General features: G+C 46.5%; 7 protein-coding genes and 1 long non-coding RNA gene across 23 annotated transcripts in view; 4 read left to right on the forward strand and 4 right to left on the reverse strand.

Annotated features, from left to right (window-relative positions):
* The first annotated feature begins 850 nt into the window (after window positions 1-850).
* On the forward strand, window positions 851-18264 carry ADORA2A (adenosine A2a receptor). The gene is made up of 2 exons (XM_037878842.2): window positions 851-1783; window positions 11247-18264. Exons 1-2 carry the CDS (start codon window positions 1434-1436, stop codon window positions 12211-12213), a joined length of 1317 nt encoding a protein of 438 aa, XP_037734770.1. The 5' UTR covers window positions 851-1433; the 3' UTR covers window positions 12214-18264.
* Window positions 18265-22714: 4450 nt separating this feature from the next.
* Window positions 22715-35827, reverse strand: LOC119563781. Of its 3 annotated transcripts, none has more exons than XR_006286094.1 (3): window positions 34069-35827; window positions 33836-33979; window positions 22715-27971 (listed from the first exon to the last, which is right to left on the reverse strand). It is a non-coding gene; the product is annotated as an uncharacterized LOC119563781 (long non-coding RNA). The 3 variants fall into 3 exon arrangements; XR_005222389.2 differs by having other exon boundaries at window positions 22715-25406; window positions 27864-27971; window positions 33836-35827; XR_006286093.1 differs by having other exon boundaries at window positions 33836-35827.
* Window positions 35828-37346: 1519 nt separating this feature from the next.
* On the forward strand, window positions 37347-85722 carry UPB1 (beta-ureidopropionase 1). Of its 3 annotated transcripts, XR_005222387.2 has the most exons (11): window positions 47866-48105; window positions 48407-48578; window positions 53379-53466; window positions 54545-54639; window positions 56924-57085; window positions 64955-65124; window positions 70397-70478; window positions 73841-73883; window positions 77569-77723; window positions 80079-80382; window positions 81384-85722. XR_005222387.2 is itself a non-coding variant. In XM_037878843.2 (10 exons), exons 1-10 carry the CDS (start codon window positions 48005-48007, stop codon window positions 81465-81467), a joined length of 1152 nt encoding a protein of 383 aa, XP_037734771.1. In that variant the 5' UTR covers window positions 47874-48004; the 3' UTR covers window positions 81468-85722. The 3 variants fall into 3 exon arrangements, 2 of the variants coding, with proteins under 2 accessions (XP_037734773.1, XP_037734771.1); XM_037878843.2 differs by lacking the exon at window positions 80079-80382 and having other exon boundaries at window positions 47874-48105; XM_037878845.2 differs by lacking the exons at window positions 48407-48578; window positions 80079-80382 and having other exon boundaries at window positions 37347-48105.
* A 2710-nt stretch (window positions 85723-88432) lies between these two features.
* On the reverse strand, window positions 88433-97043 carry GUCD1 (guanylyl cyclase domain containing 1). Of its 2 annotated transcripts, none has more exons than XM_007063776.4 (6): window positions 96514-97043; window positions 93946-94030; window positions 92354-92519; window positions 91474-91565; window positions 89406-89647; window positions 88433-88882 (listed from the first exon to the last, which is right to left on the reverse strand). In XM_007063776.4, the coding sequence occupies exons 1-6, from the start codon at window positions 96554-96556 to the stop codon at window positions 88791-88793; spliced, it is 720 nt and encodes a 239-aa protein (XP_007063838.1). In that variant the 5' UTR covers window positions 96557-97043; the 3' UTR covers window positions 88433-88790. The 2 variants fall into 2 exon arrangements, with proteins under 2 accessions (XP_007063838.1, XP_027682010.1); XM_027826209.3 differs by lacking the exon at window positions 96514-97043 and adding an exon at window positions 95976-96081.
* Window positions 95974-102267, forward strand: SNRPD3 (small nuclear ribonucleoprotein D3 polypeptide). 3 transcript variants are annotated; one of them, XM_027826210.3, is made up of 4 exons: window positions 95974-96093; window positions 99329-99478; window positions 100803-100995; window positions 102100-102267. In XM_027826210.3, the coding sequence occupies exons 2-4, from the start codon at window positions 99353-99355 to the stop codon at window positions 102159-102161; spliced, it is 381 nt and encodes a 126-aa protein (XP_027682011.1). In that variant the 5' UTR covers window positions 95974-96093; window positions 99329-99352; the 3' UTR covers window positions 102162-102267. The 3 variants fall into 3 exon arrangements, with proteins under 3 accessions (XP_027682011.1, XP_037734774.1, XP_007063815.1); XM_037878846.2 differs by lacking the exon at window positions 95974-96093 and adding an exon at window positions 97152-97307; XM_007063753.4 differs by lacking the exon at window positions 95974-96093 and adding an exon at window positions 97190-97344.
* A 22005-nt stretch (window positions 102268-124272) lies between these two features.
* On the reverse strand, window positions 124273-158754 carry LRRC75B (leucine rich repeat containing 75B). The gene is made up of 4 exons (XM_007063775.4): window positions 157895-158754; window positions 150792-150920; window positions 143026-143138; window positions 124273-125899 (listed from the first exon to the last, which is right to left on the reverse strand). The coding sequence occupies exons 1-4, from the start codon at window positions 158180-158182 to the stop codon at window positions 125368-125370; spliced, it is 1062 nt and encodes a 353-aa protein (XP_007063837.2). The 5' UTR covers window positions 158183-158754; the 3' UTR covers window positions 124273-125367.
* A 20030-nt stretch (window positions 158755-178784) lies between these two features.
* Window positions 178785-237401, forward strand: GGT1 (gamma-glutamyltransferase 1). 6 transcript variants are annotated; one of them, XM_037878321.2, is made up of 17 exons: window positions 178786-179155; window positions 183347-183433; window positions 189649-189740; window positions 191782-191928; window positions 194855-194935; window positions 213115-213294; window positions 214291-214418; window positions 214647-214736; window positions 216473-216665; window positions 217153-217310; window positions 219766-219915; window positions 220591-220727; window positions 221407-221594; window positions 224656-224783; window positions 227143-227255; window positions 229725-229838; window positions 233434-237401. In XM_037878321.2, the coding sequence occupies exons 6-17, from the start codon at window positions 213119-213121 to the stop codon at window positions 233575-233577; spliced, it is 1719 nt and encodes a 572-aa protein (XP_037734249.1). In that variant the 5' UTR covers window positions 178786-179155; window positions 183347-183433; window positions 189649-189740; window positions 191782-191928; window positions 194855-194935; window positions 213115-213118; the 3' UTR covers window positions 233578-237401. The 6 variants fall into 6 exon arrangements, with proteins under 6 accessions (XP_043385983.1, XP_037734249.1, XP_037734248.1 ...); XM_037878320.2 differs by lacking the exon at window positions 194855-194935; XM_043530047.1 differs by lacking the exons at window positions 189649-189740; window positions 194855-194935 and having other exon boundaries at window positions 191838-191928.
* GGT5 (gamma-glutamyltransferase 5) overlaps window positions 236225-285298 on the reverse strand; it is a 57637-nt gene continuing 8563 nt past the window's right edge. The window contains exons 2-13 of one of the 4 annotated variants that reach the window (XM_037878325.2): window positions 280642-280794; window positions 256764-256894; window positions 253015-253104; window positions 247897-248092; window positions 246654-246811; window positions 245571-245717; window positions 244955-245091; window positions 243736-243926; window positions 242551-242648; window positions 241453-241565; window positions 239665-239775; window positions 236225-239394 (exon numbers count right to left, since the gene is read on the reverse strand). In XM_037878325.2, the coding sequence (XP_037734253.1) occupies window positions 239248-239394; window positions 239665-239775; window positions 241453-241565; window positions 242551-242648; window positions 243736-243926; window positions 244955-245091; window positions 245571-245717; window positions 246654-246811; window positions 247897-248092; window positions 253015-253104; window positions 256764-256812 (1437 nt within the window). In that variant the 5' untranslated portion in view covers window positions 256813-256894; window positions 280642-280794 and the 3' untranslated portion in view covers window positions 236225-239247. Of the gene's footprint in view, window positions 239395-239664; window positions 239776-241452; window positions 241566-242550; window positions 242649-243735; window positions 243927-244954; window positions 245092-245570; window positions 245718-246653; window positions 246812-247896; window positions 248093-253014; window positions 253105-256763; window positions 256895-276652; window positions 276795-277926; window positions 278688-280641; window positions 280795-285298 lie in introns of those variants that run through there. The other 3 variants (XM_007063751.4, XM_037878324.2, XM_037878326.2) reach the window with 3 other exon arrangements.

The raw sequence follows: 285298 nt of genomic DNA on the forward strand, positions 1-285298 counted from the left end.
AGTATGTGTGTATCACTGGTTGTGTCCATCATTCTGATGCTGACCTCCTTTGTAAAGTGCTTTGAGACCTAGGAATGAAAAATGCTATCGCAGAGCTAGCTATTATATGTTTGCTTATGGTGTGAGGGATTGTGTGCATAGGCAAGGGTGTGTGTCTGTGAGAGTGTGGGAGTCTGCACTGTGCGTGGGTCCTTGGAGTAGTGCGTGTGTCTGTCTCCTCTGGGGAGGAAAGTACTGAAGGATGTTACACTCTGAGTTCTTTGGGGGGTATTTCTTGTGTTGTCAGTCGTGTTTTGGAATTTCCCCAGCCCTCCAAGGAAATGTCAGAACTGTTACATATGCACACAGTGTAAGCCTCCTTATGTTAGACTGAGTGGTTTGTCTGTGATCACGTGGTGTTATTCCTGTGCAACTGCATGCAGCATTCGTGTAATGATAAAGTACACTGGTGTGTTAGCGCAGGTAACAAGTCATTTATTTGTGATCGCATGGAGGCAGGTGTATGTGTGTAAAAGTCTCCACCTTTTTCCAATCCAGGCACAAAGCTAAGGCATAATTAGCTGGGCGCTCATGTTTCATGGCAGACTATCAAGCAGCTGCTGAATTGTCAGCTCAGTTGGTAGCCTCAGAAACAAAACAGCCCTTGTGTTTCGCATCATAGTTGTGCAATATTGACTTCAACCAGGCAGCTTTTGAGGGGGACAAAGTATAAGATTTTTTTTGCCCGTGATGTTCATGTAGGTCTGTTTTATTTCTAACATCATTTGGATATGCCACTTGAATGAGATTTTGCTTTTCCTAGCTGGTCACTGGCGCTGATTACTTAGTTTGGTTATTTTTATTGTATTTAAGGAAACAAGTGGAGAAGTTGGATGTTTGCAACAGCTGACAGGAAGATTCCCTGAGTCCTAGAGCATTCAGCAAAAGGAAAAAAGGGAGAACAAGATGATGATCCCGAGAGGTGGCAGGAAATCGTGACAAGACCTGTGATTGTCAACAGGACACCCAAGATCCTCACCACACATGACTATGCCAGGCAGTACATTTCAAACACCCAACATCTGCAGGGCTTTCTGATCTGGAGGGCAAAGGGTTCATCTACATGAGGTTTTTCCTGGGGCCGTATCTGTTGGAGTTCAGTGGACCACTAATGTGCTTCTGCATTATTGTGAACATGCCGAGAATCTGCAAGGTTTATCCTGTCTGATGAAGCTGGCAAACCCTGCACTCCGTCTTTCTATGCCCTCTGTGGTAGACCGCTAAATCAACTGAAGGGAGAAGGGGGCCAGGTAAGCCTCCGGCCAACAGCTGGCAGCTGAGTGCCCATCAGAACCCAAACCATTTTGAGGTGCCTTGGTGGCTGTTTGTAGCACTGCAGATATGGACACTGAGCTTCTCTGGCACCTTCTTGCATTGGCCTGGTCAACCTCACCATGCTAGTATATGGGAATGAAAACTTCCTCTCGGATGTAGTTTACATCATCCTGGAACTGGTCATTGCAGTGCTGGCCATCTTGGGGAATGCCCTGGTCTGCTGGGCAGTCTATCTGAACAGCAACCTGCAAAACGTCACCAACTACTTTGTGGTGTCCCTGGCTGCAGCTGACATTGCAGTGGGCGTGCTCGCGATCCCCTTTGCCATCACCATCAGCACTGGCTTCTGTGCCTTCTTCTATGGCTGCCTCTTCATCGCCTGCTTCGTCCTGGTTTTGACTCAGAGTTCCATCTTCAGTCTCCTGGCTATTGCCATTGACAGAATCATTGCTATCCGGATACCCCTCAGGTAAGCCCAGAGTGGGTGGGACCTGGGTTGGGGGCGGGGAGGAAGAATGCAGATGGAATGGGCATCTCTAGAGTATCCTAGGTGCTGTAATCAAGGAGGAAGAGAGAATTAAAGGAAACGATGCCACTTTCACTGTAATCTGAAAATGCTTTTTAGACCTCAAAACTTGCCCCTTCCTGCTGGATTTCCTGGATGTTGCATTTCTATTTCTAGCTCTTCCTTGTCCCACGTAGTATGTGCCCATGGCATTACCTGGACCCTGCCTAGGAGCTTACGTTCTGCACTGAGACAGACTCATGACTTAGCTGTAATGATCTGTGTTCTGAGTTGGAGCAGACAGTGCCAGACAGATTGCTGTGGGAAAGCTGAGCACAAAAGAGAGGTCACTCGGTATCACCCCACTGTGGACAGCAGGGGCTCTGTCTGGTCGGTGGAGGTGTGCTGTTACAGTGAGATTCTCTAGGGCACTGTTTCTCAAATGCGGCGACATGCAGGCACCAGGGGCTTTTCTTGTGGCCACAGCCTCCTGGGCTGTGATTGCGGGAGGCAGGAGGACCAGCGGCCCCGCCCCCTCCATGGTGCTCCTGGATGGACAGCCTTGGTGTTGGTTGCTGGGATTTCTAGCAAGGGTTGGCAGCCAGTGAGTTCCCCACCTTCTTGAGGCAGTGGGGCTCAGGATTTGCACTTCAGCCCAGGAGTGGCGGGCAAGGCAGGTTCTGGCTGCAAGGGTTTGGGCTCCAGCCCTGGGCTCCGGCCACGGGGCTTCAGGCTCCGCTGCCTCCCCCTGCCAACCCCATCTCCCCTGGCCCCTGATGCCTCCCCTGATCTCCCATCCAAGGCTTAATTTGTCCCCAGACTTGCTGGGGCTGATAAGTCAGCTGTGATAAGTGATACTTGTATGTTGGTTAATATCACTTATCACAGCAGACTTACTAGCTAGTAATACATAAATTATAACGATTTGGACATGTGTATCTGCATATTTATTTGTTTTTCCTAAAGCTAATTAAGTATTTTAGGAAAATATGAGTGGCCACCAGCAAGAGTTGGTGGCCACACTCTGAGGCCACCAAATAATTTGTCCTGAGAACCCCTGCTCTAGGGTAAGCATGCGGATGGGAATGGGAGGCATTCTTGGGGGCCGGGGGGGGGCTTTTAATCCTACACAGGCTAAGAGGGAGAGTGCGCTTTTTGTTCAACATGAGCAAGAGGATCCAGAGTGGATCAGGTGCAGCGTCTCTAACAGAGAAAGCTATTTGGTGACGGCCGGGTCCTGTCCCAAGTCCATCCCACAAGCGGGCACCCCACACACGGCATCCTTTTGGGGAAGAAAAGGACCTTCAAAATTAGAGCTTGCAAACTGAAACAGATCGTTTGCTGCTCTATGGACAAGTGGCCAGGGGGGTATTTTATCTTGTGTGTGGGAGCTGCCACTCTATCTGATCATCACAGTCCTGCAGATACATGCTGCCAGGATGGGACTTGACTGTCACCCGGCGCAGGTCAAACCCTGTACGTTCTGGGCTTATTACAAAGTGGGAAGCTCTGTGGAGCAGTTAACTGACAATGCCTCTGCGTCATTTCTCAGGCATTTAAGACACAGAGGAAGCCTGTAAATGAGTGATACCCTCCATTCTCCAGCAAGGGCAACCTGGACCAGAGCAGAGCAGGCTGTGACTAGTGACACCTCTGAACTGTCTCTCCATTCCTATGTATCATTCTCTCTCCTTTTCCCCTCTCACTTGTTCCTCGCCACACCTCACCCCGTACCCTCCAGCAGATTATTTTGATGCCCTCATCTGCAGAAGGAAATTGTAACGGCTCTTGCTTCTCATTTGCCACTCAGACACTCCTGAGGTGGTGACTGCAGCCTGATCCTGCTCAGTGGATGTGGGCTGTTCTCCTGCCCTCTCCTCTCCTCCCCCCTCAGACATAAATGGAGGGATGGAGGAGGAACCTGGCAGTGGGGAGAGACGGAGAGCGCCCTGGGGGCAGGCACATTCAGTATTGCAGCTAATTGACTATTTGATGAATTAAAGCAATTTGCTGCCCGTTTGGTAATTCTTTGACTTATACCCCAAAGCAAATAACGAGATAAAGCCTAATTTCCAGGTATTGTGCCTTTCTAGCAATAAGGAAACCCTCAGGGGCCAGTTCTCGGCTGATCCTTGCAGAGATGCACAAAGGATGGGGAAGGGCAGGAGCAAGAGATAGTTTTCATCCCTTTGACCATTCTCTCCCAGTGCCCCTGTGGGTGTTTTTGCCAGACCAAAGGGAGCATGGAGGAGGCAGTCATCTTCCCCCAGCCTCCACGGCAGCCCCAGTCAGCAAAGCAGGCTAGACACACCGGGAGCATGCTGTAACCTCTAAGGCTCTGTTATCACTGGAAATGGCGCAGCTGTAATGCTTCAGTGTAGGCAAGGGGAGGAGTTCTTCCGTTGCTGTAGGGGTTGTACCAGGGTCGGCAGAATTCTTCCGTTGGCCTAGCACTGTCTACACTTGGAGTTAGACTGGCTTAACTGTGTCTCTCAGGGGTGTGGCTTTTTCACATCCCTAAGCAACATAGCTGGGTTGATATCACTTTTTAGTGTAGACCTGGCCCAGAGGTGGGGAAGGATAGGCCTGCTGCCTGTTCTGCGTAGGAATTAAATATGGCTGCACAATTTAGCAATAGGTTTCTAATTTCTTAGAACGATCAGCCAAGTAGGCTGCAGAATGGCTAATTTCATTTGAACGGTACTCTTCCAAGTGCTGTGTCCCAGGCGAATGCCACAGAGAGAGACAAACCTCATTGAATGAGTCTGAATTATTCACTCATCTCTATTAATAGTGCATCAGATGAATTTGAGCATATTTACTGAGGAGCAGAAGGCTTGAAAAGATTAAATTTTTATTGGTAAATGTTGATTTAACCATACACAGAAACTGATGAGCAAATATATCTATAATAATCAACATTTACTGATAGGCAAAATGTTGCTTGAGAACTTACTAAATTTGATTTAAGGATATTTACTGGATATATTTTGACATGTAATGTTGACAATTTGTGTTGGTTATGGAGCTTTAATTTTTTTAATCTCAGTGTCTGCTGTTATTTAATAATTATTGTCTGACATACACCCCTATCATTTTGCACAACTGTGGAACTTTAAAGCAATAAGAATTTTAAATGCTTAAAAATAAACATTGATATTTTCCATCAAAATCTAATTGTGCTAAGCCTGTATGTAATAGAAAGATTGCATAATTTCATGTAACTGGTAGAAGACTAACATATGGAGTAGCTAATTCCCCCTACAGCAGAACTTAAAGTTAGTGGAAAGTCTGCAAAAGACTTGTGATGCTTGTGAAAATCAGAAGAATGCAAAATATGTAGCAGTGTGCAACCAAGGATGATGTACAATAGCACGCCACGTCAGGCCACACTGTATTTATTTATTAAACCAGGCAGTATCCAGGATACAAATGTTACCATCTTCCCCAGAAAGGTGGCATCTCTTCCCCCAAATTACACTGGCCCAAGGCACAGAAGTGTAAATATTCACTCTTGTATAAGTGACTGGTAGGTTTAGCATCTTGTGATCCATGAGAGCTAGAAACTGAAGGGGCATTCTGTCACTGGAAAAGGGAGAGTCCCAGGGTTTGAAAAGGATGCTCAACCCTTCCTTCTATGCCCTGAAGCTCCTAAAAGTTAGGCCTTAAAATCCCATAATTATTTATAGGTTGCCAAAATTAGATTTTTATGTTTTATAATTTTGACAGATAAGGATGTTTAATTTTTAAGCCTTTTTTAAAAATTTTATTGATTTAAATTTTCACAGTTGCAGGAAATTCAGGGAGAGTTAGAAAATAATTATTTAATGACAGTAAATGTTGAGATTCAAATAGTTAAGCTTTATAATTGTTAAAACACAAATTATCAACATCACATGTCAAAATTATACAAAGTTAATATCTGTAAATCAAACTCTAAGTTCTCAAACAGGATTTTTCTAATTTTGCCTATTGGTAAACTTCAGTGATTAGAGATGGAAATATGTTTTCGTTGGGGTGTGTGGGGTAAAATAAACATTTACCAACATTTATCTATAAAAATCAAATCCTTCCAAGCCTAATTATTATGTCTAGGGAAGCTGTTTTATGCCTCTTTTAGAGGTTTCTAGGATGTGTTAATTATATTTTTCTCTTCCTGTGAGGTCTTCACAGTGGGACTCATGGTGCTAAGGAAACCTGGCCTGTTACAGGTGGAAGGATATAAAAATAGTACCAGACTTAAAGTTAAGTATGTCAGTAGTCCCCTTAGGACTATTCACATGCTTAAAGTTAAGCATATGTAAATGTTTGCAGGACTGGGGTCATAAGGCTTAATGTCTCCCAAATGTATCTGCAAAACCCCTTTTAGTGTGGTATGTAACAATTCCATGGTGATGCGATAAATTTGGCTTTTGAAGGGTTGAGTCACTTATGTACTTTTGAAATCACCACCTCTGAGGGTGAATCATTTGAGATTATCTGCATGGCTTAGCTGTGGCTTTGCCACTTGTGAGCAGTGTGGCCATCCAGAACTCCTATTGATTAATAAAATCATCCTTTTAAGAATAAAAGGCTTCTGTCCCTTATCATTGTGAAGACATTCTCTGCACTGTGAACTAATGCAGTGCTCTTCACCTGAAGGCTGGTCTGTATGGCCTTTTGTACCACTATAACTATATCCTTTAGCAGATAGATTTGAAAACCAGTAAAGTTGCGTTATAGCCCCCTAGTTTGGGCACATGTCTAGGATGTAAGCTATACCATTACATTATGGAAATAAGCTACATCAATATCAGCACCTTTATACAAGTATAGCTGTGTCCACACAAGGGGACTGTTCCAATTTAGCTATTTCGGTAACAAATTGCACCCATGAGCAACATCGCTGAATCAGTACAAAAACCTGTGTGTAGCTTGGTGTACAAAAGGACCTGTGTGTTCCCCTTTGTTTGTCTTTTCCAGTAGCAGTGGTCGATCTTGTCAACTCTGTTTCCCCTGGAACAATCTATGGATCAATAGACCGCTTAATAGATTTCTGACCTCAGACATGAGGAGAAAGCGAAACCTGGTTAATGGAAAGGGGAAGTGATATTCACACTGTTCAAAATGTCATTTTTCAACACCTAAGTAACACAAACATTTGACAGACAGTTGGAGGAAAAGATCTTTTGTTAAAGATTCAACATTCCTGACCTGTCCGAGAGCTGGTGGGGAAAATACACACGCTTGGGTATAATTTATTTTTTTTAAAAAGTGTGTGTCAAACAATCAGTGATGAATTATGCTTAAAAATATCCCACAAATTCTAAACATTATTTTCCAAAAAAATTTTTGGTGGAAAATGGTACAAAATTTGAGAGACTTTCCAAAAGTTTTTCTAAGTGATTAGCTGATGATGCAAGGAATTATGGACTTGGCTACAAAGTCTGACAGGCGCTAATACAAGTTCTGCACTCCAGAAGTGGTACTGGGGCATGTTTGAGGTAGGGAGAAGCACTGGATGTTGAATGGTTCAGGGGTAAGTCGTTCATGTCCCTAATATGCCAGGTGCACTGAGAGCCTCTGCTCACTGGTACAACAAAACCTGGATGTTATAAATAAAACTGGTTGGTCCTGGTTAGCCCTAGGGCAAAGTTGATGGCCAAGAACAATAGGCATTTCCCAAGTCCTTTGCTGCCAGAAAAGGCTAAGAGGGCACACTGTCCAAGCATATGACTTTGCGTGTGTGGGGGGAGGGTGGTAAAAAAGGTATTCCCATGATGAAATAGCAGGTAGGTGAGGTGCACTGGATAGAAGAAGACAGGTTTTCTTCCTGCAATCAAACAGAAAAGTTCTCAAATTACCATTTGTCCAGCACATTGTCCCCATTCTCAAAGGTAACAAGCTTTTATTTGTGAGACAAGGTGGGTGAGGTAATGTCTTGAACCAACTTTTGTTGGTGAAAGAGCCATGCTTTCGAGCTGATATAGAGCTCTTCTCTCTTTCACCAACAGAAGTTGGTCCAAGAAAATATTTTATCTCATCCACCTTGTCTCTAATATCCTGGGACCAGTACGGCTACAACAACACTGCAAACAACGATGGAAGAAATCCTTTTATTTGTGATGATCCAACGTCAATACATATAACAACATGCTGAACTGGAAATCTTTCTTCCCACTCTCATTTGCTCCTGGATAACCTAGATGTGCAAGTAATTGTGGGCACCCCTTTTCTTAGGATTGCGGAGACCCATGTTCCCAGTCACTTGGAAGTTCTCTGTAAGGTGTTTCTGATGGCTAGTGTTGAATTTGCAGCTATGAGCTCATATTGGAATGAAAGGTCACATTTTCATCACCACAGATTGAAATTAATTGGATGTAGTGAGCCCTGCTTGAAACCTGAGATGCTGAAAAGTCCTCTTAAATGTCCACTTGAGTTGCCCTATTGCTAATCTTGGAGTTCAGATGTGGTATGGAAGCTCACGCTTGATAATTGAACCCTGTGCAAGTAAAGTGGCTGCTGAAATGGCTGATTTTCTGTTTTAAATCCCACGTTTTGGATCTGAGCAGTCAGATGTGCCCTTAGACATCCCTGGGTTCACACCCTTTTTTCTGTCCATAGTTTGTAATGCTCTTCCCTCCCGATGTAACCTGTTTTGGGGCAAACATTGTTTTTCACACCCTTGCTTCTGCTGGCGTAGAATTAAACAGCCCTGCTTGGAGTGAATGTAGTTTATTTCCTCATTTGTATGCTAACACCACTAGCCATGTGTTAGTTCCTGGCTGCTCGAGAAGCACCAGAACAGCTCACTGTAACGAGGCTTTTGACATCTGGAAGATGTTCTGCCTTGGAGTATCACTTGCTACCAGACTCACTACTTATTATCCATTGCCCAGTGAAATCAATGGGGTCAAGCTTTGCAGTAACTGTTGATAGGATCAGTCCCTTTGATTATAACCTCTTCAGGGCAGGAATCTGACTTTTTAAATGCTCAGAGCCTGCGCCCTCTTGGATCCTATATTAATGATTTTATTTCTGTCTATTTAAACATTTGTATTTGGTTCCCATCTCTAAGGCACTTGGCTGCTCTACAGCAATAAATCCAGTCTGTGTGTAGTCCTTCAATCTCTACAGACCTGAGTTCACTTTCTTACTAGGTTACAGAGGTGGTGAGGTTTGTCACCTTGTCCTGACACTTTCAGAATTGCTGCAAACTTGTTTGTAGATAGTGTGTTTTCATCTCTCTCTGTCTCTATGGACCTGTCAAATGGGATTGTTTGAGGCACAACTCAAACCTCTTGGAGATCCCTGAATGAGAGGTGCTATAGAAGGACCCAGTTCTATGCTGATTAATTCTACTGCCAGCCCAGTACTGTAGGGCAGTACAGCAAGGAGGATGCTTGGGTTAAAAGCTGTTTCACAAGCCTTTGAAGCCTGTTGCGTGGAAATCCCCAGAGGGTAAGAGCACAGGGAGGCAAGAGGTCACTGGGAGCTGCAATAAATGTATTTTTAGTGTCAGGGAAGGGACCTCTCCAGCCGTGGGATAACAGCTGTACAATTTCAAAATTCCTCCTGACAAAGATGCAGCCAATTCTAGGGTTTTTTTTAAAGCTTCAAGTGCCATCTGCCAATCTCTTGTTCCCTCTTTGTAATTTTAAATATACATTTTGAAGCACAGGTATAATTCCACTCATGTCGGTTAAAACTGAACTTAAGAGTAACTCCACTTCTCTCCTCCTGGATTGGCAGTATTCTTGACACTTTCTGAGGATTCACACAACTGTCACCAGTTTCTAGAGAAACCTTATCTATCTTCCAGATCTGGATTGAGTCCTCTCGCCAGCTTGTAGAGAAAAGAGTTGCAGCATGCTTTTTGTTTTTCCCCCAGTCTCCCACTTTTTATGCTTTTGAAATGAGATTAAAGAATAAATGAATGATCATCCTGCACTCCCATCTCATGCCTGGCTGTATTTTCCAGGAGCTAAGAACACATGCCAGCTCCCAGTTCTGTTCTCTGGCTGAGACAAGCAGCATCCCTCCTCCCCTTCCCTGCAGAGCTTTAGTTTGCCTTAGGAGAGGAGTGTGTGTGGGAAGAACAAACCCATTGAGAAAGAGAGCGAGGGTTGTTTTTCTTTCTTTCTTTTTTTTTTTTTAAAGTTTGATTGTTAAAAGAATCCGACATGGGGAAAGAAGCAATGCAACTACTGGAGAACATGGGAGCAGCCCCTAGTCAGATCACGCACGCACAGGGTCAAGTACAGTGTGGGACCCAACAACGGACAATGTGGGAACCCTGCCATTCCCTTTCTGTGTGAAGTACTATGAGGGGAAAAGAGATTGTACTCAGATGTGACACACTACTACGACTTATATTTTCAAAGCGTACAGCTGGTACCTTCAGCTGTGGGCTTACAGCAGCATGCTAGCCCCAGGGATCAGCTAATATTTGAAACAAACAAAGGTCTTTTGGTGGTGTGTCAGGTTCTTACCGTGCTTCTGTTTTTTCTCTCAAAATAGTGGGGTGGATTTATTGCCGAAAGCACGGGCGTGAGGGATATACTGATGTGTTGACCACAGAGCTCTGCCAGACCACAGTAGGTCCTGTTATTCAGACTCCTTTATCTTTCTTCAGCTGAGGCAGCCAGCCATGCTGCATTGGGTATTTTGTGAAAGGCCCAACTGTCAGCATTGCTCAGCTGCTGAGACTTGGTTCTGGATCCCGTCTCAGTTGATCGGCGTTGGGTTGGCCATACTGAATTCCCAGTGACTGCCATCAAAGGAGTGCTGTGTTGTCTGAGCTCTGATACTGAACTAATGGTGACCTTTCTCTGAGACCCGGCTGTAAGATCTATGAATTGGGCAACTAGCACAGTATCCTAGAGCTCTGTGACACTGGGCAGTTGTACTGTACTCCTGGGTCCCTACCTGCACTCAGACAGGGAGCAAGCAACACTATACAACAGAGATGCTGAGTAGCTATTTCTGCCTTTGGCAGTACATAGAGATAAAGTTAGAGCAGCAGCTCTGGGTGTTTCAGTTCCCTGCAGGCGGAGGGGCAGAGCAGGGCGGTTGCTTCCTCTATGCTTTGACAAGCAGGCTCATAACCACGAGTGAGTATTTGTAAGGCAGAGAAGGGAAATGTTGATCGGCTTTATTTGTTTGGAGCTGACCTGTGCTGCTGGCTTCGCCACCCAAGAATGGAAAGGGTAGATTAGAAGGGCTCCTCATTCAGGTCCAGCATCACTCTGGCCCTCACTGGGTTGAGGGAAATGGGCTCAGCACTGCAGTTCAGTGATGCTTTGGATAAGCACATTGCAGTGAGCTGGAGTATTTCATGAAAGTACTTCCCCCATACATGCCATGGAGATGAGCATTGGGAAGTTACTTGGGTATCAGGTGCTTGTACCAGTTACGCTGTTTAATCCTCCTCTCCTCTGCTTTCCAGGTACAATGGTTTGGTGACCAGCTCGCGAGCCAAAGGTATCATTGCCATCTGCTGGGTCTTGTCCTTCATCATCGGCCTGACGCCCATGCTGGGCTGGAACAAATGCTCCAAGAGGGAATCTCAGGACACCAATGACTCCTTGTCCAGCAACTGCAGTAAAAGCATGGTAGCTTGTCTCTTCGAGACAGTGGTCACCATGGAGTACATGGTCTACTACAACTTCTTTGCCTGTGTGTTGGTGCCCCTCCTCCTCATGTTTGGCATCTACTTGAAAATCTTTCTGGCAGCCAGGCGGCAGCTCAAACAGATGGAGAACAAGATGGTACATGGGGAACGCTCACGCTCTACTTTGCAGAAGGAAGTCCATGCGGCCAAGTCTTTGGCCATCATTGTTGGGTTGTTTGCCGTTTGTTGGCTTCCACTCCACATAATAAACTGCTTCACACTCTTTTGCCCAGATTGTGCCCGTCCTCCCCTCTGGCTGATGTACCTGGCCATTATCCTGTCTCATGCCAACTCTGTAGTGAACCCATTGATTTATGCCTACCGGATCAGGGAATTCCGACTCACCTTCCGTAAAATTCTCAGGCAGCATATTGTAGGCAAGAAGCAGTTCAAGACTGGTACTGCCAGTACTAGGACTTCCACTTATGGTGGGGATGGAGAGAATGCCAGCATTAGGATCAGTGAATACGCCCTGAACATATACGCCAATGGGGAGTTGGGTGCTATCCACAAAGATACTGACATGCAGGACTTGAGTAAATGCAACACAGATTTGGAATGGCACCACAATGGGAATTCACTAGACATGGAGATAAATGGGCATCTCCCACATTCCTGCAAAAATGGGAACCTTTCAGATGCGTGCAGGAACATGGAGCTTCTTAGTGAAGAGCTAATTGGCATTCGTGTCTCTTACTCTGAACTGGAGAATTCAACCTTGGTGGCAGCTGACATTTCCTGATGATTCTCACAACGTCTTCCCACTGGAACGAAATCTGTTGTTTTTTTTTGTTTTTTTCTGTTGGCTGCCTCTGCTATGGCAGAAAAGGAGGATGAGGGGAAAAGAGGAGCGAGGCCAGGTCGCTATCACGTAGGGGGTCCCTACCCAGGACTGATGGGAAGATCCGAAGATCTAGACTGGAAAAAGATCGAGAGGCACCGTTTTAAACAAAGGAATAGGAGGGACACTATAGCTGTCAAAGGCCCAGCTCAGATTGAAGAGAGCAAAGGTCAAATCTGACATCTGAATTTTAGCATTGGGAGACTCTGCTCCAGCAGGGTGTGTTATGACATTATGCTGTACTGTGTGTCTGTGATTGTTCATCAGTTTAGTGTCTTTACCAACAGAAATAAAGTTGTGGCTGAAACATTTACTACTTCCTGAGGAGGAAGAGGGGGTGGGGCTTTTAACACTGTTGCCTCAGCAAAAGTAGCGGGTATAGCAGTGCCTACTGGTCAGGAAAGATGCCTGTGCTGCCTGGAGAGTGAAGGGATTCACTTGGTGGGAACTTTCAACATCTTCAACTGAGAGATTCTGTTTTAAAATCAGTTTCCTGATTTTTCACTCACTGCTAAATCAGTTATGAGTGATATTCCAGTGAGCTGGAATATGGACAGAAGGTTTTACCTCCCCTGTGCTCCATGGAGATGGGCCACTGGGAAGTTACTTGTGCTATTATGTTGTCAGTTATTAATGTTTACAAGAGTGGGTGGCTCCATCCAAGCCTTCAGTGTCCCAGCTATATCCTGACACGTTGAAGCAAACTGGTAACTATATTTCAGACCCTTCCATTTCACTGAAAGAACAATATATATGATGATTTGATAGTTCTGTTAGCCAAAGGGACACTGGCAGGTGTCTGTGTGGTAACGGCAGGGCAGGGGCAGGTCTGTGTGGGAAGGGCTGATCAGGTGGTGATGGCAGGTTTTGTGAATTGCTGGCAGGTGTGTTGGTAGCAGTGAGAGGTGACCACAGGCTGGTACTAGGTCCATGGTTGCAATGTCTTTGTGGTTGGTTCTTTCATCTGTCTATCTTTGTATCTCTGCACCTGTGTACGCAGAATGCCCATTCATTCCACAGCCTTAGTTACGTTTTCTCTAGAATTCCTCTTTTTGGTGAACTTTAATTTCTCATCTTTCCTGAAAGTAAAAATAACTTTTAAAACTGAACGTTGTTTTAAAGTTGGAATTCAAATGAGCCCAAGTTCATTAAAACCTTTTTTTTCTATATTGTTTCAAACAACTCCTGGAATCTGGTTAACCGTGAAGCCCTGTAGCATGTGGGTGTGCATTACAAATGAGTGCGTGTGCATATGTGTGCACCAGTAGAAGTGGGGGGCATGTGAGTGCGGTTTGAGAGAGAGAGAAGCTTTATTTCAGAGAACTGGAAAACAACCACCCCGATCTGTGCAGACATAGCATTAGCCTTGCCTGCCTGTCTGATAGATCATGATCTAATCTGTCTCTAATACAGGGTACGTGACAGTGTGGTGCGTTACAAAGGGTTTTTACATGTGTTTGGAATGGCCTCTTACTTGTAACTGGTGAAGCCACTCATCCTAAAGGGGGCCAATAAAATCTTTATCCAAGCCCAACCAGCTTGTATGCTGCATCTGCCATGTATGGTTACGAAAAAAAAACAAAAAACTATTCCAAAGATCACCTAAAATAGCTATTACTGTAGCACTGGTGTGGAAAAAAATCTATCCCAGGGCCTTCTGGGGCTAGAGGCAGGTGCCGTCTGTCCCACTGGTAACCTAGGAATTTCCCCTTTCCAGTGATCCATTCTTTGACCCTGAAGCATTTATATATCTCCACTCAATCCTGTCACTGGTCCAGGTCTGAGCATTGGCCATCCCAGACCTCAGATCAGGGTAACTTTTTTTGAGGGGAAAGATTCTGAAATTTGGGGACAAGAAAAGGAAACCCAATGCTTATTCTTCTTCATTCCTTATTGACAAGCTATTTAAAGGGCATTTCCTTTCCATTGTGCTCCCTGGGTGAATGGGGGTGGGAGGGTTGGTGTATGACTTTGGAGAGAGTTTAGCAGTGAAGCTCCCAGGCCAGTACAGGGCTTTCAGCAAGTACGTCTGTCAGACAGATAAAAAGTTACTTTTGCCACCAAAGAGCTCAGCAAAAAGACAAAGCAAGTATTAAAACAGGGGTTCTCAAACTGGGGGTCGGGACCCCTCGGGGGTCACGAGGATATTACATGGGGGGTCACGAGCTGTCAGCCTCCACACCAAACCCCACTTTGCATCCAGCATTTATAATGGTGTTTAAATATATATATATATATAAAAAAGTGTTTTTAATTTATAAGGGGGGGGGGTCGCACTCAGAGGCTTGCTATTTGAAAGGGATCACCAGTGCAAAAGTTTGAGAACCACTGTATTAAAACAATAGACATCACAGTCCAGTTGAATCAGTTCCTTTTTGGCATGAGTCTTCCATGTAGTCTCTCAGAGGAATGTATTATCAGGCTCCATAGCTTGCGTTTGGGATTTTATTACTTGTGATCTTTCCTGGTGGAATATATTCCTCTATGCTATGTGGGGGATTGTGCATCTCCGACCTTCTGTAACCTTCCAGCAGTGGAGGAATACATGAAGGGCTCTGATGTTTTCAGAACTCAGTTAGGCGCTGAAATGCTACTAAGAATAACACAAGATGACATCCTGCCTTCATATCATAACAATTAGGTCTACACAGAAGCAAAGCAGGGAAGGAAGTGTGGGAAAATATCAGCATTGCTCATGTGCTGGAACACACACAAGTTCAGAAAGTGTGTGCTGTCACGTTCTGGTGGCTGTCACTCTGGGATCTGCCTGATGCTGTATTACATCAAACTTTACAAGAACCAACACAAGCTGGCTGCCTTCCACTTCTCCCCGAGCTTCCTCACACCCAAACATGCAGCTTGGTTACTACCAGGACAGAGTTGATCTATGTGGGTTTAACAAACTTGGGGGGTCTCACTGGAAAACCCTCCATCCTAACTGGGTTGTCATATAAGCTCACTTGGTCTTCAGCGGTCTTGGAATTGGCTCCAGTGTTGCTGTTCAGGGCATTCAACCAGCTGTGTCAAATGCTCTTTCATTGTTAACATGCAGAGCTGAAAGGAAATGGGGTCTCCCTAGCCCCCAAAGCTGAAGGCAAGCTGAGGCTGGGATTGATTCACGGGTTGTGGGCAGGACTGGGGGAGCTTGCACTAGATTGTTATCCCTTCCCCAGGCAGAGGGCAGCTCAGCTTGTAAGGATTTATGGATGATGCAAGCTCCTTGGGGCAGGGACCATCTTTTGTTCCGGGTTCATACAGCAACTACCACAATGGGTTCCTGGTCCATAATTGGGATTTGTAGGTGCTATGATCATCATCATCCAGAAAAGATGACTAGGAGATGACATGGAGCCCATCAGATTACACCCGTCTGTCTTTCGGCTGATATGTGTTAGGGGTGGACCTTCAGGATATCTTGCTGGGGGAAATGTCAGACAAGCAGATGAGGGCTGCCATGCTCAGGAGCACTGGTTGGACACAAGTGTCCCTATGCTCACTGGACAATGTTAAACGGGCAATCAATAGCTTTAGGAGCCAGCGTTGCTAGCACATAGTGACGTTGACAGCAAACTCCACAGACACAGTATTGGACTCCCTGTCAAGGTGCTGCCAACCCTAAGCACTGAAAAATCATCAGTCAGGCCCCCAAATACTACAAGATTTTAAAAAAGCAGGGCATTTTGGGTTCTGTTTGTTTGCCTTCCTCTTTTTGATCCTTTTTCAGATTCATGTTTTCAGGTTTGTCTCCATATTTGTGAATTGGAAGTACAGATTTGAATGTGAGAACGTGACTCCAGGAGCTGGGGCTGTAGCAAAACCATCACACATTGTGAGGCTCTTTATTTGATTGTGATTGGCAACACTGGGCATCACCACCGTAATCTGATGGCTGTTTAGGCCGAGAGTCTGAGGAGAGCCAGAGAAGAGGAGCTCTGTGCAAAGTATATGCTTTTCTCCTGACTCTTCTATCTGTCCTTTTCAACTATCTATCTGTTATACCACTCTTCTCTCAACTTCAAAAATCAGTGGTCAATACAAAGGTCAAAGATGATGTGCTTCTCCCCCTCCCACATCCTCCTCACTTCCTTTGCAGTGGAGAATGGTTAGCTGATGAAACACAGCTGTTCTGAAGAAGAGAAGGAGCCTGGGGCGGGGGGCAGGGGAGCATGGAGGTGGCAATCAGGGAAGGAGCAGAAGACTCTTAGGGAAGCCAAGATGCAGGGGACTGGGCCACTGGGAAGGAGGTAGGGGCTAGAGGGAGTCTGTTCCAGTTCAGTGAAACTATTCTTCTAAAAATGTCCCTCTCCCCACAGAGAGAGCTATCTAGTGTCTGATTCTGTGTGAGGAAGATTCCATGAATTTCATCATTCCCAAGAGACTAGCAAATTCCAGCGTTTATTTTCCTTGCACAGTTTTAGACGAGGTTCTGGCTGATTGCGAGGATTGAGTTTATCAAGAGCCATTCTTAGGGCATTTTGCTTGATAGCGTGCTGTCTGGTTGTGTGCGCACAATGCGTCACAACTTTATTCTGTATAGCATGGTTCAGACGGACTGTGTGAATAGTACAATTGCAGAGTTAAATAGCAGAAAGCTATGTATCGACAAGACCAAGACGTTTGAATGACAGATGACACTTGAAAATTGGTGGAAAGAAACAGGAAGAGCTATTTCAGACAATGAGTGTTTACCAATGAATTTGTAATTTGTGCTGGTCAGTGAGTGAATGCTTGTGTTTAGGGACAGGTTTGGAAAAAATAGGGAGATTTTGGAGAGCTCGGGTGGGGGGCAGAAGTGTGCTGGAGGATTCTGGAGCATTCAGGGGACAGGAACATGCTGGAAGATTTGGGGAGATGCATTGTGGGTTCCGGGGGCGCACACAGGTGGCATGGCTATCCTGGATAACCCATGCTTTCCATATTTATGCTTGATTTCCCCAAGCAGGTGTAGCTGATTGTTCCCACCTGGTCATTATGTGGCTGAGGCAGAACAGATTCTGGGGGGGCTCCCCCTTCACAGATGCTGCTCATCTTCTTAGAACGTCCAGATGTAGCAAAGGCCTTTCTTCTTGATCTACATCTGATGAGCCCTTATTTAAAAATAAATAAATAACCTAACAACATTCTACAGGAATGGCTAACCAAATAACAGCAGCGCTACTGAGCGGGGTGTACCATCACAGCTGTAGAATACTCCATTGTTCTGTGATAAGGAAGCTGCCTAAAGATCAATCCTCTCCATAGTTACCATTGGCAGGGGAATCGGCCCTGGCACCTCGCTCCAGTGCTGAGTGGAAGAGGTCAAAGGTCTGATTTTGATCTTCCTTTCACCAGCATGAATCAGGAGTAACTAAAATGAAGTTTCACCAGTGGGAAATTGGTGTGAGAAGATAATCTGGGCCCCAAATGCCTAGAATGCAAGAATCAGGCCTGAATCTGTTTCTTGTACCTCCCAGCCTTACTTTGGAAGTTAGATTAGTTCAAGCCACAATGTACCAAAATCAGGACTGGATCCTTTTTATCCCAGAGCAACTGTTGCATTCACTCCTTGCCTCCTTCCCACTCACAGGAGAATTTTTCCTCTATCCTCTGCTTCTCAGAACCATCATCTCCATCTTGTATTACACCTTCCCACTGACCCGTGGGGCAAGGGGACCCAAACACCCCAGTGCATATGTGGTATCTCTTACCCTTTTAATTTAAATGTTTTATAAATGATATATTGGCTGCTCCCCCTTTCCCTCTATCAATGTCTATCACTTCGGAGTGGGAGAAGAGGGGGTGGATTCTGTGCATGTAATTATATTTTAAGTGCATCGACCAATGGTTTAGAATGTGTTGAGTCATCAGACAGCCGGGAACTGAGGAGCCCGCTGCTGGTGATGCTGAGTGTAATGTCTTGGTTACATTTTTTTTAAATGAGCATTAAAATAATAAAATATATTTCTAAAGGCGTGTGAGTGCCTTTGTGTCCTGGGCTGCAGAAGCTGGCCCGCCCTCTGGTTTTGTTTAACAATGTATTATTGTGAGCATTTCTGCTGGGCTCATCCTGGAAGAGCGTTTCCTCTGCCCTCTTCCCACCTCCGGCTCCTTCTGTTAGACTTTCCCTGAAAGTATTAACATGCTCCAAGATGACAGACCGAGACAGAGGCTAGAAGCCCTTTGCATCCCTGGTTCACTGGGATCTGTTATCCTGGCACCGGGAGGAATAACATTAATGTGCTATGTAATATCTGTACATTGTCTGCCTGAGTGGCATACTGTGTGGTTTGGCCAAGGTACAGGGTCTTGTCATGGCATATGGCAAGTTGTTAAATAGCCAGACACCTGAGTGGGGAAACCACCTGGACCATTAGACAACCCTGACAGCTGTCACTTTAGCACGCACTTCCCGTCTGGCTGGGTGCCCCTACTTTATCAGTGCATCTCAATGCACCTTGGACCTCCGGCCTGCAGTGCCCTTGTTATTCCATTGCTGGATCCCCATATGGCTGTGTCAATACACCTCAATCCTGATCTGCACCATCCTTGCCTCTCCAGTCCTGGCCCTTTGCTAGTGCTGGGAATTCTAGGGAGGGAGTGACCCCTCTTCTGCCTCTCAGGCTGGTGTGGGACAGCATTGACAGGCTGCAGAAAGGACTGTGCCCACATCCCCTCCGCTGGCAGCCAAGAAGGGGGGCTTAGTGAAAGTGAATATGATCCATAACATCAGGTAGCAGGAGGTGATGAAGTGAGCTGGTGTCCCTGTGGACTCAGGGCAAGCAAGGCCTGACCTGTTCAGTCAAGAGAGAAATTGAAAATGTTTTTCACAAACACTGTGTTTTGTTCTGAAGCATCAAAGAGAGAGAGCTTGGTGGAACAATGGGAGTCTGCTGGAGTACAGCGGGAGTACCTGGAGGAACAATGGGAACCTGCCCAAGTACAGTGGGAGTACCTGGAGGAACAATCGCAGTATGTGTCCTGCAGAAAGAAAGCTAAGTCCTTGGGAGAACAAAGAGAGCACCCAGTTTAAAACACAATTGGCTTGCTCAGGAAATCTAACCTTCAAGACCCACAGCTTGGCTCATTCATCCAAAGCAGCATAGGCAAAGGCAGAAAACAAAGGGACTTCACAGTGCTTTCACTGTAGTCCTGGGCTGAGATCTACCCCAGTAACAGTTTAATATGTTACATGCTTTGTGAGAGACGATGACCTGCCCTTCGAATGGGGAGGCAAGATGATCTTGAGTGTTTTTTCCATCTCCAACGTCTGTGTGCCCAAGGTGGTGGTGCTGGTATTCGCCAACAGCCAGCATCCTAAAGCTATCACTAATGCAATTTCCCTACCTGGTTCTTCCCTGGTCTAGGAGCCCATTGGTAGTTCTCTTAGGGACTGAACCCATAAAAGTCCAGAGCCCCCTCAGCTCCCCCTGATTTCAGACTGAAGTCTGTGGCAGGTGAAGGGGTTCAGCACGAGAAGTGGATGAAATTTTTCAGTCACGTAGCTTAATCGCTGAAGAATGCTGTTTCAATCGACCTGAAACGATTCATGAATTTGACCTGATTAGTTTTGGTTGGGAAAAACCTTTCCCAGGCCAGCAAACTGTATGCGTGTGCCTGCCTCCCTCCCTCCCTTTGGAGGCTTTAGCAGAATGGTTAGGGCACCTGCCTGGGATGTGGGAGACAGAGGTTTGAATCCCCACTCTGGAGCAGGGGCTGAACCCAATCATCCCTCCTCCCAGGTGAGCATCCTAACCCCCAGGTGACCGGCTGTTCTGGGGTGGGCTGCTCTCTCTGCCTGGTTCAGAGGAGGGATTTGAATCCACATCTCCTAGCTCTCAGGTAAGTGCTTTAATCACCAGGCTATAGTCATGCTCACTTGCTCTGGCCCAATGAACACTTAAGTATTTGTACGAAGTGGAACAGCTTCAACAGGAAAGATTGAGAGCAATACACTCCAGACTAGCCTGTAGCCTTCTCGCTGGGGTGGGGGGAAGCTCTGAGTTCAAGTCCCTGCTCTGGAGTGAGGATTAAACCTGGGTCCATACGTGGGTTGTTGACCTGTCACAGACTGTGCCACTGTGTCTTCACTGCTATTGTTACACTAGCGAGATGAAAGCAACCTCAATTACACCTTAATTTGGGGTGTAGACATACCTATAATGAGTAGTTAGAGGACCGTATTTCCCCCCATCCCTTCTTTGACTCCCCTGAGGACAATGTGTGTGCAATGATGGGCACTTAAAATATCTGAGATTAATGTTCTCTCCTGATAAAATGGGGGGGGTGGGATTTTCAAAGGAGAGCTTATGGGAGTTAGGCACGTACTGCTCCTATTGACTTTCATGCCTAACTCCCTTATGCTTCTTTGAAAATCCCAGTTTAAATATGCAGCTGAGCGGAAAGCCTCACGTGCCTGTAAGGGAAGCAAGCTCAGCACTTTGGTGCTACAGGGAAGCAACTCTTCCTTTTAAAGCCACTGACAGACAGACTGAGTTTGAGATCCACAACAGGAGCAGGATGGGATCAGAGGGCTGCAGCGTGCAGTGCTAGCCAAGTTGGCACCTTGATCCTACACGGTAGGAACTGTCCCATGTAAGATCCTGCAGGGAGACAGGAAGCTTCTGCTCAGAATCCAGGAGAGCATTACAAAGATGATTTCAGGTACCTTGCAAGAGGTGTTCTCAGCCAAGTGGAGCGGTTGGTATCAGCTAGGATGGTTCTGAGGGACAGGAGGGTAAGGGATAGACACACTAAAATGGTCTTGCAACTTCAGAAAAGTATGCACATGGGAACTGCAGTGTAAAATGTCCCTGTGAGAGCTGAGGATAGTCCAGACGGGTGAGTTTACATCTGGACTAAGGATGCCCCAGACAGGTGAGTTTACATCTGGACTAAGGACTTGCAGCTGCATCCTTTGGAAGGGAGCTGGCACTCACTGGGCTGCAAATGTCTAATGTGTCTGTGTTTGGGTTTTAGGGTGGCGTCAGGCTCTTATACTTTATGGTAATCTTATCCAAGAGAAATCTAATGAACAGAGAATTGAGCAGTAAGGATCAGCTATACAAGGAATGAAAAATAAACCCAGACCATTTAAGTGTGTGCTGCGCTGATGGTGCCTCTTGAACCTGTATCCTGTTATTGTTAGTGTGGAACGCAGAGGCCTGGGCCAATGAAAATAAGGAAGGCAGCCTGACAGACACAGATTTTTATCTTTTGAGATTCTTTGTGACCTTTCCTAGACCATAATAAATAAAATTGACTAAGGAGTTGGCAAGTGCCCTATAACATGCAGTCCTGGTGGCAGGACTTGGCAGAATGTTCTGCTTAGCAATGTATTCTGTTTAACTTTAAATGCCTATTTCAGAGGCATGTTACAGGACTAAGCTGTGATAGGTGCTGAAGCTGCCTTCTGTAGGAGAGGCGCACTGCATTTGGTGTGTGCATGTGTCTGTTGCTGCTGATCCTGGATGGAGAAGATTGCTTCAACTCTGTGCTGATTCTGCCTTTAAAACTGAGCCATAAACAGAAACTAATGAACAAACCAGTAGTTTTCTCAGTGGTCTGAAAGCTGGTGGGGTGGAGACCCTCCAGCCCCTGTGGCCGAGTCCAGTCCTCGGAATTACTGAAAGTCGCAGGTGCTCAGCAGCTCTGAGGATTAAACAAAACTCCTCCATTATTGCTTCCTGCCTTTATTCCTTCCAAACAGCCCTTCCCTTGCTGCACAATGGACACCACTGATATTAAATCGTTCAGTCATTTGGAAAACTTGGCTCATAGCAAGCAGCATGAATTGTAGCTTTAAGACTTGCTAGCTTTTGGATGAATTCCTGCCACATCCCCTCTTCTGTTAAATATTGGCATAAGTAAGAGTGTGCCTAATCTGTCTGGTCCTAGACATGGTGGCTGGGGTTCTGATGCACATGGATCTTTATAAAGAGGGCTGGGAATCATATAATGAAATACTGGAGCAGTTTCTTGATGCTAATTGTGTATTATCCCTTTTGAGCCATAAGTGAACTTGTGGACTGTTGTGTGTACTTATAGTACCACTAAAGCCAAAGAAGAAGAGTTATATGGTGATTGCAGCTAACTCATGAAGACATTTGTCTCCAATACTGCTGTCCCAATGAAAATACTTCTGGTTCCATCCACAGAATAAGCAATCTGTAAAGTCCGTAGATGTTTCTGGCAGAACTGAAAAGTTTGAACCAGCACTGTGAATCAGGAGCAAACTTGGATGGTGCTCTGGGTCACTTGGGTGTGCCCACAAACATGAACCCAGACAGAAATGCTTGCCATTGAGAATTGATCTTATGTTTTCCTGACGTGTGGATTTACTGTATCAATGGAAACTGCAACAGAAGACATGGAAGAGAAACTGGTCAACTTCTTAGCTACGTACAGAAATGCTCCACACAGCAGAACTGTCTAAGCACTGTCTTATTTTTTGGATGAATACTTCATTCTCGAATGGATTGCCTCAAACCAAAGATCCATTTGTAAGAAACAAGTAAAAGAAGCTGCCAGCTGGCCACATAGCATCCTATGGAAATTATGGACAGGAGACTTTCATGGAGACCAAAAATGGTCACAGTTAAGTTCCACGCTACACACAATAAGTCAATGTTGACCAAGCCCCATGCAGACACACAGATCAGTTTGAATGGCAGAGCCACCACCTACTCCAGGGGTGCCCAACCTACAGCCTGCGGGCCGTATATGGTCCACCAGAGAATTTCATAAGGCTTCACCATAATATACTAACGGCTGATTCATTAGCGTTTTGTCGTCATGTTTACATCATTTTAGTTTACACAAGTGTGTACGTAGATTGTCTATGTACAGTGTTGTCTATCTAAATACATATGAAACAAGCTGAACGTAAAATATAAATCAGTCCAGGTGACTTTAAATCTTATTAAAATATGTAGACTCTGTTTGGCCCACAAGGTTGTGCTTCAGTTTATGTGGTGCTCTAGTGTAATAAGGCTGGTTATCACTGACCTACTCTAACCAACCTGTTGTTACAGAGACTTTTTTAACCATCTGCAGCACTGGGTGTGGAATTATAAGTGAGAGATCCGGTGCCTTTTACTGACTCTCCCTTGTGTCAGGAAGTGGAGCTACAACTAAAGACACATTCCTGAGCTGACACCAAGTGCTATTCTCTGGACACTGCAGCAAGAGCAGATGATCCTTGGGGAGAGACATGCTGCTGTTACACCAGCAGGGATCATTAGTCACCCAGCTCAGGGAGGGTGCATCTAGGTAGACCCTACAGTGAGGCTCTGGGGGGCAATATGTTCGGAGAACAAGCATTACTGTGGGCAAGTAACCCCCACACATCTCTTTGAGTACAATAGTCCAGAACATGTTGGAAAACTTCTCTGTATTTTGGGATGCTGAAGACCTCATTGTGATGGGTAATCAAATGATGCTGCTTTGGCTGTGAACCTACAGACACAGGTATGTTAACAAGCAAGTTCAGACGTTCGGCTGCATCCACATATGTCTATACAGCCCACTCCTCACCCAAATTCAGCCCTAGCACAACTGGCCTCCCCTTTCCAGTGATGCCAATGAGAGTGTAACCCCAGAGCTGAACTGGGATCTTCATGCCCAGCTTTATACCCAGGGGCCTAGCGCCAAAGGTGCTGCGCATCTCCTGTAAGGTGCCTTCAGCATCAGAGACTGATTTTGATAGGAGATGAGGGTGCTTCATACCTGCCAAAGGGGTGCTCACACCTTGCAGCAACACACTCTTGGCTCCTTCATTACTAAGGTGCTTACCATTTGGGATTGGCACAATAATGTAGGTATTCCCTGCCTTTCTCTAAATCCCTTCTGAAGACATGAACAGAAGGCTGGGGGGGGGGAAGGAGAACATCAACCCCTTCCAGAAACCCTCCTTTACTTCCAACAGGAGATGATGCTAAAGGTTGCATAAAAAAATTCTCTTCTCCCATTACTAATAGCTCAACACCATAAACAAAGCCTAAGGCCAGCTGCTTGTCCTACAGCTGTGTCTTTCTGAATTCATCAGACCCAACATCTTGATTTCCTTCCAGAGGAAATACACAGTAATATCTCTCATTCGCACTAAAGCCTTTCAAGCTGCAGAACTAACCAATGCAACATACATGTGTGTAATCAAAAACCAGGGTCTTGTGTTCTTTAGATCTGCCCCCAACTCTGTGGGTAGCAGTTGTCTAAAAGGCAGTTTTCAGCTGGCTGCTGTCTCTTAACACCTGCTCCCCAAGGAGTTTCCTTTCCATACTGATTCCTGCATTTTAAAATGATGTCAAAACTTAACGCTTTCCACAAAACGAGATCCAGACAGCATACCCTATGTTATCAGAGATCCCCAGGATGATTGCACCTCCCATGATATTAATGCAGCATGGCCTTCTTGATGACCATCAGAAACAATCTCACAGTAAGATTTCATTGTACCACTCAAGTGTGAGATGCGGTGTCGGCAGGTTGATATCACCTTCTGTTTCATTTCCCCCCATAGGGATCTTCAATTCACCTCTCACTCTGGAAAATGGTGTATTCAGCATGGAACCCTTGTAACGATAGATTAACCTTCTCTTCCCTTCAAACCCCGGGTCAAGCTGCTCTGGCCTTTGGGCCTGCAGGTCTGTAAAATGCAGATAGCTCAGAACCAACAAGGCTAAATGTTGAGGGCCTGGATCTCATTTACATTAAGGCCTTTTTATGAATCAGGCCCTGACAGAAGTGCTACTCTGCCCCCAGTACAGCCATGTTCTGCCTGTCTAAGAAGGGAGATCCCTAGGTGTTTAGCAATTCATTTGCTGTTTTTCAATTTGGTCCGATGCTCTGTGTGTCAGATATCTCAGTGTTAAAATGTGTGTCTCTGTTTTTCCCCCTGAATAGACACAGCTGCTGACATCACCTTCAAGATGAGATGCACAGGAACCTGTTTCCTTTCAAGATCCACAGCCTTTGACTTCCCCTTGCTTCTGCGCATCCTAAGGTAGGTAGAAGCTGCCTCATGTAGTTCTTCACTGATTTTTGGTCAGTGCTGCAGTTAGGGATGCAATGGCTTTCCAGCAGGTCAAACCTGGTCCTCCCACCCCCCGCCTGGATATCTGCACAAGAAAAATAAATACAGGACATAGCATCAGCAGAATCAAATAACAGACAGGATGGAGCTGGGACATACAGCTCTGTGCTATGAAGGTACCATGGCAGGGAGCGCTCTGCTATGTCTTTATGCCTTTCAAAAGCCTTTATACTAGTGAAAACTGTCCAGTAACTCAGACTCACCCATGAATCCCATTCCCCTTGATGGGACCTGTGTGTCAGCCCAAGCCATGAACTCCCCGCCCCAGGCTCTGTGGGTTTGTCAGACCCTTGATGTGGTGAAAATGTTGTATTTGGCTGAGCATTTATCACTGGCTAGCATTTGCTTGTTCTTCTCTGCTGCTCAGTGAGAAGATGGGTATGCCATCTGTGTCTCCCAAAATAGATTGCCCCAGCCAACCAAACCCGGTGGGGAGAGAGGAGTGCCCATGTTTCATAAGGAAGCTTTTGTTATGAAGATCTAACACTGCAGTCCCAGGTTCTGCCAGCTGTGGAGAGGAACAGATGGAGAAGGTATATAAAAATAGATCTAAGCAGGCTCGCTCAGCTACTTTCCCTTGCTTGCTCAAAGTGGAATCTCAGAGGTTCTCTGCTTAAATGAGCAAGAGTGGAGAGCTGGGTGATGTGCAGCTCATTATCTGGAGCACATTCAGCCCTTGTTGGACTTATGGACTCCATCTCTATTAGGGCCTGTCCACACCACAGCTGACGCATTGAACACATGCCAGCTCAGCTTCCCTGGTGCATCATGGACAGCTGTGGTGTTTTTCCGCCGGAGACTCCATTACTAAACTGTGCTAAACATATCCTACCTATGCACCAGTGGGGTTAGACTGTAGCATGGATCTCAGGATGATAACTTCATGCACATCAGCTAGGGAAACAGTGTTAGTGCCCTGCTAAAGACTGTTGATGCTAGTGTGCTTTCAGCCACAACATGGGCATAGTTTTAGACAGTTAAATTAGAATCAGTGTTTATTATCTGCATGTATCTGGATGCATCCGATACAGTGAGCTGTAGCTCACGAAAGCTTATGCTCAAATAAATTGGTTAGTCTCTAAGGTGCCACAAGTACTCCTTTTCTTTCATCTAATCAAGGAACAGAAATAATAGTAAGTGAATAAAGATTAGCAAATGGAGTTAGTGAGCTGAAAATTGTTTCTCCAAACGATCTGGGGAATATTTATAAATAACTACTGTGTTCTTGGAGCTTAGGATCTGTTCATGAACAGAAATAAGGGCTAAGGCCTACATTTTCAAAAGTGACTACTCGTTTCCAGTGCCTGGATTTTTGAGGGCCCAAATGGACACCTGAAAGAGGTCTGATTTTCAGGATGTGTGAGCCACTCACCCTCTGGAAATCAGGCCCTTTTGAGGTGTCTCAGGTTGGGCACCCAAAATCATTAGTCAGTTTTGAAAATCTAGCCCTTAATTCACAGTAATTAATCCACCCTTCAAATAATAGTGACTTTTGGCCTTTCTCCTTGGGATCCCAGTAAGGTCTCAGATAGTAGAAAAGTGTCAGTAAAGGAAGGGGTCGCTATGAAAACAGCTGGGAAAGGAAAGTGATGTAATAGGAGCCACAGGCCATTTGTAGCTATCCTGGAGAAAAAAATTTCATTGGTCTATGCTGGCCTTGTCATGCCAAGAATGAGCATGTTCTTTAAGAGTAATAGGGAGGAGTACTTTCACTGTCTCTTATCTCCCTCCTATCCCCTCTCTGAGGGTATAAACAAGGGTGAAAGCAGAAAGAGGTGATGGAGATTGGCAGCAGCAGCGTTTGGAAGATGATATGACACCGTGGCCCAGAAAACATATGTCTAGGTAGAACACTGTCCCCTGCTTCTAGCTTGACATCCACACTCTATCATCTCCTGTTAACTGAATAAGGATCAGATGGACATTTCCTGACTGTATTTTCATAATGCGTTAATTTGATACATTCTGAGCATCTTCCTGTACCAAATGTTCCTGAAGCTAATTGAATGTGAAGTCAGGGGGCTGGGGAGGGGATGGCAGGGAAAGTAGAGAGCTGGGGGGATCTGCATGAAGGGGAGAGGGGGAGAGAACTAAATTTTGGCGTAAATTAGTGGACAGGTGTGTGTTGTCCCCTCATACCAGATCCTAACAGTGACTGCTGTCACTCTTTTCCTCTCTTGTTTTTTCTGTTTTACTTTCTTTTTTTTTTTTCTTTTCTTCTTCTCCCCCTTTCCCGTTTACATTGTGTTTTGCCACCATTTGTCCTCTTCCCTCTCCCCATTCTCCCACTTCCCAGAAAGCTTCATGCTACGGGAGGTGAGGGTGTCCGTGAAGGTTGCCCAAGACTGGGCTGAGCAGAGGACAGAAGCTTGAACTAGCTGGGCACTGCTGGAGCCTGCACGCCTGGACGTGTGAGCTGACTCCACAGCTGCTTCCCTTAAGGACCACAGTGGGAGCAGGGTGGGAAGATGCATGGTTTTACCTGCAGACTCAGCAGCGAGTGAGCGTGCTTATGTAGGGCTGGATCAGGGGGCCTGCAACTTCCATTCCCGTGCTATTCCCCTCTACTCCCAGTGGAGAGAGAAGAGACCTGAATGGAGAGAAATAGGGTCACAGAAGGACCTGAATGGAAAGCAGGGAGAATGAGAACAGGGAGCACAGACTAGGAGGATGCCATCTTGGCAGTAAACATCCACATTCCAGGGCCTGCTGTTAATCCTGGGGGAAAGCGTCCCTCGGGCAGCCTTAAATAAGTTAAGGGGAACCCCACTGGCTCCAGGAGGCTGTTCACTGTGGAAGTCAGTGCAGAAGCTGACCACCAGAGTGCATGTTTGTCAAGTGCACGCACATTTGTCTTGAGCCTTTGAGTCAGACTGGTCTGGGTACGTTTCTACTTGTTTAGTGCTCCTCTTAGGGCTTTGTGCTTCCTCATTCATCACAGCTGAGGTCAAATGTCAAAGTCACCACCGGTTGCTTTGTACTAGAATGGCGCCTTCTGTCCAAAGAGCTCACCGTGTTTTACAGACAGCAACAGACAGCCTTGCTGATGCCCCCAGAAGAGAGAACTACCCCCCGTTGTGGCAGAAATTGACATAGAACCCGGAGCGCCTGATTCTCACTCTTGTGCTTTAAGCACAGCAATGATAGTTGTGTTCCTGTTAACTCTTTAATGTACAAGGTCTCATAGTCCCCAACATCCCACCCACATTCTCTGCATTCACCAGTCTGCTCTCCTGTTCATTCCACTTCCTTGTCACCTACTCCCCTGCCCCCCATCTTTCTTGCATTCCTCCCAGGACTTATACTCTGAAGATCTTCTCCTCTGACACTTTTTATAGCTCTTGTCTGTCGCTGCTTACAAGTTCCTTTTTTACATGTCCGCCGCCATATCCTCTCCTCTCCACAGCACCATTCTCACTTGCTCCTTCAGGATTGTTTGCCAGTTGCCATCTCTCCCTTCCCTTCCACCTGCTCTCACCACAGCTGTGCCTGTCCTGTCAGCACATGACAGCATCATAGAATCATAGAATATCAGGGTTGGAAGGGACCTCAGGAGGTCATCTAGTCCAACCCCCTGCTCAAGCAGGACCAATCCCCAATTTTTGCCCCAGATCCCTAAAATGGCCCCCTCAAGGATTGAACTCACAACCCTGGGTGTAGCAGGCCAATGCTCAAACCACTGAGCTATCCCTGCCCCCCGACTGGAACCTTGTTTGAAAATTTGACCAGGAACATGAGACAGGAATGGGACTTACTCCCATGAAGCCTCTAGGTGCTACCACAACATAAATGTTTAACAAATTCATTTTCCTTCTTACACACCCAGTTGGGTTTGACTTGTGAAGAATCTATAGGCCACACACACACGCCCCAGATCATACTTGTATAGACTAAGACACGGACACTAGTGCACAGAAGATAAAACATGCACAAAACCCAGCCCAAGTAGAGTTTGTGTATTTAAAACCCCTGAGGTTTCTTTTTTTCAGAGGAACATGAATCATGGTCAAAAAGTTGGTCGTGGCAGGGATCTGAGACAGGACTCACTCCCTTTCCCCAGTAGTTAGGGGGCGATCAGCTCATCACTCCTGTGCCGGTTACTCTGTTCCTCTGTTTAGTGCCTTATTTCCGAACAGTTTAAAACCACCATTAGCTCCTTTCTCTGAAGCCTCCAGTATAGCATGTGGTGCTGGAGACAGAATGCCAGACTAGAGAACCGTGCATCTGTTCAGCGAAGGCAAATCCCATGTCCTTTTGGCAGGGCTCCTTCAGCTAGAAATCTCTTGTAGGATTTCACAAAAGGTCAGGAGTGGTGTTAGTGGAACATTCCCTCTGACCAATGTCTGCCACCAGAAACCCTCCACCCCAGACCCTCCTGGGCTCAGCCTGCTTCTCTCTGAGTCCTGAAGGAGAACTACTGGCCTAAAGCTGCAGTCCCCTGGTCGTGACTCTTATTTTAATAGTTATCTTCAGGAATCTTTTCCTTATGTAAACAGATCAATGAAACAGACTCTTAATTTGCTGGAGGGCGCACTCATTTGGACACTTACCAATCATCCCTCCATCAGCAGCAGTGAGTCTGCCACTGCTTTGATGTGCCCGTTTGATGTGCATTGTCAGGAACAGCGGAAAAGAGCTGTCTGAACCTGCTCTGGCTCTTCCTGCAGGGGTTTTCAAAAGTTCCTAAGTGATTTAGGAGAACAAATCCCATTGACATAGGCACTTTTGAAAACCTAATGCCCCAACTTTACTCTGAACATTGGGCCGTTTTAGATTCCTAGCTAGTCATTGTGGCCTCACTTGTCTGAGTTTAACTGAAAATTTAGAAAAAGTTCCCTCTAATTCAACTGGTCAGTCCCTCCCAGTGGCACTTATGTTATCTTAAGGGGTGAGCCATTCTCCTTCTTTGCCTTGGGAAAGCCAGTGTGTCCTTTTCTCTTTGAGGTAGCTGCATGTTTACCTTGCCACCTCCCTCCTTGGGAGAGGTTCCTCCTTCATTCTGGTCTCAGGCGTGGGCAGTTTTTCCAGATCTTTCTCTGGCAAGGCAGGACTCTGGGGCATGATCAGTGAGAAGTTTCCATCTCTCCTATAATACATTCAAATCTCTCTCACTTAGGCTGGGCCTCTGCAGTCTAAGTAGCTCTGAGAGCAAAAGGGCATTCTCTACAGCTTCCTGACACCTGCTGTGACTCTGCTCACTTACCTTGCAGCTCATAAAGGTGCCATTTTCTTCCCATCAGTACAGTTGCTAACATGTCATAACATGCACACGTTGTGATATTTTTACCTGGAGGCTTAACAGACCCAAAGGGCTGCTAATTAAATAGGGTAAATCACCCTCATGGGTCTGGCACTGGATGGTTTTCAGTGCCTTTCCCCATCTTTTGTCATAGACTGGACAATAAGGTGTCATTGCAGGCCAGCCCAATACATAAATAGAAAACGCCAGATTCCAGTCCTATAAATGGGTCTGAGAAAAATGCCCTGGGTTCTTGCATATATCTGATTGTTGCTGAATTAATAAAGGGAGAGAGTCTTTACTGGTTAATCCAAGCTGTGTGTGTAAGAAGGGTAGTGAATGTATTAAACACTTGTACTGTGGTAGCACCTGAAGGCCTCAACAGTCTCGGTCCCCATAGTGCCAGATGTGGCATAAACACACAGTAAAAGAGCTTAGAGGATAGAGATCAGACATGGTCGCTGAGATAGACAAGCAGGAGGAGGGATGGGGGAGTATGGGTAACAAATGCTGGGATATTTTAGCCCAGACTAGCTGTGTACAGTTCGTAGCCAGTCAGGAGCAGTAATTCCCTGTATGCATTACGGAAGGTGTGAGCTCTGAGGAGGGACTAGGGGGAAGATAAGGTGGTGGCTTTGTGGATTTTGATGGGAATGTGGGAGCAAGTACAAAGGGGCTTGTGGGTGAAGCAGCCAAAGAAGTGATTTGAAGCTGGCAGAGCAAAGGCAGGAGTTTCCCTTGCAGTGGGATGGGAAGATAGGGCAGGGCTAAACTGTGGAGGGTAAGGGAGCCAATGAAGGGACTTAGGGTGGGGTTATCAAAAGGGCTCATCCTTGGCCTAACTCTGGTCCCACTGACGTCCATAGTAAAACATGCGTTGATTTCAATGGAAGCAGAGTTAGGTCAACAGTGAGCACTTTTGAAAATTCCACCTTTAAAGAACTTGTATGTCCATCACTGTCCTCTCCCCTGCATTTCTCTGCCAGGAGGATTTCATCGGCTTCTAATGCATCAGAAGCCCAACACTGAGAGGCTCTGCCATCCTGAGGAGGCATGAGCTGCAGCTTTGACAAATGGAGAGATCCTGTAGAAAGGCCATGTGGGTATATTTACCATTGGATTTTAAAAAAAAAAAAAGTGTCCCCCACCCCCAAGTCTGAATACTACATAAATAGTCAATGTGTTTGATGCAATCAGTAAACTGTACACACACACTATATTCACGTACATGGTGCTGACAGTTGTGATGAATTACACTGCCACGTGGTACACAGCATTTACAGGCACCTTTGACCTCCTCCCCTAGGCACTGACCTCTATTCCATCTCCCCTGGAATTTATTCTAACATTCCAAAACTCTCTGACCAGATTCAAACAGCTGCTATTTTAAAATGAATTAAAGGGTTCCTTCTTTCTTTCCCAGCAGTGAATTTCTACCCCCATCTCTACTCCTCTCCCTTATCTAAAACATTGCACAGGGCTGAGGTGCAGGATGGGCAATTTTCAATCTTGGTCCACTAATTCAAAGTCTGATATCTTGTGATTCATCAGGGCTAGAAATGTGCTTTTTATACCCTCAGCCAGGAATTCACCCCTTTCAATGATATAAGACTTCTTTGCTTCAAGCCTGGGTAAGGCACATTTCTAACTCAAAACTGAAGTATCATGCAAAGAAAACTATTCTGTATAGTTTTTTGAGATTACTACCATAGAGGGCTTGTTTACATTGGAAAATTCAATTGTGTTAGAAAGCAATGCTGAGGAATTCTGATAACATGTTAAACACTCAGTGTAGACTAAGAAAATAGGGTTAACCATGACCAGCTGACATGATGTTAAATATGACAGTTCCTGTCTAAACTGAGAGCTAAATCATATTTCACCTTATTTTAGTTGCCAAAGTTTCTTATGATCAACATGATGTAATTTTCCGGTATTGACCAGCCCTTTGTTATGAAAAATATTCTACAGAAGACTAGAAAATGTGGGCCCACGCCAAAACATGGAGGGGGTGAATGAACACTGCAAATAGATAGCTGGATTATCATTGTTATAATTTCCTTCCCAAGGCCTGTATCTGGACATACAGTAATGAAGGGAGCCAAACAGTGATGGAGAGGAAAAATAGTACCCTGTGTATAAGAACTGAGGTTGGGCATGAGCCGAGTTGCAGAGCACTGCGAGATGCATTCTGGCATCCCCTAACGACAACGACACCAATGTTGCTGATTGGCTGTGTTAGGAATTGTTTCTTGTGGGCAGCGGCTGCTCAGTGTAAAACATCTTGGCTGTTCCAAAGCTAGATTCCCAGACACAGCCAGCTACGGGATCATCTGTAAACGATAATCCATTCACCTCTCCTGCACTGGGAGCTGCCAATAGTAAACTCTTTCCCTTGCCACTGGTTTCTGCTAATTCATTAACTTCCCACGCTCACCCGTTAGATGCACGTTTGTTAACTTTTACCCATCACATCCCTCTCTGGGGGAACCATGCAATCCCCTGCCTGTCAGGGCCATGAAAAATTCCATCTGGAGTGAGTCCAGCAGCAGAGACCAGCAGCTCTGTCCTCTTGGGACATTCCAACCTCTTGGTCCTCCTGGCAGAAGCCGTGTGTGCGCGTGTGTCTTGCTTCTCCACCCCCACCCCCTGTCTCTGAGCACCAGATGGTGCTCTGCCAGTGAAGTGATGTGCTGGGGTGAGGTGGGAGAACTGGGCTTGTGTGGAGATGGGTTGTTTTTGTCCTTCAATGACTGTCTAATTATGTCAGAAGGCTCCTCTCCACCCCTGCCTCCAAGCCCAGGCTGGCTTCATGGAAGCATCAGGAAGATGATTTATGTTGCTCAGTGTCTAGAGCTGAGCTGATGCTGCTAGTTCTCATTATGCTGGGGCCAGGGGGAGTTTAATTTAATGTCATTGTGTTTGTGGGTGGAGACATGGTCAACTGCCAGTTCCCTAATGTGGAAGGCAGGACAGGAAAGTGTGGCCAGGTGGACAGACCCACTTACGAGTTTAAGTGGCTTTGTCTGAATGATCTCCTCTGCTGACACCAGCTGCATCATTGTCATTTGGTGCAGGGGCAAAGAGAATTCCACGAACAAGGAATGATCTGTTAAGCCCAGTTTTAGGGTCAGGGAAGCCAGCCAGGAATGTTCTCTCTCACACTACCCAGGAGGACAGTGTGGGTTCAGAGGGGAAATAAAGGTGACCGTTACCCCAATTTAAAAGTCATTGCCCTGAGTCAGGGCCGTTTCCCAAGATTCTGTGCAACGGAGGCAGCAGTTCTAGAATATAGTTTCCAGTCCTGATGGGAGGGACAGGGCGAGACCTTGAAATAATGCAGCGTTACAAATGGCCATCTGAAAAGATAAAGCAGCAGGCTTCAAACCAACTAGTAGTATTCATAAGATTTTATACATAAATGAGAAATAACATAAATGTGACCTACTTAGTCAGGGAGCCTGGCACCAAATGACCAGAGTATCGCCTCTTAAGGCACGAGCACAAGACATTGGCATGGAGTGAGAAGTCACCTGTGCCCCTTGAGATACAGGATCACCCAGCTGGTTGTCTACAGGCAGTGGGTCTTCCCCAAGGAGAAGGGGAAGGGGTGGCAGTGCCTGTTGGACGCAGGGCTTTCTTTGCCTGTGACTAGGACTGTCTCTCTCCAGTACGATTGATGTCTTAACAGCTCTTGAGGGAGGAAGGACATGTTCAACCTAATGGGATAATGGAATAATATGCAGAGCATTTCAGCATTGAGACAGGCCAGCTGGTGGCTACAACCACAAATAACCAAAGGAAAACAAATTTTAAATGTTTCAGGAAGCAGGGCAGTGCATAGGAGGGAGGGGGTGATTTATATATAAAGAACAAAACCCATTCTATTCAGCCATATCAGGGATGTCAAACTCATTTTGTGGAGAAGACCAAATTCCATTTTTAATGGCAGGCTATAAATTTAGGGCTATATTCTCCTCTGGACCCATAGCAGAATTCCCACTGATGGCAATGGGAGGTCTGCACAAAGATCAAGAGTAGAATCTAGTTAGCATCTAAACCTTTAGTTATTATTATCCTTAATCATTTGTTCAGAACCTTACTGGCACCTTAAGTATTATTTGAAAATATCCTCCTCTTTAAGCCCAGGGCTATCTCTGGCCTTTGTTTCTCTCTGTCCCCACTCTCCTTTCTGTGCTTCTATTTCCCTTCATCTTTTTGTGTCTCCTCTTTTCTTCCCTCTGCAGCTAGTTCCAGTTCCTGCCCCCATAGGCTTCCTTCCAACAATGAAGAAATTGATGCTGGTATTTGAAAGTGTCATTATCAGCTTTTAGAGTTAGGACCCTAGTGAGATTTCTGGGTTGGGGAATTCACTCCTCCCAGAGGATTTGTTTCAAGTTGGCTACTGACTCAGGCAGACAGCACTGCATTAGTTATGCTTGGGTCACGTTTGGCGGGTTGTCTTTGGAACCATGATGGCTAGAAACTTTTCTCTTTAAATGAAAGCTGAGGTCCTGGAGGCAACATAGATACAACTGGTGTCTGAATGTTTGATCCTCTGGGCAATGTGAGTCTCTCGTGGTTTTATCAGCCCAGGGCCCCATGTATGGTTCCCTCAGATAACAGGCCGGCTCCTGGGTGGTGACTGTAACTGCTTTTTTAGCTTTCTGCTCTAACTGGCCAGATTCCAATCTCAGCTGCATGGCATACATATTAAATAACTCTAAATTTACACCTCTGTAGTTGAGACAACAATCTGGAACAATGACAAGAAATTAACGACAATGCCAATGATGTAAGATGCCAACACGTCCCAGCCCAGGACCACAGAGAGGCCAATCTCACCCTTTTCCCCTTTCCATGCTGCTTGTTGGCTATAGGTTCATCCCCCTGGGTCTCATTTCCCCCTAGTTAGCTCATGTCCTTACAAGGTGGCAGCCGTTCTCATGTGCTGGGGCAGAAGTGTGGGGAGAGTGTCACACTTTCACAAATGGAGTTTCCTTTCCTGTTCCTCATTTACCTTTCAGTTTAGCAGCATGTGCTGCTTTCTTTTGAGGAACTGGCTTTGTGTAAAAGGTACATTGATGGAATTCACTCTGTTCATAGACTTTAAGGTCAGAAGGGACCATTATGATCATTTAGTCTGACCTCCTGCACAATGCAGGCCACACAATCTTCCCCACCCACTCCTGCAATAAACCGCTCACCTATGTCTGAGCTATTGAAGTCCTCAAATCATGGTTTAAAGACTTCAAGGTGCAGAGAATCCTCTAACAAATGACCCATGCCCCACGCTGCAGGGGAAGGTGAAAACCCCCCAGGGCCCCTGGAGGAAAATTCCTTCCTGACCCAAATATGGTGATCAGCTAAACCCTGAGCATGTGGGCAAGACTCACCAGCCAGATACCCAGGAAAGAATTCTCTGTAGTAACTCAGATCCCACCCCATCGAACATCCCATCACAGGCCATTGGGCCTATTTACCACTAATAGTCAAAGATCAATAAATTACCAGAATCATGTTATCCCATCATACCAACTCCTCCATAAACTTATCGAGCTTAATCTTGAAGCCAGATAGGTCTTTTGCCCCCACTGCTTCCCTTGAAAGGCTGTTCCAGAACTTCACTCCTCTGATGGTAAGAAACCTTTGTCTAATTTCAAGTCTAAACTTCCTGATGGCCAGTTTATATCCATTTCTTCTTGTGCCTAAAAAATCTGTTACTTTCTCAAAGAACAGGTTTCAGAGTAGCAGCCGTGTTAGTCTGTACCCGCAGAAAAGAACAGGACGACTTGTGGCACCTTAGAGACGAACAAATTTATTAGAGCATAAGCTTTCGTGGGCTACAACCCACTTCATCGGATGCATAGAATGGAACATACCATAAGAAGATATATATATCTATATATATATATACATACAGAGAAGGTGGAAGTTGCCATACAAACTGTAAGAGGCGTACAGTTACATCTTAATTAATTAGCCTCTTACAGTTTGTATGGCAACTTCCACCTTCTCTCTGTATGTATATATATCTCTTCTTATGATATGTTCCATTCTATGCATTCAATGAAGTGGGCTGTAGCCCACGAAAGCTTATGCTCTAATAAATTTGTTCATCTCTAAGGTGCCACAAGTACTCCTGTTCTTTTTTCTCAAAGAAGGAGATCAGGTTGGTTTGGCACGATCTACCTTTTGTAAAACCATGTTGTATTTTGTCCCAATTACCATTGACCTCAATGTCCTTAACTACTTTCTCCTTCAAATTTTTTCCAGAACCTTGCATACTACAGATGTCAAACTAACAGGCCTGTAGTTACCTGGATAACATGTTTTTTCCTTTCTTAAAAATAGGAACTGTGTTAGCAATTCTCCAGTCATACGGTACAACCCCTGAGTTTACAGATTCGTTAAAAATTCTTGCTAATGAGCTTGCAATTTCATGTGCCAGTTTCTTTAATATTCTCGGATGAAGATTATCTGGGCCCCCCGATTTAGTCCCATTAAGCTGTTTGAGTTTGGCTTCTACCTCGGATATGGTAATATCTACCTCCATAACCTCATTCCCATTTGTCATGCTACCATTATCCCTAAGCTCCTCATTAAAGACTGAGGCAAAGTATTTGTTTAGATATTCGGTCATGCCTAGATTATCCTTAACCTCCACTCCATCCTCAGTGTTTAGCTGTCCCACCTCTTCTTTCCTTTTTTTCCTTATTTATATGGCTATGGAACCTTTTACTATTGGTTTTAATTCCCTTTGCAAGGTTCAACTCTACATGACTTTTAGCCTTTCTCACTTTATCTCTACATGTTGTGACCTCAATAAGGTAGCTTTCCTTGCTGATCCCTCCCATCTTCCACTCCTTGTATGCTTTCTGCTTTTTCTTAATCACCTCTCTGAGATGCTTGCTCATCCAGCTTGGTCTACAACTCCTGCCTACGAATTTTTTCCCCTTTCTTGGGATGCAGGCTTCTGATAGCTTCTGCAACTTTGACTTGAAGTAATCCCAGGCCTCCTCTGCCTTTAGATGCATAAGTGCTTCAGTCCAATCCACTTCCTAACCAATTTCCTTAACTGTTGAAGTTATTTCTGGCACTGAGAGAGCTGGAAGGAAGTCAGCATTACACACGTTACTATTTGGTCTTGGAAGGTCTGAGAACCCTCTAAACTCTTGGCTGAGAATTGGCCCTCTCCCTTTTATATAAAAGCTTTTTGCTTTCCTGTTAAATTAATTAAGCTTCTATTTTGTCTTCCTTGTATCATGTTGCCTGCCCCTAGCCTTTTCATCAGGACATGGGTTCAATAAGCATCATTTACAATGTCAAACTTAAGTTACTACTGTTTATTTTCAGAATTCAGTCTGTCTGTTCAATTCCATGCGTCACTGTGGAGCCAGTAGTATTAGCCTTAAGAAGCCGAAGGAAAACATCAGTGGGGTTAGCTAACAACCCTCACATTAGAATTGCTTTTAAAAAAGGTATCCTGCTCAGTGTTTCTTCCACGTCTCCTAATGTAAGAGAGAAGGTATGGTCTAGTGGTAATAGCCAGAAAATTAGGAGTCAGGGCTCCTGCAGTTTTGGATGTCAACTCCATAGAGTTTGAGAGACTCATGAGAGTTGAACAGTTGAGAGTAGATGACTCTGGGGAGGTTTTTTAATCTAGGTAATTGAGGGGAGTCTGCAAAATCAAATGTTGCATCTTCCTGCAGATCCATGCAATCTGCCATGGAGGTCTACACCTGAGAACCCATTTGTTGTACTGTGACCTTTTACTGGACACCTTACTATGTCTGAGAGGGTTGAGTGACACTGCTGTGGCTTGGGGATATAAAGGTTCAAGGGGGACTAATTACTACAATTTGACTCTGTCAGTTCCAGTTGTAGGTAGGAGTAGGAACACATTGTTCTTTGGGAGTTGGACAGGCCCAAGATATTTTGTTACTGATTCCTTTAGTCACAGCTGAAGTGTCTTCTCAACAGTTCTGGGTGTCAGCTGATAAAGACCCTGCTCTCCATTTCATGCTGTTCAGTGGATGATCAGAGGCTAATGAGGTTAACATAGTCCATTATTTGATTATGGATAAGGCGTCTGATGTTGCAGCTGGAACCTGGTTGGATGCTGCTGCAGTGCCAGGGTAGCCCAGATGTCATCCAGTGGGTACTCAGTTCATCATGATGATTGAGGAGGCAGTGTTGTCATGTTGGAGACAGTTGATATTAAATGTAGTCCTCCCACCCAAATCCAAATCTAATACAGCATGTGCAGTATGTGGGATGGAGTTAAAATAGAACTGGTGCTGGCATAGTGCCTTAGAAATGCCTATAGATTAGATGTAAAGATCCCTCACAGCTCCAGAGTCTCTGCTTGAGCTGACCGTTCCTCTTCGCAGAAGTAACACAGAAGCTCTCCAGAATGATTCTCAGCCTAGCTCAAAATTCCTTGGTTGCCATATACCATGGTCCAAATAGTTGCCATGCGATGTGGGGGATCTTCAGAATTCAGTGGGTCCTGCAGTTTCTCTCTTTAGACCACCACACTGTATACTGACATCCAAATCTGTTCTCCTATGATCTAATCGCAGTAATAACCAGTAACAGTGAAAGTCGGCATTCTCCTTTGACCAGTTCCATGCCATATGCCCATTTACAATCTTGCCAGCAGAGGTGTAGACCAGAGATCAAACAAGAGCTTCCCCCTTGAACTGAGCAATGAGAAAATGACAAAAAAACAGCTGGGATTGAGGGCTACCTCTAATCTCCTTTGCAGCATCACAGGATTCTGGGCCACATTTAAGAGTTCAGGATGCCTGCAGCAGATGACTGACACCCTTTTGGAGGAAGACATAACACAGGCAGGGGTTCAGGTGAACTGCTGAGCTGGATGGAGAATGGGAGTGGGGAGCACAGGAGGAAATCCCCAAATCCCTTTGTCTAATAGTAATGTAGCTAGGTGTGTCCCTTCATTTCTAGCTACTAGTCAACAAATATATGCAGACACATGCTCAGCATTACACCATAGAACTGAAGAGCAAGTGAGGGCTGGGGAATCAAACTCACAATTTATATTGGCTACTGACCATCTTCAGAAAGGTCAGTAGTCTACAAGATAACCTCAGCATTTGAACGTCTTGGTCTTTCTTACTCACAGAGGATGTTAAAAAGAAGCCAGCACCCATGTTACTGAAAGCAGCTTTCTAAACTCTGCTCAAGTGAATGTGAAATTGCAGTTAATTAAATTGGGTATTTGAGAGCCCTCTGCTGGTGGCCACATTGCTGAAAACATCAGCTTGTAAAATATTTTCCATATGGCTTTAGCCAGCTGAAAACTGTTACTCTTTAAATATTTCGGTTAAGTACAGAAGAAAAGAACTTTTATCCTGAGTGCTAAACATGCACAATGCTGCAGCAGATAAATAATTACTAGCATTCTTCATCTTCATAGTGCTTTATAAACATGAGCTAATTAATTTTCATAGAACCCCTGTGAACTGTAATATTAGCCCCATTTTATTGATGGGGAAACTGAAATAGAAATTAACTTGTGACCAAACCAAGGTGTCACAGCGAGTCAATGTGAGAAATGCAATTACAACTAGTTTCTGGCCCCAATCGTGTGCTTAGACCGCTATCCCATGGAACCTTTCACTCCAGTTAAACAGAAATGTTTTTCTAGATAGAGACAAGCCAATGCTGTGTACAGAAGGACCCCTCAGAAGCTAGATTGGCACAAGTTGGGGCTCACTACCCACCATGAAGACTGTGGGTAGGATTCTCACATCTGGCTAATCTGCAGGGCCTGTGGAGGAGAGGAAGGCAGCTTGAAGTCACTTTTTACTTCCCAATCCAGGGGCTGACTGGGAGTTGGTTTGGTCCTTGGCATGATTTAGACCTGCCTAAATTTTATGCCAACAGTAACAGTTTCCAAGGGGCTTCAGCAACTCCTCTTTTGATCTCCAACATGCCGTCTACTCTGGCAAGAAGCCAAGTAGATGGCATAAAGCCAGCTATGTCAGGTTTCTGATATACAGGGCTTCCCCCAACCCAGGAGTGATCAAATCTCGGGCTTTAGTTTGATCCATTATAAAGATAAGGGCTATCTGGAAAATTCTGATCTGGGTTCAGATTTTGAAATCACCCACCACCATAAACCCAATTTTGGCCCTGCCCCAAGTTGGGCCCATCTCTAAATCTGACACAAATACTTCTCTCATTTGAATAAAGCAGAATTAGAAAGAGACCCACTCAACTGTACTGTATAAAAAAAAATCCATGATATTGACAAGATGCCATGTTGTAAAGGGGACGGTTTAAAACAGCTAAAGGGAATCTCTCCACACCACAAATGCCCCACAGAAGTCCCCTAGATTGGTTTGTGAACCAAAGAGGGGCAAGAAAAAAGCTAGTTAGTGTTCATTACATGTTGACTAATGTAATACAGCTAGTCCTTTCTCCTCCCCATGTTATTTTATAGCTGTCATACCTCTGTTCTTTTGCTCATTTGCTGCCTGACCACCATCTTTTTTTAAACATATGGAATTACTTTGATCAGAAATACCGGGTGAGGGATTTTTTTCATATCTGCATTAGAAGGAGTGGATCCTGCCGCATATCTGCTATCAGAATCCATTTCAGTGGCAGATGGCAGCACAGTTTTTGTTTTTTTTCCACGTGATAAGGGCAATGGCACCATAACATAGAAAGCAGGGGTGAAGTTACGCATGAGCTTAGGTGACCACTAGTTTCCGCTGCCCCCACATGCAGTGAAATCCCTTTGCTGATATTAATAAAAAGCAGCATAACCCTTTGGAAGGTAAGAGGGTGTTTTTGGGTCAAGGGTGCCAGTTGTTAGCATTCTAGTCTCTTTGGAGAGATCTTTGTGTCTTGTTTCAGAGAATGATGGTGAGAGAAATGGTTAGGATATGTGATCTAGGAGAAAGCAACAGAGTCTTGGGAGAAACACAGGCATTCTGGGGGGTGGGGGCAGGAATGTACAGACTAATTATGCAGGAGGGAAGACAGAGATTCTACTTTATAAATATAATCCTGTCTGCTGGCTCTGACCTGTGGCCATGTTCACTCTTTGCTTCTGACTTAAGTTACAGTGGAAAGATTGTTTGTTTGAATCAGTTCTTGGTTTTTTCCCCAGCCTCGGCCTGACTTCTGGGTTTGCTTGGCTCTTGATTCCACTTAGTGCCTCAGGGCTCTGAGTGTCCCTTAGTTATGCTAGGGACACTAACCTGGAGTTTGTGGGGAATAATAAGAATAGTTGGTGACTCCTGGCTATAGGAACCTTCTGGGAGGAGAATCTTGCAGCAAAGAATCTGGACCATTTTAATTAGACTTCAATTTTAACACTGGAATGCTGTCTGCCCAAACCGGGACTTCAAACTGGGGCATGCTGGTGAAGAACTGCTTGCTGTACAGATGGCATCCAGGTGATACCCAGTTTTTTAGTCTGGAACCTGACATCACTAGGCATTTACTTCTGGACGAGTCCTGTCCCAGGCATCTCTGACATCCAACCATTTAGTAAAAATATCATGTTGATAGAAAGGAAGTGTGTGCACCCTTTAGAATTTGTTTTGAGGGAGTTCTCAACCATTTTAAATTATCCCCTTGGTCAACTATCTCCATCTGAGCTGATTACCAGAGCAACCTCCATTCCTATCAGAGGGTTCAGTTATTTCACAGAATATACTAATATTAGATGGTCCAGGTAATCCAGAACATTGTATGCAAACCTCTTTCAGAATTTTGGGGAAGTTCTGAGTGAGCATTCAGAGCTGGATTCAAGCTTCATAACTTTGATCTATCTTTGTAAGGGATTGAGCTGGGCTGTTCAGATTTGGATCCAGGCTCTCTCTCTATTTGATATGCCATCATCTGGGGGGGAATCTAATAAAGGAAGATGATTTCTGTTATCTTCCTGCTGAATTTTAAGATTTGGTGCTTTGGAAATTTATGTTGGCCGTTCTGTTCCTTTATCCATACACAATTTCAAAGAAATAGTCTGGTCTCCCTCCATCCCTACTTCTAGTTTTGTCATTACCCTTAGTAGCAATGAAAAGGAATGTCTACACTGTCCATGTTACAGCGCGGCAGCGCTGTGACATAGGCAGTGTAGACACGCTTTATCACCGGGGGAGAGCTCTCCCAGCAATAATAATAATAATTAAAAAAAAAACAAAAAAAAAGAACCCCACCCCGAATGAGGGGTCGTAGCTTTATCGCCAGGAGCACAGCTCCCGGCAATAAAGCACTGTCTATACTGATGCTTTTCAGTACTACAACTTTTGTTGCTCAGGGGTGTGTTTTTTCACACCCCTGAATGACTAAAGTTTTAGAGCTGAAAGTGGCAGTGTAGACACAGCCTACGCCTTTGTTGTATTGATGCAGGGTGGTTAGTCTGGTGCACAGGAAATGTATTGTTTTTTCAGGTCTCTTCCCTACACAAGTATTCTTCAACTTTATTGCTCTGAAGTCAATTTCCTACACGTAGTACACTTTAAACAAAGCTAAATTACAAACAAACAAGCCACCAAAAGAGAAGTCACTGTGAGTTCATGCTAAGATTAGAAAAGAAACTTGGAGAACAGTTCAGCTATGTGACCTTATTCAGGAGTTGGACACGGAACAGACTTGCTGCTATGTTTTTCTCTACAGTTTGCAACGCACACAGAGAAGAACTTGGTCAATCCCAAAACAAGGCCAGACCCTTCAGTTTGTTCCCAGAGTGGGTTCCAGCAATAGCATAGCTAGGAAAATGCTTTCCCAGCTCACAGCCATGCTGGGTATTGACATGAAATTGAGCTATGTGTCGATTTCCTTAAAAATCCACCTGTAGTTTCAGCGGGATACAACATTGATTTTCTGTTGTGCACTGTTAAATACCTGCCACCTTCCACCCAAGAGGTGGATGAAGTGATTCTTTATAAATAGCTTTTAAATCCGCTAGTAGAGCACTTTAGGATCTTCAGATGAAAGCTGCTATATAAATATCAGTCATTATTATCATTGCATTGCAGGAAAGCACTGGGGAAACAAATATCTCCTCAAAAACCAATTCTCCAGGCTCATGGCCCTGGAAATTCAGGTAGAACTATGGTGATGTGTGTAGTAGGAAGGCTTAGATAAAACAGATAATAGACTGGCTACCCTCTGTCTAAAGGAGTTTCTCCCTTCGCAAACAGTTCCCCTTTTCCATTTGCAATGTGTATTTGCCACCTTTTGTGTCACAGCGTAGCACCATCCCAACTATTGACTAATCTTGAAAATTCCCCAAAAGACTAGAAAATCGTTTAACTAATTTCCTGTATCCTACTTCCACGCCCCCTCCTCTACTCACACAAACATCAAACCCTTCCTCTGCTACAACTTGCACATAAGTCTGTCACGGAGGTCACAGATTGTGTAACTTTCCGTGACCTCCGTGACTTATGCAGCAGCTGGTGTGGCTGGCTCCGGGGCTGCCCAAGCAGATCAGGCAGCCCCTGGGCCAGCTGCACCAGCTGCTGCTGGGGCAGTTTGGGTATGGACGGGGCTCAGGGCTGGGGCAAGTGGTTGGGGTGCAGGGTGCTGCTTACCTTGGAGGCAGGGGCTCCCCACAAGTGGCCAGTGTGTCCCTGCAGCTCCTGGGCAGAGGGGCCAGGGAGCTCTGCACGCTGCCCCTGCCTCCACAGCTCCCATTGGCTGCGGTTTCTGGCCAATGAGAGCTGCATAGCAGGACCTTGTGGCGGGGGCAGTGCATGGAGCTGCCTGGCCTTCCCTCCCCCTAGGAGCTGGAGGGACATGCAGAACTGGTAGGGAGTCTGCCAGTCCTGCCCCCACTCCACCCCTTCTCCAAGCCCCTGCACACTCCTGTTCCTGCCCCACCTCTTCCCGCCCCTGCTCCCCTCCATCTCCATTCCACCCCTTCCACCAAGCCCCGGCTTCCGCCTCCTCCCCCAAATGATGCCAGGAGCTGTGGGGGCGGAGCAGGGCAGGCTGGGGCTGGGTTGCTTACTGCTGCCAGCACCAGGCTGCTAAACCCCCAGGCCGCCCTGGACCCCGCGTCCTGAAATGCAGGGCCCACCAAAGCACAGGGCCTGGGGCAGTTGCCCCAGTTGGTCCTATGGACGAGACAGCTCTGGTCATCAACAAAAATGAAAAACCGGTTTCCTGTCAGAGAGGAGCTGTATATCTATCTACCTGTTTACATGTGAAATGAGTATTGTCTTGTTCACAATGGGTCTCCTATCACTAGTCTGAACTGAATGCAAATAAAGGGTTGTGAGGACATCAGAAAGAAACCAACAGAGAAAAACAGCTTGGGGGAGAGAATCTTATTTGGTGGTACAGATCAAAGATCTGCCTGAGTATATCTGAGTGATAGAGAAGACACTCAGGCAGCCTTCACTAAGGAAGTAAGAGAAGGACAGCAGTTTTCTTCATGAAAAAGGGGTCTCAACCAGCCTTGGATGAAAATGCTGAAGAGGACTTTGGGTGAGATAAACTTCTTTAGAGGTTAAACTGTTAGTTAAGTTTAGTCTCTAGAAAGCAAGTTATGATTTTGCTTTTTATGTAGCCATTTGTTTCCAATATTCTTACTCACTATTACTTGAATCTCTCTTTTGATAACATAGTTATAGTGAAAACAAGAGTAAATTTAACTAAGCAAACTGATAGTCCTAAACTGAATCTTACAAGCTTCAGTGTACTGTTCCTTTGGGAACAGCAGGCCTGGTGATTTTGGGAGTGTTCAGTGGATAAAGGGCTGGATGCTCCAGAGAATGCTCTGAGTATTCAGGGGTTGGTGTGTGTCTATCACTACCTGTACAGAGAGAGCAAGGCCTGGAAAGTGGTGTTTTGCTGCTAGAGGCTGGTGGTTTCAGGGTACTGACCCACAACGGGCACAGACAAGACTATTTCGTGCTAAGAGCAGGCAATGGTGAGGTGCCTCACAACCCTGGGTACCCTTGGGGAGCATCACAGGAGAGCATATGGGGGTATCTGCAAAGGCTGGCATTTCCAATTGCTGCTGGGAAACCAGATGACCCCTGGATTCTTTTTGTTTAGATTAAAAGTTAATTAATATAAGTTACTCTTCCCTTGCAAATATTTAAGAGGTTTAATATTTAACTTAGTTAACATTTGCTGTTATCAAGGTTTTCAAGTGCTGTGTGTTGCCATGTGTCACGGACTCATAGGTCATGCCCACTCTTGGCCCCATACAGTCCCTGGGGGGAACCCTCTTCAGTGTAAAAAGAAAAGGAGTACTTGTGGCACCTTAGAGACTAACAAATTTATTTGAGCATAAGCTTTTGTGAGCTACAGCTCACTTCATCCTTCTCAGGGGTCCACTCTTGGGGGTTAAACCCCTCCACCTCTTGGAACCATACCTCTCTGAACCTTTAGCACACCTGTCTCTCGCCGTGGGCCCCCTCAGGGAGTCCACTCGCTCTGGAACCCCAGGGCCTCCACTCCCAGAGGGAATAATGCAACCCTGTTCTCTAGACTGGAGCGACTCTCATTCAGTGTAAAACAGGAGGGTTTATTGAGCGTCTGAACACAGCATAGGAAACTCTCAGGGCCCTCAGGCCTGGCCTCCCTCAGCACAGTACATCTAAGTCTCCCCTACATCCACGTGGGCTCTCTTTCTCTCCCTCTCCAGCTCAGAGACCTCCTGCTTTCCAGCTGGGCATCCAATATCATCTGCTCCCAAGCCCCGCCTTTCTCCTTTGTCTTTTGCCCAAGTAAACAGGGTCGCCTGGGCCTCCTCTCCTCTCAGCCATCCTTTGTTCCCCACTAGCTGGACCCAGCTGGCCAGGTCACTGGGTCCTCTCTCTGCAACCCATTGTCTTCCCACTGGCCAGAACCGTCTGTGTCGGCCGAGCTGGGCCTCCTGGTGACTCGGTCCCCATCCGCTGAGGTATCTATTCTCCCAGCCATTGGCTGGGGTCCCAAGTTCCATCGCTGGGCCTCTGTAACAACAAACTCCCTCTCCCATCATCTCGTTAAACCAGTAACACCTGGGGAAACTGAGTCCCACCCCCTCTGTATGCAAACTATTGAAAAAAAAAACAATAAATACCCCCATTTCATCACACCATGTCTTGTAGGAGACGTAAAGAAAAGACTCTAAAAGTCATAGTTTTGATCTATTAAGACATTTGTAACAGTCACTGGACTCTGTAACCAATCTTCTCATGGGAACAAAATGCTTACACATTATTCATTTCACAATAAGACCTAGAAGCAGAAAGCACGGCCAATAGTTATTGACTCTGGTGGGAATAATGAGGTTTAAACAGGATGGCCTCTTGGTACTTACTAATGGAACTATCCTTTATTCATACCCACTGTTCCTTGTCCCAGATTGGTGTTTAAATGGAGGCTGGTACATTGCCTCCTTATTTTGTCTGAGCTGTCCTTTGTGTGGTAGATTGATTCTCTCTGGCTCTGGGATGATTTTCCAGTGATAACCTGGGGCTCAAAGCCAAGTTGAGGACTAGGTTAATCATTACTGTTTCTGGCTGCTGTGTGGTGTCTTTTTGCTATTAAAAATGATATACATCACAAGACACATGACATTTTCTGTAAACTGTGATACTCCCTCTTTTCCTCCCCTCCCAATACTGTGGCTTTGCTTATGGGACATCTTAAAAGTTCTTAAGAGTGTGTTGTACCCGTGTGCTGGTTCTAGGTTAGCCAGGGATTAGAGGCTGAGGGGGCCAGACGGGATCTTTGTGACCATCTTGTCTGACCTCCTGTATAACACGGGCTATAGAACTTCCCCCAACATAGGACCTATAGCAGATCTTTTAGACCAACAGCCTGGGCATGGCAGGGGCCGTCGCCCTGTAGTGATTCTAATGGGAACAGGGGGTAAGCGGAGGGCCTGCACAGCTCCAGAGGGTTGGTAGGAGATGCACCCATTCAGCGTTGGGTGCCATCTACTCAGTGAGCGACAGGCTAGGCCAGAGGGGTACATCCCAACCAACCCTGGGTGGGCGGCCACAAAAGAGTGCACAGGCCATGGAGACGGACAGTGCCCCCACCCCATCCCCGTGGCGGTGCTACCCCCAGGGCGCTGTGAGAGGCAGGTTGGCGGGGCTCTGGGGGACAAGCTGGCACTGCTTCTGCCCAGGTTGCAGCCAGTGAGCAACCATCCCCGTGACCCCCCCACCAGGTCTCGCACGTCCAGCCCCTCAGCGGGCCCCTCCCGAGCAGGGGAACGCGCCAAAACCCCCCTGAGGGGTGGTGGCGGGGGCGTGTCCCGCGGGCCAACTGTCTCATTCGGGGGAGTGCCGGGCTGGCCGCCGGGGCGTAACGGTCACTTAGCCTGCCCGGTCCCGTGCAGTCCGCTGGTGGCCACCGCTGCCTCCCTCGTCCTCGGAGCCGCCATGGCGGGGGGTCTGGATTCGCTGGAGAAATGCCTGGAGCGGCACCTCCCCCCCGAGGAGCTCGGCGAAGTGAAGCGGATCCTCTACGGGAGCCTGAGCAGGTGCGGGAGGGACTACGGCTCCCAGCAGCCCCTGCGCCGGCGGCCCGCGTTGCCGTGGGACTGAGGCCGGGGTGGGGGGTGCCTTAGCTCGGGCGGCGTAACCGAGCCGGGGGGAGGGGCCGTGGCCGTGGCCGTGGCCGTGGCCGGAGGCCTTTGGGCCTGAGGTTTGGCTTGAGGGGTGGTGGCCGCGCAGCCTCCAGCAGCCGCCTTGTCCCGTCTGGCGGTTGGCAGGCGCGTGGCGCCCGCGCTCGCGCTCTGTCTGCGCGCGCGCGCCCTTGATTCCGCTCCTTTGCCGTTTCAGAAAACTCGCCTTGCCGGCGGCGGCTCTGTCGGCCGCGAGCCAGAGGGCGTTTGAGCTGCAGGGCTGTGGATTCGGAGCGGCGCCCGAGCAGCTGAGGCAGCCCCGCGTTGTCCGAGTGGGGCTGGTTCAGAATAAAATCCCCCTGCCCACAGATACACCCGTGGCGGAACAGGTACAGTCACGGGCTCTGGGTCAGCCCGCTCCAGCTCCTCCGTTGGATCAACACCTGTCATGAGCCTGGCTGCTTAAATTCCCAGCTCTGTGACACTGAAATCATGGACTCCTTAGGGCCTGTCTTCACTACCCCCCCCCACCCCCCCAGTGGCACAGCTGCAGGGATGGATGTAGCAGGTCTCGGAAAGACACACTGTGTTGACAGGGGAGCGCTCTCCCATGGAGGTAATTACTCCACCCCACTGAGAGGAGGAAGCTGTGTCGGCAGGAGATAGGCTTGCCAGCTTTGGTTGGCCATATTTCTGGAGGTTTCCTCACATGACATCATCTTTTAATTAAAGATTAATCTTTAATTCCTGGAGACTCCAGGACAATCCTGGAGGATTGGCAACCCTAGAGGAGAGCATCCCACCCCTGAGCAATGTAAATTATGATTTTAGTGGTACTATAAACAAGCTCTTAGAGAGACTGGTCTTGTGTCTCATTACAACAGTAAGTAACCCCTTAACGCTTCTTTGTTCAGTGAGTGCAGAGGTGATTTTGTTCACATTGCAGACAAATTGTGGACATCATCCTGAAGGATCTCTTGCAATGTGTTAACTCCTCATATTTAGCAATCTCTTCTACCTTGTACTGAGCTGTGACACTCTGAGTCCAGGTCTACATTAGAGATCTATATCGGTATAACTATGTTGCTTAGGGGTGTGAAAAATCCACACCCTTGAGTGCTACTGACCTACAATTCTCTTCCACCCCCCCACGCCCCACCCCCAGAGTAGACCGTACTACAGCGACGGGAGAGCTTCTCAAGGAGGTGGATTAACTACACTGCTCTCTCTTTGGCATAGGAACATCTTCACTAAAATGCTACCACAGCATAGCTGCATTGCTGTGCATGAGAACAAGCCCTGAGTACCTTTCCCAGACCTCTGCGTATCTCAAAGCTTGTCTCATTCACCAACAGAAGCTGTTCCAGTAAAAGATATTACCTCATCCACCTTGTCTTTCACATGTCACACTATCAGTTCTGCATTTCTTGTGTTGTCCACTCTCAGTTTTGTGGCCTATGTTACCTAATGTCCTTGGATTTGACTTGTTGAATGGTAAATGGCCAAGAAGTCTTGTTACTCAAAGAAGAACATGCAGCTCCATCAGAAAATCTCATGTGTATTGTTTACTTATTGACTTGCCCGAGCTATTTGTAGTTTTCTTGAAGCTAAATATTTAGTTGCTGGCTTTCTAAGCTAAAAGCCTTTTCCTGTCAAATGAACCGGAAAGGTTTCATGTTCAGAGAATTGAAAGTTGATGATTGCAGAATGCAGGGTTGGTGATTTGTATAAATTCTACGCTCTAAGACTCTTTATACAGCAGTAAGTCAAAGGTCTGAGGGGAGTCTTTCACCAGAAGAACACTGGCATGTCTGTGATACAAGATGCACAGGTGCAAGTTTTATGTAAATCTACAAAGTCTTTTTAAAAGCAAAATAAAGGTGAATTCCACATTTGTGAAATATGCTAGACCGATAGTCCAATTTATTCACAGGGCAGAAATTTCACTCAACACTGTATTTTGGAGAGAGAGAGAGAGAGAGTAGCTCATTCTCTGTGTTAGTCAAGTTCTTGCTTTCTCTGTGGTGTCTGCCAAAAAGAGTGCCAGTTGCTGCCATTTGTTATGTGGATGCCTGTCCACTAGAAACTGGCCTGAGACTACCAAATCATTTTGCATAACGCTACACAGCTGTTATATCTGTTTGGTCAGTATCAGTCTGGGTTGGATTTGAGATGGATATATATATATGAATGGCTCCAAATCTCATTGCCACTGCCCCATGCCTCTTTATAACTAGAGTTCTCCAGTGAGAGGAATCATAGAATCATAGAATATCAGGGTTGGAAGGGACCCCAGAAGGTCATCTAGTCCAACCCCCTGCTCGAAGCAGGACCAATTCCCAGTTAAATCATTCCAGCCAGGGCTTTGTCAAGCCTGACCTTAAAAACCTCTAAGGAAGGAGATTCTACCACCTCCCTAGGTAACGCATTCCAGTGTTTCACCACCCTCTTAGTGAAAAAGTTTTTCCTAATATCCAATCTAAACCTCCCCCATTGCAACTTGAGACCATTACTCCTCGTTCTGTCATCTGCTACCATTGAGAACAGTCTAGAGCCATCCTCTTTGGAACCCCCTTTCAGGTAGTTGAAAGCAGCTATCAAATCCCCCCTCATTCTTCTCTTCTGCAGACTAAACAATCCCAGCTCCCTCAGCCTCTCCTCATAAGTCATGTGCTCTAGACCCCTAATCATTTTTGTTGCCCTTCGCTGGACTCTCTCCAATTTATCCACATCCTTCCTGTAGTGTGGGGCCCAAAACTGGACACAGTACTCCAGATGAGGCCTCACCAGTGTCGAATAGAGGGGAACGATCACGTCCCTCGATCTGCTCGCTATGCCCCTACTTATACATCCCAAAATGCCATTGGCCTTCTTGGCAACAAGGGCACACTGCTGACTCATATCCAGCTTCTCATCCACTGTCACCCCTAGGTCCTTTTCAGCAGAACTGCTGCCTAGCCATTCGGTCCCTGGTCTGTAGCGGTGCATTGGATTCTTCCATCCTAAGTGCAGGACCCTGCACTTATCCTTATTGAACCGCATCAGATTTCTTTTGGCCCAATCCTCCAATTTGTCTAGGTCCTTCTGTATCCTATCCCTCCCCTCCAGCGTATCTACCACTCCTCCCAGTTTAGTATCATCCGCAAATTTGCTGAGAGTGCAATCCACACCATCCTCCAGATCATTTATGAAGATATTGAACAAAACCGGCCCCAGGACCGACCCCTGGGGCACTCCACTTGACACCGGCTGCCAACTAGACATGGAGCCATTGATCACTACCCGTTGAGCCCGACAATCTAGCCAGCTTTCTACCAACCTTATAGTGCATTCATCCAGCCCATACTTCCTTAACTTGCTGACAAGAATACTGTGGGAGACCGTGTCAAAAGCTTTGCTAAAGTCAAGAAACAATACATCCACTGCTTTCCCTTCATCCACAGAACCAGTAATCTCATCATAGAAGGCGATTAGATTAGTCAGGCATGACCTTCCCTTGGTGAATCCATGCTGACTGTTCCTGATCACTTTCCTCTCATGTAAGTGCTTCAGGATTGATTCTTTGAGGACCTGCTCCATGATTTTTCCAGGGACTGAGGTGAGGCTGACTGGCCTGTAGTTCCCAGGATCCTCCTCCTTCCCTTTTTTAAAGATTGGCACTACATTAGCCTTTTTCCAGTCATCCGGGACTTCCCCCGTTCGCCATGAGTTTTCAAAGATAATGGCCAAGGGCTCTGCAATCACAGCCGCCAATTCCTTCAGCACTCTCGGATGCAACTCGTCCGGCCCCATGGACTTGTGCACGTCCAGCTTTTCTAAATAGTCCCTAACCACCTCTATCTCCACAGAGGGCTGGCCATCTCTTCCCCATTTTGTGATGCCCAGCGCAGCAGTCTGGGAGCTGACCTTGTTAGTGAAAACAGAGGCAAAAAAAGCATTGAGTACATTAGCTTTTTCCACATCCTCTGTCACTAGGTTGCCTCCCTCATTCAGTAAGGGGCCCACACTTTCCTTGGCTTTCTTCTTGTTGCCAACATACCTGAAGAAACCCTTCTTGTTACTCTTGACATCTCTTGCTAGCTGCAGCTCCAGGTGCGATTTGGCCCTCCTGATATCTTTCCTACATGCCCGAGCAATATTTTTATACTCTTCCCTGGTCATATGTCCAACCTTCCACATGGACATGTCCAACTACACAGGAGTTCCTGTGTAAAGATTTTTAAGTACTTAAAGAAAAATATGAACAGGCCATCACTGGTGCACTGCTTGGTTCTTGTAAGGGATGCATTAAAACATGCTTTGAGGGTAATAACGGGTATATTACTGACTGAAGCATCTTTACTAACTCTGTGTGCGTGCGTGCGTGCGTGTGTGCATTTCAAGCCTCAGAGCAGGAGCTTCTCTCATTAGACCCAGAGCATATGCCAAAAGGAGGAGCTTGTCTGCATTTCAGGAGTAGCCAATCCATGGCCATCACTGCCCCCGATCATCCCATCTCTCCTTTATCCAAACATAGGCAACTGTCCCACAGATAACCGTAGGGCCGATGGCCTCCTAACTTCTAGTCAAAGAACTTCTGGTCGAAGTTGTCAGATGTATGGGGCTCAAGAGTGAAGCAACATACTGCTCCAACAAGCATTTTGTCAGTTCACAACTCTGCTAGCTCCTGGGCTGGTATTTTAGGGGAAGATCTGGAATCTACATGTGCTTGCAGGATGCACAGATATCAATTCAATAGCCTGGTCTAACCTCTGGTGGTATTATGCTTACTCATTCACATTGCTAAGTGTCACATCTCAAAACAGCATCAAAATGGTTTTTTTGTGTGTGGCTCTTTTAGGGTTTATAGATCTCTAATGCACATATAGGGACTAAAGGACAGTTTTTCAAATGAATCTAGGTGCCTAAAGATGCAGATACGTGCTTTTGAAAATCCCATTAGGCACCTATCTGAATGTTTAGGCCCCTAAATACCTTTAAAAATGCCCTAAATCTTTAGGGCCTAATTCTGCAACCATTGCTTGTATTGAGCAGTAACTTACCCTACAAGTACTCTCACTGAAATTAATGGGGTGAAGTGCCAAGCATGGTACTACTTAGTGTGAACAAAGGTGGCAGAACCAAAACCGTAATGTTATAAGTGAATTGTGATGTATGAATTTTTATAGAGTCAATTTTCTTATAACCAGGTGGCTGCACTGCACAGGCGAATAGAGGAGATCGTGGAGGTGGCTGCAATGTGTGGGGTCAATGTGATCTGCTTTCAAGAGGCTTGGAGTGAGTATTTTCTGTAGCCTCCCCAAGTCCAGATTTTTTGCCTTTAAAATGCTAAAATTTCTGAAAATAGCCAATTCCTCTCCATTTAACAGGTACCCTATATTTTAAAAATGTTCCACCGCAGCTATGAAACAGAGATTCCAGGATACAATCCCCCGATCCTAATCTTTATTTTCTGAAAGAAACTTAAAAGAATCCTTGTTAACAGAGCTGTGTGCAGGTCCGATGTTGGTCTGCAAAGGCAGGGTCTGCATCTGGGCGATGCTTTTAGTTATGCTTACTGTGTGTTCTTTCACCTGCTCTTCCCCTTTTCTTTCTTGGAAGTTTTGTTTCATTTAGGAAGATTCCCAACAGCAGAAAAATAATATTTAAATGAAAATGGAGGACGTGTGGGTTTAGGACTAGCCAAAACCAAAATTGAAGGACCTCCTGTGTGACTGTTGAGGAAAATATGTCTTAGTCATTAATTTGCAGGTTTCTTCCTCAGACATGCCTTCAGGGGATCCTCTGCCCCGTGTGAGATAGTGGGTAATCTTCCCCTCTCATTTCACCTATACTAACTTCCTACGCTCTTCGTCTCTAATCATAACCACCTCTCTTCTGGCCAGACAGGCCTCCCATTTCAAATTAGTAGGGACTCAGTCTGGCTTCTTAATTGAACAAATGTTGGCTGATTATAAGGTGCTGTCTTTGCTCCATAGTGCTGAGTGACTGTGCGACACTTCTTTCCTTGCTGGGCTGTGGAGTAAGAGGAAATTAGATCTTGGTCTGCTGCATATAGAGCACTGGAACTATACGTGGCTGGTCTTGTCACAGTGTCTCTGTGAGAATGCAGCCTAGAAAATCTAAAGTTTAGAGACCCCTAAATGGCACATTCTCAAGAATCAAACTCCTTTTTGCAGGGAGAAGAAGATAGTAATACCATACTCAGATGTGGTAATTATTTCTCTGTTTGCACAAAAGCAGCTTCTGAACACATTTCATTGACCTGTTTTATATAAGTAAAGCAGAACCCACCCCATACCAGCTCAGTGACCTAAAGTCTTTGTATTGACTTCTCATGTTGGTGTTTTTCTAGCTATGCCTTTTGCATTCTGTACAAGAGAGAAGCTTCCATGGACTGAATTTGCTGAGTCAGCAGAAGATGGTCTGACAACAAGGTTCTGCCAAAAGGTAAAAAGCTGAATTCATACCATTCTGTAGTGGTCACTTTTTGTATATCAGTCTTATACATTGTAAGAATCAAAGAACCAAAAATAATTTTCCAGCACATTCAAAGCATGTATTGTGAGAGCTAGTGAAAGTGCAAATGGACAATACACGTGCAATATGAAACAGTTTTTAAAAAATCGTACTTTACATTTTTATAGTGCCTTTTACCCTGTAGGATATGTGAGACTTCCTATCCTGACTTTTCCCATATTTTTACAAGACAATAAGTTTCACAGCCAGTCACCTTTAACTTCTAGTCAAGAAATTCCTTTTGAATGGAACAGACTATGCATTAGCAAAGCATTACATGAAGAATATTAACTGATGAATTAACTAATGTTCTGAAAGGGAAACACTTTCATATGATTCTTCTACATCCTTCCTCTGACATGTAACACAGAATGTAGCTTTCTGTGCACCGGAGGTGACCTTTTAATAGCTGGCAGTCATTCAGCCAGGGATCACTAAGTGAAAGCATGATTGTGGGATAATTTTCACCTTCTGCCATCTTAAATAGGCTGCAGTTTTCTTGTTTTCTAAGGGATGTTGTATTTTTCTTTCTTAAATGATTCACTGACATGATCATGTTTGTTGTGGGCCTGAATCTACCCAGATGTGATCTGACCTACTAAGCATGTGTATGTAACCACTTTACAGCTTCAATCTGACCTAGGTCAAGTGTGGGGCACTTCTCAATGTGGGGTTAATGACCTAAGGGCAGATCCTGCAAGAAATATTCAGACATATGGAAAAGTAAAATTACATGAGGGGAAAGAAGAGAAAATGTCATTTGACCAAAGATTAAATAACCTATCAGTACTAAATTTAGTGCAAAATATTCTTGCTAGAACATTAAAAGGTACTGTGATGCTATGATTCCTGTGGATAAGGCAGCACCTATACTTTTAAACATAAATATATTTACAAAGTGTGGATCCACTATGTACTGTATAACTACAATAACTCGTTGATCAAAGACTTTCTTATATTTGATCTGTTGCAATAAAGAGGAATTTAAATTCCTACTCGAAAAAGGATTTGCTCTTGGTGCACAGTGCCACAGTTCTATACCTAGCATAATTGGGGATCCAAATTGTGTAACGTCTTTCTGTTATGTTACTAACCCTAAATTTAATGAAAGGAAGAATACAAGGACGAACAATGCTTAAACGATGAGCAGCCAGTAGAATCTGGGATTTAGTTCTAGAGAGTGATTCCTGGGACATCCTTGGAAGACTCTGCCTTGCCTGAATCCTTTTGTTCCCCACTGTTGGATTCAGTTTCATGTGCCTCTGCATTGCTGCTGAAGATAACCTGAATGCTTTATCTTGTAGGTAAAAGCCAAACATGAGATGCTTTGCAAAGAGAATAAAAATGATCACTAGGTCCAGACTGATTTAATAAATGTCTGCATAGAGTTGTCCACTTTCCATACTGTGATTTCACATGTCAGGCATTCACAGGAAAGCCTTAGCAAATGCATTCATTAATCCTTTGCTCCAGTTCTTTGTAGAAGGCATCGGGAATCAGCACAAGGGTTTATGGGAAGCTTTAGAATCTGAGGCTCAGGCGCAAGTTGTTAAGTAGAGTTGGTCAAAAATTCTGAGTAGAAACATTTTTTCAATGGAAAATGGCTATTGGAATGAAATGAGAATTGTCTTGGAAAATTTGTCACTGGAAAATGAGGGTAAAACAAAAATTGAAAAAAAAATTCAGTTTTCTGTTTTGGTTTTTCATTGAAAAACTGATTTATTATTTTTCAGAAAATAAAAAATGTTCTTTTAAGCATGTCCTATGATTTTTTTTTAACCTTTTTCAGCCAGCTCTTGTTAAGCAAATCCACTAAGCAGTGTACCAGAATGAGAGAATGAGAGCAGGATTAAACACCCTCTCCCCCCGCTTATCTCTCAGCAGTTCCTTATGCCCCTTTTGGGTGGGTGGGTGGGTCTGGCCTACAGGTTAAAAACTGCTGCTACAGCAGAACTCATCTAACTGGAACTTGGTGCTTCTGCTAGAAGGATTCAGACTGGAAAGTTTTCACTGAGGTATCCCTCTCTGAACAAGAAAAATGTTGTAACACTAGAGTTCCAGTACATCATATATTCATCACTAGTGCTTAGCTGAGGTCAGAATAATGCACAGAATGAAAACCTCTCCTGTATTCTACTTTGAGGGGAAAAAGATGAAAACAGAGTTGATCATAACAGGCTTTTCCGTAATAGAGATTTTCTGTTCATTTCTATAGTTGGCAAAGAAACACAATATGGTTGTGGTGTCTCCAATTCTGGAGAGAGATGATGTACATGGAGGAACTTTGTGGAACACTGCAGTGGTGATTTCAAACTCTGGATCTGTCCTTGGGAAGAGCAGGAAAAATCACATTCCAAGGATTGGAGATTTTAATGAGGTGAGATGCAGCATTGCTTATAATACACTGTCCTCACTTTGTAGCTCTTGCTTGTCTCTATATGGTAGAGTGTTGGAAAGTGTAGCTGCATAACTGTCCTGTCCATTTTGTCAAGGTAGAATTGTGTGGCTATGATGATACCACTGAGGGATTTCTGGTGCGCTCATAAATCACAAGCATGGAATATGATGCCACCAGAATTCCCAAGATGCTATTGTAGCTTTGATTTATTTTAAGTTATTTTCTTTGTTTTTATAATATTTCCCCAAAATAATCTGCTCCACAATACAGGTTATCATCCCAATGGGCTTTTCTATACAAAGCAACTTCACAAAAATATTGAGGAGCTTTATAAAAATTGTGTAATTCATAGCTATGGTGTGTCAGTTGTGGGGCTCTGATGAAGTCACACTCCTGGTGAATTTCCTGTAAGCTGATGAGCCTTGTGTTATATGGTTCAGGGATGAACTGTACCTGTGATCTCTTTGTATCTCTCCATGGGCGCTTCTTTCAGGTGACAGGCCTATACCTGCACTTCCCTAAGTAGAATCCTGCAATTTATCCCACTTTTGACTAGACCACAAGTTTACAGCACCTTTATTTATGAACCACGGTACCTCCAGCATGGCCAGCTGGGTTTGACCCTGATCCAAAATTCTCTCAGGGAGCTGTGACCAGCTGGTAAATGCAATGACATAGAGCAGCTTGTTCAAAACAGAGTATGATTTATTTATCTGTAGGAACATCACAAGCAGAGAGAAAAGGGTTAAAAATAACAAATGCCTAAATGCATATTGTCTTACCTAAACCTAACCTTTCCTTGCTAGTTTAAATAGATTCTGCTTAACCCAGGCACCCCCAAAGCATTGGGCTGCACGAAGCAGGCTGCACCCCTGCAACTGCTGCCTCTCTCATAGTCATACCCCGACATCCAGTCAGCGTGCTGTGTCCCTCAAGATCCAAGCTGCCTTTAATCCATTTCAGAGTTCCTTTGTTTGAAATTTCCTACCCAGAGATCTCCTGATCTTTCAAGCTAAGGCCCTGGAGCTGACGAAACTGGTATGCATTTCTCCAGAGCAGGTTGGAGGTAGTCTTCATACAATGGATTCATAATATTATCTGAGCACCAGGCAACTGACTTCTGTCTTCAGCGATTGTTTCAGGTTCCTGAAAGGTTTAACCCTTAGCTGCCTTTTAGCCAGCACTACAGTAGCCACCAAATCCTCCCCCTTCCCTACACACACACATAAACATTCATACAAATTAATACACATACCTTCCATGTTCTTCACACCTTATTTAATAGTTAAATCCATACATAATAAATACCGTGTTCGTACTGTATGGGCCTAGAACACTCTGTCTCAGAGGTTTCCAAACTATGGTCCGTGCAGCACTTGCTGGAAGCATGTTTCTCTTTGTTTCCAGCTGTGAAACTGGAAAAGGCATGAAAGGCAGCTGAACTGTATATGAGTACTTTCACTTTTCTATGCATGAAATTGCTGCAGTTGCCACAGGGTTGTTATGTGATCACCAATGGGAGGTGGTCTATGTGACCATGAGTCCCAGGAGAAGCATCAAAACAATCTATTAACATAATTAAACAGTTTTGACAATTCCAACCCTATCAGCTTCACTGTAACGGGTAAGTAGTGTTTGCCTAAAACACCCCACCTTGTTAAAAAGTGTTGATTGTGCTTGGAAGGGGTTAAGGATAGTCTGCTGGTAACTTGTTACCCTGCCTGGATATAACCTAGATAGTCATGGCTCTCTGAAAAGAGAGAGACAGACAGACCTTGGGTGAGGGCTGAGCAGCTCAGACTGGGGGAAGGATTATTCCGATCTTTATTAACAGAGAAAACAACAATAAAGTAACAAAATCCAAACCTGAGGAGGGCAGGGAGTTGGACTTCTCAGACTGGGTGTTTGTCGTAGAGCAGGTTGAGAAACATGCCAGCTTGCAATCATCCATGGCAAATCAATGAGAACTAAATGTAAAGGGGAAAAAATTTGTTCTCTAACCTTTTCAGCCCTGTGTGGGAGGTTGTATAAATAAACAAAAATCAATCCTCCTTGAGATATCAGTTAGTTGCTGTGGAGATTATTATGACCTCTGGTGAGGAATAAAGAGCAAGAGCTGATGAATTCCCCCAAGAAATAACAATCTTGTTTTTCTTCTCCTTTCATAGTAGAAAAAACAGAGGACTGAGAAATAAAAATAAATTAAAAATATACAACATAGGCAGATCTGTTTTGAAATAGAAATATTTATTAGAACATAACTGCCATGCTGGATCAGACCAATGGTCCATCTAGCCCAGTGTCCTGTCTCTGACAGTGGCTAGTACTAGAGCTTCAAGGGGAATTTGGGAATGATTCACCTTGTCTTCCACTCCTGGCTTCTGGCAGTCAAAGGTTTAGGGTTGCCTGGAGCATGAGGTTGCATCCCTGCCCATCTTGGCTAATAGCCATTGATGGACCTGTCCTCCAGGAATTTATCTAATTCTTTTTTGAACCCAGTTATCTTTTTTGTCTTCACAACATCCCCTGGCAATGAGTTCCACAGGTTGACTGTGCATTGTGTGCAGAAGTACTTATGTTTGTTTTAAACCTGCTGCCTATTAATATTATTGGGTGACTCCTGGTTTGTGTGTTATGTGAAGAGGTAAATAACACTTTTTCTCCACACTATTCATGATTTTATAGATCTCTATCATATTTCTCCTCAGTGGTCCCTTTTCTAAGCAGACCAGCCCTAATCCTTTTAGTCTCTCCTCATATGGAAGTCGTTCCCTTTGTTGCCCTTCTTTTATTTTTGCTAGTTCCACTATACCTTTTTTGAGATTGGGTGAGCAGAACTGGACACAGTATTCAAAGTGTGGGCAAACCTTGGATTTATATAGTGGCATTATGATATTTTCTGTCTTATTTTCTATTCCTTTCCTAATAGATCCTAATATTCTTTTAGCCTTTTTGATCACTGCTGTGCATTGTGCTGAAGTTTTCAGAGAACTATCCACGGTGATTCCAAGATCTCTTTCTTGAGTGGTAACAGCTAATTTAGAACCCATCATTATGCATGTGTAGTTGGGATTATTTTTTCCAGTGTGCATTACTTTGCACTTATCAGTGTTGAATTTCATCTGCCTTGTTGTTGCTCAGTCACTCAGTTTTGTGAGATTCCCCTTGTAAGGGCTGGTCTACATTGAAAAGTTACATCAGCATAGCTATGTCTGTCAGGGGTTTGTTTATCTGAGCGATTGGCTGAAGTAGGACTGAGTGGACTTGTAGGCTCTAAAGTTTTACATTGTTTTATTTTTCAGTGCAGTTATTTTTTGTACATAATTCTACATTTGTAAATTCAACTTTCATGATAAGGAGATTGCACTACAGTACTTGTTTGAGGTGAATTAAATTTTTTTTTGTTTGTTTTTTACAGTGCAAATACTTGTAATCAAAAATAAATATAAAGTGAGCACTATACACTTTGTATTCTGTGTTGTAATTGAAATCAATATATTTGAAAATGTACAAAATATCCAAAAAATATTTAAATAAATGGTATTCCGTTATTGTTTAATAATCTGATTAATCGTGATTAATTTTTTTAATCGCTTGAGAGCCCTAAAAAAAAGATAAATTGCAAATGAATACCTAACTTAACGAGCTAAGTGAATTTAAAAGCAAAAAGTTTTTTTTACCACACGCTTACAGCAGTCTAACTGGATTGCTTCAGCCAGGACCTCCCTCCAGTTCAATGATGCTTCCTTTGTGTTTCAAACATTGTAGCTGTCCTGAGTAGAGATGAGGGGAGAGAGGTGATTTGCGGGCCTCTGTTTCTTATTTTTATACCCTTCTCCCCTCTTTAAGGATTACCTCCAGCTGGGGGTCAGGTGACAGGCAGTCTGTTTACAAAGAAGCTCCTAGCTGTTTCATTGTCAGTATGGGGAAGTTCTCGCTCACCCCTTCTTCCTGCCGCAGAATGGCTGCTTAACTAGGTGGTAGTCTATAATAGTTCATCTGATTATGCTGATACCTGGCTGGGGTGCCAGTGTGTCTTTGTCTCTGAAAAACTGGTTTGGGCCTGCCTCTCTAACTTTGGAACATGTTACAGCAATGTTATACAGTAGAATCTTATAACTTTACATGCAATGTTTCCATACATATTTTACCAGGACACTAATGTTCTGCAGAATGAGTTTTCAAATAATACCTCACAGGGCATGCCTTGTACCAAATTTATCATAGACTTGCAAAAATGGTGACCGTGGGGTACAGTCTGTCACATCATCACAGGTTTTATCTTTAATGGCAAGACACTAAGGGTATGTTTTCACTGCAGAGTTGACTGGGTCTCTTACTTGATGTTGTCCCTAACCCTTCACCTGTCCACACATAAAAATGTCTCATCTGAGTTAGATGGTGCTTTGAACCCAGGCTGGTTGGCCTGGCTGGGGTTATAGACAAGAGCTCAATAGTTGATCTCCTTTGGGCTGGCAACCTGTCCATGTTGCAGGGAGGATAAAAGTTAAATCACTTCAGTGCTGATTGTCCTCCAGTGCCTTCCTACAATTCCCCCTGTGTGCCGTGGAGGACAGATAAGATCTCCCACAATTCACTTTAAAAGAATCATATTGCATCTCAGCTTACTGCAGCAAAAAGAAGCATGGGATATTCCTCCAGAAGTCCTTACAACAAACACAAGTGAATGCAGCACCAGTGAAGATGCAGTAACTTGAGTGAGGCTTGCGCCTGGGCTAGGCTGCACTGGGTGCTCAGATCCAGGTACTGATTACACAAGTTAAATCTATTCTGAAGACATAACCTAACAGGTAGTTCAGAGTTCCATTAAGAAAACAGTAGTTGTTATATGTGACAGTTGGTGATGCATGTCTACTAGCTAGTACATAGCATTCATCTCCATTTTCTAAGGTACTCATGGAATTACTGGAATGTATTTTGAGAAGGAAGAAGTGTTATTGGCTGAACCTAGTGAAGGCCTTACACTCAACTTGATGGTATATCTTTGTACGTTTGCAGTATTGTTTTAGCCATGTTGGTCCCAGGATATGAGAGCAACAAAGTGGTGAGGTAATCTCTTTTATCGGACGAACTTCTGTTGGTGGAATAGACAAGCTTTCATGCTTCACAGAGTTCTTCTTCAGGTCTAGACAAGGGAGTCCCTGAAATAGTGAGGGTGGGAGCATGGCACCCAGGGAGCTGTGGGGTAGAATGGGGGAATGCAAGGAGCTCCTGATGTGTGCAATAAACTGGGCCTACAGAAGCTATCAAATGTGTAACGCCCTACTTATCTGTCTATTGAATGCAGCGTGTTTTACCTCCTGTTGGCACTGACAGCAATGTAAATTGAGCCAGCGGAAATGGAAGGTCATGTGGCTTTTATCCACCTCTCCATTCTGAGTTCTCTTTTCCCTCTGTACCATCTTATTTCATCTCCCTTGTGTAACTGAGGTCCCAGCGGGGGCCAGCTGAGGTCACTCAATTAGGGTGAACTGCAAAGAATGGGGCAGACAATCCCCATAAAGCTGGTGGATATTCCAGTACTTAGATTTACCAAGCCAGCATAAAACAGCTTCTTTATTACCTTACTGGTTACTTAGAAGTCCAAACAACACAGTTACCTTCCTGAGGAAACTACAGTCCATCAGTGATCTTCCAGAAAACACCATCCTGGCTACTATGGATGTAGAAGCCCTCTACACCAACATTCCACACAAAGATGGACTAAAAGCTATCAGGAACAGTATCCCCGATAATGTCATGGCAAACCTGGTGGCTGACTTTTGTGACTTTGTCCTCACCCCAACTATTTTACATTTGGGGACAATACATACCTTTAAGTCAGCGGCACTGCTATGGGTACCCGCATGGCTCCACAGTATGCCAACACTTATGGCTGACTTAGAACAACGCTTCCTCAGCTCTCGTCCCCTAATGCCCCTACTCTACTTGCACTACATTGATGACATCTTCATCGTCTGGACTCATGGAAAAGAGCCCTAGAGGAATTCCACCATGATTTCAACAATTTCCATCCCACCATCAACCTCAGCCTGGACCAATCCACACAAGCGGTCCATTTCCTGGACACTACTGTGCTAATAAGCGATGGTCACATAAACACCACCCTATACCGGAAACCTACTGACCACTATACTTACCTACATGCCTCCAGCTTCCATCCAGGACACACCACATGATCCATTGTCTACAGCCAAGCTCTATGATACAACCACATTTGCTCCAATCCTTCAGACAGAGACAAACACCTACAAGATCTCTATCAAGCATTCTTTAAACTACAATACCCACCTGCTGAAGTGAAAAAACAGATTGACAGAGCCAGAAGAGTACCCAGAAGTCACCTACTACAGGACAGGCCCAACAAAGAAAATAACAGAACTCCACTATCACCTTCAGCCCCCAACCAAAACCTCTCCAGCGCATCATCAAAGATCTACAACCTATCCTGAAAAATGATCCTTCACTCTCACAGATCTTTGGAGACAGACCAGTCCTCGCTTATAGACAGCCCCCCAACCTGAAGCAAATACTCTCCAGCAACTATACAACAAAAACGCTAACCCAGGAACCTATCCTTGCAACAAAGCCCAATGCAACTCTGTCCACATATTTATTCAAGTGACACCATCATAGGACCTAATCAAATTAGCCATGGCATCAGGGGCTCGTTCACCTGCACATCTACCAATGTGTATATGCCATCATGTGCCAGCAATGCCCCTCTGCCATGTACATTGGCCAAACCGGACAGTCTCTACACAAAAGAATAAATGGACGCAAATCTGACATCAGTAATCATAACATTCAAAAACCGGTAGGAGAACACTTCAACCTCTCTGGCCACTCAGTAAAAGACTTAAGGGTGGTAATTTTGCAACAGAAAAGCTTCAGAAACAGACTCCAACAAGAAACTGCTGAGCTTGAATTAATATGCAAACTAGATACCTTTTAACTTGGGTTTGAATAGAGACTGGGAGTGGCTGGGTTATTGCACATATTGAATCTATTTCCCCACGTTAAGTATCCTCAGACCTTCTTGTCAACTGTCTAAATGGGCCATCTTGATTATCACTACAAAAGTTTTTTTCTCCTGCTGATAATAGCTCATCTTAATTAATTAGCCTCTTACAGTTTGTATGGCAACTTCCACCTTCTCTGTATGTATATATATCTCTTCTTACTATATATTCCATTCTATGCATCCGATGAAGTAGGCTGTAGCCCACGAAAGTTTATGCTCTCATAAATTTGTTAGTCTCTAAGGTGCCACAAGTACTCCTGTTCTGTTCTTTTGATCTCTGAATTAGCGGAATACAGCACAGACAGGGACTGTTGATTACATTGTTGACCCTACTCATACATATGTAAATGCACAAAAATGATCTCCCCACATGTCTTTTGAGGGTTATTTATTTTGCAGGATGTTTAACCCTTTCTGGCCATACGTCACACCTTGCTTTCAGTTGCAGCAGCTGTAATTTTTGCTCTTACCATTTTGGCATGGAGGGTCTGGCGATCAGGTAATAAAGTCTGTAGAGAATGCAGTATTGCTTCAGGAACATGTGAAAAAGCAAGGTGGCACAGCACTTATGTCCAGCAGTGAGTAAAGAGAAGTAGAAATGGAACTGGAATTTGATCTCTACAGCTCAAGAGAGACATTTCTGTTGGATCTGTACATACAATGCAGGTATTTAGTGGCTGAGGGATGTTGTCTTTTCACATACTGTTGTGCCCCAGAGATCTAGTGAATTTTAAAGGCTGCTACCGGGGGGTGGGTGAACTCGGAGACAATACCTGAAGACACCTGCTTGTGTTTTTTCCTAGTCTACTTACTATATGGAGGGCAACACAGGGCACCCTGTGTTCCAGACTCAGTTTGGAAGGATTGCTGTGAATATCTGTTTTGGGCGCCATCACCCCCTGAACTGGCTCATGTACAGTCTAAATGGAGCAGAGATTATCTTTAACCCTTCAGCTACTACTGGAGAGCTCAGGTAAAGTACAAACAACTTGTGGGCTGTCCATTGCTTGGGATGGGCTGTATTGTGGAGTGAAATACCTGCGCGTCCCACATTTCCTGAAAGAGGAAAACCATACTTGTTTTTCCTAAATGTTTCTTTTGGACAGGAACATTTAAAAAATGTTTTGAATTACACTTATTTTTATTTATTTATTTATTTATTTTATTTATTTTGGTGATATCAGTTTGGAGTGGCTCACAACTGTTAGTGCCTACAACAAGGCAGATTGTCAAAAGCAGGGCAGACACCCCAAACTGGTGATGTGTTCTATGATTAGATTTCACTAACCCAATAAAGATGTGAACTCCTGGATCACTATATCAATCTTACCATGGAGTCACAGACAGTCCCCTTAGATTCTCTAGTCTATCTCGCCACCCAGACAAACTGGACTTTCTGATAAAAGATCACTTACACCAAAATCACACCACATTCAGGTTGCTCCCAGTCCCAAGAGAACCATCACTTACCCCAGATCAGTTGGTATTCTAGATCTTACATGAAAGGCAACGCTGGTAGCCAATTCTAGAGTAAACTAACTAAAGGCTTATTAGCTAAGAAAATAAGAGTTATTGAGAGGTTAAAGCAGGTAAAATATATGTACAGGTGAGACACAGTTTGTAATTCCAAATGGTGGTAATGATGTAATAAACTGCCAGTTTCCCAAAAGTCTTCTCAGGGTACCCAGATTGTCTCTAGGGATCTCCCCTTTGCATCTGGTATCCTTCCCTGTAAGAGTCCAAACAGTCCAAAGATGAGGGATCTTTCCCTGGATCCATACTTCTAGCTTCTTCTCATAGGAAACAAGCTGACAGGGTCACTACCCACGTGGGCTCTTCCTTTGGGGACGGAGAGTAAGGAATGCATTTAGAGACTTTGATCTCCAGTCATCACATAAAATGACCACTTGATTTGAAATTAGCACTTTGCTGTTAAAGTTCTTCATTTGCATTCTGTAAGGCTTCTTTCTCAGATTGATGGGTTGTTTAGTTACAGGCGTATAGACAATGTAAATATTTGCTGTTACAGCGGGATACAGATAAGTTACAAGAGTGCATGTAACATCCCATTACTTTTAATGACATTTAAACACCAAATACACTCTCATACATTTAGTAGTCACTTTGATCTATATTGCTACACAAGTGAATTGGCCTGGCTTCTAGCTATGCATTTGTAAGCATTCAGTGAGGCCTGGGGCTTTGGCATGAGCTGGCACATGGTCTGCCAGCATCACAAGTGCATCTGTTAGCTAAGGTCCAGTATTCCAGAATATGTCAATGGATCATCTTGACACACAGTATAGTACATGTACTTTTTCATTTATCCAAATGACAGTGGAGTCTGAAAAGAAATCCAGTTCTGTAGGATGTACACTCCTATACTAGTAAGTAGTTTTGCCAGACCTGTTAATTATGAATTAATTATATTGATTACACTCAGAGGATTGGTAGGTTCTCGTCCCAAGATCAGGCCCAGTATTATTAAAATTACTATCCAGTTGGGAGCCCCGACATGCATGGTTGCAACACTCACACTTAGGAAAACCTTTTGTATTTGTAACAGTTTTATTAACACAATTAGTAAAGTCACAAACACTCCAACCCAGCAAGATAGATAGAGAGAATACAGAATGTGCATCTGAACATCCATATACTCACACCATTCTTTGCAAAAGGACCCAAAATGTTACTCATCATGTTCACCGTCAGATTCACTATCACCAGTGGTCAACATTCTGGCATCTCCCAAGAGTCACATCTCCCCAAGGTATGTGGGCTGGGATACAACTTTGATAACGTGTTACGCTGAAACTACTATGCCAAATGCATATTCAGTAGGGGTTTCATTCTCTTTTCCTAGAGTGTCTAGCATAGTGGGGCCGCAATTTCAGTTGGTATCTAGGTGCTAATGTAGTACCAATAAGAAATAATAATAATGTTACCCTTTTTGGCCTAACCACTTGTTTCCATTAGGAGAAATTGATGATGGAGTCGGGTATTTCTTTGATGCAGTCCTGTTTATTTACAAAGAACATACATAAAATCCTGTTTTCCTGAATGCAGTAGGAATCAAACAGCAGGAGACAGTTATTTACTCACAGTTCCAAGCCTCTTTCCAGCCAGCACTCTACCCAAATGTGCTCTTTCTCAGCTTTTTCTCAGGGTCACACTACAAGTGCTTCTCTGGCTGGCTGGTAGACTTCCTTGCTACCTATCCTGTGTGCTTCTGTTGTGTTTGTGCTACCTCTCTGCCCCTTCCCCAAACCCTGCAATCAAATCAGTATCCCATCCGTGTGTTTGTGTTCAGACCCCCATGAAACCCCTTGGCCCAGTGGTCTAGTCCTTGGGCAGTAGTTTCCATTGCTTCAGCCATCACTAAACAAAGAGGCATTTAGTTTTCCCCTCATTTAGCCTGAATGGAAGGTAACTAGTATAACATGCCCAACAACTTCATCAAGGTGGGGTGATTGCCCAACCCCCAGCATAACAATAATATTAATATATTCAGTAATGCTAAGTCTGTTTCAGAAGATCACTCCTTCTCTAGGTGAGGAGCTGGTTGATAGAACATTTGTAGGCAGCCTTAGGGGATTCTAATAACTTAGGCCCCAGTAATGCAAGGAACTCCATAGGGGTGCAGAGTTCTGCCCATGCAGAGCTCCTGGCAGAACTGAGACCATAGTGCTTCCTATCTGAGGTAATAACCACTTCCTGGGCTGAATAAACTCTGCCTTTGAGTCTGTCAGCCCCAGGATATGGCTGTTATCAAGGTAACAGGAAGCCCCGTTGAGTTGTTTTAAGACACTGACATTTTAAATTTAATATTCAAATTGAAAGTGAAGGAAGAAAATCTAACAAAAGGAATCCACCCCTTCAAACTAACTGAACTCCCTTTAGGCCCCTGCTTTCCCTTCCTCTGACTCAGCAGTGCTTGTCTGTCCAGAATAATTGCAATATATCTTTCCTTTCATTGTCTTTAAAAACAAAGAGAAGGGAGGGGCCTCTCCCAGTGTAAACTGTGTAAACATAAATGTATGAATTATTCTGGGAACAAGAGCACTGCTGAATGGCACAGGAAAGAACAGAAAGTTTTAAATCATGGAGAAGGGAGTCATTTAAAAAAATTTTTTTGACAGTCCCATTTTCTGTGCCCCCCCCCCACATATTTCTCCCCTTCTCTTTCATGTAAATTTGGAATTTTTCTGTATCAGCCGAAGGGATTGAAGCAGTGAGGCCAATCTTCTTGCTGGCAAATAGCTTGAAAATTCTGAATACATGAGCCACTCAGAGTAGGGAGATTGCAGTAGCCAGAGGAGTGTGATTATTGATAAATAAGCGCATAGTGAATACATAAGTCACACACCCACAGCCAAGCCCAGTACAGGGAATTGTATATTTGGAGTGGTGTGGAAGGGAACTATAATTTTGAATCAGTAAGTGTACAGCATCCTGTCACTCAGACTGCCTAAGGCAGTTCTGTTTCCCGATAAGAGCTGATAGCTGCTGATTTAGGTTGTTTAATATTGGAAAATGTCCTTAGAAAAGAGTTTAGTAAATACAGAGTCACTTGTAGTGGGCTTTACAAATATCACCATTAAAATAATGTTTGTGATGTTGGTCCATCTTCAGCCCATTAGAAGGAGAGCAAACAGAAATTATACTGCCTTCCTGAGGCACTTCATTGCTTTTCTGGGTGCTCCAGGCTCTCCTGATTATTGGCTTTCTTCTCTTGGTTGCTTTTTGAAGGTATAATTTTTATTGCAGGAAGAGGACTCTTGAGTCCCATGCAGAAAAGAGTTTCTAGGGAAATGGAAGAAAGCTGTTCTGTAGTAACCTCTTGGCTATCATCTCTTTTCCCACAGTATTTCTCCTTCCTTCTGTGAAATTGTAATTTCCAGGAGCCTTTCAACAAAGTCCCTTTTTCTTAGACATGCTGGCAGGTTGACTCAGCAGTTGCGGGGGGGGGGGGTGGAACAGGGGGAGTGATAAACCTAGTCCTTTCAATCAAGCCAATGAGCATCTTGTAGGTGTCTGAGTCTTCTTGAGATTTACTTATGAGTCATCCACCCACACTCTCCCCTTGGAGCTCAATATTGGGCAGCTACATGCTGTTATGAGGGTGATTTTGCAGAAGAGTGTACAGCCAGTCACTCTTGTTTTTCAGTGCTGTAGGTACTGTCAAACCATATCTTCTTGAATTATCTGATCCCTGTGTCTCAATATGCTTAATGAAAGGAAGGCTGCCTGCATTTTCAGTGAGACAAGGGGAGTGAAGTAATATCTTTTATGGGCCCAACTGCTGTTGGTGAGAGAGACAAGCTTTCGAGCCACACAGAGCTCTTCTTCAGAAGGTAGTCTAATAAAAGATATTACCTCACCCACCTTGTGTCTCTAATATCCTGGGACTGACATGGCTAAAACTACACTGAGTTTTCAGTGTCTCCAAAATTGAGTCCCAGTTTGGAAAAGGACTGAGGGTGAAGGTGGAGGAGGAATTCTTTCCCGTTTCACAGTTCTTGGTTTTCTGTACAGTGTGGAGACTGGTTTAATGGATAATGATTGAAATGTTACAGTGCTGCTTTTGTCAACCATGCCTTTTTGTTCTGTCAGCCCTGCATAGGGGAATGACTTTTGAAAATGTCTGTGAAACCTGCAAGTAGAACAAGGGGAGCAGGAGGGGTGGACTTTTTTTTCTAGCTTTCAGACAATCTAGTTTCCCATTGCCTGCCTCAGAAACTGCTCCTGGAGAAAGGGGGAGGGGGGCAATTAGAGTGAGAACCTTTCTATGCTGCTGCAAAATATTATTTGGATTCCTGAAAATTAATGTATAAGTCTTCCAGACTGTTTTGAAAAAAATTTCTCCCAATGACTTTAATGGAAGGTGCATATCTGAATTCCCTGGGCTGCTTGAAAATCTCAAGCCAGGCATTTAAAATTCTCATCATGGTGGTCACCATTAGAAGTCAGCATTTGCCAAGTTACCAGATAACATAGTCTCTCCCTATATGTGGAATGGAAATAATGTTGGTAACTGTGCTGAATCTGGTGGAAAATGCTCACTATTAATGGTGACCACTCTTTGTGATCCAAGATCATTGACAGCAGTTGGCTGTGGTTAGCTTTTGTTTCCCTGATCGCGAGGCTCAAGATTACAGGTATCCACAGTCCATGAAATCTCAAAATTTAGCTATGAGCCATGCAAATAAATGATAATCACCACCTTTTTTGTTACCAATTTGCAGCGAGTCACTGTGGCCAATTGAAGCAAGAAATGCAGCTATTGCTAACCACTGCTTTACGTGTGCCATAAACCGAGTTGGAACGGTAAGTATTTCAACAGTTTGCTTTGTAGCCTTAATTTCAGAATCTATGCATTTGAGCACATTTTAATCCTAGCTAATGAACTGTATAGTGCTAACGGGATTACATGGTAGCTGTAGGACACCTGGAAAACTCCTGTATTCCTCTGTATAGCATGAGACCTCCTGACTCATGAATGTTTGCAATGTGCTATGAAGATTGAAAGTGTTGCTATGATACCTAGTAAACAGGGAGAGTGTGAGCCACCTGCCCTGCTGCTGGCAGCCTGCATTCTGCTGTGGCTCCTTCCTATTCTTGACTTGTTCTTTCTCTATGGTGATGGATTTAACTAAGGGCTTGTTTACACTTACTGGGGGATCAATGAATGGCGGCTGATGCATCGGCGGTCGATTTAGTGGGTATAGTGAAGATCCGCTAAATCGACCATAGATTGCTGTCCTGTCGACTCCTGTACTCCACCAGATTGAGAAGAGTAAGGGGAGTCAACAAGAGAGCGTCTCCCGTCGACATCATGTAGTGTGGACCCTGCGGTAAGTAGATCTAAGCTACGTCGATTTGAGTTACGCTATTCACGTAACTCAAATTGCATAGCTTAAATTGACTTTTCCCTTTAGTGTAGACAAGGCCTAAGATGAATGCTCCTTCCCTTCTCGCTAATTCTCCTAGCTCCTATGCAGAACCCAGTGTCTCCTTCATTAAGATTATTGAAAATAAAATGTGTCCTTGCACTTCTGTAACAAAGCTGGTTCCTACTAGTCAGACACCTTCTCTCCTTAACAACTGAGACCATGGAACCAATTCTACCTTCATGTGCAGTAGGTGAGGCCTGTCTTCAGAGCTAGTGACACAAGGTGGATGAGGTGTAATATACTGTATTGGACCAGTTTCTGTTGGTGATGGTGACAAGCTTTTGAGCTGTGCAGAGCTCTTCTTCAGATCTGGGAAAGGTACTCAGAGTGGTGTAGATAAATACAAGGTGGAACAGATTGTTTAGCATAAGTAGTTAACACATATTTTAAGGGACCATTTAAGGGAAGTTGTGGTGGAAACCTGTAGGGAAGTTTAGATCATTTGTCCAGAGGATGCAAATAATATTGATATCAACCTCTTTATGGGCCACCTTGAGGAAGAATTTCTGGACAAATGCACCATGAAACCAATGTACCTCAGATACATCAATATTATTTTCATCCTCTGGACAGATGACCTAACTTCCTTCTGGATTTCCACCACTACTTCAACAACCACCACCCATCCATCAAACTCTCTCTAGAACACTCTCAGAGCAGCAACAACTTCCTGGCCATGATTAGCTTCAACAGTGGAACCTTAGACAACAGTATACAAGAAACCCCATGGATCACCGCACTTACCTTCACAGATCTAGTAAGCACCCCAAGAAATCTGTTATCTACAGCCAGCCCCTCAGCTATCACAGAATATGCTCCAAGGAGAAAGTCTGGGATACACACCTTAACACATATAAAACCACCTTTACCGAACAAGGATACTCCACCAGAGAAGTAGATCACATCATGGAAAGAGCCACCCAAAAACCCCAAGAGACCCTGCTTTGCTACAGGGGGGGAAAACCCTCCGACCGCACACCTCTAGTTGTCACCTACTACCCCATACTGGAACCTGTACAGGATATCTTTAAACCGTTACAACCCATACTCGATGGGGAGCACATCCTGAAAGAAGTCTTTCCCAACCCTCCTCTTCTGGGCTTCAAACAACCCACTGTGTCTCCAGGCTCATTGTCAGAATGAGCTCCCCACAGACCAGTACCCACCAACTCAAAGCACCACGAGACCCTGCCATAACAACAGATGAAAAACCTGCAGACATATCGCTACCGGTACAAGGGTCAATATCTCCCACAACACACGTTTCAAGATGCATGGGTCCTACATATGCCTATCATAACCTGTGATGTACCTCCTCCAGTGCACTAAATGCCCCAGTAACAACTATGTGGGTGAAGCCAGACAGTCATTATGCTCTTGAATGAACTCACAGAAAGTGATGAAAGACAAAAATACCATATCATCCATGGGCAAATACTTTTCACAAAACGATCACTTCACTCCATATCTGACCTATCAGTCCTCATCCTCAAAGGAAATAAGCACAATTCCTTCAAAATATGAGCCTAGGAGCTTAAATTCATAATTTTGCTGGACATTAAAAATAATGGTCTTAATAAAGACACTGGATTTACGGCTTATACAACAATCTGCAACCCATTAACCCCCTTTTTTTGCCCTATGACTGGAGGAGTGTTAATGGGCCACTTCACCGTGAATCGTTCCTTAAAATATGTGTTAGTTATACCTTTCCCAGATCTGAAGAAACGCTCTGTGTAGCTCAAAAGCTTGTCTCTTTCACCAGCAGAAGTTGGTCCAAGGAAAGATTATACCTCACCAATGTTGTCTCTCTAATATCCTGAGACCAACCTGACTATGTCAACACTGCAACATTCAGAGCTAGTGCACATACAAATTCTTCGTTGAGCAGTTTATTTTTTTGTATATTTTTTTAAGGTGCTCTCCATGAATCTGGCTTAGTGTCCACCTGGTTAGACCATGTTCTTCCTTTCTGTTATCTGCAAAGACTACCTCATTTAAATCTCTCTTCTCCCACCCCTATACCAGAGCTGTCCTCTCCTTGGACTGTTAACTTGTTGTGGTGGAGAGGCTTGTATCCCCCAATGACCCTCAGAACTATGTTGTTCGGAGTATTGTACTCGTGGTAGGGTCACCCTTGGCGAACAGTTCTGAGGTGAGGTTCCAGATGAAGCATGGTCCAGACTTCTCAAAACCCCAACGGTGGAACAGGTGTATTTAAGGACTTGTCAGTTCTCTGTGGCTGTGAAGGTTTATAAGGGGTGCAGCAGGATGGAGACCTCCAGTTATCTCGGACTCCTCTGCCACCAGGTCCAGGGCTCCTTCCTGTCAAGTTCCGTGAGGTTCCTGCCTGCGCACCAGCTCCCCCACATTAAAAGATTTCATGCATAGGCCTCTGCCGTGACCAGAACTGTGACAAACTAGTATTACTACTCATATTCCCCAGAGCGCTGTGAATACAAGGCTGTCAACCAAGAAAATGCCTGTCTTCCAGGCTAGTCCATCCTAAAATTCTAGCAAGACAGTCACTACCTTGAATCTAGAAACTAGGTGACACTGAAGATTCCCTTCTGCAGGCAGTGTTGACGGTAAGCCAGACAAGTCTTAATAGATGTATGCCAAGCATTAATTAATATGTTAGTATATTAAACATTGAATTGCAGCAAGATTCTCTTGCATGAAATGAGATTATAGTGCCATCTACAGCTTCATTTCAAACTGGCTTTTGTTTCACAGGAATACTACGTGAATGCATTTACATCTGGAGATGGTGGAAAAGGTACATTCAGCAAATACCTTCATGAGTTGCTAATAGTTGATTTTGAAGCATGAAGAGTTATCTTTCCGGCTATCTGCCTCTAGTTTCCATGACAATGGTCGTATCTAAGAGCAGCTTTACTTCCCAGAAATGCCACTGTCATAGAAATGACAGGCAACTAGCAGAAAAGATATCCAAAGTACAGTGGCATATGGTCATTGGAGGTGCTTATATAGGGCTGCTATATCCTTCCTAGGGACTCCAGTCTGTATGATCCCTGGAAACTTGCAAGGCAAAACCCCATTAATTTGCCCTATGTTGTCAGTGTGGTTTATGATGATGCATTAATCTTCATGTTCTGACTTTAAATCCATAAAAGCCAGGAGTTCTCTTACCAAGTACTATTGCTACATACACAAGTTAATGTGAAAGAGGATTAGCTTCAGATAGTCCAGATCCAGACACACAGGTGAGCTATTGAGTCTCATGCGTTTTTGTAAATGGTTTACATAAAGTTATAGGTACTTGCATGCCTCTGGCATGCCAAGCCACATGATGCTGAAGATGGGGTGCAGAGCTAAGACATACAGGGGACTCTCTCACTGGAATTCTGCATTTCACTGCTTTATAAAACGTTGCCTCTTTATAACAATTGGCTATGAGTCTGATGTGGTTGTAGCAGACTCCCGAAACCTTCCTTTAGGCTGTCAGATTACTCCTCTTGTAATGCCTATTTTATAAATAGACAAATGTGCAATTCCCAACAGATATGTCTTCACTGCGGAGTTAAGATGAGTGATCAGCACCTGGATTAATCTAACCCCAGCAGGGGGAGTGCAATACCCGTGTGACTGTGTCCTCACTGATACTGCATTCACTATGTTGCTATGACTTTTGAGGGTATATCCCATGGTTCTTTGTGCTGCAGTAAGCTGAGAAACCCTATGATTCTTTCCCAGTGAATCGTGGTAGAATTTCTGTCTTGGGCACATGGGAGAAATTGTGGGAAGCAATTGGAGGTGTGTCAGTGCAGGAGTGATTTAGCCTGCATCTTTACAGCAAAGTGGACAAGTTACCAGCCCAAGTGGAAGCAGCACAGGAGCTCTCGCCTATACAGCCAGCTAGCCAGCCCGAGCCCTGGTCTACACTAGGACTTTAGGTCGAATTTAGCAGCGTTAAATCGATGTAAACCTGCACCTGTCCACACGATGAAGCCCTTTATTTCGACTTAAAGGGCTCTTAAAATCGATTTCCTTACTCCACCCCTGACAAGTGGATTAGCGCTTAAATCGGCCTTGCCGGGTTGAATTTGGGGTACTGTGGACACAATTCGACGGTATTGGCCTCTGGGAGCTATCCCAGAGTGCTCCATTGTGACTGCTCTGGACAGCACTCTCAGCTCAGATGCACAATTGTTTGCCGTTGCTCTGACGCAGGGAGGGGCGACTGACGACACGGCTTACAGGGTTGGCTTACAGGGAGCTAAAATCAACAAAGGGGGTGGCTTTACATCAAGGAGTATTTCAGGCAGGACTTCACGGAGGGTTCCAATAAGAAATGGTGCACCTAAGTTATTGTTCTTATTGGAACAAGGAGGTTAGTCTGGCCTCTGATTGATCCATGGCTAGATTTACCTCGCTGCACCTTCTCTGTGAGTGACTGCAGTGTGACCTAGAGGAATGAGTCCCCTAGACGGGGGGCGGGGGGGATTTGCAAATGAGTACAAAACAAATCTGGTCTATTTCTTGTTTTGATACACTCCATCTATCTTTTACATCTTTGGCTGGCAGCAGACGGTGCAGAAGGACTGCTAGCCATCCTCATCTCTTGCCTGCCCGGCAGAAGATGATGCAGTAGGACTGCTAGCAATCCGTATTACCTGCCTGCTCACCATAAGATGGTTCAATAGGACTGACTGCAGGACTAAAGAGAATGTCTTGATCAAGTCACTCCAAATTTAGTCCCTGCGCCCATGTCTGCCCAGGCGCTCCTGATCGACCTCACACAGGCGACCAGGAGCACCTCGGACATGACAATGACGGCTACCAGTCCTACTGCACCGTCTGCTGCCACAAGGCAACGGTTTGCTGCTGCTGTGTAGCAATGCAGTACCGCGTCTGCCAGCGCTCAGGAGACATACGGTGACAGTGAGCTGAGCGGGCTCCATGCTTGCCGTGGTATGGCGTCTGCACAGGTAACTCAGGAAAAAAGGCGCGAAACGATTGTCTGCCCTTGCTTTCACGGAGGGAGGGAGGGAACAGGGGCCTGACGATATGTACCAGAACCACCCGCGACAATGTTTTAGCCCCATCAGGCATTGGGATCTCAACCCAGAATTCCAATGGGCAGCGGAGACTGCAGGAACTGTGGGATAGTTACCCACAGTGCAACGCTCTGGAAGTCAACTCTAGCCTCGGTACTGTGGAAGCACTCCGCTGAGTTAATGCACTTAGAGCATTTTCTGTGGGGACACACACACTCGAATATATAAAACCGATTTCTAAAAAACCGACTTCTATAAATTGGACCTAATTTCGTAGTGTAGACATACCCTGAGTGTAAAGTGCTACCAGACCCAGGGGAGAGGCTTTTGTGTGAATGGAAGGGGGATGAGGGGCAACACCTGAATAAGAGCCCAAATTAACTGCAGTGAAGACATACCTTAGAGGGGTTTCACAGGAGCAAACCAAAATATACTTGGCCAGTTTTATTCTGTTCTTTAATTTTATATCATTATAAATGGTGAGAACATGACAGGCAAAAGTAAACACAAATTATAATTCAGAAATAAGAGAAGAAAGAAAAGAATAACCTAATGCATTGTCGTGTTCAATATAGGCTTGAACAAAAGGATAAGTTATAAAAGTCAAAGAAACTTGTACTCTGATTATCTATTCAAAAATCCAAAAGAAGTCTGAGATTCTGAACTGCTTTCTCTTGGGGTAGATGTAACCCACCAATATTCAGTTGTAACCTCAGCATTTGTCCTGTGGGAACCACCATCTTCTCTGTTTTTTCTGGCCTCAGTCTGAGTCTCAGCCAACCCATTTGCTACAGATCCTTATATTGGCCTGACATTGGAGCTGAGTGTTAGCAGCTGCTGCATGAAGGTGGCTAGTGGTTGCTATCGCTCACTTTGATTGCCCTCACTGAGCAGTGCAGAACTTTAGAGGTGTCTGATGCACTTGATCTTGTGGCCAATCCTTTGTTCCTGTTGAAGATATTTGCATTTTTAATAAGATTTTTCTTCCTGCTATCTCAACGTGTTATACTTCGGTCCTGCACTGAAGAGCTAATGCTGTGAACTCTCTCAATTGCTTTGAAACACACTGCGATGTTACTGTTAGCATTTACTTGATTGTAGGCTAGATGGGAGAGGGAAACAAAGCCCTTCTGTATATGCAAATAGTTTTAATAATTAGCCAGCACAGTAGTACATTATGAAAAGCCTATGAAAGTTATCTGGGTTCCTGTTTGTCTATGTGAAAGCTTTCCTGTGAGGGAAAGGGTAACTAAAGAATAGAGCTACAGTTTTCCTGTGGCTTCACTGTGGCTTTTTGAGTTAAATGAGGGCACAGTTGGGTGAAAAAATAGAGGAAGTAATCCTGAGTTTCTCACGGGAAAGAACATGTGAAGTTCTATACTTATTTGCTCATGGCATTCTATGTTGTTTATTATTATTTATTTATTTTATTTATTTATTAAGCCCACCATGACTTGGGATATTTTTATGGCTCGAGTTATGTGGCTGCACCGGATGGCAGTCGAACACCTGGACTGTCTCGCACACAGGATGGACTTTTGGTGGCTGAGGTGGATCTAAACCTTTGCAGGCAAGTTGGTGACAAATGGAGTTTTAAGGTAAGTCTTTATTCTCTAAAGAAACCTGGCCAGTTTGCTAACTTTTATATGACACTGAATGGGCCTTACATGTTAGTTTTTGTGGAATTTAAGCTGTTGCTAAAAATGAAACCTTCTAGTCCTTATGATTCTGAAGATCACACTCAGAAGGTAAGTGGTGGATTGCTCACTTCCTGAGCCTGCAGACAGCCTGAAACCAGACATGAGAACTCTCCTCATTCACCTCTGAAGCCTCTTGCTCTGTTTCACTTTGGAAGTGAATTAAGCTAAATGGAATTTAGGCCACTTTAATTCTGAATGAGAGCATCCACACGAGCGTGTGCTGTGATTTAAGTAATCTAACACACCTTTAGTTAATTTAGATTAACTTTCTTGAGGGTATGTCTATACGGCAATCGTAGGTGCCGACAGGTGCTCGACCCTGCCCCGCCTCCACCCCTGCACCGCCCCCGTTCCAACCCCTTCCCCAACTCCACCCCCTCCCTGCCCCTATTCCAACCCCTTCCTGAAATCCCCACCTCTTCCCCGCCTCCTCCCCTGAGCGTGCCGCGTTCCCGCTTCTCCCTCCTGGAGCTTGTTACGCCGTGAAACAGCTGTTTTGCGGCGGTAAAAGCTGGGAGGTAGGTGGAGAAGCTGGGACGCAGCGTGCTCAGAGGAGAAGGCACAGGTAGAGGTAACGTGAGGCAGCGGGCAGGGAGGGGAGCTTGGCTGCCGGTGGGTGCAGGGCACCCACTAATTTTTCCCTGCGGGTGCTCCAGCCCCGGAGCAGCCTTGGAGTTGGCGCCTATGACTGCAATTAAAAACTCACAGCTGGCCCATGCCAGCTGACTCGGGCTCGTGGGGCTCAGGCTAAGGGTTTAATTGCGGTGTAGATGTTTGGTTTCAGGTTGCAGCCCAAACTCTGGGACCCTCCCACCTCGCAGAGTCCTAGAGCCTGGGCTCCAGCCTGAGCCTGAATATCTACAGAGAGGCCGAGTCTTCTGACCAGGGCCAGCCACAGGTTTATTTGCTGTGTAGACATACCCAGAGAGTTCACATGTAGTCAAGCACTTAGTTTTAGTCCTCAGACCTGCTATAGGTCTGGAATTTCTATTAACCTTTCCTCCTGAACCCAATATGCACTTTGACTCCTGGCAACAAGTAGGATAAACCTCTAGCTCAGAGGTGGGCAAACTACAGCCCACAGGCCACATCCGGCCCGCGGGACTGTCCTGCCTGGCCCCTGAGCTCCCGGCTGGGGAGGCTAGCCCTCGGACCTTCCCCTGCTGTCCCCCCTCCCCCGCAGCCTCAGGGCGCTGCGCTGCCAGCACTCTGGCCCACCGCTCCTGCTGGGCGGCGTGGCTGGCTCTGGCGGGGCTGCGAGCTCCTGTTGCTCTGAGCAGCATGGTAATAGGGGAGGGTTGGATAAGGGGCAGGAGGTCCTGGGGGAGCAGTCAGGGGACAGGGAGCAGGGGGCGGTTGGATGGGGCGGAGGTTCTGGGAGGTAGTCAGGGAGCTGGGGGCGTTGGATAGGGGGCATGGTCCCGGGGGGCAGTTAGGGGCGGGGGTGTGGATAGTGGGTGGGGGGTTTGGATAGGCGTGGGAGTCCCAGGGGGCCTGTCTGGGGGCGGGGGTGTGGATAGGGGGCTGGGCAGTCAGGGAGCAGGGGGGTTGGATGGGGGTGGGATCCCGGGGGGCAGTTACGAGCGGGGTTCCCAGGAGGGGGTGGTCAGGGGACAAGGAGCAAGGGGGTTGGATGGATTCTGAGGGGAGCAGTCAGGGGAGGGGGTGGGGGCAGGGGCCAGGCTGTTTGGGGAGGCACAACTTTCCCTACCTGACCCTCCATACAGTTTCACAATGCCGATGTGGCCCTCAGGCCAAAAAGTTTGCCCACCCCTGCGCTAGCTAGTGACCTTTACAATCTGTCATCCTCTTCCTGCTTGAGTTCTTCAGTTATACCATATTCCAGTGTTTAAAATCAGACATGGTAACAAAGAATTTTATGTCTTTATCTGTACAAAAACATATCCAACTTCCTTGCGTTTTGCTCTTGCATACGCTTGTGACATATGGTCTTATGTGTTCTGTGACACACTGGACCTAAAGTCTGTGGAAAGGACTCCTGGTGGCTGTGGTATACTGGTACTGAGTTTTACATCCTCAGTAAAATGAGGGGTCATTTCAGCAGAATGTAGATCTGGGTCATCAGAGAATACAAAAGGCCACCTCAGCTGCAACAGCACATTTTAGATGTATTCAAATGTGGACATTTTTTTTGCTGTGTGAAAATGAGTAGTACAATCAGTACGATATCCCTTGTGCTGTTTTTATATTTGGTTGTTTATTTTATGCTGCCCCCATGTCTTCTGTTTCCAGTGTGCTGCAGTTTTGTATTGATAGTGCAAACCGGCATTGCTGGAAGTTTTGGAAACTGAGTGGAGGACAACTGGGACTTTTGACAACCAGAAAGGAGTAGGATGCAGTTTAAATTTTTGTCATTTGATGGAGATGCATATCCCCTTTCTACTTGTGAGCAGCCAGAGGTGGCTTGACATTTGGGGGTGATGGGCATGACCTTCTTGTTCCCCACCCAGACAACCCTTGACAGCAACCACATATCCCCATAACCTGCTCCAGGATCTGCCACTGCATCCAGCAGCAATGGATAAGGACATTAACTGTATGTTTCTTCTAAAATTATCAGCAGTGAAATAATTAACCATTATCCTCATTACCAGAATTCACTCTGTTGCTGTGAGAGGAGCAAGTTCACTCCCCTCAAAGCTAATGTTTCAGGCTGCTTGCACACTCAGGAAGACAACAGTATCAGGTCACATTTAGAAAGCTTTTTTCACAAGTATAATGGCTATAAACTTACTAGGGTTTTGCTCTGAAAAGTGACTGTAAAAAGAGCAGCATGGAATTCATGTTTTATATGGATATCTTTCACACACACACACACTGAAAGTCAAGATGGGTTCTTCCCTTACTCTGCATCATCACCAGGTGATCATGCTACCACAGTGGGAGCTGTATAAATTCCTACATACATACAGGTTCTGCAGCCCAAATGCTACAGTGACACTTGTGCAAACCCACTGAAAGCAGTGGGGTTTTCAGGTGTTAGTGGGAGCATCGTGTGAAGACTTCTCACTTGTGTAGTTCCACTGCCTTCATTGAGTGTACATTGGTGTAACTGGAATTCAGTATATAATTCTGTTAGTGCACAGCAAAGAGACTCCAGCTCTCCCACTCACCTGTGTTATCTCTGCAAAAGTAACACAGGTAAAAAAAAGCTGTAAGAATTTATTTTTTGTCACTAGTTAGCAAATATGACTCTGAACACACATACAGGGAGTACACATGCTGAGTAAGACGGTGCCCATTTTACATAGTCACTTTGCAGCATAGAACTCCATTTGTAATGTTATTTTAAATGAGAGTTTAGCTTTTGCAAGAGACTGCTTGTGCCAGGGCATTGGTAATTTTTGAAGACTGATGGAATTAAGACCTTACTGTTCTTGGTAGTTAATGTTCCTTTTTAAAAAAGTAATGTAAATCAATATTTTTCTATTGAAATTCCTTCCACTGATCATCTGTAATCCTCCTGGGTAGCAGGGAGAAGGAGCAGCTAATGGGAAGTTACTGAAATAGGCTACAAACTCTGCTTTTCTTTTCCAGATGACTGGTAGATACGAGATGTATGCAGAGGAACTCATGAAGGCTGTCCAGCTTAACTTTGCACCCAATATTATTAAAGAGTAACTGTGGCGGTGTCCTCTGGTAGGAGAGCTCTCACACCAAGATGATAGCACCTCCTTTATAAAACAAAAGTGATCTATGTATGTTAGTCTACAAAAGTCTCCACCTTCTATTATCTTACAGTTGGTATTGCAACTGAAACTTGGCTGCTAATCAAAGTGAAAAGTGACTGCTAGTCAAAAGTTACTATACATTTTTATAAAGCATTTACTGCAAAGTGATGAACAAATGATAGAGGGCAGGGTGAGGAACTCACCTGGTCAGATTTAGCTTAAATTCTGAAATGTGCATTACACTGTATGAGGTGTTGGTGAAAAGGTGATATAGCATAAGCAAAACCAGTCTGGCCCTGAGGAAATGCTAGTGCGCTTTCCCTACATGCTTGGTTGCAGTGGGATAAAAATGTCAATGCTTAAAGGCTTTGTCTGAGACCTTCTGACACATGTAGTCTCCTTTTCTTTGGACGCTGAATCAGTCATATGGTTCAGAAGAGTATCAGGAATACAAGCATTGGCTCTTGGTACTTCCCAAAAGGAAGCGCTAGATAAGGAACTGACTGTATTTCCCCTCACTTCACATGATAACTTTACATTGTCACAAGTAGCTGAACGCTCCTGCTGTCACACAGGTGTAATTTGTTAAGTCATGTTTATGAAAAAGCCAAAAATGGCTCTAAACAAAAACTGCCATTCAGCTATTCTTGTAGCTCTTTCCATTCCTTCACATTGACGCAGACATTGTAAGCTTCAGAGTGATGTTTGGGGTTAGTGTGCCTGCTGGTTGTGTCTATTTGTGTGTGGGTTGTGTCGTGCTGGGAGAGTTGTGTAGATTTCTCCAGGCTGGGAATGAGGAGGGTGGCTGTAGTGAGAGGCTACGTGTGTTTGGGATTCTTGTGTGTGGGTTACGTTGTGTTGGGAGATTTTTGTTGATTTTTATGTCTGTGGCAGTTGGGCCAAGTAATCCAGCATTTGTGCAGTTTCCTTAGTACAGCCAATGAAATTATTGCATGCAAATTAGCTGTAGAATAAGGTTGGTTGGTTGCGTTACCTCTGATATCACAATGGTCTCGAACTCTTGGCATAGAGATGCATGCCTTACTATAGCTGTGCACCACACAGGTGTAATACGTAAGGTCAAAATGGCTGAGAACTTAAAAATTGGATGGTAGTAGGCCATGAAACCCAGTGATGATGGAACCTGGTGATATTCTAAACAAACAGAGCTTTCAAGCCATGCTTGGACCTGCTGCCATTGCTTCACACTGACTCAACAGACATTTTAGGCTTCAGAGTGCCATTCCTAGAATCTTCTTATATGGATGCTGCCACACTACATATTGCAGCTTGGGGACATTGTACCTCTTAGGTTATTTATCTTGCTGGGGAGGTAATGCCCTTAGCCTTGCTGTTCCACCATCTGACTCCTTAGAGCCGGGGTGCCAAACATATGGCCCATAATCCTGCAGAGCCCACCAGAGCATTCATAAGGCCCACAGCGGGACTCAGGCTGTCAGCCCTGGGTGGCAGGACTCCCGCTGTTAGCTGAAATCTTATTAAAATATGTAGAATCTGTTTGGCCCACACAAGGTTGTCTTAGATTTCTGTGGCCTTCTAGTATAATAAGGTTGGGCACCACTGCCTTAGAGAATTGGTGTATCTAAATTGGTGGTTTAAAAAAATGAACTGCATATCCCATGTAGTAGTTTTACAGGGGAAAATACAAAAGGAAAATATCTGGCCAAAAACGGAGTGGCTGAAGTTAGGTTCTTATGTCGGTGCTCAAATAAGGATTTAGGAGCCTAATTTTTGGCAACCATTTTTAACTCTCTCTGGTGAAGAAAGATTTAAAATGAAATGTGTATGGTTTGGCTTGGCTTAGTGAAGATGAAAGGGACCTGGGGGCTATAGAAAAACCTTTGAGTGAGCCAAGGGTCTAAAAGTATATAGGGCCTGGTCTACAGTACGTGGTTATTTTGGAATTAGCCGAGTTAACTCGAAATAAAACTGATTTCGTCCACATGACCAAACCAGTTTTTTTGATTTAAAGGGCTCTTTACTCCAATTTCTGTACTCTACCTCGGCAAGTGGAGTAGCACTAAGATGGAATAAAAATGAGAAGAAGATTTGTTTGTAGAACTCCCAATAAAAAAATTTAAGGGTATCATTTTCTTAAGAGAATTGGTGGAAGTTCCCTTGTTTGGGACACTTATGACAAGTGATCAGTAAACAGTGTGAGAAAGTAATCCCACAACGGCAGGGGGTACTTTGTAGACCTTTTCCAGTGCTAAAACCAAATTGGTCTGTAACACCAGAGTAACTCCCATTGAAATCAAAGGCATTATTCTGTTTTATACTGATAAAATTTAGTTCAGAATCTAGCCTCTAATATCCAATTTGTATCGTAACCATCTTATTGCTCTGCAATTTTAAAAATCTCAGTCAAGCAGGATTAAATGCTACACATTCTATTAGGGCTTTACTCTAAACTCCATGAAGCTATTATGAATGTTGCTTTCTAGAGAATTGATTAGTTTGGCCGTGAAGGACAGAGACAACTTTGTAGCGAGACATCTTTTTATATTACAGCCAAGCCAAACAGAACTCTAACAGTGTTCAGTACTTTATAATGGAATGTATTACTATTGCAGACTTCCATAGCACTTCAGGATTTTGTTGTCTTATTTTCCTGTAGCCAGTTTTTAAATACAGGCAACTAAAGCTTCTAAGCAGGGCCCCAAATGACATTAAGGAAAAAAAAAATGAAGGCGGCTGCCTAGGAAGTTTTTTCTGTAGTATAGGCAAGTAGCTTCCAACCTTCAGTCCGGTGACTGTCCCACCAGAAATACAGCCATTGCATGATGCATGGGTATAACAAATGCTAGTGGAATTCATTCAGTATCACGTGCAGGAACAGACCGTGTGATGTGAGTGGGGAAAAGGGGGTGAGGGTGGGGGGGTCAGTAGAGAGAAAGAAATGTAATATTTTAAAGTTTTGTTCGTAACATGCATTGGATCTGTCTGCTCACTTTTAATTTCCTGTCTCTCCCCGTGTCACCCCCACATTAAGCACTTAATCCAAGCAGCACAAGAAAGCAGGGAACCCCAGCTCTGTGGCAAAACTAACTGCCTGAAATGCTTGTAAGCAGCAGGACTGGTTCTCTCTCTCCAGGGGGGTATTTTTGCCTATCTTCTGTTATCTCTCTGTATAGCACCACCGCCAGGTTGAGATTTGGCCATATTTATTTTTTATACAATTTAACTGTAGAGTCTGGGATTTAATTGCTTTCCTTCTATTGTTTTGTATTATAAAACATTTAATACAGCCCACCTAGAACCAGATAGTGGCTCCAAACAGGACGTGACTACCAGTTGGGAATCACTGGTGCAGATAAGGCTTCTGTGTATTGATCCCATTAAAAGTATGTAAACACTAGCAAATGAAACTATTGCAAGGATGATGACAGGACATTACGGTTTATCACCTAGTTTGACCTTGCAGCAATTTAGCACATATACCCACCCCATACCATACCACCATAAGTTGAACCAATGCTTTTGGGTACTCCTGTAGTACCCAGTAATGGTGCTAGAGGCACAGAGGCTATTAAGGAACCTCCAAAGGCCCAGCATTGCATTGTGAGATGGAATTAGAAGGAGCAGCTGAATTGGTGCAGCAGTTGCAATTCTTGTGGCTTCTTTCAAACAATGCAGAGAAATTGGTGTAGACTGCACCAGTGCAGAGCAGAAGACCTCAACCAAAGAGTTGCACTCAGCTAGGATACCCACTGGTTGTGTGATGCCTGAGACAAATGTAGGGTGTGGATAGCAACAGTACATGGAATGCTTTGAGCTGGGAATGTAACCAGTTTTGCTTCCCTTTTTGTTTGCCCATTATAGTCTGATGTAATGATGTGTCTGGGAAAAGTGAAAGGAATATGACCCTAAATCCTAACGATAGCATACCCACAGCTGAAGTAAATATTTGTCTCTTAAGAGTTTCAAAATGGCAGTTTCAGTTAATTGTATCATTTTTAGTTTAATATATATTTCTTTTAAAGATCTTCACACATTTTTGCATAATAAACTGGTTGACAAATACAGCTGCTACTGCTACACTATGCTATAGGGTTCACTTAAAACCTTTATTGAGAATGGCTCAATTACAGAAAAAATATATTTATGTATAAAATTTCTCTGCATGTAAAATATCCCTTTCTTTGCTGTGGACAATATGAATAAAACAAGGTATTACACAGAAACATTCTCAGGGTGAACTTTTTGATAAGCAAACTTCTAACTGAAAAAAGATAGACATTCTTTATTTTTGCCCAAACTTCTTTCTTAACCTAACGTTTGACTCATACCTTCTCAATATCAGCTCTACTCAAATATGGCCTTCACCTCTTCTCTCTAGGCTCATCTTCCAGGGCAGTCTTCAACTTGTTTTCCTTGGCTGTAGGAGTTCCTGTGGCAGTGAAGGGCTCCTGTTTTCTTCTTTGTCACTTCATCAGCTGTAATTTAATCTTTAAATTCCATTTAACTATTTAAAACCCAGCCACCCAAATACTTCTTAACCCAACAGCAGTAAAAATGATTACACCCATATATATGCTTCCATCATTTACATTAGGTAGTCTCACAATGAGACAAGATTCCATTTTGTCTTTGAGTTGAATACATGCAGTGTAATGTCTGCTCTCAAGTTGGTTCAAGACCAGAATCTGAACACCAGAACCAAATACAGTCCAGCTCAAACCAGCTGTATGGCAACATATCATTACTCTTAACCCCTCTGTAAGAACGATTTTCACTGGGCTAAACACACCCTTTTCAGTAAATAAATTCCATGGTGATTAAATTATATTGGAGGAGTTAGGTGATGGGGAAAAAAAGCACAGATTAAAGAAAGATATTGACTAGTTAGTTTACAGACGTGTTATTAGTAACATAGCTAAAAATCCTTCACAGTGAAGCATTACACACAAATGGACTTGGACATACAATTCTCTAAGTCAGTGGCCAGCTGGTAGCTTAGCCAGTTTTGTAGGCATTATAAGGCAAAGCCTGTTACTGGTTTTGGCCACAGGGCCTCTGCAGTGATTGTAATAGAACTGCTGATGCTTCTGTTCTGTCAGCCAACAACTTGTATCCTAATCCCCAGTCATCTTCACATGCAGCGGGTGCTTCAGTGCATTCCAGCCACACCTGCTGTAAATTAGTTCTGATTGAAGACAAGTTTCCATCAAACTCGTTTTTCAGATTTTGCAAAGGAACTGCATTTCTACTCACCTACCACTGTATTTCAGGCACTGAAGAAAGGAGCACTCTAACTTATATTGAACATACCCTGTCAAGTACTTTTTGGGTACTCTCCAGTGTTTGCAAGCCACCTAGATTAGAAAATGTTTTTCCTTACAACTTTTATCCTTTAGCGTATTGCTAAACACTGACTCCCTGTACACTGTTTTCACCAGAAAGGGTGCCTTTTATTTACTATCTGCACCATCAAGGATTACAGCTTTAGGAAATGGGTTTAAGATGTGTCTCCTCGGCTGGTTGTCTAGGTACAAAACATAATGTTATAGTGCTTACATCGATAGCAACTTTTTTTCTTTTGTTTTTAAAATCATTTAGAATTTGGAGGTGAGTTCCAACCAGTTATAATTTTAGAGTAGACCAGATTTTGGGCCCAAAGTATTTGCCAGCGTGTCTTTAAGTCAATTGTACATATCTGAATTCTCAGCTGAAAAGGCTAAGTATAAAATCAAGCACATTTATATTGCAGTTAAAGTCATAAAGCTAAATTTCAAGAGGCGATGAGACTGGGAGTCAAAATTTGTAGGAAGTGTAAGGACAAAGCTGAATTCTGTCCTACACTTCAGTGCTTCTCTGCCAGGGAGGTGATCCCAGATAATACGTTCACGGGGCTGCACGCAGCCTGCTGCAATCTTACAGTTTAGCTTAAAGCATCAGAGTGCAGTGAGGACCCTGCTGCTTACTCCAAAACACAGCTGTTAAGTGAGAAGAGGTAGAAAGTCTGGACTCCTGCTATAACATCTTTGGACTTCAGCCAAGAGAAGTTTGTTCTCCCTGCCTTCTCAATTAGAAGCAGAGTTCTGAGCCGGGCTACTGGCAGTATCTATTCCTGGGAAATCCCTCAATAAATCTCAACAACAAACTTTTAACCTCAAATTACAATACAGGCTTTGGGCAAAATCTGTTCTTTCTCCTGCCAGACATTTAAAGCAACCCCCTGCATGCCAGGCATAAACCCTCAGTGCTTGGGTGGCTACTTACTTAGTGCATTTGCTTAATCAACAGTTTAAAAACTGTACCTAGACTTGATCCCCGGATACTGCAGAGAGAGAGGGAGAGTGTTGTAGTGGGCAGAAAGATGTTTCCAAGCCTTTGCACACAGACTTAAAATTTCTTAGACCCAAATAAAATGTCACCAGTCACCCTTTTGGGGCAACAAAGAACTTTGGTCAAGCCATTCCTAGAGACGTCTTAACTCATGCAAGATAACTCAGTAGGCAAAATGACACTAGGTGCGGTGCTTACTACTTGGAAGGAGTAGCCTATAGCCCTTAGCAGGAAGACTGATCCTCCACTGACAATAAGTCCAAACTGCAAACTCAACTCCCAGGTACAGGTGTTGAGAGTAGTCAAGCTGGGTTTATACAAGAAGCTTGCTTCGTAAATGGTATTTCATTCCCATTATGCAGGCAATGCTGATAGGATCTGCCACAGTATGTCAACAGCTGACCAGTCATTTTCTTTCTTGAAAAAAAAATAATCATGGGGCAGGTTAATCATTTATCCTATCTACACCCTTCTGATCATTAAATAACTAAATCATGAATGAAGATCAGCTCTGGCAGTTTTGAAGGCAAACCAACACGTATTTCCTCTTTTTCCTTTCTTGCTTCGTGTAGCTGAAACTGCACAAATTTCCAAGTGAAGATTAAATTTGTGTACTTGGTGTATTTTATTTCAAGTCTTTAATTCAGAAACAAGCTCACAGCCAACTGTAAGAGTTGGACTCTGAGGGGATTGCATTTTGAAACTGCTCTCAAATGTGCAACGTTAAAATTAAAATGTGTGTGTGTTATATATTGCAACATCAGATAGTTCATCATCAGGAATAAAAAGATGAAGACAACACTGCAATATATTTGTATGAATGTCTATAAAGCATCCCTTGTTTAAGATCCCACTGCAATTCAGGAGCTAAGTCTCTGCAGTAAGAGTCCTGAGACAAGCAGCCAGCTGCCATGCGGGTGCTGGGCAGACTGCACCAGAAATGACAAAGCAGCAAGCTTGGATGTCAGCTGTCCGTGTAGATAAACAGGATATCCTCATCTGTGCCGTAACTTGTCCTGGCTTCCTCAAAGTTACTGATGCTGGTGCTGCATGTTCCTGTGGGACAGGAGCAGAGTGTTAGTCAAGCTGAGCCAGGGGAAGAATTTGCTCATGAACAGCGCTTAGCCTGGCTTTGGATAAACTGAGAACTAGACCTCATGGGCTTGATCTTGCAGCCCTTACTCGCTTGAGTAGTCCCATTGATGTCAAGGGGAATGCTTATTTGCATAACAACTGCAGAAGTAGGCTCTGTATAATCACACACCATGTTGTTCTTCCTTCAAAATACCAAACGTGTACAGTTTAGCTCTCCTAAACTGTGTCCCTCTGAATACTCAATCAGAGGTATGAAGGCCATAGAAGAACCTATTACAATGTATTTCCAATGCTTCATCTGAATCACAGCACAGAAAAGAATGAAATCACTGAATTCTGTAAGAACAATCATGGGCCAATCAGCTGGTGCCGCCTGACTCAGATGCCTAGTATCGGGAAACTCCAGCTGGTTTTGCATTATGCACATGTTAGTAACGAGAAGATGGAGAATCCACACAGAATGAAGCAAAGTTCAGCTACTCACGGTCAGCATAGGCAGGGTTGTTGTAGTAGACACTCCCTGAGGCTTTGTTGTAGCCACACAACACAATGAAATGGCCCTGGTAGTCAGGATTCCTGCAGAAGCACTTCTGGCCAATAGGGAGGAAACAGCAATATTTGACAGGACTTGAGCAAAGTTCACACAGTAACAAGACTGCATTCACCAGGACAATGGCTACATGACCTTGGGACAGGTGCTCCTGAATGTCCTGGACAGTCACTGTGCTGCAGAAGAAAATTCAGACATTCACAAAGAAGCGTAGGAGAGAGATCTGTATTCACTGGATGGGGCTCTCCCAACCATGTGAGTGTGGATGATGTCCATCTCTGTTATGTGACTGCTATGATTATTTTACATATCTTTGTTGTTGAGGGCTCTACTGCAGCCGCGGACAGTAGGTATTCCATCCAAGTCTATTATACCCTCACTGCCAGTGAAGAGCAGAGCCATTCTGGCTGAAATTCTATAGAGCACGCGTTAAAATGAATAGAATCTCAGGATGTCTCAGATGCCCTGGAAGAGCAGCATTTTTGTCAGAAGTATGAGATAACCATTCAACACTAGGGAGATTAGTTAATTTATGGGGCAGTTAGGGATGCTGTAGAATCCCATTCCACCACCTGGAAGCCCAAATGCAGCTGGTCTCTAAAGCACCAAGTCTTTCTCAGCTGAGGGATTGGATGGCATAAGATCCCCAATCATCTTGGTCTCTGCATTCTAAGATACCTTTGTCAGGTAAGAATACAGCTTCCCAGTTATAAAGTTGCATTGTCTGGCTCTCTATTCTTGCCAGGATTGTTGTTCTAATATTTTATTGTGCCCAATTTAAGAGCATGAAAATCACCCATGCCCACCTGGTAATCTCATTTGTTTGAGCTGAAGTTCTTCATTCAGAGACACAGACAGATGGTGTGTTCCATACCAGTCTGCACTCATCCCCTGGATCAGATCCAAATGTTCAGGCTGATGTCCTTTTTAATCTCTTCCGGCACTGCTCTTCCCCTTTGCCTTCTCAATCCTAGTGTTGCACAGGCGCATATACAACCTCCCCCCCAATCTCTGATGTGAGCCAAATGCTAAAGCTTTGTTACTGTGCAAGATATGGCCTAGATTTTTGCCGCCGCCTCCTCCTCCTCCCCCTCCCCCCAGGCCACAGCACTAGGATAGATGCTGCCATGCAAACTCTGAGCACATTAACAGGGCACTAAAGATTCTGGCAAATGCAGGTTTAAAAAAGCATGTAAAAACACAATAAGGCCATTGTTTCTAGGCACAAATAGTACCTTCCCTTTTTTCTCTTGCTACTGCTCATCCACCCCAGTAAACAGTATGCAGAGTCAAATGCAACCCTGGTGGAAGTGGATGCAACTTTTGACTTCAGTTTATACCCATTTACAGTCAGATTGAATATGACCCAAGAGTCTTTTCTCCTCTTCCGAATTCTGCTATCAGCAAAAGGGTTTTAAGCCACGAGTGTGATTTTTCTCTCTCCCATGTTTGAGTCTCTCTCCGGGGAGGTTCCTTCTCCTATGATGTCATCCTTCCTTTGGAAAATATTGTAAATTACAGGGTTTCCAAGGGAGCAAAAGCACGCATGCCTGATTTTGGTTTATTTCTCGAAGTACTGAGCTCAGCAGTGTTAGCACAGCTCTGGCAACAATGGGTTTTGTGCCACTACAACACTTGCTTCAGCACTGATGGCAGCTTTTTTTAATACAAGCTATTTAGAAGACATTCCCTACTAGTTTATCTTAATGGAAGACCAAATTTTCGGCCTAAATAAACAGCCAGTTTCCCATCAGCAAATCCAAAATACTGCTTTTCCCCTTTCAGGGCTCCACTTTGCTGCTCTTCTTCCCATTTTGCTTCCTCCCTCTGTCTCAATGGAAGTGAAAAGACAGCGTGGGAAATAAAGAGGGGGTGGAGCCTGAATTCAGTCTGACTTACACCAGCACAGTCAGAGGTAACTCAAAGGAGCTAGACAAGTGTGAAAGGAGACTCAGGCCCCTACAGTCTCCAAAGGGAAAAGGAGATGAAATGACAAGCTCACCACTTCTCCACCAGCACCTTGCTGGCTTTGGCTTGGGCAAACAGCTGGTTCACTCTGTTCTCTTCCGTATCAAAGTGTTTCCTGTAGAATGACTAAGGGATAAAGAATAATTTACGAACAATTCATCAGAATGAAATTCACCCTAGTAAAGTGAATCTTCAATTAAAAACCGGTTAGAGAGGGACTGGGTGGTTTAGGGGGTTGATAATGGGTTAAGGTGTCATTCTCCCTCAGGTCACCGGAAACAGGATAAGAACCTCTCCTCTAGTTCATCAGTTCAAATTCAGTCCAGGTCAGTGGTTATTGCAGTCTCCAGCTGATGGCTATTGAGCTGCCTATGTGAAATGAATCTGGTCATATCAACTTAGTTCTTAGATTTCAGGACTCCACATAAGAAAAACCATAACCACTACTGGATCGAATTGGCCCTTTTGTTGGCAATATCAACAGAGGCCAAGGATTGAATGGACATGGAGACTGAATTCCCCTCTCACCTCTAGAGGTGGTTCCTCCAGGTCAAGGTTGAGGCACGTTGGCGGGGGAAGTGTAGTGGAAGCTAGCACTGCTGCTGCCCAGGCTGTACCTGTTCTGTAGATAAATAGAGGGCTTCAGTCTCCAAGGCTGTTAAATAGGCTGGAACCTTTCATGAACACTGAATTGGTACTATTTTTTAAAACGTACATCATGGAATCAGTGCCGGAAAATATCCGGGACCACATCTAACCTGGGTTTGGAATTGTTTCATGGACAGTTTGGCAATAGACAAACCTTGCTTACAGGAACGGAGGTTAACCACATCAATAACACAGCTCCACCAGCATGGCCCTGATGGATCGTGATGGAAAGTGCCTGATATTTCCCAGTGAACGAAGATGCTCACCTGATTTTTATAGCCCTTGTCCACTCCAAGTGTCTGTGTGCAGAACCTATGCTTAACACCAAAGTGCCGCATTAGGTAGGCCAAGTCAATGGTCCAGATACTCTTTGTTAACCGGAGTTCCCGGATGGCTTTCTGAAATTCCTCATCATTCAAACGATTCAGGTACCTGGGGTATTAGAGGAAGGGGGAAGCAAAGACATTAGCAGAAAGTGTGTCTAACAGTCCAAAGCCTCTTAATATCACAAAAGGGAAAACCTGAAACAATAGGGAGAAACAACCAAAATACAACCCACAAATGAACCACAAATTTCCAAAGAAATGGGGTAGGGAGCATTTCACTGGATTTATCACAGGTGACTGTCTCCCTTTTGGAAATTTAGTGCTGTCTTAATTATTTTACAATTCTAAAGGTGTACAGGACGCTGTACAAGAGGTGAGCTGTGCTAAACAAATAATGGGGCTCTATCCTGAAGAGTTTAAAATCTAAAAGCACAAATTCAACAGAGCAAATGCAGGAAGGGGTATGGCAACTATAGCTGAATTGATTCATGGAATAGGTGTGTTTCAGAAGGAGTTTTTTGAAGGAGGAAAGGAACTCGGTAAATATTCAAAGGAAGGTTGCTTCAGGCACTGAGGGTAGTGTGAATGAAAAACAGTTGAGAGGCTTGGAATGCAGAAAAAAGGAAGGAAGCCATTGGAATTCAAGAGGGAAAGACACAAGGTCAGATCAGCAGGGTAAGATCGATCTTGGTAATGGAGGTTTTGAATAAAGTGGAAAGGAAAAGAGGAGAGGGGGATGGAGAGGCTAGAGGCAGAGGTTACAGTAGTCAAGATGGGAAATTACCAGCGCACGGACTAACGTCTTGGCAGAAGGGATGGAGAGAAATGAAAATCTTCTGCTTCATATCTACTAAGTGGACATCTAAATAGGTATTTCACTCTCCTGCACCTAAGCTCGTGTTCCTCTGTGGAAGGAAAGACTAGTTCAGCAGGACAGCTAGTAGGTTAAAGAAAATGGGCAACACAGAGAATAGTTTTGAAACTCATATTCCTGGAAAGGAAAACATTTACCCCACAGAACGGATGCCCAATAGGACAGTGGCAAGATACTAACTCTTATAAATACAGAAGAAACCTGCTGGTCATTTGAAGACACACAGAAAGGAATTCAAGGGAATTATAATGCTGTGATTTGTAACAGTTCCAATAAGCAGAGAGAACATTCTGTCAGACAAAACGTGCTAATCTGCAAGGATAACATTCTATTGGGTTAAACATACTAATCTACAAAGTTCTTAAAGTTAATCAGATATTTTGTATATATCAAGAAACTTGGTTAATTATCCTTCGTCTGTGTTTTCTTTTCCTCCTGCTGGAATACTGGTGCTATGCGCAGCGAGGCACAGTAATCCTTAGCAGGGCATTGGAGAAAATATGGTCTGATGAAGTTGTGAGGTTAGTCACAGGTGCCCCACCCAACTTTTCTCCTTTGACCTTCGATCCTGGTCTTAGGGAGGGTCCCACAGTGGGGATAACATTTCCCAACTCCCCATGCTCAAACCCACTCCTCTGAACCACAATCAGTTACTTACTGCAATGCCATCCTGGAGCAGGCTAGCCCACAGTCCCAATGGTACAACTGCTGAATAACTGGCACTTGCAACTGGACATAGTCAGCTGGAGTAAAAACAACGCATCGTTAGAAGAGCATGATAGGTGAGTTAGCCTAGATGTGTGTATCCTTCCACACATTAGTATTAACAGTCCTCTTGTGCTGTACTGGGGCACTTGAGAAACACTTTTTATTTTGTCCCATTAGCAGGTTATGCTTCTCAGCATAAATTTAATATTTTTTTTAAACGGTCCTTTTCCAAATTGTAAAAGTAAGTGAACCATCAAGCATCTGTTTTAACCTGACACTCCCTCTTTGCTACAGGTCTGGCCAATTCTGTAGCAAATTCATCCACCTCTTCCGCCCTAACTTTTTTCTGGTCATGGCCCTTGTATGATCACGAAGCGGTAATCACACCCTAAGAGAGAGCTCAGGAGATCAACAGACTTTTTTATCTTCTATTGTGGTGTGTCCGAAACTGAGTCTCTGGGTTTAAACAGACTTTGTGACTGCGGCAACCTTCTGTGCACTCTAACCACCAAAGATGTGCCAATACTCAAGCGTGTTCATCCAGCAAAAAAACATACCGTGCCACAAGGAAGTGCTAATTGAGCTTGTGATCAACAGAAACAACAGGAGGACTTGTCTCCTCAAAAACACTACACTGAGCTACAGCAAGACTGTGAGAAGTTGTGTTAACGCAATGGCAACTGTGTCTTTGCAGTCAGTGTAAAGACCGGGACAAGGTGTGTTCAACATCATGTGGGCTAGTCATGGTCAACATCAACTCCTCAAGGTTGTGCTCTAACTTGATGTAATTTTCTAGGGAAGATATGCCCAAAATGCTTTTGGCAGAAACAGGCCATCGTGGATTTTGTGGCCTCCTTCCAAAATTTCTCACATTCCTATGTATTCCATTCTTTCTAGCCTTTCCCTTGTGGCTTTGAAAACCAGTGTACCTGCTGAGGACATCAAGTCTCTTTAGTTAATCTATGTCTGGCCCCATAGACAAGAAAATGCTAATCCCCAAGGCCTACTCACATTAGGAATTATAAATCATTTGTCATAAATCCCTGCTGGTGGATTATACTAACCTCATTTTCCACTAAGGACTCTACCCCATTAGGTCCAAGAACACATTTTCTACATTACAATCTCAAACAGTAATAACTGAAGCCTAATGTGTCAACTAATTTCCTTTGATTTATTGAGTTGCCAGCCATCCTACCTTGCCTTACACACCCTTTGCTGCACCAACTTCATATTACTTTTCAAGATCCCTAGATGAGGATGATTGCCAGCTGTTCTGGAATAAATGAAGTGATAAAATATGTTCCAGCAATAAACTGAACTGCATGATCATCTCCAGTTTGGTAAATACTCAGTGTGACAGGTTTACAAAAAGCAGCCACTAATTCCAGATCCCTAGTGGACAGCACTACCCTCTTCCTCAACATGGATCTTAGGCAGGTTGGTGCAACCATTATCCCTGATCTGATAGACCTGGAAGTGTAGGGAAGACAGATCCTTGAAGGATTTGCCCGTAGCTTGCGAAGACACCACATCTTCCTGGAACAGTGGTATCTTCCCAAACTGAGTGCCCTAGTTCTATCGTCTGTCCAGAGTGATATAAATCCAGTCCCAGGACTCCTTTCTTTTCACTATACACTCAAAAGCCCAGAATGTTCTTTTGGAAAATAACTATCTGGTATTTAAATTATACCAGTTCAACAGGAAGAGCTTCCGCACAAGGTATTAGTTATAGAAGACGCTGCAGAACGGTGCTCAGGGAAGTGAGCATAGACCCCATCTTAGCTGTTAATTCTAGCCCCCTCCCGCCATTCATGCAGTTACATTCACCGGCAGCATCTGATTTAAAAATCCCATCCAGGCATCTCTGCAGAATCAGAGCCTTAATATCCTTGGGGGTAACATCTCTTATAGGGACAGGTAATTTTTTCTGGTATCTCCTCCGGCCTTTAAAATACTGCTTTAGCTCTAAATCTTCACCTGCTGTATTAGTGATCACAGTGTGCACAACAGCGGGTGTGTAGAGGACTATTGCCGGCAAGGGCTGCAGACCAGTCAGGGCCTGCGAATGCCTCAAACTTCTCATGAGAGAGTCAAGGTAGGCATCTTTTATGGGACCAACTTCTGTTGGTGGAAGGTACAAGCTTTCAAGCTACGCAGAGATCTTTCCTCAGCTCTGGGAAAGGAAGCAGAGACGCTGAGCCAAATACAGTTTGGGACAGATGTCAAGCAGAAGGGGTAACGCATGTAGGACGCCGTCGCTTGAAATGAAGTGGCCAAGTAGGGGTTAGATTGTTATGCAGAAAGGGGCTGGGGGTCCGGATCCCCCCCGGCAAGGGCGCAGCGAAGGGGCTGGGGGTCCGAGGCGGCTCCGGCCCCCCGGGCAGCGGTCCGAGGCATCGGGGCGGGCTGGCTGCCCGGGCAGGGGCTGGCGAGGGTGCCCTGGGGGCGTCGCTCGGAGGTGGCTCGTTTGCTGGGCCCCAAAACCCGTCCCGGCCGCGCCCGGGGACACACTGACCTGAGGGCGGCTCCGAGTCCGCGGCCTCCTTGGGGCTTTTCATGCCGGCGGAGAGGGGGCCAGGCCGCTCAGTGAGCGGCCGCCGGGCCCGGGCCGGGCTGCAGGGCTTGGCGGGGCCGGGACCCCCGCATGTCTCGGAGCGGCGCTGCTCCTGCCGGCCCCGGCGCTGCTGCCTGGCAGGGGCGGGGCGGCAGGAGCTGCGGATGCGGCGGGCGGGGAGAGCTGCGGCTCCGGGCCCAGCCCCGCACAGCGGGGACTTGGGGGGGGGAAGGTGGCGAGAAGGGAGCGGGCCGCGCTCAGGACGGCGTCGCCATGCCCGCCCCCGGGGCTATTCCCGCCGCCCCCGGCAGCTGTCAGCAGCGCGCGTCCCCCTCCCCGGGCGGGTCCGCGGGGCAGTCCCCACAGGGCAGGCGTTATGGGGGTATATGTGCACCCCCAGCCAGATGCCCGAGTGATACAGCGGGCGGGGGGGGGCGTTTCACTCCTGCCCCGGGGCCGGGTGCGTTAAAACTCGCAGCGGCGGAGCCATGCGACCTTGTGGTTTCCCTCCCCGCCTCGCGGGCCGGGGAAGCAGGCGGAACCTTTGTTCGGGGCTGGTGTATCCCCGCGGGACGCCCTCTCCGGGGGCCCGCTCACAAACCATAGAGTTGAAAGGAGAGAGGCGCTCGGGAAGCGCTCTCTCCGGGCAGCGAGGCCTTTCCGGTTCCGGTGCGCGGGGCATGGTGGGATATCGGGGGAGGCCATTAGAGCGGTAAAGCTGAGCCCACGCTGAACAGAGAGGTGCCTCGCGGAGCGTAAGTGGCAGGCGGGAGCGCGGCCCCTCACCGGCCGGTGGGTGAACTCAGGCCGCTCTGTGTGTGGGGAGCTGGGCTGGGGCCCCGTGGGGGGAGGGTCTCTTCACAGCACTCCCCTCCCCCAGTGACCCGAGGGCCCGGGCTCCCGCCGGCGCCCCATCCCCCTCCCATCCCCCGGGACACCGTCAGGACCCGAGTTCTGCAGTGGTGAGGCAACGTGGGTGCCGTGAGCCTTGTAGCTCGTCTGGGGTTAGCGGCTGTGGAGGCGGATTTGTTTTAGTACCGCGCCAGGAGTGTGTCGGGATCTCCCCGTGGAGCATTGGTGTGGCTGGAGCCTTTGCTTTTCCCGGCCCAGGAGGTTGGCGGGGTATAACCGGGCGCCACGGTGGAAGGTTTTGTATGTCTGACTAACCTGCCCCTTTTAAGAAGTCCTCTCTGACTTTTAATAAAACAAAAAGGGTTAAAGTTTAGAACTGCCTTCAACTGAGTATAGAAACATCCCACTTTCACCCCCACCCCCCCACACACACGATTTTCCCACCACCTTTCGTCCTCTTTAATTACAACAGTCCTAGTTACAGTGGGGAAGGGATGGGGTGAGACGAGAGACCAAAACCGTGCAGTGTAGCTGCCAGGTGAGTCCTTCATCTATTAAACTAGATAGGAGTCGGTTTTTTACGTACTTCAAAACATACCCTCTAGATGCTTAGTAAGAATTACTTAATGAGATTTTTATTTATATATAAATAATTTACTCACATAAATAGTTCCCTTTAGGTCCATGACTGCGTAAGTAAGGATTTGCAGCATCAGGATGTAATGCCCATCAGTGGCCTTGCCATATCATTTTAATAGGCTCCTTAGCCATTTCTTTCCAATTCGAAAGAGGTAATATCTCTTGTTGTACCAATTTCTGTTAGTGAAGGAGACAAGGGTTCAAGCTACACAGAGCTCTTATATCTTTATTAAAGGAAGTACTTCACCCACTTTTTCTCTCTAATATCCTGGGACCAACATGGCTATAACAACTCTTTCCTGTATGGTAAGGTAATTCTTCTAGTGGAGACCATGTATATTCTCAACCTCAGGCATTTCTGAAAGGAAATAGCTCTTGTATCAGAAATGTCACTTTAAGTCACATTGCTTCTGTGTCACTTTAATAGAAAATTTGTGTACTAAACAGTGCTCCCAAAGCTTGAGAAAATCCCTTACGTGGTACAGATACCTCTATCACAAGCTTGTAAGACTTCACACTAACATCTATATCTTGGGGAATGTCCAGCATGTTGTATGTTTTTATTATGATACTTAGAAATACAGTAATGTAATATGGAATGCTCTTTATGTAGTTCCTGCCTCTTTGTAAGTATCACCTCCATGAAGAAGTGAGATTCTGTGAATACACTGTGTGTGAGTCAGCATCTGTAACTGAAAGGAAAGTAGTATTTTTCTTTCGCTAGTAGCAAGCTAGTGTTTTGGAACTGCTGATTCCACTGCTTTGGTATTCTTACTCTGGTTTCATTTGGCTGGTATGGGCCATCACAAAGTTAGTTATGTCTACTTAACTCTTCTAAAATTATTATAAAAGAGCCTCTCACTCCTGTTTCTTGACTAACCCATCAAATTCCTCAGTACTTCTGAAAATGTAGAAAATTTGAAGTTTTTCTTCCCCATCCTCCATGACTCTCTCTGAGTTCCCCATTTCTTTCCCTGCTACCAAGATTTTGAGACCAACATAGTCTTTAAGATAAAACTATTTGGCAATTACATAGCAGTTCAATGTGCACAGAAGCCTTAACACTGATTACCTGTTCTGGGAATAGCCATGGTGACAGAAGTCCTGTTTATCAAGTTGACACTTTTTAAGGGCACTGAATCTGTGGGAAAAATGAAAAAAACAAAACAGGAATGAGTAGTCCTGTATTTTCTGGACTAGAAAAGTTTGTTAAAGGTGTCTAAGTGAAAATCTGTATTACGTAGGCAAAGAAACTTACATGCTATTCCTTTTTTTTTTGGCCTAGGTTTAGAGCTGTACTGCTGCAAAGATGTCCATTGGAGTGCCAATTAAAGTGCTGCATGAGGCAGAGGGCCACATCGTGACATGTGAGACCAATACAGGGGAAGTCTACCGTGGCAAACTCATTGAGGCTGAGGACAACATGAACTGCCAGGTATGTCTGGGAAAAGGGGATGTGAATGGTGTATTTTTGGAAAGGTCCATCTTTGGCTGATTGTCAATATTTAAGTAAAGCTGACAATTTCTACTCCAAGATAAAGAAAGATGAGTTATCCTGCTTCATAGCTTTGCCAAAATGACAGTCTCTCTTGTGACAGTCTAGAGAGGGGACAGCTTAAACTTTTTGGTTTATAGGCAGGAGCATGTGTTCCTATCGGAAATTCTTACGCATTTTTCAGAACTCTGTTCTGTGACTAGTTTGAGATAATGGTATTTCTGCTAAAACTGTTCGTTATTTCAACAGCTAGCTTCGACTCGACTCATTAGCTCAGGATATGTTTTCTCCAAATCAGTGTTTTGAAAAACTATCTCATAAATTTGTAATTTAATTAATTCTAATTGATTTTTAGAACTAGAGTTTCACATTCAAATCGCAAATCATTCTCATCTCATAAGAAATTACTTTTGTTAGAATAAACTAATATATGTGATACTACAGAAGGAAAGAGATTTCCCCTTGTCAGTGAGTTCCTGTTTTATCCCTAATATAAACAAAGCTTATATGTGTTAATGTGAACAACTTTAGGAATTTGTTACTAGAAATACAACTCTGGGAGGGATCAAAATAGCCTACTAAATCCCCAGGATTAGTAAAATTGCAATAGTTTAAAATGTGTTGTCTCCCATAAACAACTGCAATTGACAAAGAGTGCCAGAGTTAACAGACCTTCTGAGTAACGATTTAAACAGTCCTTGGTCTTATTGTTCTTTGTGTACCACGCTCCATGGGTGGTTCTCTTCTTCTCCACCCCCTCTCCTCCCCCGCTCAACCACGTTTTTTACACACACACACCAGTCTAATGTAAATCTGCTGTGTACTTGTATGCTGATCTGATCTTGAATGCTGAATCTGATTTTTGCTGGCTAGATTACTCTAACAAACACTGTGCACACAAGTAAAAGACCAAACTTATGTAAGGCTATGATGTCTTTGAAAGATTCTTAGTGATCTTGCGGTGCTGTTTCAGGGTATTCTCTTAATTGGGATTCCATTTACATTAGTCAACTTGCTGCAGCTTCTGAAAAATACCAATCCATGTTAGCACAAAACAGATGAAAGCTTCTGTCAGAAATCAGTTTCAAAACAGTCCTGGAAAGCTATTCTGTTGAACACATATGCTCATGCTATTATGTAGCCAGACAGCTTTCTGTGTTTGAAAGAAGACTTCTTTAAATCAGAATTCAGTAGCCAAAACAAACTGGAACACTTCACTATTTAATAGGCTGTTATAGGCACTGATCAGTTTTATGTCTTCCAGATGTCCAACATAACAGTGACATACAGAGATGGGAGAGTGGCACAGCTGGAGCAGGTGTACATTAGGGGTAGCAAGATACGGTTCCTCATTTTGCCCGATATGTTGAAAAATGCTCCTATGTTAAAGAGTATGAAGAATAAAAACCAGGGTTCTGGGGCTGGACGAGGCAAAGCAGCTATTCTCAAAGCCCAAGGTGGGTACCTCTGTGTTTGGTCATTAAGTTTCCTGTCAATTAGGAAACTGAAGTGGCTGTCATTATCAAGAGTTCTGTAGTACAAAGAGTTTGGTTTATTACATCACTTAAGTATGAATGTCACAAGGAGTAAGAGGAGTTTATTTGGCAGGTATCCAGAGGGGAAAGTTAAATAACTGGGAAGTTTGCACTTTATTCCCCCCCCTTCCCCCCCACCTTGATTTTATTGTCAAACTCAAATTTCTAGTGCTTTAGAAAATTTAAAAACAGTAATACTCAAAAATACTAGGCTCTTAAGGGTCTAGTTAGTTAAAATCTCAACTCAACTCAACCCTCCCACATAAAACTCAAGATTTTGTGCTCCCTGAGTATATGTATGCAGATTCTGAAGCAGCTGTTTGAATCACTTGGGTCTTGTCTGCAGTGATCTGTTTCTGGGCATTGGATTAATCAAATCTACTTCAGTTATCATTGAAGAATTAATTTAAATGTAAAAATGGCACTTAAATACACAAGGATTTGAACTTAAAAGTCAGACTTCCTTTATCTTTGACTAGGCCTAAATTATGTGGATTGGTGCATAATGATTAAGAGCAAATACTTTGGGGCTGTTTATGCTTATTTAGATTACTTTGAAAAGGTTTTTGCTTATAGGGATTAAGATGTTTGTAGAGCACTTTGAAATCTGTTCAAGTGTGGTATGTAATAATGGTGGTGATAAAACGTTATTTAAAAATGTCTCTGGCATGGCACTGACTTCTTAATATAGGTCTCCTGGGCTGCAGGTTTGTGCCACTAAATGGAATGAATACAAACGTTTCATTTTGTTTTACTGTCAATCTGTTGTTAGTTGCATCTGTTTCATGACTAGAAGCATGTTAACGTTAGCTTCTGCTCCCCATCATAGAGCACTCTGGGAATTAGAGCAGTACATCCCCTTCTGAACTGTATAGGGTAACCTAGTTTTCACACTGCTAACCCAGCACAAGAGGCTAGATACTATAGTGATTGGCACCGCAAAAATATCTTTGATACAATACGTGTAGATTCTTATAAACATGCAGTTACGTCAAATCCACATGATCCCTTATTTTTTTTCTTCAGTGGCTGCAAGAGGAAGAGGTCGTGGAATGGGCCGTGGCAACATTTTCCAGAAGCGAAGATAATTTTGGACTTGACTTACCTTTTTTTTTTTTTTTTTTTAAGGGTTTAATTTACTACGGGTGCAGCAGTTAGGTTTCTGTTTAAATAAAATCTGTTTCTGACAAAATAGAAAGTGGTGTGCTGTTGTGTGTTGACAGGTCTTGGCTGGGACACAGCTGATGAGGTGATAGCTTTTTGTAGTGGGAAGAGTATTGCATATTGATAATAGAGCAGATTATTTCTAAATCCATCTTGAAATAGAGACTGGTACCTGGATGTGTGCGTTCTCAGTATTTTTTGGTTAAATCTTGCATTTCAAGTACATCTTTGTGTCCCTGGCTTTTCTCACTAAATCCTGTTGCCATCCACTCTGCAAAAAAGAGTTAAGTCACCATCTAGATGTATATTTTTAGGTAAGAGAGGATGCATTCTCAACTGGCAGAGTGTTTGTGTGTCATGTTGAGAGTTTCAGGGGTTTGCTGTGGCCTTGAGTCTCCCTGTGACCCAATACAGGATCTTGGTGAGGATGACTGATTCATTGCTGACAGTTCTGTAAGCAGCATCTCTTGACTTTTTTCCTCTAAATCACCAAGTGAGCTGTTGAAGAAGCTGCTGTCTCATTTTGCAGTGCTGTTAGCAGTAGGGAGGGATTGAAAAAAAGGCATGCAACAGGTCATGGGGAGGACAAGAGAATTTGGGAACTGGCTACCTTATTGGGTCATAATAATATGATTGAATAAATAGCTGGATGGCTGAGGATTTGCTGCCAAAAATATTACACTACATTCAGAGAAAGGGCCAAACTAAAAATAGAGCCTTGCATCTTACATATTATGAGAATGCATCCAGAACCTGAGTTTTCTTTTCAAAGACACAAATAGCATAAGCATAGCTTCTGACTTTGCAAATATGAAAGGTTTGTCAGTCAGCATAATTTTATAGTTCCCTCCAATTCACTTTACTGAAATATTGATTGGTGTATCTGGAGAGTTTAAAAGGAAAGACTGTCCTTGCTTAGGTTTCAGAGTGGTAGCTGTGTTAGTCTGTGTCAGCCAAAACAAAAAGAGTCCTTGTGGCACCTTGGAGACTAAAATTTATTTGGGCATAAGCTTTCGTGGGCTAAAACCCACTTCATCAGATGCATGCAGTGGAAAATACAGTAGGAAGATAGATATACACACACACACACACACAGAGAACATGAAAAAATGGGTGTTGCCATATCAACAGTAACAAGACTAATCAATTAAGGAGGGCTATTAGCAGGAGGAAAAAAACTTTTGTAGTGATAATCAGTGAAAATAGTGGATGTCGTGGCTCTGGCCAAGACTCAGACTAGCCACCCTAGCTCAGACGCTGGGGTCAGGTGCACTTGAGAACCTGAGCTGATGCCCAAGCTGCAATATCCACACCACTGTTTTTAGCATTCTAGCTTGAGCTGGTCTACCCAGGGTCAGAGGTTCACTTCCACGTGCAGTGTAGACATACCCAGAGAGAGCCCCAACCCCATTGGATCTCGTGCACCCCAGATGTTGCCAATCCCACTGCATCCCCCAGATCCCAATATCCCAAACTCACAGGATGGATTTGATTTTATTCATTTGCCTTTTTAAAAAAACAACCAACCAACCACCCAGTAAATAGGTCCATGAGTTAAAAATTGGATGCTTTTATGATGTAATAGGTCTACAAAAATTCCTAATTGTCTAGATCAGGGGTGGGCAAACTATGGCCTGCCAGCAGTTTTAATCCAGCCCTCGAGCTCCCACTGGGTAGCAAGGTCTGGGGCTTGCCCCACTCTGGCGCTCCAGCCAGGCAGCAGGGTCAGGGGCCGTTCCACATGGCTCCCGGAAGCAGCAGCATGGCCCCCCTCCAGCTCCTATGTGTAGAGGCAGCCAGGGGGCTCGACTCTGCATGCTGCCCCCACCCCAAGTGCCACCCCTACAGCTCCTATTGACCGGGAGCTGCAGGGGCTGTGCCTTCAGATAGGGCAGGGTGCAGAGCCACCTGGCCTCACCTCCACGTAGGAGCTGGAGAGGAGACATGCCGCTGCTTCTGGAAGCCGCTTGAGGTAAGCGCCGCCTGGAGCCTGCACCCCCAAGCCTCTCCCTGCACCACTGCCCCAGCCCTGATTCCCCCTCCCAACCCCTTGATCCCAGCCTGGAACACCTTCCTGCACCTCAAACCCCTCAGCCCCACCCTAGAGCCCTCACCCCCCACCTCCGGATCCCCCTCCCACACCATGAATTCCTTATTTCTGTTCGCACCCCAACCCCAATTTTGTGAGCGTTCATGGCCTGCCATACAATGTCTGTTCCCAGATGTGGCCCTCGGGCCAAAAAGTTTGCCAACCCTGGTCTAGATAAAGTGCTTGAAAAAATTTCCTTGGGGACTGACAGACTCCCCCCGCCCCCTCTTTTTCAGACACTTTAAGCATTGTGGAAACTAGATATGTTCTGTTTCAGCGTAGCAGCCGTGTTAGTCTGTATTCGCAAAAAGAAAAGGAGGACTTGTGGCACCTTAGAGACTAACCAATTTATTGGAGCATCAGCTTTCGTGAGCTACAGCTCACTTCTGCATCTGATGAAGTAAGCTGTAGCTCACAAAAGCTTATGCTCAGATAAATTTGTTAGTCTCTAAGGTGCCACAAGTCCTCCTTTTTTTTTTTTTTTTTTGATATGTTCTGTGTATCTTGAAAAGTTCCTTCAGAAAGCACTTGATCCTTCAGACACAATGTGTAGAGTTTGTTGCTTTTCCACAGCACAATGCTTTGCCACAATGGCAGGCAGGTTATTTAAATTACTAAATACTTTCTCTGACTGTCCATGACTATGTAGTGTGAATACCTATTTCATAGTTTGTATGTACATATTAACCCACTGCATGTGGGACATGCACTTTTAGGTTTGGACCATTCCTGCTGCACCATGTTCTCTCAGAATAACAATTCTCGCAGGACTTGTCCTTCTCTGGGTTCCTGGTTACAGATGTAGAAACTGGAGATATAACTGGAGATGTAACTTGGTATAAGGTGGTAAACAATGTTATAAAGATCAGAGGTGTTAAAGGATTCAGTAGTATGGTTTGGTTTGTCCACACATGCATGACAACAGTGTCATAAAGTTTGGTGAATTGGGGCGGGGGGGGGGGGTTGTGTAAAAAAAAAAAAAAAAAAAACCATTATTCTACATCCAAACCCAGTGGTGGTAATAATACCCTAGTAGATCTCAAAGCACTTCACAATCTTTGATGACAGGTTTCAGAGTAGCAGCCGTGTTAGTCTGTATCCGCAAAAAGAAAAGGAGGACTTGTGGCACCTCAGAGACTAACAAATTTATTTGAACATAAGCTTTTGTGAGCTACAGCTCACTTCATCGGATGCATTCAGTTACCTTACAAGTGGAGAACTAGTGATGACAAGGCCAATGAACAATTCATTTGCAAACTTAACACCATTAATTTGGGCTTGAATATGGACTGGGAGTGGCTGGCTCACTACAAAAGCAATTTTCCCTCTGTCGGTGTTGACATCAATTATTGGGAGTGGACCACATCCACCCTGACTGAACTGGCCTTGTCATCACTCGTTCTCCACTTGTAAGGTAACACCCTTCTCTTCATGTGCCAGTATATTTATGCTTGTATCTGTAATTTTCACTCCATGCATTTGAAGAAGTGGTTTTTTTACCCACGAAAGCTTATGCCCAAATAAAACTTTAAGGTGCTATCGGACTCCACGTTGTTTTTGTGGATACAGACTAACATGGCTACCCCATCTGATATTAAAATATAATTTACTCTTTGAAAGCAGTATTTTTTAAAAGGGCATTTAAAGGAATTTGCCATCTGCCTCAAACACTTCCACGTCACAGACTGGGGTGGTGTAAATATAGACTCCACAGTCAAAGCAAAGAATCTTAATTTGCATACAATCCTAATGCCCTCAAAATTTCGCCACCAGTTGGTTGGAACACACTCCCTTTTGATTTTTGAAAGTTCTGCTTACAACTCTGTAGGGTAAAACTGCACCAGTGTGTTCACTGGCAGTGGCCTTCCTGATCAGAGGTGGATGATGCAGCTATTTCCCTTTTTTTAAAAGCGGTTTAGTAATCCACCTCAGCGATAATAGTTTTATTGTGGAGGAGAGGCCATCTGCTGCCTTCATAGCTTCCCTTAGCAACAAAGTCCTGAGTTTCACAGAGACAATCCTCACAGGAAGATTGTAAATTTTAAAAAGTGCAATTTAATTTAGATTCATGCTTTTTATAGCAGGGCAGCCATGCTGAATATTTAACAGCATGCTAACTCTGGGGTTTTAATAAAGGGAAGGATCCTATGCCTTGGATAGTGAAGTTTATTCATAGGTGAAAGTGAGGTGGTGTTGAGCCAGCCTAGAGACATCTTACCAATACACATCTTGGATGGATTCAGCCACGCTGGCATTGCGTGTGGCTGTTGGAAGGCTACATCTGAGAATGCAGCTGATTTGTAAGTATTTATTTGCATTACTATAGCACCTAAAGGCTCTAGTCATAGACCAGGATCCCATTGTGCCGGGTACTGTACAAACAGAATGAAAAAATGGCATCTGCCCCAACAGGCTTATGATCTGCATGTGACAGATGTATGCGTCCGATGAAGTGAGCTGTAGCTCACGAAAGCTTATGCTCAAATAAATTGGTTAGTCTCTAAGGTGCCACAAGTCCTCCTTTTCTTTATGTGACAGATGTTATCACAGAGCAGGCTCATTTTGTCCTTTCATTTTAGTCTCTTAGCTGACTCTGGCTCTTGGTTTGTGAACTCTTCAGACCGGTGTCTGGGAGGCTCGACTAGTCAGAGCCCTTGCACCATGGAGCTGGAATATCGTGGTGTGACATATGCTATTGTCAATGGATGAAATAAGGCAGCAGGAGGTTCGGTAGTCTGTCACACCTAACCGGCATGGCAGGTACTCCTCGACTTCTGGAACTGCCTTTCTCTTTCTAAGGTAAACAGCTGCTGAAAGCCTTAGCTTAGTGCTGAGTCAGCAGGTTGCCTTATAATGAAGTAATTTCATACAGGCTGCAGTGCCGAGCTAATGCCTGAATTGAGAGTGAGTAGGAATTCCTATTTTAACTGAAAGAATGGCAGCTTCCCTGATGCGGCTAAGGAAGGGTGTGCCCTCGAGGAGGTGACAACTGGCTGTATCCCAGCGGGGTGTCCGTTGCTTCATTTGATCCCAGATGAGACAAGTTGGCTAGTATCAAGTAGTTTCAAGGTAAATGTTTCTCTTCACGTATAAAGCCCTTTTAAGTAATCTTGGTCCGGCCTCTTTTTAGTTTCCCTCTGATCTCCAGGAGAAGCTAACACTACTATCAATTTACTAGCAGTCAGGCTAACCAAGACATAATTTTACAATGAATCTCAAAGGCCCGTACTTTTTCTCTGCCAATCAAAATTTTGCTCCCCTTCCTTTTTGGTGAACTTAGTACTTTTGAATGGTGCCACAGTGACAGTCTTAGAAAAGGGAAGTCAGTTGGAGGGTGGGCACTTACTGACTGGCTTTTTTTTGAAAGCAGGCTCAGTATGGTAGGTGCTGAGCACTTCTGCAAATCTGGCTCTTGGAATGAAAGATGGAACTAGAGGTGAAAGGTCCTCTCACCTTGCGTTTTGTTCTTCAATAGTTTGTCTGAGGTTGAAGCCTCTTCTAGAAAGGAGAGGGAAAATCAAGGACAGCTTTGTGACAACAGATAAGTTTACATTGGGACTCCCAGCCTTTATGACTTGCAGCAGCTCCTTTAGGCAGAAATATTTGGGACTCTGGTAGATCTCCCCAACTGTCTGGCCTGACATGCTCAAAATGCTACTTATCAGGATTGCCTTTTAACAAGTTTCTGGGTTTTAAGTTGTCTGAAGAAGGTTTTGTGCTGTGATTCTAGGAAGAGTTCAAGTTGGGGGCAGGTCATGGGTGGTGAAGTTGATGATTTGCAAGAGGTTGTTGGGGAATGGCAAAAAAAAAAAAAAGGCCAAAAGGAAAATCCGATAAAGGTAATTAGAATGGGGACAGATTGGGACCTTCCTGGGCCCTCAGCCAAGCCTAGAGTATGTTTCATTGATCAGCAGAGATGTTAGTCACTGATAGGAAGTCAGAGGGTTAATTAGGCACTAAAGTCTTTCCTAGGTAAAGGTGTGATGATGTATGTGCTACTGTGTATCTGTTAATGGCAATGCAATTCATCATGTCTTCATTCTGACAAATGATTGGCCAGCCACTAGGTGGCTCTGTGGCCAAAAAAGCTAAACAAGCGAGGAATCCAGCGCTGGGTGTGTACCTATCTATCCTAATCTGATCAACATTGAAAAGAAAAGAAAAGCAAGGAATGGATTTTTCTGAGCTCAAATCCATACACACAATAGAGTCTCCATCCAGAAAACAAGCTTGAATTTCAGAAATTCCCTCTCACCATCAGGTGAACCCAGGAACCCCTGTGTGTGATTCAAGAGCCTCACATCTCTGCAGGGCTAGTGAGCGGGTGCAGATCTTTTCTCTTGAAGCTTCACCCAGTAATTCAGTTTCACCTATTCTTTTCCCTCTGGTCTCGCATCCAGGCCTCATCTTCACTAGCCACAAAGCTGTTTAAATGCACAGAATTACAGCAAAACCGGTTTATAAAAACAGCCTGGCTGGCCTGTGTGGAAAGAGTTTAAAGAGCTGGTTGGAAAATGGTGAAACTTTTTTTTATGGGACAGGTGTTGACCAGCTCTGTTACTTTCATTGAAAACTTGAAACCATCTACCAGATCTAGTTTGCATGCTAACCTAGGGTTGAAAAGCATGCCTGGAATGGGGGTTAACATACGTGTCTAACAAATGTCTTCTTAGAAGGGTGTGACATTGTAGGTAAGGTAGTGGAGTGGGGCAGCTTTAACCACTCCCAATAAGTATGGTTGGGTGTATTTTTTTATCACTTTAGAAAAGTTTATTTTGGTTTCTGCTTGAACAAATTGCAAAGTGTTCTAGGACACTAACCCAGGAGAAGATCTCTGGATTGCCAGAATAAATGTGTTTCCAGGTCAAATCATTTTTAAGTAATTTAAAAAATACAGCTTGGTACTTTTTCCCAAACTGTGGTTGTGGCAGCTTGTACTGTTTACTAAAAGCCATCCTAAAAAGTGAGGTCATCAATAATGAATTATAGCAGGATTGAGATCTGTTAAACTTTGTAGCCCACTCTCCCCTTAAGGAAATACAAGCATGCTTGGGGTCCCATTCTTACCTTCTGTATTCTCCTACCACCTCATCCGTATGCACAGAAAGAGAAAATATTTTCCCATTAAAAACTTAACAAAGCAGTAATGCAAACCTTATGTGTAGTTCTTCTCCCCATTTTAAATAAAGATTAAGCTTGCTCCTCTAAAGCCCTTGAAGTCCATTAGAAACTCTAGCATGCTAACCACTTGGCTTTCCAGAAGAGCGCTAGAGAGAGTGAGCACTCGTTTTCCCTAAGCACAGCTTGTCTCTGCAGCTGCTGTTTGTTTGACCTCCAGATGCTGTTACTTGATTCATGGCCAGGCTCTGTTCCCCAGGCATGTGTGCTCTGGCATTTAGTGCATGTTTTTTCTGGTTCAGTAACTTGAAAAAATTAAATGATTAGATTCACATGAGGTTTTTATGCTATAGATAGGATTGCTGAGCAGTATTTTAGTCTCCTCTGCTTTCATCTCAGGCTTTTGTATTTCTTTTCATTCTTACCGTTGTCTGTGGCTTTTCATCAGTGCTGGCTGATAAGTTTTCCTGTTCCATAGGCTCTGAGTAAATTCCCCACATAATTCCTGATGTCAGGAATAGGCCATATTATTGGTATGAAGTTTCAACAGGTACCAAAGGGATGAGTCCACATGGATTATACTGACGTAGCAATCTGTGGGCCATAGAGGCTGAAACGCGGGCAGCTGCAACTGGATATAAGGTGGTGTGGGGAGGAGGCTTGAGCAGAAACTCATCCAGGCTTCTAGAATCGAATAGGGGGCTCAGCTCTGGGGCACAAATGATGGAGGTTTTGAACAACAAAGAGCAAAAGGTTGTATGGTGGGGAATTTTCAATTTTCAGTGCAACTTTTGCAAAGCACTTGATGTTTCTTCCTCATTGACCCAGATGTGGACCAGCTGCAAGTCAACCTGAAAGCTGAGGCTGATTGCTCTGAAGGGAATTTTCACTCTCTTCTGGATATTTACAGCCTAGTGCTCTCAAAACTGTGCATGTCTCATTCCTTTCCCACTCCCATCCATACACATGCCTGTGTAATACACAGCCCTCCTCGCAAAGTGCACACCCCCCGCCTGAAAGTCTATGATCCTGCATCTTACACCACCTGCCACACTTGTACTCAGTCGTGCTCCACAAATGTTCTTCTCTTCACTGTTCTTCACTCTTCACTCCACTGACATGGAAGCTGAGGAGGGTATATTGTGCATGACGTTCAGGGTTTTTTGTCTACCTGCTTTTTACATTCTAATGAGAGAAGTCTTTATTTTTGTGTATTCATTGCCTGTTCCTGCTGCAGAGAGATTATTAGCCCTGGCTCATGGCCAAATCCTTGCACAAGCTGGCATTGTGCAGCCTTCTCCCGCTCAGCAGAAATGTTCTCAAATAGGATTCCATGAAGAGTGGAGGTTTCCAGCATCAGTAATTAGATGGAGAATTTTGCAGCCCTGGCTGATAAAGGGGGTTTTGTAAGTTGCATGTGTGCGTTGAGGGAAGCTAAGAGAATCACAGGAGAGCACTTTGCTGCTGCTGCTGCTGCTATTGGATTGTACGCACTGAGCATTTAATTAGTTTTTTCACTTTACCTTGCCTTGGGGCTTAAAACACGCTGTCTGCGGTGATGATTTCCCCTGGCTTCGGCTCAGTAGCCAGACTCTAATGTAGCTGCACCAATGCAAACCTCCAGTGTTAACAGGATAAAGCACTATACGCTGTGATTTGCCTGTCTCTACCAACGCCTGCTGCCACAATGAGTTAAGTTGGGGTAGATCAAGCCTTTATTTATTTTTTGTATTTTAATAGCACCCACAAACTGAAAAAGTCCCTGCTCAGAAATTTTGCAATCTTCAGTAAAGATTTATTTGATTCCACCTAACCCCAGTGAAAGTGAGGGTCAAAGAGGCTGTATGGTGGAGTGGCAAAGGGCACATTAGGGGGAAAGTCAATGTTTCCTGAGGAGATACAAGCACTCATTTTTAATATTGATCTGCTTCCAGATTGGGTGGGTAGGCCAATTAGATGGGGTTATAATGTCTAACAGATTATTTTGTGTCATACTCTTATGGCCCCTATTATGCTATCTGAGCATCTCACCACCTTTAACAGATTTTTTTTTCTCAAAGCCCATGTGAGGCAGAGAAATATTATGATCCTCTTCTTAGAAATGGAGAACTGAGGCACAGACATGAGATGACTTGCCCAGGGTGTCACAGGAAGACAGTGGCAGAGCAGGGAATTGAACCCCAGTCTCAGGGGTCCCAGGCTAGTGCCCTAACCATTGGACCATCACTATAACACTACTCATTGCCAAAACACTGACTTTCAAGATGTGGTAATTTACATCATTGAATGTTAATTGCTAGCATAGTGGTTGGAATGAAGGTCCCCTTCTAGAGTAGGCTACTGGTCAGAGGGCTGTTAGGGCTGACACCTTTCAGGATATCCAGGCCACCTTGCTGGATGTCTAAAGCTCAGTTTTAAAAAAGGGTCTGTTGCTTCTCTTGTCGCTTTACTTACCTCTTCTTGCCACTTGGTCTGATTAGTCAAGTTCCCCTGAAACAGCCATTAATCTTCCTTGTTGGGCAGTTTTGTTAATATACATCAGATCTACTCTTCCTTTGATTTATTGTCTTACCTCTTTTTGCTTTTCTCTCCCTTAGTTTTGAAAATTGTTGGCAAGTGAAAAAAAGAAAGAGTAAACTTTGTGAAAGAGATTCCAGCAGTAGCTGGATATTAACTAGGTGCTGGCTACTGATTGATCCAATCCTGTTGCAGAGTCCTGTTCCGCTAGTGAAGGATTTCGGTCTCTTATCTGGGAGAGGCTGGAAAGGGTGTAAATAGAAGAAGGATAGTCTCATGGGAAAGATGCAAGACTAGAAATCAGGAGATCAGGGTTCTGTCCCTACCTCTATCATAGACTTCCTGTGTGACTTTTGGTAAATCACATGTCACTGTGCTTTATTCCCCATCTGTGATGATAGCACTGCACTCCCTCCTGAGGCTGCTGTGAGGATAAATACATCAAAGTTTGCAAGCTGCTCCAATACCAAGGTGATGAGCACTATAAACATTACTCTAACCAGATGAAATTGAAGACTGATCAGAGGGTTAGTTGGTTTATAACCTTTCATTCAAGAGGTCTGATGATTCCTAGGCATAAACTACTCACACGACCTGCCAGGCATTGTAGCAGAAGCAGGCAACCTTCCAGAAAGGGAACTCAGGCCGCTTCTTGCGCCAATACTTTTCTGATTTGAAGTGTGTTGAATGCTTTAAAGCATTCAAACGAGAAGAGATTCCCACTGGGCACTGACCGCTTCCTAGAGATTTAGGTGCCTGCTGAGTTTCCTGGGACTTTGTCCTTTGCTTCTGGGGATGTAGATGAGGGTTGAGTGCCCTTCCAGTGGTCATGGTGGCTAGTAGATGTTAGAATATCTGAGTTCAATCCAACTTAGATCAAGGCCACCTTACTAGCAATTTAGACCTAGTGGCCCCAAAAACATTTGAGCTGCTTAGATGATAATGCAGAGATAACTTGGAGGCTTTGCTTTGAGGTTTGCTCATTGTGAAATTAACCTAGCATTTCAGAATCTAACATAGCCTGCAGGCCAACCAGCTGCTCTTTCTTTTCCTTACACATCATTACAAGGGAGGAGTGTGGGAACAGTGTTTGTTCATTTTGTTTGCCATAACTTGCTTTTCAGCTGCATCACAAGTAAACAGGCCCCTTCTTCAGGGAGTCTCATGTGTTCTTAGAAGAGCGGTGCAGTTAACTAAATTCCGTCTGCCAGGCCCAGCCATCAGCCCACGGTCAGCTACTGTCTAAAGGATACTGTATAAAAGACTGAACAACAGTTAACCATCTAACTAATCCTCCTACAAGGCCCCTGTGACATAACCAGGTACAATTATTCCCATTTCACAGAGAAGTCAAATGAGGCAGAAGGGGCCTCAGAGGGAGTCAGGAATGGGACTGCTTTGTCCTTCTGGCTTGGCTGGAACAGAGCTCCCTTCTAGTTCACCTACTGCAGCTGTAGCTCACTCAGTGTTGTTACAGCCTCAGGGCCCTGAGCTCTGGTTCAAGCCTCAGCTGCAGAAATGTGTAGGGGGATGTGGCAAACACAACAGCCTCCCCACCGCTGGTATCTGCCCCACACACCTGGCTCTCCACCCCGACACATCATGCTTATGCCTCCTTCGAGGAGCTGTACGGACTAGCCATGAAAATGTGAAGTTGCTTTAGAGGGTAGGTGCTGCTAGTGCCAATATCCTAACTGGCCAGGAGCCCTGGTGCTGCAAAGTAACTATGTGCATGTAGCACCCTGCCCGTGCACGCTTTGGCATCTGCTATATACCTGTATGTCTGAGTAAAGCACAGTAGCAATGGGCAGGTGCAACATGGCCTGAAATGATTTGCAGCAGCTGCATATTCCAAGTCTAAAGTCCCTTTAGTCTTTAGAAAGCTGGGCTTCAGTCACTGGCGTTCGGGTTCTGAACTTCCACAGCACCCTCCTTTTTGAGGTACAACACTTGGAGCCAGGCCTTCCCCTGGCGCTCTGGCTTCCACTGAGCAGAGACACGGGGGCTTCCCCAAAAGAAGCAGCTGCTCTGCAGTTGATAGCCTAGCTAGCAGTTCTCTGAAAGTACAGGTGTGTTTCCATTGGAAGGCCAGGTGGCTGGGAGGGAACGTGATGGTCCCAGAGGGGGGTGGGTGGGTGGGTGTGTGTTTAATGTAACACAGTGAGGGCTACAATTGAATCTCTGAGCAGATGGAATTAAATGACTCCTTCAATGTTGTTTGGCTCATGCAAAAGGGGGCTTGTTTACTCTGTTTCCCATCATGCTTTTTAATAGCTGATTCACAAAGCATGAGAGTGAGAGATGAAAATGCCAGCAGTTCCAGCGGGTAAAGAAGAATGGTTGGAGAGAGATGAGTAGGTTCTTCGTAGAGATGGGTACACACCCATTACCTTCCTTCCCCTTCCTGCCTAGCTCAGCAATCCTGAAACTTTGGCTAACTTAGTTAGGTCTTTGGTATGGAGGTGGGGGCAGAGGAAATATCACCTGTAAGACGAGTGATGGTCCTGATTACAACTGAATCCAGCAGCTGACTCTAGCGAGGAAGAATTAGCCAATGGTTAGGGCACTAACCTAGGACTTGGGAGACCTGCCTTCAAGTTCCTGCTTGGCCCCAGGCTTCCTGTGGGACCTTAGGCAAGTCACTTAACCCCTGTGTGGCACACTGAAAAATGGGGCTAATAGCACTGCCCTATCCCACAGGAGTGTTGTGAGGCTAAATACATTAACAACCACAATGTATTCCAGTGCTACCATAACCAGGGTCAGAGAAGTATCTCAGGCTATGTATATGCTACGGTTTATGCCAGCATAAGTTACGTCACTCAGGGGTGTGTGTATAAACCAGCCCTCTGAATGAATTAAGTTACGCTGGCATAAGTGCCCATGTGCACAGCGCTGTCAGGGGGAGAGCTGCCGCTCGCAGAGGTGGTTTTGCTGAGCAGCTTCACCACACGCACTGCAGTGGCCCAGCTGTGTATGTAGACATGACCTAAGGTAAATAGGACTCAGTCCCGTCCGGTTTAGGATGGAGCGGTGTCACTCAGAGCGGAGTTTTGTTTATTTGCATCTTGCTAGTGACTGGGTTTGGGTGTGGTGGAAGGACGTAGGAGTTTGGGAAGAGAGGCAATAGATATGTGGGGAGGTAGGGCCTTTTCTAGGTATCTCTTAGGATGCGTTGCTTTATTTTGCTTAAGCTTTTAATTAGTTAATGGACCAAATTTGCCATGGTTCTACTCCAGTGCAGGCATTGGAGAGTCACGAACTCTGAATTTGACCCTCAACACACAAGGCACCCAGAAACCTCCAAGTGTGGAGGTTGGTGGAAATTATAATCATCGTAGGATTGTGATCTGTACCTCTCAACTGCGTTTCCATTCAGGAACTGAATAATCTACATGTCAGCCGGCCATTGGTGCTGTTATCCCCGGTCACCAGCGGGCAGAGTGAGGAGATCACAGGGTGCTTATTGAGGGAGGGGATTCTAGAAGTTTTATTTTCCCTTCTTATTTAAAACAGACAAGTTGTAATTACAGAAAATAAATGGAACGTCGGTTTATAAAACTGCTGATTACAGTTTGCTGCCTTTCTCTCTGCCCTGAAAGCCAAGGATTTCCAGGAGTTGCATGGAGTTCAGACTTGCTGTTCACCACTGCTGTAAGGGATCTTTCCCACTAAGGATGAGCAAGAGATGCTTTCTAGCCAGCACTTAAACAGGGGGACTAACCTGCAAGTCATGGTAAGGACATACAAACCTTGCTTTCCTGTGGAGTCTGCCATCCTGCATCTCTACCCCTTCCTCCACTCTGGTGCTGTGTTTCACATTGATCTGGAGGAGTGGCTACTAAACACCCCTCTAAGCAAGCCCAGAGAGCATCATATATAATTACCAGGAAGGGTGCAGTGAGATCCCCATGCTGGTGCCCTAGTGAGGACACCACCAGTTCAGACACAAGAAGCTTTGCTAGCTTAGGTTAACACAAATCAGTTATTTGGATAAACTAGCCTGAATGCCTGTCTTTTCTCTCTTTGGGAAACTGCTTGTTATTATCTTGTATCAGAAAAATGGTTCACTGGGTTATCAGAATGTCTGCTGCATTCAGTGAGATACCACAGGGCCAGGCTCTGCATCCTGCCTGCTCTCTGTACCATGGCAGTGCATGTTTATGGTGTCTCATCATGACACAGAGTTCTAGGTTTGGTTCATCGTGACTTATTTCCTGTTTTGTGTGGGACAGGGTGTTCAGTTTTGCAGGGTAGGACTCCTGGAGAGAAAAAGAGCTGACAAAAGTCATCTGTCACTCTCCTGAGAGCCCCCTTTAAAAGGATCTTTCCATGGGTTTGGATGGTAAAGTCCTGGTTTTTTTAGGTTTTTTTTTTTATTTTTTTTTATTTTAAATTGGTAAATCCAGAAACCCAGCAAATGCACCTGGCCTGATGGCATTGGGATGAACTGGCAAATGATACCAAGAGACTAGAAAATCATAGTAATTAGCGATGCAAAAGACATCACCGATCATTGAGAGCATCTTCTTACCCCTTCAGCTATTGGCCCTTTGCTGAGAATGCCAAGAAGGCTGATAACAGTTGCTGGGATGCTATTTATAATGTGCATACAGTGATGGCTTCAGACCCAAACTTAAACTCATTTTGCATAGGCCTGGGGCATTGCGTCTGCCCTGGGCTAGATTCTGTATACAAGAGCCGATGTCAGAATCAGAACAAAGAATTGGTATGATGCAGGGCCTGAAACACACGTAGGAGATCAGAGGTTAGGCTTATAATTCATGCTCTGGAGGCTTTCAAATAAGCAGCCTGGCTGTGAGGGTTTATGTCTCTCTGGCAGTGTATCAGCAGTCTGGCCCGAAGTCTTTGTTCCCCTGTTCCCTTTGCTATTCTGCATCTCCCTTTCTTCATGAATTGCATTCATTTGGCAAGATAATTCAACCCCACCCCCCAATCTCCTGGGTAAAATGAGAAGCACAGATCTGACATAGAAACATAAAAGGTGGAATGTGTAAACTGGGAGGGGGCCATGGCACCAATTTGACAGTGTAGAGATTTAATGGGGAGGGGAGTTCTGGATTTTGCAACCTTTACCGTTGCTTCTGTGTGTGTGTTGGACCCCTGAGAAATCTTCCCTACCCGCTTCTCTTTAGGCCTCACATTGCAGTCACTGACTTTCCAGCAAGGTGGATCAGGCAGATCTCCCTTCACAGTCTATCAAAACTTGCTACTTAATAGGCTGCAGGGGTTGCAGTTCAGTGACTCAAAATATGTCTTTCAGGGACCGAGCAAATAGCCTCGATAGCTCTCCCTCCAGGGACTGAGTGAGCTGCATATGCAGCCATCCTTTCTCCAACCAGGGATGAGTGCACTGCGCAAAGCATAAATATTTACATCCAAGCCTGAAATCCCAAGGAAAATGGGTTTCTAACAGACCTGCTGTGGGCATCTTAGTGGGGTCTGCTTGCACAGCCATGCTTTCCTGGACAGAGTACTGCTCTGGCAGGAGTTGGGGCCAGCTGCAAGTGCCATGGAGTCACGTAAAGGCCTCGCAGAACCAGATGCAGCAGTATCACTTCTGCCAGGGTGACAACCACGGGTTGCAAAGGGGGCACGTGCATCAAGCGCTTGTCTCAATGAAACAGACCCCGGTGATGGAGCGAGAGCAGAGCCCTGCTTCTGGGCGGAGATGCCAAGGAGTTCTGTGACTTCACTGGGGCAGGGCACAGCCCTGGACAGCGACTACATTGCTGCAGGGCCTCCTGTTTCTTCCTCCGACAGTAGTAACATGCCGATGATAGAAGGGGCTGTGGCAAACATGTGACAGGTTCCAAGGGTAGAAAGGGAGACATGTAGGTAAAGTCTAATGTCCATCCGTTCAATATGGGTCAAATCCTCCTTCAGGCAAACCTGAAGCTGATGGGAATTGTAACCATTGGAGGTTCATCTGAGTAAGGGCCCCTGGGATTTTGCCCTCTGTGCCTGGTGAAACGTGTAAGGTGGATGGTTGAAATAAGGCATTAATCTACATAGAACGCATCTTGGCTAGTCATTTAGGATGAGGCGTTTTGTTGAATTTTCATTCTCTTGTATTTGGCCTGTGGAGGAATGTGTCTGCCGCAGGCCAAACACAATAGAATGGAAAAGCGGAAGCACAGCAGAGGTGAAGAGCAGGGAATAGAAGCATATAGAAATACTGGAATGGTGTAAACGTGAACCATGGAGAGAGTTGATGCCTGCATGTTCCACCCTAAATAATCTAAGGCTGAAAGGGAAACGTAGGGTAAATAGCAGGAAAAAAGCCAAGACAGTGCATTAGGCTGTGGCTTAGGCTTCCAAGGGAATTGGTGAAAGCCTATCTGCATGGCTTGCAAGTGCTGGAGGGCCTCATTGCTCTCTGGACTAGACAAAGTGCTGGCAGATGTACTGGCAGGGGAAGAGTTCTGCCCTGGCAGAAGGATGGACTGGATGTTTTCTGTCTGTCTCTTCCATCCCTAACTTATTCTGTGTGACTCTCTGCCTCCCTCCTCAGTTACTATATATAATGGCAGGCTGCCCTGTCACATTTCTCCTCCCCTCTGCATGTTTCCCAACAGACAGAGGGGTCATTTGGTAGCATGAATCCGACCCCTACATGTTAAGTGTCTTTGTTCTATTGGAGACAGGATAATAGATCCCGTCATACCATGTTGCTATTGCATTGGTACACAGGCAAATGGGGAAAATACCAACAAAGCCTGGACATTTGATTACTTAAGAGGTTGAAATGTTGCCAGCTAGATTTTTTTTGTTCCATTTACCAACAGTTAATTTAACACGAGAAGCTCAGTTTTCAAATTCTCTGTCTAGTTTAGGACACAAGCTCCCAAAATCCTATTTTCGACATCCGCTGCAAATGCTAGTTTGAGGCCTCCAATGTCACGCTGGGATGCTGTGAAAGAGAAGCCTCTGTCTGAGCATTGGGCTCACAAAGATTCCCCCTTCCAAACCCTGAACAGTTCCTTGGCAATTATCCTTTAAACCGTGGTGTACCTTTGGAATATATTCTGCCTCAGGAAACAGGTCATTCACAGCATCAATTATAGAGGACTGAAATACCAGGGGAAGATCAGATCTTATATTCTTCTTGGAGTATGTGCCAGTATGGATTCCACACTGGATGTGCAGGACCAGAGACTTTTGAATAGCAATGCCCAGTTGGGGCCATACTTTTGCTCTTTGCCTCTTCAGGCTCCTAGACAAGGGCATAAAAGATGGAGCAGTTACACCCATCCCTGAGGCCTAGTCTACACCTAAAAATTAGATCAACCTAGCTACATTACTCATGGTTGTGAGAAATTTTGCACCCTGTGTGGGGTAGTTAGGTCAGCCTAACCCGCACTGTAGATACAGTTAGGTTGATGGAAGAATACTTCTGTCAACCTAGCTACTGCCTTTTGGAGAGGTGGATTAACTACAGTGTCTTAAAACCCCCTTCCAGGGATGTAGGACTCAGCTTTGCTGCTGTAGCAGCTGTAGGGCAGACATACCCTCAATTCCTTTGGAATTTGATGTCGGTGGTAGCTAAGGGCTCTGAGAAGTGGGAATGGAAGGCAGGTCCTGGGATCTGCCTGGACTGCTCCATCTTGAAGAACCACAGGCTAGGTAACCATGCTTTACTTCAGCCCAATTGCTGGCTCTCTGGGACTTTATAAAACCTGTGGAAAATCACCCTAATTCTAGACTATGCTCAGCCCTAGTGTACAGTCAGTGGAATCCATTTAAAACAGGTCATTCTGTTTCACAATTGGCTACATTTTGTCCCTTGGTAATATTTTTTGCATTGTGGCTATAAATATCTGTTGCACAGAAACGTGCGCCACAGTCTGAGCGCTGTGCGTTACTCGTGACGAGGGCCATGGAGCGATTATTTTTATTTGCATTACAGTAGAGCCCAGAGGCCCTTCCTGAGATCAGAATCCCGTTGTGCTAGGCATTGCACAGACATATAGCATGAGACAGGCCCTGCTCCAAAGAGAGTATAGTCCACATAGGCAGGACAATCGTGGAAGGGGAACGGAGGCACAGAGAGGGAAAGTGACTTGCCCCAGATGACACAGCAGGTTTAAAGGCAGAGCTTGGAATGGAAGCCACCCAGACAAGGTCCATGTTTTGGTGGGTGTGATGGGGTCATTGGTCTTCAAGGAGCAGATCCCAGCCGAACTCCACTAAGTACTGAGATGTGCTCTCCTCCACTCCTGTTATCCCCTCCCCTCGTTAGGCCTGGTATGTGCTGTGATGTCCTCTGTGAATTCTTAACAGCCCCTGGGCTGGATCTCCAGCCACTGCAACGCACAAAAAAGGGGGCAACTGGTCAGGGCCGGCTCCAGCTTTTTTTCCGCCCCAAGTGGCGCAGGGAACAAAAAGGAAAAAAAAACCCGATTTGAGCTGCCGCTGAATTGCTGCCGAAGAGGAACAGAGGGAATGAAGGACTTGCAGCAGAATTCCCGGACGTGCCGCCCCAATAACTCACGGAGTGCTGCCCCTTTCTGTTGGCCGCCGCAGGCACCTGCTTCCTTCGCTGGTGCCTGGAGCCGGCCCTGCAACTGGTGTAGAACAAAGGGAATCATTGCCCTTCCTGAAGTGGAAGGAATGATGAAGTGTAGAACTCGAATCGCTTCAGAAACAGCAGCAAACTGGTGCTGGCCTGTGTGAAAACAGGTGGGGTTTCAGAGAGAACAATCGTGCAGGGCAAGGAAGTGGGGGCCACGCTAACCCTATATTCCTGCCAGGAAGCAGATCTGTTGGACCAGAAAGGGAGATGAAGCAGCTGTCTCTTTCCTGCCTCCCACATCTTTGTGTGACTTCATGGACTTTAGTGGAGTTACGCCAGGCATGAATTTGGCCCATGCTGTTTCAATCTATCTAGGGTCTCATACGCCTCCCATCACTGCAGTATCCACACCCCTGTTTAGTTCACAGCAGGACACTGAAACAAGGCATGGGCAGAGCATTAGGAAGGGATTGGCAGGAACAATGCTGTCTAAACAGAGAAGTGACTGAGTGGATTACTGGCTGCAATAGGCCTCTCCCCTCTCTGTGGGCCACAAGGCACTTTTTCTCCACCAGTCCCGACACACATACAAAAGCTGGGTGTCATGTGAACATACAATGCCATAGTGAGGATTTGCACAAGCATAACTGAGATCAGAATCTGATCCAGTTTAATAGATTCATGGAAATGTAGGGCTAGAAGGGTCTGAGAGATCATCTAGTCCAGACTGTGTGCTGAGGACCAAGCATACCTGGACCATCCCTGACAGGTGTTTCTCTAACCTCTTCTTTAAAACCTCCAAATGCTGGGGATTCCATGAGCTCCCTAGGTAACCTGGTCAAGCGCTTCGCTATTCTTATAATTAGAAAGTTTCTCCTAATAGCTAACCTACGTCTCTCGTTGCAAGTTTCCCTTTCTGAGTTTCCTGAAGGAGAACAAAGTAGTTCACTAAAATATCCCTCAGCGAATCATGCTTCAGTCAAGATGTTTGATGCATTCCTGATTTTCCAAAGAGCTGGCCTGGCTAACAAAGCACAGAGCGTATTTTTAATAGCTACCTAGCTCCATGCAGCATCAGCCTGGCCTGTCAGTTCTCTGCCAAGGAGTAAATATTTGGTTTCATCACAGCGATAAAACAAATTCCATTTGTCTGTTAAGAATCATCCCTTACTGCCTAGACGGAGCTCAGATTACCTGGCTCCCAAGCAAGTGCAATCAATGGCTGTGCTGGCCCCAGCATGTTGTAATGACAAGAGGATACAGTCAAGACTGTGAGAGCCAGACTAGACTTTCCTTCTTATATCTGATAAATGTGTGTGATTGACTGGAACAGGAAGGGAGATGGCATCCAAAACCAATGAGTGTATTTCTCCCTTGTTTATTATACAAAGAAACAAATGGAAGTAGAATTGGTGCCTTTAGAAGCAACCCTAAAATAAGAAACCAGCATTCCTTCCCCGGGGGAGAAAAACAGATACCTCCCAACTACTTGCGGTGAAGAATGAATATAAATAAACAACCTTTTCAATGTAGGAAAAATACCTTGACAGGTTCCACTCTGAAGTACATTGTATAAAAATAAATCGTACAAGCTGGTGCTTGCAGCTGCTCGCTGCGTTACCTCTTGGAAATAGTTACTCGTCATTTCTACAGAGCCACAGGTGTGTGTGGTGCTTCATAGCATAGGCCTATGCCAAGGATCTGACAACCTAGACAATGTGAGAACCCATACAGCTTTATAAACTGAAACCCCCTGGGGCTAAGGGGAAAGTGCAAAAGAAGGGAGGGCAACCTCGGGACGGGCTTCACCAGTTCCACTCAGCAGATGTGGGCCAATTGCTCTGGATCCAAGAAGGGCTGGCTTTCACCTGGGCCTGAACCCGAACACAATTTGGTAGGTTGCTAAAATCTTATTTGCAATATTGTTACTTCTTCGGTATCCCGCTCTGTAAGCTCCTCTCTCCCCTCTGGCGTGGAGCACCTCTTTCCCTGGCTTTGCACTGCTCCCCATTCCCAGGGTTCATGGAGGTGTTTCTGAGGGGCATGCTCTCCCCTCTCCTCAGGACCTGGTCGGTGCTTACACTGAAGTGAGCAGGCTCAGCCCTGCTCTCTGCCGCAGCGTTTGTAAAGCCAGAGGGACTCTGCTGGTGTCAGTGGGTGAGGCTACACGGGCGTAACAGAGCTCAGGAATTTGCCCAGTGTACTCCCTCTCACGGGGGATGCCTCTGAGTTGCACAGCCCAGGCATAACCAGGGTGGGCTCTGTCTGCTTACCTTCCAGAAGACACCAGCCTCTGCTGTGAGTGAGTCACACCCACTGCGATCTGACAGCTGGGCCAGCACTCCGATCAGGGTCACCTCAATTAGTTCCCCCCAGTAATGGCTGATTGAATAATTAGCTAATCAGGAGAGGTGGGGGAGGTAAGGAACTAATTAGCCCTCAGCTGACCAGCCTGCCTGGAAGGAGGTGTTACAGAGGAAGAGGACAGGGCTAGATGAGCTGGAATGAAGAGTGAGCAAGAGCTGTGCCTTCCTAAACGCCTTTCCTCGGAGGGCCCTAGCAAAGAGGCTGAAAGAAGCAGAGGTTAGAGGTTAAATAAATTGGTTAGTCTCTAAGGTGCCACTAGTACTCCTTTTCTTGTTAGAGCTGTGATGTTTCACTGGATGGGTTTGGAATAAAATGTAGCCTGCCTACAAGAAGGAAGTGGGTCTGAGCAGTTTGCGGGGCCCTGTTGCAGTGGGCCCCAGAGCCCCTCTTACACTCCACTCTGGGAAAGGCTAGTGTAGGCCACATTCTCCACAGGTGTCTGGGGGGCAGCTTCTACTGAAGCCTACTCATTGCAAAAAGGATTTCACCCTTTATCTTTACTGGGCCATTAGCCTCCCTCTCTATTTTGCTATCACCTGTATGCTGGCTGGCCGACCAGATCGTCAGAGGCAGACACCAGATTTCTGTGACTGAGCAACCAAGTGTACACCTGTGAGTGACAATCACTCTGATACAGCTCAGACAAAGACCATCCTGAGGGGTGAGTATCTACAACTGTTGGACCTACCAGCTGCCGCCATGGATTTCCTGGTTCATAGTATAAAACCCAGCTAGAATCAGGAGGAAATTTCCCCTCTGGCTCAGCATTGCACAGTGAGGTGCATTAGAGGATTTTACGCACCCTCTGGGTGAGAGGAATTTGAATAAACGGATAATTGATGTATTCCAGAATGCTGATTCTACGCAGGCAGCCAAACGAGCTGGTATCAACAGCCCTGATAGACTCCCGTTAGCCTGCTTTAAGGACATACGTACAAAATCTAAGGGATCATTAGACTCTGGGTGATGAGCATTAAGTTCCTACACTTGGATGCCTGTGACTACTTTTGAGGTTTATGGGAAAATTGGTTGACACCCAAATGATGCTGAGTTAAAGTAACTGGCATACACAAGCTGAAAGGCCATTCAAGGTCTGTGAAAGATGAGCTTGTAGATTAGTTCCATGATGTTAACAGCGCCGGTGTTGTCTAGCAGTTCAGACAAGAGACTAGCATCTTGCACAACGGGGCCCTAGTCCTGATCAGGGCATCTGGGTTCTCCTGTAGTATGAACCAAAGTGCTGCAGTGTGCTAAGAGAATTGCAATGGTGCTGTTCATGTAAGCAGTGCCCACCAGGGCCTCTCCTGGCCTGCCTGGGCATTGCGCCAGGACCACTGGGCTATATTTTGCAGCCAGTGAACTACTAGCTAGAGGCACAAATAATCCAGACGCTCACACGCGGTGTTAGTGCTTCACTCTCGTGCCCAGGAGAACCGTTTATTGTGTTCACATACAGCATGGCAATGTGGAAAACAATCTTGCATCGCTGGTTTGGTTTCCTGGATGGTGCTAGTAATGGTGACTCAACCGTTCCCCTCATACCCAGAATATTAGGAAACCCTGGCTAGAGATGGTCAGATGTACGGCATGTCTGACAAGGAGCAACCCAACGTTCTGCTACAGTTTGAGTCGTGCCCAGCTGCTTGGCCACATCTCGCCCCCCTAGCCCCCACCATAATGGACTTTTCGGTGAGCTTGTTTCCTTCCTGCTGTCTTTTGGGTTTGATTTGTTTGTTTTGTACAAAAGCACAGTTTGTAAAACCGATCATGTTAATCCACAAGGAATGGCTATTCCCTCCCCTCCCCCCCAATCAACACCCCCGCCACACTCCCACCGATGCACACACATACCCTGCCCCTAAATATCCTGACACTGCAATTCCATGTCACGTGTCCTCCCCCGGCCTGCACACTCTGTTGGGCCTCTGATTGCAATTCCCTTTGTTCGGACATTAATACAAATCACACAATGAAAATAAAAATTGAGCCAGGCTCAAGGGGAAGACACGCTCTGCTGGGCTCTGACTCCAGTCTCTGATGCATTCAACAAAGTCTGACAGAACCTCGACCCTTGGGGGAGCTCCCATCTCACAACTCCAGATCTCAGGCCCCAACAATGACAGGACAAGGAGGAAAAGGAAGAAAGGAAATAACCTACGTGGAGACATTGCTTTTTGTTTAGGTTTTTCCTCCCCCACCGCTCCCCTCAATAGCCTCTGGGGAATATGCCGAATCCTACAGCTCATTTCCCATCTTCCAATGAGATCCTGCTCCGAGGCCAGGTTCGCTGTGAGTATCAGCTTCCTGTTTGGAATGGGGGTGATAGGTTTGGCAGTGGGGGAGGGGGAGGCAAGCTTTCACTGAGAACACAGCAAGTCTGGGATGTCAGTGAAGGCAAGAGAAGCGCCAAAGGAAGCCGGTGAAGCTGGCCTTCTGCATTGTGTTTGTACTCTGAGCTCTCCTTGCCGCGGCGTCAGTCCAACAGCTAAGGCCTGCCGCTGAATCACCTTTCGCAGCACTGCTGGGGGAAGTCACATGGGGTGTCCTTGTCTTCAGCCACGCCCCCCTCCTCCTCCTGGCAGCTGGCCTCATGTCCGCTGGACAGCTCGGCCTCGCAGTCGAGGGACTCATAGATGGTAGGCAGCGTGGTCTGCTGGCTGACGCGCTTGCACAGGCCCACCAGCAAAGGCTGGGGCATGGAGGAGACGTCCACATTGTTGCCAAGGTCTATCCAGGCCAAACACGGGAACTTGTTCAGGTCCTTCATGGTGTCCGTCAGCTCCTTCATGGTGGCTCGGGTCAGCCGGTTGCCGTTGAGGGAGAGGTGAGTGAGTTTGGGCAGTGCCCAGAAGAAGGGCAGGAGCAGGCGTACCATGTCGTCGGTCATCTCAGTAAAGCTCAGGTCCACCGCAGTGAGGTTGTCCCCGTTATTCTGTAGGTAATAGGCCATGCGATGGACATCCCGCATGGTCAGGGGAATCCCCGATAAATCCATGGAGTCCTGGCTCAGCTTCTTCTGCAGGCTGGTCTTCAGGCTAAGGAGAGGGAGCATGTTAGAAATATGGACACAGGGAGGGGAGGGAGCTTGGAAACTGAACCCAAGTAACATTTCCTTGGACAGGACTTCCCTGACTAGATGTCTTGCTCTCATGCATTTCCTCTTGACCAGCCTTAGCCACAGGCTTGCTGGTCCACTGCACAGAGCTCCGTGGGAATGATGGGGTGGGTTTTGGTGGGGGAGGAGGGGCAGGAATATGTCCAATAATCAGGTTCTAAAATGACTTTAATGAACTTCAAATCCTTGCATCTCGGATTCTGATTTACAAAAGCACATTCGCCCTAACTACGGTGAAAACCCTTAACAAATGGACAGGTCTGCACTGCTCTGCGTCTGTGGGTTTGCTGGGTCCCTAATCAAGTGCAGCGGGCTCCCAAGCCTCAGGGCTGTCCTTGGAGTCACCTGCTGTAGAGCAATTTCCCCACCCTAGGGCCCCGATGGCTCTAACTTGGCGCACAGGAGCCGCCCCACTGAAGTCAATGGGACTATTCGCGTGCTTCATAGGCACCTTGCTGAATTGGGGCCAACGAATAAACAAGCCCTTTCTACCCCCACCGCGCTGCAAGCCTGTGCTCAAGGAAGTGGCCAGGGCCTGTGCACACCTTGTTGCAAAGCTTTCAGAGGAAGCAATGGGGATGCAGAGAAATGCAACTTGCAGGAGGCAGGACGGTCACAGTGTTCTTGGAGCTAGCAGGAATCCTTAGGCTGTCGCACCACCTACAGAGCCCTGCTCCATATTCCAGAGCCGATGCTGTTATCCCATGTGCTTCCGTCTATAACAATCCCCCATGAGCAGCTGTATAGAAATGTGCACGAATGGCTACACAACACCTAAAGGGCACACGGGACTCTGGGATGCTCACTGAGGCGTCACAGAAATATGAGCTGGAAAAGGCCTGCCAGGACGCCCCATCCGTCTCCTTGCCCATGAAGAATTAGTCCCTGCTCAACACTTACTCGTCTTTGTCTGGTCTAGGTTTAAGTGACTGTGCACTTCCCTGGGAAACTCTCCCCCACTGAGAAGGCCGAGCGTGGAAAGCTCTGATCTGAAATGTCCAACAGCGGCTGTGCTGACTCAGTAAGAAGTAATAACAATAATTATCATCTTACATTCATGTGGCACCGCTCAGCCTGAAAGATCCCCAAGTGCCTGACACACACATGTGCATGGCCTTGGTTACCTGCTGTGGGACTCCACTGGTTGTGTAGTAGGTTCGCGAAGAGTATGTAGGAGGGTTGACTGTGTGTATACTCCCATCCATCACACAGCCACCCCAGAGGCCTAATACTCCAGGGCCTGACGGTGATTTGTGGAGTCATTTGCACATGTGCAAAGGGAGCGTCAAACCTACCACATCACAACTCTCTGCTTGCTTACCCCAGTGGGGGTATGGAACACCCGCTTCGTACAGGATCAGCGACTGAGGTACAAGGCCGTGAAGAATCAGGAGCACAAATTGAACGGCCCCTTTATGGAAATGCAGCTGCCATTGAACTCGTGGTGGGAATTTAGATGGGCAGTGCATAATCCTCCGTATCGGGGTTTGGCCAGGTCCCTGGGTTAATCCCCCTACTCTTTTGAAAACTGCCAGGTGAGATTTAATACTCCTCCCCCCCCCCCCCCGCCAAGTGGGTGCAACCCTGGTTTTACAGCTCTCCTGAAAGAATCACATTTGTTTAGTCCGTCACTGAAAATGCCATACAATATTGGCAGAGGAAGGCAGAGGATCTTCGCAGGAAGAGGATCTGATCTGGCCTGGGGCTGCTGTGTAAAACCTCAAACACAGACAAGGATGAGGCATTTATTGACGCTCTTTAAATCCTTCAGCCGTGCTGGGCATTTGGTTGGGCAGCAGATTTAAATGTACGCTGATTTGCCTGAACGAGGCTAGGGCCAGGCACACTGTTCCTAGAGCACGGTTCCTAGGCTCAATGGGTTGGATGGGGCGAGGCACCAAGTACACTGGGCTGGACAGAAGTGATAACATGATTGATGGGGTTTGAGTCTCTGGTGTAAATTAGGAGTGGCTCCAGTGGTGTAAAATGGGGGTCAGTGAGGGCAGAAGAAGAGGGTATAATTTAAGACTAGATATTATGTGAGGAGCTCGCACGGGCCAGGCTTCCCCTTCCCCTCTTGTACAGAGTCGTGCAGCAGCCATTCATTACAACCCCGGTGCCTCCCTCGGTGCAAACTGCAGCAATCAGTCACGGATCCCACTCCGCCTGGAGCAGGTGCCTTCTGTCTCGCCCCAGAACAAGCCAAGACCAGAGGAGACCTTAGCAACCAGACAAATTGTCTTCCCAGAATTGATTCTCCAGCCAGGGCTGCTGCTGGCTGAATTCACTTAGCCATCCTCCCTCAGGCCCAGCCCAGTCTCTTCCCCGTCCGAGTGCATTCTCTCGCCCCCAGTGCCTGCCTGTGTCTTTCACAGTGGCGCTGAGCTTCCTTGCTTCAGCCCTCTGGGCTCCCTCTGGATTTCAGAGGCTTCAAAGGTGCGTCCACTCCCTCCCCCCACCCCTTTTTCTGTGCTGGAGTCTCCTTGTTTGCTTTCAACAAGCCTGTTTAGGTTAATGCTGTGGAAGCTGCAGCAAGAAGCTGACACAGCTCTCCCCATACCCGGCTGTTTTAACAGGTGCTTGGCTACACGCCAGGCATGGAGCTCTCTCTCTCCCAGGGCCAGACCTGGAACTCCTCAACCTTGAGGAGCACAGAGTGATCTGCTCACAGGTGTCTCTTCCCTACCTGCTTGAAGGAGTCCTGCCTTGTTCTGAGAGACAATGGAAAAAAGCTGATTTACACCAGTTGGTTCTGGGCTTGGTGCCCGTTTTGCTCATGCACCCTCCCTGGCTGTCATTTTTGGGGAGTAAAATCCTGGCAGAGGGCACTATGCCTGCCTGCTATGGCAGAGGGCGCTTCAGAGCCCAGCCATAGCACTGCATGCACCGCGGGCTTCGCATTGTAATGCCCAGACTGAGCCCGGAATGCTTTTATCCTTGTGCAGCAGAAGAGAAAAATACCAGCTTATTCCCAGAGAAATGGGTCCTCTATTATCTCCCAACTTCTTAGTAAAAATGGCCTGAAAAAGGCAACCCCTGAAAGCTTTTTGTGAGACAGAATAGGTGCATAATCACCACGCTTTCCATTCCCCCAGCACAGTGCTTTGGCAGTGGTAGGCCAGGTCTTCCGCTGGCGTCGATTGACCGAGCTCTAGTGAAGTCACTATGCCCATTTGCACCAGCGGAGGATCTGCCCCATTAATAGAGAGATGGAGCACACGCTTGTGATCTCTGCAGCAGGCTGGGTGTGAAAGAATTTGCCCTCCCCCCCCTTCCCCAGCTGTGGAGCGGCTCCCTGGGGGGCAAAGACTGCTGGAACTGTGCACCAGTGCACCTATTGGCCACCCCGCTCCCCCAGCAATCCCTCCCCTGTGCCTAGGCCTGGCATGGCCTCCCAAAATCTTGCAGAGAAAAGTCACACTCTCCTGAGCAAGGAACACAGGCAAGAATGATCAGCCCCCTGGGCAGGAGAAATCAAAATGCCTTCTGCCTTCAGTGGCAGAGTGGGCCTAGGCAGGCGATAGTGACATGCCTGCCAGTCTGACAAGCACCATCCAAGCCACTGGGCCATTAAATGTCTCTTCTCCATTGTGAGTGGCCTGGCTCTCCCCATGACCCCATTCAGAACACTGGCAAAGCCCATCCCACAATCCTGGACCCTTCTCCCTGGGGTCTCTCTCCTTGACTCCTTCTTCCCGCTCCCTGGGAAGGCCCAAACCTGCTCCCACTGAAATCAGCGGCGGTTCTGCCATGGCTTCAAGTGGAGCAGGCCCTTCATATTGTTCCATTAATGGGGGCTGCTGGTCAAAAGCCACCTCCCACCCTACAACCTCTGTATTGGGCACTGGTGCGACCGCTGCTGGAATACTGTGTCCAGGTGTGGTGCCCACGCTTCAAGGATGCTGATAAACTGGAGAGGGTTCAGAGAAGGGGGGGATATGATAGAGGTATATAAAATCATGAGTGGTGTGGAGAAAGTGAATAATTACTTTCCCATAATATACTTGTTCCCATAATATAAGAATTAGGGGCCACCAAATGAAATTAATGGGTAGCAGGTTTAAAACAAATAAAAAGTTCTTCTTCACTCAGCGCACAGTCAACCTGTGGAACTCCTTGCCTGAGGAGGTTGTGAAGGCTAGGACTATAACAGGGTTTAAAAGAGAACTAGATAATTCATGGAGGTTAAGTCCATTAATGGCTATTAGCCAGGATGGGTAAGGACTGGTGTCCCTAGCCTCTGTTTGTCAGAGGGTGGAGATGGATGGCAAGAGAGAGATCACTAGATCATTACTTGTTAGGTTCACTCCCTCTGTGGCACCTGGCATTGGCCACTGTTGGCAGACAGGCTACTGGGCTGGATGGACCTTTGGTCTGACCCAGTATGGCCGTTCTTATGTTCTTAAGAGCCAGGAGAATGATTATCACTACAAGGCAGGTTTTCTAATCTTTTAGAGTCAAGGAGTTCGATCAATTTAGTTTAACAAACAGAAGGTTGAGGGGTGACTTGACTACAGTCTGTAAGTACCTACAAGGGGAACAAATATTTAATAATGGGCTCTTCAGTCTAGCAGAGAAAAGTCTAACACCCTCCAGTGGTTGGAAGTTGAAGCTAGACAAATTCAGCTTGGAAATAAGGTATAAATTTTTAATGGTGAGCATAATTCACCAGTGGAGCAATTTTCCAATGGTCATGGTGGACTCTCCATCACTGACCATTTTAAAATCAAGATTGGATGTTCTTCTAAGAGATCTGCTCTAGGAATGATTGTGGGATAGTTCTCTGGCCTGTGTTCTACAGGGTGTCAGACTAGGTGATCGCAATGGTCCCTTCTGGCTTTAGACTCTATGAATCTAAAACTATCCCACCCACAAGATGACTGGTGCTGAGCTCGCTCTTCAGCTTGCGTTTCCCAGATGTCTCCCTGGGCCCTGCGTCCCCCGCAGCACTGCAAACCGGGCTGTTTGAAACTCATGTCGCCCCCAGGCACCTGCCTTGATTCCTTAGGAACCCAGGAAACCACAGGACCAAGCGTAAGCATCCTCCCTACAATGTATGTCACCTTCCCCTCGGACAGGAAAACAGGGCACGCTGGCCAATAGGGGACGAAGCAGCACGCTGGGCGTGCTGGCTCCTGGGCATCGACACACTCTGGGGGAGGCAGCTACTCGCGGTGGAAAGAGTGCTACAAGAGACAGGCTTCAGCCCATCTGCATTCCCCCTGCCTCCCCCTGCTTTTCTCCTGGATAACAAACAGCCTCTCTGCACACTGTCTCAGTCAGCGCTATGGCTTCCTGGAAACTGGTGCTGAACGAATGCAGGAAGCTTCGCAGCTGTAGATGAAAGAATCAGCCAACAAGTAATTAAGTCTTGTCTACCAGGAATTTGCAGATCCCTGCCTCTGGGACCCGGCCCACTTCCCCTCAGCCTCTTGACGCTTTGGGTCTATGAGGATGGCTTGGCTCGTGTCCATCAGCGCCGATTCCCACCACTGGCCCTGCTCAACTCTCCCCTCTCTTGTCAGCTGCACACATCGTGCAATGCCGCAGCAGCTCAGCCGCACTTTGTCACAATGCGAGGATTACAGAGACTCCCTTTCCCACAGCCGCGAGGGACGCTTGGCTTTTCTCAGGCAGCACTAACGCCCAGGCTCAGAAGGGCTTGTTTCCTTGGCTGGCGGGTGGAGGGCTGCCCTGGTAGCTTGCCAGAAGCCTGAGGCTCACCCCGGTTCCGTATAAACTGGAGCACGCTGCAACCTGAGAGGTGGCCAGCAGAGAAGGCAGGCCCCAGCACGCAATGTTTCAACCCACCTGACCTGTGTTGGGGACACCTGCGTTTCTGCTAAGGGAGGGGTCTGCACAGGATTTCATGTGGCTCCCTAACTGACGCCCGCACGGGCTGCATTGCTGAGTGACATGGGCCATGCCCATCCCTCCTCAGCTTTCCCAGCTGGACGGAGACTGTGTCTGAAGCCAGGTCTAACCACACACCCCACCTCCAAATCCATAAGCTGCCTGGGCTTCCCAATCCCTTTGTCCTGCTGAGCCAGTCCCGACTCCCGGCGCAGCCCCTGCCAGCTGTGATTTCAGCTGCCAGCGGCACCCGCTGCACGCCAGCCCTGCCTGTCTCCCTGGCTAATTACCAGCCTGCTCCCTTTTTGCCTTTTATGCGTTTGTCCCCCTGCATCCACAGCGTCAACATTTCACAATATTTCCCTGTGCTGCTGCTTCCCGTCAGCACACAGCCCGCCCTTGGTAACGGGAGCCACCGCCCTAGCTAATTAGCTGAGAATCGCTTGGTTTTGGCCGCTCCTCTCCACGCCGAGCCCAACCAAAGACTCATTTGAACTAGTCCTCTGATTCCAGGCATGGTTCAGGGAAGGGACTGGGCTCTCTTCAGTCTCCTCGTTAGCATAATCTGCCTCCCTGGGTTCCCAGGCGCTGCCCCAGGGGCAGTTCGGTAGCTGCACAGGCCAGGCACCAAAAGGATATGAAAATGAGCAGCGCGCACCCAAATGCAGCCCCACGGGCTGGCATAAGCTCCTCTCCCGTGCTTGGGCACTGGTTTCCCCTGCTTGCTATCGGGGTGCGAGAAGAGGCAGCATTTAGCCCTCACCATCCACCTGGGCCCCATTTCCCGCCCAACCTGATTCAACAAATCATTACCTTCCAGCTGCTCTACCTGGCCCTGGGGAGAGCCGTGCCATCCTGGCCGCAGGATGGGGGTGAGGATCACAAAGGTGGACTTCTGCCCTACCTTTCCGCCCCGCATCGCTCCTTTGGTACTGCCTGCGGCGTGGCAGTAGCCAATGATCCAGCCTTGAATCTTTCCCCCTTGGCCCTCCCTGGCTTTTCTCTGCTCTCGCCGACTGAGAGAGGTGTGATCTGTGAGCCAGGACCATTCCTCCTCCTGGCTCTGCCACCGACTCTCTCTGTGACCTAGGGCAATTCACTTCCCCATATTGTCCAAGTCTCCCCAGGGAGATAATGACACCTACCGCACAAGGACGCTGCATGGATCCTTGGTCACATAAGAGCTTTGAAGATGCAATTCCCTGACTGATTCCCATTCCCTCTTCCGCTCCCCCCCCACCCCCTTTAGCAACTGACCCTCCGGCTACTCCCCCTCTCTCTTTGCATTCTTGGCAATTTTTGAGACTTGTCTTTGTCTATTGATCCCTGCCAGGGTATTTTGTCAGGAGCACAATGAACATGGCCTGCCACTAGCCACAGCCCCTCTCAAGCCGCCCAGTAAATGCTTTCCTCCCTGGTGCATTTTGTGCAAGACTCTAGTGATCCTGGGTGTCAGTGTTCACAGGTGGGATTCCCCAAGCCTTGTGTCCTAGTCACAGGGGGCAGCTGGAATTTGGGACTCTTCTGTGCTTTAAGGAGGAGGGACAACACCTGCCCTTCAGCAGCAAATGCTACCTCTTCCCATCAGCCCCTCTCCACCTTGCTTTGGGCTGGCTGACATCCGGGCCCATGGGACACAAAGTATGTGGAGGAATAAGCCCAGGGGGCTGGGCATCAGGAAGGCCTGTATTCCCGTCCTGACTCTGCCACCGAATGGCTGGGTGGCTTTGGAAAACTGACTTCAATTCTCTGCCTCGGTTTCCCCATCTATAAAAGAGGGATACTGATCATTCTTTTCCCTGCTGCAGAGGGATGTAGTGAGGATGCTTTAGTTAATATTCACATAGCACTGTGTAAGTGTTACAAATTATTCTGATCTGCCAGAACTGTCATCCAGGGCACGGAGTGATGCTCTTGGAAAAAAACAAAGATCTGAAGCCCCTATGAGCTGTTTTCTTGCCTCCCCTCTCCAGAATCTCTCTCTCTCTCTTTCTAAAGGTTTCAGAGTAGCAGCCGTGTTAGTCTGTATTCTCAAAAAGAAAAGGAGGACTTGTGGCACCTTAGAGACTAACCCATTTATTTGAGCATAAGCTTTCGTGAGCTATACAGCTCACTTCATCCGATGAAGGGAGCTGTAGCTCACGAAAGCTTTTGCTCAGATAAATGGGTCAGTCTCTAAGGTGCCACAAGTCCTCCTTTTCTCTTTCTAAAGGGCCTCTAATACTGCAGCATCTGGGCACTGCGGAATGATTACAGAGAAACAGTGAGTTGTATCCAGAAGGGACAGTCAATTCTCCTTCCGACGCTGGTTTAGCAGAAGTGATTCAGCATGAAGACTCCTCTAGCGGGTGCTCAAGGTACCGTAACCAAGAGGAAGGAGCCAGGCTGCATTTTCAAATACTGATGCACTGCGCAGTTGTGCACACGCAAAGGCAAATAACCACATCTGCAAAAATGCACCTGCACTCGCAGAACCAGAAAGTGTGTGTGCAAATACCCGTGTGTCCACAATTACCCATTCTGCAACTGCACAGTCTTACTGGCTTGCACCACTCCCTGCCTTGTCACTTGCTTATTTTATGGATTAACTTAGTCCTTCGCATTCATGAAAGCAAGATACAGCCAGAACCATCCAGAGCTGGGAATCAAGCAGGTGGATGCCACACAAGCTTCCCTTGCAGAGCTCTGCCAAGGCAGCTCAATCTTAACTTTCAGCTTCTCTCTTACACTCCTGGGCTCCCATTCAGCTCTGCCCAGGCACAGCAGGCTGCGGTTCCTGCAACGTGCGGCCAGTGCAGTTCTCCCCTGAGCAGTAGCACCTTGGCTGTTGGAGCTGCACGGGGGGAAGCACTGGAATATCCATGCAGGGGGCTGTCGCAGTCCCACACCCCTCCTAACCCAGACTGCACGGTGCTTCTAAATGGATGAAGCCTTGAAACCTCTGAAAACAGTAATTAATAATGTGAGAAAATTCCACATCTGTCAAACTGCTCTCTCAGGGGCGCTCTTATCACCCAACATCCCCCAGGACGGATTTCACGGTCCGTGACGCGTGTTTCATGGCTGTGAATTTGGTAGGACCCTACTCCTGGCGACAGCTCATGTTTGAACGGCTGAGCGTGCTTTATGTCACAACATGGGGCTCCTAGGGGAGTCAAGGGGAGCTTTGCCTTTGACTTCACCGGCAGCAGGATTGGGTCCTTAAGGAAGATCAAGTCCAGACTGAGAAACTTAAAGCTCTGACTCTCCTTGAATGACGGAGGCACTTTACTAACATAGTGTGTTAGCATAAGTATTTCACTGGGTTTTACAATGGCATGCTTTATAGCCTGGGTAACGTCTCACTGTTCCCGCGAGGTCGAAGTCTGATCCATACAAAGGAGGATTAAACACTCCCAGCCTTGCTGTACTGAAATGTGTCTAAACAGGAATGGATTAGGAAAATTATTTCCCCATTACCTTTGGATTTCCTGGGTAGTTCAGTGTGTGATTTACTGGGCAGTGTGGAGATCCATTGATACAGGGTTTGAGGAAATCCACTGATACAGTGTTTGAGGACAGGACTGTACCTGGTTCCATTCTGACCCACTGGTTTTCTCCTGGAGATGAAAGGCTGGTGCGTGGACCCCCTGGAATGTGGCAACCTCCATTTCATTTCCCCTCCCCCCCACATAACTACATTTCCATAACAGCCCAAACATAATGAATACCTGGCAGATGCTCCCAGTTCTCTCCCTGGCAGGGCTTGTTAATTATCTTCCAGACCCACCTGACATGCTGCCAGAAAACGGAAATCACATTTCAAAAGAGAACAGGGGCGTTCTACATCTGCTCCATGATAACCAGCAGCCAAAGAGGGCAGGGGATGGGGAAGGCAAGAGGAGGGCTCATCCCTGAATGTGGCTGCCCTTCCCTGATCTTTCCCAGCTGCCCTGGGATCTGCCTTTGAACTTGATTCAATAGAAGCTGACACTTCCCCCATTTTGTTCAGTGCAGCCAGATGGTAGGAAGGGCCGATGGCTGCAGAGAGGCAGATTCTGCACTGCTTTGCATGCTGGGCAGAGTGGGTGAAAACGCTGCCAGCCACGGGAGGGAGGGAGCGGAGCATTAGGTAGGGTTTTACACGCACTCTGCACAGCTGGAGATGACCAGGCACTGGGGAACCAGACCCAAGGTCTGAAAGGGAAGTGGGTATTTCTAAGTCTCCTGCTCCTGGCAGTGTCTGTTTTGCTGCAGTAACCTCGGACCCCAGCTCCAGGGGAGCCTGCTGGCACAGTCTGCAAACTGGTTTCTATCCAGCTTCAATGCCAGTTTAAACACCTGAAGTAAAAGATCCCTGTTTGAGAGTCGGTCAGTTGTTCCATGCCTCTTGGTACAGGGTGGATTGGCCCAGGGGCTGGAGAGCCTGGAGCTAAGTCAGCCCTGATTACAGGATGAGCCCCACCTGAGAGGAATCAGGTGCGTGTGGTATACAAGGAACAGGAAGTTGCAGTGAAGGGGGGAGCTCAGGAAGCTGTGGCAGAGTCTGTAGGGTGTGAGGAAAGCTCTGCAGGCAGGCATGGAGGCCTGTGAGAAGGAAGAAAAACAAACCTTGGGTGGTGTGGACTTGTGAATGGATTTTGGCTTGGGGTTTTATTTGCATTTTATTTGAGATTAATAAGCCTGGTCCCCAAAGAGGGGTATCTCTCAACCAAGAAAAAACTGGAAGTTTATTTGAGGGGGGGGGGGGAAATAGGTGTTTATTTGAACAACCCAAGAGGGGAAACTGAGGCAGGCTGCCTCTCATGTGGCCCTAAGACATGAGGGGATGCATAGGAGGCAACCAGCCTAGTTAAAACTTGTGTAACCAGCAGGATCCTCCAGGGCCCCTCCCATCAAGGAGAGAAACCGAAGGTGTGGGACAAGTCGGATGGAAGAAGTCCTTTGTTGGCAGACCCGAGCAGGAACAGAAGGCACAGTGAGCCATGCAGCAGAAGGTACAGGGGGTGGGGTTTGGGGCCCAGATGCCTGGGAGGGCAGGGACCTGGACTAAGGGTCCACCCAAATGTTGTAGAGGTGGAAAGACAGAGCCCATTAAGAGGGCCTGCCCCTTGAATATTGAGGTCTGTGGGGAGGGAGAAGCCCTGCAGACCGAGAGATTCAAAGAGAGGAACAGTCTGTGTGTTTGCAGAAGTGTGTTGGCCCTGGCTGCTGGAGGTGCTGGCCACAGCAATCCCCACTGTGAATGAGCAGAGGAAGGAAACAAAGCCCCAGTTGGCCGTTGGGGAAAGTGACCAAATGTGGGGGTGGGCACAGAATGGCAGAGTTGTATTGGTGTTCGGGAGAGGGGGCCAAAGTGGACATTCCAGCCAGGGCAGCACCTCTTCCAATGAAACTGTGGATCCAATAAAAAGGATTTTTAAGGGGTCTGTAAACTCTGGGGTCTTAGCCTATGGCTGGAGACTTGCCAATACAGTACCTATATTTAAGAAGAAGAGGGGAGGGAAGTGATCTAGGAAACTACAGGCCTGTTTGTTCCAAGACCTTGCATACAACTGAGGTCAAACTAACTGTGAAAGAGCAAGTAGTTAAGGACATAGAGGTAAAGAGTAATTGGGATAAAATACAACATGGTTTTGCCAAAGGTAGATCGTGCCAAACCAAGCTGGTCTTTCTCTTGAGAAGATTTACTGCATTTCTAGACAAAGGAAATGCAGTAATCTAATTTACCTGGATTTCTGTAAGGCATTTAATACAGTTCCACGTGGGATATTATTAGTTAAATGAGAGAAGATGGGGGATTAATATGAGACTTGAAAGATGGGTAAGGAACAGGTTAAAGGGAGACTACAGTGGGTCATATTGAAAGGTGACTGTCAGGTTGGAGGGAGGTCACTAGTGGAGTTCCTCAAGGATCGGTGTTGGGACCAATCTTATTTAACACTTTCATTAGTGACCTTGACACACACAATGTATGCGCTAATAAAATGTACGGATGACACACAGTTGGGAGGTATTGCCGATATGGAAGAGGACCAGAACATCATGCATGAAGATTTAGATGACCTTCAAATGGGATGAAATTTAATAGTACTAAGTGTAAGGTCCTGCATTTAGAGACTAACAACAAGAATTTTTGCTATAAGCTGTGGACGTATCAGTTGGAAACAACAGAGGCGAGGAGAAAGGCCGGGGTATTGGTCAGTCACAGGATGACCATGAGCCGCCAATGTGATGCATTAGCCTGTTTCATGGCTGCAATCCTAGGATGCATCAGGCAAGATGTTTCCAGTAAAAATAGGGAAGTGTTATCAATTATACAAGACACTGGTGAGACCTCATCTGGAATACTGTGTGTAATTCTGATCTTCCAGTTTGAATTCATCCTTCTTAGACATGGAACAGGTGCAGAGAAGGGCTACTAGAATGATCAGAAGAATGGAGAACGTATCTTACTAGAGGGGACTCAAAGAGCTTGGCTTGTTTATCCTAACCAAATAAAGGCTAAGGGGAGATATGATTGCACTCTATAAACACATCAGAGGGATAAACACCAGGGAGGGAGAGGAGTTATTTAAGTTAAGGGCCAATGCTGGCACATGAACAAATGGATATAAACTGGCCATCAATATGTGTTTAAGCTTGAAATTAGATGAAGGTATTTTAATCATCAGAGGAGTGAAGTTCTGATATAGCCTTCCAAAGGGAGATGTGGGGACAAAAAAATTAACTTATTTCAAGACTGAGCTTCATAAGTTCATGGAGTGGGTGGTATGATGAGATTGGCTATAATGGCATATGGCCCATCTGTGACTACTATGAGCAAATTATCTCCATTGGCTAGAGATGGCACACTAGATGCAGAGGGCTCTGAGTTGCTTTCCCAGGTGTTTGGCTGGTGGGGGGCCTCCCACAAAGTCAGGGTCTAACTGATAACCATATTTTGGGTTATGAAGGAATTTTCCCTTAGGTCAGAGTGGCAGAGACCTGGCGGGTGGGCGTTACCCTCCTCTACATCATGGAGCATGGGTCACTTGCTAGTGTGAACTGGAGTAAATGGTGGATTCTCTGTAACTTGAAGTCTTTTAAATCAAGATATGAGAACTTCAGTAACTCAGCTGGAGATTATGGGTCTATGACAGGAGTGGGTGGGTGAGGTTCTGTGGCTGTGCTGTGCAGGAGGTCAGACTAGATAATTGTGATGGTCCCTTCTGGCCTTAAAGTCTGAGTCTGTGCAATGCAGCGCTGGCAGGATGGGCTAGAGAAAGTCTGACCTCTCCGGCAGAGAAGCCAGCAGAAATTGGCTACATTGGAAGAAGCCAGGGAGCTGGCCCTGAGGGAAAAAAAGCAAACTTGAAGGAGAGCTAGAGGGTTTGCAGATAGAAAACAGCCTGTCAAGCTACGAAGGCCTCTGTAATTTAGGGAAGAAAAGAAGAAAAATTCCCTCAAGTAGAAGTTGCCCTAGGGTGGGCAAGGTTTTCACTGTGGGGTGGGGTATGTAGCAGGGTGGCTTACTCCATGGGCTAGAGAGCATGGAGCTAAGCCAGCCCCGATTACAGGATGAGCCCCACCTGAGGGGAATCGGGTGATTCCAGTATCAAAGGAGCAGGAAGTTGCAGTGATGGGGACGGGGTTGCGCTGAGGCTCAGGAAGCTGTGACGAGTCTCCAGGGAGGGAGGTCTGGGAGGCCGAAGAGAAATCTTGAGTTGTGTGCACTTCTGAATGGACTTTGTTTGGGGGTTCAGAGTTATTTTCAGTGTATTTTGTATTAATAAGCCCAGGAGGGGTGTATTTTGCCTAAGGGGGGAAAAAAATGAAGTGAAATTTATTTGAGTAATCTGGAGGGGAAACTGAAGAAGGCTGCCTGTAGTGTGACCTTACGCCACCAGGGGGCACTCAAGCGGCAGCTGGCCAAGTTACACTTGCGTAACACCTCCTAGCTATGCCTGATTGCAAGGTAGCGCTGCCCATTTCGGACTTACATACATTTCCCTCCATCATACACAATCTAGCTGTTGTCTCATTGCTTATTCCTGTGTGTTACTGACCACAGAAGTGCTGCAGCTGGAAATGGAGGCTGTGGAAAACTTCAAGGCCTGCAGCTGTGTTTGGGCTTGGATCCTCCAGGTGACCATGCCTCTTGGGAGATTTTAAAACCCTGTTTACAGCTGTTGTTCTTCTGATCTCAAGCCAGGGATCAGTACCTGCAGGCTTGTACATGATCCATTGCCCCAGCTCTCTCTCCTTCCTGTGCTGTGATGCTGTATCAGATGGGATGGTGCATTTCCCAGTTATAATCCTTGCAGAATTCCAGCAGAGCCGAATTAAGCGCTGATGTTGGAGTCTAACAAGGAAACGGCTTCACTGTGTCTCAAAACTGGGGCTCAGGGGAAGTTTCACACTGATGTGCAGAACCAGGCCAGACACACCAGGTTTCAGATTCCTCTCCAAAGTTGTTTGTTTTGTTTTTTTTGCACTGGAATCAGGCTGGTCTGCCCCTCTATAGTCCCCTCCAACTACTCCACCTGACCCATAACAGCCCCCCTTGGCAGCTTCACTGACCTTTAGGTCTCTTCAGGGTAATGGCAGTGGCCTGCTACTCAGAGGTGGTTTGGGGAGACAGCAAGCCTCCTCCCTCCCCCCTCTTCAGGTGGTTCCCCAATTCCAGGGTCATGCATATACCTTCTGTAGCCCTTCAGTGTAGACACTCACTACAGTGCCAAGAGGGGTTCTTCCATTTGCATAGGTAATCTACCTCCCTGAGAGGCTGTAGCTAGGCTGACAGAAGAATTCTTCCATCAGCCTAGCCCTGTCTACACTGGGGGTTAGGTTGGCAGAAGTACATCTTATGGGTGTGGATCTTTCCCAAGTTGAGGTCAACTTAGCCCTGTCCTTTGACTAATGCTGAGGTCACTTCCTGCCATGTGAATGTGGCTGAAGCCAGCCCAATCTCTCTTTATTTATTTCTGTCTTTTCCTCAGCATCCCGAATGATTGATGTCAGGGCATCAAGCATGGCTCTGGCAACAGGGTGAGCAGTGAAGTGGTGGATTCTTTAAAGTCTGGAGACAAACCTTATCGGTAAAAAGAAAAGGAGTACTTGTGGCACCTTAGAGACTAACAAATTTATTAGAGCATAAGCTTTCGTGAGCTACAGCTCACTTCATCGGATGCATACAGTGGAAAATATAGTGGGGAGATTTTATATACTGTGACAGGGCAAGGCCAGATGGCTATAGAAAAGTAGTGGGAGATAGATATATTAGCTCCAGGCTAAACAAATCCCTGGTACCAGGTTAAGTGAAATGGAAGCTGCTCCAGGTCAATTAAGACACCTGGGGCCAATTAAACCCTTTCCAGAAGGCAGGGAGAATGCTAGGTTCATTGGGACACCTGAACCCAATCAGGGGCTGGTTGAAACTAGTTAAAAGCCTCCCAGTCAGTCAGGTGGGTGTGCATGTCAGGAGCTGTGGGAGGAAGTTGTGCTGTTGGAGATATAGTACACACCATATCAGGCACAAGGAAGGAGGCCCTGAGGTAAGGGTGAAGTGGAGCTTGAGGAAGTGAGGGCTGCTGTGGGGGAAGTAGCCCAGGAAATTGTACATGTCATGTTTCTAAAAGGTCAGCTACCATAGCGGATACTATTAAGGTCCCTGGGCTGGAGCCCGGAGTAGAGGGTGGGCCCAGGCTCCCCCTTCCCCCACCTTTGCCCCCTGATTAATCATTGAGACTGGGAGACAACAGAGACTGTGCAAGGAAGGATAACTTCTCCTCACCTCCCTTGCTGGCTTATGACGAAAATGGCTCAGTAGACTGTGACCCTTGTCTCTAGAGAAAGAAGGGTTACGTGGAGGGTCACAGTGAGCCTCTGAGGCTAGCGAAATCCACCAGGAAACGTGGGACCCACGGAGGCAAGGACAGAGCATTGTCACAATACACAGAGAACATGAAACAATGGGTGTTAACAAGAGTGATTACAGTCTGTATGGTAACACCCATTGTTTCATGTTCTCTGTGTATATAAAATCTCCCCACTGTATTTTCCACTGTATGCATCCGATGAAGTGAGCTGTAGCTCACAAAAGCTTAAGCTCTAATAAATTTGTTAGTCTCTAAGGTGCCACAAGTACTCCTTTTATTTTTATGGATATAGACTAACACGGCTGCTACTCTGAAACCTTATTGGGTTAGGAAAGCTCGCACGAGCCTCGAGATGTTACTAGGATAAGGAGCCTTTTACTGTGAAGCTGCTGGTTTAAAACCTGCCTGGGACAGCTGTAGCTAGAAGTTATTGCTGGCTGACGGCTTTTTGGTGGCCCATGTGAAACGAGTTTGGTGGTGTTAGTCCCCTTACCCAAGTGTAAGTGTCCACAGCATGTCAGACACCTATTCCCTGGCATCAGTGCATAGATACCAACGGGAGCAGACACCTTTTAGAAATACTTGAGAGAGATCACAAAAGTCCACTACCAAAAATGGCATTACCTGGCTACCCTGTCTCAGCAGAGCACTAGAAGGTGGTTTTGGAAAGTCATGTGCCCTCTCTTCCTTGACGCCGTCCCAACAGGGTGCCATGGTTACTCCCTGGCCGACTGTGTAAATCGGGAGTAACTTAACTGAAATGAATCGAGTTGCAGAGGAGTAAAGCTGCTGTAACCAAGATCAGAATTCGGTGCAGCAGGTGGAAGCTTGCAGCCAGCTATTCCTGAGCTGCAGTGCCGTGGAGGATGTCAGTCCCCAGGGCTGCCCGTCTCGCACCTTACACCAACACCGAATTCATGCAAAGTTACATGAACTTTCCTTCACATCCCCCCTGTCCATCACGCCCCCCCCCCCGCCCCGCCCCGTCCTGGAAGCACTGTCTGCATTGCAGGAACTCAAGAGTTGTTGGCTGGAATTCACCCTGGGCGGCTCTGAGAACTTTAAGGCCTAGGGGGCCGTAAAGAAATAACAAACGAAGGCTGCAAGGTCGTCCTAAATTGGCCATGAACAATTTGGCTGAGGTACCTTTAAGAGATCGAAATCAAATGAAGCATTCGGTTGCCACTCAAGTGTTTTGAATGTGGCTTTTCTCTTGACTTGTGAGGGTGCAGACAGGGCTGGGCTAGCGCACACCATGGCAGTGAACACAAGCCTCTCCCAGCTGGCTGTGTCTGAGGTGACTGAGCAGATCCCCTCCTAGCCACCCCTTCCCTTTCCCAGCCGAGTTGCTCACCATGCTTGGGACTTCCTGCGGGGCATGCCATGCCTACGCCACGTGGAGTGAGGGCTCAAGTGGTAAATCAGCTGCCTGCAGATCCTGTCCGCGGACTTCCAGGGGTCGTATTCCTGGAAACAAAGGCACAGCTCAGCCTCCTGCCACGTGACTCTGGCCCATCCTGGGAACGCTCCTGGGCCACCGGGAGAAGGTGGAACCTCTAGAGAGCCTCGGAGAGGACAGATGGGATGGGGAGGAATGAGACCCACGGGGAGATGGGATGGAGACAGGAACAAGAGAGGGGGGTAAAGGCAAAGATGGGGCAGTGGACTGGGGTGATAGGAGGTGAGGTGATGGGCAGGGGAAAGGGAGTTGGAAACGGAAGAGTGAAAGGAGGAATGTAAAAGGGGGAAGCAAAGGGAAAAGGAAAGAGCACAAGTGACAGGAACTCCAGAGCTGGGAATGGGGCTTAGGAAAGGGAATACCCCCGCCCCACCCTCAAATCTGGAGGGAAGGCTTGTGGCTCCTCCCCTCAGGTCAGGCTTGAGACCACCTGGGAAAAAAACCAGTGTAACCTCTCTGCAGTGCCTCAGGGGTGCCTATGGTTCCCTGCAGCACGTGGCCTGGGGGAGCAGGGCTGGGAGTCACCTTCTTGTCAAGGGGCTTCCTGCCCAGAAGGGGTGATCTGTTTTTAATACTCTGCTAGGTAGTTCCTGCTTTGGCTTTGGCTGTGGAGTGGGGGTGGGTATTTATATTTTAACCCCTGGGCGTGCTCTGGGATGGGAGTGTTTGTTGGATTTTGCCCTCTTCAGACTGGGAGGGAAACATAGCAACCTAACGACAGCTCTATACACGAAGCCTTCTCATTTTCCATGGATGGCAAGGAATATCTGCACCTTCAAACACCCCACAGGTTAGAAGATCTGGAACTGAACAGCTCCGGAATCCAGCTAGTTGCCCACTCCCAGGTCTTCCTGCATCACTGGCTTGTTCCACCCCCCCCCCCCACCCCCTTTACCATTGCACCTGAAAACGTGCAAAAATGTACACAAAGTTCAGGCTAAAGACTTACTAGGAGATAGAAAATCCCATTCCCCAGGCACGTAGCCCTCCAAGGGTCTCCATTTCAAACGTGCCACGGCATGCAACATTACTCACACCAGAAAAACAGCATAGGCTATTGGCTACACAATATAGTTAAAACTATAAATGTGCAAGCTCAGTCTCCATTTACAGAATCCCCCAACCGCTTAGGATCAACCTGTTTCAGGGCAACGAACTGAGCTATATATAAACATATTCTTCCACTCCACCACCCGCTGAGAGACCCTACAGAGGTGTGATGTCACTGAATGGGCAGTGGGAATGAAACTCTTTGCAATCAGCAAATTGCAGCCAACAGCATGTTTCTGTGGCGGAGAAGAGCAAAGGGGAGATGTTCAGGCCAGGGGGATGGAAAATGGTTTTCCGACTAAATGGAAACATTCACCAGAGAAATTCCCTTTTCACTGAAAATTTGGAGACTTTAGAGAAGAGCCAAAAAACACTTTCCATTTTTTGGCTGTCAAAAATGGAAATAACATGGGTTTTCCCTGTTGCCAAAATTAGGGAAACTTTTTTTTTCAGGTTTTGGTTGCCCAAAATACCCACAATTTTTGTGTTTTGGATCTTCTGTGAAAACATGAGAAATTTCAAAGAAAACTCTTTTCCTGACCTGTTCCAGGGAATATAACTTGGGGCCGGGGTGGGGAAAGCCATTAGCCAAGCTCCCCTGTGGACACACTTTCAAAATGTAACTCTTCTTGAAGTGTTTTCTTTTCATATAAGAAGCCGCCCTAGAGCACAGTCTCACATTAAGCCCGTTGTGATGGGATGAGCCATTCTGAGACTTGAGCAGCGTGTGGAGAGGGATTCTTAGCAAGGGCTTTTTAGAATGAAATCTGTGAAGAACCCCTGCCCAAGACGGTCCATCCCTACAGGCTGCGTGCTCCAGGGGCAGGGATTGCTTATGATCTCTGTGAGTACTGGATACCAGAAGTGGAACTCCATGGTGATTAGATTGTAAGGCCCAAATTTGTAAAGGCATGTGGATTTTTCTCTGCTCAGTGTTTGCAAGGCGCAAATGACATAGATGGCTAACTCCCCTTTTGAGAAGTGAGTCAGGTGCTTAAAAGTCGATGGGACGTAGGCTTCTGTGAGACATAGGCTTGGTCTACACTACCAACTTCTGGTGATATAACTATGTTCCTCAGGTGTATGGAAAATCCACACCCCTGAGCAACACAGTTATACTGACCTAACCCTAACCCCCTTGTAGAGCTGGTGTGGTGTGGAGTGGAAAGCATACTGCACCCCTCTCCAAGGGAAGCAGGGCTACCGCCCTGGTCTATGAACCGTGGGAACCCCCAGGAGGAATTCTGGGTCCAGCAAGGTCCCTTTGCAGTCCTCTCTAGTGCCCTGAGTGTGACTGTCTGCATGGGGAATGCAAGGCAGAGGTTTGAAGGATATTTGAAGTAGCTGCCCACACCAGAGCTGGGTGAGAGAGAAGAGTGGGAAAGCGGTAGAAGATTCCCCCTCCACCTACCTGTCTGTCTCTGCACGGAGGCATATGTCTGACAGGGCAATTTCCTGCAATGTCTTAGGAAGACCTTCCTGTATTACTTTTATGTATCATTGTGGGCCGGGATCGTATGTAACTTCTTGGGGACAGATGTGACAGATGAGAGACATGGGAGTTCAAAAAACTGTACTATAAATGTGCCAGACAAATCTGGACTTTTTGGACAATAAGTGGAAAGAGGATTTCCTCTGGAATTCCTAGGGTGAGGTGAATACAAATTTCCCAACTCCAATTATGCAAAAACTCAGCCTTTCAAAGCTGTGCCCTGAGGAGAGGGTCCCTGTCTGATGATTACCTGTTACACAAGGCCAAAGCTCGGGCCTTTGTATAAAGAAATGGCTGATCTGTGCAGTGTCTGGTCTGGTGCTGGATCTATGACAGATGAACTTGTAACCAGTTGTGGGGTTAGAAGGCCTAAAACCTACCAGAGCCACAGGCTGATTTGAGATGATTTCTGCTAAGCTGTTTAGCAGGTGTGTATGTTCTTTTATTGTTGCAATGCTTTCACCTTAAGAATAAAGGTGCTTGCTTGGAAGGAGCTAAATGGTAACTTATAACTGCAGGCAATACATTGGTCATAGCCCTCAGAGAAAAGCAAACTGCAGGCACTGGCCTATTTCGACAGTCTGGCTTGCTGGGGATGTTGCAGTGTAACCCATGGAGCTTTGCAGCCTTAAAACCCTGACAGAGGATGGAGTGAGACATGGGTCTTCACCCAAGATAGGTGACAGCTATGAGCTGGAAGTCTAAAGCGCATACCCTGGAAGGACCACAGAGGGGGAATATAAGTGCAGTTGCCCTGAACTGTGACAGTGTCATGGGAACATTGTGGGATTATCAGGGCCCAGCGCTCAACAGCAGGTATGGCGTGCGTGTGTGTGTGTGAGAATTACTGGCTGGTGGAGGTTGTACATTGCATAACAAATGGAACTGATTAAATGAATTGATTTCTACCCAGGGAACGGCACAGGGGTGTGGGGGTGTGTGTGTGTGTGTACATGGGGCGTTGGGAGCTGCCTTCATCCCTTTGCTGCCCTCTTCATTAGTAATCATTGTAACGATCTAGGTTCAGGCCAATGAGGGACATTCTGCTTGAGTATGGGCAGGTACCACCATCCTGCCTTTATACAGAGAAATTCCAGGATGACTGCCATTGTTTTATGCAGCCAAGCTAAAATTGCTTGGATTGAATATTTCCCAAGCCCTAAATCAGATGATTATTGTGATTTATCGTCAGTCCTTCAAACTGCACACTCAACAACCAGCACTCCTGTCCCATTCCCTACCATGCCTCCTGCTGGGAGAGGCTGGGACTGGAGTATCTAGGAGCGCCCCTCATTCCTCCAGAGACTCCTGCTCTGGGCCATTGGAAAGAGTCATGGTGAGTTGCCCACAGTCAGTGGTCTGCTGTCATTCCCGGTGATAAAAGATGGCACCGAAATAACTAAATTTGCTTGCACAAGTTCTTCTGGGGGGAGGGATAGCTCAGGGGTTTGAGCATTGGCCTGTTAAACCCAGGGTTGTGAGTTCAATCCTTGAGGGGGCCATTTAGGGATCTGGGGCAAAAATTGGGGATTGGTCCTGCTTTGAGCAGGGGGTTGGACTAGATGACCTCCTGAAGTCCCTTCCAACCCTGAAATTCTTTGCACATGCTGCAGGATGAATGACAACGGGCAGAGCTGAAAGTGATATGAGTGCTTAGAGAGGGCCAGTGTCATCAGGTGAGGATTCCCAAATGTGTCTGACTTGTTTAAAAAAAAAACTTTCATAGCTGCCTGGCTTCCCAGCCCTTAGCTGTGTGACTGCAACACAGGGTGTGTAAGTCAGAACTGGATGGGTAAAGCTGTCAATAATTACTCATTTCATTCTTTATGGCAAGTGCTTAGAGTACCATGCTGCAGGCACTGTAACTTTGCGAGGAAGTAGCTGAAGCATCCCAGCTCCCTCGGGACATGCGGCACGTGTAATACCAGCGGGTGGCTTTACAGCTATTGCGTATGGCGCCATTTACAGCAAACAGCCGGGAGGGGTGCACTGTGCACACCTGCTCTGCTGCACCCTTTCGCATAGACTCCCGCTCTGACTGGCAGGAGCCCTGTGGCTTAGGATCATAGAATATCAGGGTTGGAAGGGACCTCAGGAGGTCATCTAGTCCAACCCCCTGCTCAAAGCAGGATCAATCCCCAACTAAATCATCCCAGCCAGGGCTTTGTCAAGCCTGACCGTAAAAACCTCCAAAGAAGGAGATTCCACCACCTCCCTAGGTAACGCATTCCAGTGCTTCACCACCCTCATAGTGAAAAAGTTTTTCCTAATATCCAACCTAAACCTCCCCCACTGCAACTTGAGACCATTACTCCTCATTCTGTCATCTGCTCCCAGTGAGAACAGTCTAGATCCATCCTCTTTGGAACCCCCCTGCAGGTAGTTGAAAGCAGCTATCAAATCCCCCCTCATTCTTCTCTTCCGCAGACTAAACAATCCCAGTTCCCTCAGCCTCTCCTCATAAGTCATGTGTTCCAGTCCCCTAATCATTTTTGTTGCCCTCCGCTGGACTCTTTCTAATTTTTCCACATCCTCCTTGTAGTGTGGGGCCCAAAACTAGACAAAGTACTTCAGAGGAGGCCTCACCAATGTCGAATAGAGGGGAAAGATCACGTTCCTCGATCTGCTGGCAATGCCCCCACTTATACAGCCCAAAATGCCACTGGCCTTCTTGGCAACAACGGCACACTGTTGACTCATATCCAGCTTCTCGTCCACTGTCACCCCTAGGTCCTTTTCTGCAGAACTGCTGCCAAGCCTTTCAGTCCCTAGTCTGTAGCGGTGCATGGGATTCTTCTGTCCTAAGTGCAGGACTCTGCAGTTGTCCTTGTTGAACCTCATCAGATTTCTTTTGGTCCAATCCTCTAATTTGTCTAGGATGCACCTGCTTGCGTCTCTGCGCCCCACTCCTGCGCTGGCTGGGATTGGGACCTACGCCGTCACATACCATGTTACGTGTTTTCCAAGTTCCTTAGGCCTTTGTATTTTCCTGCTTTCATTTTATAGCCTAGCGCAGTCTGCTGCAGCCGTTCCTACAGCTTAGATCCTACGTCCTGTTCCTTAGGTGTCCTTGTAACTAGAAACAGGATCTGATTTTAACTGAGAGACTGGAAATTGTGCACAGCCTTCCTATTACTTGCCTAAGGTCTATAATCCAGACTTTTGTGCTGCCGGGTACCCATACGGGAAACGGAAAGAAACAAGACGGGTGGCTGAGCGCTGCTATTTATCCCTTTACGTGCTTGAAGGTCTGATCCTGCAGGGTGCTGAGCCCCATCTACTCCTCAACTTAACTCCCATTGACTTCAGGGGCAACTGAGGTGTTCACCATCTTCAGGGTGTGTATGTCCCCAGAGTGCAATCTATCTGATAAACAGTAGGCCAGCAGAAGAAGGTAGCCCCATCTATCCCCACCTCCCCTGGACGGCACTGTGTCTTGTGAGGTTGAAGAGGCAGTCAGCATGAAGTAACTTAGAACTATAAACCCAGAGGTCATTGGAATGACGGTTGTGAAGCATTTTCATTGCAAACCCCCATTTTTAGATGCTTATAACCTTCGGAAAGAAATGACCTCCTGGGTGGACATTTTTCATGCTGCTTCTCAGCCCATGGGGCGTGATTAAAGTTTTCCCAGTGTTGTTTGGCTGCTAGTGAGCTGGCTGGCTGGAGGGGCAGGGTGGGAGTGGAAGGTTGTTTCTGCGAGCTAATGGCCTACCACAACTAACCCTTCCTGACCTGAGGAGCCTCCGTGTCCCACTGACACCAACGGGACGTCTGGCGAGGGAGGGTTTGCAGGCTCAGGCATTCAGGAAATGGTGCAGGTACCTTTCGGGGCTTGGATAACTGAACTGTCCCAGGTGGGCTGTAGGAAAAACACTGCCTTTGCCCATCCTGCATGCAGCAGGGTCTGACCTACAGCATCGATAACTGAGCTGAAGCAGCACCTTGCGCACGCACTAGACGGGGTTTTCCTTAACAATGTAAGGCCCAACCTTGCAAAGTGCTGCGTGCCTCTGCTCCCACTCAGGTCACTGGGGCAGCTCAGTGCACTGCAGGAACAAGCCCTACTGGCCAGATTTTTAAAGGAGCTCAGCCCCCTTACTTGGGGTCAGATTTCCAAAAGAGCTCTACGCGGCAGACCCTGGGCTCTTCTGAAGACCTGTCTCAGAATGTCCGAACGGGAGAAGCTGGGGGCGAAGTGCTCCTTGAAATATCTGGCTCTTAGTTAAGTGGGACCTGACCTCATTTGAAAATCTAGTCCAATATGCGGGTGCTGAGCCCTTGGAAATCTGGCCCTGAGCTCTTTCAATAACCTGGGGTCCCAAGAGCCCACTCCTGCCAAGAACAGCTGGTTGACTTGAACGGGAGCCGTGCACGCAGAGGGCTCTCAGGATATCTATCTGGAGGTACGGGCATTTATCTGAATGTCTGACTGATTACATGTACGCACAGGAACACTTAATCACCGCAGGCGCAGCGCTCCTGAGAGATTCGGGAGATTGCAGGACTAGAGCTGGAGATCCATCCCACCCCACCCACCGTGCAATACATTGTTCAGGCTGATGTGCAGTCATGTGACTTTTCCTCCCCCCTCCTTTCTTAAATAAGGAACTCTAGTGTATTCTGCTGACACTAGTGCAGTGGTAGGATAGGCACACAAATCAGGGGGGCTTGATCCCCCACTCCATTATGCCCATTTTACACTGGTGTAGCTTATTTGTGTGGCCAGACCATGTTAATGCATGCCAAGGGCTTGCATGATGAAGACTGGCCTGCAAGCATGGGTGTATTTCCTAGATGCCCCTGCATTTTTGGACCCATTTGTACACAAACATCCATGCACATTGTGGCTGAGTTTACAACTGCTGTGGGAGGGAATTTCCTGAGTTCTCTGCACTTAACACACACACTCTAATGCTTTTTTTTTTTAAATGACTTCTATATACATCTATGGCAGCATTTACGATGTCAGACCAAGGGAGTAGGAGTTGGCTGGTTCTAGAGAACTACAGCTCCTAAGCCAAACCCAACGGAGAATGGAGTGGCATTGGGCAGTTCAAAAGCACATTCCTGGATCAACTCTTTCTCCCCCAGGGACCATGGTATTAGCGGGCTTCACCTTTTTGGGGCACTGCAGATCTCTAGCGAGGTTCATCAGCAGGTCGTGGGAAATGGGGTCCACCAAGTTGAGGAAAGTAGCATTCTTGTAGAGCACTTCACTGAGGCACGTACCTTCCAATCCCAAGTCCTAGAAGAGAATACAGGCAGTTAGACTCTGTTCTTCAGGGCCCCCTTACAGTTGCTACATTTTAGAAAAACATAGCGTGGAAGCCATAAAACCACCATGCTAGGGTCCAAGAAAAACAGATTGAGTGAGTAATGCAGGAGGCTGCCTAACAATGGTAGAGCAGAACTATATTGGATGCAGGCACTATTGTGATGAGGGCCCTTTAAGTATCTGGATGAATGGCTGGATGAGACCGATCGAATGGCCAGAGCTGGGTGGGTCTAGACTGGAGATTGTCTACCGTATGAGGGGTAGAAAAGGTTTCACACTATTAGCCAAGGAAAGGTGAGTGACTCCATTCCCTGCGGGAGCCCACAGAAGGAGAGGCTAGAGGCAAGCTCACAGCTAATCCAGCTCTGCTCTGTCCCAGCAAGAGTCCCCGTAGGAGAGGTGCAGGAGCACCGGTGCTGAAGGAGCTGATAGCTAGTTTAGCTGCAGCCTTTTCGTGGGGAGTGAGTGCCTATGAGTCAGAGGCCGGACAGGGCCACCTCAGCAGCAGCAGTGAGATCCTCATAACTGTCGCGAAGAATCTATTTGTAGTTTGTCCCCTAGAGCAGTGCTACTCAAAGTGGTGGTCCGCGGGCTGGTGCCCGTCCGTGAGCCATCGGCTGCTGGTCTGTGCACACATTGGGGGAAAAAAAAATTTGCCGGTCCCCCACCTCAGCTAGCTTGAGAAGCACTGCCCTAGAGCTCTTCCAGCGGCAATGGGGAAGCAGCAGCCTGCTTCTCTCATCTCCACATCCCTGGCCCAAGCCCTGGCTGGGAACGTGGTCCCTAAAGCTCACCTGCGGGCTCAGGGTATACTGTGACTTACGCTAACCGGGAACATCAGGAGAGCCTGGGAGACTGTTTGCAAATGAAAAGTCTCCTGGGCGGTGAGGGGGTGACGGGATGAATCATGTGATGAGCCCCAGGACCAAGCTTTGGGAGGCTTTTCTATGCTAGAAGGGAAGGCACAAGTCCCCATAGGAACCGAGGGAAACTCTGATCTGGCAAAGGTAAGTAGAGGTGCCATGAGGCAGCGGGAAGGATGAGAAACGGAGGAGGAGAAGAAAGGAAACCTGGCAAGGAAATAGAGGCGCTCAGCAGAACAGGCTCTGAGGAGGGCAAAGGCAGGAGTGGCAAGTAGCTGACGGGGAAGGGGGAGGAATGAGAGAAGTCCCATGGGGAGGGACTATGCTGGGACTTGGCTCAATCGACATGGAGGATTCGGATGAGGGAATAAACAAGACATCTGCTCAAGACATTGCTGCCAGGAGACATGAGCAAGCAACTGGGTGTCCCATGTGCTCTCATTACTCTGCTGAGTCTGTGCTTAATACAGCGCAGGGCAAAAGGTGCATCCGCAGCACCGAAGGAAGGAACTGTGTGCGTGCACGACCCCTGGGGGACAGAGCCTTGGGAGAACTGGGGTATCTTGACCCTAGACATCAGCAAGAGAAAAAGCAACACCCCTCCCCCCACCCGTCTCTCACCAAGCAGAGAGCAGGATACAGAAGAGTCACTGGCTCCAAATCCAATGAAGAGAGGAAGAGGAGATCACATGCGCCAGAGACGCAGTTGAGTGCATGTTAGCTCATTGTCTGTGCATCGATGATTCCTACAGGAGTAGGATATCCCCAAGCAAACTGAGCAACATCGTTTATGGGTCAACAACATAAGAACAAGCTGCCACACATGGCTATTGATATGGACACCTAGGCGCGGGCTAGGAACGCATCAGGGCATCATGCCAGCACCTGGCTTCACCATAACACGTAGGGGAAGTTGGCACAGGCTCTCTTGTCCTTTTCTCCCCCTCCTAAATACAGCGTGACGTACAAAGATGAAGAAAGCTGTGGGAAGCGGGGCAGGGCTGGAAACTCGGCAGCCGTAATTAAACACTCGGGTTCAGCAGCACCCTTTGGAGCTTTCCAGTTAAAGAGGAATCTGCATTCCTGTTTCTCATCCCTTAGGCGAGAGGCTTGTAAATAACATGGCTGTAAATAGTCACTTCAGAGTGAGAACGGCTGGTATAGACTATCAAACTGTGAGTCGGGACCCCAGAGTGGGTCGGGACCCCATTTTAATGGGGTCGCCAGGGCTGCCTTAGACCTGCTGGGGCTCGGGGATGAAGCCCAAACCCCACTGCACATGGCTGAAGCCGAAACCCGAGGGATTCAGCCCTGGGCAGCGGGGCTCAGGTTACAGGCCCCCTCCTGGCTGGGGCTGAAGCCCTTGGGCTTCGGCTTTGACCCCTACCCCGTGCATGGCAGTGGGGCTCGGGCTCTGGCTTTGACTCCCCGACCCGGGGCAGTGGGAATCGGGCAGACTCAGGCTTCGGTCCCCCCTCCTGGGGTCGTGTAGTAATTTTTGTCCTCAGAGGGTCGCGGTGCAATGAAGTTTGAGAACCCCTGGTCTATACGTTTTCAGCCCAGAAGCACTAGTTAGTTGATCCCGCCCCCCGAATATATTGTTTTAAGGAGTTTGGTTTGTGACTAACCAACAGCACAGACTTATGGTTTTGACCCATTTACATTTTTGTGTTCTAATAATTTAATTATCGTGGGCCCGATCCTTGGCTGGTGTCAATCAGTGTAGCTCACCTGGGCCCGATCCTCTGCTGGTGTAGACTGCCGCTCCCCTGACTTCAATGGAGCCCTGCGCACTGACACCTGCAGAGGATCTGGCTCCTGGCTTTTAAAATGGCAGCTTGCCGTGGCTAATGGAGCTGGCCCAGTGCTGACACCCAAAGCCCCGCTTGGACTGGGTCCTGGGAATGGAACAGAGCCAGGCAGAGCACTGCCCACCCACCTTGGCATGTACTGGCCCTGAAAGTATAAAATTACAAAACTGCCAGGTAAAAATCCAGGGCTAGAGCATGGCTGTCAGAAGCCTGCTCTGGAGGCCAGAAGGGGTGGGCACATGGCAGCGGCAGCAGTAGGAGGAGGAGAAATTATTCCCCATGAGGCTCGAGGGGTGGATGGGCGGGGGGAGGCACCTGCTCCCTCTGCCCTGGCTCATCTCTGCTGCTCAGTGCCTGTGAGGGGGTGGTCACAGCCACCCCCTTGCCCTGTCCCCTTTTGAGATGGCCAGCTCCAGCACCCACGCTAGGCTCCTTGAGCCTCCCCATCTCCTTGCAGCTCAGCACAAGGACCGTTTTTGTCGTTCCAATGTAGGGTCTGAAATGAAGCTGAACCCCTTAATAGTGCACAAGTGAATCTCACTCCCTCCAAACAGCCGTCAGACCCCCCACCTGTGCCCATCGCTCTGTGGCTCTTGCATGCCTGTTATTCTTCGGGTACGCCCATCTGTATAACGCGGGATGTCCCGTGACAGACTGGAGCCGAGGGTTGTAATATACAAGGTAAGGAAGGTGGAGGCCGATGCTTCCACGTTCCACACCCAGTCAGGGCAGGAAGAGAGGAACGGTTGGAAGGGCAAAGCACAAGCTACACGGTTAACGACCGGCTCACGAGAGACTCTTCAGTTCATTGCTGGCCAGGCAACTGTTTAGCTACCAGTGCTACTGCCCAAGCTAGGACGGCGGTAATGCTGTTTCTGTCCCATGGCCCTGTCGACGGTTAGCCCGGAACGGCACAATAACAATTCTACTAAATGACGTTACAAAGCACACAGGGCAGTAGGTTGTCGTTAGTATAAGTGTTGGCTGGATTCTCTCCACCTGACTCAGCCATGATAATTACTGTGTCCAATTTCTATGTGTCCGCACAGCACGGGTGCATGTGAATGACCCGATATCCTTCACGGTAGGTTATTGCCCTAACACCCAAACAACTGGGAATCCTGAGCCGGAGACAAGGGGGGGAAAAGTGAGTTAAAGGGAAATGTTAGTTAGTACCCGGCTCTTCTCACATGAAGTGCAGAAGTGGGAAGGATGGGGGCACATGGCTTAGCCTAGGGTTGCCAACACTGTATTTCAAAACTAAGGGACTGTATTCTTAGCACTCCCACCCCACCCCTCCTCCCAATATTATTTATTTATTTTATTTATTAATACTAAGCAGTGCTCACCTACGTTTGCCGGGGTATTTCCTGCTGCTGCTTGCAGCCCTCAGCAACTCCTGATCTTGTTGTATAGAGACGAAGACATCAGGGATGTCTCTTCTAATAAGGGACTGTTGGCTGTCCTAGAGCTGGACCCCAAAGAAATTGTCAGGCCACGTGCAAAGGAAGGTTTCAAAATGACCTTCCACTCCAGATGGCCCAATGACTCAACATTAAAATCCCAGCTGCCAGCTAATGACCCTTCTGGAGACTTCAAGATCGGAGAGGGGTTTAAGTGTTTGTCTAGAGGTAAAAGATTCTGAGCACCACAGGAAATGACACACTGTAATTCCAGCCTCTGGCAAAGCCTACAAAAGTCCCTTCTTGTCACATCACTGCATTTTAGAGGCTGCAACTTGCTTATTTCCTCCCCTCCCCCCCTGCAAGCTTCTTGTAATCATGTCTCTCCTGTCCTCTGTTTGCATGAACCGCCCCCTCCCCCACACCGGCTTTCCGGAGAACATGTACTCAAAATGATTTAAAGTAAAGGAATGAAAATATTGTATTTATGCCAACACAAAGACTAATGTATTGAGTCTGTATGTTAATGGGGTAGGAGGTAGTGTAAATTCTACTGCAAGGGGACACACTGAAATTAAGAAGCTACAATGTTAGGTCCCAATTCTGCAACTTCTTGCTCATGAAAGTGCTGTTTACTCATATGAGTAATCCCTCGAGTAAGGTTACTCATGTGAGCAAATTTTGTAGAATCAGGACCTTACACTAATTAAACAAAATACTCTTTACACAATGACTCTGTGGAACTCACTGCTGCAGGAGAATTATGATTATATTGTAGTGCACAGAGGCCCTAGACGCATTAGTCTAGGGGCTGCACAAACATGACAGGTGGCCTACGCCCTAAGAGCTTACACTTTAAGTAAGTTTACTAATCAGTCTTATGTTGCACGTTTCAAACGAGGATTAGACAATTATCTAAACAAGGATGACATCTGCTAGGATAAGAAATTGTAAGGGCTTTCAGTCCTCAGAAGCTGACCCATTCGGGTCAGGAAAAAGTGTCCCTCTATGATACAGAATACAAACTTAAGCGCGGAGCGGGGCTTGTGTTGCATTGATCCTGTCTGTCTGTGACAGGACACCAGAATGGATGAACCTGTTCCAGGACAGTAATAGTTGTGTCCTTATGATCAATTTGGCACAGGATGTCTGTATATTCCCTTTTTTCTCCTGAATGGAGACAGACAAGAACAAGTTTGCCTGTGATCCACTGACCTGCTTACCTCTCCTTCCCTGACTAAGTTATCCTCAAACAGACGTTCAGTATCCAGGACAGGGGCAGTCAATAGGCGGACCACGGGCCAAATCTAGACCACCGGATGTTGTTGAATGGATCCCAAAATCTTTATTTACTTACTATTATCATTATTTTTGTGTTTTAATTTTCTCTGCAGTCTGGACCTTGACTATACCTTGATCAAGACATTTGGACCTTGACAAAAGAAATAGACCACCCCTCATCCAGGGCCTGCACCCAGACTCCTCGGTAGCCCATTCTGATTGAATCAACAGGCAGGATTAATTTATGGAAAGGGGCTATCTCTTGTTAGTCTCTGGCATAAAATGGCCTTGATTAGTAGGTAGCTTTCCAAGGTCCTTGCCTGAAGGAGTTTTGGTCATGGGTTTTTGGCTCTAAAATCCTTAATTGCACAGATTCAGTTGTGTCCCTAGTGGTTATGGTCAGACAACTCCCACTCACCCCCTCTTTCTGAGGGATTTGGTTAAACTCGCCTCCTCCCGCACAATGAGACTTGGTAAGATGCTAGTGACAAAGATGCATGTCCCGATGTCTAGCTTTCAGGGCTCCCGTGCCTCTAGCCATCCTTCATGTCACTGGTGGTGTGTGGAACAAAGAGGCTGCCTCCCTCTCCCCACATCCACACCCAAAGTGGGATTGCTGACCCAGCATCTGCATGCCTGGTAAAGCAGCACAAAGAGCCTAGACACACACACATCCCACCCTCTTCCTTCCATGGAGCAATCACTGGAGGACTGTGCACAAATCACCCCACCAACACCCCAGAAAGGGGCAAATCCAACCCCGCCTTGTAGCACCGTGGGGAGAGTGTTTGGGGTCGAACACAGCAAAGGGGAAAGCGGAAAGGATTCTGCTCCAAATCAGGAGCTTCGCTCCGTGAATAAGGGCCGCGTCGGGCTCCATTCCCGGAGGCAGCCCTTGAACCCGTTGCAAAAGGTACCATGTGAAAATTCATTTCAAAATGAGGGAAAATCAGAATCCCTCTCCCCTGCTCATCCCAGATTGCCCTCCCACTAACAGGACCAGCGGTTCCCGTCTTGCCATAGACTTCGTACGCCCAGCTCCTACCAGCCCTTCCCACGATTAACCCCTTCCCTGCTCTGTCATGTTGGGGTGGAACGGCTTTGTTGTTTTTTAGCATCCCTCTCTCGGTGGTTTTGCATGCACCTGCTTGCATTGACACATTCCTTTTTTTAGCACGATGTTTTTTTCTCCAAGCACTTCTTAAAGGGCCTTGCTTACTTTCCAAATTTGGTCTAGCACTTGCATGCATTTTCCACTGCTTTTTTTTCTTTCTTACTGCTTAATTTTGCTTGCACTTCCCGCATGACTTCCTTGCTAGTTTGCACTGCTTTATTTTTGTGTGCTTTTTTTGCACTGGTGTATAGCTTTTCAGCATTTTTTTTTCGCATTGCTTTCTTGCTAGTTAGCGTTGTTTTATTTCTGCACACCTTGTCTGCACTGCTTTGTTCAGCATTTTGCATGCACTTTTTTACACTTTAGTCTTTGCGTGCACTTCTCTTGGCATTGCTTGCTGATCTTTTTAAATAACTGCTTCTATTTATTTTCCATGCACTTTTTTTTTTCATTGCACTATTAAGTCATTTACCTTTCTGAGCAATCTGAGAATGTGGACCGCGTGTTCTCTCTTGTGCTCCCGGATGGTCGCCTGGATCTCTCGGATCCATCCCACCCTCCTCACGTAGGGAGCCGGGTTGTTTTTCCTCAGCACCCCGGACAGCTTCTCGGAGTTCAGGATCAGGGAAGCGAATTGAAAGTCCCCGCGGTTAGTCTCCACCCTCCTGTGCGGCTCCTTCCTAGCTAACCTGGGGCACGAGTCTTCTCCAGAGGCGCTCTCCTCCTCCAGGCTGCTTTGTCTGCTCAGCCTGGACCCCATGATGGATCCCCTTGCTTGTACCACTTGCAGCGGGGAGGAGATGGCTCTGCGCGGGGTTTATACCAAGGGGAACCAAACGCTTGGGGCAGTAAGCGCGTGAAGCTGACCAGCTTGTCAGTCTCCTTTGAACCAGGGGGGATCTCAAGCCGCCCAAATCATAGCCGCAGAAACAACCTCTGAAGTGCATTCATCCCAGCTTGCAAAAAAAGGGTTGGGGGCGGGGGGGGGGCGAAGGGGAGAGCAGGCACATGATTCCGCCCCCCCCCCCAATCCCCCCGAAATAAATAAATAAATGGTCCCCGAGTAATGGGGCTCTCCCTCCGAAAGGGGTGGGGCGGGGTGGGGCGAGGGGGCCGGTGCTGCTGGCTGTCGAAGGAGGCGCTTAGCCCTCGGCTTGTGGTTTGCGGGTCTCCGGCTGTCTGCAGCCAATAGAGGCTGGGCGTGAGCGTTTGGGTACGTGCCCGAGATCCCTTTGGAAAAGCGGGTGCCCCCCCCCTCGCCCCCCGCCCCCTTCCCTTGCCAAGCGTCGCTGGGTCTCGTTAGATTTCTGCAAGGCGCGTGCGAATGCCCCCTGCGGGGCCCTGCGCCCCCCTTTCTCTCCGCCCCGCGCCCTGCGCCCCCCTTTCTCTCCGCCCCGCGCCCCGACCCTGCGCCCCGCTGCCATTTTGAAGCCCCGCGGGCAGACATTGAGCCCGGCCTCTTGCATGGGTGCGTGTCCGTGGCCGTGTGCAAGCCCTGCGGGTGGGTAGCGCCCGCACAGCCCGGCTGCCGTGGGTCCAGGGTGCAGCGGCAGCCATTTGGTCTGGCTTGTGCTGCAGTCGAGCGTGGTCCCGCCAGCCCGGCGATGCTCGGCCCTCCCAAGCCTGCTCGCCCGGAAGGGCCACCCCACGAATGGCTGATGCGTCCCGGCTGCCTTTCACTCTCGACGATCGTTTTCCCCTTTCTTAACCCGCAGCGTAAGGCGCCCCCCTGAAACTCGAGCCCAGCCCTTATGCCTGTCTGTCAGCCCGGGGAGGGGGCCGCTCCTTCGCAGCGTTTGGATCACCGGGTGTTTGTTTTCTTGTTGGATCGTTCTCTGCAACTCGGAGGGGAATGCCTTTGCCCCTTACAAAAACGATGAACCCCACCTCTCGGTTAAAAACAAACACAGGAGCTGATCCCAGTTACATAGCCCTTTTCTGGTTCTGTGAGCTATCTGTCTGAACCTGCCTAAGAGTACCGATATCTGTCACAAGTGGGAACCTTGTAAAATACGTGTCATGGCTGAGATCAGGTATGCCAGTCCCAGCTGTGGGCAGTATTTTCCGTCAGTTCAGCTGTTACAACCAGTGAGAGGATTTTTATAAATCCAGACTAGGGGTGAGAATTGTCCTAGTAACCAGTGGTTTGTAATGGATGCTCGGATTCTGCCATGTTTCCTTGACTGGTGTGGGCAGAGATTTTTTTTTCTTCCTTAGCCATATCGTGCCGTAGACGTACTGTCATGCATGTTCACCCCTCGTCCCAGGCACTGTACATCAAGCGTACTAAGTTTCCTCTCAGACAAAATCCTCTTTATCCATAGCGGGTGAGGAAAGGATGCTAGAACCCCCCTAGCAATAGCTGTGTGGCTAGCAAAATTCTGCTCCCAACGTTGAGAGCGCCTCCCTCTGACCTTCCAGCGTAAGAGCCATTGGAACTTCTCCTTGAGCCGTCGTCTCCGTAGCATGACTTCAGCATGGAGTACATGAGAGTGGATAAGATGGGCTCGGATCTGCTGTATCTGGACTCGCTGCACTGATGCAATGAATGTGCCTAAATATATTTATACAAGGCTGGGGATTCACTTATTGCCTTAGACGTGTGTGCACGCGTTGTGTGAGGCTAGTCTCATCATCTTCTTGCTCCCATTCAAGTACATAAAAAGTTGTTACACAGAGAAGGGAGAAAAATTGGTCTCCTTAACCTCTGAGGATAGGACAAGACGCAATGGGCTTAACTGTCGGGGTGGGTAAGCACTGAAGTCAATTGTCTGGGGAGGTGGTGGAATCTCCATCACTGAGGATTTTTAAGAACAGGGATGGTCTAGATAATACTTAGTCCTGCCATGAGTGCAGGGGACTGGACTAGATGCCCGCTCGAGGTCCCTTCCAGGCCTACGATTCTATGATTCTTACAAAGGGGCCTCCAGAATGGAAAGCTTAGATAACCCTGGCCTTAGACACCTCCTTCCCTACTGCTAAGAGAGTCTCCCTGGGGGAAGTGACAGACTGGCAGAACTGGAAGCTGAAGGCCTATCCACAGAGCAATGACAGTAGCACCAGCTTCCCCATCCTGGCCTAACATACCCACCTCTGTGGGCAAGAGGGGAGTTCAGTATCCAGGCCCAGTCAGTCCTTGGCTTCTCTGCTGAGACACCGACCAGCTGTCTTAGAATGTAATTGTTAGTCTGCAACAAACCATGGCATTTGTAGGGTAGGTTCATCCCTGGGGGAACAGAAAGGGCAATGTGTATTGGAGCAGCCGCACACAAGAGCAATCGCCCCAGGGAGAGAGGGCAGTCTCACCACACATCAGTACAGGGCAGCTGCAACTCCACCTTGGGCTCCATAGAACGCCTGATCCAGACTGCCTCAGAGGCGCTAACCAGCACATCACTCAGCTGCCCTCCCCTCCCATTCCTTCCAGCCCCATCTACTTCCTGGGCTGTTCTGGCCAGCTCCAGGCCCCTGCATGAGGGGGCTGCTGGTATCTTGCATCACTGTGACCCCCTCCAGGTTCACTTTTTGTCACCAGAGGCCTCGGCCAGCCTGGGGTCTGGAGGCAGAAGCGAGTCAGAGCTGAAATGTGCAACGGGAAATAGACCCACTCTGTCACAATATATCTAGGGCTCTGGTTATGATGGGCCAAAACTGAAGGCTCTTCCTCAGCTTCTACTCAACCCTTAACCCACTAGGACTTTTGCCCGACTGAGCTCCTGCCGCAGCAATCTCTGAAATCAATGAAGTCCCAAGGTGCTGCTCAGTGAGTCCTAACTCAGGCAACCTCCATTTGGAGTGTGTAAAGTCTGAGTAAGGATTTCAGGGTTTAGTCTGATGACTTTGAAAAAACATTGGGTCCAAAACAAAATTGATGGTGGGTCCCCTGGACTCTGGTTGTGTCTCCAAGGTGTACTCATCACCAGCAATCAGTGGGGAGAGCAGAAAATACTGATAGTAAATGGGGAAAGGTCCTAAACTATCCAAGACCAGCAGGTCAGCCTCTTCCTGCCTCTCAGAGGCTGGATGGGGCATTTCTGTTCCATGCCCTGTCCACTGTGCTTCATTAAAAGGCACCACAATGGCAGCATTTGTAACTGAGGGATCCATGGAATAAATGAGTGTTTTTTGTGACTGCCTTCTTTCATGCCTTCTCTCAGGGACCCAGGGAATAGGGACATAGTCTCCAGTTTACACATGCTCCAGGATGCAATCAGTGTGCATTGTTCCAGGGGGGTGGGAGAACTGAAGAGAATTAGTTAATAAAAATACAGTGCCATTACCAGGATACATCTGTGTATTCAACTTGAAAATATCCCACCAGTGAGCAAATCCTCTTAACAAACAGGGGCGCTGTCTGCAGAATGTATTGTCTGTGTGCTTTAAAATAGGAAACATAATAGTAGAAACAATAGGCACTAATTAGAAGCACACAGCAATTCTGGACCACATTTGAGAGCGGGAGTATGGGTGACTATTGGCTCATTTTGGACTAGGAAGGGCAAACCTTGCTCCTTCTCTCTGTGCGTGTGCAAAAGGCCTGCTGGCAGTGGAGCGGGTGTATTTCCACACCCACAGTGGACAACAAGGAGCAGAGCCCCATTAGGGTTCCCTGCACACTGCTGTACTGGGCGGAGACGGGGGCTGACAGGAGCAGACAAGGGCAAGGATTAAATGGATCCTTCCTGTCCCAGAGGCTGAGCAGGCTATTGTTGTCATGAGTCTAGGACATGGATTCTCAACCTCATCGTTCCAATCCCCAGGGGCGTCATGACCAGATCCAGGGGGTTTCCATGGATAGATGGGAGGGAATCTCAAACCAATGCAGGGAAGACGGTTCCCTAAGCTTTGTGCTGTGCTGGGGAGAGGAGTTTGGCCCTTATTGTTATGAATGTGACTGACTTGGTCAAGGGATCGTGCTGGCTTATGTGCTAGCGTGGATGGAAAAGTGGACAACTCTCACGAATTGATTGTGAGTCTCGCAACATTTGGTGTTTATCTTAAAGTCCTTGATCCTGGAGCTGACTGATTAGGGGAGACTCTCAGGTTTCTCCCCTCTCCGCCCCCCCATAAGGGAGGTATGTTTCTAGCCCTCAGGATTTCAGAGAAAAGCTTGTAAATGCCACCCCTCCATGAAGCCTACAGGCTTAGAAACTGGAAGGCAAAAAAAGAGAACCCAACATTTATTATTTAGGAAAACAACCCTTGTTTTTAGGCCAATTTCATTAAGTTCAGTGCCCGTCACGTGATTTTTTGAACCCTTGGGGTTGGCAATACTGGAAAACCAGCCTGTATGTCCTGCATGTGCTAGCATGGGTCAATCGGCATGAACGCCTGAGACCCCAGAAACCAACAATCTGCACGGTATTGTGGGAGGTGCTATACACAAGCATCTCAAGCAGGGAGGTAGGTGTCACTCTCTGTCTTGGCTCTCTCTAACCAGGAGATGTCGACGGACATTCCAGGGTGGGAGTGAAGGATCTGAGGCTGTCATCCATGCACTTCTCCCCTGATCTGGCAGTGGCCACTAGGCACATAACCCCATACAGATTATTCGTGCTTCTAGCAGGGATGACCTGTGTGGGATGAGGCAGGAATGATGCAGGAATTTGCATATGAGTACATATTAGCAGTGCTTTTGCAGCACTGTGGCCACTTCGGGGCAGCTGAGTGGAATTAAAATTTGCCCCTAAAAGTCCCCCTTAAGGTGAGAAAGCGGCTCGAGAACAAAGAGGAACGCTGTTGTTAGGGGCCGTTGTTCTGTTCTGTTTGCACAGCGCCTCCGCACAGAGTCCTGGGCCATGACAGAGGCTCCTAGGTGCTACAGATACACATAAGAAATGCTACTGGTAAAAGACCAAACTTCACCAGTGCAAACACATCTCCTTATTCCCGGCCAGGGGAAGGGTTATGATTCCAGCTCAGCCATTCCCGGCTCCTAGTGCCAGCCTCACTCCGGCTGGCAGTGTGGTCAAGTACATAGGGTTCAGGGCTAGGACCCAGGACTCTGGCATTCCAGGCATGCCTTTGTCACTGTGTAGTCTGCGGCCCGGGACATACCACTTACCAACTCTGGGCCTTGGTTTCCCCATGAATAAAATGTGGCTAATAATACTTGCTTACCCCTTAGGGTTATTAATGTCTGCAGGGTGCTTTGAAAATGCCAAATGCTGGAATTTTTATACCATTTTATCCCAATATGTCCTGTGATACCCCAGTTCCAGGATGAATATGAGCCCAGGCACTGTGGCTAGGGGGCTTTCCTCCTTCTGCTGTATGGTTGCATAAAGTATGTGTTGCATTATCTGTCTTCCCCTCCCTCCCCTGTGCAGCTGATGCTGTGAGCCTTAGCACTCCCTGCAGAGACTACAGTGCTATCTTATTGCAAACAGAAATTACTTCACTGCCCTTTCCCTGGAGAGACCCTCAATGGTTCATAGTGTGACTGCAATTCCAATTGCCCCTTGCTTGTGTAAATCAGTCTCTCACGCACATTGTGGGCGTCCTGATTTGTATGCTGGGCAAGCCAGACTTGGATGACAATGCTCTTATATGATGAAGGTTACAGTTTTGACTGTTGTTGCTGGGCTGGAAACATAATTGATCAATTCCCTGTTTAAGAAGGGAAAGGGGATTACGGGATCTGGAGAGGCTGCTATGACAGACTGCCTGGTGCTTTCAGAGCATCATCTTTTGTTTGCTGATAAACTGGCTTTCAAGGCCTTGGGTGTGGCCAGCTTCCCTGGGGGCACTCCTGGGGACCGAAATGCTCTTTGGCAGGCTTCTCCAAGCCTACCCTGAGCTCATGGGTCCTTCCTTGTCTGAACACAACTATAATCCCAGTAGATCAGTGCTTGCAGCTCTCTGCTGCTTGCATGGAACTCCACATCGCTAGCAGGCCTGTCCCCCTCCCATTTAATGTCCTTGTCTCCATGCCCTCTGCCGAGGGGTATATTGGAAAGCAGGGGAGAAGCCTACCCAGTGCTAGTTTAGATGGGGGCACTGCAGATTCAAAGTCTGCTAAAGTTGGCGGTGGGGGTGATTGCTGCCTGGCCACAGAATTGCAGGGAGGGACCAGTTTGGGGGGAAAGGAAGTGGAATTTCCTGCCTCACCTCCCCTGACACTGCAAAGCCCCACAGAGTTTGGGGGCAGCATGGGGGGGGGTTCTCCCCATGGCAGCACAGCATTTGGGGGAGCTGCTGGTTCAGAGGTGTGGAAAGAATCTTCCTGCCTCTCGTGGCAGCTCACAAGTTTGGAGGGGGGGATCCCCCCTGTGCAGTTTCGGGGGGTAGAATTGGGGCATCCCCTATAACATCACAGACTGGCGGGGGTACCTCTGGAGGTGGGGGTAATATGCAGGCCTAGCTGGGCAACCATCCTGGGGAGCTCCTGGCTTGAAAGCAAGGTCTCTGCTGTCAGCTGTGGCTTTCACTTGGTGGAGTGTTTGTAGCAACACCCCGTGCCATATTCATTCGCTCTTAAGATTTCTTCCTTCCCTCACAGCTGAGGCTCCCTTGTCAGCCCACAATGTCCCTTAAATATCGGGGAGCTCCTGGGCTGAGGCCCGCATCTGTTCAGTGCCCTGTAGTGAGAGTGCAGAAAGGACAGCTCTCTGCAGACCAATCACGAATGAAATTCATGCAAATGAAGCCAAGTCTACCCAAGCTCTCCAGAAGACAGACTGGCTGGCCTGTGCATTCCCTAGATGGAGAGTCTTGGCCATTTGTGATCTCCAGGTCACAGATAAAGGGTGAGACATTACTGCGAGCTCAGGGGAAATGACAGACCCTGGCCAGTGCCGCATGGCATGACCTCGCCTTCCCCTTCCTGCATTCAGAATGACCTAATTATAGAGATGCTGGTTTTTAATCAGCGGTGAATGGTGAGTCTCTGCAATCCATCCCCTGGAGTAACATTGATCCAGCAATGATCCCCCCCACCCCCACCACCTGCCTGGAAGGACACTGTCCGCTCTCCTGTTGCTTGGACAGCTAACTCTGAACACAGCTTCATGGAGAGCATTTACGCCATGCTAGAGAAAAGAGAATTCCCAAAACAGCCTTTCGGCTACCCCGTTGGCAGCAATACCAAGCAGAACAATGATGGCAGGAACTATTTGTATCAGGGTAACCACAGGGCCATCAGCATTGGGACCCCATTGTGCACGGGCCTGGACAAGACATGGGAGGTAATAATAGGGAGGCCTCAAAAGGAGCGACATGACCAGTTCTGGGCGCCACACGTCTGGAAAGAGGCAAACAAATTGGAGAGAGTCCAGAGGAGAGCAACACAAACGATACAAGCATTGGAAAACCTCCCCTCTGAGGAAACATTAAAACCAACAACCGGGGTGGTTAATCTTGAGAAAAACAGACTGAGGGGGGGACCTGGTAAATATGCGAAGGGCTGTTATAAAGAGGACGGTGATCAATTGTTCTCCACTGAAGCAAGGATAAGGCATAATGGGCTTAATCTGCAGCAAGGGAGATTTCGTTAGATATTGGGAAAAACTGTGTAACTCTCAGGAGAATTAGAAACTGGAGCAGGCGTCCAAAGGAGGCTGTGGAATTCCCGTCACTGGAGGTTTTTAAGAAGAGGTTAGACAAACACCTGGCGGGGATGGGCTAAGTATACGGGGTCCTGCCTCTGCACAGGGTGGGGGTTGGGGCATGAACCAGATCAGGGGTTCTCAACCTTTTTCTTTCTGAGCTCCCCCCCCCCCCCCAACATGCTATAAAAACTCCACGGCCCACCTGCACCACAGTAACTGGTTTTCTGCATAGAAAAGCCTGGCCTGGCGTTAGGGGGTAGCAAGCAGAGCAATTGCCCGGGGCCCTACCCCACAGGGGGCCCCTGCAAAGCTACATTGTTCAGGCTTTGGCTTCAGCCCCAGGTGGCAGGGCTCAGAGACACGGGCTTCAGCTCCATGCGGTGGAGCTTTGGCTTTCTGCCCTAGGCCCCAGCGAGTCTAATGCTGGCCCTGCTTGGAGGCCCCCCCGAAACCTGCTCAAGGCCCCCTAGGGAGCCCCAGACCCCTGGTTGAGAACCACTTGAACTAATGACCTTTCAAGGTTCCTTCCAGCCCTACATTTCTATGATTACAGTCAAGCCCGTTGCCGTGGCGTCACCTCCTGCTACCTGAATCGCTCTCTTCACCGATTTGATCAGCTAAGAAGAAGGTGGAGACTACATCACAGAGACCCACACGCAGACACCCACCATGGCTGTCCGACTGCCCAGTCAGTCACTCTCTTTATGCTTAGCATTGTGTGATGGGGCAAGGCCAGATGGCTATAGAAAAGTAGTGGGAGATAGATATATTAGCTCCAGGCTAAACAAATCCCTGGTACCAGGATAAGTGAAATGGCAGCTGCTCCAGATCAATTAAGACACCTGAGGCCAATTAAGAACTTTCCAGAGGGCAGGGAGAAGGCTAGGTTGATTGGGACACCTGAAGCCAATTGGGCCTGGCTGAAACTAGTTAAAAGCCTCCCAGTCAGTCAGGTGGGTGTGCATTTCAGGAGCTGTGGGAGGAAGTTGTGCTGTTGGAGAGACTGAGTAGTACACACCATATCAGGCACAAGGAAGGAGGCCCTGAGGTAAGGGTGAAGTGGAGCTTGAGGAAGTGAGGGCTGCTGTGGGGGAAGTAGCCCAGGGAATTGGACATGTCATGTTTCTAAAAGGTCAGCTACCATAGCTGATACTATTAGGGTCTCTGGGCTGGAGCCTGGAGTAGAGGGTGCGCCTGGGCTCCCCCCCCTCACCTTGGCCCCCTGATTAATCACTGAGACTGGGAGACAACAGAGACTGTGCAAGGAAGGATAACTTCTCCTCACCTCCCTCGCTGGCTTATGATGAAAATGGTTCAGTAGACTGTGACCCTTGTCTCTAGAGAGAGAAGGGTTACATGGAGGGTCACAGTGAGCCTCTGAGGCTAGCAAAATCCGCCAGGAAACGCAGGACCCATGGAGGCAAGGACAGAGCTTTGTCACAATTGTTGTTCCTTATTTGTAGCTTAAACTACCGCACCCTGCCCCAGCACAGGTCCTATTCCCAGACCAATGCCTTGTTTGAAAGCCCGGCCTTAACCCTTCACTTCCTGGCTTTCTAGCATTTGTATGGTTTTGACTCAAATGTTCCTGACAGGTAATATACCCTTAACTAGCAAGGGCCTTGTCTCCATGAGAAAGCAGCACTGGTTTGATGTAAATCAGTTTCTAAACCAATTTAGTTAAAGTGGTGCAAGCCACTGTGTAAATGTTCTTATTTTAGTTTAAGAGCAGCTGGTTCTGGTTTCGTAGCCCTTCATAGATTCCAAGGCCAGCAGGGGTAGTTGTGATCATCTAGGCTGACCTCCTGTGTAGCACAGGCCAGAGAGTTTCCCCAAAATCGTTCCTCAAGCAGAACTTTTAGAGAAACCTCCAGTCTTTATTAAATATGGCCAATGATGCAGATTCCAGCACGACCCTTGGTAAATTGGACTTGTGCTCAGTCGAGTTAAACTAAACCAATGTACGTGGCTCTTAAACCAAACCATAGAGCCTACACAAAGGGGTGTGCCCTGGTTTAACTGAATCGGTTTCAATTCACGCCCTAAATTTAGGCACAGAGAAGTTACTGGACTCAATACAGGGATAACAGGGTAAAATTCAATGACCTGTGATTAAACCTGGGATCAGATTAAATCAGTGGTTCTCAACCAGAGGTACATGTACGCCTGGGGGTACGCGGACGTCTTCCGGGGGTATGTCAACTCAGCTAGATATTTGCCTAGTTTCACAAAAGGCTACATAAAAAGCACTAGCAAAGTCAGTACAACCTAAAATTTCATACAGTGACTTGTTTATACTGCTCTATACACTATACACATACATACTTTACACATATACAAAATGGGAAATGACTGCCTAGGAAGGAGTACTGCGGAAAGGGATCTGGGGGTCATAGTGGATCACAAGCTAAATATGAGTCAACAGTGTAACACTATTACAATAAAACATCATTCTGGGATGTATTAGCAGGAGTATTGTAAGCAAGACACGAGAAGTAATTCTTCCGCTCTACTCCACACTGATTAGGCCTCAACTGGAGTATTGTGTCCAGCTCTGGGTGCCACATTTCAGGAAAGATGTGGACAAATTGGAGAAAGTCCAGAGAAGAGCAGCAAAAATGATTAAAGGTCTAGAAAACACTACCTATGAGAGAAGACTGAAAAAACTGGGTTTGTTTAGTCTGGAGAAGAGAAGACTGAGGGGGGACATGATAACAGTTTTTAAGTACATAAAAGGTTGTTATAAGGAAGAGGGAGAAAAATTGTTCTTCTTAACCTCTGAGGATAGGACAAGAAGCAATGGGCTTATATTGCAGCAAGGGCAGTTTAGGTTGGACATTAGAAAAAACTTCCTAACTGTCAGGGTAGTTAAGCACTGAAATAAATTGCCTAGTGAGGTTGTGGAATCTCCATCATTGGGGATTTTTAAGAGCAGGATGGACAAACACCTGTCAGGGATGATCTAGGTAATACTTAGTCCTGCCTTGAGTGCAGGGGACTGGACTAGATGCCCTCTCGAGGTCCCTTCCAGTCCTATGATTCTATGCACTGAAATGTAAGAACCATATTTATATTCAAATTGATTAATTTTACAATTATATGCTAAAAATGAGAAAGTAAACAATTTTTTGGTAAATGCTTTGACACTTTTGTATTTTTATGTCTGATTTTGTAAGCAAGTAGTTTTTAAGTGAGGTGAAACTTGGGGGCACGCAAGACAAATCAGACTCCTGAAAGGGGTCCAGTAGTCTGGAAAGGTTGAGAGCCACTGAACTAAAAGATCTTCTGGACTTGAACTCTCTGAATCTACGTTCATTCTTGTGTAGGGCTGCCCTTAGCAGTGTGAAGAGAAAAGGAGTACTTGTGGCACCTTAGAGACTAACCAATTTAAATAAGTCTCTAAGGTGCCACAAGTCCTCCTTTTCTTTTTGCGAATACAGACTAACATGGCTGCTACTCTGAAACCTTAGCAGTGTGCCTGCATCCTCTGCTGTGCGTTAACGAAGCTTTTTGTCAGGGAATTCCTTAGTTCATGTATCAATCATCCGAAGATGGGACTGAGCTGAGAAGCAAGAGAGGATGGAGCACGTTCTCCCCTCACTGCGGACTGCCTGAAGGCTGCAGAAGCAGAGCCCTGTTCTTGTGCCACTCCCAAGCCCTGCAGCCCGTGAGTCCCTCTTATGTGGGCCAGAGGAAGTGAGCAGGGGAGGGGCTTCCTACCTGGAGACCTCACAAGGTCTCTGGGTGTGGTGGGAACAGAGAGAGCAAGGCAGTTGTGTGGGCCGCACATCAGGAGGGCATTACCTGTCTCCCGAGGTGCCCCTGAGAGAAGACCCATTCCCGAGGAGCAGGCCTTCCCTTGCTAAATGCATCAGCCCCTGGCAAGTGTTTGGAGGTTCACGAGCTGGTCCCTCCACAGGCAGAGGGGACTCATCCGGGCCCGCTCAGCCTCCACCATCCTAACCCTTAGGATACTGTTGGGGGGGATCCTTACCCTCTCCTTGCCGCTCTCCTACAGGGGACAAGCAGTTTGCAGGGCCTGCAGTGAGCCTTGAGGGACTACCCGCCTGGTGCCTTAGGATGCCTTTCAGGGTAGGTCTACACTTTAGTTAGACACCCATGGCTGGCCCATGGCAGCTGACTTGGACTGGGGCTATAGGGCTGTTTAATTGTGGTGTAGGCATTTGGGGACCTTCCCACGTTGCAGGGACCTACATCCTGGGCACCAGCCCGAGCCCAAGTCGGCTGGCTCCTGCAGGTTTATAATTGCAGTTTAGACATATCCTCAGAGGCCAACCAATGTCTACCCCCTCTGCCCCCACAACAAGCCTTAAGAAGCATGTTAGTCCCCAATCAGCAGTAGCTGAATTGCCAGCTGCCCACCCAGCCTAATCAGCACTGGCAGCTCTGATGACCCCACACAGGCTCCTCACATGAGGCCGGACACGCTCTCTGGTTGGGAGGAGGGGTGGAACGCTTCCCATTGCACCCCCTCAGTGCACCTCTGCCCAACTGCTCTGCTATGCTCCCCTGTCCCCACCCCTCCTCAACTCCAGCCTCCACCCTCCTGCGCTGCTCCCCCCACTCTGCTGGTACCCTGCCTGCATCCCTCCTCCGCTGCCTACCCCCTCGCTAGCTCCCAGCTGCCCCTGCAGCCCTCCACAGGACAGGACAGGACAGTAAGTGACCCACTCCCTAATTCCTCTTTGTGTGTTTGGTCAGATGGGAGGAGACCAGCAAGGCAATAAAATGCAATTCAAACAGTTAGTGAAACAAATGCCAGGAAATGTGAGTGGAGAAGGAAGAGATTCTCCCCCTCCCAGCGCTCGGGGGTCAGTCTGAGGTCACTTGCATCTTGCTGACTTGCTCTGAACCCCAGGATTTAGCTGTGCATCTTTCAGGCAGCCTGGGCCAGATCTTGGCAGAGCTGGTGAGCATGGGCGAGAAGGTGCACTTTACACTCTCCGACTCTGGACCTGCTGCTGCCCTGGCCTGGCCCAGCCCCCAGTGCAGGTTGGAGCAGCCTGGAAGTTTGCGTCCTCCAGGGGGAACAGGAAATGAAAACCTGAGGTGTGTGCATTGTGGCCCAGCTCGTGTTGCTTGGAGGGACCCTCGGTTTCACATTTCCTGGCTGTTATGCACTCAATTCCTCAACCCCTACTGTGCAGGAACCTTTGACTTTGTGTTAGATTTCCCTGGGCACTTTAAAAATTGTCTTTAAAAATATTTTAAAAGAATTTTAAAAAACAACCCTACCCTGACTTAGGATTTCTGCAGCGTTTCAGCAGTTTGATGGAGGAGTTACGGTGCCGTAAGAGAATCAAGCCGCACATAAGTTGACTTAACTCGGAGGGTTAAGGGGGCTCATGCTGCCATTAAGCTGCTTTTAGAGTTTAAAGCTGCTCCAGTGCTTAAGATGCATTAAACCCCTAAAGCAGCTTAGTAGCACCACTGAGCCACCTTAAGCAATTGGTCACTAAGGGCTAGTCTAGACAGGGCACTGCCACCAGCATTTTGACTATGTTGTGGAGACCTGATCTGAGCATTAACTCCAATGGGAACAAAGCTAGGCCGGTGCTGAGCACACACACCCCTTAAGGGTTTGAGTTGGCTCAGTGCTGGAGGCTGTCTGAAGGGCTGAGCTGGCTTTGTAAGTCGTTCACTCAGGGTGATGCAGAGCTCCTCCACCATTCCCAGTAGCTTTAGCTCCTTAACCCACTGACCAAAGGACTAGAAAACTTCTAAGGCCTGATCCTGCTTCCCACTGGGCAAAACTCCTGCTAATGCCACTGGGAGCTGGCGCAGGACTCCAGGGTGAAGTTCACTCTGGGTAGATTACCAGCACAAGGCCCATGTACTACTAAGCCATGGACCTAGGGCCCTCTGCAGCAAGGGCAGGGCAGGAGATGACTGTCCCCACAGGACGGAAGCTGAGTGTGAATTGTAATTATATGCAGCACCAAAATATCCTGCTATTTGGTGCTTCAAAAATGCAGGCGAGGATAGTGTTGCCAATTTTGGTTGGACGTATTCCTGGAGGTTACACACCTGACATAATCTTTAATTAAAGATTAATCTTTAATTCTTGGAGACTCCAGGACAATCCTGGAGGGTTGGCAACCGCAGATAGAGAGATTCCCAGTGCCATCCATTCACCACATACACCTCTAAAAGTCTGCAATCCAAGGAGGGAGCTTCAGAGAAGGATCAGTAACGTTTCTGTGTTGTGTGGGCCCTTTCGTTGCCATATCAACCTGCTTGCAGTTCACTGCAGGCTTGGGAACACGCCCAGCTGGCTCGGTTCCTTTCCAAATCAGTCTGCTTTTCTCTCCATCTCAAGAGACCCTTGCTTTGAAGAAACTTCTGTCCGTTACAAAAAATAGCAAAGTGCTACCAGGCGTGAGGCTCAGCTTTGCAGACTGGAACATCGATGCTGACCTTTATGCGGCAGGTGCCTTTGGAGTCACAGCAGACAGTTTCGTCGGCCCAGGCCGCCCCGGGTTTCGATGAAACTCCTGGAACTGCAGCTATTAAAGGTGATCTGCTAAGTAGTGAAAAAAGTGGGGTGGGCAGGTGGGAACCCTTTTGTTGCATATTTAAGGTGCATAAAAGTGGCCTCAACTTTTCTTGTCCTGCTTGTTTTTCACATTAGAAAGCTAAGTTGTGCCGAGGCGCTAGGATGTTAGTGTTATACCAATAAAATAAAAACCAGCAGGATCTTATTAAAGGGGAAAAGGCAAAATGCCACATTTATTGTGAATACAGAAAGAATCACAGTAAGCAGTTAGTTATAGCTATAACATTCCATTCAATCTCATATTTATTCACACATTCATTCATACACACACACACACACAGGTTCTGCAAGGTTGTTATCATAGTTACCAGCCTTAGAGTTGCTCATGCCAAGCCACTGGCCGGGTGGCCTGGACATGAGAAGGGAGCAGGGCCTTGTCAGATGCTCATCTGATGCTTCTGGAAGTTGGTTTGCAGAATCAGACCCCAAAGTTCTCACTTTCCAGAGTCCAGTTTTATAGGAATTTCTTCCTATGTCAGTCTATGGGAATTGCTTCATCATGCTGTTGCTGAATCAATCAGCAGATGGCACATTCCTGATGGCTCCATGCTGCCAGATGTTATCTTGTTCTTTGGTTCTCCCATTCTTGAGGCTGTTGGGTGGGTTGCAGTCTACCCTCCGGGGGCCCTCTGGTTATTTCCACTTGACACCTTCTTCAGCCGATGGACACTGGATTCTTAGGCTGGCACCTCCCCGATCATTCAGTTATTATCCACACCAAGCATCTATCCACATACATCCTCTATCTCTATTTTAATCACAGTTGTTAACAAAGCGAGATGAATACAACAAAAGGGCGGGGAATCTCTGGGTGCTGTTTCTGTTACAGAGTATTGCTTTGAGTCTCTCTCTGTGTGAGTAGTTGTTACAAAGAATTGCTTTGAGAACAGACTCTGTCTTAGAATGTACTAACACAATTAGCAGCTTGCAGTTTCACACATAGAGGGAGAGAAATAGTACCAAAACCCAAGAGACCTCTTAATTAGTAATACCCTGGAATTTAAACTATGGGGAATCAAACTCATTTGTGATTTTAATACAGAACTTCTTTAAAATGATCCAACATTAGTGGAATGGAGACAACACCAGAACCGAGAAAGAGAATTAAGTAGGGAAGGGATTTCTGAATCAGGATTGTTTAATACCCTCTGTCTTCTGGTAACACCTGTTAACTTCAATGACAAGTTAACATTTCGGGCAAGGGTGGTCTTCGCCAACCCTTCCGTTAGGCTGTGAGCATTCACAATACACATCCTCGGAGAAGTGCAGTAGGTCCTCCAGCCACGCCACAGAAGAGCTAAGAATCATAGAATCATAGAATATCAGGGTTGGAAGGGACCTCAGGAGGTCATCTAGTCCAACCCCCTGCTCAAAGCAGGACCAATTTTTGCCCCAGATCCGTAAATGGCCCCCTCAAGGATTGAACTCACAACCCTGGGTTTAGCAGTTTCAAAGCACTGAGCTATCCCTCCCCTCCTGATTCATATTGCCAAGGGAAAAAATAAGCAGGACAAAAAGATACTTCATGTGTCTTATTTAGCCACCGGAAAGGAACAGTAAACGGTTCCCCTGGAAGGAAATTTTATGATGGTTCCTAGTTCCCATTAGGCAGAGGGAGGAAGCAGTGGGGTGGTTGTTTCTGGTTTGGAACAAGTGGGGCCTGACAGAGGACAATAAAGGAGAGAGAGAAATGGATTGACTCCTTTGCAGAGCTCAGACACCTGAGGGGCTGAGACATATGTGGCAATGTCCTGCTATCCTGGACAAACCTAACTGAATTCAGTTTAAGTATTGTAAGGCTTCGTTTATTAAAAATGCAAATGTTTGTATATTCCTGTGGGATTGTATGGAATGTCTCTCAGGGGAGACCTGACTAATGTGAACCATGGGAAGTGGTATGAGCCTCAAAGGACAATGGGCCAAGACAAGTATGAACTTTTAAAGTTAAGTAGCTTTCCCAGGAAATCGCTAGGGGGAGAGGTATGCAAACGGACCCACTCTGGTTATGCAAGACTTCAGTCTATTGCAGTGTCACCCTGAGGCAGGGACCTTTGTCTGCTGATCACCTGTTAAGTGAGGACAGATCAAAAGGCTCACACTGGACAAAAGAGTGACTCCTGGATTCCTGAGGGTACTTGTTGTGAGCCATGACAGTTATCAATCTGTAACCAAGGAAAAACTCCTTGGTGGGGTTTGAAGGACTCTTCCCCTACCAACGCCTTTGGTGGAGCTGGGGTGATCGCTGGCAATCTAATTAGCATGCACATAGGCTCTTCTATTGTTGTGGTCTGTTTTCTCTGTAATGCTTTTACTTGAAGAATAAATGTGTTGCCTTAGGACGAGGTGGGTGGTAACTGAACTGTTGGCCAATTACATTATTTTAGTGTCTGGCGAGAAAGCAAAGAGCAGATGCTGGCCATGTAGGCAGTCTGCCTTGCTGGGGCATTCACACTGTAGGCAGGGGCTCTGCAGCCTGGAAATATGCCCCCCTCGTAAGAAAGGGAGACACGTGTCTCCACCCAAGACAGCTGATGGCTCAGGAGCCGGAAGCCCAAGACTGAGTGCCCTTGGTGGACCTTAGAGAGGAATGCAGGTGCAGTTGCCCTGAACTGTGACAGACTAATACACACACACACACACACACAAATACACACACACACCTTTCAGCACATATATAACCAGATTATGGCTGCTCCAGCGTGGGTACAGTGCATGGGGAGAATGCACAGGGATCCCATGCAGCAGACAGCCATCGCTGGTCTGCAGGCACTGGGGAATCTAAGGGGAGCTTGGTTTGTTCTGCCAGCAGGGCATCTTTGGGTAGGAGATGCCAGAGTCATGGCCCACCCCGCTCCTTGGCAGAGCTGTGCTGGGGCAGTGCTGATCACACCTGCTGGACAGGTGCCTGCTGCCCCTCGCGCCTCCGGAGGCGTTCTGCCTTTCAAAGGCAGCACCCTGGGCACGTGCGGCTCCTCCCCAGCCCAGCGTGACTGCCTCTGCAGAACCACGGTTGTTGGTAGAGCCCAGGAGCCCCCTTTGCGCTGGGACTGTACAAACCCAGAACGAAAGGACCGTCCCTGCCCCAAGGAGCTTGCAATTGCAGTATAAGACCAGAGGCAGGCCTTGGAGCACAAGGAACCAGTGAGACCGAGTTGGACAGCGGGCTGTTCGTGGATCTCCTGGCAAAGGAGAGCTAACGGGAGGGATTTAAAGGGGGATAAAGAGGTAGCTTTGCTGATGTTGACTGGGAGCTGCCCCCAAGCGTACGGAGCAGCATGGGAGAAAGCACAGGTGCTTGTTTGACCAACTGAGCTGTAACCTTTACTGGTGGCTGGCAGCCTGGACACCAGCAGCGTTTGAAAGGCTCACTGCTGTACAGCTTTCACCGGGTCCCTTTAACTTCCCTGACCCCTCCCAGTCAGCCCGCTGCTCCTCCTCTACATGCACCTGCCAACTCCTAGGTGCTGGACCTTGGGCTCTTCCTGGGGAGACTAGAGACACTAGGCCAAATTCAGTTCGGGCGTAAATGCCACTGACACCAGTAGGGTTATGCCTGCTTACCCTATCACTGAATTTGGCCCATGCTGTCTGCTGTTTTCCCACCATTCACATACTTTCACTCCTGTGCAGGACACCCCGAAGCATTTGCTAAGTGGGTTTTCACAGACCCCAGCGACATGAAGGTACAGAACCCTGGCTCCTTTTGGTTTGCAAGAGCAGCGCCGTTAGCCGGAGTGTGAACTTGCCTTCCGTGGCCTGGCTGGGGTGAATCCCTTTGAGAGGCCGAGCCATTCCCAGCAAACACTGTTGAATTATGAATACCTAGCTCAATTGGGCCTGTCAGTGCAAGCGTTGTCCTTGCTTTTCCAGTTCAGGGCTCTGGTGGAATAACAGCCTTTCGCACACATGTGTGCGGTGTCTGCCGTTCACACTAGTCATTTCCTCCATCTGAGCACTATCCTTGCACAGATTGGAGAGCCACCATGTATTGAGCCTGCTTCCCAATGCACGGTCAGAACCGACGGCATTCAGCATTTACATTCACCATGTTAACCTTTGGAGTAAAGGGAATTTCTAATGTAATAACAGCAGAGGCCAATGTACCCCCCCCCCGCCCCCGGCATGTTACAAAAAGACATTGTCCTCCGGTGCTCAACGCAGCTGGCTTATGTGTGTTAGGCAACGGTTGCCTTGTAGCATCAGTCACAAAAGGCTCATTCATAAGGATCTTCATCTACATCTTTAAAGGAATTTCTGGAAGAAAGAAAATTGGGGAGGAAAGAGAGCGGCTACCACAGACACTGCTGTAGAAGCACTGACCTCCTTTCTCGCCTCCTGTTTGTGGTATCTCAGCAAGTACGTTAACGGAACAGAGCCTAGATAGAAACAGGTGAATTCTAAACCTTCTTTAGTGCAATATAGCCATCAACCCCCTACTACCCTGACGCTAGCATGTCCTGAGAGGTATCCGTAATGCTTCGTAATGAGAGCTTTCCCTTTTCAAAGCACTTTACAAACATTACCACAGCCCAGTGATGCAGGCCAGTAAGTAGTACTCTTCCCATTTTATGAATGGGTAAACTGAGGCACCGATGTGCCATTTCTGTTAGAGGCAGGGTTAGGTTCCTGGCTCCTGGGTGTGAGCACTAGACCAGGCCTCAGATGTAATAGCTTATTTTTAAAAAGCTAAATCTCAAGTTCCTTTATACAACGAAAAGTTCTGAAGTATACACTTGCAGTCCAAAGCCTGCGCACCTGGCTTCAGGCCGTGTTTGGGGTACCTGTTGCAATTCGATCTGGCTGGGAGGCGATGCTTTTCCATCAGCAAAGCCTGGCTCATCCAAACGGACTGTTCGGCAGGAATGGGACAATTCTGAAGAAACTGGCCAGGCTGGCTTGGAAACTGGCCTGTTTGCTGCTAGCTCCCCTGCCTGGCTCCTTCGCCTCCAGCCTGGCGGGCTGACTGGGAGTTCCAGCTCCCAAGCCTCCAGGCTCACAGCTCCTCAGCTGGGTGACTCTTGCTGCGTCTACACTACCCCAAATTCGACCCAGGAAGGTCGATTTTTAGCTCTACTCCCCTTGTCAGGGAGGAGAACAGCAGTCGATTTTAAGAGCCCTTTAGGTCGGTGGGACGGGGTTGGTTGTGTAGAAGCATTCATTATAAAATCGACCTACTGCGGCTAAATTTGACCTAACCTCGTAGTGTAGACCAGGCCTTAGATTCAGGGCAGTCCACCGAGTGTGTTGCCTTGGACTCAAGGCTCCCAGGCTACAGGACAGCCTGCTAAGCAAGACCTGGCTCCTCAGAGCCTTGCCAGTTCGCTTGGTGGGCTGCTGCAGACCCAAGGGTCCCAGGAATCTCTGGATTCCTGGGGGGTCCGTTGGCCAATTCCCCACCTGGCCAGCTCCCCAGGCTGCCCTCCTTGGGGGGGAGGCAGGTTGACTGGGTTCCTGGCTGTGAGCTGGGCCAGCTGTTCCAATAAAATTCAGAAAAGGTTTTTTTTGGTTGTTCTGCAACAAAAGGCTTGGAGTTTTCCAGTGTTGCCAACCCCAAGCCTTCAAAAGTCATGAGTCAGGCCCTCAGAAATCATGACACTGGCTTAAAATACCGAGGTTTTTAAGAATAACAACTTTTGGGCTCCATTTATGGTCTGGTGGTGTCGTAGCCTGCTGGTGTCATAGCCTTCCGGGGTCCCATTTTCAAGCTTTTCTCTGCAGCCACAAGGAAATTTCCTTGACTTGAAATGAAAGTTGAGATGCTCCCAAAACCTCATGTCTCCTGGAGCTGAGACTTGAAGAAAAGCACCAAATATTGCAAGAGTGACTTTCAAGTGGCAAGAACTGGCAGCACAGCTGCGGAGTACTGTCGTAGTTTTGTAAGCATTTTTTTCACTCGATGCCCCAAGAGCAAAGGTCAGAGGGACACAAGAGTGATGACGAGAATGATTATTATTATTTTTAAATGGCACTCACTTTACTCCACCCCCCTCTAGCCTGGCCCCAGGTTGAGCGGTACTGTGGGACGGCTGTGACATCACTGCGTGAGGCATGCGGGGGTGTGACAGTGGGGGCTGCCAGCCAGTCTAATGCCAGGAGACAAGAACTGAAAACCTAGGTTATGGGCCTGCTTCTCTGTTGCCCTGCACTTTGTTGAGTCATTTATCTCAGAGCAAAGGGTTTGCAAAATGCTACCCGATCTGAGCAGTTTTGTAATACCACAGGCCCCACACCAGAAGCAGGGCAATGGAGAATCGAGCCTAGCGGTGCAGAACACCTGATGTAACCTGTCTCCTTTGGGACCTTTACACGCTAATTAGCTCATTCAAAAAAAAATAAAATAAAATAAAAATCACAGGTCACCTTTAAATTCCTACGAAATTCTACCTTTAAATTCGTGGCACATGCCATCTAGTGTCCAGGCAAGGAATTGCAACTTATTTAAGCCTGTCTGTTTCACCCTCAGGAGAACAGACAGAAAGAAGTTGCTCTCAAGAAGTCTCCTTTCTCTTCAGGGAAGCACATCGGACAAACTGCCAGTGAGGTGATGTGTTGAAAACATCTGTGAAATGCCACACAGACTCTGTGGGAAAATCAGACATAATTCCAGGTAGGCTTGTGTGTGTGCAGGTGTGTTTGGAGGGGTGGGTGGGAAGGGGAAGGAGGTGGGTATGTTGTGAGGTGTCAGGTAGCATGCCCACAGCACATGTCGCTGGAGTGGCCAGGATACTAGGCTGCTGCCAGATTTGGTAAGTAGGAAGGGGAAGAGCTGTCGCTGTCACTGATCTTGCTCTTGCTTTTCAGATGTGAAATTACCTTAGCATGGTCTGAGCATGCCAGCAGCAGATGCCCATCATAATAAATGAAGTGACCTACCTCAGTTTGATCTTGAATTGTTCTGTCTGGTTAGCTGTCATTTCTAGCGCAATCTCAGCTATAAGCAGCTGCCTTAGACTGGAAAACACTTTGATGTTTTTAAACACGAGTACAGGTTGCCCAGCACAGGCTCTGTGTTACGCCATTTCCTATACAGGAAGCACAGACAGAGTTATGGGATTATTTTTCAGCACTGAACTCCGGCGGTTGTTGATTGATTTGCCAGTTCTGATTCTTAACTCTCTCCTCGGTCCCCTTTATCCTTTCCAAAGAAATACCTTTTCCCCTTCCTCGACACAATTTCATTTATAAGCTGTGGATAAGAGGGAATGAATGAGAAGCTATCAGGATCCGGATGACACATCCTCCTGCGTCAGCTTCTTACTGCATGTCTTCACACATTGATAGAGAGAGATTTTTGTGCTGGGTGAAAAGAGCTCCTAAACCAAACCCATCGGTAAGCTGTTTTCCACCAGGTATCACCCTGCATGTATCATCTGCCATCATATTGCCCTGTTTTCCAGTTTTTTCAAGCTCTTCATGAGCTCTTTGCAAACTTCCCCGGGGTCTGATAACCTAAATTTGTATGCTCAGCCCTTTCATTAACACTCCCTCTTCCAGGTCACTAGTAGATACATTGAAGAGTACAGCTCCCACTGAGCCATAGGGCAACCCGCTTCAAAGCACTCCCCATGCTGAGCTCGTGTCATTTATTCCTATTTCACTTCCTGTCTTTTAACCAGTTTTTAGTCCAGGACAGGTCTGTATATCACAGTCTGTGGTTACCAAGGGTCCTTGACAGCCCCTTCTGGGGCACTTTATTAAAATCCTTATCAAAGAGTTCTATATATGATACCCAGCCGTTCTACACATTTTGTCCAGTTTTGCTAATAAATGATAGCCACCAATTTACCCTGCTGGCTTAGCCCTATCACGCTGCACTGATCAGACGAGGGTTATCACTCTGTCTAATGATTTTCTCATTTCGTTTTCTCAGAACTTAGGTAGGGTTCACTGGTCTCGAATTCCTGGAGCTCCCTTCAGCATTTTAAAAAGTTACAACACTGATCAACTTCTAGTCCGCTAGGGTAACGGCTGGTTTTACTCACCACTCAGCAACTTCAGTGTTTTCACAGGCGTGCTGTTTGATCTTGGTGATGGATGGTAGCTTAAGGGGCTGATCCTGCAAACAGAGGCCCTGATTCAGGAAGGCATTCAGGACTTGTGTAAGTCCTATTGAGTTGTGAAGGTGCCATTGACTTCAGTGGGACTTCAACACATGGTTAAAGTTAAGTGTGTGCTTAAGTGCTTTCCTGAGTAGGGATGATTCAAGCATATGTTTAGGTGCTTTTCTGAATCAGGGCCCCATGCAGCTGGGCGTGGAAGGTGGTGGGCTACTCTTAGTAGCAAGTGCTGTGCCCATTAGGGATTCATCGTAGGACTGGGCCCTCGTTTCTCAGGTTGTTCCATCCACTCTTTATTGATCTCTCTGTCTCTGGCCAGGCCCCACCCCTCCTGCCTGGCAAGAGTAATCTGGGGTAGGTGTTTCTTTGTGGTGAAGACTGATGCAAAGAACTAAATTAGTTCACCTGCAATCTCTGAGGCCACTTTGGCTGTTCCCTTAGCATCCACAAGGTGCAGTCACAGTGCTGGTTCTCCAGCAAGTTTCTACCTCCGACATGCCTGCAGAATTCCTCTGCTGTTGTCTTGATATCTTTGGCTATTTGTTCACTATGTCCCCTCTCAGGCCTCGCAACATCTGCTGCAGGCAGTTCTGTGCTATACAAGGTACAAGGCAGTGAGGGATCTCAGCAATAGCAGAGGTTTCCCCCACAGTATCCACCAGCACCTTGCTGTCTCTCAGATGGCACTTTTCATCGATAGATCTCAAAGGTCTTTAACAGAGGAATTCACTATCACTATCCCTATTTTACACATAGGGAAACTGAGGCACGGGGCAGTGAAGTGACTTGCCCAAGGTCACCTAGCAGGCCAATGGGAGAGCCAATAATATCACCCACAACTCCTGAGTCCCAGTCCAGTGTTCTGTCCACTAGGTTACATTTTTTCCCCTAATGTGCCCTAACCCTGCTATGGAAGATCAGTGACTTCACTAAGTTTGCCTGGCTGTAAATGAGGGCTGAACTGGCTGTGGAGGGACCACTTCCAGTGCTGAGAAGGTGCTTTCTGTGCATGCCGTATTCTCCCTCTCATCACTGCTGTGGCTGTCTCCACTAGGAAAGGGGTTGCGTTGCGGTTGGGTTTAGGTAACGTGGTTGCTAAGCCCAAATCAACTTGACAGTTTTCCCAGTGTAGATGCCGGTGTGACACCCTCGCACCCCAATATGCACCATTGTCATATAATTAGGATACGATTTGCACAAAGTATGCCTTGTGAGGTGTCATTCTAAAAGTCTTGATCTGCTAGACAGTAATATCTTGTTGGATTGTATGTGCTACCATCCTATGTGAAGTTATGTTTATTTACTACGTATTCTGGTTTGATCTGTTTGCTGTCCCTTATAATCACTTAAAATCTATTCTTTTGTAGTTAATAAACCTGCTTTTGCTTTGTCTAAAACCAATGTGCATGGAAATCATAACTCGGGGCAGGAAGCTGTTGTATATTTCCTCTCCACATTGAGCGAGGGGGCTGTACAATTCTCTGTGCAGCGCTGTGACGATGTGAAGCAGCAGGGAGGGGGGAGTGTTGGCCTGGGAATGTGCCCTGGGGACGGGAGACCTGAGAGCCTGTTACCTGAGCCAGGAGGGGGAGGGGGGGGTAACACCTCTGCCCAGGAATGTGGACGGAGGCTGCAGCAGGGAACCTGCTGGGTGGGTTTAGTTTTCAGTTTGGGGCTGGGTGGAGGAACACAGGGAACCCCAGGGCTGGGGTCTAAGCTCCCTGCTCCCCCAGAAGGACTTCACTGAGGGGTCCTGGGTGTACCCACAAGCTCTGTTTTGGACTGTGTTCCTGTTGTCCAATAAACCTTCTGTTTTACTGGCTGGCTGAGAGTCTCAGTGAATCCCAGGAAGAGGGGTGCAGGGCCTGGACTCCCCCACACTCCGCGACAAGCGCAAAATGGTATAATTTTGGGTTTACACTTTGGAAAAGAGGTGCGTGTCTTAGGAACCGGAAAGTGTCCTACCTGTGCCTTCCTGTGCAGGGGCTGGTTAAAGAACCTTTCAGCATGTAACTGCAGCTGGGTGTGTACCTACCTGCATGTGTGCTGGAGCCTGGCAGAGGGCTTGGCAGGCGGGTCATAGCAGTACAGTGTAAAGGGAGCCGAGGCTGGTGGGTCAGGGGGACTCAGTGGTACCTCAGTTCCAAGTCGCATCCCGGGGGGAACCTGTCAGAGCTGGAAAGCACCTTGTAGCTTGACTCAGCTGGTTGAATTCTAGCCAGGGCTCCTGCCTAGAATGAAGGCAGAGTCACTGCTGTCGCATGTAATTACCAGTTGAGAAATTACAACATGATTTTAATAAGCTGAGAGTAATGTAATTTGCCCTGACATAACAGCCTTTCCATCAAAACAAACTAAACTAAAGAGCCGGATGTGCTTCAGGATATGCTAAGCAGCCACATGCTACGTGCACCTTCGACACCAGGCACTTTGGGGTGTGACGCTGGCAGCCCAGATGCTCATGTCTCAACTGAACATTGACAAATACATAGTGGGAACCAGCCTGGCCCACCTGGGTGGTAGTGTTGTTAAAACAAGCATTTGACTTTAGACTTTATGGAATGCTTGGAAGTTACTGCCGGCATTAATCTCACTTGTAACATCTGTACCCTATTATCAGGTAATATCTGAGCATTTGCATTGTAAGCCTCTGTAACAGTGTAAATCACCAGACAGGAGAGAGATGTTAACTAGGTGAAAAGCTGGTCTCCAACTAAAGGTATTCTTTTCTGCCCATCCAGGAAGGCCAATGGACACCAGACAGACTAGTGTGGAATGTTAAAGAGGACAAAAGACTTTGTTGTTTACTCTCCCCTCCCCCCATGAAGGTAAGTCATGCAAGTGAATTCTTTCCATAGCTGAGGTTTGCAGCCCAAAACAGAAGGGGGAGGGGGGAAAGCCTGATAAAGAAGGAACTTTTTTTGTATGCTGCTTAGACGCTGAGGGGCAAGGTTTGCCAGGCATAAGCAAAAGATCTGCAATGTTTAGCCTGGGTGAGCCATAAAAGACATATAGAGCTTACTTATTATAGAAGTGTTTATTACTTTTTGAAACTTAAGATGGGAACTCATTTGTGCATATATATGTTTACCTGCTTTAACCTTGTACATAACTCTCTTGTTTCCTTTTCCTATATAATAAATCTTTAGATAGTTTATTACAGGATTGGCTACAAGCATTGTCTTTGGTGTGAGATCTAAGGTGCAATTGACCTGCGATAACTGACTGGTTCTCTGGGATTGGGAGTAACCTAAATATAGCTCCTTGAGACTAACCAATTTATTTGAGCATAAGCTTTCGGTTAGTCTCTAAGGTGCCACAAGTACTCCTTTTCTTTTTGCGAATACAGACTAACACAGCTGTTACTCTGAAACCTAAATATAGCGGTGACCATTGTGTAAGGGACCATCTATCACAAAGGCACACTTACCTGGGTGACAAGATAGATCGGAGCACCCAAGGAGACCGTCTGTGACTCCATGTTAAGGCTGTTATAGTCCCTGAGGAGTTTACAACTTGATAACTGGTTGGTGAAATCTAAGTATAGAATTCACAGCCAGTTTGGAGTTTGTTCCCTGTTTCCCAACAGTCTGCCTGAGGTTGGTACCCACAATCTTGAGCCACTGCAGGGCAGCTTGACACAAGCATCTCCACACCAGCCTTCCCTGGGCTGTACTCATGTGGAGCTCTTTGGGAATCTCAGCAGGGAACTGCCTGAGTGAACACAGAGTGAATGCCCTTTAGATGCACTTGTATCAGAACTCCATCAAAGGGCCAGATCCTGGGATGAAAACCCAACAGATTCCTGCAGGGTGGCTGTGGATTGGGGAGTGCTGCCCTCTCTGACCTCACAGGAAGCCATGTGGAGGGGAGGGATGGCGGGGTCCATGAGGATCCAGATCTGGGAGTCCAGGGGGACAGGCAGGCAGTGGGAAGGGGAGATGAGCACTGTCTGACACATCAACTCCCACTGTAAATCCACACACATGCCTGAGTGCTTCTCCACTCCACACAGTGGATCTGGACCCTTTTCCCATTTTCACACCAAATCATCCAATTGTGTCAGCAGGGGTTTAGGGCCCACTGAAGTCAAGGGGAATTAAGCCTGTGCTGCAAGTTAAACACGAGCTTAAGTGCTTTGGCCTTGGTGGTGAGTCTGCCCCTGTCCCCTGGTGCAGCCCGTCTCTCGTACTGTTTGAGGACATTGGCAGCAAACTCAGTCTTTGTTCGCTATGTGCTCATCCTGCTGCTTATTCCCTTTCTAAGGTCGTCATCTTTTGATTCTGACACGACAATACTTTCCATAGACACTAATTGTGATAGATTGACCTAGAATAAACTAAGTGAGGTGTAACTACCATCCTCTGGGCAGTGTTAGTAGCAGGAATGAACTTTTCAGAAATAAAGATCCTCTTTAATGCCAATAGCTCCCGTCAGAAAGAATAAGGGGGCGGGAAGTAGGAATAAATCTTCATAAAGCGGGAATAAAGAGGCTAAAAGAGTCCAGCTCATAGTATCTGTGTCTATTCAGGTCTTGTCTCTGCTTCTGGGACTGACCATAATGGGGTTTATTGGTTCTTGGACAGAAAAGAAAGTAGATTTGTGTAGCTACCAAGAGTGGACTTTGGTTATTTATGGATATAGCCCCCATTACTCTGGGTTCAGTGCCCTCTCACCTTAGTAGACTTTAACAGGAATCAGTCACCAAACAGCTCCTTACTGCAATCAGATAGTTTGACATTAAGTAGCAAGTACTTTGAACTTCTTTTCAACTCCTTTGCTGCAATACAATGTGGTGTCGTTCTGCATGAGGAGTCGGAACTGTCTTCATGCTTTATTCATTTCTTGTTTACACTGGAGGAGAAACCAAGCCATAAGACCCAGCAAAAACAGCTCACACAGCTCCATGCATTGTGCAGTCAAATCACAGCCAGCAATTTCAGTTGCCATTTCCAGCTTCGTCTGGGTTTAATGTATATATTAGCTAAATGCCAGAGAGAGGTGTTGTCTATTGACTGGAGACAGAAGCTTTTGAGTTCTGATTTCAGCTCTGACACTGATTTGCTCTGTGGCCTTAAGCAAGTCATTTTAAACTTTTTGGTCTCTGTTTTCTTGTTTTTACCATGGGGATAATGATACTTATCTCCTGCAGTGTTATGAGGATTAATCGACCCTGTCCGTAAAGAGCTTTCAAGATTAAAAGTGTACCGAAGTGTAAAGCTTTGCTATGATTATCAAAGGAATGGGGAGATGGACATGTGGCATTTGGGGACCCACTTCAAATTGTTTAAACCGCTTTAAAAAATAATCAACGCTCCCTTGCACCCCTTGCAGGCAGTTGCACTATTCTGCACTTCCTGCCCAAGCTGGCCCATGTGGCCGTGCACTGTCACAGCGGCGTTCCCCCGTAGAGACAGCTATAGTTCCATGGTAGGGGAAATGATTCCTTTCCATATAGGGCTAAGACATCTCATCTGCTGTGAGGCACGGAGGAGATTATACAAATGTACTTACTGGCCAGACTGCCCGGTAAGCACATAAAGCAGGAACAGAGTCATAAGAAACATCATCTCCCTCTGCCTCGAATTCTACCTCTGCCCTTGTGTGTGATTTGGACTCTCGCTGTTGTGTGAGGGATGGACCAGCCACAATGAGCAGAGCTGGGAACACCCACTCTATGTAGCACCCTGCCCAGGCAGTTCTAGTTTCAGCATTCAGCAGAAACCCCTGGCCGGTGCCAGCCCCTCCTTAGGATACTGCTGAGCTGGGAACGAAGAAGCCTGTTAAGGGCCGTGTAAGTGCAGCCCACCCACTGGTTAGTCCAGGTGTGTTACAGGGCTCTGTGCCCTCCCCACAAAGCATCTCTCTGTCACTGTAAAGCGCAGTTCATGGCGACTGCACCTGTATTCCTGCTCTGTGGCTCAGGAAGGGTTCCTGGCTCCTGGCCAGCACCTCTCTTGGGCAGACACCTGCGTCTCTCTCCCTCCTGAGCAGGGTTTTAAGGCTGCACAGCTGCCTGGATTACACAGTGAGGTACCCAGGAAGCCAGACTGACTAAACAGGCCAGTGACTGTGGTTTGCTTCCTCTCTCTCAGGTCTACGACCAGTGTATTGCCTGCAGTTACAAGTTACCACAGAGTTCCTTCTAAGCAAGCACCTTTATTCCTAAGGTGGAAGCGTTACAGAGAAAACATGTTAAAAAAAAAAAGACCCTATATGCATGCTAAAAGCTCACCAGTGGCTACCCAGCAGTCTACGGTTCCCAAGAGTCCCATAATACAAGGGACGTCCCTTATTTAAATAGAAAATTGCCTGTCCCGTACTTCATCCCTGTACAGCAAGAGGGGGAGTTGCTGAGTGCTGCAAAAAAGCAGCAAGAAATACCCCGGTGAATGTGAGTGCTGATAATTATTATTATTATTAATAATTAATAGCTGGAGGTGGGGTGGGGCAGGGGTACTAAGAAAACAGTCCCTTATTTTTGAAATGCAATGCTGGCAACTCTACAGCATTCTTATGGGACCTGGTAGGTCAAGTCTGTCCAACCCATCCTCAAGGCTAGGGCTCCCCCTTGGGCAGAAGGGTCTGTGTGTTTGCTGGATCACAAAGGAGGCCCTGAGTCAGTTTAAACTCAGGCTATTTATTCTAAATTCCTTTATGTGTTGGTTTCTGGATAATCTAGTTCATATTAGTATATGGGAGCCTCCCCAGGTGGTGGTACCTCTCTGTGAGGTAATCACCAACCACTGTTTTTAGTTTCTGGAGGAGCTGTGATAACCCTCCCCCCCGCCCCACTGAGTAGAAATGGCTCCCCAAAGATACTACAAGGAGTTGCAATATCTGTCACGTCTTCCCCCAGAGAGATTACATACTGTCCCACCTCTCAATAATATATAAACTTAATACAGTACGGGCTTTCAAGGATCTTTCAGGAAATTGCTATATCTGTCACATCTCCCCCCTTAAAAAGTGATTGTAACTAGGGTGCTTGACTGGCATCCTGGAGCAACCCATTAACTTACTTCCTGGACAGCATTTAAGCCATTACCTTTCATCCCTTCATATTTCAACGATGAATATAATAAACATTCTGCTAGAAAGGCAGTATGCATTTGTGACCACTATGGCAATATCCTGGACAAACCTTATTGAATTAAGGTTAAGTAGCTTAGGAGGCCATTGTATTAAAACTGCAAATATATATGTATTATTGTGGCATTGCATGGAACGTCTCTAGGGAGGAGACCTGCCTAATTTAAACTGTGAAATGTGTTATGCACTTCAGAAGACTGTTTTAAATACTGTGACCTTTTAAAGGTAAGTGGATTTTCCAGGATATCTCTAGACGAAGGTGTGTGCAAAGGTAACTCCCCTGGTTATGCAAAAGCCCAGCCTTTTGAAGCTATGCCCTCAGGAGAAACCCAGTGTCTATGAATTATCTATTCACAGATCAAAGTTGTTTAAAGGAGGGACTAAACTTTTCATGGGGGGTGTTTGTTCGTAACCACCTTGACACAGAATATGTAACCACAGGAAAGCACCTTGGTGGGGTTTGAAGGACTGTTCACCTGCCAGAGCCCTTTGTGAAGTTGGAGTGATCCCTGGTAACCTTAGCTGCGTGCATGTAGGTGCTTAACATTTTTTTTTACATGTTTTCTCTGCAGTGCTTTCACCTTAAGAATAAATGTCCTTGCTTAGAAGGAGCTGTGTGGGCTTTAACCATGAGCATTGATGCTCTGTATAGCCTCTGAGGAAGGCAGGCAGAGCAGGCCTGTTTAGGCAGTCTGACTTGCTGGGGCATTCACAATGTAGTAAGGGAACTGTACAGCCTGGAAATACCCAGGTCAGGAGGGGGAGAAAGAGAGAGAAATGTGAGTCCCCACCCAGTAGTGGTCACTTCACTCTCCTGGGCAGAGACCCGCATCTCACTCCCTCCTGACCCTGCACAGCTTCCTGATTTACACTGTGAAATCCCCAGCAAGCCAGACTGCCTAAAAGGCCAGTGGTTGTACATTGACAGCTGTTAGAAAGAGCTGTGCGATCATTTGTAAGCAAACCCCTTTATTCTTAAGGTAAAAGCATTACAGAGAAAACGTAAAAAAACCCAACCCAGTAGAAGACCCTACAGGCATGCTAAAAAGCTTATGAGAGCTCACCTCCAACCTCAGGTAGCTGACAGTCCTTCAGACACACACAACTAAGTTGTCCTTGTTGTTACTAGTTCTTATCAGGCTTTAGAGCAGGAACCAGAAGGAAGGCTGGGTGGGTCAGTCATTTCGTTATACAGCTTAGGTCTTAGATCTTGGTCTTTTGTAACAGGTAATCAGGAAAAAAAGACCTTCTCTTCAGGACCTAGCTTCAAAAGGCTAGTTTTTTTCATAACTGGACTTGGGGAGTCAGGGGATAGCTCAGTGGTTTGAACATTGGCCTGCTAAACCCAGGGTTGTGAGTTCGATCCTTGAGGGGGCCATTAGAGATCTGGGGCCAAAATTGGGGATTGGTCCTGCTTTGAGCACCGGGTTCGACTAGATGACGTCCTGAGGTCCCTTCCAACTCTGATATTCTATGACTCTATCAAGGCATTTTACAATAGGGTAACTGAGGCAGCAAGAGAAAGTGTCTCACCCAATGTCAGAGTAAATCAGGGGTAGCACCAGAAATTCAGGTCTCCTGAGTCATAGGCTTGTACAATGGCCAGCAGGCCATCCTCCCACTTAAGGACGTTTAGGTCAGATGTATGGAGGATGTTGTTTATGCCATGTGTATAAGCAGTGCTGTACAGTATGTAGGATGTGTCACACAAAGGCCATAAACCCTACCCCAGAGAGTTTATAATGAATGGGTACAGGGCAGCCTGGTGCTATGTAGGTAAAAACAGAGGGGTACTGGCCAGTGTAGCTGGTTGCCTTTTTCTATACGAAGTCTATGGTTAATGGTAGTAATGAGAGAAGTCCACAGCAATCTTCATGCCAGAGCTGATTGCGCACTGGGTGTGATCAGCATTCATTACCCCACTGGTTAATAAGGGCCTTGTCATCTGTAGAGGTTCTTGGTGTGAAACATCAACATCCCGTGGCCAGCTGGGTGAAGCTGTTCTCGGGACCCCTGGGGAGATGCAGCTAGACTCAACTCCAGGTCAGTTGAACTGTGTTTCATTTGAAGGGATGAAATAAAACATTTAGACTACTCTTGTGTTAGTCACATGATGCAGTGTGGGGACAAGGTTAACTTTTGGAAGCCCAGGTAGATTAATGGATACCAGTCCGGGCAGAACAGCCGTATCGTTTCAGAGTGCCATGGGGTCTCTCAGACTGCTGGGGGAAGGGAGATGGCAGCATTTGTCTCTGACTGTGGAGTAAGACTCCATTCTAGAGATGGAATATTATGCAGGGGCTACTCCACAGTCAAGGTTGCAAAGGAGTTTCCATTATAATCCTGACGTTTTTTGCCCCCGACCTACTCCTCTGCCACTAAACTCCACAAACAAAAGGAATATCAGCCTCAACTTTGGCAGGTTAGATCTGGGACTGAGGTTGACGTTGTCTACCCAATGTGAAGGGAACTGGACAAGGCTGTCCAGAATTATTACAATCCTCTGAAATTAGTGGTGTTCACCTGCATCCAGGTCTTCTAACCTCCTTGGAGCAGAAAGAAGAGAAATAAAACTTTATTGGACTCACTTAATTGTGTCCAAGACTAGCGATTAGTTACTTAGTTTTTAGTTTTAAAAGTTGTTAAGATTTTGAATACTAACATCAGATAGGCAGAGTGGCTCCAAGGCACTGAAAATAGGGTGCCAAATGACCTCTGGAGAGCTACGCTTTCATTTTAAAAAGTAAGGTTCTAGGCCTGTCAGTATGAAGCGACTGCATTTTAGGGTTGTGCTCGTCTTGAGGCCCCAGCAGAGACCAGGGCCCCATTGTGCTAGGTGCTGCACAAATACACAGTAGGAGCGGGCGGGCCAGATCCTCCGATGGTGTAGAGCAGCACAGTGCTGTGGAAGTCAACGGAGCGACTCTGACGTGCATCAGCTGAGGATCTGTCCTGGCATGTTGACTATCTAAATAGACACGACAGTGGGGGGCGGGGGGGGGGAGAGAAGGGGCTGCGGTGAGAACCAACTTACTCTCAGCCTTATCTGCACCTGCCCCAGATTTTTTTCCCTGGGAGTATCGCGCATTCGGTTAGTCATTTCTCAGCAAGAAAAAGCATCAGGAGCAACAGGGCTCTGAACCCAGAGGGGCTGGAACAATTTGTGTAGTGGGGGTGCTGAGAGCCATTGAATCAAACTGTCAACCCTGCATAGGATGGAAACCACTTCAAGCCGGGGGGTGCGGTAGCACCCCCAGGACCCCTAGTTCCCGCACCTATGTCTGAACCTGCTAAAGTCCATGCAGTATGTGTGGCACTAGCCTTCAAAATCTAAGACAAAGCTTCCAGTAAGGGACAGAACAAAGCCATAGAGAAGGAAACTGAATTATTTGTAATCAGGGGGTGGAGCGGTTCCTTGGGGGAACCACCCCACTGTCCATGGGCAACAACACACCTCTGGCTGAGACGGGCCGGACATGTCTCTCTCTGGAGCGGCTCCGAGCACTGTCCAAGGCAACACACGGACGCTCAGGCAATGCCAGGAGCCGGCCTCCCCTCAGGAGTCACGTACACTGCCCCTCGCAGCCCAGGGAACTCGGAGCACGCCTGGGCCTGCGCTCGGCTGTGGCTGCCCTAGGCCCGTCAGTCTGGCCCCAGGGCTGAACTTTCCCGCTGGCTGTGATGAGCAGTGAGCAGTGGTGCTCTATGCCCCACTGTGGGGCAGAGCTCACTGTTGTCAGCATGTTGGCCAGAGCGCTGCAACAGGGCGTCAGCCCTGGGACAACATGATGCCAAGGAACCACCCCAATTCAAGTGGGACCTTTTACCTTTCTCTGTGCTATATTCCACTTTCCCTGCCGTGAGAAAATACAGCCTGCAAAAAGTCTAACTGCTCTGTTCTCAGGTTTCTCCTGTGAGCAGTAAATCACCCAGGGTGGGAAAAGAAACCCAAAAAGAGCAAGGAAAAGAAAAGCGGGCAGGGAAGCAATTTTCCAACACCACCGCTGGTGTTCAAAGAGCTGCAAGTTCCTTACATCAGACTCTGGAGTCACTGCTCTGTTTCTGACCACTCCCATTTATAAAGTTTAACAGCCACTAACACCTGCCTGGAAATTCTTACTTCTGAAATCCATTTGCAAGCGTGGACGAGGCGAGTGGGACGAAAGAGCCGTCCTTTGTGTCACTGGCAGAAGGTGAACAGCTCCCAGCTACCATCCCAGCTTTCCCGAGGGTAAGCAACCACATGGCTTTATTTTCCCCCACTGAACTCTTATTTTTGGTTGGGTTGTGTCCTGGTCTTGCTCCTTGCCTTTAAACAAACCCCTTCTCTGGCTGGTTTCATAATGTTTTGTTACAGTGGCTTTGCTTTCTAAACAACTGGGTCCTATCTACCTGTGTGTGGATCAGGATGTGAAGAGAGGGAGTGTGTCTGGTTTAGCAGGATTGTGTCTCTTTACAGAGAGTGTGGTTAGAGTTAGGGAATGGGTGTCACATGTCCTGTGGTCATTTCTCGGCTTTGCTGCTGACCGGTTGGGTGAGCTAGGGTAAGCCATTCAACCGCTGCATGACGCAATTTACCCATCCATCCGTTGTTAATAATAGTAATTCCTGCCTAGCTCATGGAGGAGTCATGAGGCTTCATTAATTAATATGTGTAGATGAAAGGCCCTGTAGCAGTGCCAGGTTTTTGTGTATGACAAAAGCAAAGGGCACCGCCAGAGGCAGTAGCTCTAATCTGACTGGGTGAGAGGAAACAGCCCAGTGAGGCTGAAGAGAGCTGCCCAGTGGAGCAGAGCTGGCCAAACCTAATTCTTGGGTCAAAAATCAAAACTCTTAAGGGCAGATGCAGACATTCATGGCTGAGAAAGCATTGCCTGGGACCGGCCTACAGAGGGGCATTTGGCTGACAAAGCATCCAGGAAGCAATTTACCGACTGCAAGAACGAGGTGGATCCAGAAAAACCTCTCGCTGATCCTCCCACAACACGCACTCCCACGCATGCCCTCGGCCCCATCTCACCCCTAGGGTATCTCAGCCACGTCCCACTCTGCCTGCTGCGCCTAACAAGCCATTTGACCATTCTGCTGGAAAAGCTATTCACAAAATCCCCTTTTCACAACCCGCCCCCACCCCTCGGCGTCCTACCTGATGTGTTACATGTGAGCCTCTCGGACAGGGACTATCTTTGTGCAGTGGCTGTACAGGGCCTAGCACATGCCAAACAACCGTCACAGGGACGCGTTCAAACCTCCCAGGAGTGGACGGACAAAACAAACCAGAGCTACTCGTAAAAATCGTCCTAGTAACCATGAGAGCAGCATTCCTTTAACCACACTCTCTGTTACAAGTGCTATTAACTGAATACAAGTCCCCAGAGTGCCAGCACTGGAATAGACACAGATGCTAGGAAAGGAGGGTATCTTTGGCGAGGCTTTTCAATCGGGCGATTGACGGGCAGCCTGCTAGTGGGGGCTAGAGGGACTGCAGCAGGGCCTCTTTCCCCCTATGGTTACTGACTCCAGCCACACCCGCATTTCCATTTTCCCCTTTTTAAGTCCCGTGTTTGGGAAAGTACCTTAAGCACCTGCGTAGATCCCATTAACTTCAATGAATGGGGGGATAGATTTAAGCAGGTAGCTAAGGCCCAGCTCCACAAAGGTATTTAGGCTCCCAACATCCATTGGAATCAGTGGCAGTCAGGAGGAACCTAAAAACCTTTGAGGACCTGGGCCTAAGCACTTTCCAGACTCAGGGCCTGAGCACTTTTCCACTGGGGTCAGTGGGAGCCTTTCCATTGCTTTCAGTGGGTGTTGGATCTGTCCCTCAACCCCGCTAATTATTCTTAAATCTGCCTCTCGTCCCTGAATCAGGGCTTGACAGGCCAGCAAACAAATTACTTGCTGCTGTGGCAATGTTTTAAAAAACAAACCATCAAGCCCAAGAGAACAAAAGAAAGACTCAAATCCCAAAAGCAACAGCATTCTGCCTTCTACTTTCCCTGCAGCTTGCAGGGCTGGTGGGAGATGTCTGCTGGGGTAAGGCCACCAAATCTATCCTCGCAGCAGGAGTAAATGAACCAGGAGCAACTAGCCTAAAGGCTGGGCATCATTTCTTGCTTTGTCTTCCCTCTTCCTGTGCTTTTCTTCTTCCTCTCCTCCCCCCCCCCCCCCCCCCCCGTCATTTGCTGTCTCACTTTGTTTCTACTTTTCTTTTAAAGCTAGTGTGTGCTCGCTTTCTCTCCCTCCTGTACTTATTCTCTCTCGCGTCTGCCTGTCTTTTTGCTTTCTTAGAAAAACCCGCTCCCGCGCCCGGGTTTCTTAAAGAACTGTAAGCGTGAGGAGAGTTCTGTGGGGCTGCACATGTGGCCCAGGCTAAGGCTGGCTGTGGTTAGCAGAGGCAGGCTCACAGGCACTGAGAAAGCAGTGTCCAGAGGGTTCAAAATGGTGAAGAAGGGGTTAATAAAGCAGCTTGGGGAAATTGTCCAGCAGGCAGCATTTCAGAAAGTACAGCACATGGCCTAAAAAGCAGGAGTAAATAATGAACCCGAACACCTGAAGAGTAATCATTATAAACTGCCAGGGAAAGTGATGGAAACACAGAGGACGAGAGCTCAAGGGACACCGGCACTTGCTTCTGGAAAGGAGGTGTTGGAGCAGTCTCAGGGATGGGGTTAAATCTAATCCACAATGAGTTGTGGAACAGTGTGTCAGTCACCCCTTGTGGCTGGCAGGAAAAGGGTTAAAATCTCATCCGATGAAGTGAGCTGTAGCTCGCGAAAGCTTATGCTCAAATAAATTGGTTAGTCTCTAAGGTGCCACAAGTCCTCCTCTCCTTTAGCAGACACGCCTTCATCACCTACCTGTCTTTACTATCGGGAGCCCAGTCCTGGGGGCTGTGCTCACCTTGGGTTAATTACCCCATTAGAGGGGAAATCCAGGGCTTATAAATGGAAGCACATGGAGTGAGCTACTCTCTCTTAGGGGCTGGATTACTCCTGGAATGAGGGAGTGACTCTGGTGCTGAGATACTCTTTGTTTATTGAGCTGTGGCTCTAGGGCCAGTGGGTTGTTCCTCTGAAGCCCTTGGCCTCAGTTGGCTTTGCCCTCTCCCAGGCCAGAGAACCATTTCATCTTTCTAAAATGTCTTCTCTCTGCAGGTTCCAATCTGCTGACCGCTTGCTTTCCAAAGCGCTGTCAGCAAAGCTGCCTGCTTCTCTGAGGCTCAAAGGCTGTCCCAGGTTAGCAAACACTGTCTTTTTATCGCCCTGATACAGGAAAGAGAACCGCAGTCTGTCTGAATAGTGGCCCCTCTGCTGCATTCATGTCTTTCTTGTCAAATACAACAGGGTTTGGGTTTGGATTTTAAAAACTCTTTCCAGCTCTCTAGGGAGAGCCATGGGGGCTCCTGCAGCAGGTTAGCTCTCTGAGACTGGGATCAAATAATTGCCAGGAGGCAAGCGGCAGACAGCTGTTTAATGCAACAAATCATTAGGAGGCTGAACATTGGCTTTCTGCTTCCTTCCCAGTCACACACAACCTATGGGCCTGATTCTGATGTTGGTTGCATGGGTGAAACTCAAACTCAGTGGTTTGAGTGCAGTTGCTCTTGGATTATACTGGTATAAGGGAGAGGAGAAGTAGACCCTAGAAATCTCCAGCAGCTCACCCTATGTTCTGCCTCTAAGAGGACTTCACAACACATGGCCACACTGCGGGGGAAGGAAGCCAGGCAGCAGCATGCCCCAGGCTGGAATGAGCTGATCTTTACCCCTTGTAACCTTCATGTTATGTTTCTCATGCAGCAAACTATTAGGGTGGCTGCTAGGAGGCTATTCAATCGGACCTGGGAGCTTCGGGAGGGAGGTGTGTAAGTCTTTTAAGCCACCTAATATGAAAAGGCTTTAGAGCCACTCAGACAATCAAGACAGACTGAGACAACCATTTGCCTGACCTCAGCCTAAACCCGCTGCTCAGCCAGAGTGTGTTCTGATAAGACTAAGACAAAGCTTTGCCCCTGTACAAAGGGGAGCTTCCCCAAATACCCTCATTCTTGACTCTGGAGAAAGGAAGCCTCTATAAGCTCCCATAGAACACTTTTCAGATGTCTGGCTTGTGTCCACCAATCTTAGCTGCAGCAATGGTCTCTAATTTAGCATGCGCATGGGCTCACACCATATAGAACAGAGAAGGATGATGCCTTGCTTGTGTCCGAGTCTTGTTTCTCTGAAAGTGCTTCTTTCAGATAAAGTCTCTTAGACGTTTTGCCAAGGCCTCACCCAGTATTTTAATGTAGGCATGTTTTTGCTGTTTATTTTAAGATCTCTTATCCTTATGTTCAGGTCAAAGATCCCTTATCTTGAAATTGAATAAGAGCTGATTACGATGTTGGGCAGGTTATGATGTCGGAGGGGAAAGGTGCCTCATGAAAGAATGAAATCCTGTTTCTTAAGCACAAATATCTGACAGCTGACTGTTGGGGCAGAAGGTGGCAATGACTCAGCAATTGGAGGGCAGAGACTTTGATGTGAAGGCTCTGTTCCTGTCTCCCCTTCTTTGCCGAGACCAGAAGTTCTGTTTACATGCTAATTCTTGTCAGGTAGGGGGACCAGATGTCCTATTTTTATAGGGACAGTTCTGTTTTTTGGGATTTTTTCTTATACAGGTGCCTATTATCCACCACCCCCATCCCTTTTTTTCACAGTTGCTATCTGGTCACCCTGTCGTCAGGGATCCCAGATCGTGCCCCTTGGAGTTTCTGTGGTGAGATCGGTCACGTCAGATTGATTAGAGGTTGCCGAAAAGCAGCTATGAAAAACTGCAGGGATGAGAACCTTGCAAATGAATAGGGAAACAATTTAAAAACACCGCTCCAGAAATGATCTCCAAGGTGCTTGTATTTCAATGTCAGCAAAAAGAAAAGGAGGATTTTTGGCACCTTAGAGACTAACCAATTTATTTGAGCATAAGCTTTCGTGAGCTACAGCTCACTTCATCGGATGCATTCAGTGGAAAATACAGTGAGGAGATTTATATACACACAGAACATGAAAAAAATGGGTGTTTATCATGCACACTGTAAGGAGAGTGATCACTTAAGATGAGCTATTACCAGCAGGAGAGTGGGGGGGGGGGGAGAAAACCCTTTGTAGTGATAATCAAGGTGGGCCATTTCCAGCAGTTAACAAGAACGCCTGAGGAACAGTGGGGGGGGGGGGGAATAAACATGGGGAAATAGTTTTACTTTGTGTAAGTTAATTGTATCCAATTTGCAAATTAATTCCAATTCAGCAGTCTCTCCTTGGAGTCTGTTTCTGAAGTCTTTTTGTTGAAGAATTGCCACTTTTAGGTCAGAAATCGAGTGACCAGAGAGATTGAAGTGTTCTGCGACTGGTTTATGAATGTTATAATTCTTGACGTGGTGTGTGGTTGCCCAAAAAGAAAATAACAGAACGCCACTAGCCGTCACCTTCAGCCCTCAACTAAAACCTCTCCAACACATCATCAAGGATCTACAACCTATCCTGAAGGACGACCCATCACTCTCACAAATCTTGGGAGACAGGCCAGTCCTTGCCTACAGACAGTCCCCCAACCTGAAGTAAATACTCACCAGCAACCACACACCACACAACAGAACCACTAACCCAGGAATCTATCCTTGCAACAAAGCCCGTTGCCAACTGTGTCCACATATTCTTTCAGGGGACACCATCATAGGGCCTAATCACATCAGCCACACTGTCAGAGACTCGTTCACCTGCACATCTACCAATGTGATATATGCCATCATGTGCCAGCAATGCCCCTCTGCCATGTACATTGGTCAAACTGGACAGTCTCTATGTAAAAGAATAAGTGGACACAAATCAGATGTCAAGAATTATAACATTCATAAACCAGTCGGAGAACACTTCAATCTCTCTGGTCACTCGATTACAGACCTAAAGGTCGCAGTATTACAACAAAAAGACTTCAAAAACAGACTCCAATGAGAGACTGCTTAATTGGAATTAATTTGCAAACTGGATACAATTAACTTAGGCTTGAATAGAGACTGGGAGTGGTTGAGTCATTACACAAAGTAAAACTATTTCCCCATGTTTATTCCCCCCCGCCACTGTTCCTCAGGCGTTCTTGTTAACTGCTGGAAATGGCCCACCTTGATTATCACTACAAAGGGTTTTCTCCCCCCCCTCCCCGCCCCACTCTCCTGCTGGTAATAGCTCATCTTAAGTGAAAAGAAAAGGAGTACTTGTGGCACCTTAGAGACTAACCAATTTATTTGAGCATGAGCTTTCGTGAGCTACAGCTCACTTCATCGGATGCATACTGTGGAAACTGCAGAAGACAGTTTGCATCCGATGAAGTATGCTGTAGCTCACGAAAGCTCATGTTCAAATAAATTGGTTAATCTCTAAGGTGCCACAAGTCCTCCTTTTCTTTTTGCGAATACAGACTAACTCGGCTGCTACTCTGAAAAATGTCAGCAAATTGTCTCCTAAGGACAATGGAAAGAAAACATCCCTAATGTGCTGACAAATATTTTCCTCTGGGAGAAAGGGAAAGTAGAGGGGACCAACTTGCACATCCTGTTTCAATGTAACCTGGAGATCTTGGATTTAGAGAGATGGCAAAACCAGACAGTTTAACTTCATATTAATGTTTATGGTGGAGGAAGGAAGGTATTTTCTGCTGGATATTTTCTTTTTCTAGTTGATGATGACCAGGAAAACAACAATGTTTCTGTGTTAATTTTTGTGGATTTTAAGGTTAGCTAACGTCTTATTCAGTGTCAATCAACCCTATTTCTTTACCCACATGAAAATATTTAGTTACCTAAGGGCTGCTATTTGTGAGGTTCAAAACAATCACTACATGTATCACTTATAAATCTCAGAACTAGAAATTCCAGTGTAAGGTTGGGTTTAGATTGAGTTATGTAACTTTAACTCCTTATGGGCATATGCACAGGCCAGTAAACAGAGCAATTATCACTGACCAGAATCCAAACAACTTCATTCTGCCTCTGTAACAACACACTAGCAATAGCCACAGACTAAATCAGCCTGTTGTAGAAACAACACAACTGTTCCATATCAACATGAAAACTTCCAAACCTTAATGTCAGTGCAGAAGTGTTACAAAATCTGGCCTTTTAAACAACCGTACATAACTCTCACTGTGCTCCTATAACAACTTGGGACTGTAGAAATAAGCTACGGACAGCAAATCTTCCCCCTGAGCAAAACAGCAAATCTTCCCCCTGAGCAAAATAATTCCATGAACCCGCAATTAGACACATCACTGGAGTTGAAGCTAGTGTATGGACACAGTTGAAACCTAAATCAAAGGCAAGATCAAAACTATGTCTTTGGATTAAAACACCTGGTGTTAGTGTGGTTCCAAAGCTGAGATTCATTATATCACAGGTATGTGCAGATAAGCTAACATATAGAAAAAGAATTCTGTACAACAAATCACAGTGTAAATTCTCCACCTAGAAAGTATACTCCATGTTGAATATAAAGGACTAAGAGACGTACAGGGGTAGAGCTTAAGTTGTCTTAGTGCTGTTTCTCCTGCAAATTTAGGGCTGGAACAACCTGGCCTGTGTAGTCATGATCAGCTTGTCTATCATGTAGACTTTAAACAGTAAGTGCACATGGGCTGAGTTTGGTTGATAAAAGTAATAGTGTATCTTTAAATCAAGACTGGATGTTTTTCTAAAAGATCTGCTCAAGGAATTCTTTTGGGGAAGTTCTCTGGCTTGTGTAATACAGGAGCTTAGACTAGATGGTCACAATGGTCCCTTCTGGCCTTGGAATCTAATGACCACAGGCACCAGTCTGGATACTGATGGTTATCAGTGCTCTCACCCACTACCTCTCATCCTTCTCAACCTGCAACATGCTAGTTTCTTACGGGTCAAAATGTGGGTCTCCATTTACCTACCTTCCGAAAGTTTCCTTTGTCTCAGCCTGCTCTTTGGATCTCTTGCAAACACCCCCCCCACACACTGAAATTATTCTTGTATTAGAATCGATAAGTGTAACAAATGGGAAGCTTTCGCACTTGTGATGTACTGTAGAGCGTGAGGCGTATATTGGAAGTTAAAATCCTATCCTGTGTATCTTAAGGTATTCCAAAGGGTTTACATACCTTGCAGGGGACTTCTGTGCATCTCCGAGGCTAAAAAATAGATCATATTTCAATATTAATAAGCTAATATAGATGTTTAGTGGAACTTCAGGGTGGGTTTTTTTTCTACCTTTGGTGGTGGTTTCTCTCAGGAAAGGAATAACACCTTTATTTTAGGAAGCATAGAACCTTATCGGGAATTACTTTTTTATTGTCAAACTACTTTAGCGTTTCAAGTTAATACAGCCAGCACGTTTTTTATAGTGGCTCATGCCCTGAAGCAGGAAAACTTGGGTCATAAGTAGGAAGAGGGCTGGCTGGCTGAGGGATTGATAATGAGATTTTTGGGGTCTTTAATGATTAGGTAGGTGGTTGGTTAAAATCGTGTCTGTTGCTAAAGACCAAAAGTTAACATCTGATGGCATTAACTGGCGCCCCTGGAAAGCTGAGCAAGGAGGCAAAGAAGTGAAGTGCTCATGTTGCCAGAGGAAGGAAGGTCCAGGGGTTAGGGCACTATGACTTGGCCCAACTGGGTCAAGTCCCTGTTCTGTCACTGTGTGACTATGGGCAAGTCACTTAGTCTCTCCCTGCCTCAATTCCCAGTCTGGTTTTTTTTTTAATAACAATATTTCCCTACCTTGCAGGGCTTTGAGGCTAAAGGCACTAAAGACTTGAGTGGTTCAGATGCCATGGTAACGAGGGCCATATATATGTACCTAAGAAGATTCAGACATACTGATTAACTCTTGGTTTCATTTATAAATAAGGACTTCAGCCTGCAGGGCTCTCAGTATGGTACTTTTCATGAGCACTAAATAAAGATTGAAAGGGGTGAGTTCTTGATTCTTCAGTCAGTGTTTAACTAATGTCCTCCTCTGAGGCTGTTAATTGAAAAGTAACTAGATGGAGGGAACTCAACTTCATGAACAAGGGAGTACAAACATCAGATACTGGGAATTCCTCAGAGTGCTTTTCAAGAGAAATATAATTAATTATTGCTAGTGCTAAGTAGATACTTTGGCACTTGGAAGAGCAATTACTGCTGCTTGGGAAATTGCATGACAGGACAGGAGCTGATAAAGATTTTCAACACTTGTGAGAGCTAAGGGGGAATTAGAGAGGTTCTGTAGCAGATGATAACCAGTTAGATTTGAAACTAAAATTCGTGCTGGAAAACCCAAAGTCTCTGTTGGAAAACTTCAAATGATTATTTTTAGATGGAATTTTCTGGAGGAGGAGGAGGAAGGGTTGGTTTTCCAGCTAGCTTAAGCTTTCTCTGCATCCATTACCCTCAAGTTCTCTCCAGATTGTGAAGTTCAGTCTTTGGAAGGCCTAATATTCCCTTGGAGGGGTTGCAAACCCTTGTCTGCCAAAGCACTCTGAATGAGCTGTGCACACAGACTATAACCTACTTCTCCTGACAATGTCACGGCAAGTTAGCCATACTTTTTTTTCAGCTGAACTGTATCATGTTCTAGTCAAAATGTATCAAGAGGGGCAAGTTGTAGGTTCTCTCTCTTTGGGTTTAGGGCTCTGCTAACTGCCCTACTTAAGGAGGGGAGACCTGGGCTTCACTCAGACCTATACTTCTCCAATATATCTGCAAAGATATTGGACTATGTTCAAGCCCTAGACTCAAGACTGGAAGAGATGTGTGACACTGTTCAGGGCAACTGAACCTGTCTTCCCCTTCCAAGGTCCCTGGGCGAAGACCTATGTCTCTCCCTCCTGAGCGGGGTTTATCCGGGTTGCACCGTGCCTGCCTATGCTGCAAGTTCCCCAACAAACCAGACTGCCTAAACAGGCCAGAGCCTGTGTTTTGCTTTCCTCTCAGCGGCTATAAACAGCATAGTTGCCCACAGTCGTAAGTTACCACAAAGCCCTCTTTAAGCAAACACATTTATTCTTAAGGTGAAAGCATTCTAGAGAAAACATAGTAAAAACATAATAGTTCCTGTACACATGCTAAAAGCTTACTAGCACTCAGGCTTATGGGCCTCAGTAGGCCAAAGTCCTTCCCACCTTCCTCGGAAGGCTTGGGGCCCCCACTTGGGCCAGAGGGCCTGTCCATTTGCTGGATCAGAACAAAAGCCCTGAGTCAGTTTAAACTCAGGCTGTTTATCCAAAAGGCCTTTCATTGTCTATTGGTCTCTGGAGAATCCAGTTTGAACCAGTATATGAGAGCCTCCCCAGGAGGGGTGGCACTTCTCTGGAGTGTTACAACCTGTGTGAATTTGCCTAATCACCCTCCTCTGTTCTTAGTTCCTGGGGGACTGGTGGGGCGGGGGTCACCTCCCACATGGAATTGCATACAATCCCTGTCCCACAATAATACGTAAAGTTAATCCAGTAAACGCTCCCAAAGATAGTCCAGGAAATTGCCAGATCTGTCACAATGTCCAAAATGCTAACAGAACTGAGGCTGTGTAAGAAGGAGACAGTCAGCAGGCTGTGCAGCGTATGACACCCATTGTTCACTCAGTTTAACTGAGCCCTAAAGCACTTCCCTTAGATTTCTTTCGCTGTGAAGAAGGGTTGTAAGGTTGGTAGCTGTGTTCAGAAATGGTTTGATTTGAATTGTGTACCCATATTGAACTGACTGAAATGCCTGAATATTAGGTCAAAGACACCTTCTGATAAACCCTGGTTATGTAAACCTTATCTGTTACTTTCAAGGAAAGCTAATCTGTGTGGGAGAACAGACATATGGTCTCCTCGACATTCTTAAACATTTCAAAAACTTTAAGAAGAGGGAAGAAGACGAAGTACACCCTTTCCCCTTCCTTTCTCTGCTTAGATTTCTACTTTGACACTTTGGATAGCTCTGCTATCAAGTTGATACATGTGTAAAACGGGGAAATAAGATGTAACACGCCAAAGATCTCAAAATGTTTAATCCCAAAAGAGATGTTTTAATGCCTTTTAAAGGGCTGTTTAGAAACCAACCTAAATAACACTGTGATCTGTAGCCTCTCTACAAACAAATGAAGGATACTGCTAGAAGTGTTCAGGCACACATTGATGCATCGTAAGTGATCCTTGTCAGCCAAATGTTGAAACCACAAATCTACAGCTATTGCTGAAAGGAAACCACTTCTGATTGATTTTTGAGAAAGTTTTCTTATCTCTAAACTTTCCTCTAATTTTAGACACCTTTTTAAAGACTTGCCAGGAAATTAGCACAGGAATCTTCCCAAGCATGTTCCCAGATTTCAGGATTAGACAGACACAGCTAGTGTCTCTTGCCATCCTGAAAACAATCAATCAATAGACCAAATGGATTATATGTGGTGGTACTGTTAAGAATCGGTGACTTTACTACAAATTCCTTCCTTGTAACAAAGCACGGAACTATTAATTAAGTATAATTAATGTGTGACTAAATTTGTTACAAATGAAGATTGTAAATAGGCATCCTTATTTTAGGAATAAGAGTTACTAGCAGAAGTGAGTGTTGAAATGTTTATGCCCGTACTATTGAATATAGGAATGTTAGAGATTTAAGAGTAGCAATTGATAATTTAGCATAAGATATTGGTTAGAAATCATGTTCCTTGTTTATATTTCTGGACATTATTCTACATAATGTCAAAAACAGAACAGCTAGAGTACTCAATATTAGGAGCTAGGGTCATTATTTTATAATGAACTCTGGAAGTTATTTGAAATCAAATTTGGGGAAGAAAATCTTCCTACACTTGAAGGCAGGATGGAAAAAAATTTCCTCAAATTAAAGCTAATAGCAAAAAGAGTGAAGCATAAACTTTAAACTTCACAATTAATGAAACGTTGAGAAAATAATCCCGAAATTTACAACAGAATGTGACTGTTCATTGTTTCATGAAGAATTAGCAGACAACTAAACTAAAAACTTCTGAGATAATTTTGTTAGTATTATACACTTATAATGCCAAGTAAGAATTAAAAAATTCCAGGAAAGAATTGCAACTACATGGGAAAACTAACTTTTCTGAATCGTGGATGCCACCTATTGGATGGGTAAAAGAGTGCAATGACACCAGACCTGCCACAACGATGGATTCACCTGTAACCTGAAGATGGGACAACATCACATTTTGGGGATGACCAATAAGAAGGCACAAAATCATGACAATGATCTTTCTGGGGGATGGTTCAACTCATCAGTCCATCTGAATGGAAGAAGAATGCATAAAAGATGCACCACCACCAGGTGAGTAGAAGCAGCCTCATTTGAAGATCAACAGATCCTGAGTACAGAGTTGTCTTGAGCTCACCCAGAGAGAGTGGCTACCCACTTCAAGCAAGGAATGATCAGTCATTTGAGTTTCTTTAAATGAGTCCTTCACAGACAAAAACCTTTGGGTTTGGCTTCTGGGCCCAAAATTCCAACTATAAGCCCAGCTTGGGAAAGAGGAGGCTTTCCTGAAGATCAGAGACACTGAGAAGATCCCACCACTACTAGAGAAAACTCCAAAGACAGCTGAGTTAAGGCTGAGACTATCCTAATCTGCTCAAAGAGTGGAGGGACTGGGAAATCAATATTTATTGCTAAAATATTCCATAGGGAAATTCTGCACTTCAGAGGTAACACAGAACTTGGCCTTGGAGAGCAAACATTTTGCTAACTTTTGTTATGCGCTTTGTCTTTGAGAGACATCCTCTCTTCTCTGTGCAAATTGACTTGGATGGCATAATCATCCCCACTGCATCCAACTCCAGCTTTTCCAGACACTGCTCACTTTGCCTGATTTCAACTTTCCCCTTACACACTGCTTGACTGAACTGCTTCATTATCTCTCGCCATTTTAAACACACATTAACACACAGAGCTAGAGCTACACCATCCACTCTGTATTGTTATAACAATCTTCAGCTAGTGTGTATGAACACTCCATGACTTTAAGTAGTAATGTCCAATGATCTTGATATTTATCTCTTTGAATCCTGTGCTTAGTCCTAGAAATATCACTTTCTTAAACCAGGATTAAAACGGAATTGCTAGTTTACTTTACTAGCCTTTCATTGACACTGCTCAGCAGTATCCTGTCTGTCTTGTTAGCTTGTATCTTGATTTTTTTCCCCTGTAGTTTATATTTTTGGGCTTAGACAGATTAGATTTTTATCTGTAAATGTGGATTTCATCATACACACAAACTGATGGAAAAAACATTTCCCTCTACGATAATGTAAACTTTACAGTGAGGCCAAATAAGAAAAATGCTGCTTGAGGACTTATTAGAATTTGATTTAAGGATATTTACTTTGTATATTTTGACGTGTGATGTTGATAATTTGTGTTTTAATGATTATAAAGCTTTAAGTTTTTTAATCTCAACATCTGTCATTAAATAATTCGCCCCCGTCATTGTCTGCCCTTGCATAATTTCCTGCATCTGTGAACATTTAAAGAGATAAAAATAAGAGAACTTAAAATAAATATATTAGCCACTGAAATTATAAAAAAAAAAAATCGGATTCAGCCAAGCCTAGATATTTTTGATAATAAGTTGAAGTCTAGTATTGTTTTGTGACATAGTTTAATTTATATCTGGTTATATGGCAGTAGTCCTTTAATTATGGACATTGAATTATGTTACCGGTGCCTGACGACTATCTCAATTGAATAGAAATACTCCTTTGAAGCAACAGCATTCCAAGTAGACAACTGAATGCCATTGTGTTTGTCACTACTTTGTTGAACTTTATACTCCCATCGTATTAGTCCTTCGGACATAGCTAATCAAATTATCTTTTTTTAATTTCCTTACGTTCTAGAATTTCCCACTTGACTAAGATGTTGCTCTTTAAGCATTAATACCTGTTTATACTGTAATGATTTACGTACTCTCTTCTGGTGGCTGGGTTTGTTTTATTTTTGTCAATAATTTTTCAAAATCAAGTTTCCTCTGTTAATTTTGGTTGGCATCTGCTAAATTCTAGGAAAGTAACTCTTGTTGACAGAACATAGGATCAGCTCTCTGGAATAAGCTCATAAGTAACGACTATCAATACTTCCATCTGTTTGTGTTTTATTTTCGCTGAGCTAGTCCTACGAGAATCAATTAGTTAATAAGTCCATCTAATCGACTTTTTTCGCAGCTTTCAATTTTGATTTGGGTTTTTTGGTGACTTTAACTTTACAATTACCTGGCACTTCACCCTGTGCCAGCCTCTCCGAGGGAAGAAGGGAATTTAGTCTCTGCTGCTAAGGGCTTCATAAGATGTGGGAGAGACCCGGTGCGCAGCATGCTGGATGAATTGAAATGGGTGAATGCCATAAGAACTACCCTGAAGACCAAGAAGTCCTATAGACAGAGACTTGTAATAAACGGTGAGGTCACATTTATCTGTGCTGTGTGTTTAGGAAAGGCTGGTAGGTAAAGCAGAAGCTTCCCAATTTAGATCCACTGGACTGCTTGACTGTAGCTGGAAAAGAGTATCTGTGTCTTTTGATTTATGGGATGATTCTGATTCTCTGTACAATAAATATTTCAAGTCTGGGATACCTGGTAACAAATCCATGGCCACCTTGGACTGGATGGCTACAGCAGCAACAGAGAGCACATTTCCTGTTTCAAAGGCAAGGTACCAATTGTGCTGAAGGGAATTTCCATTATCTGCTAGCAATATTGGGCCTATGACCTACAGCTGAGCTATTCTGGTTTCATTGAAGGGCAATGATGTGTATGTACACACTCACCAGTTCTTTTCAGTGGTACATGAAACAAGACCCTTATTGTTCTGGGTAATGTGTTCACAACCTAGGAGTTCTTAAGCAACTCTATCAAACTACAGTGTTAAAGGATCCCCACAGTTACGTCTACTAAGGATTGTGTAGCTTGTGTAATAACACCCCTGGAGAAGTTGTTTGTAGGGACTAATCTTGGGAACTGCAGAGCTAAAAGCATAAGCCTCTACTGCTTGAGCTAAAAGACCAACCAAATCTGTCAGCTCAGAAGCAGTAGCAGGCTCATAAACCACTAAGCACGATCTAGCACTAGAGAGGGACAAAGACCATAGCGAGTTAGTAGAGGTTCTGCTAGGATAAATCTTAGCAAAACCACTAGAATCAGGTGTGTGTGAACAGAGACTAAACAGACTGATTATTGTTTAGGGTTCAAAAGAAACAAAAATCTTGAATGTTTTCTGCACAAAGGAAGTGGAACTAACACCTGAAATCACTGTCATCTGAACCTGCCGTGGACACGGTCAATATATTCTCTGCCTTTACTGCGGTGGTTTTAGTTTTCTTTTTCCCATTGCTAGAAGGCGTCCTGTGGAGCAAATAACCACAGTTTAATGGGCTGTACAGAAGTGATGAGTTGGGATGTTGTTGCACACAGAGTGTGTCTGCTGGCCCTGACCCTACTAACAGTTGGAAGAGAGTTTGGGTGAACGCATAATTAGACCCGCAGCTTCCAAGGATATAAACAATGGCTAACTAGGCTTGAATAAATCACCCTAGCGATGATCAAGGTTTCTAAGGCTGACAAAATCAATTTGCTTTCTCTGTTACATAGAGGTAAAGTGAGTTCCTTGGCTGACATGTGAGCGAGGAAATGATGGTTTATTTAGCTTAATGGCTAAACCTGCCTTTAGGGGGAGAATGAAAAGAAGTCATACATCAATCGTGAATATCATCTGGTCCCCTAGCAGCTTATTGGCAAATGCTGTAACCTAAGTACAGAGATGTATGGGGAAAAGCACTGACAACCATGACTGAGGGAATGGTCCCTGGGAAAAAGGGATCCTACTCTAACTGGTAGGCTAAAGGCAACATGCTGCTTCGGAAAGTGATGGGATCTGGCTGCGCCCTCTTCCTATGAGCTGCGCTGGTGTCTTGGGAGGCGAGAATCCAGATATCTTTCTGCCTGCGAGTTTTTGGCTAATGGACAAATGTTGGCTGCTGCTACTCTGCACTGTGCTAGAAAGCACTGCTATCTGCTGTGATTGAAACGCCCATCTAAGCTATGATAGCCCCACTTTTCTGACCGCTTAGACTTGCAGGGGTCCATAGGCAGTCCATAGGCGGACTGTGGGCCAAATCCGGACTGCCAGACACTTTTGGATGGACTGCAACATTTTTATTTACTTATTATCACCAATATTGTTATTGGTTTTGTGTTCTTTTTCTCCTGAGTCTGGACCTTGACGATACCTTGACCAAGAAATTTGGACCGTGACAAAAAATAATTGATTGCCCCTGGTTCCTGATCTGGAATGCCTTGTCTCTTGGGCCACCGTGACCCGAGACCTTAAACCAGTGGTTCTCAAACTTTTGTACTGGTGACCCTTTTCAAATAGCAAGCCTCTGAATGTGACACCCCCCAACCCTGCTTCTTAGAAATTAAAAACACTTTTTTATATATATATTTAACACCATTATAAATGCTGGATGCAAAGTGGGGTTTGGGGTGGAGGCTGACAGCTTGCGACCCCTCATGTAATAACCTTGTGACCCCCAGAGGGGTCCCGACCCCCAGTTTGAGAACCCCTGCCTTAAACGATGTGCATTAGGAAATTCTGGCCTGCAGGGGAAAATACCAAATTCTGAGATGTTTAGCTTTCTGGAGCAGGGGGTGTGTGTGTGTGTGTGTGTGTGTGTGTGTGTGTGTGTGTGTGTTTCAGCTCTTCCAGGTGGTCCTCCAGAACCCTCTTAATGTCCCCCCCTTCTGTTCTCCTCATCCTGCTCCAGTTCTCAGGGCAATGCAACCTGCCTTCTGGCACAGGGGGGGCTTTGCCTCCCTTCAGAGCCACTCATTGCTGGTCCTTCGTGTGGCCAGAAGTGAGCACCATGAGGCCTACTCCCAGCCCCTGGTAAGTCCGGCACAGTAGTCTGAACTTGAATCCCCCTGCCTGGCAGTAACTAGGCTGTTGTGCTGGGTTTTTTAATAAAGCTTCTGTATATTTAAGACTGTTAAAGTTGTGACACAAATTAACATAGCTCACTGGTAAAATTGCTCATCCACCCATAACTCTGTTGTTTGCTGTTCTTCCCCTTCATGAATTCAGACAGGTCAGCCTTGGCTTTGAATTTCCTGCCTAGCATTGGACAATGTCACAACCCTGATGTCCGAGAAGTAATTGTAGAGCCTTTAATTACTTTATAGCCCCTCCGTCTTGGTCTCCTGCTGCCGAGAAGCGCTGTCTGACTGAAACCCTAACAAAGCTTCCCCAGAGCTGCATTTGGCGAGAGGGTTCAAAGGTTAAAACCACTTGCAGAACACAGCTTGCTAGAGAGTTCCGGCACTCGTGGCTTCAGGTGGCAGCGCACAGTAATTGTTCTGACTAGTCCCACCAGTAAATCCTTGGAGAAAAGAGCCAACTTCAACAGGGAAAAACTAGGCTGTCCACTTAACACACGCGGTCTCTGCCACCTAGCCAGAGGCATCAGGTAAGTACTGAGATGTTGGTCATAACATTGGCCAGTACTTCTTAAACTTCATGCATCAACATTCACAGGCTTCCTTCCTATCTTCAAAGCTGCAATGTAGTTGCTCTTGTGTGTAGGGGGGATGTTGCCCTGTAGTGGTGGGGCCTACAATAGGCTCGGAAACCTAGTCGCTTTCCTTTAACTCCAGCAGTAAAGACCTAGTGTGTTCTTGGCTCTGGTTCTAGTCCTGGCTCTCCTCAGGATTGCCTGCTTTTCCTGTAGCTCAGTCCTCTAGCTTCCTACAGGGACCAAACTTTTTCTCTTGCTCTCTTCCCTGACATGATCCATCTCACGCAGCTGCGTTTTGTCGAGATGGCTTCTCTTTCTTCCGGCTGTAGGTCCACGTCTATTCAGTGTCCTGGTTGGCCCTTCCAAGTGCATGATTTTTCTTCCTGTTTCCACAGGACTTGGGCACAGATTATACTAGTTAGAAACAGAAACGTACCTCTTAGATCACAGGAGTTGCTGTGAGGCTGGGGACCTAGTCTCCTGACAGAAGATGCATTGGATGCTCCACTTATTCTAAGCCCAAAGGACACTTGGGAGCTGAATTCTGAGCTGAGAGTTAAGCTGAAACACTGACTGTGACACTTGAACACTGAGCCCAGCTCTCTGATAGGCACAGCCCTGCCGATGGGGCCTTGCAGAGCTGCACAGCCCCCGCAGGAGCATGGGGGTGCTCCCTCCCAGGTATACAGGCTGGGGCACTGACACAACGCTTCCCTGTGTTTTTCCAGCTGGGCTGAGCTAGGGCGTGGGAGGTCATGTCCTGGTCTTAGCCTTACCCTCTTCGGGGTGGCTGTCATCTGCAGGGGGACTGGCCGGGCTTGACTCCCATGCATGGGGCTCAGGGGGTCAGAGGCTCTGTATGCTGTGTGCAGTTGCCTAGCAGCTGGGCCCTTACTGGTCTGGGATGATGCCCATCACTGTGGTACTGGGGTAACTTGCACTGATTATAAACAGTGAGAAACAAGAAGTCCCTTTTAAAATAAAGGGCCTCTGATAACCCCCCCTCCCCCATTGTAAGAATGGGCCACCTATCTGTCAAAAGCCTGGCTGGATAGGTCAGATAAGTCTGACGCTGTGCCCCACGGCTGCTTGCCAGACCCAGGACGGTCAGGCCACAGAGCACCGCTTCCAATGATCCAGAAGCTCCAGCCTCGGGACTAGCGATCATGCCCTGTGCTGCAGGGAAGAGGGGTCGTCCTTCAGATGAGCCACAGAAAAGGAGACCTCCTGCCTGGTGACAGATCCTGCGGCACTTTCTGTAACACGCCGAGGACAGCCAGTCCAAACTCGTGGCCAATAAACAAAACTGTCTTTAAGGGTCAAGGCTGAGTGAGCTATTGTTGGAGACATAATGGCTGCTCTGTTTCCAGGCACAGTAACTGTATGACAAGTATGCCACTGATTTTTAGGACGGTCTAGTGTAAAGCAAGCTGGGAACCTGTACGGAGAGGCTTCACCCTTTCCCCGCCAGCTGCCGGTCATTAAGATTCACATGCGTAAGGGCACTGGCAGTAGATTAGTTTTGTAATAAGCGACGAGGCTTAGAAAGCTTTCAGTGCATGGGTGCCAGGAGCAATGCAATGGCCACTAATAGACAGAGGGCCAGGACGGCGCACTGACATCTGTTCGGCTGGAGTGCTACGTGTGTGCGGGAGGGTGTTCAGCTAATCTCCTCCCTGATGGGCCAGTCTAACCACCCTGCTTCCATCCTGGCTGGCCTGCTCCCTCCAGTGACCTCTGCACTGGCTCCCCCCATAGCTCGCTGGTACTGCATGGGCTTCTGCCACAGGGCAGCGCGAGCTCGTCTGACCTGGCTGGAAATCACATCCTGCCTTGGGGCCGTTACATGACTGGAGAGGGTCAGTCCCGTCCACTCGTCACATGATGCCTCTGCCTGGTTTCTCTGTGCACACGGCAGATGCTTTGGGGAGGTACCTGGGTAGTGTGGCCATTGCACTGTGTGCGCCGGCTGTATTAAATCTGCAAGAACCTGTACTGTTAAGGATGCGGGGGAGGGGAAATCAAAAGCAATTAGAAGAAGATACTTTACCCAGTACCTCCAGTGCAGCTGTTTCTGGGGAAATAAGGCCCTGACTACTGGGAAAGCAAATGGTTTCTGTTGCACCTAGGAATGGGATAAAAGACCCCTCCTGAGTGCTCTGCATGTCATACCACTTAGCGTGGGTTGTGTGTACATTGGTGTGTTGCGTCTAGCGGGACAGTGTGCTCGGACTGTCAGGATTGAAGGTGTATTTCACGCAGGTCGATGGCTACCCCGTGACCTTGCACAGAGGGAGGGCAGCTGTTTATTCTTTGGATACCTTCGCTCTTCCACAAGTGACAATAGCTGGGGATAGTTAAAGTGTAATTGTGTCTTTGAATTGCTTTGATTCCAGAATTTGAAAACACAGTGTTTCTCCTGTGAAGTCATTGCCAGATATTTATAATTTATTTCATCTTAAATCAAGTTCTGTACCTGGGGCTTTTCCTGACCCTGCCTCCTCTACTCTCTGTGGAACTACTTACTTGCTACAATGTGAAGTAATCTACCCAAGATGCTCGCTGTGTTAATTACTGCATCTTGGCCTGCTCCTTTTGAAGAAGGATGGGGCAGCTCTTGCAAAACTGTTCGCTGGCTTAAAATCTTAGTAAAAGGAGCAGGGTTTGAAGGGCTCTGTGCTTATAAACTGGAACAATGGTGATGCTATATTAATAGTAAATAGAATTATCTGGGCTGAGGGGGTGGGGCTCTGTTAACAGACGAGGAGGGAGAATTCTGTAATTGTTCTAAAATGCTAGAATCCCTGATCTGCTCCTTGTAATCGGTGCTCAACACGAAGACCCAAAGACTCTTGGAGGGACACAATGAAGTAGTGATGGAATCAATAGACTATACCTGTGAATGAAAAATAAATCTAGGGTAGGGAATACTTGCACTTGCTGCAGATCAGTAGGGCACGTTAGCTAATTGATTGACTGAGCTATTGGCAATTAGGTTTGAATAGCCAGGGAGACCTGATTTAAAAACCAGAAGGGGGGGAGGGGGCGAATGAGATGTACAGACTTTCTGTGAGGGGAAAGGAGGAAAAAAGAGCAATCCTGGTAACTGCCATCCAGTAAATCGAACTTCGGTCTCTAGTGAAAAAAAACGAACAGTGGCTCAGCTCCTGCGAGCAGGAATGGTTGTTTCCATTATTCCCCAGGCGCTCTCATGAGCAGGAAGCTGCAAGAGACCGGCCACGCCAGACAGCAATGAGCTTTTTAATGTTGATCGAATTACAAACTGTTGACTGATGGGTCTCAGGGACGTAACAGAGTTGGAGCCTGTCACAGCATTTGATAGGGCTCCCCAAAGTTAACTGAGATGGATGGCATCTGAGCACTGTCCCGCTGACCCTGAGGACTCTTACTCTCACGCGACTGCAAGAACAGGCGTGCCCAATGATTTTGTCATGCTTTTTGGCATGGGGGTGAGTTTTGAAAGTCAAAAGGGGTAATTAGGCTCCCAGGTCCTAACTAAGGCAATGAGAGTTGGGTGCCCATCTGCCCAGGGTGCCTTTGAAAAGCTCCTCGCTATCTACCTCCCTTCCAGACGGAGTAGGCCGAGTCTCTAATTTCTCTGAATGGAATGCGCCTTTGGTGTCCTTCAGTTGCTCTTCCCCGGACCTCCCCTGCTTCAATTGGGAGTCGAGAGAGGAGACAAGCGGTGAGAAACCAGAGTGTGAAACTAGTTAGGTGGACATTCATTTCCAGTGTATTTGAAACAGGCTGCTGGAAGCAGCCCATTGGTACCAGATTCAGCGATTGCCTGTAGGCCCCGTGGGGATTGCCTGCTCATAGTGTCTCTCTCCTCAGAAAGATGAAGAAGCGCTATCTGATAGTTGGGATTCTGATTGGCTTCCTGGTGGGCCTGGTCCTTTTCTTGGGGTTTTTCTTCGGACTGCGCTCAGCTCCGCAGCCCCCAGCGCAGGATGGACATCTCTACAAGAAAGCAGCTGTAGCCACGGATGCTGGGCCGTGCTCAATAATTGGAAGGTATCTCTCTTTACTCATGTCCGTACATTCTCTTAGCTATTGTAACAAAGTCAAGGACCCAAACTCTTCTATTTGCTTTCGCTCAGGAACTGCTCTGCTAGCCCTCTGCCTGTGGCATGCACTAGTGCTCTGTAATCTGTCATTAAGGTCAGGATACCAAAACGTAGGAGTCTTGCAATGCTTGGTTTGCTCTCCATGCCTGGGAAACATGGTTGCTGGCAATCTAAGCTATGTACAATGGGTCCAGAAGGATGGGAATTGCATAAATGACTGAAATAAACTTTTCAAGCTGTTTTTAAAATCCATTTTTCCAGTCTCCATGGGGATTTTCAGTGGCCAATTCCCACTTTACATTTAAATGGGAACTGGACATCTAAATGCCATAGGCAGCTCTGGAAAACCTCAGCAGGGTTTTCAAGCTGATCTTAATCCAGATCTGTCCAGCCCACACCAGCAGGAGATCGCTGCTTTTTAAAAATTACGCCATAAGATGGGGGACGCTCAAGAGTAGAGGATGCTACCAAGGGAGAGCTCGGTCGTCTGCAGGCTTCTTCCCTGTGAAACTGAACCAGGGTGCATCTTTGTCATCTTGAATAAAATGCTGAGAAGGCGACCGGATGCTGCTTCCCTCCTGCCTCTGTGCTGAATCAGGCAATGCCTTGAGAGCCTGGGCACAGAAGGAGGGAGTGGCGGCTGTGATGGGATGCTGAAACAGTCTTATAACGTTCAGCCACTAGGTGATGCCATGGGTAACATACCTTATCTGAGCCGCTGGCCTCAGAGAGGGCAGCTCATTAAAGTATCTCTTAGACAGAGAACACCTCTCGTGTCTCACTCTGTGGCGGAAGCTCTGTGGCCAGTCCACATCTGGTACAAAGGCCTGACTGTCTGTAGCTGCCCTGAAATCGACCCTGTACAAGGAGGTCCTGAAAGTGCTGGAGAAGAGGCCTCTGTGCTGCCGCTGGACCATAATTTTGTTCTCTTTTGCCGGCTCAGGGATATCCTTCAGCAAGGAGGGTCTGCAGTGGATGCTGCAATTGCAGCTCTGCTCTGCGTGGGCCTCATGAATCCTCACAGTATGGGAATCGGAGGGGGTCTCTTCCTCACCATCTACACCAGCACAGGTAAGAGGGTCTGTCATAAATGATGGGCAGCACTTCACTTGAGACATGGCTCTGTCTAAAGCAAAGTTGTTAATTCTATCCTAGCACAGGGCAGGTCTGATAGACATCATGCCCTACCAACGCGGTCAGTGCTGTAGGGCTCGAGTTCAGAGGTTCAGTAACACAAAGCCAGTGTGCTGTGTCTAGAGTGAAGAGCTGATGCCAGCCTTATTCCTTGTGTCTTTAAAGGGAAAGTAGAAGTCATTAATGCAAGAGAGGTGGCTCCAAAAAATGCATCCCTGGACATGTTTGGGAACAACACAGAGCTCTCCCTTAAAGGTAAGGAGACGTCAGGTTGATTCCAGCCAGTGGATCCTTGGGCTGTTCAAACTTTAGCTACTGTTGCAATATCTCCTGGGTTCAAAGTACTTCTGACTGTTCTGCATCTTGTGGCTGGAGTTGGCCCTACCCAGCCACCTGGGATTCTCACCTTCTCAATTGCCCCAGAAATCTTTCCTCCTCCTGCTGATTGGTGCTGTGTATCGTCACTTGTCCAGGAGATCAGAATGTACTGTCTCATCCGTGACAGTCAGTCACAACAGTGCCCATTGTCTCATTCATACAAAGAGCAAGGTAAAAAATCAATCTTAATACACAACTATTAAGGGGCCATATTTTGTATTGCCATGAACAGCATAACATCTGCCACTGTCGTCCCCATGCTCTGATAGACAAGAGCCCCTGCTGTTAGATCTCACCCATGCTTGTGTTGCCCTGAGAGCCATCACTCGACTGTCTTATTAATGGTGGCTCCAGTTGGAGACCTAGAGGGTCCAGAGGAGAGGCAGAAATTCTCCTGACTGGAAACAGAACCATCTCTAAAAGACATGAAGTAGCTAAACCAACTGACTTCCCAGAGTGCTTTGAGGGACCTAGGAAAGCAGGTTCTTTTGCTGGGGTACATCTGTATTTGAGGGGGGGGAGAGAAAAGTCTCTGTGGGGAAAACTGGTATCCGAGGACTACGTTACAATTTGGGGAGGTGCCAATAAAAATGGGACTGTCTAGACGAGGTGCACATCGTTGCCCCAACCCATGGACTGAAATCCCATTCGCATGGGTTACTTGTACAATGCCACATGTCCACACCCAATAGCCATCCCAGTGCAGGCGGATGCAGGGAGGGTCCTATGGTTCAGCTGTGGTTGTATTTGTGCCCTTTCCTACAGTCTTTCGCCCTGTTTTTGGATTGGAAGCCATAAGCCGCTTCACCAGTTCAGCTAGCTCCAGCAACGCCATCCCACGCTGCAGGGCCTCGTGTTGGGTAAAAACCCCAAGCCCCTTGCTACCAGCGATTGCTTCAAGAGTTCCCGACCATGTACAGGGAGTGGCTGGAGCAAAGCCAGCTCCGTCACACGGCGTGATTGTATGGGGCGGCTGAAGTGTTGCAAAGGCAGGAGATGCGACCACCCATTTCATGCAAGCGATTCCCATCAAACAGCTTCCTTGCTAAGTGAACATGAGAGCAAGGCAGCGTTTTCAGACTCAACTCTTCTCTGCCAAAAAAAGCCGTTTTGCGTCAACTGAAACTGTTTGAATTCAGGCTGAATTCAGCAAGTAGCTTCAGCTTAAAAAAAAAAAAAAAATTCCGCATGCTTTGATTTGACACTTCTGAAATGAAACATTTTGACTTTTCTTCTTGAAACAATGTTTTCATTTAGAAATGTAGCTGGATTTACTTAAATAGTAAATAAACACACAATAAAAACCCCCAGATGTTTTGGATTGAATGAAATGTTTTGTTCAAAAACAAAACTTTGTTTTATTTTTGTTTTTTCGGTTTGGTGAGAAACTCAGCTTCCAGTCCAATTTTTTTCCTGGTTTCTCTCCCCCCTCCTCTCCCAGTTTGGCCACTGAAGCAAGAAACCAATTGATTGCTCAGCTCTAGTGAAGACCTGGCCATGGAAGGGGTCCCCTTCACTTCTTATGGAAATGAGTAAACGTAAAGACAACTCTGTCTTTGCTCTTGCTTAGTATTTGTTGCCGAATGGCCTAATGTATTCCCTGTCTGCTCCAGGGGGCCTGTCCATTGCGGTTCCAGGAGAAATTCGTGGCTATGAAATGGCTCATAAGCGGCATGGCAGATTGCCATGGAATAGCCTGTTTCTGCCCAACATCAAGCTGGCGAGAGAAGGGTTCCCAATTGGGAAAGCTCTAGCAAAAGTCATCAAGTCAAAAGAGAAAGCGATTGAAAGCAACCCCTCACTGTGGTAGGTAGCGCTTTGGAGCCTGCATCGGTGCTATTCTAATTGCCCCTGCTTGGACTGCCAGCAAGCTTTGAACGCAGAAACTTCAGAACCAGCAGTATGAGCCTCTGTCATTTGAGCTCAAGGACAAACCCCCATCCCTGGCTTCTGTGGTAGCTTTGATCTCTTATGTGGACCAGCTACTAGTCTATTAGACAAAAAGAGCCACTCTCCACTAGTGTAGGTTACACTCAGAGTGCTGAGCCTTGAGTTTGTTTTAACTCTGAGGCAGGAGTTCCTTGTGTGTGTTGTTCAGTGAGCATGCATGGTGTTACTGTCTTGGTACTTGTGTCTGGGGGACCATGTGAATAGCATGTCTTCTAACTCAGCAGTCCTGGTTTTCTCTTGGAAGCTGTTAGCCTGAAGACTGTGCAATTCAAAGCCAAAGATGTCTGTGGTGAAGCTCAATGTCTCAGCTGATTCACTCACTCTCTTTTCCTTTCCCCCTCAGTGAAGTGTTCTGCAGAGGAGGAACGATCCTACACGAGGGGGATGTCATCAAGATGCCCAAACTAGCAAACACCTATGAGACTTTAGCCAATGAGGGAGCAGATGCCTTTTACACGGGGAGTCTGGCGCAGCAAATTGTCAAAGACATCAGGGAGGCAGGTGAGAAACCAGGCGCTTGAGTATCTTTTTTTATACACCCCAAACTTATTCATCAAGAAGAGCTGCAGAAGCTCCGCTTCCATGGATGAAAATCTTTGCTGTGATACCAAGTCTCTGATTTAGCAAAACTTCTTATAATGGCCAAAGAAAGTGAAACTCATTAGCAGCTGGCTGGAGTTGAGTCATTGGTTATAAGTCAGTAGTCATGGGGCTGATGATTTAGAGCAGTGGTTCTCAACCTTTCCAGACTACTGTACACCAATCAGGAGTCTGATTTGTCTTGCATACCCCAAGTTTCACCTCACTTAAAAATTACTCGCTTACAAAATCAGACATAAAAATGCAAGTGTCACAACACACTGGAACTGAAAAATTGCTTACTTTCTCATTTTTACCATATTACTATAAAATAAATCCATTGGAATATAAATATGGTACTTAAGTTTCAGTGTATAGTATATAGAGCAGTATAAACTAGTCACCGTCTGTATGAAATGTTAGTTTGTACTGCGTTTGCTAGTGCTTTTTATGTAGCCTGTTGTAAAACTAGGCAAATATCTAGATGAGTTGATGTACCCACTGGAAGACCTCTGTGTACCCTCAGGGGTATGCATAACCCTGGTTGAGAACCACTGATTTAGCATCTTATTGGAGATAAGCAATTTTTTGGGGAGAATTTTTTGTGCCCGATTTAAATTTAATCTTGGGGGAACAATAAAACAGTGTAGACTCTTTTCCAGCCAGTAAATAACCTTAAGTGAAATCTCTGATCCAAAGATCTTTTGCTTTTAGACTCATGGGAAGTACTGACTTCCCATAACAGATCAGGGTCTGCTGTCTAATCTGAGATGCAACCTCTGATAATAGTTTATACCTAAAAACATAGGCCCAAACCATGTGGCCTTAATCTGTTCTGTCTGTGGGAATAGGGCTCTTACCCTCTGTAGGCCACTAAATGGTGACAGAAGCATAGGCTTAGCTAGTACCTTGTACATAGCTCTGGAATTCACAGAACCGTAGTAACCCACCTATTGTGTTTGTCCTCCTGGAGCAGTGAATTCCTCCAGCTGACTATATACTGTTTTTTGTTTATTTGTTTTTAAGTAATTCCTTCAATTGGTTGTAAATGCTCTGACGCTTAACATCACTGAGTGCCCCCCCTGCCCCTCCGTTCTTGTATTATGGGATAATGATCCACAGCTTACAGCGCTTTTCATCAGATCTCAAAGCATTTCACAAAGTACGATGGGGAACTTGAGGGACAGAAGGGGTAAGAGGAATGGCTTGGTTTTGACAACATCAGTATATAGAAGCCACCAGTCTCTTCTGTCTTATCCTTTCTGTGCTCAGTCTAATCACCTTCATTGCCCTTCTCAGGAGCTCTGTCAGTTTTTACTGTATTTTTCTGAAGATGAGGTGATCAGAATTGGATGCAGCCTCTAGATGGGCCTGGGCCACCTTTGCATGTCCTGTCCCTCTTCTGTCACTTGTCAGCCACATCTCTGAACACCTAGGGCCAGGGACACCTAGTTCACCCATTTTCCTTCAGTTCTGTCCGGGGGCCTGTCAGCTCGTGGGGGTAGGAGCCTTCACAAGAGTTTGTCTAGCTCACACCATGCTCAGCACTCTGGTGCCTGAACTGCCAAAGTCCAGTTTATCAAAAGTGCTTGGCACCCACAACTGGGGCCTGCTCTTCAGAACTGCTCTGCACCCCACCCCCCTTGTTCTCAGTGGGAGCTGCTGGGTGCTGAGCTTTCTTGAAAATGTGGCCACAGGTTCTAAAGTGCCCTTGAGCTAAAATAAATTAAAATCACTCATTGTTTCTCGCCTGGGTGTATGGTCCACCTGGCTGGGCTCCCTCAGGAATGCGCTCTGACCCTCTGAGTGCATCCCTTTCAGGGCATATAATACAGCATGGATGAGACTCCCCAAAAGCAGGGAGGGTAGAGACAAATCATCCCTGTTCACGCAGTGTTGGCCACCACTTTCCTTCACCGCACTCTGAAAACCCTGCATCAGTTCCCTTCCTGTGAGGCTGGAAACAGACAGCGCCAAGCACTCCACTTGTGGGGGGCATAAAGCAACTGCATCCACCCCAGCATTTTTCCTCCTTGTAAAACAAGAGGATTCTGTGGCTCGCTCCTGGATGTTACCAGTCTCCCACAACGAGAGAAGCAGATGGCCAGAATCCTGGCTGGTATAAGTCAGTCCAAGAGTGATGCAGATTTTTGCAAGCTGGGGATATGGCCCTGAGTCAGAAAGGGATAAACCCATCTCCATTCACACATCCCCTTAACTCAGTAAATCTGTGGAATCTCACTGGTTAGATCACAGTCATGGTGAGTCCACTGCATTCCCACCACTGGCAGTCACAGCAAGGATGGGGAAAAGGTTCTTCCTCCTACTGGAGATCATGTAAACCCAGGGCCACAAATGGCTTTTCTCTCTGTTCTAGGGGGCATCATTTCAATGGAGGACCTAAGAGACTATACTCCAATCCTGAGTGAAAATCCTTTAAACATCACAATCGGGGAGTTCACCATGTACACACCCAGTGCCCCCGTGAGTGGCCCGGTGCTAGCACTCATCCTCAACATACTGAAAGGTAAGAGCAAGCCTCAGTGAGCCACACTGTGACAGGCAATAGCAGCCTTGGGATTCCCAAAGACTGCGGCTGTTCAGCTGACTTGCTCTGCCATAGCAATCCTGGGTAGATAAACAGCAGCATTCTTAATCAACCTCAGTTCGGAAGTGGCGAGTGACAGAAGGCTGTTAGCAGAACACTTTGTACATCTGGGAATCAGCCCTCTAATTCCATAAATGTAGGGTATGGCCTCAGCATATGAAAGAAAAGGCTCAAGAACAAAAAAGATTCTCTTGATGGGTGTCCTCTGATACCTGCATGTGTGGAAATGAAAGGGACACTGCTCTTTGAAATGTGCTTACCTGCCATTCTTGCAAGTAACACCTAAGGTCACTCTAACAGAAACTAGAGGACATGTTCTCTCTGAAGTGCTTACAGCAATCTGTATTGTCGGTGGCCTGTTTTTTCCGAATGGGTCTTCCATGCAGCAACAGCAGAAAAGGAAAAACTAACGGTGACTGTCAGACCCCAAGCAGTGGCTGTTGGGGCTCAGAGGCTGGGGCAATGCCTGCTTCTGAGTCTTTTCTTAAAATTACTAGATTTCAAGTTGACCATCTTTCAGAGCCAGTTCCTGTTTGCCACCCACTGGCCATGTGCTTTCAGATGTGCTCACAATGTACTATCTACTATTGCCAGGATTTAATTTCTCCAGTGACAGCATCACGACCATGGAGAAAAAGGGTCTGACTTACCACCGCATTGTGGAGGCCTTCCGCTTTGCGTATGCCAAGAGGACTTTACTGGGAGACCCAGCATTTGTCAACATTACGGAGGTAAATAGCAGAGAAGTCACTGTATTCCCTGTCCTAAAAGCAAGATCTTTCTGCATGTCCAAAGCATTATGAAAGCCAAGTGGCGATTGGCTTTCAGCTTCCAGCAGGGGACCCCTGATAGTTCCAAGGACACTTCAGAATTCTGTTTGCCATCCGCAAGTTGATGAAACACAGATCTGAATCCAAATATAAAGCCATATGTTACCACTGATCCATGGCTGACCTGCCAGGGATATAAAAATGAATTTCCCCTGGTGTTTGTGGGCAGTGTGCAGCCATTGGTTTGCCAGTAGAATTTACAAAATATAGATAATGCTTTGCACTTCCATAGCAAGTTATGTGTTCAACACGCTATACAGACAATAACAGACTATGAACAAGGATAACTCCACTTGTCTGCCTACCTCACGGGGATGGTGACAAGGGACTTCCATAAAGTGTTTTGACAATGAAAGACGTGAACTGGCCTCAGTGATATTAATGTCAGTGTGTATAGCGTTCTCTTTATGAAAGCTTGAAATGCTAGCAGCATGGGGTCAGCTTTCTGTAAGGAACAAAGAATTCCAGACAATTTTCAAGGTCTGATGTGAGCCATCTCACATGGGTTCCAGCATTCTATAATTAAATCTTTAATTGAAACTTATTGGTAGCATTGAGCTGAATTTGTCTCTCCTAACAGGTGATCAGGAACATGACCTCTGAGTTCTTTGCAGATAACCTACGGGGGAAAATCAATGACAACGCAACCCATACAGTCGACTACTATGAGCCAGAGTACTACACTCCAGATAATGCCGGTACATCCCATCTCTCCGTTGTGGCTGATGATGGCAGTGCTGTGTCCGCCACCAGCACCATCAACCAATAGTATGAGTTCAGACGTTACTTCCATGTAGGCCTCTGCCATCTTCATAGTGGTTCTGTGGTTGGTATAAACATCACTGGACTGGTATCTCCATAGTGGGTTAGTCGTTGGTAGAGGAATTGCTGACTGGAACTCCCTTTACTGGAGTCATATAGGTGCCACTGTTCTGGTAAGACTTGAACTGGACTTCTAGATTCTATACTTTTCTCTGGTCTAGTCCTGCCAGGTGCTGAGCACCCTCAACAGTCATTGAAATCCATGGGAGCTGAGGGCACGTTACAGGTCAGGCCCCTAATGCTGAGTCCCACGCTATTGAGTAGGACACATAAGATCTAAGGCCTCCATTATGCTGCATTCAAGCCCGCTCTTGTTTAATTTTGCCGTGACCTATTCCAACCCCTCTGTCCCTGAGCTTTGCTGTCTGGGAATCCCCTACCGCACTCAAGTACCTCTTTTCAATTAATGTTTCCTTAAATTGTCAGACTCTTCCTGTTTCTTTCTTTCCTTCTGTCATCACAAAGGAAGGATAGTTACTTCAGCTGCTCTCCCCATTATCGGCACACTAAGTGTTGCACTGTTGTTGGCTATTAAGAGAGTTCTTTAGTTAGTGAACAGAGGCTTTATCCTTATTTACCAGACTGCAGCCAGGATGGCCTTTCCTCCCCTCTGCTCAGAGTGAATCTTTCCTGCCTGATTCTCCTGGTGAGCTCAAATCCAACCTATCAAAATGCCTGTGACGTGTCAAGTGTTGGGCTGTGGCATCACTGAATGAATCGGGTGCGAGACACTAGCGAGTTAGAAAGACGATTGCAATTTATTCAGTTGCCGAGTGATTTAATCAGTAATGAGAAAATGTAAACAAAGTACATGATGCTGCTGTGGCGTTCTGGTGAAATACTGCCTCTGTTCTGGTAGAGATGGGTCTGGATCCGAGCTTGCAACTCAATCCTATCTCCATGATGCATCTCTACCCCTAGGGCGGTTTGGATCCAGAGTTCAATCCGCACATTTAAGCACGTTTGGGTATTTGGAGGTTTGGTTTGGCTCCAGTATGGGAAATCTGGGTCCTGATTCTCTGCTGTCCTCACACATGGGATAGTTACACATGCAAAGTGTCTGTAAATAGAGTTTCCCACTCATGTCGGTGGCAGTGTCTCCTGTACAGAGAAGGTTACTACACAACGTGAAAGGCAGAGGAGAAATGGTTCCCCCAGGTTAGATCCAGAGGTTGGTTAATGCCCCTCTGTTTGTCTGCCAGGTGCTCTCTGAGTGCAGGCCTGTCCCTTGTAGGGTGGTGAGGTCTCACTCTGAGATACAGTAGTTTCATGTAGGGCTGTCAAGCAATTTAAAAACTTGCGATTAATCGCACTAACAATAATAGAATACCATTTATTTAAATATTTTGGATGTTTTCTACATTTTCAAATATATTGATTTCAATTACAACACAGAATACAAAGTATACAGTGCTCATTTTGTATTTATTTTTTATTACAAATATTTGCACTGTAATAAACAAAAGAAATAGTATTTTTCAATTCACCTCATACAAGTACTGTAATGCAATCTCTTTATCATGAAAGTTTAACTTACAAATGTAGAATTATGTACAAAAAATAACTGCATTAAAAAATAAAGCAATGTAAAACTTTAGAGCCTACAAGTCCACTCAGTCCTACTACTTGTTCAGCCAATTGCTCAGACAAACAAGTTTGTTTATATGTGTGGGAGATAATGCTGCCCTCCTCTTGTTGAAAGTGAGAACAGACGTTTGCATGACACTGTTGTAGCAGGCGCTGCAAGATCTTTATGTGCCAGATGTGCTAAAGATTCATATGTCCCTTCATTCTTCAACCATCATTGCAGAGAACATGCATCCATGCTGATGATGGGTTCTGCTCGATAACGATCCAAAGCAGTGTGGATAGATGCATGTTCATTTTCATCTTTTGAGTCAGATGCCACCAGCAGAAGTTTGATTTTCTTTTTTGGTGGTTTGGGTTCTGTAGTTTCTGCATCTGAGTGTTTCTCTTTTAAGACTTTTGAAAGCATGCTCCACACCTCATTCCTCTCAGATTTTGGGAGGCACTTCAGATTCTTAAACCTTGGGTGGAGTGCTGTAGCTATCTTTAGAAATCTCACGTTGGTACCTTCTTTGTGTTTTGTCAAATCTGCAGTGAGAGTGTTCTTAAAATGAACAACATGTGCTGGGTCATCATCCGAGACTGCTATAACGCGAAATATATGGCAGAATGCGGGTAAAATAGAGCTGGAGACATACAGTTCTCCCCCTAGCAGTTCAGTCACAAATTTAATTAATGCGTTATTTTTTTAACGAGCATCATCAGCATGGAAGCACGTCCTCTGGAATGGTGGCCAACGCATGAAAGGGCATACGAATGTTTAGCAGATCTGGTATGTAAATACCTTGCAATGCTGGTTACAAAAGTGCCATGCGAATGCCTGTTCTCACTTTCAGGTGACATTATAAATAAGAAGAGGGCAGCATTCTCTCCCGTAAATGTAAACAAACTTGTTTGTCTGAGCGATTGGCTGAAGAAGAAGTAGGACTGAGTGGACTTGTAGGCTCTAAAGTTTTACATTGTTTTGTTTTTGAGTTCAGTTATGTAACAAAAATCGACATTTGTAAGTTGCACTTTCATGATACAGAGATTGTACTACAGTATGTGTATAAGGTGAATTTAAAAATACTGTTTATCATTTTTACAGTGCAAATATTTGTAATAAAAAATAATATAAAGTGAGCACTGTATACTTTGTATTCTGTGTTGTAATTGAAATCAATATATTTAAAAATGTAGAAAAACATCCAAAAATATTTAATAAATTTCATTTGGGATTCTATTGTTTAACAGTGCGATTAAAACCGCGATTCATTGTGATTAATTTTTTTAATCGCGATTCATTTTTTTGAGTTAATCACGTGAGTTAAATGCAATTAATCAACAGCCCTAGTTTCATGTGATCTACAATTTACCTGAAGCTTGTCCTTGACCTAGAGTCTGGGTTTGACGTGCCTTCCCTTCTGCTTGTTCTATTTAGCTTTGGCTCAGAAGTTCGCTCCAACGTGACTGGAATCATATTTAACGATGAGATGGATGACTTCAGTTCACCTTACATCATCAATGGCTTTGGAGTCCCTCCCTCTACTGCAAACTTCATCGAACCAGGTAGCACTTCACGCCCTCTCCTTAGCCAGTATCATGGCGGCCTTTTGCATACCAAAGTGATGCTGACTGCCAGCTAAAGAGCAGCATCCCCTGACCTCTCACTGACTCTGTACTGACATGACTGACATCATCCTCTGACCTCTCACTGAGTCGAGGTCCCTGTCACATGTCGGAAACACCTATGTTCTGTATACTGCATCACTGATAAGAGCTCATTAACTACAGATCACGTTTCCTTACTGTGGTCTGTATGCACTGGCTGGCTGAGAGGAACACAAGCATTTGTAGTGTCGAGGAAAACACCTGGGACTTGCTTATCCCCAGCTGTCTGAAGCCCTCACAAAGGTGACCTCAAAAATCACTCCAAGTGCAATGCTCCACAACTGCAGGAGAGCCTTGGACATCGCTGATCAGGGAGGCAGTAAGAGTGAATGTGGGAGGCCCTGGGAGTGGTGCACAACCATGCAGCATTCCAACAATCTGCGGGCTGCAAGTAATTTGCATAAATATTTAAAATGCATTTGTGTCCGTGTGTATGCTCTTCCTCCCCCATGATACCTTTGGAATACAGCTCTAAAAAAAATACACTGTCTTTTGCTAACCTTTAAACCCAGGTCTCTTCCCTTTGCTTCCCTGGTTTCCATTTTTTTACAGGTGAAATGGAGTCAGAGAGGTACACCCCCCTTTATGTAAAAGCTGCCTTTTGCCAATGACAAGGGTGGATCATGGGGCAATGAAGATGAGATGGAGGCAGCCCGGCTTCCTCAGGGGGCAATTTAAAGGACCTGGGGCTCCCAGCAGTGGCTGGAGCCCCTGGCCTTTTAAATTGCCTCCAGAACCCCGCTGCTGGAGCCCTGGGGTAGCAGCTGCGGGGCTCCAGGGGCTATTTAAAGCCCTGAGGTAGCGTCTCCGGCAGCTATTTAAAGCCCTGGGGTAGCAGCTCCAGGGCTCCCCTGCTTCTACCGCCCAGGAAAAAGCTGTCACCCTAGTGCTCTGTTTCCTCTGATAAAGGCTGTTGCTGTTCCTCTTTGGGCACTGCAGTGATAGGGGGTATGTGTGGTCTAGATACAGAGAAGTGCAAAATTCAGACACTAACTTTGAATGCCCTACGGTTTTGCCCTTTTTATTTACAGACAGAAGGGCTCAACTGAGCAATTGGGATCTGGGATTCTGAATTCCACCTCTAAAGCACAGCCGTGTTGGGCAGGATCTATAAAGATGCTCAGACCCACTGCAGTGCTGCTTTTGTGGTCCATTCTGCTTCCTGCTTATGTTTTCTCTCTGTAAATATTTATACTACAGTGGCTCTGAATCACCTGAGCAGCCCTGTATACTGGGGTGATCTCCTGTGTCCCGTTCAACCAGGTTTAGAGGCAGTATTGTATGGGTAAAGCCTAACATGCTGAGGAATCTGGCTGTCTTTCACTGCAGTATTTTGAGACACCAATGTCCAATTTCTCCAGGTGCCCCCACTGCCCCAGGGCTCTGGGGGCTATTTAAAGGACCGGGGCGGTAGAAGCAGGGGAGCTGCAGGCCCTTTAAATAGCCCCCAGAGCCCTGGGGTAGCGGTGGGCTCTGGGGGCTATTTAAAGGGCTGGGGCTCCAGCTGCCTCTGCCGCCCCGGTCCTTTAAATAGACGCTGGAGCCCCGCCGCTTCCCCAGGGCTCCGGCGGCTAATTAAAGGACCAGGGCAGTAGAAGCAGGGGAGCCCCGGGCCCTTTAAATAGTCCCTGGAGCCCCGGGCTGCTGCTGCTACCCCGGTTGGGGGGGGTAGGAGAAAGGGGGGCACTTACCTTACAGGGTGGGCTGGGGCTGGCTCTGACCTCCCATCAGCCCCGCCCCTTCTGCCCTAGGTCCCGCCCCTTCCGGGGGCCAGAGCTGGCCCCAGCATACCTGTAAGTCACTCGACTTACTTTCACCCCTGGATGGGGGGGCCAGGGGTTTAGTGCAAGGGATCCTCCCCAATCAGATCTAGAGCTACAGAGGTTCTCACCCAGACAGGAAAGTGACCAGGAAGGGCTCATTCCTCAAGGATCAATTCTGAAGCGGACCCCTGGCCTCCAGTGTATGGGTGCACAAATCTGGATAGCTGGCACACTGAGGTGTGCCCATATGTCAGGGATCAGCTTAAAGCCCTTGTAGTTCTCACTCCCACTGCCTCTACAAAGCCAACGACAGGGGAGAATCCCCTTGGCAGCTGAAGAGAGAGACTTGTGCGCTGAATCAGCAGATCTGGGATCTGCAAAAGACCATCGGTAGCAGTGTTCTGTATTTCTAGCCTAAGCAAGCTATGGTGGTGTGGGCTCAGATGCTGAGCATGTAATTAAGTACAAGTTAATGTCTGTGTGCACTCTTACAGGTAAACGGCCCCTGTCCTCCATGTGTCCATCAATCCTAGTGGATAAAACAAATAAGATCAAGATGGTGGTTGGAGCCTCTGGAGGAACAAAAATCACCACAGCAACAGCACTGGTATGTGTCACTGTGGGATGGATAAGGAGACAGATAGTAGAGGCCAGATAAGGTTGGAGAGGCGGCTGAGTTACTCCATCCTGCTTCTCATTGGGAAGGCTCCCATGAGATTGCCTTGAGATTCATAAATTTTAAGGGTAGAAAGAAATATTTTGACGATCTAGGCTAACTCCCTACAAAATGCAGACCTCACCCAGTAATTTCGGCATCAAGCCCATAACGTCTGTGTGAACTATAGCATATATTTTAAGACATCATCTGGATATAAAGACTGCAAATGATGGAGAATCCACAGCCGCCCTGTGTAAGTTCTTCCAGTGGTTACTTGCCGTCACTGTTAAAAACCTGCACCATAATACTAGTCTGAATTTGTCATTTCCAACCATAGGATCCCATTATGCCTTTTCCTGTTTGGTTAAAAAGCCACTTACTGACGAATCTCTTCCCCATGTAGGTAGTAATAGACTGTGATCAAGTCCCCTCTTAACCTTCTCTTGGAGTAAACTCAATGGAGAGATTTAGGAAACTCAGTCTATGAGGAGTTTCAGAGTAGCAGCCGTATTAGTCTGTATTCGCAAAAAGAAAAGGAGTACTTGTGGCACCTCAGAGACTAACCAATTTATTTGAGCATAAGCTTTCGTGAGCTACAGCTCACTTCATTGGATGCATTCAGTGGAAAATATAGTAAGGAGATTTATATACACACAGAACATGAAAAAATGGGTGTTACCATACACACTGTAAGGAGAATGATCACTTAAGATGAGCTATTACCAGCAAGAGACCGGGGGGGGGGCTTTTGTAGTGATAATCAAGGTGGGCCATTTCCAGCACTTAACAGGAACATCTGAGGAATGGTGGCCGGGCGGGGGGGAGAAAGAAACATGGGGAAATAGTTTTACTTTGTGTAATGACACATCCACTCCCGGTCTCTATTCAAGCCTAAGTTAATTGTGTCCAGTTTGCAAATTAATTGCAATTCAGCAGTCTCTCGTTGGAGTCTGTTTTTGAAGTCTTTTTGTTGTAATATTGCAACCTTTAGGTCTGTAATCGAGTGACCAGAGAGATTGAAGTGTTCTCCGACTGGTTTATGAATGTTGTAATTCTTGCATCTGATTTGTGTCCATTTATTCTTTTACAATGCCGTAAGCTTTTGGAGGCATTTAAAAAGGCTACTTTAAAAAGCATCTGTGTGTCCGTACAACCCACTGTTGTTTCCACTGAGCCCCGTACTTGTGTACATTTCTGAGCATGTGAAAATTTGTATCTGTCTCTTTGCATGAGATTTTCCTGAGTGCAAAAGGGTGAATTTTTTTTAGGCTGTTGAAAGAGTTAGTGGGTCAATAACACCTGGTTAGCAAATACAATAGTCTACTATCCTTGGAGGTAAGGAATCCAAGTCAGATTTGGTACAATGATGCAAGCTTCTGAGGTAGCTTTCATGGTGTGCCCTGCTTTGGGGTGATAATGGTCCAAGTACATTTTAACAGAAGACCAGCAGAGGCTGCTGTTGAGCCTCATTCAGTATAACTTATTGACAATTAAGGGGACAATCTAGGTCACTTACCTCACAGGCATGCAAAGTTATTAACTTATCCAATATTTATGTTTCTGAGAGCTACATGGTTTGCGTGGGAACTGCTCCTTCATGCATTTCTCCACATGCAGGACTCTCAAATGGCAGCTGTGCTGCACAGCTACAGTTCACATTTACTGGAACTCTGAATGCATCCGATGAAGTGAGCTGTAGCTCACGAAAGCTCATGCTCAAATAAATTGGTTAGTCTCTAAGGTGCCACAAGTCCTCCTTTTCTATTTACTGGAATTCTAACTTGGCTTAATTTGAGTCCACTTTAGAAATGTGGATCCTCATGATTCACTGTACAAACTTCTTACAGAAGCAGCCTTACGAAGTGTTTATGATTATCACAGGAAGAAGCTGTCACCCTAGTGCTCTGCTTCCTCTGATAAAGGCTGTTGCTGTCCCTCTTTGGGCACTGCAGTGAGAGGGGGTATGTGTGGTCTAGATACAGAGAAGTGCAAAATTCAGACACTAACTTTGAATGCCCTACAGTTTTTCCCTTTTTATTTAGAGACAGAAGGGTTCAACTGAGCAACTGGGAACTGGGATTCTGAATTCCACCTCTAAAGTACAGCCGTGTTTGGGCAGGATCTATAAAGACACTTAGGTCCACTACAGTTCTGCTTTTGTGGTCCATTCTGCTTCCTGCTTAAGTTTTTTCTCTGTAAATATTTATGCAGTAGTGGGTCTGAATCTCCTGAGCAGCCCTGTATACTGGGGTGATCTCCTGTGTCCCGTTCAACCAGGTTTAGAGGCAGTATTGTATGGGTAAAGCCTAACATGCTGAGGAATCTGTCTCTCTTTCACTGCAGTATTTTGAGACACCAATAACCGATTTCTCCAGGTGCAGGTCATGTACTAATGCTGCGGCTTTCTGCTTCATCCAGACAATCATCAAATCCCTCTGGTTCGGGTACGATATGATGAAGGCTGTGGAAGAACCTCGAGTTCATGATCAGCTGTTTCCCAATGTCACGGAGCTGGAGCAGAATGTAGAGCAGGTCTGTCTTCTCTGGGAAGGATTGGGGTTGGGGGTATGATGTCACACATGATCCTGGTCTCCGCAGGCACCATGGGAATGTTTTCCCTTTGTTCCATTGCATAATGTTTGTCTGTTTATGAACATAAGAATTAAAGCTGGGCAAAGCTTTGGCCTTAGTCCACAACAAGGAGTTCAAGGGCCCATCCATGGGGGTTTGCACTTGGAATTTTGGCTGCAAACAAAGCCGGAAATGCCAGTACTACAGAACTGCCCTTGGATTTGCCTGGAGGGAATTTAATGCTGTCCTTGGCCCTGCATAGCTTAAAAACTTTTTAAAATACTCAGCCTGGGCTAGGCATGAAGTTTGTAACGACTACAAACCCAGTGAATTTCAACAGGCTTTGTCTCTTAATGTATTACTCTCTTCGTGATCCTGAAGAGTTGGGTATGAAGCTGAGTTGTTCTATGGCACCTGAAGGATGGCCAAGGAGATATTCATTCAGTGCTGAGATCACCCTTGGAAATCCATAGAAAACTTCCACTTACATGGGACCTTTGCTGTCCTGTCAATGCATTGTTACACTGGGGTAAAACCTGCCTTCAGTCTGGATTCAGAATGACAGATACCACTCCACTCAAGCCAGCAGACCTGCTTCTCTGACTCACTTCTCTGATACACTAATCTGTCACCCTAGTGCTCTGCTTCCTCTGATAAAGGCTGTTGCTGTCCCTCTTTGGGCACTGCAGTGATAGGGGGGTATGTGTGGTCTAGATACAGAGAAGTGCAAAATTCAGACACTAACTTTGAATGCCCTAGGGTTTTTGTCCTTTTTATTTCGAGACAGAAGGGCTCAACTGAGCAATTGGGATCTGGGATTCTGAATTCCACCTTTGTCATAACCATACAGCTAAGGGTAGCATAAAATCCCTCCTTTACCTGTAAGGGATTAAGAAGCTCGAATAACCTGGTTGGCACCTGACCAAAAGGACCAATAGGGGAAGAAGATCCTTTCAAATCTGTGGGGGGAGGGTTTGTTTGTGTGGCCTTTTGTTGTTCTCTCTGGGACAGAGACGGACTAGGGCAGGAAAAACCATCTTCTAAAACCCTACCTGAAATAAGCATCCAAGATTAAAACAATTAAGGAAACACATTAGCTTATCTTTTGTTTTAGCTTGTGAATTTTTCCCTAAGAGGGAGGTTTATTCCTGTTTTTTGTAACTTTAAAGTTTTGCCTAGAGGGGAATCCTCTGTGTTTTGAATCTTATTACCCTGTAAAATTATCTTCCATCCTGATTTTACAGAGGGGCTTCTTTTACTTTTTCTTTATAACAAAGTTTTGTTTTTAAAACCTGATTGGTTTTTAGTGTCCTAAAAACCCAAGGGCTCACCTTGTTTACCTCTTTGGTTGGTATATTATTCTCAGGCTTCCCCAGGAGAGGGGGTGAAGGGGCTTGGGGGGGATATTTTGGGGAAACAGGAACTCCAAGTGGTCGTTTTCCTGAATCTTTGTCTAACTCACTTGGTGGTGGCAGCGATACTGTCCAAGGACAAGGAAGAATTTGTACCTTGGGGAAATTTTTAACCTAAGCTGCTAGAATTAATCTTAGGGGGGTCTTTCATGCAGGTCCCCACATCTGTTCCCCAGTGGGAAGGGAATCCTGACATCCTCTAAAGCACAGCTGTGTTTGGGCAGGATCTATAAAGACCCCCCAAACACACTGCAGTTCTGCTTTTGTGGTCCACTGTGCTTCCTGCTTATGTTTCCTCTCTATACAAAGCACACTGCTGAATTGCACACATCATTTTCCCAAGCTCATACAATGTGCATTCCTTTGCCTTTATCCACATTGAATGTCATCTGCCATTTTGTTGCCCAGTCACAGAGTTTTGTGGGATTCCTTTGTAACCTGCTTTGGCCTTAACTGTCTTGAATAATTGTGTATCATCTGCAAATTTTGCCAACTCATTGTTTATCCCTTTTTCCAGATCATTTATGAAAATGTTGAACAGTATTGGTCCCAGTATAGACCCTTGGGGGACATCACTATTTACCTCTCTCCATTCTGAAAACTGATCATTGTTTACTATCTTTTAACCAGTTACTGATCTATGAGAGGACCTTCCCTCTTATCCCATGACAGCTTGCTTTGCTTAAGAACCTTTGGTGAGGGAACCTGTCAAAGGCTTTCTGAAAATCTAAGTATACACGATCTCCACTGGATCACTCTTGTTCACATGCTTGTTGACACCCTCAAGCATTCTATTTAGATTGGTGAGGCATGAGTTCCCTTTACGAACAATCATGTTGACTCTTCCCCAGCAAATCATGTTCATCTATGTGTCTGACAATTCTGTTCTTTACTATAGTTTCAACCAGTTTGCCCAATACTGAAGAAAGGCTTGTAATTGCCGGGAGCGCCTCTGGAGCCTTCTTTATAAATTGGTGTCACGTTAGCTATCCTCATATGGTATAAAAGCTGATTTAAATGATAGGTTACAAACCACAGTTAGTAGTTCTGCACTTTCACATTTGAGTTCCTTCAGAATTCTTGGGTGAACACCACCTGGTCTTGGTGACTTATTACTATTTAGTTTATCAAGCTGTTCCAAAACCACCTCTAATGACACCTCAGTCTGAGACAGTTCCTCAGCTTTGTCACCTAAAAAGAATAGCGTAGGTTTTTGGGAATCTTCCTCACATACTCCACAGTCAAGACTGATGCAAAAAATTCATTTAGTTTCTCCGCAATGGCTTTACCTTCTTCGAGTGCTCCTTTAGCACCGTGATCATCCAGTGTCCCCACTGATTTTTTGGCAGGCTTCCCGCTTGTGCTGTTACTTTTTGAGTCTTTGGCTCATTGCTCTACAAATTCTTTTTTGGCCTGCCTAATTATACTTTTACACTTGACTTGCCAGAGTTTATGCTCCTTTTCTATTTTCTTCAATAGGATTTAACTTCCAATTATTAAAGGATGCCTTTTTGTCTCTAACTGCTTCTTTTACTTGGTTTAGCCATGGTGGCACTTTTTGGCGCCTCTTACTGTGTTTTTTTTATGTGAGGTATAAATAGAATTTAAACCTCTATTATGGTGTTTTTTAAGTTTCCATGCAGCTTGCAGGCATTTCACTTTTGGGACTGTACCTTTTAATTTCTGTTTAACTATCTGCCTCTTTTTTGTGTAGTTCCCCGTTTTGAAATTAAATGCTACTGTGGTGGGCTTATTTGGTGTCCCACCACCTCCACATGGATGTTAAATTTAATTATGTTATGGTTGCTTATTACCAAGTGGTTCAGCTATATTCCCCTCTTGAACCACATCCTGTGCTCCTCTGAGAATTAAATAAAGAATTGCCTTCTGTCACTTAGTAGCAAAACTCCTTGGAAAGCCGGAGAGAGGAGGTAGCTGGTTGGAGGAGTGGGAGGGTGGAGATGGTGGAACAGGTTTCTGTGTGGAGCTACCTGCAGCAGAGGGGACCTGGCAGTGGGGGCAGCTCAGGGGTACAGTATACTTGTGCGTTGCATGTGAGGTACATAGCATGTACTGTGTAATCTCTGTCTGCATCCTTAGGTGCCTCTCCTGTTGTGTGTTTACCCCTTCTCTCTGCATTCCAGGGCATAGAAGTGGAACTAGAGAAGAGGAAACACGATATCAAGAGGACGAACAGTAGTGCCGTCGTCCAGGCCATTCTGCAAACTGCTGATGGCTGGGCTGCTGTGTCTGATTCCCGGAAAGGTGGCTTCCCAGCAGGCTACTGAACTCACTCAAGTTGCTCTGACAGCCTGCTGCTTTGCGGAACTAGCAACCAGCTTACATGTGGGGAGAGGGAGGCAGGGAATACTTGAGCACTGCAACTCAGGGACTGTCACAGGAAAGAATGAATTTGCCTGTGGTTCTGCTAATAGATCTGGACAGATGTTTTTGAGGGCCATTATTGAAAAGTGCCTTTCAACAGATCAGTGTGCTAAGAAAAAGCACAAATCTCCCAGAATATACAGCACCTACCTAAAGGGTCTAGTCCCTACTCCTGCTCACCAGGGATTGAGTGCACAGCATTTGGAAGGTCCAAAGCCCCAGCTACAGAAACTGTTCCTTTATTTTTCAGCTTTATTCAGCCAGTGGCTATCCTTGCCTGTCTTCTAGCAGTGACCGCATTCCCAGGAGAAATGTATGATGGCGTGTGAATGGGATGTAAGGTGCTGGCCACTCTACACTGTAAACTAGTACATCTGAGCTACAATCTGAAGAGTGATTGGGATAACCCTTCTCCACAGCCTCACCAATTTTTTAAGACTATCGTCTTGCTTCTCATTTCAGGAGTCTGAGGGATGATGGGGTAGCTGAAGAAGTGATGGTGCCAATGTCTTTTGTTTGTTTTTTATCTGTTCAAAAGCTGTAAAGGGAAGACAGAGGCTACCTGTTTAATTTATGCTGAAAAAGAATTACAGGCCTATGGAGGTAAACATCCCTGCTTTCACCTGTACAGTACACGTGTCCACAAGGAACCAGGAGGCTCTATATGACTGAGGCTCTGCAGCAATTTGGCTCCTTGGTGCAACTCCTTCACGTCCCAGAGAATAGGCACATCTATCTACCCCCTTATCTATGATGAGTCTTCCCTTCTCCCCTCACCCCAATTTGTCTCTCACTATTATCCTTTCTGACAGCATGCAAGAGTCCAAGGGAAAAAGGAAGGAAGCATTTAAAGCTGAATATCATAGTATAAACCACTGCCACCCAGGGCAGCATGGCATCTTGTCTTTCAGTTACAAAGCATAACTTCTGAGGGGTCGGTTTGGTTATATCACTTTGATGCGGTGTCTAGAAGGTGAAAAAAGAATAAGGGGTGGGGGGGTGCAGGGTGCCCATCCTTAAACTCCAAATTTGATGCAGTTGAATACATAGATTTTTCTTTCTTACCTGCCGCTTACCCCAAAGACTTGAATATTGCAGAAGTTGTGTCTTAGATGAGTGTGAAGCTGTGGTTTCAGCCAACTGTCCCCCTTGAACTTTTGAGTTGCTTGTGACTTTCAGCCATCTTTATAACGGAAATAAGAACATTCCCCACCTTCAGAGCTCGGGTTCATTCATTTGGATTTGAGATGCAAGGTGGGTAAATAAGGCCCAAGCACCCTCGCTGCCTACTGAAGTCTCCCCACCGGGAAACCCTGTCAAACTGGCAGCCTGCTCCTCCCTCCATTGTCTGTTGGAGTTGGATGAAATCCAAGAACTCAAATATAACTGGTCTAAACAGGATTTTAAAAATCTATTTGGTTGCAATAACTGGTGGCATTAGTAACATAAACAAGACTGCATTGAAAATGAATGTTAACCTGAAGTAGCTCTCTAAAGAACAAGCTCAAGTATTTGTTCACCTGTATTTTAGAACAAGCAACCAAAAACAAAATCCACAATAATAACAACTAAATGAAAGTCAGGTCATTCAGAAAGTATACCCCAAAGGATTTTAGAGCACAATGGCAATTGTGTTCCTAAATCCTTTAGGTGTGGAGCAGGTCAGGAACTGACTTTTTCCTTTGAGAATTTCTGATGAAAACAAATGTTTTCATCAATTGTTGCTGAAAATGCTCAGATTTTGCAGTTACCGAAATTTAATTTCTTAAATGTTTTGGGATGAAAACTTGCTTTTCCAAACTCCTTTTTTTAATGAAAAATGTCAGTTGAATTCATTTCCTGTCCCATTCTATATAGGTCCTTTGGCGACAGGGCAAGATTCTCAAACTTTTTCCACAGTATGTCAAGGTTTAGCTGTCACGGTGTTGCTTTGATAATACAGAAACCGCAATATGAGTTATTTTCTAGCTGACAAACAAGTGCCAAAGTATGGCCTTCAAAGATTTGACCTGAGTTGCACTGATTATGTTTAAAATAAATAAATAAATCCATAACTGTGAACTGACATGGCATGATTTAAAGTCCCAGTAGAGGAAATTAAGTAGACCTTGGGTACTATTTTGGAACGCACCAGAGCAAATCAATCTAAAATGACTTCTTTAGCGTCTCCAAATCTTTATAATGACACCAGTTTTCTCACAGCACTCTAATTAAAGGAGCCTGATAAGCTCCTTAGCAAGAGTTAGGCTGTTGCTATTTCACAATCATTGTGGTAATTTTCAGACCCCCCCCACAATTCAGTGCATAATGCAGGACCCAGGGATCAAGCCATGCAAGCACAGTCCAGGCAAAGACACCCTTGTTTCAGAGGTGAAGTGCAACATGTGGCTGTTCAAAACCACCTTGCTGCTATTGTAAGAAATGCCAGAATGACTCGGGATGGTAGAGAAATGGAAACCACAAAACCACACTGCTGGTTCCATTCGCTAAGAACTGATCCGTTGGTGGGTGAGGTAGGGCTGCAGGCTAAAAATTCCCAGCATCTACAAGCCATTTGTAAAAGTAGTTTATTAAAAATATAGCTTTGTAAAACAAACTTCACCTGGAAAATAGAAACATATCCTCTGCTCACAGTGTCATGTAAAGTCTATGGAAGGTGGCAGTGTGCAGATAAACTGGCCCCTGCCCTTGGCAGCAATCAGCCTGGGGGAGCCAAACACTGGAGAAGCCCAGGGCTAGACCTGAGTGATGCTGGGGTCAGGCTTGAGGTGTAATATGGTAGCAAAAATAGCTCCTGCCTCCTTCCAGCCAGTTCCTCATTTTTAAAACACACTAAGCAACATTCACCCAGCCAAAAGTAATGACCGCTCTAGCGCTACTTCTGTTCAGTTTATCAGCCTAGTGTTTTATGGTTCTACATGACAGTTCTGCTGGAATACAGTCAGTGGGCCTGCTCTTGAAGAGTTGGGTCCATTTTTGAAATTACTGTTTTGGGCCTATGTACTTACCCCAGAGTGGCAACTAATTGTAGTCATCAGTGCTACCACTGAGATGTCAGTCTACCTGCAACTCAGGTCATTTGACTGCTAAATCACAACTGCAAGCACCAGACTGTCACAAGTATGTAGGTGACCTTAAAGAAAAAGCAGGGCCCCTATCATTCTACATACTATAGAATGAGTGTTCGCCAAGCAGCAACGTTCTTTTATCCTGTACCATTCTGCCACACTTACATTTACTACTTGTTCAGGCAAGCACTTTAAAACGTAAGCCCCGCTTCAGGAAAACACATGCTTTACATACTTGTCAGAGTACGAAAAAAGAAATTTGTTTTCCAGACAAAACATCAAGATCCTGTTGTGGTTCTAGTGCAACCATATTGCTGTATGAGCCAACAGTATGATGCAGCAGTAGCTGCTCATGGAGGTTGATGCCATAAAGACAGTTTCTTGGTGTACAATTCCTGAAGGAAAACAGCTCTCTCTGTAGCAAGTTTCATTTTCAACAGCATTGAAATACATCTATAGGCTGACTTTGTTTCTCCACGTTAATAGGTTTCTAAGTGGCTTGCATTTTATTTACATGATAGGGGCTTATGGGTAGAAAAGGCAGGCATCCAGCAATCTGGTTTCATAAGATATAGAATTTTTTTTAAAGGCATGTACTCAGCCATTTGTGACAAAACGATTACAGTGAGAAGGGTTTGCGGAGACATAAGCATGAGTTTTAAAAAAATGGCGGAGGGATAATGAGACTGGAGTAAAAAGACTAAGGTCTGACATGAATGCAACTGTTTTCTTTTCTGCATAAGATGGGTTAACAGAATAGGGATCTATTAATGCAAAAAAAGCCAGTATAAATCTGTTATAGGCAAAGCTTTAAAAGCATATAATATTCTCAAATTCCTGTATGCAAACAAGGGTTTCTGTACATGTAAGTGACTGCAGGTGAATTTATAGAGGCATGCTGAATCTTTGGTCCTATGAATTTTTCTAAAGCCCATCAGTGTACAAATATAAACAATGTGACTGCATGCCCAATCACACTTGTGGCAGGGATGAGGCACAGATAACCCCCAAGGCTGCTCATGTCTGCCATTTAACAAGCACTAGGCTGCTCCCCTGCTACAGGTGTATTAGCTATGACTGTTCTTTGACATGTTCCTACACTCCTCTCCTCAAATTCTCTGAAAAACTTAGGTCACTCACAGTAGTTAATCAGGGGCAAGTAGTTTTTTGTGGAGCACAATTCTTCCCAAGGATACAGGCGTCAAATAGTCACAGAGCGCACAGCACCACTCTAGAACAGGCCGCATCACGTCTCCCTGCGTTGGTGGGCGCTGTAACAGTTCCAGTTAGGAAAGGCTCATTTGCATATTTGTGAAGATGTAATAGAAATCCTGCTGAATTACCCTACTCTTACCTGCACCCTTATTTTAAAGGGTCCTCCCAGAACCCATGTCACTCCTGTTTTGAAGCAATATTAATTTCCTTCTCTTGTGCATCCTCACTTCAACTCATCCAGGGGCCTGGCTTCTGCTTCACTATGGAACACGTCTCGATAAGGATGAGCAAGGAAATCTGGTGAAGGCTTAGGGCTTCCCGCCCCAAGGGAGAGGTATAAGACTGGAAGATTAGCTATAATAATACGTCATCAGTTCCTTCCAAAGGAGAAAAGAATTCACATTATCCACCCTAATGCACAGTCACACTTTGCATGGCTCATTTGTAGGGACTCCCTCTTATGCAGGGCCTAAGAAACCTTCAGTGCTGCTACAGAGGTGGCCCTCATTCCTACAGTAGCTGACTGCCGCAACAGACGCTGTAGTACATAGACCAGGTCTGTGCTAATGCTAATGTCAAATGATACCCGTGGGCCAGGCAAGGGTCCTGGGATTGCAAGAGCTAGACAAAATGTTGTTAGACTCACTCCCTTAGTGTGTGTCCAAGCAAAGCTGTATCTTGCAGCTCTGCTGTGCAACTTGGTGGTGCTGAAATACACCTGAGCAAAGAAAGTCATCTGTGATAACTTCCTATTTCACGTGAATGGTGCGGCCAGAAAGCACATTCACACATGGGGGAGTTTCCAAAGCCAGAAAGAAACCAATCCCACTCCTATCTGAGGATCTTCAGACTCTAGGGAAGATAGAGTCAGGTCCCTGAGGGCAGCTCCCACTGGCACTGGGCCTGGTTCCCCTTTCCAAATTCCCACTGCGTGGTAAATTCCTGATTTCTGGATTCATATTCTAAATAGCTGCTCTGTTCACAAAATATATTTCTATATATCACACAAGTGCTGGTCCATTGTTCTCTGGACCCAGCTAGCCAATATAATAAATGGAGGGTATGATTCTAGCCAAGACTGGCTGACTAGTGCCTGTAACAGCTTGAAGGTAGCTTGCCATATATTGGAGGGTCAGTTGTTACTATGAGTCTCACCCACTGCTAGGTGGCTTCAAGAAGTCCAGCTGGTACAGGAGATGTCAGGGGTGCTTCCAGGATAGCTGGTGCTCTGGACCCAGTTATTTCATAATCTTTTTAGTTAGAATAAAATGTTTGCTACAGCACTTCTTCTTAATACCCAGATGACTTCCCCATCTTCCTTTGATCAGAATAAGCAAAGATGCATCTTCCTTCCTTTGAAATCCCCTGCACAACATTCAGGAAAAAGAGGGGTTTCGATTCATGGTGTCCTCTGCTCAGCAGTCCCAGCTTAACATCCTGAAAGGGAAGGAGCAGAAAAAATAAAGTAAGTCTCGCCGGGGCCTCTGTTATGTGTGCTCTGGGCTTATTCTCCCATGGGACGGAAAGATGTTGTGCAACTGGTCCGGAGACTGGATTCAAATAAAAGGAACATCAGCTGGAAGTGGGACCCTCCTAGCATTTGGTGTGGTGACAGACACGGCAGCACTCAGTTGCCGGACAGTTATATTTGTAACCCACACCAAGGACAAGAAACAAGTGCAGGGAGAACCAACGGAAGCTGCTCACCTCATCAAATTTTGGCTCGAACTGGATGGAGTTGTTTGTGGAAGCATGGAGAACTGGCAGAGAGATGGCATGCTCCAGGTCATAGCCAAACCAGAGTTTGTTCATGATTGCCTGCAGTGGAACAAACTCAGCAGTTAATGAAGGTGAAGGGTGAGAAACTGGGTCAAATTCTCATTTACACTCGTGCAAACCCAGAGCCACTCCTTTGAAGTCTTTGGGCTATAGCCTGCTTGTATGGCAGCATAAGTCTGAAGTAACTCTAGAAGTTACAGATTTACATCAGTAATATTTAGGATCAAGTGAGAGTGACTGCTCTCCCTAGGTCTGGGTGAGCACCTTTGACAGCTTTAGTTCTTTGTCAGGCCTCTTGAAACTGGTCAAACTAGTATATGCAGTTTCCCCCACAGGGCGAGTCTTCTCAAGACTTGCTACCTACCTAGGGATTTCCATTGATTACCTTCCAGTGATGTTGGTTCCTCCAGGAAACCCTGTAACTTCCTCACAGAGCCATGAAAACACCTATAGGGTTGATACACTAGTCTTTTGCTATGTGCCCATATCTCACATAAACAACTGGCCATGAAGGTGCTGTGCACTATACCAAGGGAGAGCAGATTATTCCCCAAACCTGTTGCTCCATGGGTCCAGGAGGGCTAGACACAGTTTCCTTCAACAGACGAATACTACCCTTGAAACAGGTGGAGGGACAGGAACAAACACACACAGATGTTCCCTCCACACCCCAGGACTCCACAGCACTCACTGGTCCAAATGAAAGGGACAGAGTTTGAATCTGTCTTGATTCTCCCTTGCCTCGTCCACAGCAGCACTTTGTGATGCTGTTTGAACATCCGCCCAGCTGTTATTAAACTATTAAGAACAATATCCAGAGCTTTAACAAGCTTCAGGGATGAGTCTTTTTGTTGCTGGCAACCAGAGGTTCATTTTTCATTTAGCCTCCTCTAAAAATAGACTACACACTAGAACAACAGGCCTTAAGGGACAGGAGATGGGCTAGAAGGCTGATGTTGCCCATCCCTAACTGCGGCCATTCAAGGCTGGGTCAACACCTTAGCTTACAGTGACTTCCTCCGTTTCCTGTCTGAGAGGCCTGAACTAGCAAAAGAGGGAGGCAAGAATGAATGTGACTCAACATCCAAAGATGATGGTTCCAACAGTGAAGGGGAGATGTGCCTCTCGAGCTGGCCAGAGAGTGACTATGAAATCCTTTACCCCACCTGGAAAGCAACCTGGGGACACTTTGGCCCCAAACTCTATGAAGAGGAAGTGATTTTCCCAACCCCCAACCTCTAATGAGAGGAGTTTTTAAGGACAGGACTAGCAATTGCATCAGGTTTGTGGAAGAGGACATGGAGTGTGCAGGATGGCAGGAACATTCCCTATCTGGTCTGGGAGATGGTACCAGCGATACCAGTTTTAATAAGCTCCCATTTCATCCTCTCTACCTCCAGTAGACACACCATCTCATGCTTTTAGCAAGAAAGTCTAAGCCATCCCTGTGGGGCAATGACAAAGCTGCCATGAAATAAAGGAAACTCCAGTTCATGGTGATGTTAAAACCCACCTGGGCTAGTGTCCAGTGTAGTCACAAAGGCTGGTGGGCCTGCAGCACCCTCAAACAGTATTAATAGCACCGACAAAAGGAGCTGCAGCCCCCTCTGCCCTGCAAGTAGGTTTATGAACATTTCACACGTTTAGTAGGAGGAAACTCAAATGAAGAGCAGTAACTTTAGTGCTCCCTCCCCTGCTATGCGGTCACTCGCTCACCAAGGCAGTGGCGCTGATAATCAGGTCCCCTCCTGAGCCTCCAATCACCAGCTTGGAGTTATCATCTTTGGAGATAAGAATGGAAGGAACCATGGCAGAGGGGGGTATCTCTCCTAGAGAAGATGGAGAATGAGTTATTGGCCCATCTGGCCATAGGGGGAAAAAAACAAACTTTGTTCACTGCAAATCTCTGTCTGTCTCCTCCCTGTCCCACACTGAACCTCACCCGTTCCCCTCAGCAATTCAACTTCCCATCAGTTGTTCCAGAAATACAAATCTTGGGCATTTGCTTTTGTCTCCCTTAGCCAGAGGCAACTCCTTGGAAGCCCAACCTGCACTAGAGGAGGCCTGTAAATATGAAGATGCTCTCACAGTCCTGCTTAGCTCTGTAGTGTGCTGCAGCCTCAAACGTCTTTGGGAACTGCTGAAACTAGACATCAGTGATAGGCACAACCTGGGCACACCTATATTCGCAGTAGGACTATAGTCACTGTTCTGTCAACCTCTGGCATAGCTGAGCCATGGAAGAGTTCCTTGGGGTGAAACTTATCTGCCAACGTGGAAAACAATGTGCCAATAGCCCCAGGCTCACGCACTTTATATAGACCTATAGGGTTGTACAGCTATAAATACACCTCTGGCACTGTAATAAAACTATTTAAATTCTTGGTGGATGCGTGAGTCTTGTGGGGATTATTATTTTCACCGCAATACAAGTATTGTGAAGTCACTGGGAGCCGAGAGTAAGCACAGCAGCATTTATCCCTATATGAATAGTAGTTACTTTTCTGAGTTCAGCTTCTCAGCATTTTGCCTCTGCTTTGTATGCCCTGGCTAGAAAATGACTGAAAGAGTTTTACAGACCCAGGTACTGCACTAGTTCAGAACAAACTCACATCCAGTTCTGGTCAGAAAGGGATCAGGGAGGAAGAGTAACGTCTGACCCTTGGAATGTCCTGCTGGAGATCATTTCCCAGGGTGCACTTCAGGCTCAGAACTATGAGCTGACTGCTCAAGATCTGGGAGCACACCCAAAGGTTTGTGGATGCTCACAGCACGTTCTGGCCTTTTGTTAAGATAAGAGTCGACAGCTCTCACCGCTAGTGATCTTGTTTCTTGGCTTCTTCTTGCAGAAGTCAACGAGCTCATTATTTAAAATGATCCCAGTGTTTGGAGAATATACCATTGAGCCAAACCTGAGTGGAGGGAAAGCACATGTGAGATGTGGGAGTCCAGGACTGTTATGCCAAAGATCACCGACAGACAGAACAGCAGAGAACCCTTCGGGAATTACCACTGGCCATGCTGCACCATGCCAGCCTAGCGCTGCCATATACAGAAGCCCACAGAAGACTCTGCTAAGCCCATATTCAGCGCAGAGGTGATTATACCACTGTGCCAGTGCCTTAAGGCTGGGGTACCTTTATATTTACTGTTGTGTGGCCACAGGCTGTGTGGGTTGCTGAGTCCACTATCTGTAAGGAGAGACAAGAGAGTTTTACCTTTTGTATGGCTAAATTTTGAAATCAGAGTAAATATTACGCCCTTGTGCTGGGCCAGAGACATCACTGAATGGGCGACAAAACTGAGACACTTCTACTTCCTAAGCCAGCTGAGTCCAGGTGCTTGTAAAAGAGTTGCTGGCTGTCACTTTCTAGGGCACCTCTCAGTAAGTGGCTCAGTAGCAAAAACTACTGAGCAAGTTGTTTGTCCTGTCTGACTCCCGAGTGGACGTGGCAGTAGGTGGATTGGGGCTACGTCCCTTGATCGCACAGGCAGTTTCACTGCTCCAGCGGGGAACAACCAAACTCAGATGGCTGGCTGAGAAAGTGTAGGGAAGCTCAGAGGAAGGCTGTCCTGTGGATAGCTACATCCCTGCCCCTGCCTTGCCTATTTCTGGGAAACTGAAACACAGGCCATTGTATTGTTCATAACCAGCTTGGGAGCCAGGTAACTGGCTGTGCCAGTTTGTTACTGGAGAGTAGGATTTGTGTGTCAGTTTCAGTACAGACCCAGGCCATCTGGTCCCCTCCCTATGAGGACAGCACAGCAACCCCCCCACACCCTCCCCCAGAGTGGCAACCTGTGAAAGAGTGAAGGTTGGGGAGAGACAGGGGAGACCTGAGACTGAAGCCATTTCCCGAGAGTCACAAGTTGGGCAGCAGCTGGCTTTCAGGTGGCACTACCCATGCTCGTACACTCAAGGAGCCCCATGAACCTGCTCAGCAGAGTCCCAGTCACTCTCCCTCTGGATGACCAAATCACCAGGCTCTGGTCACTTACGGATGGTTGATAGTGCTGGTGACAGACACAGCACTGCCATCTTCAGCGAGGACGGAGACGTGGGAGGTGCCGAAGCCTATGATGCTTGGCTGTGAGAGATTGTAAAAACTGTCTGGATGGTCACCTCTGTCATCTATACGGTTCCTGACAAATTCAGCAAAGGAGTTGGACAACAGTTCCTGAAAAATCACCTAGGAATAAGGCCAAGGGCAGTGAGATGACCCTTCCAGAGCAAAGGGATGCTGCTGCAGGCTGAGGAGGAGGTCATACGGTGATGAAATTCAGAGAATCTACATCACCACTCAAGCACTGTCAGCATCTGTTGCCCAACTGCTCCCCACAACCTGCCTCCTCAGACAACATTAAGCAGAGCTATCAGTGCTTAATAACCAACTCCTGAACAAATGAGAACACTCTGGCAAACGACAACGGATGATGCCTGTAATCCAGATCCTCTTTCCTGCTTCAGTTGATCAGGTGAGCTGTAGCTCACGAAAGCTTATGCTCAAATAAATTTGTTAGTCTCTAAGGTGCCACAAGTCCTCCTTTTCTTTTAATCAAAACACTGACATTGAGACTGTCTGAGAACACAGGGCCCAATCCTGCCACCCTCAGCCAAGCTGAGCAGTACTGTCCTCCACAAGTTGTCCCACTGATTTTACTTCCTCCCCATTGCAACAGGACTACACAGTGTAAATTCCTACTCAGCACGAGTAAGCATGAGAGAAGTAACATTTAATGTTGCAGTGTGGTGTTCTAATGAACCTTAAGGGGAACTGGCAGGTTGTTTGGAAGGTTTATTATAGGGAGTTTATGACAAAGAGGTTTCAAAACAGAAACAGCAGCCCTGCATCAAAGCTATAGAGAAGGCAGGAAAGGAGGAAGGGGCCCCAAGATAACAGCTGTTCTCCACAACAGTGTTCCCTATCAACTATCCAATGGACAGTCAGTACAGGAAGCCCAGGTTTGCACATATTCATCTTACAAGTAAGAGTCCTATTGAGATGAAGATGCACTTGGACCAGTGAGCTGTGAAACTTTATGGGGTTTGGGTACTTGAATCTTATTAGCAAGGAAACATTGACTGGACTTTAAAATACATGGACAATTAACAGCAAATGGATTTCCATTTCTTCCCTTCCCCCCCGATTGTGCTGCAGGTGCGGTCTGAGATCTGCAATGGCATTTCTGGCTGCCTCATGGCACTGTGCCGGCTCACCTGCTCTATGCCAGAGAACTGCGGGTCATCCGATTTTGGCTTTTGCCCATTGCCAAACTTCAGGGCCTCTGCAATACGATGGTAGGTCTCAATCTTCCCCTTGGTCGACGTCAGGGATTGTGGCGTGAATTTAAACTCTTTGGTGTAGGGTAAACCAAAGGGATTAATGGAGTAAGGAAGACAGCCAGCTGCATTATATCATGAGTCCTAATCCTATCTACTCTTTCTGTCCCATCCCTATTCTTAATCCATTTCTTCCCACCTGAGAGACTTGATCCCGCAGACTGAGCATGGGCTGGGAGCCAGGAACACCAAAGTTCTAATTCCAGCTCTGAAACCAATTCTCTTTGTGACTTTGGGAAAGTCAATTAACCACTTTGCCTCTGTTCCCCTAGCTGTATAATGGGGATAATGATGCTTCCCTACCTCACCAGGATGTTTGGAGGATTAGTTGGTTCATATTTGTAGCATGCTTTGAAGATAAGGGCCAAGTAGTGTTATTACATGGCTGTTTCTGATCTCATCCTGCCCCTCCACCCACTGTCACTGCCAGTGCCCTTCCTGTCCATGTAGATGGTACATGATACAGAAACCTGCCTTTCATTTCACAGGTTACCTTTCAGAACGTTGAGGATGAAGAGAAGAACAGCACCCCCAGCAGGTGCTGGAGGGGAATACATTGTGTATCCACCCAGAGAAATATTCAGGGGTGTCATCACTTTTGCCTTGAAATTCTTGAGGTCACTCAGCATCAGACTGCCATCTGCAAGAGAAGACAAGAGAAGCACATGCCATTGGCGTGACAGCTTACTCTACAGGTACCTGCCATAGGCAGAGAGAACCAGATGAATACCTGCAAGCCTGATGAATACCTAGTACACCGGCCCCAGCATCCCCCCACCTATCTTTTGCCCTTCCTCTTTTGTGTGTCAAACCCAAGGACAGGAAAAGACTGATACAGCTGGTGAAACAACTGCACAGTGACCCTGGCTGAATGACGGAGCAGAGGCTGGGTTTCAGGCTCCACTCCTGAGGCTGAGCCAGATCATGTCTGCCCCAGTGGAAAAGGAAATGGCATGAGTTGCCCTGCTGTAGAACCCTCAGCTGTATCAGAGTCAAGGCTACAGCTTTCCTGAACATAGACCTATTTTCTTAGCTGAAAACCCTATTGCGTATAATCCTAGGCATCAGGGCTCAAATCCAGGCCTGGTGTAATTCCGCAGAGTCAGCTGAGTTGCACCAGGAAGTATCAGGCCTAGCATTTTCACCAATACTTGTCATGATGCCAATTTTTAAAAAAGGTGACTAGTGACTTTGAGTGCCTCAATTTTGGGGGCCACAAACGGAGTTGTTTGCATTTATCTTTACTGAATTTCATCCTGTTGATTTCAGAATAATTTTCCAATTTGACAAGGTCCTTTTGAATTCTAATCCTGTCCTCCCAAGTACTGTACTTGCAACCCCTCAGTCTGATGTCATTGCCAAAATTTATAAGCATACTCTCCACTCCATTATCCAAGTCTTTAATGAAAATACTGAATAGTACTGGACCCAAGACTGACCCCCTGCGAGACCCCACTAGCTATGCCCTCCCACTTTGACAGTGAACCACTGATAACTTCTCTTTGAGTATGATCTTTCAACCGGTTGTGCACCCACCTTACAGAAATGTCATCTATGAAGTATAACTGTTACCTACTTTCATGCTTTATGTCCTTCACCAAATCCTGTGCTATCTTGCCCTCATAAAATTCTCTGGCTCCCTTCTCTGCTACAACCTTCAGTGTCTTCAGCAGGGCTGGCCAGAAGATGATTTCATCAGGTTTTAGGACCCCACCATTCTCAAAGAACAGATTGCTGTTAAGAAAGAATGTCCATCAGTTCAGGTTTATAGCGTGCGTGTGATTATTTCTCTCCCCTAACAGAGTCCCCATTTGCCAGCCACAGCTTGTTTCTTCTGTGTACCGTTTGTCCTGGTTCTCCAAAGCTCCACTCCATACCACCAGGGGAAGGTCTGTCTTCATACAGTAACTCTCCCTTGGTGAGCATGTCTCCATATCAAGTCCCACACAAAGATTCCTCACTCTGGGCCTGAAGCTGCAGCCTTTATTCAAGTAATCCCAGTGGGAATGCTCACACGAGTAAGACTGCAGGTTTCTGCCCTGTCAGCAGACAGTTGCAACACTGTCAATGTCTTTCAACAGAGGCAGTCTTCACACATCCAGTCCCCCATCTCTTATTCTCAACGTTCAGCTGCACTTACTAAATCATCCCTCTGTGCAGAGCCACTCAAGAGGTGCTGACAAAGCAAAGATATTTCTATTATATTCCCCCATCCTCCCAAAACAGATTTTTCTTTCAGCTGCAAAAATTGACCAGTTGCCAGCAGAGTATTCCGAATTCAAGCCCATTCAGTGGCACATTCTTTTCCCGCACACCGTAGGCGCTGACTCTGTGGTTGCTCCGTGGCTGAAGCACCCACAGGGAAAAATTAGTGGGTGCTCTGAGCCCACTGGCAGCCAAGCTCCCCTCACCCCCTGCCCCACCTCGTCCTCCTCCCCTGAGCGCGCCGCTTCCCTGCTCCTCCACCTACCTCCCAGTGCTTCCCGCCGGGCTGCCACCAAACAGCTGTTTGGCAGTGTTGACACGGTCCGGGAGGGAGGGGGAGGAGCGGGAACGTGGTGCACTCAGGGGAGGAGGCGGGGAAGAGGCGGTCCCAGGGCGGGGATTTGGGGAAGGAGAAGGAGTTGGAATAGGGGCAGGGAGGGGGCGGAGTTGGGGTGGGGACTTTGGGGAAGGGGTTGGAATAGGGGCGGGGCAGGGGTGGGAATAAGTGGGGCAGGGGCAGGGCCTCGTGGAAGGGGTGGAGTGGGGGCAGGAGCAGAGGGGCGGGGGTCGAGCACCCTATGCCGCACACCCATGTGAAATACAACTTCTCTTACCACAAGGATGAGTTTTTCAAAAAGGTCTGTAACAACGGGTAACTGAGAAATTTGCTTAGCACTTTTGGCAATCTGATTCCATGTGTAAGGAGCTTGATGGTTGGTTCAAATAGCGATTTCCATGGCAACCGCCCATAGCGCCTGTGGGCTTCTTCATATCCACGAAGCTCCCCCGGGACTGCAATCCACTGGCTCCCTGCACAAGCAGTTATGATATTACTCATTGCAGTAACCCCTCCCCTCATACATTAATCACATAATTCCTGGTCACATCCATCTGGAGGCCACCACTAACAGCTATGACACGCTAAGACTAAGGGAAGCAGAATCTAGCACCAGGAATTTCCAATGGTTTCAAGGCGTGGTCCACCCCCTTCAAACCCACTGGTGATAGCACAGGCCACCCCCACCCTCCGTATTCCATTAGAGATAGCACAGACCACTTCCTCCTCCCTGCCCATTACTGATAACCCTCCCCCAGCCACCTGTCTCCTAAGCGATAGCTCTGCAATTGCTTACATGGAAAAACAATGTCTATCTAGCAACTGAGCAGCGGACACAAGTCAGGGAGCCAGCACCATGTGGCCAGCCAATTCACCACAAAATGGCAACAACTGCCCTCAGATGATCGGGGCACAACCAGAGTTTTCCCAGAGTTCTCCCCTGCTCTGCACCCACTCCCAACCTCTCTTCCCCACATGCTCTCCCTGCTCTCAGCCCCCCAGCTGCTGCTTCTGCACCCAGCCCTACACACACTCCCCTCCTGCTGCCCCACACCCAGCTCTGACCTCTCCCCCCCCTGCACTCAGCCCCAGAGACCTCCATGCCCCACAACCAGCCCCGAGGCTGTCAGGCTGAAGAACACCACCTCCACCAGGGGCCAGGCATTTCTGGGAGCCCCAGAACACATCCTCCTCCTGCATCTCCACTTCCCAGTAAGCTCCAAAAGCCTAGATCCAATTCTCCCACCCTCCTTGGCACTGGGAGTTCCTGGTGCCCCTGCTCCATTTCTCCCTGGGGGTTGACAGAGGAGCGGTCAAGCTAAAGTTCCAGTTCTGGTCAGGGGCCAAGAGGGGGCCTGGGACCTCTGGACCCTCCCCCTCTTTGCGCCCCAGCAGACCATCACTATAGGCTACAACTTGCCGAAAGTCAAACAGTGAGTCAGTGGCAGAGCTGAGAATAGACACCCCAACACACTCCAGTTTCCTGTCTTATGCCCTATCCAGCAGGCCAGTGTTTCTCAAGCTGGGGAGCATGTATGGGGTCTTCTCCACATGCACCTCTGTACAGAGTCCAGTGACATTCACAGCCTGGATGCTGACCTGATCCATGAAGGGATGGAGCAGGAGCTGTGATGATTAGTGGAAAGGGTGATGTAAATACCTAGATAGGGAAATAGAGACTGTACCCTCTTCAAGGAGCCTATTCACCCGCACAATGCCTCTTGGATCTCCTGTTGGGACAGCTGAGCTCTGTTCCTTTAAGAAACAATAATGGCTTTAACTTTTCTGTTCCTCCGCTTATCAGTCTGCAAAAGAGGGACTCGAATACCTCCTTCCCTGGAGTGTCCTGAGGCTTAATTCACTAGTGCCTGTAATGTGCTCTGAGACCCTTGAATGAAAGGTTCTAGGGAAGGAGAAGCATTTGCGCAAAAGCAGCAAGGGTAGATCTCTTGGTCTCTTCCTAAACAAAAGTATCTGCAACCCAAGTTGAAGAAGCTGCTTTTCTATTAGCTGGTAGTAGTAACAGCACGTGTATTCTCTTTACAGAGCAGTGTGGGGGTGAGACAGAAAAGATAGTTTCCTGGTTATGGGTTTGTATTGGAACTCAGGAAACCTGGATTCAATTCCTGTCTCTGCCACAGATGCCTTGAAGGATCTTGGGCAAGACACTCAGGGCTTGGTTTTTCAGAGGGTCTGAGCACCCACTGACTTTAATTGTTCTCAGTGGGAGCTGCTGGGTGCCGAGCACTAGGAAAATGCAGTCCTACTTTGAAGATTACATATAAAAGCCACCTCCTTACTTAGCCAGTCTGCCCTGTGTGTGGTCAGTCGCCTCTGCCAACTTTAGTGACAAAACTAATTTTTTTAAATGATTTTTACTACTGCAGAGTCAACACAGCTACGAGACAGAGTGCTGGACTCTAGTCCCTGTGCATCAACACCACTGCTTGCTAAGTTCAGTCATAGTAAGATCTGTGCAAACCCACTGACAGCAAGGGAATTGCCTGGATGTCACTGAAAGCAGAATCTGAGGACAAGGAAGTTTGCACCACCACAGGGGGCCTGATTTGGCCTGTAAAACTTTTGCTCCTGGTAACAATGCAGGACAAGAAAAATCCTGTTCTCAGATCTCTGGCTGAGTTTGGTGGGAAATCAGTCAGAAAGACAACCTCTCTTTCCTTGCAAGCTTTGCAGTCTGATACGGCGTCGCTGAGACACAAACATGCCCCCACCATGCCATTTTTGCTGTCTTTTTTCAGAGTGGAACTGCACATTGAGCCACAGACAAGGACAAGAACAATGAAGTACAGAGCTGTCAGCTTTGACTGACACATAATGAGTCTTGCTTTGGAGCCTGATCCTACAGGCGTTGACAACAGCCTGCAGCCCTATATTGACGTAAAAGTTTAACCAGTTAACTGATGAGCTTGATGCTTATCGGTTTCTATTAACAATTAAACTCCACTGGGGTCCCAGCTGTTGGCTCCGCGCCTGGGGCTCTGTTACTGCCTGCACCCGGTGTTCATCTAAGCATGCTCAGTACATCGGCTGAAGCCACTGCCCTTCACCCTGCCCTTATTACCCGTAAGATTCTGTGGACTGCTTTTGACAGGGGTTAAAAAGTGGCAAAGGGGGGCGAATCGGAGCAGGGGGGTGGCCAGGGTCTGAGCAGGGGGTGGAAATTTACTGGTCAGGAGAGTCAAGCAGCTGGAGGCAGCATTAGGAGAGGGGCTAAATGGCAAAATCGGGGGGGTAGGAGGCAGAGTTAAACCCAGGATGAGGCGCTGGCAGAGGGTGTCGGAGGGCAAAACCCAACACAGGCAGAGGCAGAGGGGGTAGCAGTTAACCCAGTGGGACTGAGACACTAGTGCTTGGCAAAATAGTTGGTTGTGGGGCGAGAGGCTTTTTTATTTGAGCAAAGTGGCTTTTTTGTATGGTCACACGAACTGAGCATGCTCAGTAACATCTGCTGAAGCCACTGCCCTTCACCCTGCCCTTATTAGCCATAAAAATCTGCTGACTACTATTTACAGGGGTTAAAAAGGGGCAAAGGGGGCGACTCGGAGCAGGGGGATGGCCAGGGTCTGAGCAGGGGGTGGAAACTGACTGGTCAGGAGGGTCAAGCAGTTGGAGGCAGGATTAAGAGAGGGGCTAAAGGGCAAAATCAGGGCTGGGGAGGGAGAAGCAGGAGTTAAGCCCAGGAGTGAGGCGCTGGCAGAGGGTGTCAGAGGGCAAAACCCAGCACAGGCAAGGGCAGAGGGGGTAGCAGTTACCCCAGTGGGATTAAGACACCAGTGTTTGCAAGGGGCTTTTTTATTTCCCCCTCTCACACAGACAACACCTCTCAGCATGGGCTTACCAGGGCTGGGTTCTTAAAGGCACAGGCATCCCAACGCCTAGTCAATGCAGCTCCTCTTTGTCTGATCTAACCTACTGAGGCTATGTCTACGCTACAAAGTTCAAAGCGCTGCCGTGGGTGCTAGTGCTCCTGGTAATCCACCGCAACGAGGGGATTAGCTCCGACCACTGGGAGCCAAGCCTGTCCACTAATTTTATATGTATCCCATACATCAGTGGTTCCCAAACTTTAACAGCCTGTGAACGCCTTTCACTAAATTGTGAAATCTTACGAACCCCCCTCCTAAAAATGAATATTTCCAGGGATTTAAGTTTATATTTCCTCCGCACTCTGCAATCCGTGGGGCTCCTGCTGCTGGACCCCGTTGACTGCCCTGGTCAATTGAGCTACTCTGAGCTCAGGCTGCAGGTCCTGCTGACCGCCGGGGCTCAGCTGCCAGCCCCAACTGCCCGGCCCCGCTCTTCCTGGGGTTTGGGTTGCCAGTTCCGCGTGGAGCGCTGGGTTTCAGGCTGCTGGCTCCCCCGCTGATGGGGGCAGGGCTTGGGCTGCCAGCCCCAACTGCCCTGCCCTGCTCTCCCTGGGGCTTGGGCTGTCTGCCCTGCAACCGGGTCCCATCTGCTGCCTCCAAAGCCCTGGGTCCTCTGGCTGCCATGAGTGAAATTTTTCTGGCAAACCACGGTTTGGGAACCACTGCCATACATAAACGTATACATAATGTTTACACCTTTTTTTCTAAACCCATTAACCTGCCTGGCCCTCCTCACTGTCTGCCATCTCAACAGAATCATAGAGCTTGCATGACTCTGCACTATTGTCATGAGCGTTTGCACCCAAAGGTGCCTGCTTCTTTACCATTTGCAGATCAGCAAACATACATGTGGGGTGTGACATTATACTCTACATGCTTTATGAAAATATGCTTATGATATGGATATGACATAGCTAAAATATACTTTAGGCACGATGGCTGATGTGGGGTAGCTTCATCACATTGCAGTGTTACAGGTAGCACATCCCTATAGTTCGCAGTTTCGTACACATGTATGTGTGTGTGAAAATGTTATCTGTAGGACCGTGCTACCTGCAGCAACGACAGGTCCTACTTTGCTAAAAAAGGTATTTCAAGCAGTCTCACATGTAAAACCAACCTGATAGCTTTCTTGAACAGTGTAACAAGCCTACAAGTGGTAGATATGGTATATCTTGCCTTTAGTAAGGCTTTTGATACTGTCTCCCATGACCTTCTCATAAACAAACTATGGAAATGAAACCTAGATGGAGCTAAAATAAGATGGGCATAACGAGTGGGGTTACCAGGGATCAGTTCTGGATATGTTTCTATTCAAAATCTTAATGACTGAGATAATGGCATACAGAGTACACTTATAAAGTTTGTGAAAATTTAAGGTCTAGAAAACATGACCTATGAGGGAAGACTGAAACATGATAACAGTTTTCAAGTATGTACAAATAAAGTAGCATCTTTTTACTGCACCAAGCTGTCTGAAAGGAAAACAGTCCAATTCCAGTCCTTACCTACTTGGAGAGAGCCTGTACATTGATCTAACAAGTCTTGTTTGATATTTTCTGGAGCTGTTTCACGAGCGTTAATCACCACAACCTCTCCTGGAAATAAGAAGGGAAAACACATAATAATCTCTTCCCAGTGTCTGGTACGTTTCATTCATTACAGTTAGAGGAGCAGAAAGCAAAGTACTGGAGTTTATGCTTTTTTGTGGAAACCAGTGAGGGTTGGAGTCCCACTGGATCATGCACTGTGGAGTCCATGAAGTCCATCACCAAACCGGCCAAGCTCTCATGTTATGTTTATGAACTCTGCAGCAGGGCACTTTCCTTCTGCAGAGTTTACGTCTTCCTAACATTTTAAGAACAGTACATCTCATACTGCTGGTCCCTTTGACTCTTTGTTTGATCTGAAAGCGAGATCATGATCCAGGATATACAGATGGGTTAATTCTGGCTCTATTGATCTTAAAAACTGCTGTGGCCCTTTTATGGTACTTCAGTGGTGCAAAGAGGCACACAGTTGGCTTAACCAGTTAACCAGGAATTCTCATCTCTACATCGCTCCTGCACCTGCTGCAGGGGGCCTGGTTGCAAACTGCAGTCAAGTGGCCATTCATTGGCGTATTGCAGAGGTGGGCAAACTATGTCCTGGAGTGTCCTGCCGGCCCTTGAGCTCCCGGCTGGAGAGGCTAGCTCCTGGCCCCTCCCCTGCTGTCCTCCCTCCCCTGCAGTCTCAGCTTGCCATGCCACCAGCCGGGCAGCGTGGCGGAGTGGCTGGCTCTGGCTGGGCGGTGCGGTTGCCAGTCCTGGTGCTCTGAGCCGCATGGTAAGGGGGCGAGGAGTGGGGGGGGTTTGATAAGGGGCACGGGGTCCCAGGGGGCAGTCAGGGGACAGGGAGCAGGAGGCAGCTGGATAGGCGTGGGAGTCCCGGGGGGCCTGTCAGGGGTCTGGGGTGTGGATAGGGGTTGGGGCAGTCAGGGGACAGGGAGCAGGGGGAGTTTGATGGGGGTGGTGTTCCAGGGGGGCGGTTAGGGGCAGGGAGTCCTGGGAGGGGGCGGTCAGGGGATCAAGGAGCAGAGGGGGTTGGATGGGTCGGGGATTCTGAGGGGGGCAGTCAGAGGGTGGGAAGTGGGAGGGGGCAGATAGGGGGTGGGGGCCAGGCTGTTCGGGAAGGCACAGCCTTCCCTACCCAGCCCTCCATACAGTTTCGGAACCCTCATGTGACCCTCAGGCCAAAAAGTTTGCCCATTCCTGGCGTATTGGAACAAGCATGGAACCTTCTCCATCAGACTCCACGGCACCTTTCCTCACAGGAGGGCACTAGACTTTGAGAAGGATGCATTTCAAAGGTTCACTGGACTATAAAAGAGGGGGGCAAAGAACCCCAACTTATCTTTCACTTTGAAAGACAAAGGACCTGAGCACCTTGGACTTTTTGGAAGATCCTGACCAAGGGGTCAGTCAGCTGTCTTGTTGGGATGAAGCGTAAGAAGCTCACCTTGAAACAAGACTGTAGCTTGGTTAAATCTTAGTCCTTAGAAAGCATTTTTCACTTTTATTTGCTTATAACCATTTCTGATTTTATCCCTTACACCTGAGCTCACTTAAAATCCTCTCTTTTCATTAATAAACTTATTTTCCATCTAAACCAATCTGGTGCTGTGTTTGAATTGAAGTAATCGTGAACTCTAGTTAAAGCAACAGACTGCTGAGGTTTTGTCTCTTTAAGGGAGCAAATGACTGTATTACTTCCCTAAATGTACCAACAGAGGGCTGGACATTTCAGGGCAGACAGTTTGGGGGAAATTCGGGAGCAGGGGTGGCTTGGCTAATAGTAACCAGGGCTGCTGGAGAACAGGGAGTGGCTGTGGTATAAAAAGCAGGCTGCTGGAGTTGCTGAACCAGGGTGGCTTTTATCACACGGATACTCAGTGCAGGCTTGTATGCTGGCTGGGAGCACCCAGACAGGAAGCTACAGCAGCAGAGCATTTTAAGGCACTCAGAGTTATACAACAAATGGTAACACAACCTCATACTGGTGTGGGTTGCACCCCAAAATGTGACAACCATGCCCTCTCTTATTCTCCTCTGTCCATACAAGTCCCTGAAACCATCCAATACTCCATATTCATCTGCCGCTATCAGAAAGACACTCCATTTTCCCAGTGCAAGCCGGAGAGCAACACAACCTTAGACATGCAGCACCATAGACATGCTTACAGACTGGCTATTGATAATCCTTGTACCTGAGGCAGGCTAAGAGGCAGGGCATGTGTGCAGCTTATATTATTATGCAACAATAGACCACACTACTGTAATTCATATCTGCAACAGAGAGTGCTTAAGTCCCTTTCATGTGGCAACGAATGGGATTCTCCCACCAGTAAAGGGGGAAAAAAGTGAGGTGAAACAGTAGACTTCAGGAGGGTGTTGGAACCACAAATGAATGTTGCATTTTGGGATGGCAGCTGGAGTACTGTCTATACCCTATCAGTAAGTGTGTGCCCACGCAGCCACTGCCAGTACACTGGCAGAGGGTTACGATGTTCTGAACAGGAGAATAACTATGTCAGCAACAGTGGAGTTTGGTTGGTAGGAGACAACACACCAGGCTGTGCTGAGGGAAAGGAAAGTTTTGCCAGCACAGCTTTCTCATGTAGGTCAGTCCTGCATATTTCCAGACTTTGTTAATTAGCTGGTTTGTTTGCTTTAAACTACTGTATTATTCTTACTGCTAATGTCTATAGGCTACGTTGGCTGGGATAAGCTCAGGCACTGTAAATACACTGAAGCAGGAACATAACAAAACTTTAAGTTCTAAAAGCCAAACAAACAGACAAGTCTTATGTCAGGGCCTGAAAGTGGCTAGACTTGAGCATAGCTAGATTGCCAAAGGGAGTAAATTGCAAAATTAGAAGGCCTGAGTCTCCGCAAAAAGAAAAGGAGTACTTGTGGCACCTTAGAGATGAACAAATATATTTGAGCATAAGCTTTCGTGAGCTACAGCTCACTTCATCATAAATTTGTTCGTCTCTAAGGTGCCACAAGTACTCCTTTTCTTTTTGCGAATATAGACTAACGCGGCTGCTACTCTGAAATCTGAGTCTCCACAGTCTGTCTCTTTGTGCAGTCCCTAACACCCACACAAAGTACTGTTCTGATCTGGCAGCCTTTTGCCCAGGCATATGGTAAAGGACACAAGATGCAAACTTGCCACGAAGCATTTGGTCCAAGGTCTCACCAGACATGGAGAGTCATATCCATCCCTCAGCACAGTCACAACAGGGATGAATATGGCCCAGAGTATTTACACTTAGATTCTCATAACAAATGCTTCCCTTCTGATCTCATCTGCATTGGCTGAGCATAAGGTGAGCACCAGCCCTTCAGTTAACTGGGATTGAGGCCATTCCGGGTTTGCTCTAATGCCTGCCTAAAGTTCAGACATGGTTGAGTTTTTCACCTTAACTCCAACATTCCCTCACCTCCACAAGATTGCTTTTTGAATTACTGCGATACCCTACTCACACTGTTGTGAGTAAATGGATGTCTGTTTACAGCCATCGCTCTACGGGAACGGATAGGTAGGTCTGGGAATACAATACCATTCTAACCAGGGAGTGCAGCTTTCACTGAAAAATGCTTCGCCTGAACTTCCAGGACATTGGCTTGTGCAAGGCCACTGAATGAGCATGCTGGTGAATAGACTCTAAACGCTATGGGAGAATTACCTGAGAAGGGACAGGCCCTTACCATACCTGTGGTTGCATTATAGATGGTAAAGATGACACCTCCTCCCAGACCCATACTCTGGGGGTTCAAAACTGACGTGCAGACCAGAGCAGCAATAGCAGCATCCACAGCTGAACCTTTACGTTGTAGGATGTCCCTGTATGAGAAAGGAAGAGAAAATATTGTGAAAGGCCAGGCAGCACAGAACTGAGCTGGCTCATGGAAGATCCTTCCTGCTTGTAATGCAAATAATATTCAGGTGGTAAGTTGGGAGAAGTAAATAGTTACGTGGACTGAAGCAGCTGGGATGATTTCACAAAACTGGGGGAAATGAGTTACAGTAGGTGGGAAAGGAAACTGGACAGAGAAGAGAGAACCTCTGAAAAAAGAGGTACAATTCTGTGTGAGGATCTAAAATCTGCACAAGGAAATGACACAGCTAGGCCATGCCTACCAGCCAGAAGACTTATTTAGGCTGAGCTGAAGGATGAAAATAGAGAACAATCATCGGAAATTTCTATGGCTTTTTACGCCACAGCAACAAGGCAGATCAGGAAATGATCATACAAAGAGGAGGAAAGCTACTGAAAACCAGAAGCCCCCCCAGGAGAGCACAGCACACTCTATAATGCAGAGACGAAGTCTTCACAAATGTCTTAAGTAACGTAAGTGATTTGTGGCTAGTTCAACTGCACTACTTTCCAGCTTCTACGACAATTAGACAAGGCACCATTTGGTCATTGTGGGGGGAAAGGGAGAAATATGAGTTACAGGTGGATGGGAAACAAGCCCCTGGATCTGAACACCAACTCTGTGGAAATTCAGGGCCGGATTCTTTGCTCATTAACAGCAGTGTAACCCCACTGGTTTAAGTGAAGCTACTCCAGACTTACACCAGAGTGAACGAGCTCAGTCAGGGCACTGGATCCCAATCTAGGCTTCATTTCAAGCTCCTTCCAGTATGCAGTCCTCACTATGGAGTGCTGACCAGTGCCTCCAAAGCAATGGCTGGATCCACAGCTCTGTTCCATATTGCACTGAGCTTGGAGGAAGCTCAAATCCCCACTCACTGCAGGCCAGGCATGTGCATACCTCTATTTGTAATATATTCTGGGGCCCTCTGACCATCTTCCCAACACTAATGAATTTAGCCTCACAACACTCCTGGCACACACGGACGTATTCTTCCCACTATACAGATAGGGGAACTGATGCACAGAGAGGGATTCTGGGACCTGCCCAAGATCACACATAGAGTTTCTAGCAGAGCCAGGAACAAAATCTAGATCTCCAGTCCGGTGCCCTACCTACAAAGCCACCCCTCTTGTAGCATGAGTTTAACCCCTTATACAATGAATGATGTCGCTGCTGAATGATTATGAAAGTACCTTGCTCCCCTCAGATGAAAGGAGCTTTAGAAGTGTAGCTCAGTGGGCCAGCTTACCTCTATTATATTCACTGCTTTGCATTATATTCTGCTTTATTATATTCAGCAGTAATGCAAGGAACCTACAGGCTTGTATCCTGTAAGACACTGGCTTCAGCAGTTAGCATGAGGCCTACGAACTTAGGTAACACATATGTTCTGGGGAACTGGAAGTAGAGTGTAGGGGGGAATTCTGTCCATAATGTTATCAGCTCACCACAGAACATGAACTGAAACTGGCTTCTGGATGGAATATCTGACTGCAAGAGTGCCCTGGCAACAAATTGACGTATATGATAATGGGGTGAAATCATAAATACACTAACTTATAGAAGGATACCTTAACACAGGTAAGGAGATGAAATGCAAATAAGGAAGAGGGGAGAAACGCCTACTGAATATGCATTAGAGATGCGTAATGTCAGCATAACATATTATAAAAGTGGCATCCCAGCCTGGGGGCAGTAGGGAGAGGTAGCCCTTGGGAGGGGCCAGAATGATGGCCACTGGTGAAGATGAAGAAGGTGACGGTGATGAGGAAGATAATGGCTAACATTTCAGGTTGTTCTGCAAGGGATGGTATGAGTATGGATGTTCAGATGTACCTTCTGTATTATCTCTATCTACCTTACTGAGTTAGAGTGTGTGTGACTTTGCTAAATGTATTAATAAATTATTTATTTGTAAATATAAAAGAGTTCCTGTAGTGTGAGTGTTGCACCTGTGCACATCGGGGATCCCAACTATATAATTTTAATAATACTTGGCCTGATCTTGGGACAAGAACCTGTCAACCCTCAAAGTGATACAATAACTGGGAATTTTTATTCATAATCTATAGATCAGGCTACAGGAGTGAAACATTATTAAGATAACGTATTTGCATGGAGGCTAAGCAACAGGAACTACCCTTCTTACTACCGCACCCTCGTACAACTCCAGATTAACCTCAATTGACTCTCTTAGTGGCAGATTCAACCACCCCAGTTTTCAGGACTGTTAATCCTAAATGTTCAAAAGGCATGAATCAGGCCCCCCAAAATCATGAGATACTATTGAAAACCCTCATGATTTTTAAGCCTAACACATGTGGATGCCATTTATTTCCCTTCCGGTTTTAGTGTCTTTAGGGTGCACTTAGGTTCTGTTTTCAAGCTTTTCTCTGCAACTGGGAGGGCTAGAAACTTCTTTTTTAAAACGAAAGCTGCTATTCTCATCTAACCACACGCCTCCAGAAGTTGGGGCTTTAAGAAACACACCTCACACCACGACAGTCGGCAACAGTGAGGTTTGTTGTCAACCACTCCTCTGCTGGCCAGACAGGGACGCCAAGCAAAGAAGTTGTTAACTCCACTCCCTGCCCAAGACCAAAGCATGTCACCGCCACAACACACTTCAGACAGTATCTGTTGGCTAGGTAATCTGAAGTTGTTCAAGTAGATGCAGACCTGTATTCCGCATAGGTGTGTGCACACCCAGCGTGCTGGTGCCAGAGACTTTGGCCTACCAGTGCCCATAGAGGGGCAGTGCTTGCGCCTCAGGGCTGCGGCCCCTCTCCTGACTATATGAGGCGGTGTTGACTCTCCTCAGTCCCTTCTCACCGACCGTGGCTGGAGTTGAAGATCTGTCTGTGATTGTAGTCTTATAACCTTGCATTTACTCTAAGCCTAGTTTACTGTACATAAGTAATTAGTCAGTAGTTAGATAGCATTAGTAGATAGTGTTCCCCCCTTGATGCCCTCACCAGGCTTTAAACACGGTCCTTCGTGTGGAGAGGCGATCCCCAACAGCGATCCCCTCCGCCCCACGCTGTGTGTTTTGTCTCAGCGAGCCCCATCTTAAGAGTACTGTTTGATCTGTAAATTGTTTAAAAAGCAGACTCAGGTGGCACGGGACCTTTGCCTGAAGCAACACCTGCTTCAACAGGCCATGCGGCCTGATCGGTACTAAGGTCCTTCTTGGCCAAAGATTGCCCTCAGGCTTGAAAAGTGCTGCCGTCTCTCATTCCGGGGCAGGCACCTCACCGAAGAGACAGAGGAGCCGCTCTCCATTATCGACATCAAGGAAGATGTCTCATAAGACCAATCAGGACCATTCCAGGTTGCGGGGCAACTCCTCTGCTTCCCCCAGGAAAAGTACAGACTGGCACATGGCTGGTTCTGGAACATGGGATGGCACGGGTTCCTCTGACCCTTCCCTGGTACCGAGTGGAAAGAGCAGAAACCCTGTGCCATTGACTCCGGTTCCAGCCTCTGGGCATCCATTGAGTCTGGTACTGACGAGGAGATGCCGGTACCGGTATCATTGACAACCCAGGCAGCTGCAGACCTTCTCTGCCTTTCGGTCCCTAACTTACCATTGGTCCAGGACTCTCCCAGGGCTGTGCTACTTATGGTCCCTCTGATGGAGCGAGCCATTGAACCTATGTGTTTGTCAGCACCGCATCCAGACTCTTCCCTTGCCAGGGTGGGGATGGAGCTGGCACCGGAATCAGTGAGGGGGACCAAGGCACCAGGACCCTCTTTGGCCCCGCTGCATTTGACTCCGCAAGTGCTCCCATATCAGCTCTTACCACCCTCAACATTGACACATTCAGGCACTCTGGTACTGATGTTTGTGTGGAGACCAACACTGCCTATGGCATCAGCACAGAATCACAGAATCGTAGGACTGGAAGGATCATCTAGTCCAGGCAGGGAGAATGCTAGGTTGATTGGGACACCTGAAGCCAATTGGGGCTGGCTGAAACTAGTTAAAAGCCTCCCAGTTAGTCAGGTGGGTTTGCATGTCAGGAGCTGTGGGAGGAAGCTGCACTATTGGAGAGGCTGAGTAATACACACCATATCAGGCACAAGGAAGGAGGCCCTGAGGTAAGGGTGAAGTGGAGCTTGAGGAAGTGAGGGCTGCTGTGGGGGAAGTAGCCCAGGGAATTGTACATGTCATGTTTCTAAAAAGTCAGCTACCATAGCTGATACTATTAGGGTCCCTGGGCTGGAGCCCGGAGTAGAGGGTGGGCCCGGGCTCCCCCCACACCTTTGCCCCCTGATTAATCACTGAGACTGGGAGACAACAGAGACTGTGCAAGGAAGGATAATTTCTCCTCACCTCCCTTGCTGGCTTATGATGAAAATGGCTCAGTAGACTGTGACCCTTATCTCTAGATAAAGAAGGGTTACGTGGAGGGTCACAGTGAGCCTCTGAGGCTAGCGAAATCCGCCAGGAAATGCGGGACCCATGGAGGCAAGGACAGAGCTTTGTCACAGTACTTGAAATTTATGACACACTCACTACCATGCTTGACACCACATTGCGTTTGCTCGACCATCTGGGACTCATTTTAAACACTGCAAAGTCAACCTTGGCTCCCACACAACAAATCAAGTTCACTGGGTTCCTGTTAGATTCCATGAGGTCAAGGGCATTCCTACCGACGACTTCCAAGCAACTCAGCAGCTCTGCCTCAGTCTGCAGTCTCAGCCATCCATGACAGTCCACGTGTGTCTAAGCCTGTTGGAGCTACATGTCTGCTTGCATCCAGGTGGCCCAGTTCACCAGGCTGCACTTTTGCCCTCTTCAGATGTGGCTCAGGATGGCTTATCTCCCTGCCCTGCCTTCTCTGGGCAGGCTGGTTCCCCCCTTCCTCCATCAGTCCTGGATTCCTTGCGCTGGTGGGAGTCCCTCCACAATGTAGTGCCAAGGAGTCTCCTTCGCTCAGCCCTCTCTGACAAAGTCAGTGGTTATCAAAGCTTCCCTTCTGGATGTGGGGAGCTCAGCTGAACTCATTAAGGGTGTAGGGCTTGTGGTCGGTACAGAAAACCTCCTTCCGTATCAATGTGTCGGAACTTCAGGCCACCCACAATGTATGCCATGCCTTCTGGGACTGCATCAGACACTCAGTGGTTCACATACTGAGGGAAAATACCACCGCAATGTACTATGTGAACAAGCAAGTTCCAGGTTACTCTGTCTGGAGGCGATCAACCTGTGGCAGTTTTGCATCGAGGAAGACATCACTCCAGTAGCAATCTATTTGCTGGGGGTACAAAATCGTCTTGCAGACCATCTCAGCAGGGTTGTCTTCACAACATGGGGCATCTCCATGATCAACCTGTTTGTGACAAGGGAAAACAGCAAGTGTCATATGTTCTGCTCCTGGGAGGTCTGCAGGCCAGGCTCCATCTCTGATGCCTTCCACTGCAGTTGGCAGTTAGCTCTTCTGTATGCCTTTCCACCTATTCCATAGTTCATCAATGCAGATGGGGCCAAGCTCATCTCATTGCTCTAGTGTTGCCGAGATAGTGCTGGTTCCCAGAGCTCCTTGCTCTGTCAGTTCAGCCTCCCATACCGTTTCCTCTCCATCCTGATCTGCTCACTCAGGTTTACGGCCACACAATCCATCCTGCGCTCAGCTCCTTGAACCTTACAGTGCAGTGGCTACATGTCTGAATGAAGAGGAGGAGCAGTGCTTGGCGGCTGTCCAACATGTCCTATTCAACAGTAGGAAGTCCTTCACTAGAACAGCCTACTTAGTGAGCTGGAATAAATTCTTGGTGTGGTCCTTGACCCGTGTGACCCAAATGACAGGGGCTTCCATTAGGACATCTTAGAGTACCTGCTACATCTTCAGAAATTTGGCTTTGTGCTCAGTTCCCCGAGGGTGCATTTGGCAGCAATATCTGCATTCCATCCCCCAATTTAAGGGAAGTCAGTTTTTTCCACTGCCATAGTGATGAGATTTCTGAAGGGGCTTCTCCGCTTACATCATCTAGTCCAAGAACCAGTGTGGGACCTAAACATGGTCCTGGCAGCTCTGATGGGCCCTCTGTTTGAGCCCCTTGAGGCCTGCCCACTGCCCCTCCTGTCTCAGAAAACCACATTCCTGATAGCCATCACTTCAGCAAGGGTGTGTGTGAGTTGCAGGCCTTAATGGCTGAGCTGCTTTACTTTGTCCTTGGGGAGCTGAACGTAACACTGCGATCACAGTGGGCTGCTGGAATAATTTTTATAGTGGGGGTGCTAAGAGCCATTGAACCAAACTTTGTAAACCCCATATATGATGGAAACCACTTCAAGCCAGGGGGTGCTGCAGCACCCCCAGCACGCCTCGTTCCAGCACCTATTGATCACACCCAAAGTTTTTATCTAAGGTGGTCTCTCGGATTCATCTGAATCAGGCGGTGTATTTACCTGTTTTTCCCAAAGCTGCACCTCTTCCCCAGGAGAACAGCGCCTCCATAATCTGGATGTCAAGCGATGTCTAGTCTTTTATCTAGACAGGACTTAACCGATTCGTGCTTCACCTCACCTGTTCGTGTCATATGCAGACAGCATGAAGGGGCAAGCAGTTTCGGCACAGACCATTTCTAGATGGATAACATCCTGTATCAAGGCTGTGTATGAAATAGCTTCACCTATGCCTCCTCAGCGGATACGGCTCACTCCAAAAGACTACAAGTGATATCGATGGCATTCCTCAGTGATGTTTCCATACTGGACATTTGCAGGGCTGCCACGAGGTCATCTATACATATGTTTACAGACCATTATGCTATTACTGCATCTTCACGAGTGGATGCAGGCCTCGGAAGGGCAGTTCTGTGATCTCTATTGCGTAGGCTCCAAGCCCTGCCTCTAGATTGGGGTACTGCTTGTGAGTCACCTAAGTGGAATACACGTCTGCATCTATTCAAAGAAGAAACGGTTACTTACAGGAAGTGTGGTTCTTTGAGATATGACCCACCCTTCATCCCCTCTGCACTGGAGTCTCCTCTCATGGGCTTTTAGTGCAAAGGAACTTTAGGGGGGGTCAGGGTGGCGCCACTTCATATAGCCAGGGGAAGGCCACAGTCAGGAGGTGCGATTCACTGTCTTCTACGCATACTGCTAGGCTAGGCAAAAGTCTCCGGCTCCAGCACATTGGATGCACACATACTAAGCGGAATACATGTCTGCATCACATCTTGAAGAACCACAGTTACATTAAGCCACCGTTTCTTTTGTCATTAAAGTGGGTCCGCCCCCACCCCCCCCCACTGGCCCTAGTTGCCTTAGCACCAAGTAGCACATAGCTAAGGATTAGCAACAGGATGTGCTCAATATTCCCTGGATGCTACTCTCTAGGAAGAGTAAAGCCTAGTCTCCACTAGAAATGGTTTCCCAGCATAGTTATATTGGTAAATCCTCTCGTCTAGATGCAGTTTATACTGGCAAAAAGTGCTTTTGATGACAGAGCTTAGTTCCCTGAGTGAAATAAGCTATCCCAGCAAAACCACGTTTATGCTGTATAACTGCCCCTACACTAGGGCTTTTACCAGTATAGGAATGTCACCTGCAAAAAATTCACCCCCCTAATCAGTCTTACTCTACTAGAAAAAGTTTCTAGTGTAGACCTGGCCTAAGAGAAAAGGGAATTGCACTTAATCTTACCCACTGATCACAAGCCACCTCAGCTTGTGGGGGCTTGTTTCGCAAGTACCTCTCAGAAACACATTCGTTTAGATCTGCAAGAACATTTTTTGTGTAAACAGGTGGCCCTTACAGTTGGGAATTTTCCATTAACATTATCTTGACTGATGTACTTAAGTCATGCTAAATTACTCTGATAGCTGATCCCAACACAGCCAAAGCCAGGAGTGAAATATCGGATTAGGACACTAGCCGGGGCATGCCTGCACAAACAGCTCTGTGAAGGCATCAGGCTGTAAAATTGGGTCCCTATGTGTAGCACTATTTATATTTGGTTATTTGCTCTGAAACATCCAGGATTAGCCACTACTAGAAACAGAATACTGAACTAGATGGGCCTCTGGTCTGCTCCACTGGGGTTATTCCAATGCTCCCACAGAAACCCCTGGAATATCTGCTTCAGAGACCAGGTTTCCAGCCTGGCTTTATCTCCCAAGTAGAACAAATCTGCCACTCTCCACTTGTTCCCCGAGAGGATCTTCCATGTGAAAAAGCAGCAGCGAATGCAGAGCCCTGGGGTAGTTAAAGATGTGCTGAAAGATGTGTCTCTCTTCCCTACTTCCGCCCATTATAAGAAGTTCCCTTCACTGCTGGACAGGTGTGGAGTTTTTTTTCCTAGCACAAGAGGTTTTAAGGGAGTAAGGACAGGATTTTAAATATAAAAAGCCCATGACCATCATATGAGCTGCTGACCCTTCCCAGACCACAGATTCCAGCTCTTGAGTTTACAGCTATATTTATAATTTATGACAATGTTTGCAATTCCTATAACCCACATTCACCATTGTCCTATGGCCCCTTGGCCAATATCTTTTTAGAGCAACACAGATAAATCACTCACACCCTCCTGAACATTTAAAATTATGTGAGAAATACCACAACCTAAAGAACCCCTAGGCCCTCTTCATTCACACACTACAGTGGTTGCTTATTTTTGCCAGAAGATGAGCAGTTCTTGCATTATCCCAGGAGATACACTGAGTGTTTACCCTTCATGGACAATTCTTTCCACCCGATCCAAATACACATGGGAATTCAGAGCCAGTGCCCTCTGCATTTTAAATGCATTAGTTCAGTGTACTCCTGTGACACATGGCCAGAAAGGGTTAAGCAGCTCGCAGGCTGAATAACCCAGATTCAACCTTTAGAAACATGTTAGAAAACTATGTAAATGGTAATTAGGGCCATTTCATGTTAGATGGGCTAGAATTTTGAAATGCAATCATGTATTGTTAGAGAATTAGAGGTGACCCTAATCGCATGTGTTTACTTATATCTTGTTAGATGTTAGCCATGTAAACAGACAGTTCCTGTCTATTACTATAGCTATTGATTCAGAGATCAAAAGGAAATATTAATATTTAGATGAAATGTGAATGAAATAATGTCATTGTCTATATGTCTCTTTAAAGTTTGTGGTAAGCTGTATATGAACTACTTAATGGATAAATTACCTTATGTTAATCCATGTAGTTAATTACTGGTGATATTTGGGAACCAGAAGGTTACATCAAAGGCCTATTTTTCACCCAGGACTGTATGGTCAAGAGGCTGTCAGAAAACTGTATAAAAACTCTTGGGACCTGATCCTTTCATCTCAGATCTGCTTGATGCTTTATGCAGGGGAACCTTGACTGAGATCTCCAGTCCCATCTGGATCATCCTGAATATTAACATTGGACTATATAACCTATGGACTAATTCTGAAAGAACTCTTTGCAACTACAAAGCTCACCATCATATGAATGATCTCAGAACTGCACTCATGGCTGTACGCATACTCATCTTTAAACCAATACTCTCTCTCTTTTCTTTTTAAATAAATTTTAGTTTAGTTAATAAGAATTGGCTGTAAGTGTGTATTTGGGTAAGATCTGAAATATTCATTAACCTGGGAGGTAATGTGTCTGATCCTTTGGGATTGGTAGAACTTTCTTCTATGGTGAATAAGATTTTCAGTAATTCTCATCATATTTGACTTGGGTGTCTGGATGGAGACCTACTGCTGGGTTGCTTTAAGGAAGCTGTGTTTTGGTTTCTGGGTAACCAGTATGGTATTGCAGAAGCTGTTTTGAGGCTAGCTTGGTGGATCTAAGTACTGGAATGACCACCAACTTTGAAGATTGTTTGCCCCATTCTTTGCAGTTTGCCCTAATTAAGTAATCTCAGTATGGCTCCCCTGGGACCACGGTCACAACTCTGTCAGCAACTTGGAGTCTATAAGTCACACACATGCTCCCAAGGGCCTCAGTCTGCTGCTTAAAGCTTTTAAGTTTCCAACAAAAGCAACTTTTACTTAACAACAGCAACACTGTGTGATAAAACACTATTTAATTACTACAAACACTTCTAGGGCTTTATAGAAATGCCACATATACAAAATGGTTAGACTTCAGTGTGTAGTAATGCACTCTCTCTAACACAACTTGACACAAGTTAATAAAACTCAGGCAAATTCAATGCTTTAAAATGTGATTCCAATTGAGGTCAATGGGAGGTGCCCACAGACAGGCCTAAGAATGAAAATAAATAATAATTGTACATTAAATAGTCAGGCTGTTCCTGATATCAAAGACTCATCTTGTGGATCCCACTGAAGTCTAGTTAGAACTCATGAGAAGTCCACTCTTCACTCATGAAAAGTCACTACTCATGCTTATTAACTGGAATAAGTAATTCACAATCCAGGCCAACGCTGATGAATGTACCTCACTAACCTGGGGTGTGGCAGCAGAGGGAGAGGGGGAACAGGTGGAATCTTGTCTGCCATTGGTTAGGCAAATGACGAGCTGTAGTTTCTGCTAAAAGCTATTCATTTTATATGTTGCTTCATCCTTCCAACCCACCCCAAACATTTGTCTGTTGCATCGTATCTCACATGTTGTGAGCTCTCTGGGGTAGGAACTGTCTTCTCTTTTCATGTCTCTACACCACGTAGCACTAGGACTGGAGGTTCTAGGTGCTACAATAATACAAATAATAATAACGTTGTCAGAGCTAAGTAGGAAGTGATTCCTTTTAACAATATGCAAGAGGATCATGAATCTTCCTGTCAAAGTAGAGCATGTTTTAATTTTTAATCCATTGTTTTGTTAACACACATTAACCATGTTATGAAACCTACACTAGATGACCACGAAAATATGCAGTGTTTAATGCTCCTAAGTGCTTTACATACTCTTTTTATTGACTGATGAAAACATATGTAATAGTGACTTTACCCATTCCGAAAATGCAACCATCTCTGTGATCAAATACAGCATCTGTCCAAAAGCACATAGCACTTCTTACTATTTCTCAATGGAAAGGTGACATTTCAAGAAGCTCAATGCCCCTCTCTCCCAACACTGTATAAGGGCACTGGGCTGATATAGAGGGAAGGTTCATAGAATCATAGAATTTCAGGATTGGAAGGGACCTCAGGAGGTCATCTAGTCCAACCCCCTGCTCAAAGCAGGACCAATCCCCAACTAAATCATCCCAGCCAGGGCTTTGTCAAGCCTGACCTTAAAAATATCTAAGGAAGGAGATTCCACTACCTCCCTAGGTAACGCATTCCGGTGTTTCACCACCCTCCTAGTGAAAAAGTTTTTCCTAATATCCAACCTAAACCTCCCCCACTGCAACTTGAGACCATTACTCCTTGTTCTGTCATCAGCTACCACTGAGAACAGTCTAGATCCATCCTCTTTGGAACCCCCTTTCAGGTAGTTGAAAGCAGCTATCAAATCCCCCCTCATTCTTCTCTTCCGCAGACTAAACAATCCCAGTTCCCTCAGCCTCTCCTCATAAGTCATGTGTTCCAGTCCCCTAATCATTTTTTTTGCCCTCCACTGGACTCTTTCTAATTTTTCTACATCCTTCTTGTAGTGTGGGGCCCAAAACTGGACACAGTACTCCAGATGAGGCCTCACCAATGTCAAATAGAGGGGAACGATCACGTCCCTCGATCTGATGGCAATGCCCCTGCCTATACATCCCAAAATGCCATTGGCCTTCTTGGCAACAAGGGCATACTGTTGACTCATATCCAGCTTCTTGTCCACTGTAACCCCTAGGTCCTTTTCTGCAGAACTGCTGCCGAGCCATTCAGTCCCTAGTCTGTAGCGGTGCATGGGATTCTTCCGTCCTAAGTGCAGGACTCTGCACTTGTCCTTGTTGAACCTCATCAGATTTGTTTTGGCCCAATCCTCTAATTTGTCTAGGGCCCTCTGTATCCTATCCCTACCCTCCAGCGTATATACCTCTCCTCCCAGTTTAGTGTCATCTGCAGACTTGCTGAGGGTGCAATTCACACCATCCTCCAGATCATTTATGAAGATATTGAACAAAACCGGCCCCAGGACCGACCCTTGGGGCACTCCACTTGATACCGGCTGCCAACTAGACATGGAGCCATTGATCACTACCCGTTGAGCCCGACAATCTAGCCAACTTTCTATCCACCTTGTAGTGCATCCATCCAGCCCATACTTCTTTAACTTGCTGGCAAGAATACTGTGGGAGACTGTGTCAAAAGCTTTGCTAAAGTCAAGGAACAACATGTCCACCACTTTCCCCTCATCCACAGAGCCAGTTATCTCGTCATAGAAGGCAATTAGATTAGTCAGGCATGACTTGCCCTTGGTGAATCCATGCTGACTGTTCCTGATCACTTTCCTCTCCTCTAAGTGCTTCAGAATTGATTCTTTGAGGACCTGTTCCATGATTTTTCCAGGGACTGAGGTCAGGCTGACTGGCCTGTAGTTCCCAGGATCCTCCTTCTTCCCTTTTTTAAAGATGGGCACTACATTAGCCTTTTTCCAGTCGTCCGGGACTTCCCCGGATCGCCATGAGTTTTCAAAGATAATGGCCAATGGCTCTGCAATCATATCCACCAACTCCTTTACCACTCTCGGATGCAGCGCATCCGGCCCCATGGACTTGTGTTCGTCCAGCTTTTCTAAATAGTCCCGAACCACTTCTTTTTCCACAGAGGGCTGGTCACCTCCTCCCCATGCTGTGCTGCCCAGTGCAGTAGTCTGGGAGCTGACCTTGTTTGTGAAGACAGAGGCAAAAAAAGCATTGAGTACAATTAGCTTTTTCCACATCCTCTGTCACTAGGTTGCCTCCCTCATTCAGGTTGTCCCATACTGTATCACCAACACCATTTCTTGCAGCATCTGGGGTTTTCCTTAGGTCTCTCATCCAAGTACAAACACAGACTAGCTTGTGAGTGTTGCATCTGATGAAATCATAGTATTAGATGGTTTGGTTTGAATTTTAGGAACCTTTTCATACCTTGGCAACTGCCAATATCCTGTTCTGTTACCGATTATGACTGTGAGGGTTGAGACACTTGGCAAACACAACTCTTTTAAAGGAACCTTTCCTGTAACTAGGGTAAGTTTTGTGGTTCCACTGATCCTGGATTTCCATCATAGGCTGCAATTCCCACCATCTCTCATAGATGCCCTACACATGCCCCAAGACACTAGACTCCTGCCCAGTTACACATTTCTCTCTACAATTGGACTTGTAGCATCAGTTTGCAAGGAAGGCAGCAGAATTCAAAGGACAGGCACCATCCAGAGCTTTGAAGCAGCACCACTAATATCAGGTCTCCAGTCTATTCTCAGCAGCACCAGACAGTGAACATTGACCCTTGGAGGGTTCCCAGCAGCAAGAGCAGCAACTGACGAGCAAAGGTCTATCACCAGGGAGAGACTGTTTAGAGTTTAACAATCCCTTCAGGGGGGAGCAGCAAAGGAGAGTAAATAAGAGCCTGGCTCCACTCCACGCCCACATTTCATTCCAGTCTGTTAAAGCAGCCCCAGCCAGAGAAGCTCTTGCAGAGGAATCCAGAGGGATTTCTTATGGTGGATTCAGGAGACCACAGTGGAGAACAATCGCAAACAAAAGATCAAGCCAGCCTCTTCCTCACAATGCCAAATGGTTGCTCCCAGCAGGGGTCTTACAACCCTGGCTGGCTATGCGGTGCCTTAAGGCTCTGTGTAATTGCATTAAAAAAAAAAAAATTCTCAGCAGTGTCCCAGTTATCTGTTTTATTTTCATGGGATACGAACGGCCACCAAGGCCCTTCCCACCCGAACTGCTGCAATTTTCCCAACAGTGGGGAGGTGAAGCCAGGCATCCCTGCTGAAGCCATGGCTGCATTTGTAACCTCTCCCATCAGTTGGTTTTACACCTGCAAGGACTTGTACGGTGCACAGCAGAGGAAGCAATATCATTCTGCACCAGAGGCTAATGGTGTGCACGGAGGTCAGGTGAAACATTGGACATAGGCCTCCACATAGACAGGCTGAGGTTCAAGCACAGGCTAAAAAAGGTCTGGGCAGATAATGACCAATTTTAAGGAGCCAAGGATTAAACGTGAACACCTGTAATTAAAAACGAAGTGTTTAGATATGTCGGCTTTGCTGCTGCTAGGCAGGGCGAGCCTGGTGGCCTCACAGCAGCTCTCCCGTCTCTGCAGTATCACACTGCTCTGCACATCTGTCCTGCTTATCCATTTCTACCTCACACTGAGATGACAGGAGCCATGCTGCTGCTGCTTTCGCTTCCGTCCCTACCCCCTCCCTGTGACTTTTTTCCCCCCTTTTCTATTTTTACTAAAATTGTAAGTTTTCCCATTTTTTGCCACGTCAAACAATCGGGCCTAGTTATGATGCAGGAGGCTATAAAGCTTCTAGAGCCTCCTGCCTAAAGCCAGTTAACAAACAACTCCTGCAGTAGTAGCAGCTAAACATAGAGACAGCACAACTCTCAGATACTGGGGGGTTAAACTCTGGCCCCACTGAAGTCAAAAAGAAAAGGAGTACTTGTGGCACCTTAGAGACTAACCAATTTATTTGAGCATAAGCTACAGCTCATTTCATCGGATGCTTATGCTCAAATAAATTGGTTAGTCTCTAAGGTTCCACAAGTACTCCTTTTCTTTTTGCGAATACAGACTAACACGGCTGTTACTCTGAAACTTAAGTCAAAGTCCGTTCAGTTCTTGACTTCATGGGGGCTGTGATTTCATTCTGGGATGATAAAAGAAGGATCTCTGCTGCTATTGGGTAAATTCTGGAAATGTGAAGGCATTAAACACTCTTGGGAGATATTTCTTCTTCTTCATGCAAGCTTGGGCCTGAGATGATACCAGCCCTTGACTTGGCTGACTCAGATGGCTTATCAGGAGTAAAGGAAACAGCTGTTTCTATGGAATGTTTAGTGGCCAAGCTGATAATTCTTAAACTAGGAGGAGATGCAGAGAAAGATTAACAAGAGACACCGGAGGTCTTCAAAACTGCAAATGACTTTTGTAGCGTATCCTTGGCTTATGAACTGGGTTTCATATTAATGTGAATATCGCTTGGTTGTAAAACGTTTGGCCTTCCCAGCTCCCCCATCCTTTAGGGGCTTAGCCACAAGGAAACTAGCAAATCTCTTGGGGGATGCTGTTTCGAAAGAGACTAGTTTCCAGTATTCTCCTTAGTATGTACTGCAAATGACTTTTGTAGCATATCCTTGGCTTATGAACTGGGTTTCATATTAATGTGAATATCGCTTGGTTGTAAAACGTTTGGCCTTCCCAGCTCCCCCATCCTTTAGGGACTTAGTCACAAGGAAACTAGCAAATCTCTTGGGGGATGCTGTTTGGAAAGAGACTAGTTTCCAGTATTCTTCTTAGTATGTACTGGGGAGGTTGGAAGATTGATGGCTGCTGGGAGGGAAGGTCAAGTCAAGAGAGGATTCCCGGCTGCAGTGATTCCCAACTGGCCCTGCCTTTCCTCTGCTAGGAACAAACTCTTCTTCTGTGGTCTATCTTTCCAAAATCCTCTGTCACCCCCTGTTGCTGGCTCATGCCCCCACTTTCAGTTTCAGAAACAATAGCAGGCAAAACAGCACAGTGCAGTGGTGATGGTTGGGGCGGGTGGGTTTCTGCCCAGAGCTCTGAGCAGGCAGCCCCACCAGAAGGTGGATGGAGGCAGGCGGGGATGGGAATACATAGTCCTTTGTCTGCTTGGGAGGAAAAGCCTCATCTAATGCTCACACAGGGGGTTATAATGACCTAAAAATGCAGTGAAGGGAAAAGGATGCACTGTGACTGGGAGCTTCAGGGCATGTGTGGGGGATGGTACCTGGTCTGAATACACCTCTGTGCAGAATGCTAAGGACAAACAGATTCCTCAGGGTTCATGTTTAGATACTTCTCTATTTGTACTCTTTGTGGGCCAAGCGGGAAAGAGACCCCATTGTTGGAGCTGGACTGAGGCCACAAAATTCACATCTGTGGATTTCAAACATCTATGGCTCCCACAAAGGAAAAGTTTGGGTACACTCAGGTTTCCTGCTCAATGTACTACAGACGCTCTCTGTCCAGGGTCTGCAGACTGGATTAGCAGGAAGAGACTCAATAATATAATAGTCCTTTCCCTCTCTCCATCCTCCATAAGCATACCATTACACCACAAAGGACCTAGTTGTCTTTCAGCACGGGAAATCCTTCTATCACCCAGAAGCCAGAGATGCTTTCTCTTAGCCACTGAGTTCGTAACAATAAATCTAGCACAGAATCTGTGAGTGATGCCAGTAAGGATAGTGAGACTTCCCATATGTACAGCTTCTTTCTCTAAAGAACATAAAGGGCTTTACAAACATTATAGTGACCCAAGCCCCAAAAACATCCACGAGATGGAATTATTATCATCATAAATCAGGAAACTGAGGCACAGAGAGGTTGCAAGTTGCCAGCCACAGGTTAGTTGAAGCACCTGGAGTAGAACCCTGGAGGTCTGAGTCAGCTTCCTCAAATCACTGAGTTATACTGCTGCCGAGGTTCAAGTACGGGGGCAGGTCAGTGAAGAAGACAGACTTTCCTAAGAGCATTCTCCCAGCTTCACTCACTGGTGAAGTTACAGACAAACACTTCATTAGAGGGGGAAAGAGCAGTGCCCAAAGGGCTATCTCCTCAGGACAGCAGGGAACAGCTTCTCCTGTTATAAGGGGCCCAGTTCAACTCCTCTTGAAGTCAATGGAATCTTTCCTTTGAGTTTAATTGGAGTTGGATGGGGCCTGGATATCAAACACTATTAATCAAACACTCAGGAAGCTTGACAGATGCTGCAGTATGTAATGCTACAGGAATCTCATCTCCATTCATTAATGGATGCTCATTGTAAAGCATGTGGCAGATATTTTATTAAAAAAATATTTTGACTGAAGAATAAAAACCAGCAAAGTTTCAAAATCTGGAAATAACTAGGTCAGGGTTCAGGAGAGCTGCTTCTACTTTAGGGATTTGAGCCTTTGTAATCACTTGAGTCACTTTCATTCAGTACTGAAAGAGAAATCCAGGGATAAAAAACTGGATAGTGTCAAAGTGTCGACATGGGCTGAAGGGAGCTCTGTGTGGGACGGTGGGGAAGAGGCGATGGCAGCTCGGACACAAAAGCGTGAGCCAGGAGGAGAGGGCAGGTTTCAGAGATGCTATAGAGGAAGTAGCAATGGGATTTGGTGAGAAGCTAGATGCTAGGAGCAGGATGAGGCTCAAGGACAGGGGTGAAAGTGAGCCAGTACGGGCCGGCACGGCGTACCGGTAAGAAGCCGGTACTAGCCCGTATGCAGCCCATGTTAATGCGCTGCCGCGGCAAAAGACCCTCCTTAAAGCGCTGCCGTGGCAGTGCATTAACGTTGCTGCCCCTTCCCCACCCCCGTTGGCAGCTCTGCCGGGAGGGACCCTACTGGTAGGGCTGCCAACGGGTGAGCCAAAAGGGGCAATGATGTTAAAGCACTGCCGCAGCGCTTTAACATCGTTGCCCCTTTCCGCGCCGCAGGCCACTGACTGGGGGGGGGAAGGGGGCAGGGGAAAAGGGCAGCTGCCCCAGGGCCGGCGCTTTAAAAGGGCCTGGGGCTCCCAGCAGCTCCTGCTGCTGCGGCAGCAGCCAGAGCCCGGGCCCTTTTAAATCGCCGTCGGAGCCCCGGGTGGCAGAGGCCAGGCAGTGCGGATGGGCCGGCTGGGGGAGGCTGACCCCCCCCAGCCCCGCCCCTTCCGCCCGACGCACCGGCCCCCGTACCGGTAAGAATTTATTATTACTTTCACCCCTGCTCAAGGATCATACTACGTGACAGGGAGGGTGGTCCAGTTGCTAATGAAAAGAGGAACCAGAGAGAGGGGAAGGTTTTGGAGGAAAGGAAAGATCCTCAGTTGTGTCAGAGGTCAGAGAGGGAGCTGAATGTGTGGGAAATGGGCAGAAGCAGGGAGTATGGTGTAGTGAGGTAGATTTACAAGTCACCAACATAAAGGCAGTGGCTGAAGCCCTGGGAGCAGCTGAGGTGACTGTGAGGTGACTGTGGGAGAAAGCCTGGAGGGAGGAGAAGAGCAGACTGATACCTGTATACAACAGTCCCCACCACAGCATTGGCATCTGAATAGGAAAATCCCCATGTTAGCTGAGTTGGATACCTCATTCGTTTTCCCATGGCTTTCAAGCATGTGCCCCAGCAGTGCAATAGCCCTGCCCCTGGAGACTTTCCTGAAGCATGGACTCAGAAACACCACCACCAAGAGGGTTTTCTTTATTGTCCAGTCTGAAATGCTGGACAGAAAACAAACAGGTGTGGAAAATACTCCACTTAGGAAGGGACAATCAGGTGCACATATACAAAATGGGAAATGACTGCCTAGGAAGGCGTACTACGCAAAGGGATCCGGGGGTCATAGTGGAACACAAGCTAAATATGAGTCGACAGTGTAACACTGTTACAATAAAACAAACATCGTTCTGGGATGTATTATAAGCAAGGCACAAGAAGTAATTCTTCCGCTCTACTCCACGCTGATTAGGTCTCAACTGGAATGTTGTGTCCAGTTCTGGGAGCCACATTTCAGGAAAGATGTGGACAAACTGGAAAAAGTCCAGAGAAGAACAACAAAAATGATTAAAGGTCTAGAAAACATGACCTATAAGACTGAAAATATTGGGTGTGTTCAGTCTGGAGAAGAGAAGACTGAGAGGGGTTTACAAGTACATAAAAGGTTGTTACAAGTAGGAGGGAGAAAAATTGTTCTTCTTAACCTCTGAGGATAGGACAAGAAGCAATGGGCTTAAATTGCAGCAAGGGAGGTTTAGACTGGACATTACGAAAAACTTCCTAATTGTCAGAGTAGTTAAGCACCGGAATAAATTACCTAGGGAGGTAGGGGAATCTCCATCATTGGAGATTTTTAAGAGCAGTTTAGACAAACACCTGTCAGGGATGGTGTAGATAATACTTAGTCCTGCCATGAGTGTAGGGGACTGGACTAGATGACCTCTCGAGGTCCCTTCCAGTCCTATGATTCTATTCTATTCTAAGCGAGGTTTGGATGAGGCTAGCTAGAGACCTGTCCTTGTATCCGTCTGTCTCAGGAACCTCTCTGGCCCCCATCACCATAGTACCTGAGCACCTCACGATCGTTAATGGATTTACCCTCACCGCACCCCTGTGAGGCATGGAGGGAGAACTGAGGTACAGTGAGAGACTTGCCCAAGATCACCCAGAAAGTCTGTGCTGAAGCAGGGTGTTGAATCCCACTCTCCCGAGCCACCCATGTAGCTCCCTAACATTGGGCCATCCTTATTCCAATAGCAAAGCAATGCTCCCTGATTGGCCATAGTGGCAATAAACGTGAGTCAGAGCTGGCTGCTAGCATAACACTCAGTGCAGGTAAGAGAAAATGAAGCTTTTGAAATGTTGCTGCTGTCATAAGTGGCTTGAGTCATGGGTCAGGGTCCAATCACATGAGGCACTGAGCCCTCACCTCCTACTGATAGGGCTACTTGCTGAGCCAGGTGTCTCAAATTCCAAAGCTAGCTGCACCTCTATCCCCTTCATGGCCTCCTTGAGGGCATCCTACTCAAGCCTCAGACCTCTAGCCATCACCTTACTCAAGGAAGGAACCCGCCTTTCCCTCCACACCAGAGATTTAGTCAGCAATTCTTCCTACAATTCACTGAGAGAACATATCTTGACAGCCACAGTTTACATGCATACCTGTCACCTCTAGCAGGTGTCACCCCCCCTTCAATGTGGAGACCTTGGTGGGGTCCAAAGTCCTTCATACCCTATGTCAGGGTCTGTCCCACACAGTGTCATGAGTTCTTGGATCCAAGGAGAGTGACACCCCCTTATGACAGGCTGGTCACATTAGAGAGTTCTCCGTTCTTTGGTAGCCTTCTTCAATACGCACAAACCAGGAGATGCCATTTTCCCCAGAAGGGTGTTGCCTCTCCAGACTTGTTTACTTGCCTAGGGATTTGCTTTAATTCCCCACCCTTAGTTCTTGCAGGAAACTCCTGCATCTCCTGCCCCTCCTCCTCAAGTCCACACAGATACACACAACACAAAGTTGATACAATAGTCTGAGGAATCTATGATTCATTAGCTTCTACAGGTTGACAGTTCTTGATAGTTCATTCATGCTTATGTGACGTTGCCCCTCTCCTGCCCCAATCACTGCATTGCCTGTCTTGTTTCCAGAAATAAATTAATCCCTTCACACCCAGGCATAACAATACAAAGTGAGAGGGGAAACTCAGTCATACCTGTTTCTATAAAGATCTATCCGAAGTTCCCCAGCTCTCCACACAAGGGATCTGGAGAGCTGCCTTTATTTCTTCAGCATTGATTAAGATAATTAAGTGAAATAATTTCCCCATGCTTCCTTTTTTATGGATATAAAGGACATTTTGACCAGCCTGGGCAGGGCTGCCCACAAGCGTAGGTGCTCATCTTTCCCTGCAGCCTAACACCACTTCTCCCCTTTATGTTCTCCTCTTCACCGTCTCTCAGTTTGTTTCTAAAGTCTTGCTGAACAGAGATTACTGCCCAGTGAAGAGAGATTAATCTACTGCCTGCTTCTCCTTAAGAGCTGCCTTGTGGGTTCCAGTTGTAGTCACACTCGAATACGAGTGACAGTCATCTGCACCCTCAAGAAACAGACTGGTCTGCAGAGCAGCCAAACTTAGATGTGAGAGAAGGAAAAGGAATATCCTACTGGTATGTACGGCTAAGCATGTCTGACTTCAGAGCTCCTACACCAAGAATGAACTTGACTTGACCTATTATCAGGAGCTTGTGCTCAGGTATCTGACATAACTCTTCAGACTGAGGATTAGGGGAGAGGGTAAGACCCAGTTCCTCCTGCTCAGTCACTGGGAAGTGCTGGTTTTAACTATAATCTCTAGTATCATCTACCTGTCTTTCACTCTGGCTCTATAGCTTGCACTACATACACAAGTTCCAAACAGAAAAGTCCATGCACATACCTGCCAATGTTTGAACAGATTTCAGTGTCAGCTGCTACCGCAGCATGCAGATAACTTCCAGGAGCACACTTGGGCAGCGCCAGGATTACAATGACAGAAACTGCAATAGCCAGGAGCCCTAGGACCAGCAGCACAAGACAGCAGATCTTCCTTTTAGACATGGCTATCCTGACCTTCCCCAGTGCAGCAGAGAGAGAGGATTTCAGTCCTGTTGTTCGTAAAGACTCGCGTCTGGCTGAGACTCTTGTCTTGTCTTGCTCTGGGGCAGTGAGAGCTATAGGAGGGAGCTTGCATTAACGGGCTCATTGACTGCCCCACAGTGGCTTTGACGGAAACAGTCTGTTAAGTGCCTTGATATGTCTGTTAAGAAATGTGTGTGCAGAACACTCTTACGCACACAGATCTCAGTAAAAGACTTTTTCCTCTCCTCTATGAGCATAAATTGCTTTTTTTGGCAGAACACTCCAAAGATTGCTTTGAAAGTTGAGATGAAAACTATTAACCCATTTACTCCTGGAGCATTTCTAGTGGAAAATCTCCAACCTTTCACAACACTTCCCTGCTTTCAGAGGCTTTGTCTACACTACCCACCTTTTAGCAACACAGCTTTGCCTCTACAGCCGTGCCACTAAAAGGCATGAAGTGTAGCTGCTGTTTGTCAGCAGGAGAGAGCTTTCCTGCCGACAGAAAACTTCCACCTCCAAAGAGCAGCAGCAGCAGCTGCCGACAAAGGGCTGTTCACACCAGCGTTTTTCGTTGGTAAAACTTTTGTCGTTTGGGGTGTGTGTTTTTTTAACACTCCGGGAGGACAAAAGTTTTTCCAACAAAGTTCCAGTACAGACAAAGCCTAATTCTCTGCACATGCCAGCTGCAAACCTCCAAGCAGAGGTAGATGAAACAATATGGACCCTGTATCATGCAATCTCCCCGGGACTACATCTTTGGGCTAAGCCCCGGGATCCTTACTTATACACTGATCCTGCAAACACGTATGTGCTTAACTTCTTCCATGAGTAGTTCCCATTGACCACAACAGGTTTCAGAGTAACAGCCGTGTTAGTCTGTATTCGCAAAAAGAAAAGGAGTACTTGTGGCACCTTAGAGACTACCCAATTTATTTGAGCATAAGCTTTCGTGAGCTACAGCTCACTTCATCAGATGCATACTGTGGAAAATATAGAAGACGTTTTTATACACACAAACCATGAAAAAATGGGTGATTATCACTACAAAAGGTTTTCTCTCCCCCCACCCCACTCTCCTGCTGGTAATAGCTTATGTAAAGTGATCACTCTCCTTACAATGTGTATGATAATCAAGGTGGGCCATTTCCAGCACAAATCCAGGTTTTCTCCCCCCACACACCCCCCCAAAAAACCCCACTCTCCTGTTGGTAATAGCTTATCTAAAGTGATCACTCTCCTTACAATGTACACATTGTAAGGAGAGTGATCACTTTAGATAAGCTATTACCAACAGGAGAGTGGGGTTTTTTGGGGGGGGCTGTGGGGGGGGGGAGAGAAAACCTGGATTTGTGCTGGAAATGGCCCACCTTGATTATCATACACATTGTAAGGAGAGTGATCACTTTACATAAGCTATTACCAGCAGGAGAGTGGGGTGGGGGGAGAGAAAACCTTTTGTAGTGATAATCACCCATTTTTTCATGGTTTGTGTGTATAAAAACGTCTTCTGTATTTTCCACAGTATGCATCTGATGAAGTGAGCTGTAGCTCACGAAAGCTTATGCTCAAATAAATTGGTTAGTCTCTAAGGTGCCACAAGTACTCCTTTTCTATTGACCACAACGGGACTCTCATGGTAGTAAAGTTAAACATGTAGGTAGATCACTGCCTTAGTTTTTACTCATTCTTTCCTCAGACAGAACTCCCATAGACTTTGATTTTCTCTACACAGAGTGACCTCTTGTACCTTCAACCAGAATGTACTTTATTTTAAATTCAGAGATCAAACAAAGAGAACCAAAGTAAATTCCTATAGAGATAGTATGTGTGTGTCTCCTCTGTAACAGTCTGCACTGAGCTGAACACAGAGTGACTGCTTGTCTCTACAGACAGCAAAGTCCTTGTACATTTAAGGATATATCGCAAAGGCATAAGATACACAGACTTCAATAAGAATTTTGCCTGAGTAAAAACTGTGTACAAATGAAAGACTTCAAGATCTGACCATTTTAAATATAGTGAAACTCACCCATTAAGAATTACTAACACAAAAATAAAATTTTTATAAGAATCAATTCCCTGGGCCCCAAACCATTATATTTACCTCTTAATTTTCACTGCAGTCATTAACAGAATTGCTGTCTAATTAATCAAATGGGTACAATAATTTTAAAAATCCTTTACTCATGTATCATTCCTCTTTTTGGAATTCTGTACCATCCTTCTCTCAAACTTTTCAAGATGTGTCAATTTGGAAATTGCTTACCGAACAGAAAATAGACATCTCTATGGATAATGAGAACATCCACAGTTACATTAGCTAGGGTACAATAACTGTCGAGAAATATAAGCCATTCTGTTTTAAGTGGGCTAAACAACCACTAACTGATGGAATTGGGAAGAAATTTCCCCTATGGGCAGGTTATTCCAAACTTACCTGTTATGGGATGTCTTCCACTTTCTTCTAAAGTATCTAGTACTGAGCACTGGTAGAGACAGGATACTGGAAGATTTGGACCAGTGGTCTTACCTGGAATGACAATTCCCATGTTCCTATGGAAGAGTCTCTTGAGACCCCAGCTCTGCAGTACCCTGAAGAAGATACGTGCTGGCTCAAAAGAGTGCAGGATCCAAGACCATCCAATACTTGACTTCTCACAGTAAATTTTCCTTCACATGGGCGCTGTAAAGATTAATTAGCTGATGTTTGTGAAGGTCTTTGAGAATGCAAAGTGATATATAATTGCTGAGTGTTATTAAAACTGGTAAGAATAGAACACCTCGTCTATGAATATATCCTGGTGGTAAATATTTATCATATTTTCCATTGTAGGACAGCATGTAGTTCATTCCTACACCTTGGAGTCTATAACCTCTTTGCTGAGGAGTTCTACTCCACATAATTACCTGAACAAGATGTCACGTCCCTGATAAAGGACTCATCTTGTTAGTGGGTTTGTTTTGTTTTTGAGAAGACATTGAAGGAGGTTATCCATGCATGTGTACTTCAGTGTTGGGGTTTTCCAACAACTGTCTCAACATGGAATGGGTTGTGGGGAAGCTCACAGCTACTCCTGTCCAAACCTCTCCCAAAAGAAGACTCTACAGGGAATGGTGCAGGAGCAACTGGCTAGGAAGGAGCTTAAAGACTATAGGGAATTGTGTAAGAATGCTGAACATGGGGAGCTCACACATGACACACAGTGGTAGCTATTCCAATCCCAACCTCTAGGAGGCACTATAGAGAAGGTGCGGGTTCTGCGGGAGCCAACATCAGCTCATGCTAGTCACTAAGGCAGCTGGTCTGAGTGTTGGAAATACTTTCCTTGCTCATTCCAGCAGCAGTATTTTGGACTAAGAACTCTGGCAAGCTCAGTGTAATTGTAACTGAGATACAAACATATCCCTGACATGCTAATCCAGTCTCCATGAAAATTCTTTCTCCCTTAATGAGTCTCTTTTCAAATGGCAGCTTTTCAGTTTGCCTCTCTCGGAAACCATCTGTTTTATGAGAAAGGCAACCCTGCTCTGGTGATCCAGGGGGTGGGGAACAAGTGGGAGGGACTCCAGAGGGCAATAGGTAATGTTCTTTAGGGTACGTCTACACTACGGAATTAGGTCGAATTTATAGAAGTCGGTTTTTTAGAAATCGGTTTTATATATTTGAGTGTGTGTGTCCCCACAAAAAATGCTCTAAGTGCATTAACTCGGCGGAGTGCTTCCACAGTACCGAGGCAAGCGTCGACTTCCAGAGTGTTGCACTGTGGGTAGCTATCCCACAGTTCCCGCAGTCTCCGCTGCCCATTGGAATTTTGGGTTGAGATCCCCGTGCCTGATGGGGCTAAAACATTGTCGTGGGTGGTTCTGGGTACATATCGTCAGGCCCCCGTTCCCTCCCTCCCTCCGTGAAAGCAGCAGCAGACAATCGTTTTGCACCTTTTTTCTTGAGTTACCTGTGCAGACGCCATACCACGGCAAGCATGGAGCCCGCTCAGGTAACCGTCACCCTATGTCTCCTGGGTGCTGGCAGAAGTGGTACTGCATTGCTACACAGCAGCATCAACCCCTTGCCTTGTGGCAGCAGATGGTACAGTACGACTGGTAGCCGTCATCGTCATGTCTGAGGTGCTCCTGGCCACGTCGGCCAGGAGCGCCTGGGCAGACATGGGCGCAGGGACTAAATTTGGAGTGACTTGACCAGGTCATTCTCTTTAGTCCTGCAGTCAGTCCTATTGAACCATCTTATGGTGAGCAGGCAGGCGATACGGATTGCTAGCAGTCCTATTGCATCATCTTCTGCCGGGCAGCCATGAGATGTGGATGGCATGCAGTCCTTCTGCACCGTCTGCTGCCAGTCAAAGATGTAAAAGATAGATGGAGTGGATCAAAACAAGAAATAGACCAGATTTGTTTTGTACTCATTTGCTTCCCCCCCTCCCCTGTCTAGGGGACTCATTCCTCTAGGTCACACTGCAGTCACTCACAGAGAAGGTGCAGCAAGGTAAATCTAGCCATGTATCAATCAGAGTCCAGACTAACCTCCTTGTTCCAATAAGAACAATAACTTAGGTGCACCATTTCTTATTGGAACCCCCCGTGAAGTCCTGCCTGAAATACTCCTTGATGTAAAGCCACCCCTTTGTTGATTTTAGCTCCCTGAAGCCAACCCTGTAAGCCATGTCGTCAGTCGCCCCTCCCTCCATCAGAGCAACGGCAGACAATCGTTCCGCACCTTTTTTCTGTGCGGACGCCATACCAAGGCAAGCATGGAGGCCGCTCAGCTCACTTAGGCAATTAGGAGCACATTAAACACCACACGCATCATCCAGCAGTATATGCAGCACCAGAACCTTGCAGAGCGATACTGGGCGAGGAGGCGACGTCAGCGCGGTCATGTGAGTGATCAGGACATGGACACAGATTTCTCTGAAAGCAAGGGCCCTGCCAATGCATGCATCATGGTGCTAATGGGGCAGGTTCATGCTGTGGAACGCCGATTCTGGGCTCGGGAAACAAGCACAGATTGGTGGGACCGCATAGTGTTGCAGGTCTGGGACAATTCCCAGTGGCTGCGAAACTTTCGCATGCGTAAGAGCACTTTCATGGAACTTTGTGACTTGCTTTCCCCTGCCCTGAAGCGCATGAATACCAAGATGAGAGCAGCCCTCACAGTTGAGAAGTGAGTGGCGATAGCCCTGTGGAAGCTTGCAACGCCAGACAGCTACCGGTCAGTTGGGAATCAATTTGGAGTGGGCAAATCTACTGCTGGGGCTGCTGTGAGGCAAGTAGCCAACGCAATCAAAGATCTGCTGATATCAAGGGTAGTGACCCTGGGAAATGTGCAGGTCATAGTGGATGGCTTTGCTGCAATGGGATTCCCTAACTGTGGTGGGGCCACAGACGGAACCCATATCCCTATCTTGGCACCGGAGCACCAAGCCAGCGAGTACATAAACCGCAAGGGGTACTTTGCAATAGTGCTGCAAGCTCTGGTGGATCACAAGGGACATTCCACCACATCAAAGTGGGATGGCCGGGAAAGGTACATGACGCTCGCATCTTCAGGAACTCTGGTCTGTTTCAAAAGCTGCAGGAAGGGACTTTATTCCCAGACCAGAAAATAACTGTTGGGGACGTTGAAATGCCTATAGTTATCCTTGGGGACCCAGCCTACCCCTTAATGCCATGGCTCATGAAGCCGTACACAGGCAGCCTGGACAGTAGTCAGGAGCTGTTCAACTACAGGCTGAGCAAGTGCAGAATGGTGGTAGAATGTGCATTTGGACATTTAAAGGCGCGCTGGCGCGTTTACTGACTCGCTTAGACCTCAGCAAAACCAATATTCCCACTGTTATTACTGCTTGCTGTGTGCTCCACAATATCTGTGAGAGTAAGGGGGAGACGTTTATGTCGGGGTGGGAGGTTGAGGCAAATCGCCTCGCTGCTGGTTATGTGCAGCCAGACACCAGGGCGGTTAGAAGAGCACAGGAGGGCGCGGTGCGCATCAGAGAAGCTTTGAAAACCAGTTTCTTGACTGGCCAGGCTACGGTGTGAAAGTTCTCTTTGTTTCTCCTTGATGAAACCCCCCGCCCCTTGGTTCACTCTACTTCCCTGCAAGCTAACCACCCTCCCCTCCTCCCTTTAATCATTGCTTGCAGAGGCAATAAAGCCATTGTTGCTTCACATTCATGCATTCTTTATTCATTCATCACACAAATAGGGGGATGACTACCAAGGTAGCCCAGGACGGGTGGTGGAGGAGGGAAGGAAAATGCCACATAGCACTTTAAAAGTTTACAACTTTAAAATTTATTGAATGACAGCCTTCTGTTTTTTGGGCAATCCTCTGTGGTGGAGGGGCTGGTTGGCCGGTGGCCCCCCCACCGCGTTCTTGGGCGTCTGGGTGTGGAGGCTATGGAACTTGGGGAGGAGGGCGGTTGGTTACACAGGGGCTGTAGTGGCAGTCTGTGCTCCAGCTGTCTTTGCTGCAGCTCAACCATACACTGGAGCATACTGGTTTGGTCCTCCAGAGCCTCAGCATTGAATCCTGCCTCCTCTCATCACGCTGCCGCAACATTTGAGCTTCAGCCCTGTCTTCAGCCTGCCACTTAATCTCTTCAGCCTGCCACTTACTCTCTTCAGCCCGCCACCTCTCCTCCCGGTCATTTTGTGCTTTCCTGCGCTCTGACATTATTTGCCTCCATGCATTCGTCTGTGCTCTGTCAGTGTGGGAGGACAGCATGAGCTCAGAGAACATTTAATCACGAGTGCGGTTTTTTTTTTTTTTCTTTCTAATCTTCACTTCTAATCTGGGAAGGAGAAGATCCTGTGATCATTGAAACACATGCAGCTGGTGGAGAAAAAAAAAGGGACAGCGGTATTTAAAAAGACACATTTTATAAAACAGTGGCTACACTCTTTCAGGGTAAACCTTGCTGTTAACATTACATACATAGCACATGTGCTTTCGTTAGGTCGCATTTTGCCTCCCCCCACCGCATGGCTACCCCCTCAACCCTCCCCCCTCCCCGTGGCTAACAGCGGGGAACATTTCTGTTCAGCCACAGGCAAACAGCCCAGCAGGAACGGGCTCCTCTGAGTGTCCCCTGAAGAAAAGCACCCTATTTCAACCAGGTGACCATGAATGATATCTCACTCTCCTGAGGATAACACAGAGAGATAAAGAA

Source organism: Chelonia mydas, chromosome 15 (assembly GCF_015237465.2).
Source record: "Chelonia mydas isolate rCheMyd1 chromosome 15, rCheMyd1.pri.v2, whole genome shotgun sequence".
Taxonomy (NCBI): domain Eukaryota; kingdom Metazoa; phylum Chordata; order Testudines; family Cheloniidae; genus Chelonia; species Chelonia mydas.

Bases quoted from the DNA above. Each gene is read 5' to 3' on its own strand.
- ADORA2A (XM_037878842.2), top strand. From the start codon at position 1,434: ATGCTAGTATATGGGAATGAAAACTTCCTCTCGGATGTAGTTTACATC. The intron at 1,784-11,246 runs GTAAGCCCAGAG...TCTGCTTTCCAG, and splicing joins GCTATCCGGATACCCCTCAG to GTACAATGGTTTGGTGACCA.
- UPB1 (XM_037878843.2), top strand. From the start codon at position 48,005: ATGGCGGGGGGTCTGGATTCGCTGGAGAAATGCCTGGAGCGGCACCTC. The intron at 48,579-53,378 runs GTACAGTCACGG...TCTTATAACCAG, and splicing joins ATACACCCGTGGCGGAACAG to GTGGCTGCACTGCACAGGCG. The intron at 77,724-81,383 runs GTAAGTCTTTAT...TTTCTTTTCCAG, and splicing joins GTGACAAATGGAGTTTTAAG to ATGACTGGTAGATACGAGAT.
- GUCD1 (XM_027826209.3), bottom strand. From the start codon at position 96,081: ATGAGAAGTTTGAGGCATTCGCAGGCCCTGACTGGTCTGCAGCCCTTG. The intron at 92,520-93,945 runs GTAAGTAACTGA...CTAATACCCCAG, and splicing joins TGCTCCAGGATGGCATTGCA to GTACCTGAATCGTTTGAATG. The intron at 89,648-91,473 runs GTGAGCTTGTCA...TTTCTTCTGCAG, and splicing joins AAGGTGCTGGTGGAGAAGTG to CACAGTGACTGTCCAGGACA.
- SNRPD3 (XM_027826210.3), top strand. From the start codon at position 99,353: ATGTCCATTGGAGTGCCAATTAAAGTGCTGCATGAGGCAGAGGGCCAC. The intron at 99,479-100,802 runs GTATGTCTGGGA...TATGTCTTCCAG, and splicing joins AGGACAACATGAACTGCCAG to ATGTCCAACATAACAGTGAC. The intron at 100,996-102,099 runs GTGGGTACCTCT...TTTTTTCTTCAG, and splicing joins AGCTATTCTCAAAGCCCAAG to TGGCTGCAAGAGGAAGAGGT.
- LRRC75B (XM_007063775.4), bottom strand. From the start codon at position 158,182: ATGGGGTCCAGGCTGAGCAGACAAAGCAGCCTGGAGGAGGAGAGCGCC. The intron at 143,139-150,791 runs GTGAAGCCCGCT...CTTTGTTTCCAG, and splicing joins ATCTGCAGTGCCCCAAAAAG to GAATACGACCCCTGGAAGTC. The intron at 125,900-143,025 runs GTGAGCAACTCG...CCCTCTCCTTAG, and splicing joins CGCAGGAAGTCCCAAGCATG to CCTGAAGACCAGCCTGCAGA.
- GGT1 (XM_043530046.1), top strand. The intron at 216,666-217,152 runs GTAGGTAGCGCT...TTTCCCCCTCAG, and splicing joins GAAAGCAACCCCTCACTGTG to TGAAGTGTTCTGCAGAGGAG. The intron at 229,839-233,433 runs GTCTGTCTTCTC...TCTGCATTCCAG, and splicing joins TGGAGCAGAATGTAGAGCAG to GGCATAGAAGTGGAACTAGA.